At 41.3% G+C, this 244,895-nt stretch overlaps 1 protein-coding gene across 1 annotated transcript; it reads right to left on the bottom strand.

Moving 5' to 3' along the window:
* Positions 1 to 17,362: 17,362 nt before the first annotated feature.
* BICD1 (BICD cargo adaptor 1) lies at positions 17,363 to 197,349 on the bottom strand. The gene is made up of 9 exons (XM_086610395.1): positions 197,137 to 197,349; positions 100,425 to 100,637; positions 65,884 to 66,036; positions 61,926 to 62,363; positions 55,043 to 56,137; positions 46,342 to 46,493; positions 39,418 to 39,735; positions 38,260 to 38,450; positions 17,363 to 17,559 (listed from the first exon to the last, which is right to left on the bottom strand). Exons 1-9 carry the CDS (start codon positions 197,347 to 197,349, stop codon positions 17,363 to 17,365), a joined length of 2,970 nt encoding a protein of 989 aa, XP_086466521.1.
* Positions 197,350 to 244,895: the final 47,546 nt, after the last annotated feature.

Below are 244,895 nucleotides of genomic sequence, written 5' to 3' on the forward strand. Positions count from 1 at the left end.
TCATTTAAACAGAGAGCAAGACAGGCTGAGAACTTCTCATTAATAACTCTCAAAGCACTTCACCAAGGTGGAAGTATCAGCTTCTCTTGATGGGGCAGGAAAATAAGGTATTATGGGAAGAAATGATTTGTTCAAAGTTCTCCAAGATGACAATACAGTAGTAAAATACAAAATATTAGCTTATGGGAATAAAAGTAAGATTGAAAATAGAAGACCTTTCTCTGTTTCTCTTACAGGCAATAACTGAGATTAACCCAAATATTAGCTGATTGCTCAACTGCCAATCTTTAGCCAGGCATAATTATCACTTATTATTGAACTTTGTACTTGCCTCTTTAAACATGGAGCTCTGCTCCTGGAAGAAAAACAGTTAAGGAAGCAAGGGCAAACGCACACACCCACAAATCCCAACAAAATGGTAGGAACTATGTTAATTTTGTTTTCTTCGATGTTATCAGTAAGCGGTAACTTATTACAGTGTCACTCTGGAAAATAAAGGTCACCTCATGACAACTCTGTGGCATCAGGAGATCAGTCACAAAAGCTCATTTTCTTGAGAAAATCCTCCTGAAGCACACTGATGTATTTAAAGCAGTGAGGTGACAGCCTGTGATAGAAGAAATTCACAGTCAGTAAATTCATGGTAGTTGTAGAGCATTTGTACACTGCAGCATGGTACGTGCTTCTCAGAGTAGCTTATTGTCTCTTTTCTTTTCAGTTAGTTCCGGCACAGACCTGGAGCAGCTGGTTCAAGCTGGCTCCGAACTGCTGTACACCAGCAATGGGACCGATCTGCCTGCTTGAGCAGGGTAACAACCGGCTGCCCCTTCTGGCATGCCCTTCCTCCTTTTTTATACACTGCTCTCAATTTCTCTTGTTCTCCATCTCCAGGGAGAGACAGAGAGTCTTTTGGCAATGTCAGCAAGAGGAAAAACATTTTTTTTAAGTGTAAAACGTCAATCTGAGATAGATACTATCTTGCAAAACATCACCCTAAATGATTAAAAATTTAGTGTAATAATTGGAGATGGGATCTGAGAACAGAAAACACTGAATAAGCTTAAACATAGACAGTGCTGCCAATTCTGCTTAAAACATATGAAGGTCAGAAAACGACACTATGTGAATAAAAGCCTTGCAGTGTACCTCCCACCCTAGGTGAAGTGCAGACATACCCCTCTGTTGTATGGTAACTGAGGTAACCAGTAAGCCCCAGCTAACCCATTCAAATGTGGGCACTAGCTGACCATCTGGCTCCAAAGCTTTCTGTATGGGTGGTGAGAAATGCAATGGTGGAGACTTGTTTTAATTATACCTATTTGCATGCGGGAGGAACAACAGGAATGCTATGGAAGCGCACAGAGGTGTGGAAGGAAGGCAAGGACAGCTGGCAAGGTTTAGGTTCAAGAAAAATTTGAAAGAGTGCTTCTGGCATGTGAAAGGCTTGTGAGCACTCATCTCATGCTGCTGGAGCCCCAAAGCATTTAGGGAAAGGGACTTTATAGGCAACCTTTGTTTAGTTTGTGAGAAAACAAATGCTTCGCTTTGTATGCGAACCATTGTTCCTCCAGTAAACCTCTTCCTATTAACCTTTTCTTCTCCTAATGGAAATAGCCTTCTGAAGACTTGATTTTGACTAACTTCTGGAGTGAGACTGTTTCTGTCATTGCCTCTGCTCAAGTTTGTTTATTTCTGCTGGAGTTTAACTGATTTTCTTTTCAGTTACACAACAAATCTGTTCCTGGATTCAGTTTATGACCTCTAGCTTTGGATTCTCTGAGTACTACCTTGTGCTGTACCTCACAGTAAATCTGTGTAATAACATATTTTTAGAGCATTAATGTACAGGACCCTGAGAAAGAAGATACATGAGCTCAGCACCTAACAAAAATTAATGTATAATGTTTCTAAACATTACAAACATTAGTTTATTTAGAGCTGCTTTGGACCGTACCTTCTCTGAGGTCTGATGGAATAATGCCATTCTCTGTTAGATATGAAACTCCAAATAAAAACTAACATTAAAATGCAGCTTGTAATATAGAAAACCCATACTTAAATACATAGCTAACCAAGCCAAGTCCTGCCTCAGTTAGGGTACAGATCATCATACATTTGAATCTTCTGTGAACTGCATGTTGTATAACCCACAAACCAGTTCTGCCAGCAGGGAAGTATAATGAAGAACAAGAACCGATATAGCAAAAGATAGAGCAGGATACTAATTAGAGAAGAATTTCACTCATGTCAGGCCCTCGTGCACATTCCAGATGAAAAGTCACTTCGGATGGCAGCAGCAGTTACAATGGACAAAGCAACTGCAGTATGTGCAACCAAGATACACAATACTAAGCAAGCAAATTCGAGGCAGATGCTTAACCTCAGTTAAATCAGCAGGCAAACACAGAATCCAGCATTCAAAGACCTAATGTGACTTTCAGCCTGAGGCTGGAGACTCTAGCTTCTTAGCCTGGGGAGTGGCTTACAAAGATGAGAGGGCCTCAAGCCTGATGCTTGTTCCCTGGGCAGCACCCAGTGTATGTCAGAACAGGGTGGGGACCCTGAATTTACAGCACTATGCTGGTTTACACCAAAAAAAACACACACAGCTTTTTTGTTACTTTCTCCCCATCGAAAAGTCGAGAATACACCGTATCTTAGGAATGGCTTTGCTTCCCTGGGACAGAGAGCTGCAGGGTCAACAGCGAGAATTAGGAGTCAATCATCAGAAGTAACCGATGACAAGCACTCCAGGGGGGTTAGACAAATCCTAGGTATTAACTGCTGGAACAAAAAAGGATGGGTAAGTAGCTGTCAGAAGAAAATCCATGGCAGTTTTTTATCATCCAGACAATAATGTCTCTAATATAGATGTCTGTTCTGTCTTGTTTGACTGTATAAGGGGGAACACTATTGTGTTTTATTTGTTTCCTCCTGTTGTCAGTTTGGGTCCTATCAAAGATAGCTACGGGGACTACCCAGCAGCAGGTTTTTTCTGCTTCCCGCAACTCTAATAAAGAATCCTATTTATGCCTCCTACAGCCAGGATTTCTCTCTACCATAAATAAATCTACCAGATGAATGCCAACATGTAGCTCTGCAAGAACGGCACTATTATAATCACAGGAAGAAACATTCCTGCTACGTACTGCCTTGATGTTAATTTTGTCTTACCCCTTTTTTGCTGCACAGAAGCATTTTGTCTCTTGCAAGCAAATTCGTGGAATTTATTGAAATCATGTTGAGATAAAGCTATCACACATATCCCTTAGTTTCACTGAAGGATTGCTGCTTAAAGGGAGTAATTGCTGTTTAATCAGTTTTGTTAGGTAAGTCTTGTAGAATGGCATTAATTTAACAAAGACTGATTGCTTTTAGAAGTCAGAATATTCTTCATTATCACTACCACCAGTTAATGAAATGTGTTTCCCACTATCCAATTAATGTCAGACATTTAGATACCATTAGCAGCAATGCTTCAGCTTTGATTTGGACTAACTACAGGTGAAAACAAACTTCTATAAGGTCATGTTAGTAAAAAGGAGAGAGAAAGCAAGCTATGGTCTAGAAAATGTTCTACTCTCCTCCTGTTTCTTCTTTCCTTCTGCTGTGAAAGTCAACAGCCACTATGAAAAAAAGTTTAAAAAGCATCCTCTAAGCTCCTCATTTGAGACATCTTAGTGGGGTCTGATTCCCAGGGGTCTGATTCAATAGTCTCTCTAGCTTTTTGCCAGATCAAGTTAAATTTGCTGTTGAAAATTGTGAAATAATAAATTAGGCAAACTTGCTCCTGATATGACCCACAAGTTCCTTGTGGTCTGACAGGAAAATACATGCCAGCGAGATCCTTGGAATGCTTTTCCAAGGGGCCATTGGGGAGATGGTGGTGGACTGTGCTAAACCGCTGACGGTGGCAGCACCAAGCTCCTAGCAATCATCTCTTCTGGGCCTTGCAGCTTCTCCCTTTTCTCAGAGGGGCCCATGGCTGGTGAGGTGATGGGGAAGTTGGTAGTCACTCCTGGGGAACAGATGACAGCTTGTGTGGAAGGAGCTGGTGGCTGCTATGAGCTGTTTCTCTGATGTGCCCCCTAAGCAGGGTTCGCAAGCTCCGGGAAGGGCTGCAGCTGGGAGCAGCAGATCTGTCCGCGTGGAAGTGTGCAACCATGAAACAAAGTGCTCTTTGCCATTGCTTTGCGTTTATTCCCAATGCCTAGCCTCAGCTCCGCTCTGTCTCGCCGGTGCTACGATGTATGGGATTGTTCTTTGTTTAAAGAGCCATCTACTGCTGTCATGGTTTGATGTGGAGGGGGGGGTGGTTCTGGTGGCAGGAGAGGGATTTTGCTCCCTGCGACCTCCCCGGTTTTGGATCCGGGTTAGGCTTAGTTCTGGCCACCGGATCAGACTGCCATCCCCCTCGGGGTTGAGCCAATAGGGCGCCTCTGCGAATTGCCCTATTTAAGTCAGGACAAGGGAACCGGAAAAGGTGCTTCGCCCAGGATCGACCAGAGAAGGGAGGAGGGCACTGCCCCCGCTCCCTGGCTCCCGGCCGGGCGGCTGCCTGCGTCGGGCCGGCGCCGCCCACGGAGAATGGCGGCGGCGGAGCCAGCTGGGGAACTCAGGGGCACCCCACTCCCAGGGTGCCCACTGGGCTGAGTTCACCTGGAGAGGACTGAGATCTGAGAGAAACAGCTGCATCGACAGCAGGTCAGTGAGGATGGAGCGGGAGGAGGTGTGCCGGAGCCGAGTTTCCCCTGCGGCTGATGGTGAGATAGCAGGCTGCCCCCCTGCAACCAGGACGGCCTCGGTGGAGCAGCGACCCACTCGCAGCCCGTGGGGAGAAGATGCCTGAGCCCGAGGATGGTCGTGTTGGGGGCACGACAAGGCAGAAAGGCATCTGGAGTCTTCGTGACGACCCACGCCGGAGCGAGTGGCTACAGCTCCCTAAGTACCCGAGACTGTGGTATAGCCCACACCGGAGCAATCTGTGGGGAAGGATTGTTTCCAGTGGGCTGGACTCACGTTGGAGAAATTTGTGGATTTTTTCCTCGTGGGTAGGGGATCCATTGGAGCAGGGGAAAAGGGTGTAAGGACTCCTTCTCCTTTAAGAAAGAAGCAGCAGTAACAGCATGGAATGAACTGACCTGCACTCCCCCAGTCCCTGCCCCCTGTGCTGCTGGGGGGAGGAGGTAGAGCCGGGAGGAAAAGGAAGGTGGGGGGGGGAAGGTGTCGGTTTTAAGATCTGGTTTTGTTTCTTTCTGTCCTCTCAAGTAATCGTTTTTTATTTCCCTTTGTCCTTCTAAGTAATCATTAATAAACTGTTTTGCTTTGAGAAAAGCGCTGCCTGTTTTGCCCAGGACCATGGTTGGTGGGTGCTCCCTCTGTTCTTGCCTCAATCCTCAGTCCTTTTGTTTTTTTTTTCCTCTCCTCTCTACTTTATTGGAGAAGGAGGGACTGTGTGAGTTTTAGTTGCTGGATCAGCCTAAAACCACGACAGTCCTTTTTGGCGCCCAACGTGGGGCTCGAGGAATTTGAGATAAGAATAGTGACTGGGAGAGGTAACGGGCAAAACATGGACTTCACAGTGCTGAAAAACAGAAGGACCTTGGGAAACTTTGATTGTTGTGACTGGTGAAGGGACAAGGGGTGGATTGTTTGTAAAATGTGTGTTCTTCTTCTTCTTCGATGTTGTTGTTGATACTGTGTTCTTTTTCTGTAACTCTGTGTTCTCTTTCTGTAACTAAAGTTGTGCCTAAATATGGAATTCGCAGAGGCGAGGGGTGGAATGTCATGGTTTGATGTGGAGGGGGGGGTGGTTCTGGTGGCAGGAGAGGGATTTTGCTCCCTGCGACCTCCCCGGTTTTGGATCCGGGTTAGGCTTAGTTCTGGCCACCGGATCAGACTGCCATCCCCCTCGGGGTTGAGCCAATAGGGCGCCTCTGCGAATTGCCCTATTTAAGTCAGGACAAGGGAACCGGAAAAGGTGCTTCGCCCAGGATCGACCAGAGAAGGGAGGAGGGCACTGCCCCCGCTCCCTGGCTCCCGGCCGGGCGGCTGCCTGCGTCGGGCCGGCGCCGCCCACGGAGAATGGCGGCGGCGGAGCCAGCTGGGGAACTCAGGGGCACCCCACTCCCAGGGTGCCCACTGGGCTGAGTTCACCTGGAGAGGACTGAGATCTGAGAGAAACAGCTGCATCGACAGCAGGTCAGTGAGGATGGAGCGGGAGGAGGTGTGCCGGAGCCGAGTTTCCCCTGCGGCTGATGGTGAGATAGCAGGCTGCCCCCCTGCAACCAGGACGGCCTCGGTGGAGCAGCGACCCACTCGCAGCCCGTGGGGAGAAGATGCCTGAGCCCGAGGATGGTCGTGTTGGGGGCACGACAAGGCAGAAAGGCATCTGGAGTCTTCGTGACGACCCACGCCGGAGCGAGTGGCTACAGCTCCCTAAGTACCCGAGACTGTGGTATAGCCCACACCGGAGCAATCTGTGGGGAAGGATTGTTTCCAGTGGGCTGGACTCACGTTGGAGAAATTTGTGGATTTTTTCCTCGTGGGTAGGGGATCCATTGGAGCAGGGGAAAAGGGTGTAAGGACTCCTTCTCCTTTAAGAAAGAAGCAGCAGTAACAGCATGGAATGAACTGACCTGCACTCCCCCAGTCCCTGCCCCCTGTGCTGCTGGGGGGAGGAGGTAGAGCCGGGAGGAAAAGGAAGGTGGGGGGGGGAAGGTGTCGGTTTTAAGATCTGGTTTTGTTTCTTTCTGTCCTCTCAAGTAATCGTTTTTTATTTCCCTTTGTCCTTCTAAGTAATCATTAATAAACTGTTTTGCTTTGAGAAAAGCGCTGCCTGTTTTGCCCAGGACCATGGTTGGTGGGTGCTCCCTCTGTTCTTGCCTCAATCCTCAGTCCTTTTGTTTTTTTTTCCTCTCCTCTCTACTTTATTGGAGAAGGAGGGACTGTGTGAGTTTTAGTTGCTGGATCAGCCTAAAACCACGACAACTGCTAAGGTGCCATATACATTAAATATGAACCACTGTCTCTCAATGAATGCTTACCTGAACAGTAAAGTGAAATGTTTTGGTTCTCTCCTTAACAAATCCACATCTGGAGAGCAATTGGCTGACAAAAACATGTTGTGAAAAGGTATAATTATTACTTGGAGCTCTGGAAGAGAATATACTGGTCTCAATATTGCAATATTCCCTTAACTTACTTCCTTTTCCTTATTGTAAAAACCAAGCTGTCAGGTACTTAAGATTGCTTTTAATGAGGCATATGGTACATGCACAGGAGTTTCAGCATGATTCTCAAGAATTTATAGTGACTTAAAACAGAGAGACTTCAAAGCTGTTGCTGCATTTGCAGACTCCTCTAAGTTAACTTCATCCACCCTTGTTTTCCTTCATTCTGTTCCGCATTTCATAGACTCCCTTGGATCTTTGGGGGCTGAAATGTGATTATTTGGAGCAAAGGCCATGAAAAGGATACAAATGCTGCTCCTGTTCCACTTAAGCTCTCTCTTGTATCCTGAATTTCAAAAATCGCATTCCATTCATATTTATAATTTTTAAAATGTATTTTTACCTCCAGAGACCTAACATTGTCTAATTTTGGAACTCAATACTTCAAGCAAGCTTTATAGTATACATCCAAGGCTTTATGAACTGCAAATGACTGTAACTTTACTGTACTGAAATGTGCCGTGCTTTTACATTCAAGCATAAATACTGCAAAGCATAACTCCATAGGCAAGAGGTCTGAAACTTCAGAAACTCCAGAATCTTAATGTGGGCTCTGTCATGGAATTATATTCAAGATTTTGAATACAGTCTTTAAAAGGATGCAGTCCCTTTAAAGGAAATCCAAGTTCTCTACCAGAAAAAGAACATCTATATTTTACCGAGCTAACATTGTTGGGGGAAGAAAAGTTTTCCCATGTTTAGGCAGTGTTTTCATCTTGGGCCCAGTGAGTCAAATTGCCTTTTTGGTTTACAGACCTGGCAGACAGTCAGAAGGAGGGCATGGGGCTATGGAAATTAAAACCAGAAAGTGGATGTTAAATCTCAGCTATTTATAGTGAGGATCTACTAATACCAAGCACTGGAGAAATAGTGAACGAGCTCTGAACCAACTCAAGCATTCAAGCAATGCAGGTTCTGGAGCAGGGCATGTACCACATGGACTAAATAACTCACCTTGCTGAGAGCACCTGGCTTCTGCATCTAAAACTACTTTGGTATTCCGGTATGTGCAGGGTGGATGTATGTGGAGAGGTGAAGGTTTACCTGTGCAGAAACTTAGCTCACTTTGTTGAGTGTTGAATGTTTTCCCATTGAACAGTTTCAATTTGTCTATCTGTAGGTAAGAGATAACAGCGCTCATTTTGCAAAGATGTTTCAGGAATAAATTAATATGCATAGAGTGCTCTGAAGATAAAAAGAGCTACTTTGCATTTGGCTTAGATAACAAAACCTTTGAAAGCTGTGATGGCTTCACAGAGGCATTTTCTTTTTAAGTAATGTAGGACTTTGAGATTGCTGGTATTTGTATGCAGTGCATTTATGTAAGTTCTAATTTTACATTTTGCATGGCTGAAGTTTAGTCGCAAGCTGGTCACGAAAGCACTCGCCAGTCACATCTTCAAATTGCATGTTACGTCCACAGTCCTGTCATCTACTTTGCACAGGTGAATGCCCAAAATCCAGATGGAGCCCACGAAAGTCCATGGAGCTTTGCTCCAACCCAGGGCTCTCTAACTCAAATTTCAAAGGAATGAACTGAATGGCAGGTCCATTCACTCAGGTCAAAGCAAGTTCCCCAACCATGAATGACAAAATCTCACCCGATTCTATAGTAACTTCCCTGGTCTAGGACCTGATGGTACCATCTGTATAGCCACGAAGGATGGCTGCCACTTCATTTTAGAGCATTAACAAGCTGTATTGCTAGAGAAAGAGCCACCTTGGATGGATCAGCATTGAGCCACCTGAGTTTACAGGGGTTGTCTATCCCTAAGAGAGATTTCTTATCACTATAGCAAAGCCATTTAGTCTTGTATAGGGGGCTAGAAGAAGATCTGTGTGCCGTAAAAACAGAAGCTCTTTTTCTCCTGTGATCATAGGCCTTTCCCACCTCTGTGAGGTGGAACAAAATATTGGGCCCACATCCTCTGCGTTCAGAATTGGATCTTCAAGGGAGCTCTGTACTTACGTAGCTTTCCATATTCTATTCCTAATCTAATAAATAGCCCCATTTTCAATACCTTGACCAATATGACAGCATTGAATAACAAAAACCAATTTCCTAGAGAGAGGTAATAAGCACTTGAAAAGATGATAGCCATCCTCAGGCAGGGAATCCTATGAATGAATTTAAATGGACACACTGTCTCATTATTTATTTCCAAAGTTTCCTGATCACTTCCTTAAGGGAGATGAAAGGGTTTGTTTCTCCCCCCTCATATGGAGCTGTCTCACAAATCACATTTTCTGAATCATTTATTATTATAACAATAATTTAAACTTTTTTTTTCTCTAAAACCATCCACTAAACCTTATTCCTGAAATTAGATACCTCCAATATGACATCAAAGAATTTATAAATAATAGTGAATGAAAAGTGTGTTTTCTAATATACTGCTCTAGTCAAGAAGGAATCATTCTGGCAAAGGTCAATATTTTTTTACTGGGTTATTAAGCTTCTGCTGAGTTGTCAACTATAGTATTGAGCCTTACTTTTGTGCAAAGTTAGGACTTTTTTCTTTCATTCAGGCAATCACTCAAACCTTCCACTGAGAGGAAAGCAGTTGTGCCTGTGCCTTCAGCATACACAAATAGATGAGAGCTGGCTTTGTTCCAAAAAGTTTTTCCCAGGATGCACATAATTATTATTATCTAATTTAGCTCCATTTTCCCCCTGTATTTAGTTCTATATATAAAATCTTCTCTTCTATGTTTGTCATTCACAGGCTGCTAGAAGATGTGGATGTCAGACCCTTTGATATAGCCCTCTTCATAATTAGTACCTCTGCTCTTATTATTGGTCTTATGAAATCTAGGTCTCAATATTCTTCAAAATTATGCAGTAATTTTTTGTGCTCAACCTAAGTTGCCAATGGCCTGTCAGTGTTTTATGGTGTTAGGAGAATCAAACTATGGCTCCTGCTGCCTTTAGGTATACCTTGGGAGTGCGTGGCATTTCTTTTAACTGCAGGATTTATCAAGGGACGTATTCAGAAACAAAGACTTGCAGTGGCAGTCACTATAAACTTTAGCTTCGGGACCCTTTCCATTATCATCTGGTATATTTCTACAGGAAAACCAATAGTTAATTTGTCAGAAATTACCTCCTGCCCCAGCACAAGGGGTAATGGTGCTTCTCAAGGGAGATATTACACAGACGTTTTCTTTAGAAACAGATATATTTTTGAAGGTGGTTTTTTTTGTTTGTTTTTTAACCCGGACTATTTCAGTGACCTTACTCATACCATTGCCTCTCAGAGAGCTGCACAGGACCAGCTGAAGGGATGATACAGAGGACGGGGAAGGAGCAATATGAGTTAGAAGTTACTCAAATCAACTTTGCCATGAGAACATTCAAATAAGGGGCAACCCTCTGTGAAACTGCTATCAAAACAAATACGCTGTGGAAGAAAAATCTATTTTCCAGGTTTTTTTTGATTCTCAGAAACTCTTCTAATCTAAAATTGAAGGGGAGGAACACCTAGCATAAGAAAATTCTATCCAGACCAGTCACACTTCTGCTAAAATGATCATGCAACACTGTCGCCAAAGGCACTTCTGCAATGAACACAGACGAGGTGGGAGACCTCCCGCTGTTAGGTGAGAAAAAGGAAGAAAAGACAGAAGTGGGAAGAACTTAGACAAGTAACAGCTCTTGAACTGCATTTCTGTCACCGTGCACAAATCCTGTTACTATCCAAAGCACCTCGCCAGCCAGCCAAAAGCAAAACCAGCCCTCCAATAGTTCTCATTGAGTCAAACATCACAGAAGGCTTAGAGGTGCAATCCTTCCTCCAGGCTCTTCCCTTTTCCTGGCACAGTTCTAAAAGTTGGACATTCGCTATCCCTTGGGGACCCTGCCAGCAGTGAGGTTCACTGGAGGAGCTGCAGCAGCCGCCTGCCCGCCATGGCCACACTCCTGGACCACTGTTGGACTGGCTGCTGAGGGAGGGTTTTGACCCTGTTGCTATCAGAGCATGGCTCTTCCACAAGGGATAAAAGATGTTTCTTACTTTTAAAAGCAGGTACGGTATGCTGTACTCTATACAGCACTCCCATGCCAATTTTATGCCGACTTCAGCTCTTCTTTTGCTTCCACATCCCCTGAGGGTGGAGATTTGCAATTTACAAAGCATTCTGGTACTGAGACTTCATGCAGATGTTGCAGTATATCAGAGATTGCTCAAATCTGTTGGAAACAGTATATGGGGATGCAGTCTTTATTTTAGCATCTGCCTCAGTCTCAGAAAACAGAGGAAGCATCTTTGCTGTAATTCTGATTGCCTTTTCCTTTGATATTGATTTCCCATCTCAATTTCCTGTCTGATACTTTTTAAACTTACAATTATGGATCTTTAAGAACTAAACAAATGCAAAATATAAGCCAAGCCAACGCACTGCAAACTGATGTAAAGTAGACCAGACAGCAGGGAATTAAATGAACAAAAATGGCCAGTTTATTCACTGGAACAGTTATGCATTACACTGTAATTTTAATTGGAACATAAAGATGTAAGAATCAGTATATTGGCTTCTTTTAATTATTTTCTTCAGCACTAGAGTGTTTTTCCCAACCATTTGACTGCATGATCATATTACACATGTACAAGCACAGACTTTATGAATCCCTCACAAGGCATTAATCTAGGATTGTCTACAAGGACAAGAAAGAGTTAACATGGGAATTACTTCAATTTTAAAAACAAATGATGCATTTTTGGAAACAAGAATTATTTAACTTTTTTGCTTTTAGCATAAAGTAGCAACAAGAAGAGTTTCCAATATTCAGTCTTTAGCAAATGAACATATATACTTTTATATTCTTCACCACCTAGAAACACTCCATCATTTAACCCCAAGAAGGCAGGACAACATAATGTCAATTCAACATAGGAGTAGCTGAGTTATTACAGCAGTAAACATACAGTATACAAATTTGTGTTTGTCACAAACTCCACCAATGTTAAAACTCTTTTGAAAGGAACACAGCAATCTGTATGGTTCATTAGATACAGAACATCATGCAAATGGAAACATCCAATAGATTACAAAAGTCACAAAACATCAGTTTTCTTTTTTTTTTTTTAATTGTTTACAAAGGATCAAGTTAATTAACCCTTTAACAGTCAAACCACAGGGCTAAAAATCAATAGGGCAATAATTAATAAAATGGATTTAATTTATCTGCTGGCATAGCACACATAGCCATATCTGTGAACAGGAGGGGAAAAAAAAAGCGCTAGATTACTCTTATTTCTTCTTCATAGCTGATAAAACAACAACTCAGCTAGCAAGCCAGTCTACTTGAAACTTTTATCAACTGCTTGTGTTTACTGATTTCCAAAATACTCTTGAAATCCAATAACCATAAAATCAATAAAAACTTTTTAACTCAGTTTACTAATGCTGAGAAAAAAAAAGACACTCTTCTCCACTCTTTCTTTTACAGCAAATCATGATACTCAAAACAAATGCAGAGCTTCGTAGAAAGACGTTTTTGAAACACAAGGCCTTATCACCCAGAGTCTGCCCACACATTAACTCCAGTCATGGAATATAGAATTTTTCTTTTACCTTTTGTCAGTTTGCCACTTGGTTGCCATCAGATTTCACAAAGGGGATTTTCAAGAACTACACGGGAAACAAATTAAAATCCAATAAGGATTTAAGCCATGCACCTCTGAATGAAAGATACAGACTCTCTGTGATAGTCCTCTAGCCTTTTTTAGCAAGAGGAATATGCAGATCGCACAAGAAATAAGAATTTTCTAGCTTAATTATGGATATGGAAAAGCTACATGATGTTAAGAATCTCATGCACACACGCATTTTACATTGCATGTTTAGATGCATTTGTGCCTGAAGGCGAAAGGCAATTGCTTTTTCGTTTCTTTACCACAGGATGCTTAATTATACAAAAAAAAAAACCTTAATGGCTAAAAAAGTCTGAATATTGTATATCACTTTCAGACTCACTGTACACACAGCAAAGGAAAACTGAAGAAAAGTGATGACTGGAATTTTTAAAGAGGTAACTGTAGCAATTATCATACTTCAAAGGTAAAACTTCAGTGTGTGCCATTCTCAAACAAAGATTTCTGAAGTACAAATGAAAAAAATTTACTGTAACCTCAGTGGATATGCATCTTCTGCCAAAGAAAGGAACACACCTCAGAAGGGCTGATAAAATCTATACCGTATCATGATGATCAATTCATCTATAGTAGAATTGGTGGCACAACTACTGACTCCGGCATTGCAGACTAAACGATAAGGTTGGTATCAAAATAAGGGCCCAGACTCATGGATGTCATTCCCAGTGCGATGAGGACTGGGTCATATTTTATTAACAGGCATCTTAAGTATTTCCAACATAACTATCATGAGCAGCCTTCATAGTGAGCTCATATTTCATAAATGAGGTTATATTTCATAACATAATTTCCTTTCTGTTCACACTTAAATATGGCAAATGGCTTAAACGAGTGAACCATTTTTTAAAATAAAAAATAAACTGAAAGTCATCTTGGCATTGAAACTTGCAGCTTTAATTACAATTTCATTCTATGAATCCTACTGTATAGCTATGTTTACATTAATTTACTGTGAAGGATGTGGATGGAGAAAGCACAGAGACATCAACCTGTCAATCAGATCAATCAGAAAGAATATCACTATTGGCTTCATCTAGAAGGCAGAAACTTCTATATGATTAGCAAGAAAAATGACAATATTTCCTCTTTCTGTAAAACCTCCCTTTATTTTCTGACTGATAGAAAATATGTTTTCCGTACTATTACGTTTTACAATTTATTTATTCATCTTTTTCTCCTCTTATATTTGTTTTTTTTTTCTATTTTTTTCCTTTTCTTTTTTTTTTCAACAGATTTCCTATAACCTGGATTTCCAGAAATAGGTAATTTCACTGAACAAGGAATATTTTTCACTACATCTGAAAATGAAACCCAAACCAAAGCGTTCCAGAACTGAATAGGCTATTCCAAATCCAAAGAAATTTCAAGGTCATCATAGAGAATAAAAGCTGCATTTCAGATAAGAAAGTCAGAGCAGGATTTGAATTGCTTCCTTACTGCGTAGGACACATTTCAGCATTTCTAAGTATCCTCAACCATTACAAATATATGTATAATTTTTTCTTAATCTTTAAAAATCAGAATAGATATCAACATATCATAAATTAATTTTAAATGGGCAAAATATAATAAAAAACCAGGCTTTTGTTTCTGGTTTTGTCTGCATGCAAATATTTCCTACAAAATCTCTCACGATGTTGTATGTTATCAATCACTATATAATAAAGAAAAGTTTATCATCTCAAGTTCAAGATATGTATTTTGTACTGATTAACTGACAAAAGTTGTCCTAGAGACCTACACAGTTTTATATCTTACAGTGCAATAACTACAGCCATTTGTACATTTCAGTTGGTTTGCTTCTAGTTCTTTTACATTTCCAACGCTTATGTTTTATTACATATAAAAAAATTGAAAAAAATTGAAAACTTAGAAATGAAGAATTTAAAGTTTCTTTAAAGTATTTAAAGAGAATAAAAAATTTAATAAACCCACTTATTTCTATAAAACGGGGCCACAATTTCTATACCATTGGATGCTGTTTCATAACTCCTGATTCACATGCATGTACCAGTACAATGTTTCAGTTTCCCAGAGTTGCTCTGCAAATCACAACTGGAAACAAATAAGTTTCTAAACAACTGTTCCGATATAACATTTTTTTCTAATAAACTTGTACCTGTATAGAAAGGAAACGTATTTCATTGAATTTCTGTTTAATTTAACATAAATTCAGGGAAAATGCATTTGATTTGGATATGAAAATAGGAAAAACTATTCCAAGTGCAGCCTGCAGTAACTGTATTCAAAGTGCAATGCAAATTCTTTTGCTTTTTAACAATATACAGTGGCTGTCCTTGTTGGATGCAGACGTGGCCACTGTACAATATTCACACACAGTCTGACAAGGTCAGGGATTCTGAGATGCTTTTTGAAGGCAGCATTTGCTTCAGACAAAATGTTTTGTTGGTTTTGTGTTGGTTTTTTTTTTAAATAAGAATCAAAATAGCAGATACCCTCAGTGACAGACAGTACGATAGAGCTGAAGAAGTTTTTACTTGACTTTTCTATGACAAGACAACACGTAGGTTAAGTATGGTACTGAATAGCAATGCAAATGTGTATGAGAAGAATCACGTGAACTGCACGGAAACCAAAGTGAAAACATTGCCAAGTGTTGTCTGTTTGATCTGATCAGTACCGGATATCAGTTTGTTCCTATTTTCTCCATCTCTGACTCTGAATGTTTTGTTACAATAGCTCAGCTGCTTTGCCAAGGTTACATGACATACATTGTTGATGACATAGAGTATTTCTATTTATAGCACCTTTGTTACTGGTACTATGGTAATAATGATTTGTTAGGCACACTGAGTGGTCACCGATTCTTTCCTCCGCTGATGTTTTGTGTATCATAACATTTGGTAAGCACTGTTACAAACAGAAGACTGACTTCATTTTTTCAGATTCAGGCAGAATATTAAATAATTATTCCAACCGCCCCTGCAGCAATTCTTTCCCTCCAGCTGCTCTGTACCTCTGGCTGTACTCTCCCACTTCTAGGTCATATGTATGCTGCAGAGAAGGAATAAAGACGTGGAAATATCTAAGCCTTGCTTCTATAAATAAATTAAGGCCACCTGACAAAGCAAGGAGTCTGCTAATTACCAACAAGTAGGCAGGTAGGCAGCACTGCAGGCTTTTTTTCTAGCTGTTGACCAGACGAGAAGCCCGTAGATGCTGAACCATGACCCCTGGCTTAGCTGCTTGCCTTGCTGTCAGGTACTGTGCAAAATAAATTCCTCTATTCTCGATTTTGTTCTGAAAGTCACTACTTTATAAGAAAAAGCCCAGACTTATTCAGCTTTTACAGGAAAGAATCTTTAACTAGGAACACTGTGCACTGTTGCGATAGAGTCTGCGTAGCGTAGATCACCTGAGTATTTGTCATAAACTGACACGAGCTAAGGTTCTGTGTCTGTTGATTTTTGGCAAGGAAAAAATGCACTACAGTAAAGTCCTACTAACTTTGATCCACACCATTAACGCTACCTGCATGAGTTCTTTCACCACAGAATACTTCACACGAAATGCATACAACTTTGCCATTCATACTAGCCTTTCACGGTAAGGCCTCGAACTAGTATCCTGAATATGGGAGCGGGAAGAAAGAATGTTTTTAATTAGCACACAACATTTTACTTGTTTTAGATTTTCTTTCTCAGATACCAAAATAGAAAGTAACCCCAAAAAACAGCACCAATTCATCTACTTGTCTGAAATGCAAAAATATAATTACGATGCAAGCAAACAACTGAAAACAAATCAATACATCATCCTTTCATCTCCTTCTTAGGCTTAATAATTATCTTTCAGTGAAGAGCTAGAACAAAACCAGAAGCTAGTGTAATAGGAATTAAAAAAAACAAGTGCATAAACAATATCAGTGCAGCAGCAAAATATACAGTCATTGTTAACATTCCAATTCAACCCATTTCCAACATTTTTGTGCAATAAAAATGGGCCATATGCTGACCAATGCAACAAGCCTCTTTTTAATATTAACACAATAATTCTTCACTTAAGCTATTCTGCTTGTTTTTAAAAAATAAAATCAATTAAATACAACTCTCAAAAAAAAAAAAAGAAAACAAAAACCCAACCCAAATTGTATTTTATAAACACAAAATTCTGGTGCAAATAAAGTAAGAAATAAATATCACACCCTTAATAACAAAAAGAAATTTGAACTGGTTCCTATGGTTGAACTTAGAGGATGTGAGGGTAGGATTTTTGTAACATACTTCTTTTAATATTGGCTTCAGTCTCTCATTATTTTAGAGGTAAAGCCAAGCAGCTGGGAGGAACATTTTTGTCGAGATATTAAATTCCACTACACTTCAGTTGTGATAGCAAAGTTTGAATACAATCAGAGGAACCATAAAAAGTCTTCTTGATAGGTTGGGCTCTGTGCTTTGTGTTCTTCTTCTCAACCTTCCCTCAGTCGCCAGAGCAGGGGATATGAATCCGGACTTGTCAATGCAGCAACAAGGCAGGATTGTCCACCCGCTTGCTGGGAACAACTCCAACCTTTGTTGCGTGAACTCCACTCTGTTTACATTTTCTCTTACGTTGCATATGAAGATTAGGGTTAAGGAGGAGACTTAGAGAGACAGTTGAGAGGGGCACACTGAGAGCTGGAATGTGGCTGCTCTTCTGGAAGAGCATTAGGACTGAAAATTAAAAAGAGAGAAAAAGCTCTTAAAATACATGGCAAAATTTTTAGATGCATGTAAATAGTACAGAGCTGGAAACAAAACTTTAAGAGGGGATGAAATCTCATCTCTAAACCTGTATCTTCAGATAGTATACATAAAGAAAATCCTCAATGCACACACATTGAGTGACACCCAGATGCATACATGAAGCGCCACAGATATTCTGCTTGCCAGTTCATGTACACGATTGCTCTTTGTGTGTTCTGATGGAAAATGCCGTGTGGAGAAATGAATGCATGTGCGAAACAGGGGAGCAGATTTGAAAGACAAAACACAGGTGCCATCTTTATGTGAGCATTAAAGATTTTCTATACGCAACTGATTAATTGTTCGAAATGAAAGATGGTGTCAATCTGGAAATGAGGTTTCATCACGTTGTGAAAACGTGATCTCTTACTGAATGTGACCTATTTACTAGTATATTCATACAACTATGTTGTAACCTTCCTTGTCAGGCAACATAAACATTACATACTCTGTAATCAACACTTCCAAAGGGTGAGTTTTTTGCGTTTCATTTTCTTTTTGTTCTGTGCTGTTTAAATCCTCTTCATTTCTGTCATATGCTTTTGACATTTGACTCTTGTTCACGTACGATTTGTCTGGTAACAGCCTTCACCCTTTAAACCTCTAAATGTGTGTGTATAGCGTGCACTGTCATATAGTGCAGAGAGGTCTGAACTAGCTTTCAGCAAACCAGGCAGGGCTGGAGTGGCAGCCTAGAAGTGGCAGCACAAAGGTAAGGGGCAGCTGACCCCAACATACCCCACTTCTTGGTGCAGAGCTGCAGGGTGTTCCTGCTAAAAAAGCTTCGGATAGTCAGGTTTGTGCATTTAAAGGCAGCTCAGCTGCCTACACTACGCTGCAGTAAGTAATGTGGACACAGCTTAAGTGAGTCCCGTATGATTTCTCAGACTTGGCCTGTCCTGTTTTAAAAGGGTGAACTTCAGCTCATCTTGCTGACGTCAAGCTAAGTAAAAGCCATTAAACTTTAAAGGAAAGCATGTGGCAAAACAAGATACCAAAATAGAATGCAAGTAAATGCCATTTATAAAAAAAAAAAAGGAAAAAAAAAATCAACCCCCCAAACAGTTCTTTAACATGTCTGGGAAGAGCTTTTTTCCTAAAGCTTCAAACGTTGACAATCTTGAAGTCATTCCAAGCTCAACAGTGTGATGTATGATGAAGCACATTCATTTACATCCCTGTCTTCAAGAAAATTCGCTTTTTCCATTTTCCTTCTTTAGATACCGTGCTGTTACATATTATCTCTGCAGCACAGACTATTGGAGTGTTGGCTGAAGAAATGCAATTAGTCTATTGCTGGAAATGAATCAATCTGAAATGCCAGAGGTATTTGAAAATCTGTCACTGCAAATGCCAGCAGTACTGAAAATGTCTGTAATTCCACATATAGCATTTACTTTGGAAAACAAAGAAATGACATTGTGCTTGCTTGAAGACAGAAAAAAGTGTGCACTATCATCATTAAGAAAGTAGGTGGCAATGTCCACGTTTTCAAATCAGAGAAGCCTAGGAGACTATAACCACAAATCCACAGGTATTACAATTCAGCAGGAGCTATAGTCCTTGCACCTCTGGGCTTATTTGAAGATCATAGACTTGCATGTCTTAAGTTAGATTCTGTTTCACATTAAGGCTCCTGAAGTTGAGTTTCCTGATTGCAAAATGGCTGGTGAGAGTAGCTTACAGAAGCTGAGGATCTCACAAGCTTTGTTTTGTGCCCAGCTGTCTGAGTAGGTCAGTCCCAAAGTGTTTAGTGCCATGAATTCTTAGTTTACATATAGATTTAGTCTAACGCTAAGCACCTAGGTATAAATATTTAATGTAGAATATTTTCTTGAAGCTTAATAGTTGGACTCGTTTAATCAAACACTCTGAGAAGACACCAAACCTGTCTTCTTGAAGGGATTCTTTCCATGGCTGTAACTATCCTTCTGCCATATTCTGCCACATACAGATGCAGATATAGCACCTAAAGAGGGATCTGAGTGAGATCCTTGCCTACTCTGCTCAAATGAGTGTGTCAGGAGCAGCTGCAGATGGACTCAAAAAGTCTGAATTTACTCTCAAACTTATCTACTCATCGAAAGTCGTTTCCTGGCTTCAGCATCTCCTAAGTTTTCAAGATAGGCTTTGGAGAAGCAGTAGCCTTAAGTCTTTCAGAGAAATGAAGTGAATTAGAACTTTAACATCACATTTGGGGAAGACAAACAAGGAGGTGGTCACACTACCCTAAAAAGACTGCCTTACTCTCCCCTCCCTTGCTGCCCCATTTCCTTTTTCAAAGGACTTCTGTAATTGTCAGAAGGGAACAGAAACTCAACAGGCATTTTCCTTGCTCATTAGCAGAGATGTGTTCGTCTCTTGGGGCTTCCTTCTCAGCTTTAAAAATAAGCAACACAAGATGTTTGTGATCTGAGGGAGAGGACCGGTGAGGAAATGGCCATAGTTAAGACTAGTTTTGTACAGCAATGGCCTGAAAAAGGACCCCTTTGAGACACATGAGATTCTCCTCTACACAAATATGCACAACCATGATAATGTTTTGTCATGACCTTCAGTACAAAGTCAGCTCTGACTGCGAACACCGTAGCACAAACTATCTCAGACTAAGCAATGTGCTTACAATTACATTAATTTTCTCTTCATGGGAATTCTGTGTTGCTTCTCACTTTGAAATACAAGCACATTTCTATGCATGGAAGAAATATAAAACTTTGTCTCATCATTCCCCCTTTCAACCAATAATAAATATTAAGGGCATTATGAAGAGAAAAAAAATTAAAAGGTGATCAGGCACCTTTGCAGCAACATATATACATCCATCATGCGCACTTCTAGTACATTCAAATCTTATCCTAACACTCTACTGTTACACCATCTTCTCTTCAGAAAAAAAAACGTACATCCAGTTCAGCAAAACAGATTACTGTAGCAGTACATAAACAAAAATTACATCGGAATCGGCAAGCGACACATGGCATGCAGTGTGCTTTTTATGGCAGTATCGGTGATCATGGCAGCAGGTCCTGGAGCTGAGCTATCCGGCACAGGAACAGTCCCGGGCAGCAGAGGATGGCGGGTGAGATTAATTACACGAAGCAATAGAGAGACATGGAAGAACCTGAAGCTGTTGACTAGTTACTGAGAATACGGAAGAACATTGCTACACTCCACCCAAGGGATACATGTGGCTTTTAAAACATTTGGTTTTAACAGATATTTCTGTAAACCTCTCTTTGAAGGCTGGTATCTTCTGGGGATCTACTCATTCAGTTGATGAACGAAGTCTGTGTCATTTTTTTGTGTTCGTTTTACTGTCTGGTTCTAAGCAATCTTCCCCCCCCCCCTCCCCAGCACTCATAATGCTAATCATGTATTTCTAAAATCAATTGGAAAACAGCATGCAAAGCCCTTCGGTGTTAGTAAGTACTCTGTGCTCTGTCTTAAAGATGCCATTCGCATGCGATATTGTCTGGCATTGATTGTTAACTGTAACAAATCAGCAAAGGAAAATACAGACAGACCAGTGATATTTTCAGAATGCAACCATTTTGCATGCAGTAATATTTTACCTTTTTAAAATTTATTTCTTCTTTTATATGAAATAAAAGCATTATTTCTTATTAAAATGAATATTAATTTCATTTGCAGTATCAGGTTTTTTAGGTTTGCTTTTTTCAATAGATAACTTGAGTCTAGAGTTTGGCCTCTGATAATTAAAATGAGGTTTTCACTGCATTCAACAGAAACCTGAATATGACCCAAAGACAGACACGCTCTTTTTAATATTGGATGACGGTAACATTTTGGTCTTGTCCAATACAGTCCATCAGACAGGTAGCTGCAGATGCTGGGGAAGGGTGAACATCATCCAGTAATTTTCAGGGTAGGCCTAGGTTTAGTTGCTTGCCCCCTATTGCTGGACCTCAAAATTGAGGTGATACATGGAAGGCAGAGTGAGATTTTCATACAATTCACTGAAACCTACACACGGGAATTAGTGCACTGCCACAGTTTCTAGAAAACCCAGAGTTACACAAATCCCACTTAAAATTCAGTATAGATGATGGATGAGGGAAAACTCTCTGTATTTGATGTTAAAGTTCAGAGTGAATCTATCTGTGTTACGGTCAGGTATATTAACTAGTTTAAACATGATCAGACATATTGCAGGATGCAGAAAGCGTTTGTCTGAATTACAAGTCTTAACAAGCTGTTGTTTAATCCTGGGTGAAATGCCACTGAGAGGTCACATTACTGCAGGAGTTATGTTAGAGATTTAAAACCCAAGCATACCTCTCTCAAAACAGGTGACTTCAGGGCTGGGCACAGCTTTAACCTGCCTCATTTAACCTCCCATGATTGAAAGCATGCGTGCCATGCCAGGAGGGACTATCGGAAGACGAGCTCCAGTACAAGCTCCTGCCTTCCTCCTCTGCTGGATTTAGAAAATTTGAACCATAGTGATTCTAACTGGTTCTTTAAATGCCTTCAAATTTTACTTCAGGTTTCAATTACTTTAAAGCACTCAACAACTTATGCCATCATGCTGACTTCCATTAAATCTATTGTTATGCTTCACTGCTTTATGAGACTGCAGCTATGTGGCTGAGACAAGCAAGGCAACGGTGTTGATGTATCAAACATAGTGTGTTGTTTTTATTTCACCAGAAGAGTATCAATCTAGTTGTAAAATCCAATAGTCATTTGCAAGTCAAGAGTTCAGCTAAGTATGCAAGTGTGTGTTGTTTGTGGAATGGCTGTTCTGAATTTTAAAAAATATTAACCATATTTTTAATTATAACTATTATTTCCCATATACCAGCGTTTCCATTTGGAAACATGGCAAGAAAGGCCTCTTGAACAACACTTCCAGATTGGTTCTGGCTAATGAGGTCTTTCAAACTGAGGAAGAATTCAGGGATGAACCAGAAAACCCTGAGACTTTCCTTTGGACCTTATCCCTTTCTATGGGTTTGTTTGCAGAACAAAGCAATGTTTGCAGACAAATGTATAGCAGTAGTAAATTAGGTAGGGCTTCCATTCTGAGAAAATTTTTTTAAATTGCAGGAGCAATTGGTTGTTAGCATTTAGAGAGGGATGGTAGTAGAGCCTATTCTCCCTTAGGAGAGTAGCTCTGGAAGGAAGAAAATAGGCTTTGGTTTTGTAACGGTAAATTAAATAGGGTTAAAATAAGACTTGTTGACATTATACTTCAATGTATCATCCAAAGCACCTAATGATACTCTCAAGTTGTTGTAACATCCAAAATACAGCAGAACTGACTTCACAGGGATTTTTAAGGTTTTAAATGGAACTAGTAACTTTTTTCAGTGTGCTGTAAAACTCCAAACTGCAAACCAGTAAGTGGTACTTATGAGTTATAATGAGCTTTCACCAACTTCTCAGTAAAATTTTTGTATTACCCGTATATAGTAAGGAAGTTAATACTTCCACTTTATAGGCAATAAAAGAGAGGCACAAATGAAGTAGCTGTTCCAAGGCCACTGAGACACCTCCTGGAACTCACAGAATTAGTGCTCAGCAATGTCTGAGGTGTGCCATACCCATTCCCCTGTGGACATCAGACTTTCATGCACGTCAAGTTCAGCACTGCATGGGAAAGAGCTTCCTTGTATGCAGAGCTGTAGATCTAGTTGGTCACTACAGATCAGGCTAAGGTCTAAAAATAACGTAACCTATTTCAAATGAGGGAGTATAGTCATAAATGAACATATGCACAGAACATACCGTGAATGGGTAAAGAAAAGTATTTGTAATCTCTTTTTGCTTTGGTTTGGTTTTATGCCTTGATTAACTCAACCATCTCAGAAGTGTGGTTTTGGCCTTTGCACCACCTACCAGCAAGGACATCAGTAGTTTACTTTTAACGACAAGATTAAGAACTGACTGCAGTGGGTTTGAGTTTCCAGGTCAGTGATAGCTTTCTGAGAAGTGTCTGCTAAAATCTCACAAATGCCTTTAAAATACCACCTTACAAAAAGAGAAGCCTACACCTACCCCTAAAATTAAAAAACCCCATTTACGTAAATTTATCTAGCAAGAAAAGAAAATCATTACTATTTCGGCATCACTGAGAAACTGTCTGCATAAAAAGACCAAATGAGGACTGCAAGATCCAGCTTTGCATTTTTCCCCCATATTTTCACATGGATATAAGTGCGTGAATGCCGTGATTCATATTTGTACTGCCACTGCAGAAATTATCACTGTTCCTCAAGCTGTTAAAAGTTTGCTGTTAGTGAAGGAGGGTAGCGAAGAGCTTTTGTATTAGGAAGAGGAGAGGAGTTGCAGACGTGCATGCTGTGTGCAAAGAGAAAAGAGTTAGTGAAGTTTACCTGACAGTCTGGCAATCTGGCCCCCTGGCTAGTTGTGAGCCGTGTGGCGGTATGGAGGCAGCAGGCTGCTGACAATCTACAAGAAACTGATAAATTAGACATATATACAGAGAGATGACAGAGCAAGGGGTTAGTAACAGTAGTACACAGGCTACGCATCTGATGGAGAGATTTAGTGAGGAATGTGTTCTTGGTTCCTTATCTGACAGAAACACCTTTTTTTCTGACAGTAATAACATTAGTTGTTGGCTTTTTTCTTTTCATGAGAAGCAGTGAAGACTTTTTTGTCTTCCGATAGGATTGGCAAATTTTTGTTTAAACAGACAGCAATAGTGGGCTGCATTCAGGATCTGGGTTTCAAGCTTGTACTCATCATTCTTCTGCTAGTGATGAAATTATTTTGTTTACACCTAATATAAAAAGTTCCAATAAAGCTACCCAAATTTTCTGCAGAGAACTTACATTCACATAACAACAATTTTTGATAAAAAGCTTGCAAGAAAATCTTTGCAACTTTTAAATAGTGTTTCTGAGATTTCTTTTTATAGGGAAAAGGGAGAAATTGATACAGTTGGTTTTCACAGTTCCGTCTGGATTTTTTTACCAATTCTCTGCCAAAGCAGGTTCTACATTCTAATTCTTAATGTATTAAATAATTGTAAAGCCAAACAATCCTTTGTTGCTACATTTTTACTGTGACATTGGGAATACGAGGACAGCTTTAAACTCAATAGTATTTGTGGGACTTGAGGAAAGTAGCCAAACAAGACAACCCTGCTTTCTAGTTCATTGGTTTCTACCAGGATGTCCAGATCTCAAGATATGCTAATTTCCTCCATGGGTCTTGCCTTTCATTCTACAGCCTGTGTGATTCAGGTTGTCAGACAACAGAGTCATCAGGGTCCTTTTTAACATTAAAATCTATGGGTGAAATTCTGGCTGTCTAGAAAACTACTGGATACTACTTTTTACCTCCAGCAGGCTTTGCAGATCTATCCTCCTCTCTGACTGCTTCAAGCTGACTCTCAACTTGACTCTTCAGTGGAAAGGCCTTACCTTCCCCTGAACCTTAAAAATGAGATGACTAGACTTCATGTACTTGGAAATAATTTGTTTTTTCAATTGGTTGCTACTTAAAGCTCAACATCAGTAATCATTTCTCTTTATAAAGTGGATGTTTTCCAAAACCCACGTCTGTTCTTTGCCTGAATCAAGTGGAAGAACATGCAAGTAATTTGCTGTCAGCTGTCTTGAGATGACATCAGGTACAACATAGAGCAACACATCTTCCTAGTAACACTGAGCACCATACCCAGTATCATAACATTTCCCTTTCATACAAGCCCAAAGTGCTTCTGCCTACTTCCTATGAAGATCTGTGCTGACCCCCAGTGGGTGGAAGCAAGTGTACCCAAATCACTAGTTTCTTACTGCTTCAGCCAAGAGGAGAGGGGTTTGGACCTATTTTCAAGTGCACAGGTATCTACATGCACAGTTAGTGCTGACACCAGTGTGTCAGGAAGCAGAAATAGAATGAGAAAGGATACTGTGCCATTCTCTTTTTTACCAGGGTGGTCACTATAGTCCTCAGTACAGTCCTCCTTTTAGCAGAGGAGTGCAAGAGTTTGCAATGTGTTTGAGCCATGAAAAGAGGGTCTGCCATTTCAGCACAATGCTCAATTAAAAGGAAAGGTGCCTAGGGGGACAGACAGAGGAACCTAACTGCAGAAGGGAAATGATTGTAAAAAAAAAATAATATTTAATATCTTATTCCAAACAAACTAGTTTGCAGAAGCCCAAAGCAAAATCATCCCTGACAGCTTATAGAAAGTAGTCAGTGAGAAAAGGAATACAGAACAGAATGCTACGTGACAAAAAGGTGGAGACAGGTTTCATAAATACAAAAGAAATTGTTCTGACAGGCTTTGCCAGAACAACTCAAATGCCTGATTTATGATCCTATTCTAATATCTTGAACATCCTGCAAATACTTTATGATGCCTCTTCATCTGCTAGGTTTGGCAGAACCCGTGAATAGAATGCCAGATTCTGCAAGTGTTATGCAACCTGGGTAATAACTATTTGATGTGAGAAAACTCCCTCAACTTCCCATGAAACAACAATTCTACCTGGCGTCAGCAATGCTCACACAATCTGTTTCTCACTCACATCTAGTAATCCATGTAACTTAAAATGGTTGAATCATCCTCCTACATCCTTCAGGAGTGAAGTTTTTAAGCATTATGCTAGGAGAGAGCTAAGCAGAATGCATACGACTTACATATATGCATTTCAAATCTAAAGGAGTTTTTATCTACTTATGTTCAAGTAGCTGTGCCAGAGCTAACTTTATTCCTCATATATTTAATCCTCTGAAGTATTTTGGAGGGGTTTATAACCCTATTCACTAATGCCATGACAGCCATAAGCACAATGTAACAAGAAGCAATTTTAAAAGGTAAAAACTAGAGGACAGCATTCAATCCTTCCCTTCTACCAAGGACTCCTGCCTGTATCAAATAAATGTTTGTTTCTTTCTGAAATACTCTGTTGAAGGTTAAAAGTTTCAAATATGTCTTTAGTGATTCGGTGGACAATGTCAAACACCATAAAGACAAGGAAAGACAGACATGCTCTCTTTTACTGAAAACAAATTTAAAAAAACTTTAAAATTACATTGGAAGAGGCCTGTTCTCAGTGTTTTTCAAAACTCAAGGAGTGTCAGTCAAGGTACAGAGCGAAAGGAAAGTTTCCTATTTGAGTGGAAGACACCTGGGGAACAGACAGACTACACTTTCTGGTGTGTCTTCAGAGAACACCATCAACAAAATTATTAATGAAGTTATTAAACGCAGACTGTCTCTTTTCTCTATCGTTTCCAGTTGCTGTGAGAAAAACTACTGGGGGCAGGGGATGGGCTAGCTGATCTCTTAAGAACTCTTTTACAAATCTATGAACCTATAGCCAAGAAATGAAGTTCAGTGACCATTTCAACCACAAAAGGCAAAGAGGAGCTACCGTAGACAAAAATTCATATGTCATTTTTCACTGAATTCAGCAGGACTTGAGTCTGTACTGAGTCCTGTGTCTGGAATGGACAATGTTCACCACTGCATCTGTTGGAACTTTGAGGCTTGACTTGTGCTATACATAGGCCTCTTCCAATTTTCCAGTTCTTAACATTTTAGCCATTTGCTGGCAATGATGATGTAAAGGGCTCAGAGATTTCCTCTCTCACAGATTATCCAGTACTGATTTTCCTTTGGAATCCAATGCCTAGTCCTAATCGAGCTCATCAGCTCCTGATGTAAGAGCATTAAAAATACCGAGCTCAAAGAAGCTACATCTGCTCATACGGGGACCGAGTGTCCTGCCATAAATTATGTGCTGAGAGCAAATCTCACAAAAAAAAAAAAAAAAAGTATTTTCCTGTGCTTCCCTTTGGCTCAGCCACAAAAACAATGCATTTCCCTCATGTCACAAGGTGTGCTCTGCCCTCCAGTCTGTGAACTGGGTGACTCCAATCAACACAGGCCTCCTTAACTGGGTTATTTGTGTCCAAGAGATGGGCATGCCTTCTGTTGACATCAGCAATGTCCTCAGTGAAAAAATCTATGTGCAAGCATTTTCAGTACCACCTGTTCAGGACCCAGCATACTGCAATGGAACGTTTCAGCACATTTTGACACTCAGTAAATTACTAAACAAACACTGAGACTAGTAAGAACCTCAAGATAAGGACTGGGGATGCTATCAATCAGTAACTGATATATAAGATACTTTTAACAGCATCTGGTTCAGTTAACAGAGAGGTTTTTTCTCTTTTATCTGAAAGGGTAAAAATTGACAGCCAAACAATAAACCAATCAAACTTTTTTTTTTTTTTTACAAGTACTGTTACATATTTGGTATTTCTGATACAAAAAACACTGGGAAAAAAATCTGTTCTTCACAAAAGAAAAGCTGTCAAGAAATACTTATGACAAAATGTGAGATTGAGGCTTTTTCAGTCTTTTAAAACAAACTCTCCTTAGCATCCTGTTGACCACTCCAAGCCAACAGAAAGTCCTTCTTTTCTAGCTAGAAGTTTTTGAGCTATTTCACTTGTGTCATGCTACCCAAAGTCAATTGAATGTGTTCCATAAAGTTTGAGGAATTCGATAACATGTCTATGAAAATGTTATTGACAAGCTACCTGTACTTGAAAAGAGAAGCTGTCTCCATTTATATGGTAATGAATTGTTTTCTTCCCCAAGACGTCAATTTAATGAGTTAAAAGTATTGGGCAAAGAACAAATCAGTAGTCTTCTAGTTGTGCAGAGGCAGAAACAGACAAATCACACAGCAAGTCCTACAAAGACAGTAAATCAATCCTCTCTACTCAAAGGTAGGGAACAACAAAAATTTCCAAACCCAAAAGACAAATGAGAAATATCAAGAAGAACAGGGCAGAGGGTACTAGAACACTCGCCCACCTTGCTGAGTTGAGATTTGTAGAGATGCTTCCAAACTGTAATCTGACAGGATAAGAAAAGTCCTGATACTATCTATGTCCAGAGGTGATGGGGGCATAAGTTTATACTATTATTTGACTAGCTGGTTTCACTTATAATTTATCTCTGTTTTGGTAATGGATGCCAAGAAAACTTTGACCTTCCTTAAGGCCAAGTCGTAATGGTTATCACAAAGACCAGCTGGTGAGAGGACAGCTGTGGCTACCTTCAGAAAAAAGCACGAACAATAGTACAGGTCAAAGATTAGAAGAGTCTCTCCCTTCTCCTGCTTCCAGGGAAGGTCAGTCTGCCAGCTGCAAACTGAGTGCAGCTCTGTGTTTCTGCAGGACATCTCTGGAAGGAGAGGACTATGGTGGAGCAACCACATGGGTTCTACATGGAGCCTGACCGGCCTCATTAACCCCAGCTCTCTCAGAGTAAGATTAACTTGGGTTGTCCTGGCCCAGAAGCAAAACAAGCAGCACAGAGGGACTGAGCCATGGCACAGGGAGGGCCAGCACCATCCTGGCACAGCTAGCACACGGGCAGCCTAATAAAACTTCACCTGGTGCAAATTTGCTCCTGTACAGACATATTCCAGTACCCAGACTCTCTGTCTGAATTTTACCTCTGTTCCCATTAAACTGAATAATGGATCACTGATTGGAGATAGACAAATTTATCAACCACGTACCAGTTTTGGCTTACTTCACAGAAAAGCTGATATACTATGAAATTTTTATGTCAAGTCTCGCAAATACCTGAGTAACTCATACCTTAAGCTTGCTATTCAGAGAAACTTGGTGTCTTAGATTACTGTTTGTTGGAAACAACATTGTTTCAACAACAATGAATTATTCCACTACTTATTTCCTAGTATTCTCAAAAATTATTTGAAGAATAAAAGTTAAGAGACTTGAGCATGCTGCTGAACTCTTATTCACACACAGAGCTGAAGGCATCAGCAACATCTACATGTTGCACTTAGATGCAATAAACCAGTGGGTAGGATGCATCTAAAATCCTCGTCTCCTGTCATCTTCACGTCCACGCTTTTTCTTGCAAAGGTGACCTGGGAACGTCCCACTCATTCTACACTCCCAAGCTTCTGACACAGGCCTCTTCTGCTCCTGCTCCTCCTCCTCCTCAATCTTTACCTTCAGGACAAGTTCAGACAGAGTAAACATAACAGTTCTGCTAAATGCTTCTCAGGAGTAAGAGATGATGATTGAGATTATTGGAACAGGTAGCGGACTTAATTGCTATTTTCTTATAGCGTTTAGAGAAATGCTATCTGTCTTGGAGATTTCCACAAACCAACTCATGGAGCTTCACTAACAACTTTACACACTACCTGACACATAACACAGACAGACATGGTTTAGTATGTCACTGGTTCAGTGGTTTTCCAGAATGTGTCAGGTTTCTTGGCTGTATTCTAGGGAGTTCTTTCATCTATACAACAGCTACACTATATCGAGTGTTTTTTCCCCTTGTCTCCTTGTTTTGCACGACTTGATTTCTACTAGAGAAATCTAGAGAGCTGTTCCTCCATCAGTCCATGTGCTTCAGTGGTACTGGAAGCTCAAAGTATAGTGATAAAGCTATATCCCAGCCTTGCCCTTTCCTGTAGCTCATATTAAGAATAATTTTTTAAAAAATAAATAATACCTAGTCGTTAACAAAATTAGTGAAATGCATTTCTCTCCAATTACAGGCTAAAAACATTTAGAGGTTTCTTGTTAGCTCTGTAGGCTTTTTCACACTTTCTGTATCATGATGTGTTTATATTATCTCTCAAATGGTTTCTTTGAATGCTTTAAATAATTCCTCATTAAATCTACTGAGAAGCTAAATAATGGGTTAGTAAAATAGCAGAAATGGAAATGGTAGAAGCTGAAAATATATATTCAGTTCCTTTCTTTTATATACAGTTCATAAAAAGCACATTAAGAAAGGTCTGATGATTCATGAAATACTTACTCACTAAAAGACACACATTTGAAACATTTAAAAAGAGGAAAAGAAAGGTCTTAAAAATACAGAAATCATCACACTTCTGTCTTGTTTTTTACCCATCTTTCATGGAAATGTGTCTAGGATACATTTCAGATGACCACAAAGATGTCTTAATCAAAAATAGTTGCACTATTTTACAGGTAAAGAAGGGCCTGATCCAAAACTTGAAGTCAACGGGAACAGTAGCTTTAGTAGGCTTTGGAATAAGCAACATAAGGTACAACTATAAGCTTTCATAGTCCTAAAAAACGCAGACAGGGAGATACTTACAATTAGGGATACTAGTCTTGATTAAAGAATTGCTGGTGAGCTTACTCCATACATCACAACATTCCAAGGAACTGCTCTATTAGAGAGCTAAAATATCAGCATGTCTAATTTAAACAGACTCATTTCAGCTTTGCCTATTTTATAGAGATGAGAAGCACAATATTGACTATTTCTGGATATTTGATGGTAAAAATCAGTAAGTCATGACATCACATTAAACCTTAATGTCATAAAAGAAGATAAAGATGGATGGCTTTTGTTATTGGAGAACTTCAACAAATGATGCTAATTAACCATTCCATCCAGCAATGACATCATAACTTAGATACAGAGAGAAAAATGTCAATAACCTTTTAATGAAAATATATAACAGTAAGGCATGGATTTCACTGCAATCTTTTTTTTTTAATTTGATTTAACAAACAGATTGGGGCTACTATTAAAAACAAGTTTTATTTCAGAACTACTTTCTTTACACTGTGAAAAATACAAATAGAAATTAAATGAAACCTGTAGAACTGCAGTGAATTCATGCCATAATAGCTAAATCATATTGAAGTAGCTAAATTATATTGATCAGCATGAAATGTATGGTTTCAGTCTCATCAGTGATAACTGGAAAGCTAAATGCAAGAGAGGAAAAGCATAGAGTGAAAAGGTCCTATTCACAGTGGCACCAAGAGGTAAAAGTACATTTAGCCAGCTGACTTCTTCATCAGTTACAGCCAACTATCGTCCTTGGCAAGGATATTGTTCTTCAAATTCAAAACGGCTTCCACAAGGACAATGTACCATGCTTGAAATGGCATAAATATGTAATGCTCATTAAGCTCAGTTAAATGAGCATATCAGATGCAGGACATGGCCCCAAAAGCAGGAAGATATATACATCTGTATATATGCACTAATACTGCTCATTAAACAATGAACACATACATACACAATTATGGCATGTTTACAAAATCCACAGAAAAACAGAACAATGCAGAACACAAAGTGAACATAGATAATAAGTTAATGATGACTGAATTATCCTTTTTGTGAAGAGCATCATGTTCGTGGGAAAAAACCCACTTAATTTGATTTTAAAAAGCCCTGCTGAAAACACATAAAAATCCATTTTTCACAGAAAGCAGAGACAGATTAGACCAATACTGCATGAGTCTTGCAATAGCCTGTAGCCTGCCCGATTACACATGCTCAGAGACATCTTGCAGGTGCAGGATCACCATCAGCACAAATGCACACTTGACAGATAAAAACACAACATATTCACAGCTGATGACTCAGAAGAATCATCCACAGATCTCTAATCAGACAAAGGGCAATTTGCACTCGGACTGTAAATTTGAGTTGTCAGAATAAAGTTGTGGAGTTTTTTTAAAAATAATGGTTCTGAAGAACTTTCATGGTCCAGCTGCTTTGCATGGCTTGGATGAAGTAAATCAAACTTACCTGACTGAATAATCAGAGCAGACTAGCCTGACTAGTTAAATATTATATGGCTGTATTTCTTACTGAGTAGTGGTGGTTCAGTTAACCAACTACCCTGCTTTTCAAGAACAAACTCTTTCACTTAACCTACAGACAAATCCATATTGGTCATGAACTAGAATTCAGAATAAAATTCCTTAACACAAAATGAGCATAGAAAGAGGTATGTAGATCCCAATAATATTGATTTTCCTTTTCATTTATCTATAAAATTCCTTCACAAAGGATAAGTAAGAAATATTTAAAACTTTTCAATGGGTGACCTGAACAATCATAAAGATCTACTGAGCATCCTCCTAGCCAAATTCAGGTCTGAGCTGACAGTGTTCCTCAAAGAACTTCTTCCACAATAATTTTTAAAAGAAGCTGTGCTTTCCTCTGTGTTCAGATTTCTAGCAGTCCTGCTGTTTCAAAAGTAAGAAGTGCCTAAAAAAGCAAAGTTGAGGTACTGAAGTAATGTCTATAGTAGCAAGGTTTATAAAAGGAGGAGCTTTCTGATATTGGTACTTAAGCTCAAAAGCAAAGCTAAAACTGTTTTTGGCAAAATATTCCCAAACAGATAAAAAAATGCTAAAGATCTTGAACTTAAACCCTTTTCACCACACAATGAAAGAAGACAGAATCCCACTTTCAACAATTTATTCCCCCTGCCTTTCCAATGCTGTAAGGTGTGCAGGCTCATGCCTGGAGAAAGCTTCCACTATGGAGACTAGCGTCAGCCTGAGCCTTCCTCCATCACTTTCCCAGCCCCTTCATCCAAAAGGAGAGCGTAAAGACAGCTTCATCTCCTACCAAGGGCTTCTACCCTTAATATTCCTTTAGAAGATGCTTTCCCATATCTTCACACTGAAGATATGGGAAACAACAATGTGAAGGAGCCGGAGCCAAAGCCAAGAATCTTGCCCCACATGATAAATTACACTTGAACATTATTTTAAGAAAAACACGTAAGAAGGAACATGAGCTTCTGATTACACAGAGAATAACCTTTTACAGAACATTTCTGAAAATCATATCCTAAACATTGCACTTCAAAAAAGCTCAAACTCCAGAAAGAAAAAAAAAAAAAAAATAGCAGTAGAGCATGTTCCTCATCCCTTGAGCCAAAAGAAGTTATGCAACATCTCACCTGGTCTGTCAAAAGCCCCTAACTCCCTGGAACACTAACAAGCACCCTACTTTGCAGACCTTCCACTCCTTGTTGTGTAAAATTGTATTCGTGCTACATCAAACAGACCAATGCATTCCCAGGTTTCTAACCTATTCTTCACAGGTGAAACTGCTTCCAGTGTAAAGGGCAATTAACAAAGACAACTCTTAAGCAACTTCCCTTGAGTTCCAGCTTAAAGACTTAATTGGAAGACTTTTGAGGACCTCTACATTTGGGTAATTGAGTTGTTTTGTTATCATTTTCCTTGTTAGTTTTAAGAAATAGTTTCTACCTAGAGATGCTGTAAGTTAGCTCTTGGAGACACCATCAGTGACACTCTATAGGAATTTCTTTTGGGACAGAATTTCTGTAAATTAAGTTAAATTTTATGGTAAGAATGCAAACCAATGAACAAAAACTAATTATTTTTATCATACTGCTCTTCGTATTTGATTTGCTTGTAAGCATAGAGCTACAGCAGAAATTAATCTTGGATTACTTTTATATTAAGAGTATATACTATATACTCTTAACTGTGTATGATAGGTGGTGAGCTTAATGCCTGAGCACTTGCTGTACTATCGTATGGCCTTACTTGTACTGTCTTTATCTTTCACATAAGTCTCGTGAGAATTAAATGACATTCTGTAAATCAGCCTTGAAATACATCCAAAAAGCAAGCAAATTTTTAGGTTTAATGTGCTTTCAGAAATGGGCAATTCCCCAAAATTACCTAATTTTGAGTGGATTTTATTTTTACAAGTTTTAGAATCATCATTTTATGAAATGGTCTTGTAACAATGAAAACCAATAAAATCTAAACCCGACAGAAAAAAATCTTGGGACTGGAGTAAACTAGCATAGTTCTGTTGAAACCTGTGGGGCTAGCCTGGGTTATGTCAACTAAACATCTGACCTCAGCTGGGCTTTGAATTTGAGAGAAATATGTCAGCTTTTAAGGCTGCTTTCCTTTTCCTATTTTAATAAAGTAAAATATATGACTGTACAGAATTCTCTAGAAGGGAAAGGATTGTTTATTATGATCTTATGATCTGATTTCCTAGGAAATATGAAACACTTGACCATTCAAAGTGTTTTCCTGTGTAGGTTTTGAAATATTGAAACCTGCCCTGTGGTACCTACAGGCATAAATAATACAGAAGAGAAGCATCTACCACAGTTTGTTTGGGTGGCATTTCAATGAAGGAGAGACTCTCAGGCAGATCACAGTTGCCCCTTTAAGAGCCTCTGTGTAAGGGAGAATGCTGCAGCCATTAGTTACTCTCTATATCATAAGCCTGTTGGAAAACCTTTTTCTTCAGGTGCATCATCCACACAAGGATCTTAATTGATTTCATTTTAAGCCAAAATTACAGAACTTTATATTCAACTTTTAGAATTTCCATTCTAGAAATTCTAGATGTAGAAAACGTAGAAAAAAAAGTGGTATCAGGGCACCTACAGCAGAGTTTTTCTATATTTTTCTTTCCTTGAAGAAGTCAAGAGAAGCATATTTCATATTTGGGGCTGTAGGATATTAAGAGGCATCTAGTGACTTTATATTCAAGGAGTTTGAATGCAACTGCAAAGGAACAGTGATTTCTAATACAGCCTTACACACTGTAAAATCCAGCCTTAGGCTTTCTATATGCCCCAACTTCACACAGTTATGAAAACAGCCACATGCAAAAATGGTCTGGAATTGCATTGGGCAGGTACCGGTTGGTTCTGTCTATCAGAAGAATAAAGACTTTAAAGTGTAAAAATAATAGAAAATAATAGAAGAAAAGAAGAAACACACAGCAAAGCTAAATGTATACTACTACTCCCTAGGGGAAATGAAACATGATACTTTGGAAATGGAGTAAGTGGTATTTTAAGCCACAGGGGTTAGGAGCTATTACTTCAATTAGAAAGCCCAGATAAACTAATACTGCCACAGCCTGATGTCAGAGGGACATGCACACTGATTTAAAGTTGAAGGCAGTCAAATGGAAACCAAGTAAGAAATGGCAATCTCTTTCTTGAGATGTCTTTAATTCAGCTGGTCTTCACTAGTGAGTCTTCATGCCAGGGTCTTCCTCTGAAGAAGGCAGCAAAAAGTAGTCCCAGTTTTCCCCTACTAGGGAGCCAACAGCAGTCAGAGCTGGGGCCAGAGCATGGTGAAGGCAGCCTCTTCTGCCAAACACCAAGCCCAGAAGAAAGTGCCTACTGCATAGGGAGCATGCGCAGGGGAGCCTGACCAGTTTCTCCCTATACCAACTTCAGTTGTTTTGGCTCTTTGTCTCCATCAAATGCATTCCCAGCCATAGTTACCACAACACTGGAAGCTAACGAAAAGAGAGGGAAGTCCACACATCATATGGTGAAATATTCATGTGAAGGAAATAGTTCAAAAATTTAAAAGAGAAAAATAAATCCAAAACCTGATTCTATTTAATTTAGGCTTGAATCATTCTTAGTCCACTCCTGAGGACGCAGCCTCATGCCAAGCTACACTCTGTTTCACAGTGTTTTGAGTTTGGATGCTGGGTTTTTTGTAACCTCTCTGATGAAGAAGCAGGTGTGGGTTGCTACATTTCTTGCTGGCTTGCTTGACTGCACAAATCCTCTGAGAAAAAAAAAACTCTTTCTGACACAAGGCTTTTAAACATTTCCTATAAAAGCAGCAGAATAACATCCTTCACTGTTCTTTACTCTCAGGAAATATAATTAGACGGATAGCAAAAAACTTCTACTTGGTGCATCGTTCCTTTGATCTGTTAACAACAGTGAGAAATCTTCCAGAAACTGGTAAGAACAATGTTGAAAAATTCCCTACCTAAGCCTCAACCTGATTCTAACATGGATCCTGCTAATACTGGAATCTGAGTGCTCAGAAAGATCTCTGGTTTGAAACTGTCAGTTTTGCCGGCTGAGACTAAGGCCATGTGATGGCATAAAATTCTGACAAATGCATTCAGAAAGCTGGGATAGATGTCGATTCATAACAAGAATTGTAACATAAATCAGTAATGCTGTCTCAAGACCCTTATACTCTGAATATGCAGAGATGTACCTAAAGTGCCAGGTAAGATTCCAGACAAATATAATTTTCTGGACAAATCTACTTTCCTACTTTGCCTCTCTTACTGGAAAAAGTTAGAGACTGTGTCAGTGCCTCTCAATCTGTGGTCCACGCATCTGTGATGCTCCATGTGATACCAGATACTGGTCCATGAAAATAGTGGGGGAAAAAAAAAGAAGTAATACACAAAGACAGTCAGGATTCAAAGTCTTAAATTCAAAGATCACATATTTTACCATTTTACTAACAATTTGGCAATAGAGTAAATTGTGTTTACCTATCTGTTGAGCACAGTTCTTTTTTAAATCGTTACTTCTTCCAACCACTAAACTGCACTTACAATATACAGTCAGGGTTCTTCTCACAAAGGTCATACAGTCCTTGGATTAAAACCTAGTTCTGCTTGGCCTGGCACTCTTGTAAATTGTACATGGGAAGTACAATCACAATTAGAAGAGTCTTATGAATTGTATGTTAGAAGATTGCCATTTTGGGGCCTAGATCCTCACATTTGCAAACCAGGGAGTTTGGCTATACAGAAAATGCAAAATCTAGTTCTTTAAAGAGATGTAGGTGTCCATCAGAAAGATAATCATCCAATAAGGATGTTGTAGGATGAAGAAGACAGAATACAAGAGATACTGCCAGTGTTTAGGAAACAGATGCCTTTCTGTGGGGTAGAAAATGAGTATGAGGTCTTTCATTGCCAACAGAATAATAAGGAATTACTGAAAGATTGATACCACTTATTTTATATATTTTAAAATCTTTGCTTCTTTCCCCTCCCTGCCTTTTTCTCCCCAGGAGCCAGCTCTGATTTATTTACTGCAACTCTCCTTGGGAAAATGTCTTGTTTAGACTCTCTGCAGTTTTACACTTGTCCTCTGAGTGGGTTACTTGCATGCTGCTACTCGAAGGCAGCTGTGATATTGCTGACACTGAGTGAGAGATATAATGTACTATAGGGTATTGCTCAGCTTTCCAGAATAAACATTTACTTGAGTAGAAACCACTTTGTGGGTTTTAGCTTTTATATTTTCTAATTATGCTTTCTGTGTGTAACAAATTTCAAAACAAAGAGTGAAAAAATTTACCACCAGACAAGAGTGTGCACATTTAAAGGCTAAAGGTTCTGCTCAGGCGCAGAAGAAAAGTAATTAATCTCTCGTCTGCCAGGAGAAGAAAGATGTCATAACCTTTGAAATGGCACCTCAGTTTGCATTTCCTTTCTCTGCCTTGTTTGAAGCAGATACTACATTTTTCAGGAAATTAAGAGCAAAAATTTCCTGCAAAGATAAACTTTGTGACTCAATTTATATAAACTAAACCTTCTGTGACTTTAACATTACCCTTTAGCAAAACCTGATTGAATGCTCCAGGGTGAGCAGAAGACGGAAGCTGCGTAGGCACCTGCACACTGCCAGTCACTCCCTTGCTGGTCCTCACACATCTGAATCCTCTGTCCCGTTGGGTTCGTGTCTTCCATGGGGACTACCAACACAACCACCAGACTAAGCATCACCCAGGCACAGGGGTGCAGCCTCTGTGGATGCTAGCGGGACTGCATCCACCTATACCACAGCAGGACATTCCCCACTGCATCTGGAACCAGTTTGGGCCGCTGCCGGCAGAATGTCACCTCCTGACACAGGAGGAGGCATTTTGCTTCTCAGGTCTCAAGAAGATGCCCAAATTAGATTGCATCTGCAGTGCTGTGAGAGTCCCCTGCTCTGCTAACCACTCAGCACCACATGCACCCAAGGAAAAAATGTTTACCTGGTGTGGCCACGGTTAACCTTTTTTCCTTGCTGAGACGGTGCCCATGGATGAATTCACTCATGGAAGGGGGGCCCCTCAGAAGATATGATTCTGTGGAGCCGGGATGAGGGGGGGCTCTTAATAATTTCTGGAGGTAGGTCCCTGAAGTCCTGGGATGGCTCTGATCACAAAGGGAAGGTGAGAATAGTCTTGCAGGAGATCCAAGAAAAATACATATGGAAACAAAAGAGTTTTACTTTAATTACCTTTCAAAGCCTCATGAATGACAACATCATGTTAATTTGCTTAACAGGTAAAAACCAACTAGTGTTGCCACCCCGCATCATTTCCACAGCAGGGCACCTTGCCTGCATTGGAAATCCTGGTTCATATTAGGGCAGGAGGAGATGAGGTTGAGTTATATCTCAGCATCCTGGAGTCCACATGTACAAGGCTCCCTGAATGTTCTCTTGGTTTTGGATTGGGACTAGGGCATACAAGAAAAGGGAATTATAATATAGGATTTCTCTAACAGAGAGTCCTTTTCATCTTCAGAACTGTGGAGATCCCCACACCTATAGAGCTTTGGCAGGGCAGTCACAAGACGAGAACTCACTGCTTGAATAGAAAAATATTTGCATTAGGTTATGAAGGGCAGCCATCCCCCTTCAAAGGTTGCTTGCTCCCATGTAGAAAAATTGATCTGAGTGAACACATCCACATTTTTTTCGCACTGACGAAGAACAAGTGAGTACCAGATCTTAACAAAGAGATGCAGTTTCTTTTGTGTTAAGCACTGAAATGCTCATAGAGCACAATCCTTTTTTTTTTTATTTCAGATGCTCGTTATGGAAAACTTTAAGGAAAACTTAAGGAAAACTTGTTAAAGAAAATACATTCACACTAATATTGAAGACATACAAGATACACTGAGACGCTGACAGAATATAGTTCAAACCACTGCATTAAGGAGGAGGAAATAACATAGCGAGTAGGTGGATCAGAACCACATGTTGCCAGGCTTTGAATTTCGTACTGATACCCTCCCCACCTCCTTCTTCCCCATCAAAGCACGAAAAAAAAATAAAAAAGGATTATAATGTTTACAATTCAGTGAACGACTTTAATGAAAGTCTAGCCACTGCACTGTACTGTAAAGATCACTTGCATGCATACCTTTTCCTCTGAGTGCCACTGCTGACCAGTAAGTTTGGTTGCTGTGGGCCCTGACTATGCAGGAGGAAAGTGTCTATGCTTGGCACGGTGGCTGATGCCTCCTCACTTACTTTAGGGCTGCCGATCTTGCTCTTTCCAAGCTTGCCTTTGCTGCGTCGGGACTGCTCGTGGTCGAACTCTAAATCCTCCAGTCGCTGGGTAAGGGCAAGTTTTTGCTGGATAGCCATGCGCAACAGAGAGTTTAGGGTCTTCTTCTCATCCTCCGCAGCTGCTAGCTGCCTCTGCATCTCATCCAGCTGCGTGACATACTCATCACACCTGGGAAAACAAACAAGGCAGAAATCTGGGGAACGAGTCCAAGACCCGACCCTGCTGGTGACCGCATTCCCGGGCCACAATTGCAGGGACAGGTTCACATCCAAGCTTTTGCCGAACCTAATCCTGGCAGCAGACAGCCTGAATTCTTTCATTCCCACTTTGAAAAGTTTGGACTTGGATCTGAATGCCAACACTTCCCGTCCAGCAGGAGAACCTGTATCTAGAATATCAGAGTAGTCTATGACAACGTGGTGTGCTTCTAATGCAGATAACTTGCAATTGGAGGGAAGGTTTGAGATTATCTCCAGGTTAGACCACAAATAACAATTTTGGGGGCTGGTTCAGCTGGTAACTCACCAGGGATAAGAATGTCTACTAATTACATAATACTGTTTTTCATAGACAGTAATATCTACTTAAGCAAAATATTAGAAAAAATTATGAAAAAAAAAAAGACCGCCAAATACTTTGAACACTTGACACATCAGATTTTGTGAAATGAGAAGCCCTCAGTTGTTACCATTGCTAACTGATTGAAGAGGTACTATTCAGGAATCCTTATACCTGGAAGTTATTTCACATTATTGTCGAGTCTCTTGGAGGTGTGCTCAGGTATCCGTTGCCATGGTCACCTACTCCTTTTTAAACCTCAGCCTCTTTTATCTGCATGAAAAACTGTGTCTTTTACATTTGCTTTGTATGTCTAAGGCAGATTTTAAAATAAAATCACCTTTCTCATGATTTTTTTAGCATTTAAGACTGAATTCAATGTAGTTCTGCTTTAAACAATGATTCCTAAAGTTAGTAGGAAGAGCAAGGCATTTCAGGATGGTCTTAGTCACTTGGTCACTTTTTGAAGTGAAACAGCTTCAGTTTGTTAACAACACAACATCTAATCAGTAAGAACCAAGAGTGATAAATGTATACCAGTAGCAAAACAATTCACAGATAGCAGTACTGTCTGACCATCAGACATTTGTGGCAACGTCCCACAATTTTTCATGTTAAATGACACAGCTTTCATCAAATCTCCTCCCCATATGATCTGAATAAATCTCAATAGCTTTACGGTGTCATTACAATAGTGTAATGGATGAGGATTTATCAATATCATTCTCAGAAAACAAGCATAGAAAATAGTTTCAGTTTTCCTTCTCAAAATGTGCAATGCAATAAACTTCTGAATTATTGCAAACTGAGGGATGAAACTAATTTCTGTGAAACTTCAATCTCTTCCTTGGGAAACAGAAACAAAGTATACTCGAAAATTGATAGTTACTCCTCACACACAAACACTCACACAGATACTGCACTCTCCTTTTGAATAATTCAGGCACTGGAAGCAAAATTATTAAGTCAGCTATAGTTTCATCTACAGTTTCAGTATTATCTTTCTTCTACAAAGACCATAATAAGCATGACTGTCTCTATTCAAGCCTTGAGGAAGAGAGATATTTCTGAAACATTGGTTGGCTTAAAGCCAACTTGCACACCTATTTCTGCTCCAAGCCATGAGATGTCTATGGATGCTTTAGCCAGTTTCTTTGATAGAGTCAGCATGAAATCAGCATTCTGGAGATTAAATTAATTGAGAATAGGAATTAGTATAATGTCTCTGTTATCAGAGTCTTAAAGACTCATTCTTGTAACCAGATGGATCCCGTATCCACGTCTTTTTCTCTCCAGCTTTCCTCTTTGTCTAGTAGACATCTTTTTTTTCCCAAATATGTTTTCTGTTGAAAATTTTCAAAAGTAACACCTGTAGCACAGTGCCGCTAGAGGAACAAACTGCTTTGCTTTAGTATGCTAATAAGCCAATTTTGGTTTTCGAAAGATTGGTTTTCCTCAGGCCTTAGGATGTGTTCTTGATATTTAGGCATCTGCTTTGTAAAACAGCGTAACTGAACAGTTAAGAAACACAAGCTCCATGTATGTGGATATTACTAAAGTAGACTTAGGCAAACCTGTTTTTCATTACCTGCTGTGAGCTATAAGGTGGCCCTAGAAACCTTAGATGCTATTAGCTGGCCTTGTACTTGAGACAAAAAGAACCTCGTTAATACAACATTTTCCAACTGTTCTGATTAATTATCTGTCCTTCCTACAAGTCTTCCCATAACAGCAACCCCACATTCTTGGCAGTTCACTGCTGTCTTTGGGTGGTTCCAGTCATCCGACCTCTACCATGACTCAAAGTTTCCTACTATTTTTCACAAACACATGGTCTATTGTCCCTGTGTTTTGTTGCTCAAGCATACATGTTTTTTTGAGATACAATGTTCAGAAAGGTTAAACCTAAATCAGTCAAGCAAAGGCCATAATTAACTTTAGAAACTGCTGAATTAACAGCCTCAGATCTCCTTGAAGTCTGCATCAGTGAAGGTTATTCCATGTAGTGAGAGGTAGCTACTGCCTGCAGCCATGGTATTTCCTTTCTCTGCAATATTCCCAGCTACGTGCAAGTGTGGGATAAAAAGAGAAGTGTTTCCAATTAAAAAGAAAAAAGTATTACATACACCCAAATTGCCTTTTGCCTACATGTTTTACAAAAGCTCATGAAGTCTCTCACAGCATAACAAGGAAGAAAAAGGTTAAGAGCTCCTAAGAGATAACTTCTAGTGTGGCACAGACCTCTGTGGATCAAACAGGGCTCCGGGACACGCCAGGGCTCTGAACAGGTCTTTTAGAAGTACTTAAATAGTAGTGAATAACACAAGTTATGTTATGTCCTCCTGAGTCAGAGCTCCTTCCCAATTTCTCCCTTGCCCCAGGATGGGTATAAGCTGCAAGTGACTATTAAATAAACAGTACTGTTATCTTGCTGTCTGCTGGTCTACTTATCACCAGAGCAAAAGTCAAGATTTCACCCATTTCTCATTTCTCCTGTCTCAGAAATGAAGCAGACAGACACATAAGCCCACTTATTTTTTATGAACTGATCCAAGAAGCTTACATAAGAGTTTAAGGGATTTGTAGTTCCATCTATCTGTCTCGTCTAGGAATGCAAACCAAATATCAAGTCAGGATTATGTGTAATTTAGGTAACATAAATCATAGCAGAGCTTGAGCTAAAACCCAGGGACACTGACAGTGACAGATCCCTTCTCTAGCCATATAAGCATAACTCTCTTCTGCTAATAAATGTTTTCTCATCTAGGATAGCTCCAGGATCTCTCTGAACTTCCTAGTCCATCTCTTCAGCATACTTTTTTCTTTAAATATTGATAATAAGAAAATGGTTAGATGGATGGAGAATAAAAATCAGCGTATGCAGTGTCAGGACTGTGGCAATATCATGAGTAATATTTCTCACTCTCTCCTTTAGAGTATCTGAGTATATCTATTTAGGCTAGGAAAGCAAGCATTTGTAGGGACTTAGTAAAATTAGCTTCCTGAATCCCTTTAGAGTTCTGCTTTAAAAGTAGTTCCTTCTCTCCTTCAGCACTAGACCTCTCCCAAAGCAATCCCTACTCTAGATGGGAAAACTAAATTTTTAAAGAATTTATTTTTCATTTGCCTTCAGGATGAGTGCTGGCCACCCATCTCACTGCTTCACGCTCCCACAGCTCACACCTGGGTCAACAACTTGAAGTTGGAGTGAGGGGAAATGACAGGAAGAGCAGGAAAGGCTTACACCATTTTTTCTAGTCTTGGATGACCAGAAGCGGCCCAGGACAAAATAAGCAGGCTAAAGACAGGAGCTGCACATGTGCAGGGCAGCACATGGCCCTGGCATCAAACAGGAACCTCAACTTTGCTTTGACAACCCCATGCATCATACAGAAAAGAAGGTTTTACATGCTTTTGCTTTCTTTTTCTGAGGGAAAAGGGAGCTTGAACTGTATTGAGGACATATTCTTGACAAGTCTGAAGTAAATTCAGAAGGGCATCAAGGCTATTGAAGAGGGAAAGAGGAAATGGTAGAGATCAGAGCCACAGAGATTTTAGATTGGGAAACAAACAATCCCAGAAAGAAAAAGAGCAAAAGTAGAGGTACAAGCTGGACAGAGGGCTTTTGAGGGGGAGAAGAGAAGAATTGAAGAAAGAACTTAAAGAACGGAAGGATGCACAAGTGTCAGGGGAAATCACAGGAAAACGAGGAGGCTCCTGCTTTCTGCATAGGGGAGCTTTGGAGAGAAGTGTCGCTGCTGCTGTTCAGACCAGAAATGGGTATGCTGTTGCTCTCCTTATAACACGGTACAACCTTTATCCAGCGCACTGGAGGAAGAAACCATATAGTTCAGCACCAGAATGAACATCCATTTGGGAACCAAATGAACAGAAAGCGATGGTTTATGAAAGAGAAAAAAACGTTCCTCTATCAAACAGTATATGAAATCATTTTCAGATCTATAATATAACTACTATCAGAGAGACGTTCTCCCAAAGCACAAATTCAGGAGCAAGTTCCATGCAATGCAGGATTACCATGGAAACCTCTGTTTTATTCAACAGAAGATTAAATAATTGCTTTTTTTATGCTGAAGGTTGCTATTGCATCAAACGTTACCGCATGGAGAATCTTACAGTCTTGTATTGTCAAACAGATTTCTCTTCTGAAACAGACATCTATAGCATATCAGCTCTCTGTCGCTTAAACAAATGCTATTCCAAATGGAATATTCAGAATGAGTCAATGATTTGAACGTTTATGAAGATTGATTTAATTATAAAGGCCATTAGATTCCAGAGTAGGGAAGGAAAAGGAACATTTTACAACAGAAAAATCTATAGGAGCACACTGATGTGCAAGACCCTGCAGTTAATGATTTTTTATAACTGTGCTTGGAAAATACTGGGCAAAACTTATGATCTCAAGGGCAGAGATCCGTTCTACAGGCCATGCAATGAATGTTTAATCAGTACTGCATGGAGTCTACCAGCAGCAGTAGATGCTTTAGGTGGGGTTTATCTCTATTAACATTAGACATTTACGAAGTGGAAATCTGTAACTCGGCCAGTCACCCGGATTCCCTTTATAGTTCACAGATGAGAAACAGAAGTTTCATTGCATCTTACATACAAGACATCCAGAAAACACATCTAGATGAATGGCATCTTTTAAGCCTGATTCTCATAGAAAAGGTGCTGCTGTCTCCCACCAGCTTTAGGATTTGCCTTAAACCCAGCAGAAGTGTGCACTCAGAATGCCGAAACTAGGTAAAGAGTATTCAGTACACCAACAACCTAACATTCCCTTTAAGTAACAACTTCTACATCTTTGCAAACTTGTTTCACCTCACAGGTTGATGATTTATGCTCCATGCAAGACCCTTGTTTGCTTTATGCACATGATGCCACTCCTCTCCTCTGGAGTTAGTAGCCTTCCAGGTAGTCTTAAGAGTTATGACATTCAGGTATCTTCGCGATTAACGAGCTTGCAAATAAAGATCGACACATGCATTTCTCATACACACAACTTTGCTTTCTTGAAGAAAATCTTTAGGATGCCAGTGAAATCAATGGAGCTACCTTGGTTCACACCACCTGCAGAGTTGGTTCTTCATTTCCATTATGGCACTACACGTACTCTTCTGACGATGAACCTATGATGAATTTGTACACAGTACCAATGCCATGGCATGTAAATGTCCCTTCTCACCTCTCCCAGCTGCTGCTGCCACTGTCACTGAGCAACAAAGGACCTTAGAAGGTTGGAAGAGGTGAGATGTCACCTGTGTACTGCAGGGAGCACTGGAGAGATATGAAGATATCTTACTGCTTATAGACTAAAGCACAAGCAAGAAATTTGCATTGTCTTTGACCGTAAGGGAGGGGGAAAAAGCCTTGATATAATAGAATAATTTCTTGAGGATACTAATTTCCTTGCTTATTTGGGAGTTAAGAATTTATTGATGAAAGCATTGGACTTTAAAAAAAAATGTTTTTAGGTAACCTTTTAAAAAGCTAAACCCAAAAGCTCTTCTGAAGAAGCTGTGGGAGAAGGAAAGATGAGAGATGATTAATTACTGTCCAGCCAGGAGGAACCTTGTTACAGAAGGTAAGTGAAACTTTTACTCTGTGAAGGAGAGCAGAATAAACTGAATATCACAGGGGGATAAAGTAAGAATTCACGCTGGAGTGGGAAATTGCAGTAGCCTCAAAATTATTAGTGCTGGATTATAGCATTGGCTAGTTGATGAAATAGATTTTACTAGTGGAAAGTAATAAATCTCATGATAATGAAAACATGGGATTCTGAAGATCATAATTAACCATACAATAGCAGTATCACTGTGTACTTCTGAACATAAGAATCAGCCACATAAATCTACTGTTTGATTTCCACTTTAAAAAGCTCTATAAATGCAAATATACTGGAGGTTGATATTGGCATTTATAACACTTCACTCAAGGTTGTATTGACATTGCTATTCTCCAGCTTTATTTTCCAAGACACTCAGCAGCCCTTGAAAGTTTGCATGTTTTGCACAGTGTATACTCTAAGACTCATTCACCTTCATCCAGAAAATCTCTGACCTTGCAGAAAATAATTTCTGTCTCTCCTCCTAAGCACCCAACATACAGAGCTAAGCCTGTGCTCACTCAGCACACATATGTTTACTTTTACAGAGCTGGGACAGACGGTGAAACCATTTCCCTTACCTGGTTGCAAACATTGCTCTCAAGGATGAGAAGGTTGCTGCATCTTCCTTCAAAGCCTTTAATTCATTCCGTAGTTTGGTCATGGTTTCAGTCACCATTGCTTTTTCATTTTCATATTTATTCTTCAAATTGGCTAATGCCACTTCAGCTGTCTGAAAACACAAACAAGGATATATGCTTACGAAACAGATATCTGATAACAGCTAAGATGCCATGTTTGATTTTTACTTCATGGTAAAAGAAGTTAGACCTGAGCTTTATTGCACTGTACCCTTTAACGTCCTCTTTTAAGTTGTGCTCTGAAACCAGGAAAAGGAGAAAGCAGATGGAAGGACAAAGCCAATTTCAATGCACCAGCAACAACTCGACACCTTAACCGTCTCTACAAAACTGTGCAGCTGTATGTTGAGGACTTAGGCAAGTGAGTAAGTTACTACAGCTTAAGGAGCTGCTACCTTGTCTTTTCATATGCAATAAACAACTAGGTGTGTCCCCTGACCACGTTGCAAACGGAATGCACAGCATGTGAGACTCAGCCTATGTAGATGTGGCGGGAACTGACACGTTTTGCCTCAGGCTTCCTCTGCCAGCTGAGACTTTCCTTGGGCGAGGTGACTGCCAGGACCTGACAGCTTGCTTTAATGTCTGAACACTGGAAATGCCCACTGTTGTGCAAACCAGCATTACTCTGGCAGTTTTAAGCACTACAAAAAAAGAATTAGAAAAGTGTAAATTACAATTTTCACTTAACAGGAAAGCAAGGCTTTGTAGTCATCCTATTCCTTAATTTTTTCTGCTCCCTCCTTTCTTTGTTTTTAATTTCATCCATTAAATTTCTTAATTTATTGCCCTGCTGCTTTTAATAGTTACATTTGTGGGTTTTTTTGCAAGAGCTGAACCTTCTGTTTTACCTATGCAGTCTCATATCATTTTGAAGTTACTCAAAATACGTAGGTTCATAGAGGCTTTATACCTACTGTTGCTATGAGACATTTAAAATTATTGCCATTGAATGAGATGAAGAAAAAATGTTTCCTTTCACATCTATTCAGAAGGGGTTATGGTTGTTTTTTCACTTCATTTAGTGCATAATAAGTTGCTGCATTTCATAAAGGCAATCAATTTCCCCTGTTGATCTTGGGCGTTCTTGAGCCATCACCAGGGGAGAAAAGCATAGAAGAACATTAGTTTAAAGCAACCAGAAAAGGGACATGACAAAAGATGATAATGGCCAAACAGCTGGAAACTTATTTTAAACTCAGTTTTCTGAAACTCAATATATTTCCCACTAACAACGTCTCTTAACGAAAGGACATATTAGCACCTCCTACGAAAATACAACTCTATTAATTTGTGCCTGGGGAAACAGCAGTTAGAAATGGCAGTGTTAAAATAATTCCATTTTTTTCCCAATTGTACACTCACCAATAATGTTTTCTCTATTTTTACACTAGTTTACATCGAGAGAAGAGATTTTTAAAAATCACTAGTAATGACCTGTCATTTTAAATAGATGGGTTTTTCCACGCCACATTTGAAATCATCAGCAGTACGTGTTAAAAAATCAACCATTTAGGGATATATTCAAATAAACGCAGCTTTTCTCAACCTTGCTGACATATGCTTTGGTATAATGTAGGATGGTAGACAGCATCCTACGCCTTGGCAGGATAAAGCAAAAACTGTCAGCTTTCTATCTGTTTTCAGCCATAAGCAAAAATGTACATTCACAAATTAACATGGAGAAGGATTAACTATGTTTAACAAAACTACTTTTCTGAAGGGAAATTGTCATGGTTTGATGGGGCGGGGTGGGGGTTCTGGTGGCAGGAGAGGGGCTTTGCTCCCTGTGACCTCCCTGGTTTTGGAACCCGGTTAGACTTGGTTCTGGCCAGCAGATCGGACTGCCATCCCCCTCGGGGTTGAGCCAATCAGCGCCTCTGTGAATTGCCCTATTTAAGTCGGGACAAAGGAACCGGAAAAGGTGCTTTGTCCAGGAAGGAGGAGAGAAGGGAGGAGGGCACTGCCCCCCACTCCCTGGCTCCTGGCCTGCATCGGGCTGGCGCCGCCCACTGAGGATGGCAGCAGCGGAGCCAGCTGGGGAACTCGGGGAGCACCCCACTCCTGGGGTGCCCACTGGGCTGAGTTCACCTGGAGAGGACTGAGATCTGAGAGAAACAGCCGCATCGACAGCAGGTCAGTGAGGATGGAGCGGGAGGAGGTGTGCCGGAGCCGAGTTTCCCCTGCGGCTGATGGTGAGATGGCAGGCGGCCCCCCTGCAACCAGGATGGCCTCGGTGGAGTAGGGACCCACTCGCAGCCCGTAGAGAGAAGATGCCTGAGCCTGAGGACGGTCACGTTGGGACACACGACAAGGCAGAGAGGCATCTGGAGTCTGTGTGACGACCCACACCGGAGCGAGTGGCTACAACTCCCTAAGTATCCGAGACTGTGGTAAAGCCCACACTGGGGCAATCTGTGGGGAAGGATTGTTTCCAGTGGGCTGGACTCACGCTGGAGAAGTTTTTGGATTTTTCCTCGTGAGTAGGGGATCCACTGGAGCAGGTGAAAAGGGTGTAAGGACTCCTCCTCCTTTAGGAAAGAAGCAGCAGTAACAGCATGGGATGAACTGACCTGCACTCCCCCAGTCCCTGCCCCCTGCGCAGCTGGGGGGAGGAGGTAGAGCTGGGAGGAAAAGGAAAGGGGGGGGGGGAAGGGGGGAAGGAAGGAAGGTGTCAGTTTTAAGATCTGGCTTTGTTTCTTTTTATCCTCTCAAGTAACCGGTTTTGTTTCCCTTTGTCCTTTTAAGTAACCATCAATAAATTGTTTTGCTTTTAAGAAAGCCGAGTCTGTTTTGCCCGGGACCATGGTTGGTGGGTGCTCCCTCTGTTCTTGTCTCAACCCTCAGTCCCTTCATTATATTTTTCTCCTCTCTGCTTTACTGGAGAAGGAGAGACTGTGTGAGTTTTATTTGCTGGATCAGCCTAAAATCACAACAGAAATCTAGGAAACAGTGCATCAGAGGACAAATTCCTATTTAACAGATATGATTAAATCACATTTATTTAAGAATTTTCAGGTCACTAATGAGGCAGAAGTGATTTATGAGAGAAGAGGTAGATTCTATATCTCAAACCAAGTTCTGCTTTGCCCCTAAGGCAGGAATTCAGATGTTTTTGCTTTGTAAGAGAAATACAGCCCCATGTCCATTAACCTATCATACCTCATCTTTGAATAAACAATTCATGTAAAGATTTTTCCTTTGTTTAGGAATAAAAATGAGTTAAAGATATGTGCCACCTAATGCCAGACTTTTAAAAAAAATTGTTAAATTGTTTCAGCAGTGAGATTACATATTCCATGTAAGCCTAATAATTTACACATCACGGAAACAGTGCACAGTGATCAGACAGATCCCTACGTTTTAGTCTGGATGTCAGGGTAAGTTAAAAGGACATGTAACACTACAGGATGAAAAATAACTTAGAAATATAATTTACTTGGTCAATAAAGGTAACAGAGGAAGGACTGTGTCAAATCTTCAAACCTTTTTTTTTCTTTCTATTCGAGTTTTCCATAAAACAACATAGAGAAGACAAAGCATAAATTGCAAAACCTACTGGAAGTGCCTGGTGGCTCTCCACACACTAGACAAGCTTTTGAACATGGGTACCCCTTTGCAGGCTGTCAAGGGTTGCCCTTCTGAAAGTCTCTGAAGTGGAAAATGAATGGGTGCAAGTGCTCTACTAGAGAAGCAAATAAAACTAAGAAAAATATGCTTTTAAGAGGCAAGAGAAAGAAGGGGGAAGCAAGCTGGGGAAGCTTCCTTTGGAAACCTGCAGACAGGCTGGCAGGGCCAGCAGAACAGCAGCGTATCGCTTTAGCATCAGGTTTAAGAGGTCCTTGTAAGAGCTGGTTGGCACCAAACAGTGAGGATGCACAGGATACCTACAGCTCATCAGTTTAGGACCTGGATGCTGACTGAAGCTGATTGCCATCAGACTCCTCAGCTCAAAGAATGCCATTTTACAATGCAGCTAAGTCTACCTATATTGGCTAGCTGTCACCAAAAGGATAAATATCTGGCCTTTACCCATACCCACCCTTTGCACACCTGGTGGTTTTCTTCTACGGTTACTGTGAGCCAGTTTGGAGAGCCTGAAGAGGCAGAAAACTCACCTGAAGCACCCTGAAGTCAGAATGTGTGAAGGAGAGTGGGGCTGAGGGGAGAAGGTGAAACTTGGACTCCATCTTCCAGAGGTACCTATGTGTCTGGTCACCTCAGCTGTACTGCCATACTGTGCCAAGAGTGACAGGGTCAAAATGACCTGAAGCCATAGCTTCATGTTACTCTTCCTCCAGCGCTAGCTCTAGTCTAAATTATTTATATTTGTTCCCCATCTCAGCCAGTCTCCAAAATTGTGCCCATGGAGCCATATATGTGAGGCTGTGCCTGAACCCAGTTCTGTGGGATAATCTGGACTTTAAAGACCAGGGGTGAATGGTGTGTTCAGAGGGTGCTCTGAAAGGAAAGATGGGGCAACATCTCCAAGCAGTGGGTGCCAGAAGGCAGCAGACACCCAGGACCTGGCTTTAACAGCTCTTTCTGAAGCATTTGATTTTAAACTGTGGTTAACTACAGAACTGTGTCAGAGAAATTAGAGAATGTAGCTCCACATAAAAATGCAACCTCTGAGCAACATACATGGAAATGTAGAGCACAAAAAAAAAGTACTTTATTTTTTCACACAAGAAAGCAGAACAGTAGCCTGTTGTTTCAATGCAGAAATCATACATGCTATGAGATTTTTTTCACCCAGCACTCTCTCTATAGCATCAGGGCCTTTGTTTCTACATCAGGTACTGTGTGTCTGGGGTTATCCAGCTATGTTTTCTGAAAGACTTTCATGGATATCTTGGTTATGGGAGCTGGAGACACCATAGTTACTACCAATACACATGTGAAGGTCTTGCTGACTCAACTCCCCATCAGACCATTTACCTACGAGAAGAACCAATCGTTTTTCAATCAGAACTTCAGGATATTAATTTCCCCTTATAGGCGGCTTTGCTTTCTGAATGTTATTAGAAATCAAAATCAATACCATTATCGAGCTGGTCCTAAAGGTTATTATATCATTAATTTGATATTACTTTACAATTTATGCTACTTGTTAATGCTAATGCTACTTAGGTTTGCTGCACAAAACTGATGCTGATGTAGTAATTATGGCTATATGAATAAATGGATACATAAATCAAGACAAGGTAAGCAAGCAAGCTAGCAAAATATATGTGTCTTGCTATCTCGAGCAATTGATTTAATAACCTTTTCTTTTTTTTCCTGGGCTTGGGTTTCCAGCTTCTTAGAGCAAACCTTGCCCTTTTTTTTGAATTATAGAGTTTTGTGTAGTCTGTTTGCGGCGTAGCCTAAGCTTATTTGAAAAAAAAAAAAAAAAAACTAAAGAAAATACAGCAAGATTAAAAAGAAATATCACCAAGTGTGTTGAACGAGGCAAAATCTTGTCAGGTTCAAAGGGAAATTTGTTGTATGCTGTTAAAGATTTAAAGGGTGCGACTGCACTGCTGGAGTGCCAGGCCCACTGTGGGAAGAGGGGACAGAAACAGAGACGCCTTTGGGGCTCTCCTGCAGTCGGGTAAGTGCCTGTGAAGACAAGGGAACACGATTCAAGTCGAGAGGCAGAAATCCTCTTTCTTTTCTCTTCCGATGAACCTTTTGGCTGGAAAACAGAGGATGCCAGTGCACTGTGACAAAGTGTATTGTCAGGAAAACTACAATTCTCATTTTAATCTGGCGTTGCGATACTTCTAGTGGTCGCTAGATAGCACCCGTGCCTCCCTGGTTACGGGGTGACTTTACTACCGAATACAGCCCGAAATACCAGACCGAGGGGCCTGCTGCTGGTCTTCCTCCCTGGATCTGAATGGCGAGATTCTCTAGGAATCCCTTCTCTAGGAAGGCCAGGTCTTGCCATTTTTACTGTGCACTCGATTGTGCTCATCTGGCTTTCCAATATTATTTCAACCAAAAAAGCTTCACCTGAAGTGTCTCTTCTTTGGAGTTTTGCGATAGTATTTCTACAAAGCATGATGAGCGGTGATGTGGACCCTCTGGAAGATGAGGATGGGCCAGGGCCTCCAGCCCCCCTCCAGCTGCAGGCTTCCCTCTCGTAGGGGCTGCCGCAGCTCTCCCCTGCTACCTCGGGCACCAGCAGTGTCTTACCATACTACATAACGGATGAAAAGACATAGTTTTATATTAACATGAGCTTCATTAAGACTTGAGGAAGGTTTTTAACAAATGAAAATTCTAGCTCTTGTGGTTCTGGAGCAAACGGGACAAACTGAACTAGATGTCCTCTGTAGGCTCGTCTGAACTGAAAGCCACAAAGGAAAAATGTTCCCAGCCTATTGCAGCTTAAAAACTTCACTATTTTGAGGATAAGAATTCAAGGGGATGAATCTTGCCTCATGTTTTTTGAACATGAGATGTGCTTTAGATCCTGGGATACACCCATCACTTGAGGCTGACAGTACTGCTAGCACATAATAAAACTCCCCCCTCGCCTCAACCTCCCACCCCCATAACTTTAAATTTCTCCTATCCATTTATATTATTATGTCTTTTAACTTGAAATTTTGAAGACGTTGACATTAGGTTTGCATGAACAGCACTGCAAGATTCCACACCCAGTTGTACAGTTACCAAGATCTGTGCTGCTATCCAATAAATAAAAATTTAATTAATAGCACCTCCTTACTCAGCAGATCTATCTTTCTCATTTCAGTGAGCATGCTTTAGGATGATGCTTTATTACTGACAGCAATAAAAAAGCAAGAGCAAGCTAGATTCTCTGGTAGTATCAAAAAAATAAATGATAGCTCTATGCTAATGGAAAAAATCTTTAATTTGGAATCTAAACCCATACACCTCAATTATATCTTAATTACATTTTAATTACATGGAAAATCCACATATAATTGCTCAGAGCTAATACTGCTTAGCTAGAGATGGTATTTAATTACTTGAATTAATATTTAACATGCGTTGTACTGGAGGAGGGGAAATGCTATAAAAGACTCAATGCATACTGAAATATTGCTGCAATTTAAAAATCCCCAGTACTCTAGAAATGCAGTTACAGATCCAACAATCAATTAAACTTGAAACTGTAACTTCAAATTACTTGACTATTGGGAATTTTAACACTGAAATCCCATCACTATCATTAGCTAATAGTATCCTAAGCTGTTAACCAGGATTCATGCCCCCATGTGTTGGTGATCCCTGCACTGCTTTTAGATGAGAAAAGTCCCAGGCAATCTGGAATGATGAGTCTGCTGCTGCAGCCTCTTGCATTCAGGCTGAATTCTGGCCATAAGTAGATGCACCAAAGTAAATAAAACTATTTGCATGCTTAAATTTAACCTTCTACAGTGTTTGCGGACCTGGAATCGAACAGATGCAAAGGGCTTGGGAGGATACACTGTGCAAAAAAAAAAATGACAGTTGTCTTTAAAAATAAACTTTACATGGTCCTCTGTTGGCATTTGACATAAAATGCGGTAAAATTCTCAGTTTATTTGCAATGGCGCAACATCAAAAATAGAGTGGTTTGATGATTTTTTTTGAGCTGTGAAAATTTCCAAAATAACAATTTGATTTTTTTTATTCCCTTAAAATATAACTTTACAGTGAATCCTTCTCAAAATAAAAAATTGCAGTTACTGTTTCAGTCAGCTTTATCATGTAGTAATAATGTCTCTTTCTTAAAATAATCAAACCCCTGATTTTATTTCTTGAAGGATTAAAAACATTACAATGACAGAAGAAATTCTTTCTGACTAAAGAGATCGATAGATAATTAAAAAAAAATACATACAACCACTTGTAATGAAAGTAACTCAGCATTTCACCTACAGTCTTATCAACGAAATGTCCAGCTTCTGTATAGCCCAAAGCCACTGGTCACACTCTTACGCCTGCTATTCTCTTCCGAAGGTGTGCTTTAGCTTTTGTGGCATTTATTTTTAATCCCCTTAAATTTGCTGGAGGGACATTCGAGTTTTGCAGCCTGTGGAGTGTTACCAAGGGCCAAGAAGAATGCGATGGGTTGCTTGGGCCACCTGCTTCACTAAACCCCACCGGTGGGGCCACCTGCAGCTGCTGAGGTGCTGGCCCAGGTGGTCTCCCTTAGACTTTTGCCTTCCCCATCACCCCAGGGCACACCCCTGAGAGCCTCTCCATGCACACTCCATTTTGTTTACCAGTGTTGGAAATCTTTTTGTTTATCAATAATAATAGGAAGACTCCCGTGCCTCAGGCTGGGTGGTAGCTGATCCCTCCCTGCCCCTCTGCTTTTCTCCTGCTCCACAGGAAAGGCTCTTCTGCCTGTGCCCTAAACCATAAAATTAAGTCAGAGAGATATGTATAACTTGCACAGGGTTATGAAGTTCCAGTCTCTTACAATTTACAATGGTGGGTGCTGAGAAAAGAAGAGCTAAAGAGCTGAAAGAGGAGGCGGGGAGGGAGGGAAGAAAGGTCTGCCCTCACCATGATTGAGTGAGAGGCTAAATAACCTGTGAGTAAAATCTCTCTCCTGAAATACTCCTGGGAAAACTTGTAAGTGACCTGTATAAATAACAGACGCTCCCGACTGACTGCTTTATTAGCATCTTACCTGCTTGTTGGCTTTCAGCACCGCTCTCAGGGTTGCGATCTGCTCCCGCTTTGTACTCAGGAGTGATTTCAGTTTCAGTATCTCTTCCATTAAGGCCTCCTTGTCCTTATCGATCATGGGCGCCAGCTCCCGAGCCGCGGCACGCTGGCGCGACAGCTGCAGCGACCGATCGACAGCCTTCTGCAAGTGCTTGATTTGGTCCCTTATTATGGCATTGAGGTTGTAGATGTTCATCGGCTCTTTGCGGATGTCACTGGTATCAGAGACAGGGGAGGAAGGAGGGGCTGTGATGACAGGAGAAATAGTAGGTGTTTTCGTCGGGCTCTGCTCCTTGCCAGGCTCCGTGGCCTCTTTTGTCACCTGCTCGGTCGGGGTCTTGGCTTCTACGGGTGATGCCACCCCTCTTCTGGTGAGCCGCGGGGAAAGGAGACCTCGAGGGTCGTCCGGTCCTTTCAGGCTGCCGCTGCGGGTGACTCTGCTTTGCCTGTAATAGTCCAACATGACCCTGTTTGGTGTCTCGTTGTTGCACAGGCAGACGTGATGGTAGAGCTGAGCCAGCTCCTCGCTAAATGTCACCAGCTCGTCCTGGGCGGTGTTGAGGGTATTATGGTTTTCATTTGCTATGCTTGTCATCCTTTGCAATTCCTTTTCCATGTGGACCATTTTTTCCTGGCTTTCCTTTGTCGACTTCTCCAGGTTTGTCACCTGTTCATCGTACGTCTGGATTCTGCTCTCGTACTTGGCCTTCTCTTCTGTGTAGTTTTCCACGTATTTATTGTATTTCTCCTTTAAGGCTTTGATTTCTGCTTTAAGGTCTATCACCTCAGTAACAGCTACTTTGTATTTACATTCTAGGATCTCCAAGCCATTGATGTCCACTTCGTAGTCGTGTGCTTCCTGGCCGGGGTCTCGGCCCTTCTCACAGTCAAGCTCAGCTTTCAGCTCCTTGTTGCTCTGCAGGCCCCTCATGGCGTTGACGTGCTCCGTGAGCCTGTGGACTCGCTCGTGTTGCTCGGTCAGGGCTCCCTTGGTGTGTTCCAGCTGTGTCTGAGACTCCTGCAGGTTGGCCAGGAGAATGGCCTTCTCTCTTTCCACCTGCAACAGAGTCAAAGTAAGAAACCTGGATCTCATCCCACCTGTGCTTTTCTGCTGAACATCAAACCCTGCAATCGCGTTCATCTGTTCCACTCCCCTACTCTTCTGCGTATGCAACTTGAAGGCTTCAAAGATATTTTAGCCATACATCCCTAAACCATAAAAGTCAGAGAGATATGTATAACTTGTACGGGGTTATGAAGTTCCAGTCTCTGTTACAATTTACAATATCACTAGGTTGCAATTTTACGTGTTGCCCACTGAAGAATCACTCGGTGGCCAAGCACTAAACTAGAGTGATGATACAGGATTTATTATGACATATGTTCCCTGAATTTTAATAGGCATGAACTGCATTCGCTCTCAACTATCAGTCAACTCTAAGCCTTTCCACTGGTACATACACATTTCTTAATGGAGGTTGAACTCATATTTCCCATAAATAGCTCTACCAACCCTTCACAATATTTATTTATAACTTTGGACTGTTGCAAACTTTCATTAAGGCTTGATTACTGAATGCAAATGTGGTAAACAAATGGCTGTGTACATTTCCACAGATTAGATTAAGTAACTCACTACGTGTGAATGTTAACACAGATCAGGAGACTGAGCGCATGCAACTCCCAGGACTCCTCATCCCTGGCAGTTCACTGTAAGAAAAATCCATCCTGTTAAACAAAAGGCAGAAAAAAGTAGGATTTGTGTTATGCTACCAAACCACTGGTCCTGACCTATTAAGTTCCTTTCCAAATATCCATAGAGAAATGTGCATGTCAAACAGCAGAAGCAGTCATGGAGGACTCCCCTAGAAGTTTTAATACGCAGCATCTTACAGCAAATGAACCAAAAAAAAAAAGTAAAGTTTGATCTGCTCAGGTATTTGTTACTCATGATAACACCCCTGAAAGACTCCCATTTCAAGTTTTAAGTGTAATGCTCCAACTTTTCTTCTGTGCCTTTGTCCTGTTCTGAGTTGTGAGTTGGGAAGCAGAGGAAAGCACAAGGAGATGGGATCCTTCGTGCTTTTATAGCTTTTGCAACAGGATCCAGAGCCTACCAGGGTTTCTCCTCTCTCTCTCCCACTTTTGCAGTATCTTAGCCCTGTGTTTACATATGCAGTGAAAACAGCACACTCTCCCCTGAGTGGCTGTCAGTTCAGAAAAAACATTTAAAAAGTCTTTCCTTCCCTATCAGCATCCCCCCAGGTAGCGTTTGGAAGACAGTCAAATCTTACTTCTTACTGAAGGAAAAGAAAAGCCTTTTAGAGATGGAGAGGGTATTAATGCCATCTCACAAAATGTTCCAAGCACTGGCTGCTGCTCAGAAGTATTAAAGCATATGATGATCCCTTGGTTTTACAAACGCAGTTTCAAAACATGGCCTCTATTAGAACCTGCAATCAACTGCAGGCAAAAACTGTAAGAATAAAAATAGAAGCCATGTTAAAAACATCTAAAAAAAATTCAGCCTAGTTTTCTCATGTACAGATGACTGATGGCTTAAGAATTAAAAAACCAGGGCCAAACCTCATAATTATTTTATGATCCAGGAAGAGTCTGTCTCCTTAGATGAACAGCGCTCCATTTTAGGCACTACATAGTCTGTGCAGAAGAGGACAGCTGAGTACCATGAGTATATTGGTATCTTTTTCCATTTGATGTTGTTCCCCCATTGTTGCCCCAGTCTGACAGCCATCCCCCTTACTGCTCAACACCTGTGTGAGCCCACTCTTGTTGAGAAAAATCCGTAATAGTGCAACCTTCCCCGTTGCCAAGAGCATCTTCTTAAAACGTTGCTGCTCTCCACAGATTTCTTGGTCAGACCTGTCCTGAAGAACCTCAGAGAGCGACCCAGCAGAAGCCTCTTCACTAGCTTTCCTCTGTTTTTTCCACTGAGTAATCTGCCCAAGATTTGCTCTCCCCAGAAACTTTCAGCTGAACTCTAGTTGGTACCACCTGGTATAGCAGGCTTGGATGTTAATTGCTCACCCTCATCAGATAACAAAGGTATTTTACTCCTTCAAGCTGGAAAAGACAACTCCACGTGTGCATGAAAATCTGAGTTTTGCTTAATTAAAAGGACCATCTCACCTTATGGTGAGAAGTGGTATGGAAAATAATGATGCACACCTTAAAAAGCCAACTGCCTTTGGTGTGTAAGGTGTATGGGTTCTCTGTGGGCACGGAAGTACGCAATTAACCGTAGATCGCACTAGTGTAAAAATAAATATAGAGTTTACAGCCAGAGAGCTTTTCCTTTGAGAAACCAACTCAGTGTTAAAGCAGCACAGTGTTTCAGCGTCTGCTTAAATTAATCAGACAGAATTGATCCTGCCAGATTACCAATCTCAGCTGTCGTACTCTATCATGAAGGAAAACTGTAACAGAGCTAATTAGGATCTTTATGATCATTTCTCTGCTGAACATGAGTTCTAGAAACAAATACATCTTACAAATAGAAAGGATCGCTTCCAGAGAAAAGATACAACTTCTAAAACCCATACACCAACTTGGACAGTAGGTAAAATGAAATATGTAGATCTACTAAATTTTACTCATTCTGGTCCAGTAATTATGGTTTAAGCTAATCGCTTCTGATAAAGTTATAAATATATGCTCCTACTTCCAAGGGAAAAAAAACCTCCAAAGCTCCAACTCAGCCCTGAGCACACCTTCTGCATGTTAATGGCTCTGCTGTTTCCAAGCAAGGTAATTATATTCCTTGTTCTAGACAACACTATACTCTTATTTCCACCCACAGCAAACTTTTGGGATTTGCAGTTATTTTCACTACAGTTGGTGGAGTTTTTCTTGACACTGAAATGAGTAGCTAAAGTAAGGATCTTCATCATCTTAAAATGAAAATAAAAGCAATTCAAAAGTAGCTGTACCTGTTTTGCTATGCATCCTTACCTTCAAAGATTTCAGTTTGAGGAGATTTCTTTCACAATTTGCTCCATAGTTCGCAATTATGGAAGCTAATTTTACCATTGCTATTTGTGTTTTTTATTATTATTATTTATTTAAATTAATGTCAAAATATCACTGAACGATTCCTAGTGGAGACTGGAACAAATTAACGGGAAAAGTCAGCTCAATAACCCTGAGTATTAGCCGTATCATATTTGTCAGAGAGTACCAGGCAGCTGGAGGAGAGTGCTAGAAACTGGGCTGCATGACCTTTTTTCCCTCCCTTTCTTTTTTTAAGAGAACTTATTCTAAGTTTTCCAAACATGATATTGGCCTCACGAGTACCATGGAAGGAAGAGAGGAGTCCTAGGCTTTAAAGATGAGATAGAGAATTCTTTCCACTGGACAAAAAACATGAAGGAAGTGCAGAAAGCTTGAGCTTTTCAGAAAAAAATCTCGGAATACGAGAATTTTCTGCAAGACATTTGTTACCTAGTGGATTTAAAAGACGGAAAGGGAACAGCAACAATTAAATCTCTCCTGGGACCAGCACAGATCATGGAGCAGCAGCATGCTAAAGCTGCAGAAGGAATTATATCTATTATATTACCTGTTTTGTGAAGGATTGTTTTTTTGAGATTGAAATGTGAAAAAATTTGCCATACGTATAAAATGGCAAATCTGAAGTTTACTTCTCTCAAAAGAGAAGCCTGCTGTCCTATAGACATAAAAATAATTCACAAGAGAGGGTCAGTTCCTTCAGCAACTCTGTCAGAGTACGGCCTTTCCAGAGAAAAAAGAGGAACACATAACAAATATTGAGATATGGCTGAATGAACACCACATGGCAAACACACTGTAGAGGAGAAAAAAAACACAGTTTTGCTGAAGAATTACCTTTTGTCAGCTTGAACTTGATTAAATCTCCCATCCACTATGAGGAAAATTTTTGGAGGAATTTTTCACTTTTAATTTGTGTGACCCAAGGTGAGCTGATGCAACTCAACAGAGAAGATGATCAATTTATAAAAAGTGCACATCAGCGTTTTGCTGTAAGCCTTCTCAGTAACTAAAGAAATCAGGTTTCCAGCTAGGTCTAGTCTTTCTTTTTAAACCGTAGATCTTTTATCAGGATCAGAATGCCAAGCAATGGTGGCAACTATTGGCATGAGGGTGCTGGGGCCCAGCAAAGTCGTTGTGACCAAAAAGTTGTTACATTTATCTTCTAGGGTCCTTCTAGGGTCCTAAGTCTGAGGCTGAAGACTCTCAGAAGGCTGCCTCTTTGTTTAAGAAGTGTAAAATAAACACGTTTTTAAGTCAGAGATAACAAAAACAGTTGCAGTATCTTTCATGCAGTTGTTTGCCGATTCATCAAGCTCAATAGTTAATTTAATAAAATCAAGACAAAACATACCCAAAACAATCTTTTTTTTTTTTCATTTCCAAGTAGCTTTCACTCCAAATTTATATTGCATATACTTCATTGTAAATTATGGTTAAAAACGTGAGCATTTTAAAGCATTTCTTCTGAAGCTGTGTTTTTTTCATTTTTAACATTGAATTTCTGAATGAAATCAAAAGCTACATATAAGATATACGTGCATATATTATATACATAAATGTATATGTACATACACGTGTATTTTTGTATACGCATGTATACACAAAATACATACACTATTTACATTTTAATACTGGAAAAGTTTGACAGAACTTTTCATATAAAAAAAAAATCCTAAATTTCAAGCTTTCCCACTTAAATTATGTATGATTGCATCAAAGCTGTTTGTGCAAAGCACTAGATGTGATCAGTGTTTGCCATGTCACAGCTCAGATCAAAACTTCCCACCGTGAGTTCAGCAGTGAAGTAAATAAAACAATTAACTCTTCAGCAAATATAGGACGGGTCACGTAGGGATTTATTGTTCTCTAGCAAGCACTGAAAATCGGGTTTGCTCTACTTTACTTCCAAATCACCTTTTGTATTTTAAGCAGTAAAGGATTTACATTTACTCTCTTTAGAGGAAGCACTTCTAGAAAGCCTGCAGCTAGAAAATGCTGGATGTTTCCTTGATGGTGCCAAAGCCTTTCAAGCTCTTGTGGCTGAGAAGATGCTCAACAGCCTATCAGCAGGACTCTTGCTCTGTGTGGCACTGTACCCCTTTCTAAGATGATGTCAGCGTTGGGGCCGGCAGCTTGAGTTTTCATCTGGCTTGCATCCCAGGCTCCTATTCCGGTTATGGCTGGGCTGGGCTTGGACAAATAAGAGAACAAATGCTGGTAGTATGGTCCCCAAGGCACCCCCTGCAGCCCACGCACCCGCTGGGTCTGCCAGCGTGGACAAGGGCACTCTGTGACATCTCACAGGCCACATGCTCTCTGAGCACGCAGTTATTAAGAGGAGCGCTCCTCTCCTTTTGTTCTCTCTTGATGGTATGCCAAATCTTGCTCAAACTGAATTTAACGGCAAAAACTCCCTCTGACTTGCAAGGGAGCATAACCAAGTCTGTCTGTATTTTAGCGGGTTTTCTTCCAGACAGCTTTGTCATACTGAAAAGTACTTTTTTCCACTTGCAATTTCAGGGACGTTTCCCATTATCAAAGCAAGAAAAAAAAGAATCTAACCATCTGCAACCACATCCCTTTCTCCTCTTTGCACTAAACGTCTGCTCAGATCACACGGACTTTTGCAGACAGATACTCTGTTTGCTTGGGGATACTTCTAGCAAAACCTGAATATGAAGAAACACCAAAGAAGTCTGAGAACAGGACATATGTGGTCAACAACGTCACTAGGAGGAATCATTGCAAAAGCTGGCACTAGGGTCCACAGGATGTGTGTCTAAACACTTCAGGACACTAAATTCAGCTCTTACCTGCATGAGTTGCTGCTTCAGTTTCTGTATTTCAGATATGTTGAGCTCACTGAAGAGGTCAGAGACGGGGTGCAGAGATTCTCCTTTCCTACCCGTGGGAGTTCGGTAGTCACCATTGAGTTTCACGAGAGGCCCGTGGATATGTCCGTTCATTTTGTCGTCATTGTTGGGCTCTCCTCCATCCTCTGCAAACTTCAATCCATCTACTGATATATTAATATGGTTGTTATACATACTATCATTGAGGTTGATATACTGGGAAAGTTCCTTCCTCAGATTGTTCTTTTGCTCTCTTTCATTTTTTAAAGTTTCCAGAGCTTCCTCCAGCTGATGCTCAGCAATCTCCTTCAGCCGGATGGCATCTTCCAGCTGACTATTAAGCAACACTGTCTCCTCCTCAAATCGTTTAATCTCATGCTTTAAGCCTTCATATTCAACCTGAATTAGACAAGACAAAGAACATTCATAATACTAAAACTTAAGTCATGAAAACCTGCCATTTATCAGCCTTATTGAAATAGGTGTTACAGAAAACACAGTTTGAAATACCAGACATTGCCTGCAGCTGCAAAGAAATGGCTGCACAGAAACCACAAGTGGAACTCGCTCTGTTAAATACTCGACTGCTCACTTTTTCAGCACATAAGAATCAAGAAATATAACACCACCTTTTTCTGAGTAACTTATAACATTAAATAATGTATTTCATGGAAAGAAGGCTGTTTAGTAGCAGATATTCTGGTAACCATAGACCTATTACAAATTGCCGTAAGCAATGTCGGTATATCATGGTATGTGTAGACCTCAGGCTAATGTGGTCAGATTTATTAATTGCAAATATTATGAAGATGACTTCTTATCTAAATTCTTACCAGATGTCAAGTCACTCAGGCATGGATACTCTATCTGATGTCTTAGTAGCGTTCAAATACAAAAACTGTAGAAGAGCCTCAGCTCTCTTCTCTGTGTCATACGAGCCTCTCCATTATTCAAGTATTTGATTTTAAAAATTAAACAGCAAATTATTCATATAATCAGTTTAAACTCAAAGATGCCCCAGTTTGTTAGAGATTTTTAAACTACTAGACAAATGTAGTAAACAGCTTATCCAGTCACACGATCCGTGAACCGCGCGTTGAGGATACCATTTTGGAGCACTTGGCAACCTGTTGCTCCAACAGCGCTACCTGAGACACTTCCCCCAGTGACCTGGTGCAGCCTCACCAGGCTTGGAGAAACTGGCTGGTCTTTCTCCTTCTCAGAGGGCAGGCTCGCTGCCTCACACCTAAGTGCAGTATTTTATCAAGGTATTTACAGGCAGCGTGGGCTGAGGAAAGCAACAGCTTCTTCTCTCTTCTTTAAAAGGCAGCTCCCGTGTTTATTCAGTCTTTCCTATTGCACCTAACAAGAAGCAAAACCTAGGTAAAACCAATCTAGCTCAAAACCATTTGCTCAGCAATATCTAGATGGTGCAGCCGATCCCCACTGCAGATTGCCCTCTCTTGCTGGCCCTCCTCATCTTCCTTTCGCTGTTGCAAAATCCTACAGCAATGAAAAGGAAGAGCTTTGTTTGTAAAAGTCCTTGTTCATGCTTGACCAAATCTCCTGGTAAAAATGATCGTGCTTTGATTTTTAATTTAATTCTAATCAAGTTACTCATCCACCTTTTCATTTCTAAATGAAAAAAATTCCCAGTATCAGGTGAAATGATTTAACAGTTTGGTGAAAGAGGAAAAGAAATACTGAATTTTCTTGCTTCCATAAAAAAAAGCGTTTTTCAGTTGTGGCTTTTCTCATTCAAGTGCATTAATATGCATTATTATCTGCAATTTTAAGGCGTTGTCTAGAATATTTTTTTATTTGACATATACATATTTAAACAAACTATAATAAGGTTCTGGTACAAATAAAAATATCAACCATTCCTATTGGAGCAGAATAGTCATCAACCTATCAGAAGTCTTGTACTCATAAGCCTTTAGAAAGGCAAGCTTAAAAACCAAAGCACTAATCTTCAAACCTAGAGAATGGAAACAGTTCAAACAACACAGAAAGTTCCAAAGTCATACTGGCACATGTTAAAGAAAAAAAGGAAAATTTATGATATTTTGAAATCTACATTTAGGAATTTGATATCTTTTCTGACTGGACAGAGAGGCCCACCTGAAATATTATTACATCTCATCAAGTAGCTATATTTATAACTTAAGGACATGGAAAACTAAAGCTTTTAAAATTTTAAATCCATATAAAAATCAGAGGTCTATATTATCTATACAGTTAAAACCTCAGAGATTCTTGCTTACAAAAGCTACAAAAAACCCCAACTCAGACAACGACAGTTTAGCACTAAGGCTTGTAACATTTCGTTTTGTAAAGTGAAGTATTAAAGTATGAAATGCTCTTGAAATTTTATCTTGTAGATCAAAGTTATTTTAGGAATCACAAGCACATGGATATGTGATGCAAAATGACAGATTTTTAAAGCCATTCAAAATGTGGCCATGCTTTTTCTCTCCGCAGACTGCTGGCATTTGGCTTCATTAAGAATGAAATAATATGACAAATATAAACACTTGCAAACAGATTTTCTTCTGGGGGAAACTAGAACAGTCCATAAAGGGGTCTTTAATTTCCTGATAGTGTGAAAATGCCTCCTATGAGGTTGGTGAGGAAAAAAATCCATGCCTCAAAGGGGGAATTTGCTAGCTTGGTAAATAACTCTGACACGAAGATGATCTGCTATAAATTCAGTTTCAGGAGCGTGAAAGTCTGGGTATCTTCATAAATCAAGAAACAATGCACTCATCTGTATTACCTGCGCATTCCCTGCAGCATGGCTCTGTTGTTCTAAACGTTGCAATCGCATTTGTGCTAGAGCAGTAAAACAGCAGTAAAAGATAGCTGAAATAGCACTGCATATTCCTGCAGGAATAAGGCAGCTTTGTTACCAGGCTGACTTAGAGACTGTGACAGTCTTGGCTATTTGATAAAAGCCCTAACTGAACCAGGCAGTAGGTGAGGGCATAAACCAGGGGCTGCAACGCGGGGCGACATTACACATGTTTGGACAGCATCTGAAAGGCAGAAAGCGTTACATCATCCAACTTGGATACTTAAATATTGATCACGGCATGTTAACTCTTCTGAGGTGAGAACAAATCTCTCTTGTCCAATTCAAAGGACAACTCTGTGCTCTGGAGTGCTTCCTCAGCGGCACATATTCTCAGCAGCAAAGGAAGCTTTGCTTTCGTAAGGGGGAGAGAACAGACTCCACCACTGCTTACATCTGGATGCAATGGGGCTGTTGCTTATGGCGGTTCCTCAGGGTGCATTCTGCACTGCACTGAGAATTACAGTGTGTTGGTTTGCCAGCAACTGCAAATTGCTGTAACGGGAAAAAAAAAGACAAAGTAGGAACATCTGATGTCCCTTCGCCTATTTTTGAAGCTTGCTAAACTTGCAGATTAGCATGGCTGAGAAGAGAGCAACACTGGTGCAGGAAAACCTGAGGAGTAGGGGGAAAAAAGGGGAACGGGGAGAAGATTATTTCCTCTTTTCTCCACTTCAGAAGAGGAAAGGACGTGCAGGAAACCAACCAAGAGGAAACGGAGGGCTGAAGTCTGCCACTGGGCACCAAGTTCAGCATGCAGGGAGGGAGGGGAGGAAAAGGAGGAAGTGAAAAGATGCGATTCTCTTTATTTTAATAATTTCTCTGCTATTACGAAGTTCTACAATGAAATATTCCACCAGAATTTTCCTAAAACTGAGGTAAAGGCCTGCCCATATGTCAAAAATGACCAATAACACTATTTCATAATAAGTGTTTAGCGAAAACCCAACTGAAAAAAACCATACAAAGAAACTTCTACCAAAGTGCTCTGTGAGATCACATTATGGAAATCTGAGAAAATAGTGTCATTTTTCAGCATAGTGCCTCGAATCTTTCGATGCTTACTTGATTCTGTTTCAGTGTGGACACCAGTTTCTGCAAAGTGATGTTTTCTTCCTCAAGCTCGGTGTAGTCCTGTAGGAGTCTGGCCTCTCGAAATTTGTACTCTCGAATTTCATCTTTCATTCGTATCCTCTGTAGCTCCACCATTTCGTTGTTCTGATGAGAGAAAATGCAATGACATTACCGTTTATGCACAGCCACTTTCATGATGAACACTGCCTTTAGAACAGGCCAGACAGAAAATTAATCCTCAAATAGAATTGATTTAACAGTGCAAATTAAAACGGTATCACCTTTTAATCTGCAGCCAAGTCATTATAAGGGCACACAGGTAGGTGGGGGCACCTGCAAAGCCCTCCTTAAAAACCTGACACACACGCAACACTGTGCTGTGCAGGATCGCACCCAGCAGCCTGAGGACACATAAGGTCACCGTTTCGTTATTTCCATTAGTGTATGCAGTTCCCAGGCAGCCTTACGAGAGAGGTCACAAGGGATCGGTTTCACCAAAAATCCCTTCCGTTGGATTCCAGCTCCAACTGAGTTTGACATCAAGGGTCAGGTTATTCTGGAAAGGCTCTGCTGACATAACCCTGACGTAAAACATACTACAGGAAGATGGAGTTAACGCAGAGCTGGAAGAGAACAGTAACCGACACAGTCAGTAGGAGCAACCTCCCCTTCCACTTTGAAGAGGAGCCTGCGTTCAGCTGATTAATAGGAATAGGCATAATTGGTCACATCTTCTCCCTGCCTGCAGGAGGAACGTAACATTGCTACAGCAGCTGGTGGAGGGAAGCACTACTGTGACCTTAATGATGGGGCAGAGCCCTCTCGCTGCTGGGGTCTCAGAAAGAGCACACCTGGGAAGCTGTAATTGCTTTCTGTAAAAGGTTCCAAGTGTGGAGGGAGGGCAATCATTGGCCTTGTAGCTACCTGAAAAAGTCAAATGTTTAAGAAATCATTACGGCAGAAACTGTAGCCAGGGAGCTCTAAATAGATCAATCTGTACGACTCACCTTCTGGTATGTAAAGGATAAACCCCCATGTTCTGAATTGAGGACAAAGAGAATTTTGCTTAGCACCTAGGTTAAACCACTATAAACCTCTGGAAAATAACATTGCAAAGCCTGAAAAAAAATACATTGATTCAAGAGTTACAAAAGCACTTTTTAAAATGAAGCCTTTTTGTTAAAGAAAAATAAAAACCATCACCTTCCCCCTCCTGGCAGCTAACTAAGAAGATATAAAGCCCCTCCATGATTTCTTAACTGAAGGCACACCTTTGGTTTAAAGGATCCCCAGTGGCAGAAGAGTCACAGAGCACTAGATGAAAGTAACTCTCTGCAAACAGTCCTGCATCCATCACTGTCTAATAAACCCCTGAGCGAACTGTAAGAATGGCACCGCAGATGATTTCTTGAGGTGAAGGCATTTTATACCTCTGGGCTGCCTTTACATGCTCTGCCAGCACGTTCTCAGCCATGGGGGTTACTGACGCTATATACAGGTATACGTGAGACATGGACACCACCAAACGCGCGACTCCACCGCGTCAAGTATAACTAAGCTACTCTGCAACTCTCCCACTGTTTGGAGGATCATCAGCCCAAGGAATGAATAACAATCGGCTGACGTTCGCCCAGCGCTGACAGGAGCCCGGGAGCAGAAGGCTATGTGCAGCAGCTCTGCCCACTCAGCCCCCGGTGCAGTGGCAGCCAGACGTTTCCAGCAGTGCCGCCTGCACCTCGCCGGGGCGAGCCCACCACCACCACCACCATGCAGGACAGGTGGCTGCCGAGGGTCCACTCACGGGCCGAACTGGCTCTGCCATCAACACTGCTTGCTGATGGAAAGGAAGGCCTCTTCTAAAAGGGAGGAAGAAAAAAGGTGGCTGGAGATGGAGGATCTGAGAAAAGAATTTTTACTGAATCCTGATATGTTACTTTCCCCATAGAGCATGAGGCACACTACTTTGAAAAAGGCTCGGAAATTAACTTTGTGAGGTCAGAGTACTCCTTTGTCTTTCCTGTTACTGCAAACAGCAACAGAAAATGTGAGCTATCATCTTGCTGGAGTGCACTACCATCTCTTTAAGAAGACAAAAACCACACTACTTTGCCACTTGCAACTGCTGCTTCTCCTACATGATCTTGGGAGGTATAAACAGACCCATTTATAGCTCTCCTCTTCTTACACACAGAGAAACTACCTCTGCAGAGCAACCTCTGCTCATCATTACTTGTCAAGGAAAAACAGTATAAAAAGGGAAGACTGGTCAGTCGGAGCATCCTGTATGCCATGCCTGCCACAGCACTGCCCACCGTGCTTCCCGTGACCACAGTCAAAGCCCTGGCAGCTGCAACCAATCCTACTGCTGTGCCACAGAGGTGAAACAAACTCAGTGCGTTAGAGAACGTGGCATCACCTTTTCAAAGTAACGTAACGTGCGTTTTGTCACTGCAAACACCATAGAATTATTGTCCACGCTCCCAGATCCCTCCTCCTGTCAGCGAACATCTGCACGGTGCTGGCAAACGTCCAGCTGCAGAGTGCTCTAGTGCTTTCACCGCTCCCTATGAAAGGCGGCGCTGCCATGGTACGGGGTGAAAGCCTGGCGTTATCCAGGTTTATGAGCGAGCAGCCACAAGACGTGCTGGAGGGGAGGGCTGTTCTCTTTTCCTTCGTATGAGATCTCTGTGCATCTCATGGAAGTGAACTAGTCTTCAACCTATTAAAAAAAATCATGCTGAGTTTATTCTTTGTTACTGTCAGTAAGAAGGATATATTTGCTTCCATCAAACGCTCTGATTAAATGCAGTATCTTCTCACAAATCTCTGTTGTTACTTTGAACGATTATAAATATGTACTTCTTAAGCAGGCAATACGCAGTTATAGAGGACAGATCTTGCTGTACTGATAGAGTGGCAATAAGATGCAAACTTTTTATTTGGCCGTTGCATCTGTCCTCTTGGACTTCTGTGAAAACAGTATGTGAGAATTTAAAAACAGAAGGCAAAAAGGGCCTGTCAGCAGGGCAGTTATCTATACGAGCCACTAGGGGACAACATAACCCAAATTATTAGTAAAATAACTCATAATTAAACTTCACTGGTAATCAGGCACTGAACATTAAACCTGCAGGATAGAGCAATTGAGCCAGATGCTTTTACTAGGGCACTGCCTCAGGATGTTTTATGTTTCCAGAAAGGATTCCCCTATGAACTACTGTATCTGTAAAAACCAAATGAATCCAAGTGGTGGAGCCACTGACACATGAGCAACGTTTTAATGGCTCTAAATTATTTTCAACCCCAGTCTCCAGCTGAACATGGTGCAACGGTTTTAATGGATCAGTGCCAAAAAAGAAGGAAAAGGCCTTTCTATGAAACTATAGAAAACAACAGAGTCCTTGTCAGCATTGCATCTAATTATATGTGAGCACTAATTGTGGAAGACGTCAGTCACAAAGCTCAACGCATGTCTAATGAACCTACACATAACAGAACAGACCATGAAAAATTGAAAACAGAAGGCTCAGTTGCGATAAGGTCTCTTCAGATCACCCATCCACTAGTATTTAGATATATTTTCAGACTTGCCATATATGAAAAGTGAAAGACATCTCTAGGTTTCATAAGGGCAAGGGGCATATCTGTATAGTACAACCATCACTTCAATCCTGACAGGTCTCTGAGCATCAGCGGAATGTAAATATTAAATAATAAACTTTTGTACTTCTTACCAAAATTAAATGCAATATACATGAATACATTATTCATTTTTGATTCAGTGTAGATTTTTAAAATGCTGTGTTCCATATGCTGCATACAGAGCACGTTGTATTAATTGTGTGTGTAGACACTGTAATACATTGTGTAATATCAAATAGTTGCAAATGAGAAGGTACTTTAAAGTGAACGAATAGAAATGTCTAATCTTGAAAACTATGAGAAAGGACTTAAAAAAAAAAAAAAAAAAAGATACCTTGGTGGTCATTCTTTTGTCAGAACACCCCTAGTGTTGCCCAAGGAAGCTGCTTGTTTCAGCCTTGAGTTGCATCATTGTACCTAAGCATAGCAAACTGGGCAAGGGACAGTGACCTGAAGTTGGGTATTCTCATCTCCAAGCTGAGAAGTGAGCTCTGGTGGCTCTAGATTTCTTGAACTACGGGCCCACAGACTGAACTTATTGAAAACCGGTGTTGTTTTGAAGCTGCCTTTTTAAAGTGAGTGCAGTTCCATTAACTGTTTTTGGTTCTCCCCTATCTTGGGTTACATGAAGGACGTTTTTTATTTCTGGATTTTGTCTACTATTCTTTGTCCCAAACATAATTAGGGAATTACTGTTTGAGCTTTTTCTCTACATTTTTTTTCCTACAAATTTTCATAAAAAGATTTCAGGCCCTTAGTACAGTAAAACATACTGTTTTTCACACTGCAGAACAGTCTTATAATCAGAAATTAATTATATGCCTCAAATTACCCTGACTAAATCACTACTTATCTGTTGGAATATGCAAGCCATAGCATGATGTTGTGTGTAACTTTCTAATTTTCACAGCTCATGAGTAGGAGAACAATGGAAAATTTATATACTTCCAATTTAATAGCATTGTATTATAGCTGATGCAGTATAAAATCCCATTCGATCTGATGACAGTTTTATTGCACTAGCAGTAAATTGAATGTAATAGAAAGTTTATGCTCAGACTAATATCCATGATCTCATGTGTTTGTGGACAAGTCTCACCGTAAATTTGTATGCCATGTTTACTTTACACTGCAGAGGAAAATAAAAAAATGTATTTTTTATGAAGAACAATAATAGGCACATCATAGAAAACACAGTTTAACTGTGGTTCAAATTTAATTACAAACACGCTAACTTCACATGGGGAAGCACTACCAGCAGAGCTTTGGCCAAAACCAGCTTTGGGACTTCTTTCAGGATCATTCCATCACAAAACTAACCTCACATTCATACTTGATTTTGGCTTCTTTTAAAATATATTATTTGTATAATCTTGGCAAAACACAAGTATAAATAAATTAATGAGAAATTAATGAAGAATAACCAAATCAAGTGTCTGATTCATTACTTTTAGAATATACAGATATATCTCCTTAGAAACTTCAAAGCCTAGTTACATCTCCTCTTTAGAAACCTCTACATCGTGAGTACATTTTTTATTTTCTGTAAACAATGGAAAATCTAATTCTGCATCATACAGAGAATTCTTCTCACCAGCACGATGTAGCAGGACACCCAAACACCACTGGAAAGCCAGCCCTCCTCCTTTCTACTGATGAAAGAATCCACACAAGAAAATAGTACAAGGTAAAGACCCAGCATGAGACTTGCCACAGCAGGGTGGAGGTGACCAGGGAGCATCGGCTGGTCTGCAGAGACACCCAGCTTGCCCTGGCAGGTCCTGATTTTCATTCTGAAGGGATAAGGGAAGTTGAGAGAAGAGAGGACGAAAAGAGGAATAGAAGAGCAGGGGCTATTTTCTTTTATTTACAATCGACTGATTTAAGTCCCCAAAGAAGGTCCCTAGACTAGCCTTAAAGTTTGCTTCTCTCATATACAGGAATACACACCTTGAACTGAAAGAATGACATTTTCCATGTTTCCAGATATATTTAAAACCATAATGGGATTTTGTGGATGACCTAGCGTGACCTGCTCTGACTCTTTTGCAGAATTTGCAGCCCAATTCCCCTGACTCATAAATGCAGACGCCTAGCTAAGCAAGGACGGAGCATCTCTTACAGAACCATTTTTGCTTCCCTTTCAGTACACAGATATCTCTATATCCCAAAATAAATTATTTCATAGGTTCTTTTTTGCTTATTGTTAAAAGTCTGCATCCTTCTTTTTAATCTGAATTTATCTGATCTCATCCTTCAAATAGTTTCATTCATCTGGTATTAATATAGAGTTCATGATATTATATCTGATCTAACCGTTGTAATGACATGCTACTTTAAGAGCATGAATACTGCTCCTATTGTTCAAAAACATAAACCACCAACTTTTGAAATTACGTACAATTCTGATATTCCTTAACTTTTGATATATCATTGTCTCAAAACCAGGAAAAAAGCAGACATGCTATTGTGCACAAGATATTTTTGAAAATATATCTGTAGAATAACGTAAGTACCTATAATCTTTCCCTTCCATGGATTAGTTACAAAATGACAGCACTATCAAAAAAAAGGATGAAAAAAGCCATATATTGTTTAGCTGTTGCACATTGAATAAAAGCCAGATCGAGATAATGTATGTTTCAAGTTCCTTCACCAACAATGGTTCTTAAATAAAGCATTTATAACGCACCTAATAATTTCATCTGAAATGCTCAACGCATTTAATCGGAATTGCTAAATCTAAAGACGTAAGGTGAATTTCTGTCAAGAGCAATTACATGGCCCATTTATGTAGTTATCAGAGTTTGAAACCCGTTAATACTTAATGTTGTAAATCTTGCTACATATAAACCCCTATAAAATATCTATTTTATTGACTTTCATATATAAGTACATATAAAAAGACAGAAGTTAAGAACGTTCTGGTTATTTAGGTATTTAATTTTACTGCCGAGTATCACGGTCACATAATATTATATAGATTTATTTATAAACTGATATAAACTACAAATCTCTAATCATACATGTGTATCTGGTGAATGTATGAAAAATAGTGGCCTGATTTGACTGCACTAATAGCAATTAATTATATATAAATTGTATATTATAATTGATATTAGCACCCTATAACAAACACTGCTGTAATATTCCCAACTAATTTCTTCATAGAAAGATAAACTTCACTGAACTAAACTGTATTAAAAGAGCATGACAGGAATTCCAGACTCCAGGGTTATTGCACAGTTCAGTTAATACGAACCTTCCACATATCTGCAGAATGATGTCATACATTAACATATGATCATTGCAAATAGTAAAATATCAATTGGCTGGAAAAAGTTCTGCCATGAGAAGGACATTGTGGAGATCATTTTGTTTAAACTTAAAACTCTGTTACTCATCTGTCTCCTGCAGCTCTAGTGGCATTAAACATTTCTAAGAAGTGGGAGCCTTTATTACTAAATATCACACTGACTGGACAAAAGAAAGATGATGCCATATCCATGCCATGGATTAGACTGACAACAACATCTTGCAAATGCAGCACTGTCCACAAAGAGTCTTCTCACAGTCCATTCAGGCCTATACTGGCCTTCAGATTTCTCCAGGTGCCAATGGACAAAACCACGTCCACCCAGGGGCCAGCCACAGCCCAAAGGCCAGTCCCACTCCCACTTAGAGAATCACAGAATCGTTTAGGTTGGAAAAGACCCTTAAGGTCATCAAGTCCAACCATTAACCTAGCACTGCCAAGTCCACCGCTAAATCATATCCCTAAGGACCATGTCTTTTAAATACCTCCAGGGATGGTGACTCAACCACTTCCCCAGGCAGTCTGTTCCAATGCTCGACAAACCTTTCAGTGAAGACATTTTCCCTAATATCCAATTTAAACCTCCCTTGGTGCAACTTGAGGCCATTTCCTCTTGTCCTATCGCTAGGAGAGAGGAGACCAACGCCCATGTGGCTACAACTTCCTTTCAGGTAGTTGTAGAGAGTCATAAAGTCTCCCTGAGCCTCCTTTTCTCCAGACTAGACAATCTCAATTCCCTCAGCTACTCCTCACAGGACTTGTTCTCTAGACATTTCACCAGCTCCCTCCATGCCATGTTCTTATTGACATCCTCCCAACTCCATTGCTCCAGGAGCAGGATGGACTCCTCTGGCACTCCCATGCTCTGGTCAGGATGAAGAGCACAGGGTGGGACTGTGCAGCTATGGGTGGACAGGGCACTACCTCTTAATGTCACGCTTTAGCTAAATTATTTTGTCACATCCTCATTATTCCCACTGCACTGAATAGTGCTCGAGCAATTCTCAAGACTCCACTCTCTGAAGCAGGGGTGTTGCCCACTCTACATCACTGATTATCCCATGGCTGACTGGGTACTGTTATAAAGACACCAAACCCAAATTGCTCTTGCCAGATTAGCCCAAGGGAAAAAAAAAAAAAGGGGGGGGGGGGGGGGCAAGGGGGTGGTCTGGAGTGCTTTGGACTGCATGGCAATTTCATATTTTTTCCCCAATTACAACCATTCCTGTGAAGGTTGTCACTTTCTATCCACAATTTAAGAAGCCAACAGAAGTGATTCTACATGACGATGCCTGAAGGCAGGCTTTTTGATAGAGGATTCATACAGGCCTTTTCAAGCTCATCAAGAAACCAAGAGCTAGTTTTAAAGCCTAACTGATCATCTGGGAGAAGCATCTGCCAGTTATACGCATCTCTCTGAGAGGCCATCTGTCAGGTGCAAACTGCCAGATTTCCTTCTAGACCCAAAGGGACACCGGCTAACCAACACAAGGGAAGTTGTGCTAACAGGGTGCAGGTCTGGGATCAGTTTAAGCTCAGCATTACCATAGCTGTTGCTCCCAGGTCCTGACTCTCCCCTGGGCCAGCGCTAGCTTTCACATCATCACCCAGATCAGAGGCAGCAAGCCACCCCAGAAAGCAAACACACACAAAGTTCGTTTTAATGGTATTTATACTCCTTGACACTACTGACATGGTGGACACACAGACACCAGTGCTAGCAGGAGGCAGAGAATAGGAAGACATGCTGCTTCTATTTTGGATATGCTTGCTGCTCAGCAACAACTGTATCTACTCCGAGTATCAGAGGTGGAAACCCAGCCTCATCTATGTAAACTATAAAATTTACACAGCCTCCAGCAGGACTAAGATTTCACTGTATGTACTGAAATGTTGAGGCGCAGAGAGTGGTAAAGTGAATTTCTGAGGACGGAAAGAGAAAAGACATCAAAGCACCTAAATAAGAGGGGTGAGCTCCACTATTTTAGCACCTATTATGTTTGGTTCGTATGGAAAAATATGTCCCTGTTTATCGACTGCTTGCTTTTGCATTGCTTTCTGCTGTCTTACTTTTGATGTCCCTGTGGTTACCTATCTCTGAGCGCGCCGGGCAGCAACTCCATTCTCCCATGTTCCAGGCACGGAGCTACTGCTCCTTGTAAGCTTTCCATTCCCCATGGCAACTGCCTCCCCTCCCCAGGACTCGGAGCTATTTTAATTACAGCTCACTGCTAGCTCAATCCTACACTCCTTATACCAGTAATCAAGCCGCGCTGTCAAGGGACGCACGTGCCGGGCCAAGGCTCTCAGCTCAGCCTCGCCATCCTGCACTGCATTACAATACTATCCAAGCTCTGCTTTGTTTCAATTTGCATGCTGAGCCAATCTTTGGTCTTGTAAACACCAGCCAGACATTGCAATACTGATGCCTGTGAGCAAGTGTCTTCTCCTGGTGTGGGAAGACTGTGCTGCAGCACTGTGTTAGAGCTCAGGAAGCTGAGTGTATGTCAACATACAGACCAAAGGCTGGGCACCAGTACTAATAAATCTGGTCCCTAGGACAGTGCAGCTAAATTAGTGGGGGGCTGAGTTCAAATTAATCAAACATGTAATTAATCCTGATCCTCAGCTCAGAAAAGATCATAAAAATCATAGAAAAATGGATCTCAAAGGGGCCCCTGGGCAGCATCTCATCCATTTGTCTTTCCCAGGACAGAGGCAACTACATCTATATCATTCCTGGTATCTGTCTAATCTCTTCTTAGCCACTTCCAAAACAGATACCATCACCTTTCCCAGAAACTTGTTTCCTGACTTTACTTTTGCCTTTGTCAGAAACCTTTTCTTAATGTCCAATCTGAACCCATGTCTTTCACACTGCAAGAGGAAAACAGTATTTCTTCTCCTACCCACAAAAGGCAGGAAAATAAATGCATCTGTTCCTCTCTCTGCAGGAGTCTCCCGTTTACCCATCTTCAGCCACCTCTCTCTCCTCTACAAACGGAAGAGCACATGAGAAGTGAGGACCCCAGATAGCTCCTACCACAGAGAAAACTCATTCGATATCCTTGCATGAAACACAGCAGAAATGCAGGGAGATGAGTAACGACAACAACAGTAACTAGATGTTGGGGGAAAAAGAATAGGAGACCCCAATTAACACTCCACATTTCCTCTAGTAACTGGTTCCTCACAGTGAATTAAGAGAGAAGAAATATATTGAAAGAAACAAAGAACCCATTAACACTTTTTAGAAAGTACTGTTAATAAATAGCTAAAGTATACAAAGAAACTATTCACAGGTACAAATCTATTTCAAGTAGTCATCTGCTGGGATGTTCTCTATTGTGCGCAGAGGAGCTGCGACAGCTCAGCATCAAAGCCCATGCTCATAGCAGAGCTTCCCTTGTCAAAATTATTCTTGCAGATTGCCAGCTGCAGAGGTGTTTTAAAAGCTCGTTATGAATCTGCACCCACCGCCCTCCCAATGACAACAGAATATTTCAAGTGCCCCTTGAAAAACATCAATACAGTATAAAAGGTTGCTAAGGAAGGAGCAACAAGAAAGTTAAACTTGAGTAATTCTCCTTCTTCTCCAGAAGGACAGAGACATGGCATCCTTAAATAAACACATCTGTGCCACAAAATTCAAATGTTATCATGCAGCCAATTCTGTCGTTATTAAGAGAGAGTATTTCCTCAAAGTCAGGAGTAATTTCAACAATTAAAATCCATGTAACATTACCCATCTGCTGCAAAAAGCAGCAAGACATTCCACAGCTTATTTGACCTTGTGTGCAGAACACCCACCCACCCACCCCCACTTATTCTTCTGTGACATGAGCAGAAACATCAATTCAGAAACAGGAGTTGATGAATATTAAAAAGATTAAAATGGCTCAATGACTAACGTCTTTTTTCCCCTCAAAGATTTAGTATTTTTATTTTAGGTAATATAGTTGAGTGACTTAGGTGACAAATATAGCCAAAGGTAAGTACCTCATCTATCTGTAAACTACATCCTTTAGGACTGAATTTTACACATAATTTTTATTCATTACAGCGTACATGGTGATTCATGAATACGAATGCCTACGTAGAAGATTTGATAAGGTAAACCGCGCTAAAGGTTACTTGAATTTATCAACATATGCAGTGAAAACACCTGTACTCAGGAGGAGTCTCTAACATTGTAGTACTTCTGACTATTCACTATAAATTGGTTTGAAACCTGATAATGGCTTGTATAATCTGCCCTTTCCTTTATTTCTTTTAATATGGACTGCATATTTCGCAGATTTACTTTTCATATATATATTACAGTCAACAGTAGTAACTTTTACATTTATGGATTGACAGTTTTCTATCTTATCCTTAAAAGGCTGAGCAAACAAGATTCTCATTGCTTGGCATGCAGGACAGAAATAAAAATGTAATACGTGCTATAAGAACACAGTGCAAGGGCTGACTATTAATGCCATAATCTCTGTGAGAGTTACTCAAGTATGTTGCTCATGGCAGCACAGCCTTAAAATTAAATTATTCTTCTGGAAATTGAATAAACAGTGATATTATTCACTACCTGCAATGCATCAAAACAGAAAAAAATGCCATAAAATGCCATATTTACTCAGGGAGTAAAATATCAGTCAAGTTACGGGATTGTTTGACTTTGAATACTAAAATGATGCTTAAATCTACTTTTTTCCTGTTCTTTTGTATTCTCCTTTAAAATCATTGCTCTTTTCCTTTTGCCATTTGTTTCTACTGGACTTCTATCCATGTCATGATGGGTGTTGGTCTGATAACAGAAGAATTCTGCTGAAATGGATTACTCAATTATTAATAAGATACAGTTAAAAGAACTTCGCTGGGAATGCCCACAAAAAACTTAAAACAGCCCTTTAGTTACCTAAAGATAAAATCCACTAAAGCACCGATAATTTTCTATAAACACCTTATGTCATAAGGACGACAGTATCTCAGGGCAAACACCAGGAAACCTCAGTGAGCAAAGGGACTCGGCAGCTCTCGGAGATGGGCTGCAAAGTCCCAAGGTCAGCATGAGAGAGAAGGAGTTTCCTTGTCCTTGCTGAAGTTGTGCTCAAAGACCTTGACAAAGAACTACTCTTCTTCCAGATTCATGGAACTCCAGAAGAACATGCCTACATGACAAGTAGACAGGAGAACATTTTTTTCAAAGACATGTTCAGCTAAGTCTTATCTATCTCAATATCAGTGCTTCCAAATTCCGAACTCAGCCTTTGCTCAAACCTTCGAGGCTGCTGGTGACAGCTGGGTGAAACGGGGGTGCCAGACAGGCCACCTTGCCTGGCCCTGGCTGGCTCAGACACCCAGGGAAGATGCCAGCAGCATTACAGCCTCCCCATCCAGCTCTTGGCAGCAATGCCCCCCACCCACATATAAGGCTGGAGTGCCCGACTGTAAATCTCCAGCTACTGATAAGATACTTGAAGTGAAGGATTGCAGTCCAAAGTCTTAATTGCTCCCTCTGCTTTCTAACATCCCAGCATGCCACTGCTGAATGATAGCGCAAGCTCTTTTTGTTTTTTTTCTAACTGATTTTTAATTTAAATATAAAAAAAAAACACTAGAGGATGGCTGCAAGATCGTTACAGTGTTCTTCAATTTCCTCTGAGTTTTTAAAGTACTCAACCAAGACCTTGATGTAACATCCTTACTAATGAAATCCAAAATCAGTTTCAGAAATAACTATTTAAATGCAAGTTTTTCAGTACTTATTGTTGTATGCCCAATAGCTTGAACAACCGAATTCAGATATACGCTGCATAAAAAGTGCAGCAGAATAATCAATGTAGTGAAACAACAGCCATCCTCAGGGAGGAAAAATAACTTCGCACTTGAACTAGGTCAGAATTCAGACAAGCAACAGGAATAAAATGAGATTTATTAACTCCCCTTCATTAATTGATCAATATATTCTGTGTCACACCTGCACAGTTGTGGACCATTCTCTGGTTTTTCATCTTTGAAATATTGCTACCAGTGCCTGGAGGGAAGACGACCCAGGCTGCTGACAATTCCTTGGGCTCTTAATTATTATACTGAGGTTGAGTTTATCCAGCATCTCAACTAGGGAATCGACTTTGCATCTTCCTGATCTTGTGTGCCCACGTACAAACATATATATGAGACATGGGACACGCATCACACGTACACACTTGCACCATGCACTTTGTGCAGTGTAATGCAGGATATTGCCAAATATAAGAGCAGAATGGAAAAAATCCCCCAAACAGAACTTCCGATGTAATCGCGACTTCTGGCAGCGCATTACCCCTTTCAGAGACTGCACACTTGTTTAATAGCCTCTGCCTTTCACCACACGAAAGTTTCTGTGGCACAGGCAGTTTTTCTTCAGCTTGGACAGAGTGCAAGTACCTCTTGGGAAAGACTGAAACCATGAGCAGAAAAAAATTAACCCTGCAAACACATCTCTCTATCCTTTGGAGGCATCCTGCCTCAACAGATGTAAGCTCCTTATGATCAAGTGGTCAAGCTGCCCCAGTACATGAAATTAAAGTGCTATCCATTTTGGTGTTCCAGAGTATGGTGGGCATTACTTTCCAGCAGTTTGGTGTGTGTCTGCTGCAGGAGCCATGTAGCTGCAGCAAGCACAGGGAAGAGAGCTGAGCTGCTTTAGGAAAAGAACATCCCCATTACAAACCAGAGGCATTAATTGTGTGGGAGGAACCAAGTCAAAATCCCTGGGTTTCCATAAAGTACGGATTTCTTTCTATGTGAATTCAAAGCCTCAAGTTACAGTTAAAACTCCATTTCTGCCCTCAGACCTGAGAAAGTAGGAACCATCGCTCTCCCTGTGGACGTTTCCAGCTATCATCACTAAATGGGAAGCTTTCAGAGGCAGCTTTCACATAGCAACAAAAGGATGAGTAAGACAGCAGTTTCTGAATCCTAAATCTTTTCCCACACACACTCCTGAGCCCCTCAGAGATCACGTTAGTTGAGTTTCAGGAGCATCTCGATAGAATTCAGAGGTACTGTATTGCAACTGCTGCTTCTAACAGGGCCTTTTTTTGCCTGCTCTCACAAATAAATGTAGCATACAACCTAAACACTTTCCTCAGTCAGTCCCATTAAGGGACTGGAGCTGCTTTAGCACTGTTCTGCCAGGCTGCTGTTCGACCCTGACCAAGCTGGTGTTATGTTTAGAAACTGCTTTACTCACTAAACTACATACTTCAGAGTAGGCATGCTAGCTTCCTAAGAGAGGAGACAGATTTCAAGCAAAACTAAACATTCCTGTTCCAAACAGGCTTTCATGTTCTTTCTTATTCCCTTGAGGAAGTGTTTGGATGACCCAGAGAAATCTCAGTGAATCTTTTCCAACCCTTTTCCTCAAATGTAAACATTGTACTGAAAGCTTCTCCGGCTGCTTTATATCCAGCAGTAAAAATATCCCACCCTGCCTAATAACATCAACAATCCATTTTTTCCTCTCCTCTACCATTTGTGGTCCTTCTTCTGCCCACTGAAGAATGCCAAAATGTTTCTTTCTTCTGCCCCTCCAATCCTTACTTCTTATTCCCTGTTTCTTCAACAAGGGGCATGAGCGTGCTGAACTTGCAACAAACACTAATTTCTCTCAAATATCTGTCATTTGGGTTAAACAGGGTTAATGAAAGACACAAATGTGATGTATAATAGCTAAATTCCAAGTGACAAGAAAAGAAAAAAAGATTCTTAATCTCGCAGGCAGCTCATTTGCCAAACTTCATCAAGAAAGTACATTAGTACCCTGGTGATGACAAATGTTTTAAGCTGATTATTCATTAAAAAAGAAGAAAGTATCATACACCAATGACAAAAAACAGAAACAGAAACCAACAGCAGCAGTCTATGCCACTGTGCTACCTGTCTCGGGGACAGAGGGACAGGCTGGTCTCTAATATTGTTTTCCTCTGAAGCTTTAAGAACCTGAGGATATCATCTGGCAATCAAGGTAGTTGTTTTTTTTTTTTAAAAAAAAAAAAAAAAAACAAACAACAAAACCCCAAAACTTTCTCCCAACTTCTCCTTTCATTTTAAGGCCATATTCTCATATTCATGGGAAAAATCTAAGTAAGACAAACAAAACTAAACCAATGAAATCAACCTAAGCCATCATTTTGAAATAGAATCCCCAACTGTCAGTAAATAAGTTGTGATATTTTTGGTTCTCAGTTTGCAAGAAGAGGCTGAGGAAGCACTGTAGACATGAATTTTTGTCTCCACAGTCCAGACCCCTCTAGGTGAAAATGCATCTTTTAACATATATTAGCTAGTGTATGTTAATTAGCCCACAATAAAAGCACACGATGGAGAAAGTAAGTCATAATATCTTTGCATGTTACATGGCTGCATTCAGTCTCAACAGGTGGTACCAAAGTAACATGTTAGCATGAGGATTTTAACAGTAACTAATACCTGGGAATAAATGTCTTTTTTTTTTCTTTTATGTTTGACGAGGCCCTGAATACTTGCTTGAAATGGAGCATAGTAAGTCAAGGTTAGCTTGACTAATTGCACCTGAATTTTATTTTTTTCCTACAATAGATTTACTTTCACATATTTTACTTCAGTGTAACAGATTGTGGTAAGAGATATCCCATTCCACAAGCCTGAGCATCAGTCCCTTTGTCTTCTGCAGAAATTCTACAGCTGATCTTAACCCGGGGTAGTCAGGGGAAGAATCTGGATAGGAAACCTTAAAACACTGTCGTTTGGTGAGCTTTGAATAGGATCCCACGTTTCTGGTAAATGTGGGACTGGAAGGGGAAGGTGAAACAGCAGCAGATCACAAAGCACACATCAGCCTGTGGCACAGCTATTTTCTCACAGCGGCCTTGAAGCCAAGCACCATCTCTGCCAGGCTCTGAGCAAAGACCAAAGGCTCCCCCTTCTCCCAGCCCTGGGAAATGGCTCAGAGATGGAGCTCCTTCTGACTGTACCATGTATTTCATCACACCAAAACTGGTGCTGATTGTGCATTGTGCTGATAAGGACAGTCAAGGCTCTGGATAAAGCATCTCCTGGCTCAGTACAGCTCTTTGAAAACACTGAAATGCCACAATACTTGTTTCAGACAGGAACTCTTCTTTGTTTTCAAAGGTGAAAGGGGACTGCTTTATATAAGGCAGTCTCCGTTAATATGGGCTTTCATGGGAGAACAAAAGCCAATGATGCAATTTTTCCTGCTTAGAATCTCAATTAGAAACTTGGATTTAGCACCAGTACACAGCTTTGAGAGTAACTGGGAAACGGGAGAGAAGAGTTGATGTAGAAGAAGGGATTTCTCAAAGTGAAAAACAAACTTTATTTAAAGTGAAATCCAGTTGTAATACCCTGTAATTTAAGAGCAAACCAAAAAAGATGGTAGGTTCTTTAAATACTCCACCAGGGAAAATGCAGAATACTACTAGTATTTTCTGAATTTAAGCACGCAAAATTCATGTGAAAGACAGCCACTGCATGACAGAGTCTGGGTCTTCTTTTGCAAGATATAAAGAACAACCCGATAGATTCATAATAGCACTGTTAAACACTCTTGAATATCAAAGGCACTGGAAAAAAGGATTACAATATTTGAACCTTGAGTAGGGAGAACACTACATTTCAGTTAGCATCGTGGATATGAGAATCCCAGGAATTTCTGGGCTTTAGGCTGCAACACAAACTTCCTCCATCATCTCACACAGACCACCAAGTGTCAGAGGAACTAACAAATGCAAAAGGGCACCCAGTTATTAAAAATTGGGATCTCAGCCTCTGTGCCTCAACTTCCTCATTAGGGAAAACACTCATCTAATTATAGGAAATTTGTACAAATTATAAAAGTGCAAAAATTTGATTATCAGGTAAAACAATACATGTATTTGTATAAAGAGATAGGAAATTTTTAAAACATGTCTTGGTTAAAAAAAAAACCCAGGTCTTACTGAAAACAGAATTTATCTCCATAGTATTTTATCTCTCAAATGAATAAGATGAATGTGCGCTATAAGAACAGACTGGTTAAATTATCTCACCAAGTACGCAGGGAGCTGAACAGATGGCAGCACCACTGAGGCAGCGACAGGAATCGCTAGTCCTCGCTTATCCAGATGATCTTTATCATTTCCATAACATTAGAAAATGACTCACCTATGAAATACAATGTTCTGAGGATGAGACAGAAAATTTCCTTTTTTCCCTTCCGGAATGGAAGATTATGGACTGTCTAGACATCAGCATTACACTGTTAGTAGTTCTAAAAGGAAATCATTTGTGGGCTTTCTTTTTTAGAGAGCACTTTTTTGATAGAGAAAATTTATTCAGAATGTACATGAACTACGTGCAGTCTGCTGGTAGCTGAGTCAGGTTATTTTGTGTCTTTGTAGGCAGGGTTTTTTTTTGGATAAGATTATCTTGAACCATACATATACTTTTATCTTGCCCATAAAGAAGACTGGTTTAGAGCATGATTAGCATGCCCAACCAGAACACACAAGACAGCATTTATAGGGAGTCAGTCTCTTACCCTGAGAAGACAAACCATGGTTAGTTTTGGGCACAGTTGTCTGAAACGCACAAGCATAGTGAGAAACAAAGCTTCCTTCTTCCTGCCTACTTATCCCATCTTGCCATATGTTCCAAAGCAAAGGAGAAAGGTCTTAATTACAGGAGTTACTGGAGAACTTCCTTGCCTACAGAGCAGTCTTTTCAGAAAAAGACTTGGTTCTATCACTATTTCTGTTAACAACTAGAGCTCACAAATGAGTTAAGTGCAGTGCTGCACACTGAAGCCAAGAAAATTAGTTGAGTTGTACTGAATGGAAGAGAGCAGTGTAGAGTCTGTGTTTAGGGCTTGTATGGGGTTTTTTCTTTAATCTAGCAAGCTAGCATGCAAATGGTTGAACAGCAACATTTAGCAACTTTTTAGTAGCAATTTGCGAACAATGAGGCAAATATACACTAGATATAGTTCAGCTGAGGTCAACAGTGATGCATGAGGGATTAACTTTGGCCAAGGTCTATAAACATACTACGCAGACAAATACGTCTTTGATGCATCTTGATATCTAGATGAGACCAGTTTCAGAAAAAAAAAAAAAAAAAAGAGGGGAACAAAACCAAAAAAAAGCACCACACTTAAGGTCTCAGAAACTTGTCCCTCACATAAGCAATTGAAAACAGCAAGTCAAATTAGGCCACAGACTAGAATAGAGCTTCTAAAGTCTGATCTGGCACCAAGAAGGATGCTTCTTGTAGCCAGCTGTACATTTCAGAAAAAAAGTCTCCCAGGGTAACTCTTGCAGTGTAAGAAGGCTGGAAATGTTCTCTGTGTTGCAGCACTTTATTCCAATGCAAATCTTGCATTCATTTTCTCACAGTAACTATGAGGTTTAACGTCCTTGAATCAGGGCAAGTGCACAAAACTGAGAGATGGTGACTTTTCTATGAGGGCACAATGCTGGAGAGCATAACCACTGGATTGCCTGTATCTTATAAGGGATTTCATAATTTAGTTGAGGATGCAATACATGCCTGAATTTGCCTCCAGGCTATTTTTACACTGAGGATAGTTGAAATGTATGTGCCTAGCCTGAGTAAGGCACTATATTAAAAGTATAAGGCTACAAAATATACTTGAAGTCAATAATGCACAGGTAAGAAAGGAATACAGTCCTCCTGGGAGGTGATGAACGAAAAAGATGTCTACATACACAAGATAAGACATATCTGCAGTTCTCCCTTTACTCAGAAACAACAGCAAGTGAGATCTGCAAGAGCTATTTCCTGGCTGGAAAAAAACCCAACAACCTGGTGGTATCAGCTCTGAATGTTTTTTCCTTATTAGCTCTTCTTAAAACACAAACACCAATCCTACTTACCTTGCACAGCAATGATCTTGGCAAACAAACAAAAGCCTACCAGCCCATCAAGCCAGAGACACGTGCACTTTTGCAAGGCCCAGGTACCACCTCTTAATGATCATTATCTTAATCAGGGAAGATGCTTTATTAGTGCTTTGGTGGTTCTTTCATACCCATGTCCGCTCATAATTTGACTGCTGTCCTGCTTATCTGCTCCCAGAAAAGCCACACTGGAGCCATAGGAAACCCATCCATCTCCTTTGGGAGAAAAATCCTTTTTGAATAAGCCCCAAGTGGCGTCACGAGCTGCCAGCCAGCGACCCAGCAGCACAGGGAAACCTCCTCTGGGACCAGGGTTATTGCAGTTGGTGCCCTCTGAAAGCCCAGCCGTGCACGAGGGAGCTCAGCACACACCCTGACACATCTCCATCATCATTTTTAAACCTCCCAGTACAACTACATCTTAAATCTGGCTGGATTTAAGAGAAGGGGTAGGATGTGGCTTGGCCTGTGCAACAATAATACGGGATAAATAATTTGGTTTAAAGGAAGTCTGAGGCCTCTTTTGAAAAAAAATGAAGTACATAAATATAGAAAAATGTTCACCTTAGGTAAACTATCTCTGCTATTAAAAGAATTTGTGTGTTCTTTATCTATTCTGCATAATGTAACAGAAGTTCTTTAAATAAATGACGCTTTTATTTTTCAGCAAAGCTTTTCACTCCAGCATGACTACAACATGGACTTGCTGTTCTGCTGGCCAACTGCAAGGACAGGGTACCACCACATGCACCGGCAGAAGCTGTAGTACAGGGGGGAAAGGTGGGAGAGAGAGAGAGAGAGAGAGACTTCATATTACAGGTGCACTTCGTTGAAGGGCCAGATTAGTCCTTCAGTGCTTTTGTTATTTTCTAAAAGAAAAGTAGTTAAAACTCTAGGAAAATACTAAATAAATAATAATTTTTTAAAATCTATGTTCTGGACAACATGCATGTTGTTCCCAAAACAACTGAAAGCAAAATGCACACTTCATATACAACCTTTCTCAGACCAAATTATTTTTCCTCACCCTTGTTTGAACAATAATAGGCTATCAAGTCTGTGCAATAAAACCCCACACTACAAAGTGAAAGTTACAGCAACAACAAAACAATCTGAATCTAAGTGGAGAACAGTGGAGCTGAAAACACAGGTTCCATCTGTGTACTCGTGAGAGGTGGCAGCGATAAATCATGTTTTGAAGTTAACCTCAATCATGCTGAAATAATGAAGGTTTCTCATGGATTACAGATGGGATCTGGAAAGCAGAAAGCCAGAGAAGGAGAAGGCACATGGCTCCGCACCCCAACAGCCCCTGAGTTATATGCTTCAGTGGAGGAAGTGACATGTGTTTATTTTATTTTACTGTTGTTTTCACAACTGATTTTACCACACCATTGAACGACACCATTATAGGGCCTGAACTGTTCTTCAGCTGCAGCACTAGCTTTAAAAAAACCTTGACCTTCCTGATCTCAGATGGGAACAATGCTTAGAGCTGCCTCCACTACTCTGATGCACAACTACGAGGGAAGTTTTCTTATGAAGTCCAGCATAAAAAAAACCTATTAAATAAAAATGCTTAAATACATGTAACAAAGACTGACCGTGTTTTTTTTGAAGTTTCAGTAAGAAGACAAGCTTTAATACCTCAAACATTGTAAGATGTGTGATCTTATACCACAATTTTGCTGCAGTGGTGGGCAGGAAAGGAGTAGTCAAGGCTAAATTTCCTTAAGTAGCGGCATGTAATAAAGAAGAAACCAGACTACTTTGGTTTTATTGTCCTGGGCTTGCTAACAACCCCCCAGGGAAAAGGTCGGTGCAACATGATATGAAAAACACAATGATAATCCAGTCTGCATTTGGTTCTTGATGGAAAGAAAGATTATATCTCCAATCCACTCTAAGTTTTTGCCATTATTTTTAATGAAAGAACAACAGGACTGAAGATCTCCAATAAGTTTGCTACCTTTGGAAGCAAGGAGCTTTCAAGTTTTAGTGAAGGAACAAAACTTGCTAACTATCCTGCCTTTAAATAAATGATCATGGCTCTTCCTGCCTCAAGGCATTAAGTTACAGAGGCTGTAACGCTGGTTATTTTGACTATGCATAGAATCAATATCTCTGATATTTCTGAGTTCAGTTAAGAACAAAAATGTAGACTATGTTAGAGGAACTTCAGAGTTTCAGTTTGTAACATGCCATTTATCAGGTCTGAAAAGGTTCCCCAAAGTAAATGGTTATAAAAGAATGATTAATCTACATAGATGTTGCTGAAGTTGAGCTGGCAGTTGGTTCGCCTTGCCTCTCTGATTGCTCCACTGTGAAGCTACGTAATAATATTCACTGAATTCCTGCAAACTGGTTCTCAGCAAGCCCAGGCAATTCACAGCCTGAATTAGGCAGGAGGCAAGTGGTGTAGCTGCCTTGTCTTAAAGCTAACCATAAAAGAAGAGTTTATTACTATTGATAACATGCTAACAGGAGGAGCATTTCCTAAACAGAAACACCAGCAGGGTTGTAAATTTCTTATTTTGAGTTTGCAGACCTACACAGGTTGGTTTTTTTCCTTCCCACAGTTTTAAAACTTTTTCACTTTATAAACTTCAGAAAGGCACTGTCATTATTCCTTTCCCTTAGAGATGTTAATACAACTTCAAGTGGACTAACAACATAATAGCTTTTTTAAAAATCTATTAGCAATTTGAGCATTTATAGCCTATAGAGTGATTTATTTTATAACAGAGTTATAGCTATGGTGTATAACTCCATCTCATAAGAAATTTGGTGAAAAGAAATTAGGTAGTCAGGTTAGGAAGAAGAGTCATTCATAACTTTTAGAGAGTAAGAAAAGTAGCAACGGAAAATTCATAACTGGGTTTTTAAAAGTGCTTGTAAAGGATAAAAACATAAAATAATGTAAAAATCTGATACATGAAAGTTGCCAAGGGACTGACTTCAAATCATCACTGACATTTATAGAGCATGGGCAAACCAAGAAGTATAAAATCCAGCTGTACCTCCTAGCCTCCAAAACAAAAATATTCTGATACGTCTCAAAGATCTGCAATAAAATGAATGCCACATTAATCACATAAATCTACAGATATTTCTCACCTGCTTAACAACTTACTGCACAGTAAAATGGTTACGAGAATTGCTGCCAAAACAAGGTGAGCAGCAGTTCTACAAAGTGCCTATGAACATGTCTGAAGGTATCTTGAATAAATCTATCCATAGGCTTTCTTGGATATCTTTTATGCTTGTGCTTCAAAACATGCTTAGAGGTCTTTGTGAATTGGAACTTCTTTTCTGACATGTTGCAAAGCAGTCTGCAGGTTCAGCCTTTCTTCCTCTTTGTGTTTGAAGTCTTAAACAACAAACCAAGGCCACCCCTTTTCTCTCGAATTTTTGGAGCAAAGCAAGGAAGAATCAGTTTACGGAACCTTGTTGCTGACTTTTATAGACCAAAATATTAAATTTCTCTAATTAGTATATTCTTAGTTACTTGACAACCAACCCCTGTCTACACCTGTTGGTTAGATTTTTTTTTTTTACTTTGCCTTCCCTGTATTTCTTACCTGCCTTGAGCTTCCTGCATGCCTCATGTGAGTGGGGCAGACAATCACTGTCCGTGAAACACCACTTGTGAGAAGCTCTCTGGGAAAGAATCACTCCCCTTTCTCCACATCAGCCAGAATTTTGTCATTTCAATCAAGTACAGCTACTAAGCACAGAACCAGAAACTGGTATCTTCTCACCGCTGCTGTGTTGTCACTTCCAGTGGGAAAACGAGACAGGAGGGAATACAAGCAACAAACGTAGACTACAGTGTATCATTAGCCAAAACTCACAGTATTGCATTTGCAAACAGTATCGCCTTCGCATCCCATTTTTGTGACTAGGTACGCAGGACTGATGGGAAACGGCCCATTTTTAACCCATCTCACTCTGAAGCCGACACTGTAATGCCACAGCGATTCTTCACTTCTAGTTCACAGCCAGCATCACAACAGACGTCCTGACTCTTTCACTGAAGTGAAAATCACATATCTATGATGATGCCTTCAAGGCACACTTGGCTGAAAGAGCCAACGTACTGTGCTTCAGAAGGAGAGGAAAGGCTACACAGGCAGAACGAACGAGCAGTGAAGCCAAAAATTGCATTCATATCTAGTCCTACCTATTTGATGGGTTTTTCAGAACAATAACATCAGAGGAGCAGACAAGCTCTGATTATGTATGAGCATCTGCACGTACACATCTAAAACATTTGCCAGCAAAAGTGCATTTCTCTCAATCCTGAAGCTTAAAAGTGGATTTGACCATCACAATGAAAGGGTGATAACACTGTCTGACCTCTGCCTGACTCGCTGCCCTCCTCCTGGATGCTGACTGGCACTGACTGTTGAGAAAAACTAAAAATAACCAGCTTGTCTCGTACATTGTAATAAGGGCAAAGGGAGAAAAAGAGGTGGCATGTTTGAGTTTCTTGCTGTTGACCCTCCTGTCATCTTCCTCTCATATTTTTCCCCTTGAGAACAGAGTTTGTTGCAGAAAGCACAATTAGCACGGATGATGGAAGCCAAGAACTTATTAATGATTTCATACGAGTGCCAAACCGGTAATGAGTTTGAGGTTTTGAGGCAGAAGAGGGAATTGAACGAGAGAGCCTACTCCACAGAGGACCATACTTAAGGATGGTATCACATTGCCACGCAGAGCAAACTTCCGTTTTGTAAAGTCTTGGCTGAATGAATCCAAATGAGAGGATGCCATCATATAGAGCACAAAAATATAAACCACAAAGATGCTTTCTTTTCTTGTATTTCTCAAGGTTTCATAGGTTTTGCTTCTACATGACATCTTGCTTTTCTATTTGTTTCGTGGGGTTTTTCTTTGCCAAGGAGATTTTTACTAGTTGCTAACTATCTGAAGACATGTATTAGATGAGTCACGCTCAGACTCACTCTGCACCTAACAAATCATCCACTTCTGGGGTCAGGTCACCAGCAATGCTCTGTTCCCTAGTATCCAAGACATTTCCCTAGGAAAAGGTAAATCCCATTTTGCAAAATTACCTAGTAAATCCCAGGAGAAACCCTTACAAATAAACCAGTAATGATCAAAGGACAAGGAAAAAATACACTGAAAATAAATCTGCTTCTTCAACAAACAAGAGCAGACTTGTCCATGTGTGATCAGCATGCATGAGTTTCTCTCAAGCTCCAAGCACTAATCACAGCACCAGAAGAGATGTTAGGTTTTTTAGTTTTGTTTGGTGGATCTCACCTCTGAATCACTGACTCTTCAGTGCCACCAATTCTGCACTGCTTAATCATGGGAAATGTCAAAAGTTTAGGAGGAAGCAGGTTAGGAAAACAGGTAGTGATGCATTTGTATGCAGAGAGAGTCAACAACAGAAGGTAAAGTTAGGCAGAGCTACAACACACACTGGTGCTCCCAGGAGAAGAGAAATTCCACTGTACTGCTTGTGTACTGACAACTGGGAATACATCAAGATTGCTGTTCTGTAACCCCAACGACTCCTGAAGGCACAAAACATTCAACAATTGCCAGGCACACTCTAATACTGAATGACTGGGAAGAACAGCATCAGTGTCTCAGAGAAGCTTTAACTCTTTTTTTTTTTTCTCCTTTTTTTTTCACTTGGGAACTGCTCAGGATATTTAAAAAAAAATAAAATCAAAGGGAATTATTTGGAACAGGGACAACAAACTTACTTTCATTCTTTCTTTAATATTCTTTATCATTGGCACGTCACTAAAACTTACACTCCATTCACTTATGCACTCAAGCAGTGAGGACTTTCAGCAAAAATTTCTCGTTCTCCTTGCTATGTCTTTATTTTATCAGGAATAGCACTTAAGCTTTTGGACTCGAGTTTCAGAAAGTCTGGCACGCAGGGTATTCTTCCCTTCCCGTTTAATCCCAGGCAAATGAATGAACTCACAAGGTACACGCCAGCACAGCTCCTGGGCTCTTGCTCCTGAGAGTTCAGATCACATTGCAAGGATTCTTTAAAAATTGGCAACGCAGCTAATCCCAGCACTGCCAAAAACCGTCTTACTCCACACCACTTGAATAGACAAAAGCCCAAGTTATTCTTAACCAGCAAATTAATACTGAAAAGAGTGAGTCAGCACAAGCAGTTCTTATGAGGACTTCCTCATCCAGAAACAAAAACAAGCCAGCAAAGTTATGCATTTTTAAAGAGGCCACAGAAAACTAACGTTTTCTCAGTTCAGAGAGCTGCTAGTCCAATACCCTGCCTCTGGCAGCGGCCACTCACCGGTGGGTAGCACCCAAGAAATGTGGATGTTATGTGACGATGCTTTCCCTGGTGTCCCCTGCCAGCCCCTTGTACCAGGCGGTTGAGGAACTTTCCGAGCTGGGTGATGGGTCTGGACCTCCAGGTACAAGCAGCACTGATGGCCTCATCCTCCATGAAACCTGTCTCACCCCCCTCTAAACCCAGGTGTACCTCTGGCCTCCACAGCTGTCTTCTCAGTGAGTTCTCACAGAATACCTTGTACAGCGGAGTACATAAAGGCTTTGAAACATTACCCTGGCACAAACAAGCGATCATTATTTCACAGATCTTATGTAAGAACGAGCACTGCCAGATCCCAATTTCATTTATTACTGCCTGAAGATTATGGAGCGCAGTTGAAAGTACAACCTCTTTCATTTTCTATTCGAGGCCTTGCAAAAGACCCTTTCTGAAAGAAGAAGGTGGGAGTTTGAGTGTAATAAGGCACTCTGTATTTATGCAACAGTCCCTTGGTTATGCTCCATTATCTCGCTTGGCCTTTTTTTGACCTCCCTACTGTCCATTGTTCAACTCTTTTATTCACAGCAGAGCTAAATGCCTGAACCTTGCCAAAGAAAACGGTGTCATGAATGTGTCAGATCACAAGTTTGCATCCTAAGTCATTGTTCCAGGCTCATTAACAGGAAACACAACCAAACAAAGCTGCTTTCAGTAGCCTGCAGGTATATTCGAGGGCGAGAACAGCAGAAAAAGGATCTGAAGATTACCCTGAGGAAAGAGTATCACAACAAAATTTATTTATCCTGCAGTGTTGACCTTCCTATTCTACTACAGTTGGTGCTTATGAGGAGTATGAGCTTAGAAACACAATCATTTTATGAGCAATTATAGGGTTATAGCAATTTAGGATTATAAACCATATTTCAGGAAATAAAAAGGTGAGCCATGCCATGGCCATCTTTGGTTTCACCACCATTGTTGGTCAATGCATGAAACAAGAATCACAAGAAAGTGTTTGGTGGTAATTAAGTAGTAGATGAAGTTAAATAGCAGATTTATAATTGAACCTTTATCTGTTAATAAGAGCAGTCAGAAGCAGTCCACACTGGACAGGTTTTGCTGCCTATACTCAAAGCTCTTTCTTTGACAGACAGACAGTATCAGGCTACTAGTGTATCTCTCACAGCACAAGGAGAGATTTGCTAGGATTACAAGTCACAGCTTGCTTTATTTTTCTGTCTTCAAGACATAAAGAAAGCCATGTTGTTTCTTTTCAGAAGTAAAGTTCCACAAACTGGGAAAGTAAATGCACAGAGCAGAGAAAAAAATTTAACAAGCATCAGCATTTAACTCTACAAAATAACACCCTCACAAAACCACTATAAAAACTACATGAAAATTAGAAGAAGAGTTTTGTCAGCAAACATTCACTAATGAAAACCTCTGCAGTTTCGTACCTTCCAGACTGCCTTGTGCCACAAAGCCAGGCTTTACACTTCAGCACGGTCTGCTGCTACTTTTCCTCCATCTCGACCCATGACGACAGCAGTCACCAAACCCACCTGCACACTACCTTCATCGCCCGGTGGGAGAAACTCTGCAGTGGACCTCTTTTGCAGAGACTACACCTTGGCTGACATCAGCCTGAAGTGAGCAGATGTAGGCACTTGTACAGGGAACAGTGAGACTGATATGAACACAGTACGAATGGAAACAAGCGTGTAAGTGTCAGAAAGGAAAAACAGAAGGGTGAAAGGCATGGCCAGCAGTGACAGTGAAGGGCACCACTTGCAGTCAATCCAATCATGGCTAACCGGTGGCCTTCACTTACAAACACGCACTGCTGATTTTCCAGAGACCATGTCAACAGGAATTCGGAGCAAGGACAGGCTCACTCTCCACCCTGTTCAGCCTAAAGCCCCCAGAGAGCCTGCAGCTCTCTCCAGTCTAGGTAGAGCACAGACAGGTGCATTCACAGGAAAAGCATTAACACCTAACTGCTTACAGAAACCATCAACGTGCTTTTAAAGAGGTCTAGATAAGACACAAGTGTACTCTGGAGTTTGATTTCGAGCAGGTCAGCAATATCTAATAAAATGTCCCATGTTTCTGAACATTATGCTATTATACAATAATCAGCATTAAGGGCTATCCAAAAACTTCCTGAAAGCAGAAGGAAACAACACGTTTTTAAGCAAACTTTTCCACCTCTCAAGACAAAAAAAAAAAAAACAAACCAAAAAACACAAAACCAAAACATTAGCACTGTCAGCAAAGGAGGGAGAAAAATTTGAGGGTGGCTAGGCACCAGCAAGCTGGAAAATCTCCCTTCAACAGGCTTTTCTAAAAACAGGAGAGGGAAAAGAAAAACACCTCCAAGTGGGAAAAGTAACAAATTCATATTCTAAGCCTAACTTAGAGCCAGTTCTAGCCAGTTGAAGGAAACTTTCAAAAAAAAGGAATGTAAATATAGACATTTAGAGTGACTATGGCAATACTACCCCAAATTGCGATGAGAGAGCTCTCCTGACAGGAGGAACAGTTCTGCCATCTCTCTATCACTCCTCTGCTGCACTTTGTTTCTCAGTCAGCTCTGACCCCCACAGTCACCTCCCTGGGCTGCTCTGACACCACATTCCCACAGCTTCTTTTCAAAAAGCAGCGCTTGCATGAAGGTACATTAAGATGAAGACACCATTAGCAACGGCCACACTGAATACTGCACCGTATTTCCTTACTCATTCTCCCTCTAGAAATGAAGCCATTGCTGCCAATACCAGCATAATGTTAGTAAGAAATATATTTAGAGGGCAGGCTTTATTTAATCTGTGCAAATATCAAAAGAAACTTCTGTTCTTCAGTAGATTGAGTGAGGTAAGTCTGTCAATGCAGTCACTGGGAAGCACAGGACAACAATGAGAGGGAGGAGGCGAGATCATGGAAGGATGCTGTATGTATTGTCACAGTCAACACTGCGGTCACTAATCACTCCACTGTCTAGGATAATCATCAAAGCATAATCACAGGTTCCCTATTCTCTGCATGAAGAAAATTAGACAACTACAAGGGAAAGCAAGCTAATGACACTGAAGACAGTTCACTACTCTCTAAGAGAGCTTTGTCACTATGGCCAGGCTGCTAAAAGGTGCTTCCTGCAGTATGTGGTTTGTAGCAGTGATTCCTCTCTTGGACTTACCTTTTCCGCCTTTCTTCAACACCCAGTTGGGGAAAGTCACCTCATTTGGTAACCTGGAGTGACCTCCCTCCAAGAGCTCAGTAGTCAAACCTCTAGCCATGGACATAGGAGATCCAGGCCGAAGATCATGCTCTCTCTGAAGGATGGGGACAGCCTTTGCTGATGGCTGCCACCTCACAGAGGAGAGACTGGGGTCCTGGTCTCTGCCCCAATTAATATTTAAGTATTTCTTATTAAACATTAATGGAAATAGAGACTAGAACTAGTTTCCCATTCCCAGCTGAGTGGCGTAGCCTTTAAGCTATAGTCATTCTCATGAACTTGCTCACTCTCACTCTCTCTGACCCCAATAAAGCAGAACAGCTTCATCTGAAGGAATGAAGAGCCTGCCAACTGATTGCTAGGGCACTTTCTTCAGAGGGAGAAGTGGATTCGTAATCCCTCAGGCACAGAAGAAAGTGGAGCCCCAAGCCTTGCCATAATCACAGAACCAGAGAGGGGAAGGACATCACTAGGTGATGAAGTCAGCTAGGGAAGCATCTGCTGAGAGGATCCCAGTAGCACCTTCAGCAGAACTCCATATCTAGTAACAGTGTAGTAATAGACCTCAGTCCAAGTCAGAGGTGTCCCTGAACGTGTCTGAGAACAGACCATTAGTCGGGCAGAAAATTCCACAGGTGGAAACTTAGGCACCTGATGACTGCAGGGGCCTTCAGGAACGGACGACAACTGAATGTGTTAAAGATGTCAGTTTTGGACCAAACTACATCAAATGGGAATAGCTGTGTACCCAAATCCTGTTATAGTCTAATCCCAGAGCAACAAAACTAGAACCTGAAATTGGTGTGGGTATTAGCTAGATACGTGTTCACATTTAAAGTTTTTAGGTTTTTCTCTGATTTTTGACAATTCCGAATAAAGCCTAACCCTTCAGACTGAAAAAGCATAATTTCTAAATAGGAAACAGCCAAATAGGAAATTTATGAAGGTGTATTTACTACAAAAATATCAATTCTTAATATTTTTTTAGATAAAAGTCAACTCGAACACAATGTCTGAATTTTTTTTTCCATTTCTCATGTACTTTCAGAATGCAGAGGTGGCCATTTAGCATGAGGTTACATTTCTGAAATGGCCACAGCTAACAGTAAAACTTATAATTATTCACCCAGCACAAGTACTTATGCTTTGCATCATACATAGGTTCCCCTCAAAAAGAGTCCAAGCTATCACATCCACATATTTCCTCATTGGAATGAAGTACGAGATCTTTCTACAGATGAACTGAATAGAAGTTTATCTATCGATTTCAAGGGCAGCAGGGCTGCACAATTTCATCCTAGTTTGTTTTTTTTTTCCACCTGGTTTCAGCACACCATGTCTCACCAATTTATATTTTTATCCTCAGCCAGTTTTCCAGGGCCCTGATCCCTACTCTCACCCTCCGAAAGCCCAGGTGTGTGCTGCTGCCATGGCCCATTAACATTGCCATCACATACACCTCTCTGTTCATCTTTTTTCTCCTGGACTGCAGGTACCCAGGTGCTGATTTCTTTCTGCAAGCTAGCAGCTGCTGCAGTGTCATTTAGTAGCACAGACTGAGTTTTAATACTTTGCTCCCCAGCTTTCTTACATTATTTCTCCTTTTTACTAGTCTTGTTGGGAAGAAAGAGCTGACCCGTATCTGTCAGTCTCTTCAGGCACAAGAGCATTCATCTAAGTACCTCACACAACTCCTAATCCTAATCCTACCATCTTTCATCTTCATTTTCCACAGCTTCACCTGCATCCCCTCTTTGCCTCATGTTTTTTCCCCTCCGTCACCACCTCTTTTGAGTCAGTTGCCCAGCTCCAAGGAACTTGGCTTCCTCATGAAGGAGGAGTATGATCTCATCACAAGAACTTTCTGCTTTAGCTTCTGAGCTGGATCATTTATGCTTGCATAACCACCTCTGTCAGTCATCAACTTCTCAGAGCAGTGATTTCATCTTCTTTATCTGTCTATAAAGTGTTTATGGTTACCATAAGAAAAGAATTTTCAACAGCACAAATGGAAGAACCAGTCACTCATCTCCTGACTGTAAGTAAACAGTGTTTTTAAATAGAAGAAAAAAAAAAAACAAACCACACAAAAACAAAACCACAAAACAGAACACAAGAGAATTAGAAAATGAGAAAAGATTGTATTTTTTTAATTTGTTTTCTTTAATATTTATTATAAAGTCAGGTAGTTAGAAAAGGTTAAATGAGCTAATAACCATACTGATCTTTTCATACAGAGAGATGGCCACCTAGCATAAGCTGTTGTTCATAACATACATGAAATCTGGCTTCTGCTGAAAAATTATCTCTCTGGCCTCACTTCTAAAATCAGCTTATTTTCTGGTTCAGATTACAGCAGTTTTAAGAATTTCTAAACAGCTTTCTACATCCCTTATCTGAGGTCGTGGTGGAAAAAAAAGAATGAAAAGGGCTACTTGCTTTCCAAAATGTGTATTTTATTTAGTTAGATGATAGTTAATTATATTCCTATCCAAAACTCCAGGGATTTTTATTATATCAAAAATAATGCTGCTGGTGTTTTATTCTTGATCATTTTAACATTCATCTAGAAAACCATCTGAGTACTGAGATTCCTGGTTCATCCTTCACTATTTGGGTGAAACAAATCCTCAAGTTTTTCAAAAATGTGTCTTTTTCTAGTGATGAGCATTGAAATCAGTTTGTTTGCTTTCCCAGACTGAAATGCATAATCTCAAGAGATCTGAGCCTGATAGCCTCCTTTCACAGCAAGAGGGATCAAGGTCAAGCTGCCCTGCAGACATCAGCTGTGACTATATGGAAGATACTTGCAAAAAGGCATGAATTTTTAAACTCCAGGCCTATGGAATTCCCAAGATTCCACAGGGATCAGCATCATGTGAGTATATTCTGATGGTTCACAAAATGCTCATACATATTCGTATGATGATAGATTTCTGTGCAAATTCAGAAAGCAGAACCTATTTGGAAGGAAACTCTCATAACACACCAGAGAACAGAGGAGCACCAACGGTGTTATGTAGGGGTGTGGTACCAATAACACGGGTCACTTTTTGAAAACCTAGCAATCAGTCTTCAGTATCATAAGGGACTGAGTGCACAGATAAAGTACCATAAATTTCTGTCATCTATGCAAAAATGCTATTTCCAGAACCACAAAGCAGTTTTTCAAACATATTATATTAAGTCTGAAGGTGAAAGGAGTGATTATTTATCGGGTTTGCTTATAAGATATCTTAGTAAGGTTTAAAAAACAACTATAAAGCATAGTCTCTTGGGAGGTGAAGCAGGGAGGGGAAGAGACAGGATGCAGCCAAACAGTTTACATCCAGAATCTACCTTTACATCACTCAGCACAACGGCTCACAGAAAGATAATCTTTTTTTCTTCCATTTTTTCTTTAACTATATTTTCAAATATACTGGTTAAAGAGGCAAATTACTTTCTCATTGTAGCAATCTAGTTGCGGCAGCTTCTCATGACTCTCTTTATCCCAAAATATACCAGATATTCCGTTATAAAAATGGGGGTTTTCTGCCTTAGTGGTTGTCAAGATTTGGAGTAAGCTAAGTCTGCCTTTTCCTATCAGCAGTATCCAGAACCAAGCAGATCAAGTTCATGAACACAGAAGAAGGCCATCTCCTTTCTGCAGGCACTTAGACATCGCTGCCTTAAGATTTATAGGTTTGGACCAAGGTATACTGAGCTGGGTACAAGGGTGAGCATCCTTTGAGCGCAAGGTGAAATACCAGCGTAATCCAGTGTGACAAGATCACCAGGAGCCTGAGGTAGGTGTCAGTCACACTCTATCTCTTATTATATTCAAGTAATTAATCATAATAGTGTCTGGTATAAGCTTGGTAATGAACTGACTGCACTAATCCTATTTATGTTTAAATACATTGATTGTAGTTTCACAAAACAAAAGTTCAACATAGTCAAGGACTCTATACTCAGGTCCAACATCATCTTAATACTAACAATCAGTTTATCAGCCTTATTTTTATGCAAGTAAATTGTTTTCTTGCACTTTAATTAACTACTAGGGCTTGCTTCAATTTAGCATTAGAATAGGAAATAATTGCAGCTGGTCTCACACTACTGGTTACTGTTATCTCCTAAGAAATGAGGACAATCAATATTCTAAGGAAGACAGGTACTGAAACTGCCTCCTGAATAACTTACAGATCAATAACCATGACAGAAGATGGAAGGGAGATTTGCATTTGAAGGAATCCCAAGGATACCCCAGAGGAAGGAATCAAGTACAAAGGCAAATGTGTATTTTCTCTAACTTTGTTGTTCATTTGTGACTGAATCCCAGGTCATCAGGACCTGCAAGCTTTAACCAAATGGTTAAGTAGTTGTGTCATCAGCTGGCTGCCTGCTACCAAGAAGATTTTAGGATATGATTTTAGGATGAGTAGATATAAACTTGATTTTCTTTTTTTTTTGCTAACCACTGTAACAGCAATTACAAGTGCATGTTGCAATTGGAACTTGTGAATTAACAGCATGTATTTACTTCTTACTGAAACCTGATTTGTGTTATGGGCAAATCCAGTACAACCATTAAATAAGAATGTTCAATGGGAGTAAAGGACCTGGTCCCAGGAAGACCCTGTCCCAGGGGTTTCTGTAGGTTAAAACGATGCCATTTCACTCAGCTACAGAAAACATGACAACCTTTGTTAATTTGGTAAAATCACATGAAAGAAACACTTTCTAGAATCATCTAGAAAAGATCTCTCCCAGCAGCTGGACAGTGGGGAGAGCCCCTGTGTGCAAGCTTCCTGCAGAAAGCAGGGAAGATGTGGGGTTACTTCCAAGTACTATAAAACACTATGAAACAGTAAGGCCGCTATGAACAAGGTATAAATGTGTGTGTGAAAGCACTAGAAGAAATGGCAGAAGGATAAAAGAAAAGTGTCACCTGGATGAACAGGCCATCAAGATCATTGCAGACTCACGTGCAACTTCTCGAGCACCCAGACTGCAGAAACAGCTTACACCCAGGGAAGGAGACTAGAGAGCAATGAATAGGTCAGCAGCGTTGCACAGGGACTCACAGGAGCGGGATGAGCCAAAGGGGGAAGAGATTTTGATAAATGTCAACTCCTTAACAGGCACAAAAGGCACATCCAAAACAAGGACATGGTCACAAATGTATGAGGAACCCAGAACAGGTGATGAGGACTTGATAGTATTCCTTATCCTCCTTTCCACCATAATTAATGCTGGCCAGAATGGTGGGACACACACTTCTTAGTCAGTTTAAGATGTGTATGTCTTAGAGCCTAAGTGAGCAACAGCCAATTTGCTAGCAAAGCTGAAGGAAACAAGAGTCACCTTCCTCTCGTGTATGGTCTTGTGTTGAGCTTTGCAACGTGAATTGTGCAAGCTAACCATCAATATGGAAAGAATAAACTAGTAAAATTGTATCGGTCTTCTGCTAACTGGGATACAGAAACAACAGTAAGTAAAAAATACTTTATGTCTAAACTTGCAGATTTCAAGGCAAAAAAGAGAAGTTACTAAATATTACTAAATTCTCCACTGAAATTAATGAATAACCATTGTGTCCCATACGGCCAGTAAATACATTTGGATTCCTTACTGCAACCCATTTTCTAAACACGAGCATGCCTTTTAATTTTGCTCTACAGCAGAAGAAATCAGGTGAAAGCTTTATCTAATTCTAGCCAATCCAGAATATATCTCAGAAATTATAAGAACGTTGAGAAAGAGAGGAGTTGCATGAATATCAGAAGTGTGCAGAAAACACATTTACATGAAATTCACTTATATGTAGATGCTATAGAATACAATGCAAAATACTAAGATTACTGTGGAAATTATAGCTTCCTGAAATGGGTATTATTATATTCGTAGGGGGTTTTGTTGTTGTTTAAAAATAATTTTAAAAGTTACATTTTTTCCTTTCTAAATTACAGCCCTCTCAGGCCAGGTGGTTTCTGGGATGATCACAGACTGGTAGGTGAGCATTTTTACTTCTTGTAGTATTTTCGTGACTTCAGAGACATGTCAGCCATGACACTCCAAGAAAATTCAGCCCTCTGCTCCCTGCACACCCCCATTTACCTCTTTCAAGTCTTGGACGATAGCAGTGAGTCTCTCATTCTCTGCCTGAACGTTGGTGACCACTGCCCTGCTCTGCTTCAGCTCGTTCTGCATCTCCAAAATCTTCCCAAGGTAATAAGCTTCTTTCGACGCAGACTCCTGGAGGAGGGTCTCTTCACGCGTTTCACCATCTTCAGCCACTTTGCGGTGAATTGAGAAGGACTGTCCAAATGCCTGCAAGAGGAAAACAGTGCACAGTATAAAACTACTGAAGCTCTAGAAAAAAATATCAACCGTAATGAGCAGCTGCATAGCCAGCAGGAATGCAATAGATCTGTGAGTCCCAAACTCTGACCTAACAAATACCACCTTAGCAGCTCCGTAGCAGCCGAGGGCCACCATCTCATTTAGCTGAAATGAAGCATCTTGAAGCTGTTCTCATTTGCAGTATGGATTTATGGCCCCTATCCAGGCAACCTCCGCTGAGATCAAGACGGTGCTCTGCTAACTAGCCATTAATTAGTGCCAGTGCTTAACTTTCCTGCATGAGGGCAGCTGATAATTCATCAATTCCTTTCTTCTCTAGCTCTGCAAAATAAACGTGTGGTTTGTTTTGTTTTAAAGAGCATAGATAGCTGACAAATCTTTTTAAATTGCTTTCCATTTTCAGCATTCTTTTATTATAGGAGCTGACTGTGGCATGGAAAAAAGCTTCCCGCAACTTGAAAGAAAGACAGATGAGCTGAGTATCAAGCAGTGGCCATCTACACCGATGGTAAGCTAAACACAGAGTTTGACAGTCCCTTCATTTCATTTGTACTCAGTGTTTTCTGCTTCTGCTGAAAAGAAACAATATTTACATATTGAAGAAGTTTCTAAATAGAAGGTAATTTTCAGTCATTCTCTTCCTCTTCTTGTTACTGGCTTAGAGTGATCAGTTTAACCAGACAGTGTTTCTCAGAGACAATTTCTATGTTATCTGGGACAGCTCTGAAGCAACCTGGAAGAAAGTAAAATACAAGCCATGATGGTAGAAGTGATGGAGATATCATTTAGCTACAAAGACAGAGGGGAAAAACCTGCAATACTCTAATAACATATAAAATAATGTAATAACACAAAATAATGCATAAATAAAAACAAAATATAGTGATAAAATTATATATAAAGCAAAACTTATTTTGTTTGTATTACCTTTAAAAACAGACACTTGGTTGAAAATGACATGGCCTAATTCTAGAAAAAGCCAAAAGCAAGTCCTCTAATGTTAAGAATATGTAGCCTAACATTGGCAAAGGCTCTCTCATATAACTTAATTCAAAGAGACCGTGTCTGAAAGACCTCTCTCATAGGAGAGAGAGAGATAAAAGTCATGGTAATATATGTTCTTTCAATGTGAAATTGTCCCCAAAAGCCTAATTTCTACCCAGTTCTATAAAACCACAAAGCAGAGCATACATTCACACCCACTGTAAGCAGCGGCTTCCTTTGCCTTCCCATCGATAAGAACTACTTGCCAAATGAAATCCACTGTTTTACTGCCACTATTTATAGCCTTTCAGAACACGTCTAAGTTTTACTGGCACTAGGACTGAAGCGGTCCCTTAGAAACTTCAAAGCAAAACCCTGTTCAAAAACTTTCTAGCTTTTAAGTCTACTTCACTTAGAGAATCCTGTGAACTCAGCATTAAAGGATTCTAAAAATATTCAATAATGTATTAACCCAGCTGTCTTCTCAAAAGACTGCAAGTTACTGAAATAGCAAGCATCAGCAACTTGCCGAATAGGATTTTCCAAATAACAAGAAATTCAATTTAATGAAACTGTTAAGCACTGATACAGTGACTATATCTATGAATCTAAGACGACTGTTTCAGGAGCAGTAGTAATAAATTATATCTAACTCTACATACTTATATTCAATGGCTCTCTGTTCCTAATTTGAAACTGAACAAAAAGCACCAATCTAATAAAGACCCTATAAGACAAAGATAAAGACCAGGTATCCTGGGAGAAAAATCAAAACACCGCAGAACAGCAGGTAGGACTGACAGGGCTGGAGAAACTCATGAAGAAATGGGAGCTGGAGCCATCTCTACCAGAGAACCATGGTTAAAGCCCTACGGGTAAATACGAGTACACAGTGATGACGGTCTTCCAGGTACATACTATATTTTCCTCAAATGTTCTTTGAAGGTGAGTTTTAGCATGCATGATGTTTGAGAATGGCCACGAACACAGATTTTGGGGAGGGTGCACAGCAGAATATAAAATTACAGTGTACTTAACAATTCCTTGTACTTATGACTACAGAAAATGCCAGAGAATGCAATTTAATCATTTTTTCCTATGAAAGCAAATTTGAATATTACTGTATATTATACTACTCAATTTTTTTCTTAAACTGTTATCAATATGTTAAAAATCAGGGGAAGGAAAGAAAGGACGCATAGTTCTCTTTCCATATCAGTGGAAATTATGCAGATCCATGCAACACGGAGAGGAACACGAGATGTCTTTTAATTAAAAAGCAAGCAAAAAGTCCTGCTTCTGTATTTCATGGTTTGTATAGAACATCAAAAAGTTAAAACTTTCCAGACGTACCCACTTAAGGCTTCCCATGAGACTGATCACTTTTAAATTAAGCCATGCATCAATATTTTTCAGTTGGTAGCCAGATATTTGTTCTATTTTGATTTTATATTTTAATAATTTGCTTGATATGTTTACTTATTTATAAAACCTTATAACCTTGCCATGATAAAAACTGTGCTCAGTTTTTCAGTTCAATTAACTGTGCTCACTTATTTCACTGAAGCCATCCCTATAGTGGGAAAAATAAGTCACCTGAAAAACTTTTCAGATCAACTAACTTTATAACAAGAACAACGGTTGTGTTCCAAAAACTACCACTTTCCAGGCCTGGATGTGACAATACGCCTCAACACCACTGCTTCGCACAAACACCATGCTGAGCAAACGGCACGATCAGGCTGCATCTTGGGAGAGATGGAACGGCCCACTTCAGCCTTCACAATTACCTCCTGAACACACTGGATGGGAAAGAGTCAAAAGGTCCCCAGGACCTGGGAAACCCACATCGGTAAGAGCAGGTAACGGATGAGATACAAACTGTAGGAGCTTTTGGCACAAACATAGGAATTTATACATGAAAGCTGGATGCAGCTGGCATTGGCATCAGGTGTGGAAGGAAGCAGCGGCAGATGAAGGTCAAAACATGAGAAGGTGGCAACCTGGACTGCAGGCTAAAGAAGGATGACTTGTGTTTGAGTCAAGTGTCAGATACAAACTGGTTTGCTGAACGTATCTTATGGTATTGTATATGGGAAAACGCCAGACTGCTATGGAAGCCCAACTGGGGAAATAGCTTTCCTTTGACACCCCAGGACACCGATGGCAGAGCAGATGTTCCCTTGTGCTCATCCTTGAAGAACATACCAACACTTTTGTCAGATATTTATAGTGAAGGTATATAGTTTGGTTCCTGGAGAGACGCTGTTCCTGCCTAAAAGTACTTTGTTGTCTATATTAGTACCACACCAGCTTCTCCCTAAACCAAATTTCAGGTGATGCCAGGATGGCAAAAGTGAGGCCAGGCTCTTCCATGCTTTTCCATCTTTTCAACTGGATTAGGACAAGTACTTCAGCATAGGCAATGGAGTTCTCTGAGCGAACCATGAAGAAGTAATTACAGCAGCAAAGACTTGTGGTTGTAACTGTGAGAATGGTGCCCAACTCACTCACTTGCATTGTTTCTGTGACAGTAATTTGGAATGCTGCTGTGCTGTATCTTGCAGATGTATCAGTTAATTATCACAGTTCTTTTCAGTATGGTGCTGCCTTACCTGGTGTGACTACTCATTAAAACCACTTAGAAATCACTACTGGTCCCTTGATGACTCTTTGTTTCAGCAATCAGATCGCAGAGCTTTTCTGACAAAGAACATCATTCCAAATTCAAATTGGGACTCAGAAGGGGCTGTGTAGCCCTTTATGGTTTCTATTCCCATGAGAAGCCCTCTCCCAGTGTAGGCACAATAGCTGAAGTCAGGTACAAAGGCTGTCCTAACAGAGACCAGTATGAATTTTGCCTTATACTAGTCTCATAATTTCTTTCAAGACTGTGCTTGAAAGGATGCTGTTGACTAAGTTAGGAGATAGTTCTTTTGTAAGTTGGTCATAAAAGCTGAGTAACAAGATGCCATTAAACATTGTATATATATTCAGAGACCTGAGAATTGTAAGACAGTATTGTGACTTTTTAGGAGTGTCTTAAAAATTTGAACTTTAAGAACAATAAAATAATGATCAATATTTGAGTGCATGATAAAGGATGGCAACAGTGGGCACACTCAGGTAAGAGGTCAGTCTGATTATAGAGAAAGGCGTAACTTTTGAGGAAAAGGCCATTTTCCATTGAACTCTAAATAACTCCAGATGGAAATTCCAGTGTCAGAAGCAAACTAGCATGAAAGAAACAATGCAGTGAATAAAATGGGGACAGATTTGTAAAACAACAATAGAAAAATATGACTGTTCCAAACAACATATGTAAGAATATTTATGTCAAATACAAACATGCAGTGCGTGACATTAAATGATGTCTAAAACAAAAATTATATTTAGCATTTGAAAAAAGGAAAAAAGAGAAGCTAGAAGTATAATTTAGGTGTAGAAAGCAGCACATATGCAAAAGATCAGCTGAAAACATAAGTAGGTAATGAAGGATGCTATTTCTGAGTTTCAGTTTTATTTTTACTAGTCATTTCCTGGTGCAGGAATTCTGAAGTGTTTGCATAGAAACTCACTCTTCTAGTCTGTGATGATTAATAAGCAATAAAACATGACCCAACTGCTATCAGGATGAGCAGGCAGCCTACCTTTATGGCTTTGACACTCAAAGTAGTTTTTCTGATGCATAATGCAATAGCATTGAACTTGTTCAAATGATTACATATTTCAGCTCCTAACTTGCTGTAAAGCAGAACACATTATGTATTAGTTACCTCTCCATTCCTAACACAAAAGTAGGCAAAAAAAACCATTTGAGATTATCCAAGAAGGTAGCGTATTTCCTAGGCAAATGCCAGTATGGCACCACAGATGGAAACCTCGGCTAGAGATGTCTCACTGGGGTTAATGTCAGGGACAGGCCTTATTCTGTGGCACAACTTGAATGTCCACTTAGTACTTCATATTCCCTTAGTCACTTATGATTTTGTGTGTCTCTTTCAAATAAGAGGTTTTTGTTTGGGTTTTTTTTTCTTAATTAAGCTTACTATATATTTTTTTCCTTCACAATTCATCCACCAAAGCTCAGGGTTCTCTGACATTTTTCTGCTAAGGAGCAATCAGTGGCAGGCAGAGGTCTGTGAAGAAATCCCCTTTAGGCAAGGCTGAGCAGTGGGGCGAGTGCCCGAGCGGGCTCTAGCCCTTCCCTCAAAACCAGCTGGTACAAAACTGCCCCCTACACAATGTGATGTGGCTCCATTTAGACATGTTATTTCCTTACCTTACCTCCAGTATTCTACACCTTGATCACCTGAACACTGCTGAAATCAACCTGCAGGTAACAGTTTCTTTGTAGTAAATCCAAGCCAATATCTGGCCAAACTGGGAATCTGTCTTTCCATGGACTTTCTTACAGCGGTATGCTCAGCGCTCGCTTCTGATCACTTCGCCGTTTGTCATTCCCTGCTCTCTCACACTTTGGGCATGCTGATTAGGCCAGGGTCTTGGACAAGCACCATGGTTTATTCTTGAAAAACACAGGAGGTAGCACTGAGTCTAAACCAGACTCGTGTTTCTTGGCAGCACTGCGTTGCACACAGCAAATGACGATGCCCTTGCAGAAATGACTGATCTGCCATAGTATATTTGTTTTCTTAAAAAGTGAGAGTGTTTTATGCCTCTAAAATCTATTCAATTTAGATTAAATCTTTATGTAGTTGACATGACCTCCTGACGTTCATTTACGACGGCTGAGAGAGGTCAATAGGTCTCCTTTTGGAATTCAATACCGAAGTGATGAAAGCGTTCAGATGCAAATAATAGGCATATTGCAATCAAAACACAGACAGATGCATGCTTAACGATGACAGAAGAAAAAAATGACTAGGTATTGTGTGGATAGTGCCTGTGAGATGGACAGCTCGTGCAGGGAAGCAGATTGAAAACTCAAAAACAGATTGAGAACACAGCCTGAATCAGCATGGGTATACAGGCAAGCAAACTAGACCATGAACTTTTGGGTTGACAGGCTAGCTGAGAACAGCTTGTTGTTTTACACCTACAGAAGTGTCCCATTTGTCCGATTCCTCCCATGTTTGAGAAAGCAGGATGCTGAACTGTCCTACAGAGAGGCAGAAGACAGAAAGATGCTTGATCCCATTACTAATTCCTCTTTGTCCTGGTTTCAGCTGGGACAGAGTTCTTCTTAGCAGCTAGAAGAGCTCTGTGTTTTGGTTTTACTCTGAGATTCACTATGAGAAGAATGTTGATAGCGCACTGATGTTTATAGTTGGCACTGAGGCCTCAACAGCTTTTCAGCTTCCCATGTTTTTGCCAGTGTGCATGAACACAACAGGCTGGGGGGGAGCATAGCCGGGACAAAGGGTCCACAAATCCCCTTATGATTTAAACTTAGACTTAGGATTGAGAGCTAAATTGACCAATGAAGTATTCCATATCATGCAATGTCATGTCCAGTATAAAAATGACCGTTGACTGGAAAGAAGGACTTTTGCTCTTCTGGGGGCTCGGACTCTGAGTGCCCTCTCTCTCTCTCACCCTCTTTTTGGGCCTATTGCTCATCCAGGATTGCGGTGCCAGGACTTATCTGTTTCAGGATCATTAGTCCAGGATGGAATGGGCCTTGGTCACCGGGTAGTGAGCAATCACACTGTACATCACTTTTTTGTATATACTATTATCATTATACATATATATATACACACAATGTATTATTACTATTACTATTATTAAATTGTTCTTATCTCAACCCATAGGTTTCTTTCCCTTTTCCACTTTAATTCTCTTTCCCATTCCCTGGCGTGGGGGAGAGTGAGAGAGTGGCTGGGTGGCCTTTAGTTGCCTGCGGGGCTAAACCATAACATTCTTTCAGCTCAGAACAACAAACAAGGTTCCTAGACTTCACTAGTCCCTTGGTCAAAAGGAATAGGAGATAATTGGTCAAAATTCAGTTGTACCCAAGAAACTGTGTAAGCATTGGTCATTTCATAATTTCCAGACTCAAGATGATCAGTTTTATGCTCTATGCCACACAATACGAATAGGATTTTTGCGTGTTTGTTTGGGTTTTGTTTTGTTGTTTTTTTTTTTTTTAATGTAACAATATGTCATTTACTTCATATGCCCCATTCTCTGAGAAAAAAACACTCTTATTTGGCTTGAGGAAAGCTGAAAAACTGGGGTTTCCTTACTTGTTCTCATGAGATCGGTCAGTCTTCTGAAAAAGGTGAAAATTAGACTTTAAAGGACAGTCGTTTTCAACTCATGTTTTGCTACAGATACTTGATAAGACCTTAAGAAAATTATTCCTCAACTTCCCATTTGAAAATGCAGAGGACAGAATCTGCTATGCAGTGTAAAGAATTGTTACTACACACTCATTCGCGATCTGATATACAACACACTATAGTTATGAGCACAGTATAGGTAACTATGATAAATCCATAAATCTTACCTGAAGAAGCTATTTTATTACCTCCTAAAGGCAAAAAGCATTTAACTTTATTTCGAAATACCAGCTTGCTTAATCAACTCAATTCAATAATAACGCAAATGCCGGTGCAATGGTAAAGTCATGTACGTTAATATCAGCGTGAGAGATTTAACTTGGAAAAAAGACTTGCAAACCAACCTGCTAGAGGTTTTACCTGTGCCATAGGAGATGAGATACATGGAAAACATAAGTAACACTGAGACTGTTTACAGATGCAGAACACTAGGACAAATGTAAACAATTCATAGTCTTTTCCCCAAGGAAGCTTTGGATAAAAGCGTGCACAATGTGGACGTCTTCTGTTTGTTCTCAATAGATCCCTACAGCATCTACAGGCCTGTTGAAATTCATATATCAGATGCTAATCAACAAAGCTTTCAGAAGGTACTGAGGGAAATAAGCATTTACATTCAACTCAGCTACAGAGACGGCCGTGCTTCTGCACTCCCAGTACATATTGTGCTGATTTCAATCAATATGCCACGGTGTGAGGCCTTAGGCAACCACGCTGGCTTTTTTTATAAATAAGGAACAAAACTATTCCTAAATGTGATGGTTTGGAAATATTTATAGAGAAGAAGAAAGCACTACCATGAAAATGAACATTCAATACCAACCTCCTTTGTTCCTCAGCAATCCAGTAAAAGGGAGAGTGAATAAGAATTTCCATTTAATTGCCTTTAACAGCACTCTAGATGAGAATTTAAACTCCCAGTCTTGAGCGTTCCCTCCAGGCATAGAAAACACCAGAAAGGGGAAGCTTGTTACAAAGAGCACCACTTATCTACAACACAACTAATTAGGTTCATACTGGTAATTTTAAAGCAGCTCTGTCCAAAATGAATATAGTCAATAATTAAATTATTTTTATAAACAAAATAATTCACACATTATTAATGAACCATAAAGGGGCTTAAAAATTTGCACCAATGTCTATATTGGTGTTTACATGAGTTCATGCTATTATCAGGCCAACCTCCAGCTATTACAAAATTCCAATTAAAACCAACAGAAGCATTACCAGAAAAAAACATTGAAAACTGTCAGGGAGATTCTTTTTTTTTTAAACCAAATGTGTCTGAAGTCTGACATGGAACATGCCTTCCATGGAGGCTCTGTTACCTTTGCAGAAAATAGCAAAATCCCTTGTTTAACTAAAACTTCATGGGTTATTTTTTTGCTTTTCCGACTGCTTTTCTTTTTTTCTGTTTTTCTAACTATGAAACGGCAGATATAATTGCAATTCCTTCTCCTGTGCTTGCTTGAATAAAGCTGCAAAGAACGTGTGCCAAAATTCAATTCTTTGAGAGTTGTTGGCCTGCCAGGACAATCTAGTTATTTCACATTAGCTCCCCATATGTAATCTCACATTCCATAGTGAGAGCACGTTCATAGTGCATTTTAGTAGTGGTCTAACCAAACTCATGTTGCTAGTGAATAATAACCCATGAAGTATACCAACTGCGTTCTGTGTTGCCACTACTACTTTTGTCATAGTTTTCTGCTGGAGAGAAGTTTCGATGGTAGTATTGTGTATGGAAAGATTATTTCCAGCTGCAAAGGCACACCAAGGGGGGAGGAGGAAAGGACTCTTATCACAACAAATTAGGATTATTCCAGAGAAGCATATAAGGAAGCGGAGGCTGCACGCCCAGAATTCCTCTTCTAGAAGAGAAGGGAGGAAATGAGGACTAGAGAGGAAACCACATCCTAGACACAGATATACACCAGCCACTGAAGTTGAATGAAGCAAGGAAAGAGAAAGCTGCTTCTTTAGAAGATAATACTCTTTGCACATTAGAGTTAAAAAAAAACGGAGAAATCCTGTATCAGCATCTGCTGCAGATGTAAGGAGTATGCCTCAACACATACAAAAAATGAGTAGAAAATTGTAATTTTATTGTCATAATACGTTTGTGCTAAATTTCACAATTACTTACGCATCTGTAAGTTATCTGCTTCCGAATCACCTGAAAGCTTTAAACTAGCTGGGCCTCGCTTTAGGAGGGATTCTGAGATTTGGTCTCAAATTTAGAAGGAAACAGTGTTCTGATGTAAAACACTCAACTGTGTTTACATACATCCTGGAAGCAATAAAACATCAATTTTATTTAGATCATCTTCTTTTAATGCCTTGCACCATCTTCTTTCAATAGAAAAAAGCAGAGAAAATCATATATCCTGAGTATATGGTAAGTGGTTAGTATTTTTGTCAAGCAGCAAAATGAAGAATTTTCTTCTCTAAGAACAGGACAGTCCTCAAACAAGAAGACAAGTAACACAGGTACAATCTCGTATTCAAAGCATTGTAACATGTCACCCTCACGAGATCCACTCCCAGCTTGCACAACGGTTCATGTCACAGAGCCATTCAGTAGCATGTTATTCGGGAATTAAGAGCCAAAGCTGACTGAAGAGTTGTAGAAGGCTCTTAGAGCCCTAAGTGATCATCACAGAATGCTACGGATTGGAAGGGACCTCAAAGGATCATCTAGTCCAATCCCCCTGCTGGAGCAGGACCACCTAGATCAGATCACACAAGAACACGTCCAGGCGGGTTTGGAACATCTCCAGAGAAGGAGACTCCACAACCTCTCTGTGCAGCCTCTTCCAGTGTTCTGTTACCCTTACTGGGAAGAAGTTCTTCCTCATGTTTAAGCGGAACCTCCTATGTTCCAGCTTATATCCATTTCCCCTTGTCCTATCATTGGATGCCACTGAGAAGAGCCTGGCTCCATCTTCATGACAGTCACCCTTTACATATCGCCATCCAGAGGGACCTTGACAGGCTGGAGAGGTGGGCCTGTGAGAACCTCATGAAGTTCAACAAGGCCAAGTGCAAGGTCCTGCATGTGGGTCGGGACAATCCCAACCACAAGTACAGGCTGGGTGGAGAATGGATTGAGAGCAGCCCTGAGGAAAAAGACTTGGGAGTGCTGGTGGATGAGAAGCTCAACATGACCCGGCAATGTGTGCTTGCAGCTCAGAAAACCTACCGTATCCTGGGCTGCATCAAAAGAAGCGTGGCCAGCAGGTCAAGGGAGGTGATTCTGCCCCTCTACTCAGCTCTCGTGAGACCCCACCTGGAATACTGTGTTCAGCTCTGGAGTCCCCAACATAAGAAGGACATGGAGCTACTGGACCACAAAGATAATCCGAGGGCTGGAGCACCTCTGCTATGAAGACAGGCTGAGAGAGCTGGGCCTAGAGAAGAGAAGGCTCCGGGGGTGATCTTATTGCAGCCTTCCAGTACTTAAAGAAGGCCTACAGGAAAGCTGGAGAGGGACTTTTTACAAGGGCATGTAGTGATAGGACAAGGGGCAATGGCTTTAAACTGAAAGAGGGCAGATTTCGATTAGATTTAAAGAAGAAATTCTTCACTCTGAGGGTGGTGAGGCAGTGGAACAGGTTGCCCAGAGAAGTTGTGGATGCCCCATCCCTGGAAGTGTTCAAGGCCAGGCTGGATGAGGCCTTGGGCAACCTGGTGTAGTGGAGGGTTTCCCTGCCCATAGCAGGGAGGCTGGAACTAGATGATCTTGAGGTCCCTTCCAACCCTAACCATTCTATGATTCTATGATTTATAAACATTAATGAGGTCCTCCCTCACCCTCCTCTTCTACAAGCTAAAGAGACCCGGCTCCCTCCGCCTTTCCTCATAACGGAGATGCTCCACTCCCTTCATCATCTTTGTGGCCCTGCGCTGGACTCTCTCAAGCAGTTCCTCGTCCTTCTTGAACTGAGGAGCCCAGAACTGGACACAATATTGCAGATGTGGCCTCACCAGGGCAGAGTAGAGGGGGAGGAGAATCTCTCTCGACCTACTAACCACACCCCTTCTAATACACCCCAGGATGCCATTGGCCTTCTTGGCCACAAGGGCACATTGCTGGCTCATGGTCATCCTGCTGTCCACCATGACGACCCCCAGGTCCCTTTCCCCTGTGCTGTTCCCCAACAGTTCAGTCCCCAACTTGTACTGGTACATGGGGTTGTTCTTACCCAGATGCAAGACTCTACACTTGCCCTTGTTGTATTTCATTAAATTTCTCCCTGCCCAACTCTCCAGCCTGTCCAGGTCTCTCTGAATGGCAGCACAGCCTTCAGGTGTGTTAGCCACTCCTCCCAGTTTAGTGTCATCAGCAAACTTGCTGACCATGCACCCTATTCCCTCATCCAAGTCATTGATGAATATGTTGAATACACAGGAGTAGAAGGAGCAGACCTAGCTCTATAGGCACAGCAATGGGCCCTATTTAAGGCTGATTGTCAACAGCTGTACGAAATGAGCAGCCCAGGAAGAGCAGCAGTCAGGAAGGCAAAGTGACTTTCATTGCTGAGGGTGCCTGAAAGGTTTACTAGAGAGAAAACCTCAGTGTAGCTACAACTAATCTCTGCTTAAGAGAGAAATGACTTTTGGATTAATCCCAACATTCACTGATGTTTGGAGTCTGAGACTTTTCATGCTGAAGTACATGCTTTACGGCCCGGATTAGGGTAGGTCAAAGGATAAGACATTTTGTGATCTGGAGCACAGAGCATACAAGGAGAAGGTGAGGGAACTATGCTTGTTCAGCACAAGTAGAAAAGGTTAAGGAAAGGGAGACCTACTTGCATGATACTATTGCCTGAAGGGGGATAGCAAAGACAGAGTCAGACCCTTCTCACAGCTGCACAGGGAAAGGACAGGAGACAATGGTCACAACCTGAAACTGAGGACATTCTCACAAGACAAAGGGAAATTCACCCTGAGAGTGGCACAGCACCAAAATAAGTTCTCAGAGTGTTTGGGTAATCTCCATCCTTGGAGACTTTCAAAACTTTTCTGGGACAAGACCCTGAGCAACACCTAACTTCAAGCTTCAAGCAGAGGATGGACAAGACCATCTTCAGGAACCCCTTCCAAAATAAATTACGTTATTATTAAGGGAGCAATTCCATATGCAGGTACAACTGGTGTGCAGTACACTTGTCATGGACCATACAGTTGAAAGAGCTCTGACTCATAGTTGGCCATTTTCTTAGGTATCTAAAAATGAAGATTACCAAATGCAAGACCATTGTGGTTTTACTGTAATAAACAAATGTGATTATTTAAATAGAGCATACAGAGATAGGAAATGTCAACACCAAGACAGTTGATTTCAAGCACAGATGGACCTTGAGTTTTACTTATTTGTGACTCTCAACCAGTTTTATTGTAGCAGTCATAAAAATCAGCCCCTGAGAGAGCAGCTCAGTCTAAACCAAAGTCATAGTAACTAGGCAAGATGTAGCTCAGGTCTACAGCACTCAGAGCAGTAGAAGATGATCTTCGAAACTGCTAAAATTTCACGAACAACTATAATTACAGAATACCTGTTTCTTGTATACCCCACTAAAGTACTCGTGCTTATTAAATTTAGAATCTTAATTTGTCTTCCATCACTTATATTCCCTATTATTTGCAGTTCTTTATAAGAATTGTCAGCACAGCAGTTCTGACTACTCCATAGGTGATTAATAAGAATAGACTCTCTCCTTGTGAGCACACATGACGTACTCAATGTCAGCATGCAGCAACCAGAGTCAGACTTAGCAGAAGTAGCTTGGACAATGGAGTGCAAGGAAAGAGCTCCACATTCCAGTTCCTAGAGGTGGAGTATTTAAGTTCCTGAGTGGGGAGGCCACACATTAGCCTTTAGAAAAATAATTTCTAAACTAAAGGTTTAAAAGGAGAAAGAAAGATGATTCAGACGTATCTGCTGCTTCAGGCGTTTATGGAACCTCCTGAAAATTTAAGTTGGAAAAATCTCTAAATAAAAGCATGCCTTTCAGAACAAGAGGCCAAAATTACAGACCTCTCTTGTATTTTCAAAGGATGGTTTAAATAGAGCGCTGCCAGCCACAGATTTACCGTGGGGAACTTTATGCTTCCATTAGCATTGATCAGTGCAGCACACACACCTGTTTCACACAATGCTACTGCAGCTGGGTGCTTACTGCAAGTGCTGGATAATCTCATGCCTCCAGAGAAAGTGAGATTTCAAGGCATATGGTGGTACTGACAATCATGTTACAGCAACAACAGCTTACCTATTTATTACCAAAAAAAGCGAGACTCAAAGAATGAGATTGCCATAAATTTGTCCCCACTGTCATCCTTAGGGAGCTTTAATTCATTTTGTATAGAGTAAGAAGGAAAAAAAAAAAAACAACAAACAAACCCAAAATATTCCACAAAAAACCCTGCTCATTTATTCAACCAAAGTAAAGACAGTGACGGAAGGAGGCTGGTGTACACCGGTGACCAGCAGATCTACTACTAATGAGGAGAGGGACTTGTCTGACATGATGTTGTGTGAGAAGGTAGATGGCCTGGCACTTGTCCAAGCACTACTGCATTCACACCAAACGTGTCTGTCTAAAGCCAACCTGAAGACACACTGAAGAAGGCAGACCATGCCCCATGCTGTGCATTTGTATACCTACTTGCCTTAGTGCAGTAGGGCTCCAGGCTGATCAGGCTCCCATGTGTCACTCCGACATAGGCAAAAGGCAATATTTCAACCAAGATTTGGCTTTATAAGCAAGAAATCTGCAATCTAAGCCATCCATCCAGGCATAGCTCTCCCAGTACTTTTGCCTAAGGACTCAGCTGTCCCTGGCACTACTTTCCTTTTACTGCATGAACACAGAGGAAGGCGGCTGCAGTGAGGGTCGGATTTGAAAACTACATGCAAACCAGCGAGATCAGGAATCAGGAGCCAACGGCCAGGCTTGCAGGCATGTTTACAAGACGAGCCTGTCTCGCCTCAGCCAAAACCTTAAGTAGTTGTCAGGCTTGCTCTCTGATACAGTATTAAATAATACTTATAAAATAAATAAATATTTAATACTCTGATACAGTATTAAATACATAATACTGCCTGATGATGAAAACTCTCATTTGTGAAATAAGTTGTCTCCTAACAAGCAATTTGCAAAGGGTAACAAGTTTAAGAGGATAATATGCTTTTGCTTTGTCAGCAGCTTTGTCTCAAGGTGACCTATCTTCCAGACTGAAAAATAATTGCATAAGCATATGCAAATCAAGCATCTATGACTTATCTAGTCCTACTGAGAAAGTAACCAGAGCTTTCATTGGCTTCAGTGGAGCCCAGATTTTATCCCTGGGTATTTATTTCTGGATGATATATTGTATTCTGGCTCCCAATTCACTATATTTGCTCATGTGGAAATTGCAAGCAAATTGCAAACAGTTTAAACAACCAACTTCTGAAATTCAGCAAAACCTGTCAATCTCAGCTCTTTCAGAGGCAGTCCTGTTTTCACAGAGGCTTCCAAACTACTTCACAAGCATCATCAAAATTTTCCCTTTAGAGTATTCCTTCTCACAACAGCAGTTTTCTCATAACGGAAAAGTCTTCTTTCCTCCCTTGACATCCGTCCGTGGGAGCGATGCCCGTGCTCCCGCAGAGCAAAGAATCGGCAGCACAGACAGGAGAACACTGCAGTCGGCAAGGCAGTGCTTAGCTAGCGAGCTAAATCTGTTGCAGCACCGGACGCCGGAGCTTTCCTTTTCTTTTCCAGAAAGGAAGCTTTCACACATCTCTGAACTTGATACTTAGCAAACTGTAAAGGAATGTATTCCGGTACGAGTCAGATGGCTATTTGCACAGTTGCAACATCAGAACGCAAATATTAATGATTTCCTACTCTTCTGAAGAGATTTAAAGCAAAAGTGTTAAGATCAGTGCGTATTAAGTACAAAAGGGATTATTTGCATACGTGTGCCTATGCGCACACCATAAGAAAGAGCAGAATAGAGCTTAAAAGAAAAGTTAGCAGTTATTTGCTATAGAATGCAATATATGTGATTTCATGTAAAAGAAAAGAAAGAGCAAACTGACCTAAAGATAAGGGGTCAAGACAATAAAGAACAGGACTGGAGTCATAAAATATCCAGATAAGGAAAAAGACAACTGTGAAATTCATGATTTTTGTAGAGGAATTAAATAAAATATGAGGCACAATATCAAACTCACCATCCACTCCTAACACATTCAAAAACCAGTTTGCCATTACCAGTCAATAAGAACTCCAGACACATGATGAGTACCTGGTGTCCCCTTCCCATGGGCTCATCCAATGCCACAGCAGGCAGGATCCCAGAATTCGGAGGGATGCAAGATTGCTCGTGCGCTCTCTATAATTTCCATCCTTTATTGAATAACTTAGTTAACCAGCTTTAAGCATTGGATGCCCTTCTTACTGAGATCCCAAAAGAACCAGAACCTCCTCAGTGCGAAACAAGTTACGGTAAGTAGTTTCCATTTATTGCTAGCCTCTTGTACTCTGTGTTATGAAACGCTTCCATTACCTGAAGAGTGTTTCTAATCTACATTTGCAATTTACACTGAATCATATTTGATGATTCATTAGTTGAAAAAATACTATCACAACATGACATCCAACAGAGATGATGAAACTGTCTATAGAGATGCTCATTTTCCTTTCATTGCTTTACAAAGAGCCTTTGGAGACTGTCAGACAAATCCATATTGGGAAGATATGTCAGTTAATTGAAGTATTTTAACATCAGAAGGGGACAGAGAGATCCCTATTGACTCCCACTTTGAGGGAACTCCTGAGAAGGTTGATGGTTTCTTTTTTTTAAGCCTGCTTATCCACAGAACATCTTGAACTTGAACCTCTGAACTGCAGCACATCTTCAAGTGCATTTGTTGGAAGCACACACCAATAGGAAAAGATACACTACGTGAAAAAGACATAGTGTTATCGAACAATGCATTTCTTTTGCAATGGATTCACAGATACTCCTTTGTGTCAAAATATGTTTATAATTACATTTACTGGTGGGAATCTATAAGCCAGCCTTTTACAGACAGTGGCGACTCCATACAAAATCTATGCAGATGTTTACATCAAACTTCACCACTTTCAAGTCTCTGTGTACCCAAAAGGGGACATTGCAGAACAAACAAAAGCCACCTCATCTAAATGACCCTAGGAAACCAGGAGGATGTGCACTTCTCAACACGCTTTTGAAAAATCTGCTAAGCACAGTTGTGTGCAAGTACAGGCGTGCGTACGACAATACTGACATACTACACGGGTGTGCAGTGCTCACTTAACCAGGACCAGGAAGGCAGAGAAGAGACTCTCACAGGGTTCGGCACCATCAGCCAGGAGGGGATGTGGGCAGCCATGAACAAGAAGAAACGAGCGGTGCCAGACCTGACCTGACCACTGCAGCTCCAGACAGCTTGTTCTGCACCACGTTTCTCAGCGCTTCAGGTTTTCCATAGGCTTGCTAGTGAAACAAAAAGGCTGGACTTTGAAGGTCCATGAAACGTGATGCTGCACTCAAGCTGACGAATGCCCTCAGATGGCAGGGCACAGACAAAAGGCTCCACAAGAGCCAGAAGGATTTCCTTCACACCAAGCCACCACCAGCCGAGCCAATCCAGGCTGCCTCTGTAGAAAGCTAATAATCCATAGCATCCAGTTGCCCCACAACACTGGTTTCTGAGCTGACCCCACATGGCAGGAGTTGCTCCTTTTGCATAAAAGGTGATCCGAGTCAGTGAACTTAAGATACCTTCAAGAGTTTCTCAGGCATTGGCTTCCCTTTACAGGACGAATTGCAAACCTCCAAAAATTGCTAACGCGTCACTGGGAGCTGTGATGAGATTTCATAAAGCATGGCTTGGAAATAAAATATGGGGGAAAGGAGAATGGAATGAAATATTTTTAGTAAATTTCTAGTATTATGCTACTATACATTTCTGCTCCAATGCAAATTAGAAAAGGCTGGTGATATACAGAACCCAGAGATTCATAACGCAGTATCTCTTAAAATAAATCGATTAGGACAGAGTTCAAAGAAAAAAATATAAACATAAACAACAGAGTCATGATGAGTTATTACACTAATAGCATCAAGACAGTGTGTTGTGTATTTACACGCACATACAACTAATCGCATACCAGTGTTGATGATTTCAGAACACTTTTTTTGATTTAAAAGACTGTCCAAACCCTTTAGGCTGCTTTGGAAATAGCAATTCATAGGTTTATTTCAGGGCTACTCAATCCATTTTTGCTAACACGCTCCAAGCAATTTTACCAAGGTCTGTTCAGCAGGAGCAGAGCTGCAGCTCAGCTGGGCCAGCCTCGTGTGGCACACCATCATGCAGCTGAGAAACACAGGCGTGTACCAAAAACGGTGCCCAGAAAGATCAGAGAAACCGTAACAAAAGTGAGAGAAATCCAGTATCAGGAACCTCATCACAGCCACATCTAGGTTGACATCCACCACTTACGCTGTCCTGATTAAATACATGAGTTAACGACAGAGGCCTTATAAAGGTAAAGAAAAATGGAAAAAAGAAATAATGATGTAGGTAGTATAACAGAAAATATTTGAATTCTTGCCATTAAAGTTCTTCTGGATATTATCTAGCACATTGTAATTTATTACTGTAAAATTCATGTAGATACTATGCAAGACTCAAAAAGTCATCACAGACTGGGTTTATTGAGTTGTGTTTGAAAAAAAAAATCACGTAGGAGAAGGAAAAAAGTGCAATATGTTAAATGTTTAAAATATTTGACTTCTTGGAAATACAGCAAACAATTGGGACAGCCCTGCTGTCATAGCAGTATATTTATTTGAAGGCTAGTCCCAATGGTTCAAAAGGTTAAATGTCTGAGCCACTGTGAGAATTACAGGAGGCAGGAAACGATTTCATTAGATCCCAAGATAATCATGTTTCATTGCTGACCCTGGCAATACAGCATAGAATACAAATAATATTAGAATGACAGCACACAGAAAGCCTTGGTGACAAAGAATAGGTATATTTGGAAACAAAACCAGAGACTTTGGCTTTTAACTTCAGTGAAATATCACAGAGGAAGGTCTGGGGTTTTGGCAAGGTCAGAGTAAGAAGGCAACATATTTTCTGTAGAAAAAAAATAATGCCATTTGTTGAAGGCCCTGATGGGCTAGGATTCTCAAGACAAAAAGCACTGAAAATAAACACAGAAAGAGTGACCAGATTTCATCTTGTGGTACCATCATAAAATTTGCTAGTATTCAGACTGAGATTATGTGCTCAACGTAGAGTGAGGTTTTATATGTCCTGCACTATCCAGGAGGTTAGACCAAATTGTTGTAACAATTATTAAAAATGGAATGGCTCTTCTTGTAACTTCAGTTGCTGGAAACATTTTCTACATAAAAGATTCAAAATGGCGGCATGGAGAAGTGCATCTCTAATGAAAAACTTAATGAAAAAGTAATTTATTAGCTATGTTGTAGAGGGGTCACTTATGACAGACATCTTGATTTTAGGAACACTGACGTCTTGCTGCAGAAAATATTAAGTACCTGGAAACATGTTATCCACTTGGTATCTCTAAGCAGAAGCAACACTGCACATGAGATACCAGCCTGTTTCAGCAGGGACCTGGTCAAGCCTCCTCCAAGGGACTGAGGAGGTCCCTCAGGTCCCGTCACTGGCCACCAGAAACCCAGACTTTCATCCTGAGGCCTCTTTTCAACTGCATTGTGACTACCACTATATTAAAGATGACAGAATAAGCAAAGAACCGAACAACGGGGAACACATTTCTGCCCCTTCATTTCTGCTTTGATAGAAGTGACAACTTAAAACTACTCCCAATTATTTTCAATTGCAAGAGGAACAATCTAGTTCACCTGCCAAAAAGATGTCGTTTACCTAAAGAAGCAAATTGATTTCAAGGGTAAAAAAAGTTCGAAACAAGAACTATTTAATCAAAAGGGAAAGATATTAAGTTAAAATTAGGCAAGTCCAAATGAGACATAGCATGAATGTTTAAAAAGGGACAGCAATGGAACAAACCACTAGCAAGAACAGCAGCTTCTTCAATGCTAAAATCAGAGAATCGCTGTATTACAACCTGAAAAGGACAAAAATACCAGTTATCATAGCAGAATTTAGATAGAAAGTAATAACAAGTTATTAGAAAGAATCTGTCTATATATCTACCCATAGATATACATACATACATATTATTTTAATATTGTTGTGTAACAAGCACTTGCAGCGAAACCTGAGAAATCTGAGAAACCCAAAGAACAAAGGAATATCACATGTCATGCAATTCAGATCACAGCAAGAAAAATAAGGAATAAGTTATTTCTGTCAAGCTCAGAAGGCCTGCACTCTGATAAGACCACAGCAGAGAGGATTTGTTTGGGGAAGACCCTGGATCCTGACAACAGGAGGACGGTCACAAGGCTGCAGCACATCACATACACCTTTCCTTTCTCTTTACTCGACAGGAAAACAGACTATAGCTCAAAAAATTAAGAAACAAACAGCAAACTTGCCTAAAATTTGTGGAAGTTCAAGTATGCAAAATTCCATAGCAAAAGGGTCATGCCATATCTGCAGGGCAGCAGAGGCTACAAATGACCTGGCTAAAAACCCGTTCGCTGACATTAATCATAAAGAATCCAACAGACATGATGAGGATGCCGTTACTTATCTTTAATGCTCCATGCAAGGGGTCCTGGCCAGACCACTTGGCACACACCTCTGGGTATACCCTTCAGGTGGTTATGAGAGCATAAGTGAGCTACGATTATGAAAAAGTGAGTGCAAGTGGGTTAACTATTTAACCAATTAACTTAATTATTCAACCAAATAAGTTAATTTTGTGAAATAAACATCATCTTTCTCTTTCAAGGAGGTGTCTCATTAAGTTTTGCTACACTAATTTCCTGCCCTGAGATAGGTGGTCTACAGATAAGCAAGCTGAGAAAAATAAAACCACAAAAACCCAAACAAACCAAGAAACAAATAAACCAGTCTGATGGAACATATAGTCTGCCCATAAGAGACTGCAAAAAACACCACCTCATTGCCCTTTTCCTTCAGAACTGGGTCCACAGAATTCTTCACTTATATCCTGGTCTGTATCAGTATACACGGAAGTACTGTCATATTATCTTTAAAAGGAAAACACATTTCCAGGATTTGATCTTAAGTTTTCTGTTTACGCTTGGTCTGGTTACCTACTTCTGAAGACTGGTTGTAAAGCTTGGATGAAACACCTGATGGAGAACGTGGACAGTCTAAGCAATTAAAGACTGCTAAAAGTCTGTGGGCAGGAGAAAAACACCATCCCGCTGTCAGTCTGCAGCAGTGTCAACAGCCTAAGCAATGAATGGAAAGTTAGTTGTTTTGCATTTAGTGCTTTGCAGTAAGGCGGTTTCAAATGTCCAATTAATCTACATGATTGAGAACTACAGAATTACCCAAGAGGTGGTGACCTGGCCAGTAATAATGAGGAAATACCTAGGAAAGATGGATTGAAAGGATCTCCATCCTTTGTCCTGTCATCTCATGAACAGGGCAAAATAAATTCTCGGTTAGTAGCACAGGGCTCTCAATCCATGGACAGAGGATATTTTTTAATGACAGTTAGGAAGAGCAGAATGATTTTTTGAGAGCATTAAAGTAAACACAAAGTGGAGAATTAAGTTACGAGCATCTGAACAGCATTAGAGTCTTTGGACACTGTGGTGTATGAGAAAAGGAGCCAAAAATGGGACTTGAAAAATAAGACAAAAAGGCTGAAAACAGTATTAAAAACAAAAAGCCTGAAGTGCTAGAGCAGGAGCTGTGGAAGCTGCAACAGTAAGTAGAGGAATACAAAGCCAAGGAATGTAATGCAATAGCAGAAAGATTTTCAAGAGCAACTGTGTTAAGAGATGTCCAGGAAAAGGAGGCTTCAGCGGAAAAAGAGGTAGCTGTCTTTTAACAAGAAAGTACACAAGAATGAAATTAAAAAAAAAAAAAAACCACACCTAAGTGAAACACTGGCTGCCATTCAAGTCATGCTGGAGGTGAAGAAGAATCAGAAGGAGACTGCTGAGCAAATTCCAGCTTCAGAAAGTTAGCAAGGAAAACAGGTACAGTAACAGCCACAAAATTTGAGGAAAATTCAAACAACTGGAACAGAAACGCCTAGCGTGACTCACATTTTGAAGGACTTTATGAAGGTGCTGGAAAATACAGCACATGATCTCCTTGCACACCATTAGAAAAGAAATAAACCAAATGTAAAAACTTTGTGACAGAGCACATTATTAAACACAGAGAGCCAAGGATCATGAGCAAAGCAGAAATGAGCAAATTATTACTGAAATGAAATTAGATGCCAATCAAGTCAGAACCGTACCAAATTATATTAGGTGTTTAAACAGGGAAGCATGAGTGATTTGCAATGGAAAGGTAAAATATAGATCAAAATCAAATTGCTCAGGCTACCAGAATAGTAGATGACAGGATTGTGCTCAATCGAGAAATGCAAGCTAATCCAATAACTAAAAATGAGCTAATAAGATGGACTTGATGAGTCTTGCAGTGCTTCAAAGGCTTTGCTATATTATCAAGATTGCCTTCATGTCATATATCCCTCAGATGTCTCATTTTCTTATTGCTCTTCACAAAGAACCAACTACTAGGAGCTCCAGCTGCATTTGTGCTCAAGAACAAGAGGGAACATAATTACATTGAAGATAGCTTCATCTTTCATATACTGTTAATCTGAAGTCACCTCTTAAAGGTGATTATTGCCCCACGAGGTAGCAGCAGCTATTTTGGGTGAGCTTGTGGATAATTTCTGAAGGATTGAAACATTTTACAGGAAGACTGTGAGATGAACTTTCGCATGCGCTTTTTTAATCAGGATGGAGAGCCTATTTAAATGGTAATCTATTACAACAAAGGCCTAGAGAGTCAAACAAAATTCATGGATGAGGAAGAAACCAAAATAAAAAGAAGTGGGTTATCTTAGAACCTGCATTAAAAGACTAACCATATCCTTAAAGAATACTAGGAAAAGCATGTGGCACAAAACCCAGGAACAGAATTGGGACAGGGAAAAGGAACAACTGAGATAAGAAATCAGTGCTTTAGCAAAGAGACTCAGTTGAAAACAGGTGGGAAATGAAGTATCCAAGCCTACAGTTACAGCAAAAAAACCCTCTTTATGATCAGATTAGGATAGCAGTAACCGTTATTTTGGGAGGGCAGGAAAACTATAAACCAACCCTAGCCAGAAACACTCCTCTACATTAACTGATTCCAGGGCCAGAGTAAATAGTATTTAACAGGCCTGAGTTCCAAAGAGAACCAGAGACACCACACAGACAGATGCAGTTCACAAGCAGACCATGAGCACAGGTGAAGGACCTGGTTCTATAGCTGCTAAAGGCAAAAAAACCCAGGTAATTAGCAAGGAAAAAGAACCATTGTATATTCAACTGAAGACACATCCAAAGGAACACATCAAGCCATACGAGGCAGCTTGTTGTTAAGAGACAATAGCTTGGTGCTGATTTAGTTAACAGATGTTTATGAATGGGGTTAGTGAGAACTGGATTTCCACAATTCACCCATATCGGGCCATAAGAGTGCCCTGCCCAGAAGGAAAACAGACATGGGAACAGTCAAGTGAAAGTAGTTATTGCTGGTCCAGTCCCACAGCACCAGTACAGATATCAGAGGCTGAAAAGGAATCACAGTTCTCAGTGACAGTTTAGATCAGCCAGAGGAGCGTATCAGTGTACACCAGCCCAGTGCTACATGCGTCTCTCCCATCTGGCCAGTGCTGCAGCAGGCAGTAGACTGAATCCTAAATACACTGAATAGTCCCAAACCCAATAGAACGAGCCCCAAGCCTTTTAACTCCACAAACTGCTCCAGTTGCAGCTAAAACACTATGAACGTTGGATGGGCAAAATGGTGTTCAGCCATACATTTAGCAGAATAATGCAGCTATAAATTTGCTTTGATGTTCCAAGGGAAGCAGTACTGTCTTATTAAGGTTCTTTCCTAAGTGCACCTGCTCTTTGTCCACCTACCATGCTACAATTATACTCACACAGATAACTGATACCCACTCAGTAATATTCAGAGGTGGGTGAAAATCCAGAAAAAGAAAAGAAAACAAGACATCACATCTCAACCACTTTGACAAAAGAAGCAGAGCAGCCTCTAGACCGTCCATATGAGACTGCAAAAACACCACTTGGCCTCCCCTTTTCATCAGAACTGGATAGGCGGTCAGTACTCCAACGACCAGATCTGCGCTGCTACATATGTATGTATTGTCCTACAACCATTGAAAGGGATATGTATTTGTAGTATTTGGGCTATGTTTGCCCGGTCAGTCTGTTCACCTGGGCTCTAAAGACTAGTGGTAAAGTTTGGATGTAATAACTGCATTAGTCAAACATAAGCTCTTGGGCGCAACAGAAAAATGACTATGAAATTTTATAGCCTATATTTAATAGCAAATTAAGATAGTTAGTATAACAGCCTCTTCTGGTCTTCAGATTTATTCTTAATAGTCTTGGCCTTTTTAAAACACATCTGAAAGACGCTCATTATCCTTTCTCTTTTCATAAATTTAACACTGAAGACTCTAACACTGATAACTACTGATTTGACTCCAGTTAACTGAAAGCAGCGGATTAATATCATAATTATACTGACACGGTCACTGTCTTGCAAAGCTTAAGTTTTAGCTTATATATTAACATAGCTCATAAGCAAAGAATACTTTCTGAGTAGAAATCAGATATCATCAACGGCTTTCACAGAAAGAGTTAAAATGTTGTTAGACAGGAGTTACAAGTTAGACAAAAAAGAAACCAAGAAACTATTTTCTAAACTCAGGAAAACGTCCTATGTAACCACCCTCATTTCACATTACCTCTCTGTGTACATCAGTCCACCTCTCCACTACTTGACTAAGTTAATTATTCATTAACTAATAAAGGTTATTTTTTCTCCTGGATAGCTGGAACTTAGGGATATCACTGCAATATGAATAAATAATAGCATACTGTCAGGAATATAGTATTCATTGGGTCAGGAGGATGGTGGAGATAAAACGAACATTGATCTAAGTAGATACCACAATGATCATAGCTTTAAACATCACTACATCATTTTGATAATGTTTCTCAGTACCAAAGTGAAGACAATAGCCAACATTTTTCAAAGAGTATCGAGTATCTATACTTATATACCTCAAAGGCCTTCGAATCTTACAAAGGCAGGAGGTCAGTGCCTCCAAAATATCAAGTCCCCTGTAACCTAGTTTCAAACTGGGCACTCATAAGTAATTTATTACTGATGTTATTTTGGAAGCTTCCTGGAAAGATTAAGTCTAGTTGGTGTTTCTCCTCAAAAAGGGAGCAGAAAGCCTTCTCTATATCTAGGACGTTTCATAGTTTTAAATGTGAAAAAAATACTAACCTTTCAGTCTGAAGAGAAAGAAGTCTGGGATGCGATAAAGGGAAAGACTCAAAATCCCCTCACTACACTGATTGCAACAATCCAGGGCTGTGTAAACATTTTTCTTGTTTCTCAAAATAGGGATACTATTTCTCACACTTTGTTGTTTAAATTATCAAATTGGATTTGACAATTACTGTCTTCAACCTAGTTGCTTTAATTTTCTGTGGAGCTTTTGTTAAGGGCAGTCCCAAAACAGAAGTTTTAATTCTGTTTTTAAATAGACGCATGCTATAAGCATTATTAAGGGCAATGGCAGGAAACTACAAACGTTTACACTTACATGCTCTTTGTAAGTGAGATGACAGAAAACATTGAGTTAAAAAAAAAAAAGCCAGAAACTTTGCATTTCCTCTTTCTCTTTGACTACAAAAAATTTTTACTTCGTAAGTAGTCAGCGTGTATACAAATTATCAGTTGATGCTACAATTGTGTATTTTTACTGACTTGTCAGAATGCTTCAGAAACTTGCATAAATATTTTAAAGTAAATCACACAGCAAGAAGGACAGAACCGCTATCACAATTCTCTGTTGAAACAATTGTGGTCCAAGTAGGCAAAATCATAACAGTAAAACCACACAGCCAATTTTAATGCTGCTGAAACGGCCTCCTCATTTGCAGAAAATATCCATGTTTTTCACCTAAAATACCGTGGATGTCAACTGTGACTATTACTCAAACCATAAGGGTTAGTGCATTCCTGTATGCAGAATATAAATTGGCAAATTCCTATTATAGAGAGCAGCTTTGAGATAAACTAATTAGATTTTGAGCTGTTAAAACACTGACAGTGAGTGATGGCCTGGCCGCTTGCCCTGTTATTTCTGCTGAACCAGAAAGAAACCCTTATGTTAATAGAAGCGTTTTAAGATAAGACACTACCTGTAATAAGGAGCACCCATTAGTGCAATCTGAAAGTACTTTACAGCAGCCACTGAAAGATCAGCAGACGATGGAGCGCTAAAAGCAGGTATTGGTGACATTAAGCTGGGGTTTATTGTGAAGGACAGTGTCGAAGTTACAAGGCTTCCCAACAACTCTTACGTAACTTGTATAAAAATACACTCAAGCACAATCAGTAATTGGTGCAAAAATAGAAATTGAAAACAACCATGGGCTTGGAATGGGCCAGAAGAATAACTGATGCTGTTTGTTTTTTCAGTGTGGTCTCACCTGCTTTTACACAAGCATTTTTACACAAGTGTTATTTACAAGTAGGTATTTAATGCAGAAATCATATAAGGAAGACTCAGTCAGTTTCCCTAAAATATAGTTTAACACATATACAAGGAGTTACATGCTCCATGTAGGGGTTTTTTTTTTTTTCTATTTTTTTTTTCACAGCAGTTCTCATTTATCAGTTAGTGGAGCTTCCATCACTGACCTTTGGGCATTATTCTGTAAAGTAACACACAGACTTCTTTCCACTGAGTTTCTTTTGGATAAGCTTTCTTTGTTTTCATTTCAAGTGGTTCATTCAGCAGGAGATAGGTAGTAGCCGTGAGGAAATCAGAATGGAGAAAACAATAAATTATATTTTATACTTGAATATTATATTACAGGCCTCTGCCATATTTTCAGTAATCACAAAATTAGAGCCTAAAAAAATCCCGCTAGTTTAAAAACCAGATAATTCTCCTACAACATGTATATATACATATGAAAGTACATTTACAAAAGCAGAAACTAAGGCAAGAAGGAGGTTAATGCCAAAAGCACAAACCCATTAAGAGGATAGAATACCAGAGACGCCAGCTATAGACTTCCCTCGCCTTCTTCACCAGGACCATAAACGTTTTATTTTAAGAGCAGGTTACTTGTCTAAATATATACATTTTAACTGTTGGTCTCTATCTCTTCAAAGTCAAGATGAATAACATTGGCCCAAGTATCTTCCTAGCTTGTGTGCCCATGGCAAGAGAACCTAGATCTCCTGGTCCCATGAAAATGATCTACCTGTATCAATTGTAGTATCAGGCAGCAGGAAAGGCAACAGCCAAACAAGTAGGAAATGCTATGGGAGATGGAGGAGAAGAGAAGAAGTTAAGAACTTCAGTAGGCTAAGACAGAGATCCTTCCAGACCCTTAACCTTCCTGCTCCTGTGACAGCTGCTGTGACCAAGACCAGTCTTAATTCTGGAGTATACAAGATACATAAAATCATAGAATCGTTTGGTTGGAAAATACTTTGAAGATCATCAAGTTCAACCTTAGCAGTGCTAAGTCCACCATGGTGCTATATGAACCCCAAACAAGCTTTGACTTCAGAAGAAAGGTTCACTGAATTTACAAAGGCCCTATATTTGCATTTCCCATTTTCTCACTAATAGCGTATCTAACATCCATTTTGTGATGAGAACTGCTTACCCAGAATCTACAGACTTATGCTGCAGGTTATGCTGCAATAGCAATTCATCTACTGACACGACAGAGACAGCAGCACATTTGTGCATCTTAACACCCTGATCAATTTTATTGAACGGAGCTGCTGTCTATTCCAAAACTGTATCTGTAAGAAACATCCTGAACTGCTTCTTTTAAACAAGTTCAACCAGTGCTGAGTATGCCAGAACCCTCTTTAGCACAGATTTCTCATCATTTTTTAAGTGGAATAAGGAGTGCAGCTCAAACATTTGAAGTCGCATTTCTTCATCCACAAAAGCATCCTCACCTCTTCAGAAAGTTGGGGAGCTAGTCAGCATCTTGTAAGCACCAGAGATACTGACACAGAAAGCTAAAAGGAAATTCAGTTTCAAGGCTGCTTAGGTTTCGATTTTTGTTTTAGCCTGTTGAAAGGAACTGAAGAACCACAATTCTGAAAGTAAAAATAAACAGAAAACCACTCAGTAATTCTAAGTGCACTTCTAACAGTTGCAGACTAATTTTCTGCTTTCACTTATGAAATGCCACTAACTCCCTGCATGTCATGGATTGTGTATGTAGCTGAAACCTGCATCTGGAACCTCACAGCACACTATGTAAAACGAAAAGCTCCTAACAAAGATGACCATCACATTAAAACTTCATCTGATGTCTGGGTCAGCTGAAAAATCATCACATAGAACATATGCCCACAGTGTCAGCATGGTGAGCAAGCGAGTCTGCCATATTAAAAAAAAAAAAAAATCTGTTTAAAAAAAAAAAATCTTACAGTTATTTTGCTTTCCATTTACTGTCCTTTCTCCTTTCTTTTCTAGGAGCCAATTAGAGACCTATCAATATTTTCAAGCTGCTTTGTGATAAGTGTACTTTCACACCTAATTACTCCACTTGCTCCATCAGCCAGAAAACACGTCATTTCTTTTTGCAGGGACACTGTTTTTATCCACAATATCTTCTATAAAGGTCTGGGACTGAACTCATCTTTCCTGGCTAAACAAGCTGTTTTCCATCACCTATCCTTTTCTGTGTATTACTTCAGAAGGTCTGTCCTATTATTCCATGGAGGTTTCATGCCTGCACAGCCTGTATTTTCATAGCATCAAATTGACAGCATCGATTCTGCAGAGTTTGGGGATTATTTTTTTCTCTTTGTGTACGTCAGCATCATCCTAAGAAAACCAAGTTGTAACAGCATAAGTAGTTGCTTTATAACAATGGAAAGCAATACCTTTCAATATTTCTAAATACTAGTATGTGTGGTTATGTATATATACGTAGTAATTATAAAGAACAGGAATATTTACTGCACTGAAACCATGCAAATATATTTAGGTAGTTAGATCTTGTACTCTATTGAGAGCTGGGGGGAAGGACTGCTTATAAGTTCTCCCCTCCCTGCTTGGATTTTGTCCAAGTTGACAGCCTGTAATACAAAGTAGCCTAATGAAATACTAAAGATTATTTTCCATGCATATATTAAGGATGGATTGCTTTTAACTTCTTTTGGGAAAAAAAAAAATCTTATGGCTTATCTACAGAACAACCATACTCAGAAGTCATACCCTGCGCATTTCAGGCTACTCTTATTGTTGGTGCCGCTCACTTTTACAGTTGATTTGTTTCACTATTTTAGAGAATACGTTTTTCATTAAAAAAAAAAAAAAACACGCCACCACAAAGAAGTGTTTCCCCTTCCACTCACTCCTCTACACAATTTATTCATTCAACAGTCCTGGAAATTCAGCAGGGAATTATCAGCCTTCTGTTCAGTAACACAGATCAGCTCCACGGAAACAAGCAGGGAAAAAAAAAAAAAAAAAAAAAAGAAGCTCTGAATTGTGGCTGCCATCAACATCTCAAATCTGACTGAATGCCCTTCCTGCTGAATTGCAGGAAAGAAGACAGGACAGAAAGAAAATTACGTTATTTACTGATAAGTGCTATAGAAATAAGATGGCAAAGACAACCTGATACTTCAGTGAATGAGGTAGTTCAATAAAAAGGAGGCTCTGCATGGCTTAAGAAATCAAACCAATTGTCCTAAGTCAAACAGGCTACAAATTACTATTTTACATGTCTCTGTGTGGTTAGCCCTGCTAAAGGAAGCTGGGGGAGGAAGGCCAGCCTGTGCTATCTGCCAGTCCCCAGCTGGTGCCTTGACCGTGGATGAACTAAGCAGCACATAGATAGATGAGAGGACACTAGCTCAGCTGTTCAGGTCTCAAGCAAGAAAATTTATATGAAGAATAAGTCGCTGAACCAAAATCAGCTTAGTAAGGTACCTCCTCAGGTAGCTACAAGAGACTCATGGTCCAAGGAACTGATTGACCTATTACACTGGCAAAAGCTACAGCCACCAAGAGCATCTTTCAGGCTCCAAGGAAAGAATAAGCATGAAATGCCACCCACAGATAAAAGTATGGCACGTGACATGAATATGCTCAAAGTATAGTTCTCTGCTAAGAAGTCTGGGAAAAGTAGGCTTGTTTTTTCTGGTTTTGTGCTTTAGGGTTTTATTTTTCAGATTATCCCAAAGATAAGAGAGACATACTCAGAAGGTATGTCATGACTGGCACAAAAGCCTTTCTTATAGCTCAGAGACAGAAGGTACTGGTATCAGCCTCCAGCAGCAGGATGGGGTCCATAGGGACATTGCTCTGATAGCGTGCAAAGTGAGAAATAAAACACTGCAGTGCCATATAGGTGCACCCAGTTAGCCGTGAATGAGCTAGCTCAGGCACTAGAATAAGTGTGAGCATGCTGGCATGGTGCACAGCTTGAGCCAACCACAACTCGAGCTCACCATGAATTTGCTGCCTGGTGGAACACCACATCAGTGTACTATGCTGCTTCCAGGATCCATGACAGTCTTTCAGTCAATGTGGATCTCTCTATGTGCCACTCTGTTGTGCAGATGTACTGTTCCTCATGGACAGCCCCTTCCAACTAATGTGGGAAAGGAAGTCACCTCCAAGGATGTTCAAAAGCATGACCATCACCCATGTATTTAAAAGCTGAGGGCACGTAACACATGCCATAAAGAGAGACTGCTTATAAAGACCGTCATTTCCCCATGTTGTCACAGTGACTATCTTAAATCATTGCATGACCATGTATCACAGAAGAGTCTCCCAGACAGCTGACATAAATTTGGAAAGGCTGATGTATAAATGATTTCAGTTTTTACCAGTTGAAAACCTCAAGGAAGGCAATAAGAACTAAATCCAGACCTTTGTTCAGTCTCTGAGGATCTCATGAAAGGTTTTGCTCCAGTCATTTGGACCTTGTTAAGCAAAGCAAGTTGCCCTGAAAAAGTCAGCTAACAAGTCCGTTTTGGCAAGGTACAAGGATCAGTCACTGAAGATGAGTACACCTGAAGCCTTCTTCATCTATCCCGCTAAAGAAAATAGCGACATAACCTACTTGCAGCTTTGCTTGGTATATTGTTCCCCTTCACACTCACAGATGTTTCCAGGTTCCTGGGTAAAATAGTTTTCAAGTGAATGATAAATTGCACAGGTTTTTCTACCTACAGCCCACATTCTAACAAGGCCCAGGGTAAGGGATGTATGGACTGTGACACACCTAACCTTAGAAAAGGAAATGTATCCGTCCATCTGAAATAATTGGTGCTACAGAGCAGCTGAATGTCGTGGCATGGAAAGAAAAGAGAATTTTTAATGGTATTTCAAACAAATCTTTTCCAACTGGTTGCAGAAAAGCAAGACAGGAGGTGAGAATTAAGCCAGGCAATTGTTGTTCCTATATGAGAAAATAACCCTGTCAAAAATGGATTTCATAGTCATATGAACTTTATATAACACAAGAAAATAGAACATCTGCTCATGTTTTAAATATCTCCATTGTTTATTCAAAACTATTTTTACTGTCCCCTATATATCACTGTCTTGGAATAGGAGATCTACCCATAGGGTTTGGAGATTCCTGAGAATCAATCTAAGTAAGTGACGTCCTATCCTTATTCTTCTTCCAGATCTCTGTAAGAACTTTGCTGTAAAATGAATTTAAGTTTACTGATGTTAAGTCTACATTTAGGTTAGTTACTTAATCACCTCTTAAGAGAAGTTATTTCAGAGCTGCTAGGCATCACTAGATCATGCACTGGAAACCACTCACAAGCTCTCATTTAGGCAGCTGGATTACATGAAACGTTATTACACAAATTTTTTAAAGTTACTCCACAGATTTTATCTTGCTATGTTTTTCTTTAGGTCATGAAAAAAAGTTTAGCTGTGAATAATTGCTAAGATCAAGTGACACAATTTAAGGTATGATTAATTCTTTTCCAGAGGTGTGGTCTACCAGTGGGGGGAATACCATCCCTCACTTCCACCCAAAAAAAACCCAACCCACAAACCAAACCACTCCAACCACAAACAAAACACACCCTCCCATCAGATAACTTTCCATTAAAGATGTTCCTTTGCTACTACAGAAAGTTACTTCCCACACTGCACAGACATGATACGCACACAAATTTTTCTGTGAATACAGAGACCTCATTTCAAAAGCAAGTCAGATGTAGCAATTACTATTTTCTCTTAAATAAACACGTTGATTAGTCTTTAAGGGGAGCTGGATTCATCCCACTGGCTTAGGCCTGGCATTAATCACAAGCAAGGTCATACATAGTTTCAGAAATCTTGACTTGTAAGTCTACTTATGCTTCGAATTTCCATAGTGAAACAGCTGCTCAAGTCCCCAGTGGCTCCAGATGTAAGAATAAGTATGTACACATTAATCTTGCTTCCTCAGGACAGTTTTGCATGTTAGAAAACTTAATCAGTCTTTTTCATCTTTTTCATTTGGCTCCCCTTCTCTTTTTTTTCTCCCCCTGCAATCCCCCTCATAGCTAATGTTTCTGTCAAACACGATTTTTATCTTAATCTGGACCTGGAGAATCTCAACTACACTGCAGCATCTCATACTCAGAACTAAACTGGATTTTAGAAGTTTCGGCTCTACAAAACTCAAACAGAAGCTTGAGACATCTCAGTAGATGTTTTAAGATGCAGATTTGCTCTCCCGAGTTACAAAATATACAAACTTAATGGTCATATGAAGTGCTGGTGATTTACTCTTTATTCAGCATGCAAGACTAACATAAACATCCAAAAAACAGTTACCGAGCTCCCTGCAGTGACACCATCATCAATATCATCATGCTTTAAACATAGGGAGGCATTTCTCCCTAAAAGGAGTGAAAAAAGGAAGTGGTTTCACTTCAAGGCATGAGGAAAAATGAAAGCAGTGCAAGAGAAACTCAGCATAAGCAGAGGAAAAACTGCAGCACTGCAAACCCTGTCACAGTAGCTACAACAGCAGTAAGATTGATCTAGTTGCTTTTTAAGTGGATTTTCAATAAAGATGCAAAAAGAGGTCTCAATCCAGGAAAACACTTAAGCACGTGACAACCTTAGCATGTAAATAGGCCTCCAGGTTTCCATGGCACTAATAACAAAGAAGATGTTTCATTGGATTAGGACAGAAATCCTTATTTTCTGCTTGCAGCTACTCAGGTAATTATTTCAGACCAAATAAGGTCTAGGCTATTCACAGATAGATTCACTATTAACTAAGAAAATAACCAGTCAGATATATCAACCAACATATCATCCTGGGTGTATTTCACAATCCCAAAATTGAAAATGTCTGTTATTCAATTTTCAGGGAAACTTTCATAAACTCAAAATATGCAATATAAATAATACAGTATTACCTACAAATGACCTTTTTAAGTCATTAAATAAAAGGTGATGTAACACAAATCCGGGTGCTTTTATTATATTTAGTCTCCCTTCAATAGTATTTTGGAGGGAGTAGATAATTGTTTAGCTTATTTCAAAACAGTCAATATTCCAACTCTCTTTCAGAGATAGTAACATAATAGAATATTTCACAGAAGAAATGGGTTCTTGATCTGTTTCCCCCAGTGAGGCTTAGTGATCAAGTTTAATACAGAAAGATCACTGCATGCCTGCTTTTTAGTCAAACTCCATGCTATTAGTAAAGCAAGGAAAGTAAATACCCTTCGGAGTGGACAGCCCTGCCCACTGACATGGGAATCTGAATAACTCTATCCCTGCTCCACAGATTTATTTCTCGCAAACACTGGAATCTATCCCAGCAAATCAGTTACCCATTGCCAAGGCTGATCTCCACCCCTCAACCCCCCGTCTCCACTTTTCTACCAGTAACACACCCCTCTTTAAAGACGAACAGAATCCTGGCATCACTCAGCAAGATATTCAGAAGTGTACACTTGCCAGACAACCTCAGCTGGTTTTTGTGCTTCTGCTATTACACTGCTCGTTAGAATCAAGTTTAATAACATCATCAAAATGCTGGATGATCTCATAAGATTACAGTATCTATTTTGGCTAATTGAGTTTATTTGCCATCTGCAGTGTCCTTATCTGACACGTCACATTCAGATGCGTTGCAGCAGGCTGGTTAGATCCCTGCCGGCGCAAACATCCCGAAAAACCGGGGCTGGCAGAACGTGGCGGGTCACCATGCCTTCCTCCACAGTGTAACTCACAGCTATGCACTGATTGGGTCTGAGATGCACAATTTCAGGCTGTCACCATGCTTGTGACTTTAACTGTTGATTCAGGAAAATAAACTCGTGGAGCATCTTTTTTCCTTAGGGAGTTGGTCTTTAACCAAAGTCTACAACAGCTTGCCTCTCCAAACTAAAGTATAAAGGTTACTTTAACCTCTATACTTTGCCCTCAGTATTTGAGAGGGCAGCTTAAGAGTTTCTCTTTGGCTTCTTCTAGTGATGACAACAAACCAAATAAAAATATTTTCATAAAGTAGATTGATAAAGCCAAAAAGTATTTTTAAGAATTGATTTGCTAGAAACAATCCAAACATGTTATCTTTAAAAAAATAAAAATAAATCACTTAATATATGTATTATGTCCTCACTGAGCAGATCCAGAATAGATCCCTAGAATAAAAGCCACATCAATATGGCTGATGAATATTTTATATTTCTAATGTAATTCAAGCTTGTTCATCTCAGTGAAACTTCCTGTTGTTTTCTATACATATCCTGAAACAGCAATTTCACTTCTCCTGTAATAAGATACAGGATAGTATCAGGCTCCTGGTTTTGGTACAATCATCCATTTAACTCTGATAAAAACCAGACTGCAACAGAGTCGAAGTAAGCAATGTGGAAAACGTAATAGCTCTACTGTGGGAAAATAACTGAAATTGGGGAAAATGGAGAAATACAGCTTTGCAAAGTCCAGCTCAAAGGCTGTAATATTAGAACAGCTTTGAGGTGAGACACAGTTGCTGCTCCCAGGATGGATACGGCCTGCTGGTCGGATGGAATGAGCAATGTCCTTGAAGTGAGGAGTAGAGTGGTACAGAGGTACCATGGTTCATCCCTGTTATCAGGGATAAAGAATGTCTGGTAAAGATAACCACATTGCTGCCATCAAGGAAGATGGATCGCAACTGCTGCCTCAGCAATGATGGTGAAATCGTGTCCTGTAGTTGAACTTTGCTCATTATAATGTCATTATAACACCAAAACACATCTCCACCTCAAAAGCTACCCACCTCTGGGCTGCGACCACCCCTCACTGAGCAGGCGCTCTGAAATTCTTCTAGCCTATAACTTTAAATCGAAGTGAGGAAAATTTACACCAATCCTAATAAAGGTATATATGACTAGAGTCACTCAAGATCCACCTGAAAGTAAAGAAATAGTATAAAATGGCAAAAGAGAAGGGGGACGTTAGGGAGAAGCCCTCCATCGAAACGTCTGGGACCAGTCGATGGGCTGGACCTCTCTTATTCCCCCCATAGGGACGCCTATTGGGTAAGAGCTCTGTGTTATGCACGTTTACTTACTAACATCTTGCTAGCTAGTTAGTATTATCACTGACCAGTTCTAGTTTTATATTATTTGACATCAAATCTGTTTTCACAGTCAGTCCCTATCACCAGCTATCTTCAAATCTGTATCCTATCACAAGTATACGTAATAAAACTTTATATATATAAATATAATTTTCCAGAAACTTCATAATTGCTATAAGGGATTTGGCCCATTGTGCTGCTGGCAGGGTCCCTGAACAGGTTAGGCGAACATCCTCCAATTTCATGGGCTGCCCAGTGGGGGCCAGGTGAGTCACGTACAAGGGTCTCATCTTTCTTGGGAAGCTGGTAGACTGGTCAAATTGCTCCCTGACCTCTATTGGTCTGACCTTGTGTCTTCACGTGACACTCTACAAATCAAGAAGGGTAATGAAAGTGCAGAAAAGAGGATATAGGACAGCCACTGCCTGGAGAGCACAGTCCCAGGATTCTCTCTACTGCACCTCTCAGTTATCTAAGACCCGCCTGTGATGAGAGCTTTTTTCCAAGTCGATTTATTTCACTGCAGTTTCACTGGTGTCGGGCTCAGTTAAGTTACAGAACTTGAGGCTGAGAGATACAATTGCATGAGAAATATTTGCACTGATTTTACCAACACACATTCAGCGGGATCAGAGCAAGCCCTTGGTCAGTTGGCAGGATGTCTCAGTCAACTTGCATGCACTTTTGGCACATGGTCTACGTTTCCCCTTCTCTCTCATTAAAAATGCAACAAAATATACAAGCAAAGGAAATTCTTGCTAATTCCTTCAGGAGAGAATTAATGCTTTTTCTTCAGAAACCACATAATGAATCATTGTCCCTTAATGTTTCCAAGGAGGCACGTGCAGACTACTTTGCGTCTTTAATTCCAGAGTCTAGAGCAAGTAACAGGAGAGTTGCAGTTGCTGCCTATGCATGTGTTTGACCCATTTAGAAGCAATGTGCTCTCCAAGAGCATCCTATTATATTTCAAGTATTCCTGCATACTTCACCACTTCAATTCACAGAAATCAGATGAAACTGTTTCAAGTGTTTTATTCAGTTATTATTAACACAACTAACATTCATGCAGTATTGCTGCTACAGCTTGTGGAGGGGAATCAAAATCTATACTAAGTTTATTTTTAGCCCATTTTTTTTTTAATTCTGACCTAAGGTTACAGTCAGTCAGTTCCTGCAAAGTCATTGGGTTGGCCCCCAAGACTGACCACAACTGAAAACTGTAGGATGACATTCTCGAGATAACTTATGAGCAACTGAGATCTTACTTTTTGCTAGTAAACAGAATTGAAGGGGTTTTTTTGGGAGAAAAAAAAGAAGTCAAACTGAGAAAGGCTAATCTTTTATTAACTGAAATGTGTTATGTATTTTTATGGAGCTAAAAATCTCCTGCACTTGAAATGATCCACATCTGTATTAACAGCCAGTTTCAGAAGCAAAAGAAACTTATAAAATGTTAATCTTTCCAGTAAGATGTTAGTACCATGAGACTATAAAAAACAAGCCATTACATTTTGTTTATGGAAATAATGTGCACAAGAGATACTCAGTACAGTCCCTGTTGATCACAAGGAACAGAGATTCCTTTCCATCACTGTTACTTCGTGATGACTGAATTCACTTATAGCCATAAATAAGAGCAGCAACCACTTTGGAAGAGAGAACAAGAATTTACTGGGGTAGAAAAGAACAATATAAAACAATCAGAAATATAGTAGCCAAATGTGAGCACAAGCTTCTACTGTACTTGATCGGTTTCCCTAACCAAAAGATTTCAGAACAACTTCTAACCTATTGATCCCATGATTGCAAAAAGCAGAACAAACTACCGAGAACATTAAGCAAGGCATATTCATGCTCATCGCTTATACTGTCCTCTGTCAGAATCTTTTTTTCTATAGTTACAAAGCAATAAAATATCTCATAATAGGGTATCAAATGGGAGGATCAAAAAAACTGAGAAGTAACTTCAGAGTCTTGCCCAGGCAAAACATCTATCCAGCTGAACTGAGGCAGCCATGGAATCTCTGCATCTTTCAGCTGACCTTATAATCATCCTGCTAACTTTAAATTGCTGTAGCATGAAGAGGTATTTGTAACTTTACCTAAGTATTCATAACATACTTGAGTATCACTGTCCTGGGGCTGAGACACATGATGAAGTTAACACTGAGCCACAACTTCCCGACATGACACACTCAACAGATCTGCTGTGGTTCTTGAAGCATCAGATATTTTGTGGCTATCTGAAGCCATTAAGGCTTCTTGCCTCTCAAAGAAACAGAAAACACTCTCAGGATGCTACAAGGCTGTCTTGGTCCCAACCTGCATGTGACCTGTGCAAATACCAGACCTTCCACTTGTGCTACTGTTTGGCTGGCCAAAATTGAGAGAGATTAGTCATAAGTCTGTTTTACTGACCTAATTCCAAGAACTGGTAAAGACTATTTGAACACTCAGTGTAACAGCAAGTGGCTTCCTAACCTGCATCTGGCTGGAGCCGTGCCCTACAAGGCTGTCCAGGTGCAGTGCTGTACAGGACATGGTCCTTTCCACAAGCTGTTTCAGACAACGAAGCCAAGAACAGCAGCTGCCATCATCTGACAATTTCTTCAGGTGTGGGAAGTCCCAGCTAACCTGACTGAACACATCTTGAAGGCTACTTTGCCTGGCAATCGCATTGATGATCCAGGACAACTGAAGAAACTGAAAACAAAATAAAGGCATTTGAGCAGGTAAAAATATTGAGAGAAATTAGCAGCTAAAACCACCGCATCTCCGACGTGGTCCATAGCACTGGCTTCATTACAGAACTCATGGGTGCACCTATGGGAATAAACGTCTCCACTACCTGACACTAATCAGAGATTCTTATTTACAGTTCTCAAGGGAGATTTCTTGCTACTGATCCAGCACTAATATCTAAGCTGGTCCTTAAAGCTTGTAGAAACAAGCATGGCATGGAAACATGTTGTAAATCCTACAAACAACAAAATCTGTGCTGGGTGGTGCACATACAGAGAGTTAGCAACATCCTTCTGTAGTCAACCGTGATGCTCCCCTGAAAGAAAACAAACACCGTCTCTAGCTGTCAGGTTTCTTCTGCGATAAGTCTGAGCACTAGAGAAAAATAAGGATGAAAACACAATTCATTCTCACAAAGAAAAAGGTTTTGATTATAAAATCCAAAGCCCTGTTACCACACATAGGCATAAACCTTGATTTAACTGGTGTAAATGGAAAATTTAAGAAGCGATCAGGTAAAGTACACAGACATGAAACAATGAACTCACAGTGCTTCTGTCTGGAAGAAGAGGAGATAAGACACTGAATAATGAGTTTTTCTGTTACCTAGGTTTTGATGATTGGATTGCTATGGTTATCGCTCAGTCAAATATTTAACAAACTTAAATACGTCCAACAAACCCACAGATATCAAACAAGAGGGAAGTAGTGCAGTAAGGGTTGTATACACACGTGAAGATCCTTGGGTTTGCCTGAACTAGCACAAAACCAAGCACACAAGGAAGAAGCCCTGCAGTCTCTGTCCAGGGAACAGATCTGTGGTGGCCAGTGGAACTGCTGATCAATAGAGGATTCATTTCTATGATTACAGCACTGATGGGCTAATCTCACACCTTGCCTTGAATAAACTTCTGCCTTAAGTAGGTTGCAGCCCAATCTGTCTTAAAGTTGAAAGATTGTACTTGAATACTTAAGCTTGGAGTAATACAGATTAGAAAATAAAACATAACACTAGGACTTTCCTGCGCAAAAATCCTTCCCAAGTTGCTCTTTTATTTCAGTCACTTGACCATATTTCATTCTCCACTCTTCTGCTACACACTTCAGGGGTTCATGGTGATGGAGTATACCTGAAGTTACTCCTAGAGGAGTAAGAGGAGGCTCCGGGGTGACCTTATAGCGGTCTTCCAGTACCTCAAGGGGGCCTACAAGAAAGATGGGGAGAGGCTGTTCAGGAGAGCCTGTTGTGATAGGACAAGGGATAATGGTTTTAAAATAGAGGGAGGTAGATTCAGATTGGATATTAGGAAAAAATTTTTTACCATGAGAGTTGTAGAACACTGGAACAGGTTGCCCAGAGAGGTGATGGATGCTACATCCCTGGAGACGTTCAAGGCCAGGTTGGATGAGGCCCTGAGCAACCTGATCTAGTTGGAGATAGCCCTGTTCCTTGCAGGGGGGTTGGACTAGATGACCTTTGAAGGTCCCTTCCAGTCCTAACCATTCTATGATTCTAGCCTGTTCCTTTCTTAAAGTGATCCTTTCCACTGCACAATTAATATGGTTCCAGCCTGTTTGTTGAGATGGAGCCCTTTCTCTTACTGCTGTCCTCTTATATTTTATTTCTCTCAGTTGATTTATCTCACAGAAATGCATGAACTTATACTAGGCTGCAGCTCTGATGACTTGATTTTCTTCTCACTCAGAAGATGAAATTTTGATTTCATTCTCATCCCCAAGACCTTTTCAGAATTAATATTTCCAGTGTATCCCTTAACTGTATCATTCTAAGTAAAGGCTTTGGTGTAAGTTGTATGATTTTGCAAATTGTAAGCAGAGTTGATAAAATCAGATTTGTTAGAAGAAACAGTCACAGCACATGCATCATATCGGATGGATAACTCCCAGCATGACTGGAGTTTTCAGTTAACGCAGCAAATGACATACTAATAAAGCAGATGATAGACTTGGCACTTAGAAGGCTTTTTTTTTTTTTTTTAAAGTCACTGCTTTCTTCTCACAAATTCTTAATGTACTGTCAATCCTTCCCTCAGCAGCATATAAAAATCAGATTAAGGAAAGTCAAAATGCCTTGCCAAGGACTGTTCAATGACATGGGCAGGCTTCCACCTGGCTCTTTGTTGATCCCTCAGCTAACAAGGTTAATTAGTTACTAACACTATCATGGAAAACCATCTTGAAGCCCAGCCTAAAATTCAACCATTTTGTTTTTTAGGGAGTGTTTTTCTATTTCTTCCGCAAAAGTCGTCTGCACCATTCTTTATACTCAAAACACCAGACATCTTCACATTCATAACGAATGCAACATTGCAATATCCCTAAAGACAAAACGCCAATCCAATTTTAGCTCCTGAGGCTCTGCAGTGATGGCTTCTGACAAGGTAATCCAGGCATGGTAAATTTTCAAGACACTAAATCTGAGCTGGCAGCCCTGGGTAATGTTAGCCCTGCTGCTCCGAGCATCCCTGGATAGAAGGACACAGCATCCCTTGGGTCCTTCTAGTCACACGCTACTCAGGGCTTTCCTCGCCTCTACCCTTCCCAGAGCTGCCAATATTTCTTGTTTGTACTGTTTGCAGTTCTGCATTTAGCTTGTGCCTGGATTTGAACCCTGCCCTGCAAGCTTACCAATCCTCAGGACTTCTCTCTTGTCACAAGGACACCTCAAGTGCTTCATGCTGTTTCAGCTATTTGCTCCTCACAGTAGTCTCAGCCTCAACACTTTGTCCCTCCCTTTGCAGGAGTGTTTGTGGCAGAAGTCAGGAAAAAAAAAAAAAAATTGATTAAAAAAAGGCAGGAGAGATGCAAATCAGCTCTTCATGCTCACTGAAGCCTGCTTCAGCCTAATACTGGGATTTTGATGAAAATCTGTTTGCTTCTCGTCAGATTAAGAGATTCACTTTTTCCCTTCAAGGTCATGGTAATGAAAATGTTTCCTCTTTCTTTTAAACATCTGGAAAACACTACTAAAATTTAGGGGCTGAGCTCTGGAACCTGCCTGTTTGACTTAAAAATATTTTTAACCTGTCACAGATAATTCAGTTTAGATAGTATCAAGACATGCAGCAACATCTGTATACGTGTACACACACCAAAAACCAAACTTCAACCATATAGAATAAGGAATAGTTCAAACTGCCACTGAAGTCACTAAAACCACTGATTTCATCTAAATCTGGAGCGTATCATATACCACCACCCACTTGCATACACTCTGATGAAGAGATTGTGGACACCAGCAGGAGCCTCTTGACTGACTTGAGAGGATCTTGACTCAGGCCTCAGTGTTGTCCTCGCTTGCAAACATCCTCGCTCGCTGGTCCTAACCACCATATGAGCATGAAATGGAGAGTTCTGGATATCAGATAACAGATTTAAAAAAGAAAACAAAAATCTATTTAAGATACATCAAAAAGCGATCTCTCTAGTGGATTTTATTATGTTTAAAGAATAACCACCTGCAAAACGTATATTCACCTACAGTTAGTCTCCTATAATTTCCAGCTTTCCCCGAAAGAATGTTTTCCATCTATTTTAACAATGTTTGAGATCAAAGACTGGCTTGATTACGTCATTGTCACACACACAAGAAAGTAAAAAAGTCAAACTTGCATTTTAAACCTACAATAACTGCCAAACCACGGAAGACAGAAAGGCAGGCTTTACCTCAGTCATGTCATCTGAAGCTGTCCTCAGAGGCAGAACCAAAGGAGGAGCGGAAGGGTGGTGCGTTACTCAAGTCCAGCCTAGTATTCCCACAGCTTTCAAAGAAACAGAGGAAAGCAGGCAGGATTTTTCTTTATGTTTCCTTACTTGACCATCTCAACCATACTTGAAGGCATGAGACAGCATTGTAATTGGCTGTCCCAAAACATAAATCATTCCACACTTGATATAAATCCAAGCAAGTCTACCACACATTTTCATTTAGAAGGAATGACTTCCCATTGATTTTGTTATTTGCCATTGCAGCTTTAAATCAAAGACTGTTTCTGCTTAGAAGGGAATTAAGGGCATGCACTGAGCTTGCTAATAAAACAGTTAATTGCCAAGAATGATGGCAATGAACTTGACCACAGAGAAAAGACGAGGTAAAACATGCAAGACTAACATTTTAAAAGCTTGTAATCACAGGAAGAACAGCTCCTCATAGATACTAGATTTGAATAAACAATAGAACCTCTTCATGAAATTGAAATGAAAACAGACCTCCTCCGACCACATGGTAAAGCGTAGTAATTACAACACACACGGCAGAGAAACAAGAAGTTGAGTCTCACCAGTGAGATTTATACAGGTACTTCAACAGGTTAAATTTCCCATTCTACCTCACCCAAGAATTGTGTGACTATACCTTCCTATCTTTCCACAGGACTCAAATACTAGTTTAAGAAACCTGGATGTCTCACAAACAGTTTCTGACGATATGTCAAGGCATTGATTCCAACGCAACTCGCTTCTTGTGTACACTTGTCAAAATCAATTACCAATAAAAGTCAATAAGACGAAAAAAGTCAAGAAGGTGCAAATAAGGGAAGATTTTGATGCAAGAGATTTCTTGCGTCATTACATTGAACCAGTTACAGATATAGTCGTAAAAAAAACGCTGACCAATTTTTCTTAAATGACTTGCAGTACCATCTAGAAGAATGCAAACTTTCAGAATGCACGTTCCCAAGACATTTTAGAATGGTAAGCCCAGATCTCCAGCATCCTTGCATCTGTTTTTGCTCAGCTTCTGGCATGTTATTTCTGCTGCTGCTGAAAATTATTAGATCGATATTGTAGTTCTTATGTCATTTCTATTCTGTACTAGTTCAACAGGGGAAACAGCAGAAAGCGGCAGCTGCTAAAGGGTAAACTACTCAACTATAGATTCTCTGCCTTGGTCAATCTATAGGGCCAGCCACTAAGGTACAGTTCTCCTCAAATTTATATCAAAGAACCCCCCACAGAACTGTTCTTGAGGACCTTGCAATGCACATGACACATTATATCCTCCCATGGTCTTCCTACGAAGAGATGAGACCTGTGAAGCCCTTCACACAGGAATCCATGTAAGTGCAAGAACACAGAGAAGGACGAGGCAGGAACAGATGTGGAGAACAGGTTCTCACATCTACAAAGTGTCAGCCTGCCCTGCACCCCTGATTAGACAAGGCAGTGGGTTAAATACACCTTCTCCTCCCTTTCAGCTACCTACTTTTCCTTCCCCAGTTAACAGCCTTCTTCTGAAAGAGCCTAAACAAAATACAAACAAATCCCTTCCATCTCCCAAGAAAATTATCCATTCATCTTAATGCAGTCCAAAAAGATGCAGCTAAACAGAGACAAGAGTGCACGAGCAATTAACGGAGCAGATAATGTGGCACGTTTCCTTTGACGTGGCACTTGCTGTATTTAATATCATCAATAGGAGGACAGATTGAAAGTATGGTTAAATCTGCAAAAGCCAGTAACTTTAGCCTCTGCACTCCCATTATGAATTCTGAACTAATGTCACATTTTTGAAACCTTACGCAAATTCCCTTTTCTACTGCAATAGAAGCAAGGACAACAAAATAGAGAAAAATATATTGCCATCTTCTAGAAAACATTATCTTCAAGTCTCTAAATAGATGTTTATCCAGCTGCTGAACACAGCACTATATCCTCTGCATCAATCAACTCCAATTTAATCTTTATTCAACATCTAATGAATGAAGCAGACCAAGACCACAGCAGTATAACTTCTTGGTTGAAGCACGCATAGAGCTGTAATATCCGCAGTCATGAGAGAACTAAAGAGTGGAAACAGAGTCCACTAAAGCTGTCACTGAAACACAATATATTAGGTACTATCATCATTGGAATGTACCTTAAGAAATAAGACTTTCATTTGATATGCGCATACATGTGGCAAACTCACATCCTGGTGAATTAATATGGTGTTAAAGAAGGTGTTACAGGGCTCCTTCATCTGAACCTTTCCACATAAAATCCATTTACAAAGCCATCTGAACCAAATTTGTATGTTCAATATGCTGCATATGGACATTTCAGTTGTGACAATGAACAGTTTGTCTGTACCTAAGATAGTACGAATGGAAAAAAAGTATTCCAGCTATGAAAGCTGCACACTCGACAAAAGAAAAGTATAAAGCTTGCCTTTACTAAAAGGAACCATTTCTTCTTTCTATTCCTTACATTTCATCTGCCCCAATTCTGTATTTCAGAGAATAACAGAAAAGAAACCAAGTATTTATTTTCTACCTACTACCCACTATTACAGTAAGTTAAATGAAAGTTGGATGTTAAAAATTGCCCTCAATTAAATATTAACTCACAGATGCTGATGCAATTTGTATCTTCAAATTAATTGTATCATGGAGTAGTGCGTGCAGCTGGGAAGAAGTTAACTTTCTTCACAGCAGCCCACATGGTGCTGAGTTTTGGATCCGTGGCAAAGCCAGCACTGATAACTCATCAGCATTTTGGCAACTACTCTGTAGCGCTTGCACACCGCCAAGGCCTCCTCCATTTCCCACTCTGTCTCTCTACAGCGAGTGGGGTGGGCAAGAGGCTGGGAGGGGACACAGTGGGAACAGTTGATCCCAACTGGCCAGCAGGATATCTCAGACCACATAACATGCTCTGTGATAAAACTGGAGGATTGTCTTTCCAAGGTAGCCGCTGCTCATCATCAGGCTGCTGGTGGAATGTGGTCAGTGATTGCATTTCCATCGCTTGTTTGTTTTCCTCTTCCTGATCAGGGTTTTGTAAATCAACATTTCTTTCCAATTTGTTTTTTGGTTTAGTTTTTGTGGTAGGGTACAAAAGGCCATGAAAATTACTATCTACACTGTAAACTAAACTGGGTTGCACTGTGGAAGAAACTCAAAGGGTAGTAAAACATGAGTGCCTCTTACCAACTCCTTCAAAATTGGAGCCATGCCCTAGGAAGGCAGAGAACATCCATTTTAGGAAACAGAATCTGTAATTTAAATTAGAGGGGGCAACAGCTCATCGGCAGACAGAGTGAGTAGGGCTGCTGCAGTTCAGCAGTCACAGCACAAGCTCTCCTAGGCATACATCATACTAAATGCAATGAAAAACTGCCTTCAGACAAGTCTATCAAATAATTTTTTAGAATCACAACACTGAGACAAACTGAGCTCCCACCTATTTCTGGAACTGATCAAGCTGAATAAGTGAATGAGATTGAAAATTCAGATTCCTTCCCAGCTCTACTGATGATCCGATCTCCACTCAATTTGAAATCCATCTGACTCAGTCAGACCATGACCAATTAGCAGACCAAGCGTGCACCGCACTGCCAGGCTGCTGGGCTCCACCTCCAGCACTGCACCACCTCCTTATGCAGGTGTGCAACTGCTGGGGGAGGTTTTCAGTCTCTGCTTGATTACTGCTAGCTGTTAGTTTTTCAGAACAGTGTATCATTCTCATTGATTTAATCTTTAAACCTAAAAGTAGCAATAAAGCAACATACCGCTCTCCAAAATCACATTAGTTTTTCCTTTACTGACAGGCCATTTGAATGCAAAAAAAAAAATTCACAACAGAAAATTTTTAGCAATTTTAATGAATCTCAGAAAAAAAAAACCAACTAAAGATCACAAAAAGTTATCTTATCACCTGTCATCCTATAACAACATACAATCATGTTATATCCTGGTTTTGGGCATCTAATCCTACATTTATGTAGGTGAAAGCAAAGGCCAGCAGAGTCCAGTTATGTTTTCCATACCTGCCTTTCCTCTACCTTCATTTCACCTTGTTTATTTAGTTCCTGTCTTGAAAGGATTATCACATATTTTATACAGTGTCATAATCTGGCATAGAGCCTCTAGGATCCAACAGAAAACAAACACATCAGTAATAATAAAGTGACAAGTTATACCAGATTCAGAACAGGTCTTCATCTGAGCAGTTTTTAAGCCGCTTCTGTACAGGATTTAAACCTTTTATTTATTTATATACACACATTTATTTATACATACACACATATGTATACACACACATCGTATATGTATGTATATATATACACGTTTTACACATTATCTATAATGTTATAAATATTCTATATTGTAACTTTAAAATTTACATATATACATACACTTCGTATATATTTTATAATACATAATGCTGACTGGTCACCTGCTTCCTCCTGACTGTTAAATCCATTTCTCTGTAAAGAAGCATTCCTTTTTCAAAAGGAAAAACACTGAGGGTACCAGCAGTAGAAAGCGATGGAAAAGTCCAAAAGCAGAGGAGAGAGACAGCAACACTGATGGCACTTCCCAGCAGTGCCGGCGTCTCAGGACACGGGCAGCAGGAGCAGAGGCCTGAAGCGCAGAGTGCTGGGAAGTCTGCACAGGTACCGCCACCGGACCCAGGAGCCTCGGCTCAGGTGCTTCCCCACAGTGGCGGACATGAGTGTCTGGGAAGCCCATAGAGCACGTTCCAAACGGAACAGTAGGAAAGAGTCCAAGACGGACCATTCCAGATGGGAAATTTTGCCCTGTTAGCTTTCCCACCAGCCTTATTACCACCCCTACCAACTTGCTGCTTCATAAACCAGAGCTAAGGCACTGAAGTGATGCATTTGTGGACTTCGTGGTCTTGCATAAGCTTATAACTCAGTAGACTTTATGACTGCAAGTCATTTGTATCGATTTATTTACTTCATTAGCAAGGGGAAGATGTAATTCCTCACTGATGGAGAATCAAATTGAAGAAGGAATAGCTGATTAGACATTTTAAAAATCACATTTTAAAGTGAAGTTTTCTAATAACATACCCAAAATTAAATACCAAGAGTATAGAGTAAAACAATCTAAATCTATAGTTAGAAACTTAAATCCCTGATCTTATCTGTAGATGAACAATTTATGCAGCTGCTTTTACAAACTGTCACCTTACCTCTCCTACTTGATAAAGCTTTACAAGACCTGCCAATGTAATTACGAAAACTCTTTAACTGCATAAACGACATGGCAAATTTTTACTCCTGGGCTTTGAAGCTACTGTGTTAATGGAGACCAACAGTTTCCTAGAAATACATCTGAATACTCAGAGAAGTGCCTTCCTACCACCTACTGCACACCACGCAATAAACATTGTGCCTTTGAAATTCAAACCATTTTGTCATTTTCCTTTGATGTAGCCTCTCCAGCAGCACACAAGTGTAATTGTCATTAAAGCAATAATTTGGCAAGCACAAAATATCATCATCTTTAAGTGAGAAATTAATCTTCCCAGAGTAAGAAATGTAAATATTTAATTTTAATGTACAAAAATTAATAAGAGAAGTGGGAAAAAGAAGCAAGTCTATGAATAATAACACTTACCACCTTTCTGTTGGGCATCTCAAAGTACTATAAAAAGAGAAATAAGCATTATTTTCCTGATTTACCTATGGGGAAAGCTGGGAGCAAACTGTTCAAGGCCACAAAGCGAGCCAGAGACATAACTAAGGAGCAAAGCTGAGGCTCTTCAGTCCCGCTCCATTACCCTGCTATTGCACCACACCATATCACACAAATGACAACAAAGCAAGCCACTCTCCTGTTGACCTTCCCAACACCACCCTTCCTTTGGTGGCTTCCTACAGACCAATTCCAACCTACCTTCCCCTTTTGGATAACTCTGCCACCTGGCAAGGCCTGCAAGGACTGCCTTGAGCATCCCAGCCAGCACCAAGCCCAGGGCAGACCGCAGTGCTAGGACATGCGGACAGCTCCAGCCTCCGTGAAGATAACTGGGTGATGGTGCCGGGAGGGACAGCACCGTGAAAGGAGACAAGAGGGAGGATCTCCTGAGAGACTGAAGTTTTCAGTAGGGCTGAGTCAGCTCTATCGCTGGCTTGTGAAAAGCCAGGAATGGACATAACCAAGCATGATGTCAGCACTCAGAGAAAATAATCTGTCCTACCAACCTAATGGAGCCTGAATCTTTAATGTGATATTGATTCTGCTAATGTTCCTCCATGCTGTCATCCGCAAGCAAAATATCTCTTTGTTATACAGTAAACTACACTCAGGGTCATGCAGTACAATAGACAATATCAGTAGGAAGGGGGTTTTGTTTTCTTTCGTTTTATTCAAGCAACAAAAGGCGTTTAAAATTCTGCATTCAAAGGCAGTCACTAAATACTATTAGCACTAAGAGGAAAACAGGTCATGCCTAGTTCCAGTCATTGTGTGTTACATCTTCTAAGGAGAAGACACCTCAATGTAGCGGGCATGTCCTAAGCAAGCAGGCAAGACTGGCAGAGCTGCAGTTACAGAACAAGGTGCTGCAGCACTAAACCAACATTTCATTGATCAGTGCTCATTTCAAAGGCTCTTGAGGTCAGAGGGTTAGTTCTTTTTTCCATCTCTTCTCACTACAAGTCAAACACAATTTCCACTCCCCTCCAAAAGGCTAACAGCATGCCCACTGTATTTAAGTGTCAAGGTTACCTGCGATAAATCAAGTGCTAAACATTGACCAATTCTCTCTGATTGCAGGAGACCTGTATTATTTCTAGTACCAGGCTGCAGACACTGGCAATGCAGAACCAGTTGGAGTGACCAGGGAAATTCTGGTGGCAAAAGGTTTTGCGTGTAGACTCCTTCACTGAACCCAAAACCTCTTCTTGCTCTTTTCTTCTCCCTCACACCCTCTAGGACAGTGACAAAATCCGGTCCCATTCCTTCCCTCGCTCGAATCACAGCCAGCTCTGATCTGCCATCTCACGCCTTCTTGTATCATCGTGATTAACAGAATCATGTTTCCCAGAAGGAAAAGAGAAGTAACAAGCACCTTGATTTTTGGGGGGAGCAATCCTACCAGGTGTCTGAAGAACTATATTTTGCACAGGTTTTGAAAACTGTAACATTTGTTGTTATTCATCTTTGCCTGGTTTATACCATAACCGCAGGCAGATGAGCTCATTAAGGAGAAAATATGTGAATAATCTCATACACTTCAGGATGATGTATTTGAGGCTCTTCCCGTCTTGCTCCCTCATGTTTGATATACCCTACCTTCTCATTGACTTCCTGTGCAAACAGTAGGGATCTCAGCAGGTTTGGGAAGCTAAGGCAATAAGAAAAGCTAAAGCAACGCACCTTCGGTCCATCTACCCCTTTTCTCCAAATCCAGAGCTGGGCCCTAAGCAGGATCCCACTTAAAGAAGTGGTTGCCCCACTTTAGAAGTGCTGAGAAAATCTTCATCCTGCAGACAACTGCGAAAACTTGTATCAGTGAATAAATTATGAAATGCCTCTCAAAAAATTTTATAACTATAGTTAGAATATACGAGATGAGTCATAATCCTGAAAAACGACACCCCCATCTGTCAGATTCTCAAGAGCTGGGAACTTCATATAGAAATCATACAACTTCCCTTCAGATAAAACCCTCCTGTCAAATCTGTGTCTTTTCTAAAATAGTATCCTGCCTTGTTTTCTGGCTCAGAACACTCTAGTTTTGGACTGATGCCCCACTACCAATAAGGATTGCTTTGTTTTGTTTGTGCTCTATCCAGCTGCAAACAGGTAGAAGTGTGGGGAAAAAAAAAACAACCACAAAAAAAAAAAAAATGTTATTTGACAGTAAAGGGACCTCTGCCAGACAGCCAAAATGAAGGACGCAGTGGGCTAAACACATTTCACCTCTGGGGAAAGCTAACTGTGCAATCATAGTTTTACTAGAAATTATACACCCATAAAAAGCTATGACATTCATAAGCTGTCCTATCTCCTTCAGAAATATTCATGCAGAAAAATAATTTTTAAGATCAATAGTCAAGTGCAGTCAAGCTTTGACACCTATTCCAATGTAGGACATGGATTTTGTGTTATCACAGGGAAGTGTTTTTGGCAGGTTTCATTTGTGGGATTTTTTTTTTTTTTTTTTTTTTAAAGATGGCAAATGCTCCCAAACAAAGAGAGCCTTGTGGACATCAGATCTTCATTGATCGCAGGACTTTCTGCTGTAAAAGTTATAATATTGATACACTCCGCTTTAGGAAACAGATACTAAAAAATATCTACTTTGCTGTTTAAACACTAGCCAAATAGCTTCATTATCACTGAACTGAAGATGTTATAGGGAAGATTCATATAAAAAAAGCTTATACTCCAAGCATTTGGTCTGCAATCTTATGCATGACAATTACAGATTTTTTTGTGACATTTGGAAAAAAACTTATTTTATTGAATCATTTTATTCATTACTTTATGTGCAGTTATTTTTCTCAGAAAAAAAACCCACAACATCTAAAGCATATACTAAAATTTGCAAAGTAGCATCTATGCTTCCAAGTACTTAAAATCTAAGGTGATCTTAAAATGGCTTAGTGCTTTGGTTTGGGTTGGTTTCTTTTCATGCCTGCGTAGGAGATATTACCAGGGAGTCCTCAAATGCACTCTACCTCTTCATTTTAGTTAGGTCAGTCAGATTGGTTCCTGTTTTGCGTCACAACTCAGGTGTTTCAAAGAGTCTGTTCCTTTTTCACTGAACTGAGCATAGGAAAAGAAGAAAAATTGAAATGCTTTGTACAAAAGTTTGCCTGGGTCATCACAGAGCCAGAACACCTATAGGGAAATGAATTCACTCATCATAAACCAACAATCTTTGTTCAAGAAGATTCTCTAAACAGTTTCAATCCTTCATGATTTATGAAGCTGAGTCACGATGCTTCTATGGTAGTTTAAATGTAATTTTTAAAAAAGAATAAAAATCCATTTAGTGCCGTATCAGTCTTCACTCTTACTTTTTAATTCCTCAGAGCTTTCATTGTTTCCAACCTTCCTGGCACTTCTCAAGCTTACATTACATAGAAAAATAAATAAGTCTGTCCCACTCTTTTAATGAAAAACAACAATGCCACAGAAGCTAAGCAAGCAGGCAGGAAACCCAGTCTCTAAAGCCCAGAGAATACAGTCCCAAGGGGAAGGATTTCAGTGCTAACACCCAGGCACTGCGTGGACAGTTTCCCTAGCTGCTTTCCATCCAGCACATGAAAGAGCTTAACAGGAATCAGGTAGCTCCTGCCACACAGTCCTTAGACTTATGTTTTGTCCCCCCTTTTACATGCAGCCACAAGATTAAAACAAATAAAAATTAAATAAATAAAACCAAACCCTATCACAAATTGAAGGGGAAACAAAAAAACCCAAAACCTGAAAACATTCCCAGTATTGTAGGAAAGCTGAAAAGGAACAAAAGAGCTTGCATAGGCAGAAATGCCAGTAGTGTAATTCAATCAAGATGTACTTTGCGGCACAAGTAATGGGTTTCAGGGCACCTTGCAGCATTAAAGGAACCAATTGGTTTATGGAGAGGGAAGGGACTCCCTCACATTCCAGCTCAATAACATAAATAGCTTCACAGACCTTTGCCACGGGTAGAGTTGATAAATGAAATTAAATTAGCCATGCTAGCTCAATTAAATATACACAAAATTAGACTAGCAGAATTAGTGAAAAACTGCTACAAAGCTGATTATATGTTAAGCATTAGCTACTAAGAATATTAATGTCATGAATTACTATAAAGACTATATTAAACCTAGACAATTAATATTTTGTTCTGTACATCTTCATTATTACATATAAGTAAAAATTGTCAGCATTTTTTACAATTCTTTAAAATAAAAAGATATGCTTTTTGAAGAAATACACATTATTTTGAATTATTTTTCTTTTAAAAAAGATATTATGGTGATTAGGTATGCTCAAAAATAGGATTTTAAGTTATCTATTTTGGACATATCCACCCTGTACAGGCCAGTTTCCAGTACCCTAAATCACCAGGGACCGCAAACACCAATTCCCATGTGCCATAGGAAGAGAACAGGAGAGATCAAAGGCATTGATACAGATCAGAAAAGAAAGAGGAAGATTCATCGACAGGAACAGACTTTTATCGCACATTTGAGGGAAGCCAATATACAATTCAAGGCCGTACTGGAAAACACTGTGCTACAAAAAAAAAAAAACAACGACTTCACAGATCAACATTCCTAATTGGCTGCTGGCAATATTTGCATTATTTAAAGCTGTTTCTCACACTGCTAAGTGTGAGTTAACTGAGCATGGACTTTCTTTAACCGCTAGAAGGTGCGGCAAATCACGCAACTTTTCTTGGAGCTAACCAGCAAACCTTCATCATCCACTACTCATCCTCAGCCCAGCCTCTCTCTTAGTCACTTCACTCCTTAGGCCAAGCGGGTGATGCACAGCTTACATCAACTCCCCATCTCGTCCGTAGCTGATACGAGTGCTGGGGAGCCGGGAGCTTACCCCGGGCGGTGGGAAGCATTGACCTATTTTGTAAGAAGCGAATGGCCTGTCTCTTCCTATATTTCCTGGTGCCAGCCTTATTCTTTTGTTCTGTCCTGAAAACACTGAAAATAGAAATCGTTTAAAGAGTCCAGCTCTTTAAACAGTTGCTGGGTCACATTCTCAATGAAGAACATGAAAGACTTCTAAAGAATCCTTCCTGAGGTTTCTGAGGCCTCTGGCAATACAGACACGACAAAGTATCTGCAGCTTAACCTATAAATGAATTTTTTTTTTTAATTCCTATTGTAAAACTGCTGAAAAATTTCATCATTAAGCTAAAATGTTGCTAACCAAATTATAATTAAAGATATTATTTGCTAAGGCAAGCTAATTTGTTAACTAAGAGGATCACACAGATTTATGAAATTCTACCTGCGATTTTATACCAGCTTCCAAAAAATAAACTAATTTTGATTGAACAAATGCAGCTTTTTTTTTCAAAAATTAGGTGTGCATGCCTTTCATGAATGGGCGAAGGTGCACAGCTTGACAATCTAAGCCAAGCACAGGCTGCTTCCATGAATAGCATTCCCTAGTCGTCCTCCTCACCACTCATTCCCGCTCTCACACTCCCATCAGCACTAGGATACATGCAACTGTGCCGGCTGCCAGATCAGGGATCCAAAAAAGCCAATCCATTACACAACTCCAAAGAAATCCCAAACTAAACAGCATTTAATTGACTTTTCATTCACCAATGATCCTGCCTACTCTTTGGTGAGCTCACTGTAGGTCAATGTGTTATCTAGAGTCCTACCTGCTTTACCTACAGCAAAGCAGAGCTCTCAACTGCTTCTTTCAAAGCAGCAGCTCTAAAAAGAGCCATAGAAATGTACGGGATGAAGAGAATTTTACTAATGCGAATATCTTATCTGAATGTTTTTTAAAAAAAGCACACACACCCCTCATCCCAGTGGTCTGGGAATCACTGGAATCAGTGACAGTATTCCTACTTCCAATGTATTTGCAAAGAAAATACTGTGTATTTATTTATACTTTTTACAAGCTTACAATCTGACCTTCCAGGTTTCTTTTAATTCTTATATTCCTCATTTACAATCCAACTTTCACTTTTCAAAAGGAGTCTTGGAGATGAGTTTTCTTTTGTTGTGTTTTCTGGTTTTCTTTTGGGAGTTTTGTTTGTTGTTTGTGGTTGTGGGTTTTTTGTTACAATACTCTCTTTTTCCCTTGCTGTATAACAACACTGTTGTCACATTTCCTTTATTTTATTTCCTAAAAGAATACACTCTTTTCCTTGTAGTCTCCAATATAACGTCTTTAAACCATCACAAAGGTTTGACCCTTAACTACACCTTTCAGTGTTTGTTTAAAAAACCCAACAATAACAAACACACATCACAAATCCAGACAAATCCAGGCAGCAAATACAACATCCTCCTTTTCTGCTCTCTCAGTAGCAGCCTCCTTAGCAGCTGAGAGGGAGGCTTCTGCCTTTTGCTGCCCCTCAGAGATGTCAAATGGACACGTTGTAGTTACTAGCCATCCCCTTATGAAACCCCACGCTAGCTGGCCCATGAAGCTGCCACTAACAGTGCCTAAAGCTCAGTTTCAGTATCCCATCCCAGTATGACAGGTACTCGGTCCAGACAGACATTAAATGTACATGGGATGAGGTTACAACACAGCTGTTGTACTTCATCCCTCTATGGTCTCTCCCATCTTCCTCCATATCACACAGTTGGTGTAACTGCACTGATGGCAATAATACAGCCCTACTGCCATATTGTTCTTTTCTATGCCTAAACTCACTGGGATTTTACATTATTTATGCCAGGCTGCTGATCTGACTTGACTTTAAGCTCTAGCACACAGCAGTTTCCCTGTCAGCTCAGGCCACTCTACTGCGTTATCCCAGCATTTGTCATCTTCCTGCCACATTTAAGATGTGCATTATGTCAATATCCTCTTTTAAAGACAAGCATTTAGTTTCGCATTTTACTACTTACTGGTATTTCTAGTTTCTGGTATCAGTGCAGAAATACATATACCATGTTTTGGTTTGATTTTCCTCCGCACATTGTTTAAGCAGAACTCCATTTGGCTCCACTCTTCCCTTCTATTTCCTACCTAATAATTGCTAAGGGAAAAAAGAGGACTTACAGAGACCACAGCAGAGGAGTAACTGCCTAAGTTGTTTTTTTCAGAACCTCTGAATTCATTGTGCCAAGGATATAGGCAAGAGACCTTGACCACAGAGTCCTCTCCTTCCCTTCCCAGGGGCTGGACAAAACACCTTGTGACATCCACCATCACCCCAACACCCAATGAGCAAGTCACCAGGTATTCCTTCCTTGAATAACAGAACCTGTTTTTAATATATTCCTAATTTAATATTTCCTCCAATTTCAAAAGGCCTGAGAAGATATTTTCAGCGCAATGGGACTTGTTACAAGAGAAAGGACTCATTATTACACTCAGTTTCCTCACCATCATGTCACTGCCCTCCTGCTATTAGACTGGGATTTCTACCAGAGAGAAGGGACTGCCATTCTTAGCCTCCGACACACTCCTCAGTGAGCTTCTCTGCCTCGTTTCCCCTTCCCTCAGCAACATCAGCATTGCTCAGCTAAAAGTGAACCTGCCCTGTAACAGGGGATGTCAGTGAACCCCTCCAATGCCCTGCTTTCCTTCAGTTCAGCCACCCTCAACTCAGAAGAGCTTTGGCTCTGAGAGCCCTGAGCTGTTCTCAGAGGCAAAGACAAACCATGCTTTGGAAACTCAGAGCAGGAAATTGAGAACCTCTTTCTCCCTTGGTGGCCTTCTGCCTGCATTTTATCTAGAGGGGACCATTGCTAGTTTAGTCCACATCTACGTGATCCTTTTAACTACACTTTTCATGTTTCACTGACAGCGCTGGGGAGTGAGAACTTAACTGGCCTCTGACCATGCAACATAGTTGTAGTGGACTGGTTTGGGTTATGTCTCCGAGATGCAGAATTACTCAAATTACATATGCTGGGAAGAATACTGAAGACAGCTGAACTGGCATCATCTCCACAGGTTACCCATGTTTGCTTAATAAAACAACCTTGCTAGAGGCAGGCATCGCCTTCCCTGCAGCTGGAAGACTACAGTGTAGATACACACTTCGTCTGGCTTAGGACCATGGAAAGATTCATTGCCACCATGTTTGCTCCCGTGAGCAACGTTCACTGGCTCAAATTTGAACAAGATTCTCATCCCTTAATATAAAGCTCCTTTTCCCCACCTCTCTTCACCTTCTCCTTTCCTGCACCAAGACATGTGACTTTAGTGACAGTTTTACCCAGATGACTGTGCTCAGGGAAAACTCCTCACTGTTTCACTGAAGCCGGAAAGAACAAACATGAAAAAGATTAGATATGCCTACTTTTGCCTGGCAGCTGATACTCCTAAATCCCCAATAACACCCTACGCTGAATCTTTCACAAAAATTATAGTGGCATTCCATCACCGTGAACAACATAAAACCACTCTAAAAACATACAGCAACGCATCTTCCACGAGCAATTCAGAGTAGCAATGTACAGCAAAAGCTGAGCTGCTATGAGAGAAGCCACAGGCTCCTCCATCAGCACTTCAGGGAATAAGCATGGGAACTGGACTTCACCACCACTGCGCTGCTTTCTCTATGACTCCTGCACTGCAACAGTGCTGCTGTTAAGGAAGGATTTCAGCTCTATATATGTATTTTGGGGTGCCAGGGGGAAGTCCATATATAGAGACTGGAAAGTTAATGTAGAGGAAGCTTTGCAAACAGTTCTTACTGACATCACCAAAGAACTAAATTATTCATATTACTGAGTGCAGAAAGAGGTACTGACACAGGTAATGGCTTGGATGAAGAGCTTTCCAGCCTCCACCAGCCACACCAAACTTCTGCTTTTAGAAATATGCAAGAGGGTCTTACTCTTTGATCGATGTTACATGAAGCGATTACTGACCTGCTGTGCATCTAAATCACTCAGGTTTTTTTTTAATAATTCTTCCAAGACTCCTGTCTGCCTGTCTGATAAAAACAGTAGTTTGCCTGTAGTTAGGGAGTTCTTTCCTTCGTCTCTTATATTCAGTGATACCTCTTCGGGTATGAGCAGATACAAGCATACTGAAGGAGAAGTTTCCTTATTGATTTATCCCAGACCTCCGATCCAATAAGCCATTTATCACTGTCATACAGATGGTCACAAATATATTTAACATGTGTTAAACACAAAGTCTTTAAAAGGATTGAATCACATTTTCCAAGGAGCTTCTGCTCAATGTACTAAAACGTGAGAGCACAGTCTGCACCTGTAAGACAACCATACTACAGTTGCACCTACGCTTTTCAACACATGAATTTGTAGATATAGTACCTGACATTTGCTTTTTGTTTTGTTTTTGTTTCATTGGTTGTTGTTGGGGTTTTTTTTTTGTAATCAAATGGATCCAAGTGTCTTGGCAAGGTGCTTCCAATTTTTTCTGAAGTCTATTTTGTTGCAAATTGCTGCGTTACAGCTTGGAAAACCTAGGAATGGTCTTACTGGCAATTTTTCAATTTCATAAGTTATTTATTTGTGCCAGAGATGCAAGACACTGGAATCTAAAGATCTCTTTTCCTGTCATCTCTACAAAAAACAGAAGACGGATTGCAACTTGTTCTCCGCCTATAATTTATCGCATACTTGTAAGAAAGAACATTCTCTTTTATGTTCTAAAATTTCATTTTAAAAAGTCTCTATTCAGACCAATCCTGGGATTCTCCACTTAACTACATGTCTAAACAGAATGTAGATTATGCGCTTCACTAACAGACATCATAAAAAGTGTAACACAAGTCAAAATGAACTCTACTGAAAACTTCCTAGGTGTATTGTCACAATTTCCTTATTACATGAATGCACTTTAATAAATTTACATATTCTTTTAAAAAAGTTGTGTGTGTTCAGCCAATGTTGTCAACAAATTCAACACCACGTGAAGGCACTCTACAATACAGAGTACAGCACAGCTCCTTGTTTTGTCAGACTAGTAAGAAATATTGCCAGATGCTATAAATATCTTCTTCTGCAGGTGGCACATCCTCCAGTACTCCTACTGCAGCATGACTGGATGCTAAAAGATGATAGTTAAATTAAACACAAGACAACTGTTCATGGTCAGTAGCTTGCTCGAAGTTGATGCTTTGGTTTCAAACTTGAGTAAAGGCTTGGGTCTTAGAAAAAGGCTTGCTGTCTTTTCACCACTTTTTCATTTGCTCTAATAAGAGCTATCATATTTCCTTCCTAGCCTCACTTATTAATGTTACCGTAACTGTGATGGCTGCCTTTGGAAACCTACAGAAAGTCATAAGCTCTTTTCTGCAGCTTCCAAATCCAATACCACTGCTGTGGTTAGAATATACATAGTGCATACCAAGCTAATCCCAGAAGCATAAGCATTATTTTTTGTGGGATTTTTTTTTTTAAAGACTGCTTCTGAACTTGAGTTTCATAGTAGCAATTGCTTTGCAACATTTCCTGAAAATTTGAAGAATTTTATAAAGCTTCATTGAGCTTATTACAGATTTTAAATAAATAACTGAATGCATGAATAGACCACATCACCTGCTGCTGCAAATTAACATACATCCACCAAACAAGCATTTGGGTTTACCACACAGAGTTGTGCTGAATGAAAAAAATCAGACCTCAAGTAGTTCAGGAAGACTTTCACCATTGAAACAAAATTACCCGATACTAGCCTAATTCAAAAAATGTCTGCAAGACAACAGGAAAGATGACACAGAGAAAAATTTTACAACAGAAGCATTTGTTCGGCTTGTAACATACAAGGTAGCTCGTTTGGAATAGGCAATGTATAGAAGTATATTAGGTGTATCAAATTATATAAATAAACAATACAAAGCTTCATTTATTGTTTTCAAATATCCAGTGCCCTTAGAATGCCCTAAAGGTCACTCTGCAATAATTCAAACATGCACATCTTGGATTGATTAGTAACACTGGTGTGCTTCAGATTTAATATATAATTAGATTATCCCCTCTTAGTTTCCTACAATATTTTGTCTTAGCTTAAAATACCAGTGTATATCACACCTTAAAGTCCAAATACTCCCAAGTGTTGCAGATACTCAGATTTAGACAGCAAAGTAAATCCCAATGTGCCATCAGTCATAAAGCTTCTGCCTTTTTTTTTTTTTTGATGGACAGGTATTACATGCTTCAATTCAGCAAAGCAATCTTCTACCCAAGAGCAGCCAAGTACAGGTCATACAGAACAGTCTATGCAAAAGTGTTCTAACAATTTATTTTACAGCCACAACAGAAAAATCAAACCAAAAACAATTTTTTAAAAAAATAAATCACTAATTGCAAAGGCATATTCTATGAAAAATAACAGAATAGGGATAAACTCTGTACAAACACTAGTTTTTAAAGGCTCAGTATCTCAGGGCATTTGGAGGGGGGAGCAGGAGGAAAGCTCAGGAAGCTTTATGAATTGCTGCTAGCTGGATCACTGCAACAGAAAGAAGCTTTCACTATGTTCTAGATGCTATTTACAAATACAAAACTGCAGCATTCTAGGTTTTATTGTAAGTTATCACAAGACAGATATAGGCAGACAGGAAGAATAAAGCAATAAATGAAATTGTACTTCATTCAGGAAGGATTACCAAGAAGGATTTTAAGCCTTCATGTTTAGACCAAAGATGGTTTTCTTAACGCCCATAGTCATCCTTACTGCATATATCAAGACCTGATTTCAAACACACTGATCCTGCCTAAAGTGACCATGGAAACACTTAAGAGTAAACCACTGTCTTGCAAGAGCTGATGTTCAACTATAGGTAGAAGATAATTAGAGTGAAAACCTTGGAAATACTTTGTGGCAGAAATTCAGGGAGACTGCGGAGAACTCTTTCCAAAAGGCAGATTTCTCTGACAGCTAATGTTCTAAAAGCTGTGTTTTCTAAAATTAATTCACAGACTGAGCTATATCATCCCTTCTCTCCTTCTTTCAGTCAGGTTTGTGGGACAAATCCACAAAGGCACTAAAGCAGTAAGCAACCAAAAAAAGCCGCTACAGCTAGTGAGCATTGCAAGAGACCCTCAGAGGCTTTAAAACCGCTGCGTTTGCCTGGAGGGTGGCTCAGCAGAGGCTGCCGAGCGTATTTCGGCATCTCGAGGTGATTGCTAAGGAGCAGACAGAACCAAGGAGGGCTGTAGCAGCAGCTGCACGATTCAAACCACACGTCAGCATCTCAGTCGGCACTCCAGCATCTCCTCCCCAGCACCAGGCTCATCTCGCGCACAAAGAAGCCCCAGGTCAGGAAGGAGTCATGCAATAGATATACCTGGAGGTTTCCATGCAGCTCAGGAGCCACACTGTCTGTAGGATTTGAGGGTTGGTGCTTTTTCTAACTGTTCTCTCCATTCACAGGTGTTTGCTGTTACCAGCTGGCAGAGGGTTACAAGGCAGCCCTAGCACAGAGCTTGGAGGCAGAGGACAGAGCACTCAAAGGCCTTGCACAGCCTTTTGCACCGGAGCTAGCGATTCTGGTAAACAACTCCGAGAAGATTTACAATTACACTGTTAGATAAGACTAGGCTCAATTTTCAGCTCAGCCTTCAAATACTAAGATTTAGTCTTGGTTTTCAAAATCCTTATCACAAAGTTCCTGCAGCAACCAGGTGTTCCTTCCAAGCCACTTTGATTCTCACCTCCAGATCGGGCTGAGAGATAACACATGTAATAACTGTGGGCATGAGTATGAGCTAGCAATGTGTCCTTGCAGTCTAGAATGCCAACTGTATCCTGGGCCACATCCAAAGAAACGTGACCAGCAAGTCGAGGGAGGTGATTCTGCCTCTCTACTCTGCTCTCGTGAGACTCCACCTGGAATACTGCGTTCAGCTCTGAGGCCCCCAACATAAGGACATGTAGGAACAAGTCCAGAGGAGGGCCACAAAGATGATCCGAGGGCTAGAGCACCTCTCCTGTGAAGACAGGCTGAGAGAGTTGGGATGATTCAGCCTGGAGAAGAGAAGGCTCTGGGGAGACCTTCTAGCAGCCTTCCAGTACTTAAAAGGGGGACTATAAGAAACTAGAGAGGGACTTTTGACAAGGACGTGTAGTGATAGGGCAAGGGACAATGGCTTTAAACTGAAAGAAGGTGGATTTTGATTAGATATTAGGAAGAAATTTTTTACAACGAGAGTAGTGAAGCACTGGAACAGGTTGCCCAGAGAAATTGTGGATGCCCGTCCCTGAAAGCGTTCAAGGCCAGGCTGGATGAGGTTTTGAGCAATCTGACCTAGGGGAGGGTGTCCCTACCCACGGCAGGGGGTTAGAACTAGATGATCTTTAAAATCCTTTCCAACCCAAACCATCTTATGATTCTATGTTAGAGGGTGACTAGGATTCAACATATGTAGTATAAGAGGCTTTTGTAGAGAATGTAAGTTAGCAGTGATGACAAGCCATTAATATCTGCCATTAATTTCTGCTATTGTTTAAAAGTCTTCTAAAATACCACACAGTAAAGAATTACTTATTGTAATGGATGATTTGGAAAATTATCCAACACTGTGGAACAGCCAAAGCTCCTGAACAGAAAGCAAGAGAAAACCCTGACTAATTCAGATGCTTCCTCTCTACTCTCCCCTTCTCATTCAGTCCTCCCCATCTCACTGATCTCCAGAAATACTACTTCAAATCCATTCAAGATGCTCACTGATCCTTTTATCTCCCTGTGTATATCTCATTTGGGCTTGGCACATTCGTCTCTTGGCCTGTTACTTGGTAAAGTGCAGCAAGTACCCACCCACTCTGCACAAATACTCCTTTACGGTTTGGTGGGTTTTTTTTACACCAAAATAAAAAAACAACACTAGAGAGCAAAGACCTCTACCTCTTCAGGTGAACTTCTTGCCAAATATATTAGTGCAGAGACCCAGGCTATGAAATAGCAACGCAGCCTTTGCTCACAACCACGCTCTGGGCTGGCAGGGGCTTGGCCCCCAGCCCTCATCTCTCCTCCCGGGATCCAGTAGTCGGACTGATCCCGACAGCAACTCCGTCCTGCCTCCACACAGACAGATGAGTTTGTTACAACTGCAGCGACTGTTTTGATGCATACCGGGATTTTACTGTCATCCTTTGTGACCAAACATTCACTAGTTTAACTATTTCTGGCCAGAGCTTTAAGGTGTTGCAGGTCAAAGAGGGGCTGATCTGAGCCCTTAAGATATCTCTACAAGTAGCCAGTGTGTTGCTGCAAACATGTACTTGGCCAACTGGTTTCCTCACTGTATCTTCACAGCTTAGGCTTAAGAAGCAGAGGAGTGTTCTGTCACTAAAACCAAGTTAAAGACTGAATTCAAAAATAATAAATTAAAAAAAAAAACAGACACACCACTTTAGACCCTAAATACTTTAAGTACTATGCATAACTTTAAACAGATTCTTTTCCCACCTGTAGATCATAAATCACACCCTAGTATCTACCACATAAGAACTATTTTCAAGTTCCATAGGTTTTTTTTATTTCTGCTTATGCAGATAAAGACATCGGAAACAGTGAAAAGAAAAATCATGTATTTTGAGAAAAACACACTAAAACCTCATTCGTTACTTCCCAAAATAACAAGAATGAAATGAATCTTACACATGGATTTACACAAGGAGTTGTTATGAGCTTCAGAAGTCCTCTGCCTCCTCACTGCACCAGCCTCGTTGGTATTCTAGCAATGCTGCATTGTCTGAAGATGTAAATACTAACACTTCAAGATAATAGCAGATAATAATATTGACATTTTGGTATGGTAAACAAATTTCAGCTAGACAATGTGGTTTGCATACATTAATCATCCTCCTTTAAACAGTTCATTCACCAGATTGTTCCTAAATAGCTTAAATAACTGAATACATGAATACTGCTTGTTAACACTAGCAACAAGGAGGTTATCACTGAATTCTCCTTTCCATAAAGCCAGTCTGCAAAAGAAATGGGAGGCGCACACTTCATGGAACAAGCGGTTGCTATGAGACACAAGCTGCCCGATTTCTGCATGTAATCCTGTGACCACCCTCAGCTGGCACAACAGGACAAGACTAACTGCACTATCCCAGACAGAAGACTTGCATCTGGTTTGCACCATTGTGGAGCCAGCCCTTTGCCTGGCAGAAGCAAGCAAAACTTTGCTGAAGAATGGGCAACCAGGAGTCACCGCTCGGGGCTCCAGCGCTGGCAGGAAGCCACCACCACTCGGGTTAATCTTAAAGTGCTTACTGAGGGTAGGGCTCCTCTCCAGAAATGTCGAAGCAAGAGAGAGAGGTGGCTGGAATCAAACAGGAACCACTTTCAGGAAATCAGCTGTTCAGATGATGAACAAAGAGATCCAGGCAGGGCTAGGTAATCATCCGGGAAATACAGAAATAGAAAACCTACAGACGGGGTAGGCTGCCATGGCTGCTTTTCCTTCCTCCATTTCTGTAGCCCCATGTGGATACACAAAACCACCAGGACAGGCACCAGCACAACCGTCTGCAGCTTCATTAAGAGAACTGTAAGCAGATTTGTTCCCATCTCTCATGAATTCAGGCTTTCCTTCCAATTTATACCTCCAGTATCATTTGCACAGTCACAGATAGAAACAGGTACAGTTCCACAGCAGAGAAGGAGCAAGTGTGGGGTCCACACAGGCAGGCAGGGTTCCTCCTGCTGAAGTGGAAGAGAGCAACAGTCTCAGGAGTAAATGGAAAAGTGGAGAGGAGATAGCAGCTTTGCCCCTCTGGATCATCTTTTTACCACTAGCAGCATTGTTGTGGCTGTTCAGACAGCTGTGTCTTAACCCAACTAAGAGAAAATACCTTCCTGAGAAGTATATGTGAATACAGATCTTTGTGCAGACCCTCTCTGAAAGCACAGCCATGCAGCAAAGTTGAACCGATCTGCTGGTGGAAGCAGTAACCAGTAAGCAGAGCATGTGGGAAGCAGGACCTCTGAAACAGGAAGAGTCACCAGCAGAAGAGCAACACAGAAACCTCAGAGTCTGGCAAACATCATGCCATACCCAAGTGTGGGTCTGGTGCAAGCACCATGAGGTGCAAGTCACCGCTTCCAGGGAGAAGAACAACCTCCTCCTCAATGCATCAGCATAACCAGAGCTATTAGAATCTCCCCAGGCAAACACAAAGCTGTGCAGAACCAGAGAGTTTACCCAGCTCCTGCACTAGAAGCCCAGCAAACCATTCATCCAAAAAGGAAATCAAATCCCTCTGCCCCCAGCCAAGACCAGGACCACTGAGGGTGTCATGTTCCACCCCTCAGGAGAAGGATTTCTGCAGGCAGAGTAATTATCACCTCACCAGTTAACTAAAACTCCACAGCCTGATCGAAGAGAAATTGTCCTGATCTCTCTAGCTGGAGAAACAAAGCACCTGCACTTATAAAGGTACTCAGCGTAGAATAAACTATGAGAAAAGATGAAATTTAACTGGTGGGGGTCATAGTTCCCTCTCTTCCATATCTTGGTGGAAGGAAAAGTTACATTTCAAAGAACAGCTGTTACAGATTCCGTCTTTTCCGCAACAAATCTGAAGAAGTCAAACTCCCCTTACATCCTACTGAGCCAGTGTCTGACTGGAGATGTACACATTACAAGCTATTTCCTCTGCACAGATGCACGAGAACTTCCAGCATCGGAATGACACAATATCACCAAAAAAAAGAAAATTAATATCTTTATGATTATTATTCCCTGATTAAGGAAAGAACTATAAACTAATTAAAGCATTCATCATTCAGTCCTGTCATCTTCCACTTGATTCACATCACCATTCAAAACGGAGTCAATGCCCAGCCTCATGGAGCAGAGCCTTTTCCAATACTGGCAAAGACTCTCACCTAAACGATGATGACGATGACAACAGCACACAGTCCTCATGGGTTAATAAGGTTGGTTTTGACCGAAGTCTGAAGAAGTAGAGTTTGGAGCTATGTACAAAACTACTAATACAGATCCTGCCACCACCACCATGCCTATGCTTGAGCCCTTTTGTGATTCATCATTGCCCAGTAAGAAACTCTATTGGCTCTGCAATCTCTTTCTAATAATTTAGAGTATACATTTTTGCATGCAGTTGCTTTAATACTTCATTTCCATAGCTGTTCATATCCTGCCTCAAGTACATTAAATTGCTGATTTAAATAAAAGCCAACCTTTAAGCAGATAAATAGTCCCAACAGAACTTACCACAACAGCTTGCAGTTCTATGTGGACATTTTGGCAACGCTACTGAATGTGTTTTGTCACAGCAGGGTAGCAAGAACAAGCTCACGGTAATTTTGCTTTAGCAAGTAGCAGTAACATCAGCCATGATGATGAAAACCTGGCAAATAATCAAGTTCTGTACTTAATATCTTACTGGATCGTTAAATAAGCAAAATACGTTTCCATAAAATAAAAAAAAATTAGACTTGCTTTATGAACTAATAATAAAGTATTTCTCATTGTCAACTGTCTCTCCCAGACTTTAAACTAATGGGACAGTAAATGCAGAAAATCAATGATCGTGCATCGTATGGAATAAATAAATATCCAAGAACTGCTAGAAAGGAATTAATTATTGCTTGTGGAAGTGGCATGCTTTAGAAATCCTTTGTCTTAAGCTGCGCTAATGATCTACCAGTTTTTGTTGTCCTGAGAAGGGAGCTTAACCTGCACCAGAGAGAAGGCTGCCAATACCATTGGAAATAAGATCATGTGTTTACAGATAACAATTTTAAGAAGGAAAAATGCAGGCGCCACAATTGATAATGACACTTTCTGGGAGCATCACAGGGACCACACCACAGATGAGATGTCGCTGTTGCCAAAACAAGCCAAGTTCAGAAGGGAAATCGCACCTTGCACAGCTGAGTCTTTCGGTAGCAGCCATGGCATTCAGCAGCATCATGGACACGAGAGTCTGAGAACAGCTGTTTAGAGATGCAGAAACTGTTTCTCCCATGACCAGGAGCAAATCACAGGTTGGTTTAGAATCATAGAATGGTTAGGGTTGGAAGAGACCTCAAAGATCATCTAGTTCCAACCCCCCTGCCATGGGCAGAGAAACCCTCCACTACACCAGGTTGCCCAAAGCCTCATCCAACCTGGCCTTGAACACTTCCAGGGATGGGGCAGCCACAACTTCTCTGGGCAACCTGTTCCAGTACCTCACCACCCTCAATGTAAAGAATTTCTTATATCTAACCTAAATCTGCCCTCTTTCAGTTTAAATCCATTGCCCCTTGTCCTATCACTACACGTCCCTGTAAAAAATCCCTCTCCAGCTTTCCTGTAGGCCCCCTTTAAGTACTGGAAGGCTGCTATAAGATCACCCCGGAGCCTTCTCTTCTCCAGGCTGAACAGCCCCAACTCTCTCAGCCTGTCTTCATAGCAGAGGTGCTCCAGCCCTCGGATCATCTTCATGGCCCTCCTCTGGACTCGTTCCAGTAGCTCCATGTCCTTCATGTGCTGGGGACTCCAGAGCTGAACGCAGTATTCCAGGTGAGGTCTCACGAGAGCTCAGTAGAGGGGCAGAATCACCTCCCTTGACCTGCTGGTCACGCTCCTTTTGATACAGCCCAGGATGTGGTTGGCTTTCTGGGCTGCCAGCGCACATTGCCGGCTCATGTTGAGCTTCTCATCCACCAGCACTCCCAAGTCCTTTTCCTCAGGGCTGCTCTCAAATCTGCCTATGAAAGGAAAATCTTTACAAAAAGCTCATACAAGCTCCCTCTACCTTGGCATTTCTCAACAGGTGTACTCAGGGGGTTTTTGGGGGGTGTTTTTTGGTTTGTTGGTTGTTATGTTTTTTTCTTCTCTTCAGTAGTAGCCTTTATTCCCTGTTCTCTGCTGGTCTTCTGGACCATGGAGAGCGGATGTCCGAAGTTTACTCAAATACTGAGAACAGTTGTTTTGGGTTTGTGTTTCGGGGCAGTTTTTGTTGTTTGGGGCTTTTGTTTGGTTGGGGTTTGTTGTTGTTGTTTTCAGTTTGTTTTGGGTTTTTGTTTTTTCTTCCTTAAAAAACAGGATCAGTTGCTCTGCAGGAGTCTGAGAAGATGCGCAACTTATCTGTGCAATCACTTCACCATATAGGTGAAACAGTGAGTGTTTATGCAGATTGGACCCAGATTACTGCTGCATTTACACTCAGTGACTTCTATGAAACATTTTTGCAAGGAAAAATAAAATCTATATTCAGCAAAATTGTTAGTAACAAAAGTACTAAAGTAAAAAGGAATCCCAAATAAAAACATGGACACTGGGGGGGGTTGCAGAAATCCTGTCTGTGTTATCTGTCTAGTGTTATCACTCTAACACACTGTGCAATGCTATTAATCATTGAAATAATCTTGTAATTTTAAGAGCACTACAAAAAGCTTCTTGTTAGTATTGGGAAACTGTTACAGCTCCCAAAATCCAAATTGAATCAAAATATTCTGCAGTTTTGAACCAGATAAGGTGAGAACCCCTTTTGCTGAAGCTGAACTAAACTGGAAGTAGTGTGTTACTTCCATTTGAGATAACCTCAGTTTACAAAATTAACCCACCTCCTGTTTGTCACAACAGGAGTTACACACTATCAGTGTCTCCCGTTTGTGTCACCAGTGAAACCCTTTAAAGCTTTGTAATACATCACATTGCTTCACAAAAATGTAAACACAGGAAAAAGGTATTTTTCCATTGAACATTAGCTTTTTTTAAAATGTAATTAAATGCATGCAGCAGTCATCTGTAAAAGACACTTCTAAATGGTGGAGAGATGCGGAATCACTAGTGTGAAAAGGCATGCCCTGGGTCACCTACCTTGAACGTCCAGGACTTCAGTAAGGGACTGAAATGCAGGAAAACAGCAGCACTTAGATTTCTAGCTGATCAACAGCCCACAACACCAGAAGCTAATAGCTAATTAGTTTCCAATTAAACTGTTCACATCCTTTCTGAAGGAAAACAGTTGCAATATTTTATCTCGTTTTAGCAGAAACAACCATTAACAGGATATACTAAGAGACATTGTAGTTAACATTGCATGCTTAATTCACTGACAGATTTGAATGCTAGATTTTAAAACAAAACCAAACAAAAACCAGCCACCACCAAACAAAATACCCGCAAGGCATCATATATATGTGATTTAAACTGCTATGGTCTGATTGCAAAGCTCATTAGCTACAGAGATCAAAACATACAAGGGTTTCCACGCTGTATGTCAGCAAATTAGGCAGGTGTCTTTTTCAACTCCCAGGCTAAATTGCACCCACACATAAATCCAGTGGGCAATATCTGCAACGATGTTTGATTTAAAAAAAAAAACCAAACCAAACAAAAAAAAAAACAAAAGAACAAAACACTATCCAAAAAAGGTGATACTTGAAGTGAATACACTGTTATAAGAGCAAGATTAGCCCCTCCAGAGCCTAGTCAGAGGTGCTCAGTAAAGGCAGTCTGTTTTGGGAAGAATAATTGCACCTCTCGCCATTCCCCAAGTGACACACAGTGCTGGGGATACCCACACACACCAACAGCACTTGCATTTAGTGGATTATAATTCCCACAGGGTTGGTAGGACACCACAGTTTCATTACATTTAGCACACTCCCTTGCAAATAAAGGATTCCATGTGGCAATACTACATCAGCCGCCATTCAGATTCCTTCCCTGAGCCACCCCAGCGCATAACTAACTACTAGTACTCAAAATTATAAATAAAAACTATAGGTTCACAAACCATACAGATTTATTTCTGCTTTCACCCCATTCTGCAACCCAGGCAGGGAAGCAATTGCTCCCATGCAAATAGTCACTTAGAATAGATCTTCCCAAAGGTCTCTTAGCACTTCCCAATTAATTGTTCCATCCTGAGCCCCTTACAGGGAAATTCCCCTTGAGCCAAATGATGGACTCCAGCTACACTATTATTTCTTTCCTCCCGTGCAGTCTCTTGACAGAAAGCACAATGGAATTGTTACGCCTTCAGTACATCTGAATGGGAACATCCTATAGCCCGAGTGAGTTTATCGTCTGCTTGCCGAAGCACACTTACGCCTTGGCTAGTGATGGCCTCAAGCCTTTTACCCCAGAATGACTGTTTTCTAAACTTACTGATGATTTTCCCTATCTTTTTTCCCTCCTGCATCTTTTAAAGTTTCCTCTTCCTCTCTATGTATATCAAATGAGATACCACTAATTCACCACGCTTATCTCCATACACAAGTTTTCTTCAGACAGGACAGACACTGATGAAGTTCCTGTGATTACAAGTCACCAGAAAGGTGTTTTTTTTGTTAAGAAATGTGATTCTCCTAGAGCCCTACATTGACTTTTTGGGAGCTAATGGTGTGACTACAGCTAAACAACAGTAGTGAGGTGTAAGTAGTAAAGTTTTAACTAAAATATTATTTTGAATAAGTAAAAAAGCATTTTCAACAAAATTGCAAACCTAACATCTATGTGTTTGCCTATACAAAAACATTTATTGTTACTAAAGTTAAATACCTATTTGAATTTGTTTCCAAATAAACAGCATTTTTATCTTTTAAATGAGATATTTCTCAATCTATAGTTTCTATAATATTGCAAAAAAGTATTTCAACAAAATTCAATTTTTTTCCATGAAAAAAACACCCCAAAACACCATGAATCTAGTTATCTAATGGTGAAACCCATTGATCTCACACCCTGAACAGCTGTAAAATTTCAGGGACAAAAGCCATCTCCTGGTTCTGTGCCTGCACAATGTTTAGATCAGTGAGGTCCTACTCCATTGCCAAGACGTGTATGGGCCATAACAATACAGATAACAGACAGTGATGATAACATATACCCTCCTAAGCAGAAAACGGTAGGTATGGAATAAGGAGATGTGTTAGCCTACAGTGGAGGTAGGCAACTTCCCACTCACACAACCCCTAACTCCATTAGATAATTTCTACACAGAGAGCAGCTGAGTAGCCCTGTCATGGTGCTGACATCCTGTTCATACACCTCAGCTGAAATGCAGAACAGCAACATCTCCTTCAGGAGGTGATGATCCACCATTAGAGCAGTAATGTGTTCAGCCTCAGTAAAGTAGCGTGATTGGCCCTACGGAGCTCACAAGCACCCAGCTGATGCAGTGGCCTGAGTAGCTACATCACCCTCTCACCACGGTCTCTCAAACACATTTAGCTGTGGGGAAGCAAGGGCTGATCACATCACTTCACAGCCAAAGCCTACCATCCAAATGACATTACGCCACTGGCGGCCAACGCAATGTTGGACCACCATCGGCCGTTGAGAGGAGCTTCAGAAGCATCTGCTGCCATGTGAGGTGCCACCACCCAGGCCATCATCTTCACTAGCATAAGAATCTATTTCCACCAGCCATTAACTAGCACATTTTTGGTTTCACCAAATGATACCCAACAGTAGAAAAGGCCTTGAGGTTCTGCTGCAGGACAGACTCAGTGTAATGGCAGGTTATTACCTAGCAGTAACATTCACAGGTGCCCTCCACTCAGAATCTGGTAGCCTTTTGCTGATCACCTTAGTTACCCTACTGTTAATTTTTATTTAAAGTACCCTGAGGCCAGTCAGATTGAGGTCCTTAAGGAAGAGTAAAGGCTGCACTGCACCTCCCTAGGATTCTCACAGCCAAATATGGAGGCTTCAGGCTGAAGGAGTTCAATGCAAATATAATGAAAGTCTTGTTCCTATTAATTTCTTCTCAGAACAACAGAAAACGGCAGCTTAAGAAATTGCACATTTAATTACCATAATTTTCAACCTTGGCAGACTTGATCAGAAACAAATAAAATTCTAATTCAAAATTACTTTGCATGTTGTAAGCACTGGTGGACTTCTGTTGTGAACAGACTTGCTCCTTAAAGAGCTGAAAGAATCATTTTAAACCTTCACCCCCATCTCCTCTCTTTCTCAGAAAAGAATTATTCCCATCCAAAAAATAAAAAAAAGGGATAGCAGAGGGCCCATCCTGAAGCAGTTACCTGGTCAGGCCACTCACATAGCATGTGGAGACCTTCATTCAGGCTGGCACTTTCCTTAATTTTGAAGTACTTAACTCTAAACCTTTCAGATTACCTGTGAGTGACATAAACATTACAGCATTAGTTCATTTGACACCACTTTTCTTCCTTGTTTCTGTTTGGTTGGTTTTGCTTTTTTAAAAAAAAATAAATTTAAATGCTCAGAAAGCTCAGATTTGCCCTGATTTAAGCTACAACGTTCACAAAACGGAATTCCTCTTTCCAAACAGCCCTAGTTAACTTCTGCTCAATGTTTTGGATTGACATCCAAATACACTACATAAATGCACAGATTTACACACACCACCCCCCTAATTTTAACGCAGATTTGGTTAAGAAGTACCTTAGTATTCAAAAAGCTGTTTCCTCCTCAGCATGGCCAAGCAACTTAGAGTACTATACTTTCAGCGATATAACTGTGAAGATAAATATACTGCTGTTGCAATTTTTGGGGGGTGTTTTTTTGTTGGTTTTTTTTTTTAATTCATTGCATGTCTTTATAAGAGAAACTCTGCAGCTTTGGAATTCTCTACAACATACAGCATTTTTGAAAAACTATGAAATAAATCATTATCTGCAGCTATGCAATAAGGAAGAATGGAGATATGAATCAGTATTTTTCATGCTGCTGTTTGAAAGGTTTTACCATCACACTCATCCCATTATAGCTCAAAGATATGAAGCAGTTAATTTTTGCTAATTCATTCTTTTGAAGAGCAATTTAAAAATCCTAGAAATTAGCTGTCAAAATCTTTACATTTCCTTAATTTCACAGTACTATCCAGATAAAAATGCATAACTGCAGGCAGATATGATATACAAGAGATAAAACACAGGGTCAAATATCCTTTTTCATTAAACTTCTGCCACCATTTTCTACTGAAGAGTAGAGACTGCAGAGACTGTTTCTAATTAACAGAGTCCAGGTCTGGCACTATTCAGTATTTTTACAAATAATATTGGCAGCTACAAAAGCTCTGAAGATAAATGAGACATGGTAGAGGATAAGCAATTCACAAGTTTCAATATGATTTTATGTCAGAAAAGAGCAAATGCAATCCTCAAATGTATAGAAAGGAATTAGGAAGCAAGAATACAGTTTTTCTCTCTAAGGTATTAGCTACACGGATGCTGGATTAACTGAGAGTTCCAATAACTCTGTTTTTTTTAAAGGACACTGAAAAGTTAAAGATGATGCCATGAATTACAATGCTGTCTCAAGGTTATATGAAAACTCAGCATTGAGGGCAAGAAGCTCACTCTGTTTAGCAGATGAAAGGTGATGGCCAGCTGACTTGACTATGACATCTAAAAAAAAAAAATTAAAAAAAAAAATCACCTTAGGCAGAAATTGTGATGTCCTTGGGGCTTTTTATTCAAGCAGAGAAAAGCATAAAAAGGAACTTCCAGCTGGAATTTAAAATCAAACACATTGAAATCTGAGATTAGGCACAGATTTATTTTTTTTTTAATCACAGAGGGAGTTAACCCCTAAAATTTATTGCCAAGGAAATGGTAGAGTCTGCCTTTTGATATCTTCACATCCAGACTGGATGCCTTTTCGGAAGATGCTCACAAGACAAATGCAAACCATAGGGTTCAGTACAGAGCTAATCGGACAGTTATGTTCCAGCTCTTACTCCCAAGGTCAGACTATACAAACCGTAAGTGCTTTTTTACCCTTAAACTCTAAGAAATTGTTCACCCAGCCAAGAGCAAATCTCAACAGTGTAGCTGTAAGCACTTTGGATAGATTTATCCTCCCCAACATTGTCATCTAGAAGTTTGTTGTCCAATCTAAAGAAGCCACTAGCTCCTCACAGTGGAGGCACTTCCAGAAGCAACCTCTTGCAGTCTGTCCATCCATTCCTCTCCCTCCATTAGGCAAGAAGGGAACCTCAAAGGCCAAGCACTTAACATTTGGGTGGAGGGAGGTCAGCAAGATGAATCCAAGCTTTCATGATGGTATGTAACACTATGAAAGACAAAAGCATGAATTGGTTGCACAGATGCTGGGAACGAGATCTCAGCCTGGCTGGAGTCAAGGGGAGGTTTGCCTTTGACTTCAGTGACTCTAGGACTTGTGTCCCTATTACACATCACTTCTATGGTGGTCGCGCTTACTAGTTTTCTAATCAATGCCTGGGATCCATCAGGGCTGGGTGCTCCTCAGAGTGGAAAGGCAGATCCCTGCTCCAGGTGTTCGGAGTCTAAAACAAGAACTAGCAGAGCTAAGCGGGGGCACTGAGGAGCAAAGGGAAACAATCAGACAGTATTTGTCAGAACTGATAGCTGATGTGTTAGACACAGCATTCAAACAGCACCAGCGTTACTCTGAAGAAACACTCTACAAAAAGAATCGAAGGGAAGACAATGAGATTCCTCGCAGAGGTGTGCAGAACATCTCTCCCAAATGTGCACAATGAATTCATCTTACAAGGCATTACCCCTTAAGACAAAAATCATACTTCACCATCATGCAACTTGAATTTCTTTTTCCATGGCAGATTTAAATATTTAACATGCAGAGCAGAGAGCAGTTGAACTGAGGTGCTTCCTTAGCAAGAAAACTCACAGCAGTAACCTATAGTAATGTTGCAAGGCAACAGCTCATTTTCCAATGGGCTGTCAACACAGCACATATTTCCAGCTCAACAGCTAGATAAGACCTTTTTTTTTAAACTATCCCTCTCCAAAAAATAAAATTCAACAAAAGCAGCTGTGTGATTCCCCTCCCTTGCTGTTTCTTGCCTTAAAGAACTCATTTCTACGAGAACTCATGAAGCTAAATGCAAAATTTTAAATATGCCTTTACACACGCAAAAATAGCTAGTGAATAAGTGTTTTCTCTTCTAAAATAATCCCATACATTTATTTGCCACTAGAGCAGTCTCTGAATACAAGCCAAAGAAATATTCTGGAAAGTCTAGACAGCTGTGCATGATGCAGTTTTCCAGAAGTTTACTCCAAACACTAGAGAGAGAAAAACCTAGTAATTGGGAAAAGAGGACAGAGCCACTGAAGAACAACAAACTAAGAGATTAAAGTGAAACAACAGGAAAAATGAACAGATAAGACACATGCATCAGCAATTATCTTGATTTAGAACTAAATAAGAAGCACACTTTGTGCAATCATTAGAGGTAGTTTTAAAGGATAGATACAAGGCATTACAAGTTTGAAAAGGATAGATAGAAGTTATCTTGCTAGATAACTTCCTTGTACCAAAGAGACAAGTGAAGCAAGGCCTAAAACTTGAAAATTATTGTTCTTTGTTAAGTCCAGTTCTGTTAGCAGTCACAGCACATCTGGTTTTAAGGGCACGTATCTGCACCCATGCAGGGAGGGCTCCTTTAATTCTAGCCCCTGAGCTTTGAGATACAACTACAACTGAAGGAGAAAAAAAAAAGGGGGGGGGGGCAAAAAACACAGAAAACAAAGAAAAAAACACCACAATCACAAAAAATTAAAATCCACTTTTTTTTGTTTGAGTCCTTTCAAGCTACAGATGTACAAGGCCAAGTGCAAGGTCCTGCACGTGGGTCAGGGCAATCCCAAGCACAAGTACAGGCTGGGCAGAGAACGGATTGAGAGCAGCCCTGAGGAAAAGGACTTGGGAGTGCTGGTGGATGAGAAGCTCAACATGAGCCGGCAATGTGCGCTGGCAGCCCAGAAAGCCAACTGCATCCTGGGATGTATCAAAAGGAGCGTGGCCAGCAGGTCGAGGGAAGTGATTGTGCCCCTCTACTCTGCTCTCATGAGACCCCACCTGGAATACTGTGTTCAGCTCTGGAGTCCCCAACACAAGAAGGACATGGAGCTACTGGAACGAGTCCAGAGGAGGGCCACGAAGATGATCCGAGGGCTGGAGCATCTCTGCTATGAAGACAGGCTGAGACAGTTGGGGCTGTGCAGCCTGGAGAAGAGAAGGCTCCGGGGTGATCTTATAGCAGCTTTCCAGTACCTAAAGGGGGCCTACAGGAAAGCTGGAGAGGGACTTTTTACAAGGGCATGTAGTGATAGGACAAGGGGCAATGGATTTAAACTGAAAGAGGGGAGATCTAGGTTAGATATAAGAAAGTAATTCTTTACATTGAGGGTGGTGAGGTACTGGAACAGGTTGCCCAGAGAAGTTGTAGATGCCCCATCCCTGGAAGTGTTCAAGGCGGGGTTGGATGAGGCTTTGGGCAACCTGGTGTAGTGGAGGGTTTCCCTGCCCATGGCAGGGGGTTCGGAACTAGATGATCTTTGAGGTCCCTTCCAACCCTAACCATTCTATGATTCTATTTTGTGTTTTGAGAGAATGAAAAGTTGACATCAAGCAGGTGATTTCTCCTCTCACCTCAAGAGGCAGAAAAAAATTCAGACAATGCAGTAAACAGTGTTGAAATACTAACAAGTCTGAGATTAGAGAAATTACCTTCTAACTGATGTTTAGCAAAGCATGCTATAAGAGAAACGAAAATAGGATGAATTGGCATTTAATTTGTACCTCCAGTATTAATAATCTTCATAGTGCTCATTGACATTTTAATCTAAACAATAATTTGGAAGAACAATTGCATTTTACGTTTCTATTAGCAGTTTGATGCATGCAGGCAAGTAGTAAGGGCAGGACTAAGGTTTCAAGCTTCACTATAGACTAGTCTAAAACATAGGTTTAATTAATGAAAAGCGGGACAAAGCCATAACCTGGTAGTATTATTTCTATGAAGAATACCCTGTCTTAATAACAACTATTTTTTTTTTTTTTACTAAAAGCACGTGTTGATATGACTGCAGAAAACAGGTTTTTTCCATTTATTTTCCATTTAATCAGATCCACTAGTACAAGACTTGCAGCTGGACAATAGCTCTAAATATTTGTAAGCATTCACCCCAGTACTTTCACAGAAGCCAGCATGAACCTAATAGCCCATGCTGCCCTTAAAGCAAGCCTTATGTATTTAATACCTACAAGTATACAGAATTAAATGTAATCATGGCTACACGTAATATAAAATTTGAAGCCTAGAAAAAAAGACTACTTTGTGGCTGTAACAGACTTTTCATCCTGAAGTATCAGGTGAAATCTCTTTGAAGACCATCCATAATGAACTAAAAGCTGCATTCATGTCCTTGTTCCATGATTCTATGATTCAGCCAAGGAGAGGTACATAACACTAAACATTAAACTCAAGTCCCTTTGACCAACTCATCCAGTACCTGAGAGAATACAGAAGCCTTATCCATCAGATTCAGGCAGAAAAACACAGAAGGAAAAGTCAAAAGGAAACATTGATCCATCAAAATACTCCATTTCATATATTCACTCTTGTGGAATAGGCTACGAACACTCAAATTAATGCACTGTCTGACACAGAAACATCACTAAATTATCAGCTAACAAGCAGGGAAGTTGGTCTCTCTCTCAGCTCTACCACACGTCTGACACTCAGTTAACCTATGGGATCAGCCAACAAGATTGCAGCCAAAATAAAGGCACAGGTTTGCGCTGAATTACCAAGTCTCCTTCTCTTCCATTGCCACCTCTCTTCCCCTCAGAAAAAAAGGATAGAAAAAGTGTCATTTCAGGATTCTGTGCTTAAAATTTTATGGTAGAGCTATCACTTTAAAAGAAGAAATAAGACATTTCCAAATGTCACTCCCAACTACTTGCCAATAGACATGAAAGTCATGCTGAGTTCACCACTTCCCACACATCCTCAGAAAAAAGGATTCCAGAAGCTTAATTACCACCTCAGTTATGTTTCCACAGCTGAGCTACTAAAATTATAGAACTGAAGAAAAAACACTATTTAAGGCTTTATTTACCTAAATACAGCTGAGGATATTCTGATGTCTTTCAGGACATACCAGCGGAAGCAGTACATTTTACACAGCCAAGGCACACAGCAAAGAGAATCACTGTTCATGGCTAGGCAGTTCCCATAGTCCTGCAGCCTGTGCACGGAATATTTCTGACCACATAGGAAGTGATATGAAACCAGATAAATACCTACTGATAAAACCCCAAAATTTTTCCCAAGGTAAGCACAAGCCACAGCCCTACAAAGACTCCCCTGCCACACACTCCCCAGGCTGCTCCACACGCATCACACACACTCCCCCTCCTCCCCCAACCCCTATTGCTCTGGCACTTACCCAGCTGCAAGCAAAATCCAAGCCCACCACTCTCTTCAGGTACCTCCACTTCTTCTCTTACAGGGAAATGAGCCTTTTTCCTTGCAGTACTAATAAAGCAGTAAAACCTTCTTAAAAGCCCGAGGAACCCAGCACTAAAAAGCAGGCAGCCCCAACAACAACCTTCCCCAGAAGGGTCAGCAAAATTTATAACCCAGTGCATTAGTGTAAACCCATTCTCACCTGCTGCAGGAGCCATGGCTCGGGAGTGCTGCTCCCTGCCATTTCTGCACGGGGAGGCTGAAGCCCAGCAGAGCACGCAGCTGGGAGTTAGTTTGTTTCATTTCTTTACTGCAAACGTGGCAGGATTGTTTATTTATTTGCTTTAACCTCCCTGGAGCATCAAAACCCTCCAGAATAAACATAACGGACCCTGAGCCAAAGCACACCCTTAATCACAGCTCCTGTGCTGTCAGCTGGCCTATGTGGAGCTGGCCCAGCCTTCAGGGACACACAGCTGAACCACATCCACTGCCTAAAGCTTGGAAAAGCAGCTGCTTTTTACTTTGTGTAGCACTGGAAATGCACAGATCAATACCAGCTCTGGTGTGAAAACTAAGGCAGGGAAATAGCTCCTGGAATATTGCTTAGGATCAATCCATAGCTTTTTAATCAGGATCCACGTGGCTTCTCAATTGTAACCACAGGATATCCTGTATTGGATCTCCATGGCCAGGTTTTGGTAGTGGGGAGGCTACAGGCATGGCTTCCGTGAGAAGCTGCTAGAAGCTTCCCTCGCATCTGATAGAGCCACTGGCCAAGGCTGAGCCCAGCAGCAGCAGTGGTAGCACCTCTCTGATAACAGATTAAAGAAAAGGAGGAAAAAAACCCCAAACCTGCAGTAAAACAGCAGCAGCCGGAGAAAGAGGAGTTGAGAACATGTGAGAGGAACAGCTCTGCAGACAGCAAGGTCAGCGAAGCAGGAGGGAGAGGAGGTGATCTGGTGCCGGAGCAGAGATTCCCCTGAAGCCCATGGTGCAGCCCATGGTGAGGCAGGTTGTCCCCTGCAGCCCATGGAGGTTAACTGTGGGGCAGAGACCCACCTGCAGCCCATGTAGGACCCCATGCCAGAGCAGGTGGATGCCCAAAGGAGGCTGTGACCCTGTGGGAAGCCCGTGCTGGAGCAGGTTTGCTGGCGGGACTTGTGACCCTGTGGGGGACCCATGCTGGGGCTGTCTGTTCCTGAAGGACTGAACCCTACGGAAAGGACCCACACTGGAGCAGTTCGTGAAGAACTGTAGCCCATGGGAAGGACTCACGTCAGAGAAGTTTGTGGAGCACTGTCTCCTGTGGGAGAGGCTCCACACTGGAGCAGGAGAAGAGTGTGAGGAGTCCTCCCCTAAGGAGGAAGGAGCAGCAGAAACAATGTGTCACGAACTGACAGCAAGCCCAGTTCCCCATCCCCCTGTGGCGGGAGGTAGAGAAAATTGGGAGTAAAGTTTAGCTCCAGAAGAAGGGAGGGGTGGGGTGAAGGTATTTTTAAGATTTGGTTTTATTTCTCATTACCCTACTCTGATTTGATGGGCAATAAATCAAATTCATTTTCCTCAAATCGAGTCTGCTTTGCCCATGACAATAATGGCTGAGTGATCCCTCCCTCTCCTTATCTCGATCCATGAGGTTTTTCATTATGTTTTCTGCTCCCAGCCCAGCTGAGGAGGGGAGGGATAGAGTAGCTTGGTGAGCACCTGGCATCCAGCCAAGATCAATCCACCACACATCCCTACCCCTTGAGACCTACCTCTTTTTCCTGCTCCTTTACAGCCTGTTTATTTCTCACCTGATCCTGTTTTTATGCCAAGCCCATAAAAAAAAAGAAATCCCCTACATTTCTCTCTTCCACACAATATTACTAAAACTCTGTGATTAAGGACTGAAGGCTTTCCTTTTTACATGATTTTTCCAGAACTGCATTAAGGAGCAATCAAGCGATCAATAGCAGGCAGTGAGGCATGGGGAGGGGAAGATCAATAGGTAAGGGCAGTAATCCCTTATTCTGGTAAAACAACAGCAGGAATAATCTATATGACCGCAGGCTTAATTATCCCTGTGCTCTCATGGTGGGATTTCAGGGACAGTAAGAATACCTGGTCTCTTTGGACTGCTGTAAATTCATTCCCATAAACCCCAATCGTGCAGAGAAACTGGGTCAGCCTGGTTTTCTTCAAATGCATTGAACCAGCCTCCTATCCTCAGGTGCTCTCTCTAGAAAAAACGCCATCAAAATTCAACGGCCCTTTAGGTACTGCTCCCCCAGAAGATGGGGACCCAGCCATAACGTGACCAACTTGACCTCCAGCAAGGCACTCAGCGATGCAGCAGTAGCCACCACCAGATCTCAAGTACGCATGAAGGGACATTCCCCAGATTGTCTCTTTGTATGTTTCGCACTAAAAACTGTCACTTTCTGCAATACCGAATCCATATGAATTAAAAATGAGCTTCTTCGTGACTGTCTGCATATACCTATAATAAAAAAGACTTCAACATTCAGAACTTGTGGCAATGTCTGTGTCATTCATAAATTATGAGCAAGACTTCTTTAAGCCAGTGTAATTACTACAGGTATACAGCACTATGCAGAAATATAATATTTACATAGAAATGCCTTACTAAAATGTCAATATTATAAAGCCTACAATAACTGGTTAGATTATTTCGGAAGAGAACTTTAGCAGATATGAAACAACGCAGATTTTTTGGATGCTGACAGAAACAGTCCAATTTAACAACTGTAAATTACAGCTATTCTGCTGCTTTCTAGTCCTCTATTGCATACATAACAGAGCATGATTACCTGCACATCCCGTGAAGACTATAATAAAAAATAAAATCTTGCAAGTAATTCACTCATTCACAAGTCACTAAAACTACTTACAGACAAGAGAAGTCTTTTAGAAAATATTTTAGAAATATTTGATTACAGGCAAATATATTTTAGAAATATGTGATTACAGGCAAAATTGGGAAATTATGGCTAAAAAAAAAAATCTGTTGCAGAAGATACAAATCTTTTTTTTAATCTAAAATGAACAAGTACTGCAAACCTTTCCCCTCCTGTGCTTTCTCAAAGTACTTTGTACCTCTGTTCCAAAGAAGGTAAAACCTGCCTACTCTGAATGACATAGATATGTAGACAAAACTGAGACTGCCTGGGAAATAAAAAAGCTTCCACTGGAATTGAAAGGATATACCGCAATTTCTCTTGAATTGTTTTAAGCTTAATTTAGAATCTGTTTCATTTCAGCCAATTACAGATGCAAGCTTAATTTCTACATCACAGCCAGAATTATTGTTATCACAAATACGGCAGAGATTGCTGCAAACTGTAAGATTTTTACATTCCCAACCCAGTTCTTGCTGACGTTTATATACTTATATAAATCACTATACATAGAGACAGAGAGGACAGAGGACTTGCTGTTTATTTGTTGTTATTTGCTTTTGAGGAAAAGAGAACCCACATTTTCTGTTTTCCTTCCCTTTGCTCCTGGCAGGTCGCGGTTCACAGACCCCACAGAAGAGCTCTCAGCACACTTCATCAAAGATAGGGTTAAACGAATCCTCAGCAATGAGATCATACAAAAGAAAACCAACTGAATGTCCTGGAAGGTGACCCAAGTTCAGTAATAGAAATTTAGACACAACTACCCAGGGCAAACAACAGGCAGCAAGTCTTAGCCTGCTTCCTATGGACTCTGAAAGTCTCACTTTTTCCAATAACTTGCAAACTGTTGGCTAATTAAAACCAAATTTGACTGAGGGATAAAGATTGCAAAGGTGATTAATCTCTCCTACCAGTGCTGTAAAAACAGGTAGCCAGGGGTAGCTATCTTGGCATTAAATTTACAAAAAAAAACCAGCAAGAATACTAATTTTCTTTTTGAAAAAGTAATATGCAATAATAAAAATTTTATGAAAACAGATGAGTTTACCTCTCATAAGAACAACACAAGCATCAAACTACAAACTGTACTGCTGGGGCACCAGTTCATTTCTGACTCAGAAGACAGAAAGCGGCCCACTGAGTCACCAGTGCTTCCAGTCTGCTGCCAAGTCCTCCCATCGAAACACCTTACAGTTCTGGGAACATCATCATGACAGTCACTAGTAGAGTTGTGTGACTTAACATTATGAAGGACCAAATTCTTTGCTCGCATAATTCTGCTTATTTCAGGAGACGCAGAGAATTCAGATCCTAATTCACAGTGTTGTCATGGAGCCCAATATTTTTATCTAAAAAAACTTTGGAAAAATACATGCTGTACCTGGCTCTGTATACCTTATGAGAACAGATAAAAATCACATTCTGTATTAGTACCAGTGCCTTTGGCTGCAGGCCACAACATTATTTTTATAATAACAAACTGGTCATCAGAAGAGGTTTTGGTCATGGATAGGTCAAACCCACAAAACCATAGCACAATTACTATGGTTACCAGAGTGGAAATAGAAGAAGGATTGGAAAAAAATAATTCAGAAATTACTATCCTCCTCATTAGCAACAATCTACTGAGGATACTTGCATTCTTGCATTGCTTACTGGGAGACCAGTACTCTAAAACCCTGAATTATGATGTGACATTCTCAGTCATACTCATCTCCACCATCATGTCACCAGCTATCAGCTTCCTTAAAAAGTCAGGTTTGCATTCATTGAAGGAATAAGATTTTTATTATTAGGAAAAGAACTAGGAGAATAAAGTATCTTTTGGATACTTAACTTTAAATTTCAGAGTCATTAATACCTTTTTTGCCAAAGTTCTGACAAAGGCTACAAAGAAGGTTGTGGAAGAGGTATCTGAAGTCCTCTACAGTTCAGTTTCCCTTACACGTGGGGAAGAAGATGGACAGAAGGAGCCTTCAGACCTCGATGAACCCCGTGGACAGGAGGACCCATGTTACTTTGTTCCTTACACTGTACTACCACCACTCACTATGCTCATCTAAACAACAACCTGCGAGCCGGATGCCACTCCTCCTGCGAAGGGGAAGAAGAACAACCCGTTGAAGGACTGTGATGTGCCGAAGCAACCAAATGCTTTATCCTGCCTTTAGGTCCACGCTGCTGCATGGGTGAAGGCAGGATTCCAAGTCATCAGCATCTCATAAACCACATCTGGAAACAAGAGGCTACCTCTTGCAGCTGCAACAGCTGGATCACCCTGAGGGCAGTGCACTGGCAGTGCACGGCACAGTTAATCCTGTGTGGTCCATTAGTGAATTGGGTACAAAGCAACGGAGATCAGTGGTTTGCTTTGCATATTTTGCTTCTTTTCCCCTCAGAAGAAGTAGTGACAGTTAAAACGCACTCTTAGAGAGAAGGGTCTTTAATTGAGCAAGGGTCCATTGCATAAAAGCTCAATGATCCAATAAAAGATGCACAAACCAGTGAGCCATCCAACGGTTTCATTTCGGGAATTTCCACCACTGCCTACACAAACAAAGCTAAAGGTTTGTGACAGCTGCTTGTGTTTCGATTATCTCTTTCAGGATCTCAAAGTTCAAAACCACATTCTAGAGAAGCAACTGGCAGAAGGAAATTATTTCTAACAGCCCATCTACAGAAGAGGCCCCATTATTATTATTAATTACTCATATTGCCATAGTACCTAATTGTCCCAGCCAAGAAGAGGCTCAGTGTGTTACATTCAATACAAACAGGCGGGCAAGGGCAGGCCTTGCCCCGCAGAACTCACGTTCTACAAACTCCCAGTCCAAGTTCCACGTTAGCCAGTGCCAGCTCCGCAAGAAGCCTGATTTAGTGCTCAACACACCCTGTGAGATTTTAGCCGGCCCGAGCTCCCAAAGGACTGCAAAAGTCATGCCTCGCAGATTTAAATGAAGATTTCCCACATATTCTCATTATAAAGGGCATCCCACACGCCGGAGTTCAGTACAGTAAAGCACGACATTTAACTTTCCCCCCTGCAGCAATAGGAACAAGGGTGCTTTGTGGGGTGAGGCTACCCGGGGACGGTGGGCGAGGAGAAGCGAGACACGTTCTTCACAGGGAGAGGCGGCTGGAATTCGGTCTTCCCACACAACAAACAACTATTCGTGGGGAAAGAGCAAAGAAAAATGAAGCATTTCAACCAGCTGTAGGGATTAGTAAATGCAGATGTGAAAATCTCAGCCACAGCAGAGAAGAGCCATGGTTCGGAAAGGGGTTAAGCGGGAAGGAGTAGGAAGACTGATACAAAGACTGGGATGGCAGCCTGGAGAGGCCAGCTTGCAGAGTGGGACGAGAGCAGAGCAGAAAGGGTAGCTGGCTGTGGGAGATGGCCATGTACTTGGAGATCCCAGGTACTTTCCATGCGCTCATGGATCACCAAAGTATGTGGGAGGGACCACAAAAGGATGGTAAGGCGAAGGGAGCAGTTCCACAGGAGGCAGAGATGCAGACCGGATGGTCTCTAGTGACAAGGGCTTTGCCACGGAAACGCTGCCAAGTAATGAATTAAGAAACCAAGAGATTTCCGTAACGTTTTCACCCTCATTTTTCCTGAAGTTTTGATTGTGTTACAGTAGCAAAACCATTCCTAAATGGCCTTACTGGTCACACTAGCACCAGTGAGATGTACTGCCAGGGCACACACTGGTCACTGAGTACTGGACAGTTGATTGCTTTGGCTTTCTAGTTGACCGGCTTTTTAAAATGGAAGGATCTTTGGAAGAGACACAATTGGACTAGATCTGAAAAAATCTGTGTTTTCTTTGTGATTTAGCTACAGATTTCCTACGAAATTATGGCTGAACAGCCTATCCCTCCACAGCTTATGGGCCTCCATTACTCATCTGTAAATTCCCCTTATTATTCCTTAATAGCAAATCCCTGACAAGGTTTTCTATTATTTCCACTGACCTTTTATTGATATGCCTGAAACTCATTATGCCAGGCATTGCAGAATCCCCAGGTATTACTGCCATGCAATAAATAACAATTTATCCCACCCTGCTGAGACCTGGTAGGCAAAACAGCAGCTCACGAAACAAGCAGTATTCTGATTTTTCAGAATGTTTCCGCTTTAACGGAGCGCGGTCTGTTCTTTCACAGGGTAACAAAGAACTAGACCTGTTTACTGACAAAATTACTTTTTAATAACTACAAACTGGTTTATACTGACACTTTCATTACTACTATATACATGTGACACCTGTCAGACACATACCAGCAGTGGTTACTCTAGTGAATTTTATTTCACCATAGGCTCTTCCCTCTAAAGACCCCAACCAACGTCAATGACCATTGAGGCTGGATGCAGTACCCATCCCTCTGGCAGCAGCCAAGGTCATGCTGACTCATTCCCTCTGGCTTTTCCCCCACATCCATCCAGTGCCAGTGCTCCAGTAAGTGCCTGACTATTCATAACGCTGTCACTTGCAAAGCTGCAATTCCTTTCTCTGCAGGCAGCACAAAGCGTTGGACTGCAAGCTCCTAAAAATGTTGCTTATCAAATTTTGGACTCCTTTTCAAGCGATAGATTACTTTCTGCTAAAAAAAAAAAAAAAAAAAAAGAAAAAAAAGAAATGTGACAAAAGACTTGAAATAGAGGCCTCTCACTCTTAACCAGAGAGTTGTCCTAAGGGAACAGCTGAGCTGAGGAACCTGGTAGGAGAAGAGTCTCTGCCATAGGGTTTTGGGGCAGAATTCAGGTCCTCCTTTTCCATATTCACTTCTTCAGATTGGAATAATTAAAAAGCAGATCCTTGAGTAACAGCAAGATAGCAGCAACCTTCGATATGTAGCCCAGCTTCAGCTGTGGGTACTCAACTCAGGTTCTCACCGGTAAAGAAACCAGGGCCCCCGTTTCAAGAAGAATCTTGCAAATAAGGGATCTTCACAGAACGAAAAGCGTACACAGCATGGTCTTTAACTGCAACTCTTCCTGTCATACCCAGGGAAAGGGTTATTTATACCCAAACAAGGCTTCTATGCCCATTTTAGTTTCTTGTCATCAGACTAATCCACTACAAAAGCAAATTCAACAGCCAGAAGACATAGGCGTGACTGTGAACGTCTCTAACCTCAGCCCAAGGAACAGTGAGTAAAGTACTTTTCAAACACCAAGTGTCAAAGCTATATTCAAGGCGTCACTGCGTTTTCTGTTCTTGAATAAACTTCTCTCCGCAAGCAAGAAGACAGAAAATACTTGAAATCACAAATCATGAAATAGTATTAAGTAGATTACAGCAAAAAATTTTAAAGCCAGGAGCCTAGCTCTATATCCCAAAATCTACATACAGTCACCCAGACAAGTGTGATCTGTAATTTCAAAGTATATGGGCAAAAAGAAGTCATAGATTTCAACACAAGGTTGCTTGGCCCACTTAATAAAGCAAATCCAATGTTTTGCATGATAACTAAAATAAAGACTTCAGTGTCCAAATTTCCAGGTATCTAAACTTGATAATCTAGTTCTATCACTTTTATATGGATTTTATTTCAGGAACAGTAAGCATCTAAGAATATATAGCATCATTGTAACTTCAAATTCAGCATATTTGGAAAAAAATGTTATCACTCAACTGTGGTGTTCCAGATTTGCTCCTATTTTTACATAGCTGAGCTTACAGCATGTTAAGTGAAAGTTTTGTTATTATCAGATGGCAACCATCAGCCCTTAACTGGCAGAAAAAATAAAAACTTACCTAATGTCCAAGAAATGGAATTACCTAATGCCCAAAGTAATGTACTCCTAACAGACATCATGTGCCTCCATCTCCCATATCAGAATAAATACACAAGTATATGCCATCTAACTAGTGTTTCTCTTTATGTAGTTACATATCATATACTGCATTTCACAGAGGAATATTTGTTACCGTATCCTTACATTTTACTTAAAAATTTGTCACCAAGAACCCAGACTTATAACTGAGATTTTATGGATTAGTAATTGATCTAGTGCACATTTTTAGCTTACTGCAGATGGAAGATACACGTCAGCTGAAAACTCTTTCCTTCAGGTTTCTGCTGGGTTTTGCGTTTGGCTTTCTTTTTTTACCTTACCTTGCCTTTATGCATTTGGAGCTAGCCAAGGGCACGCACATGATCAGTTACTGGAGCTCAGCTGAGTTATGACAATTCGTTAAGCTGCAAGAATACAATCACACATATCCGCCACCCAGTAATTACAGTTATGCCAGTTCTCCCTTCTTTGGTGGGAAGAAATCTGAATTCAGAGTTTTTAACACATTTTATCACTTACACTTTGATGACAGTGCTGTTCGCCAGCAGGTGGTGGACACAGACTCAATAATTACATCATTGTCCCATTTTACCTTTGACTTACCCATGTAGCCAGGACTTTGAGGTTGGTCTTCAAACCATACCTGCCATAAACGACCCGGAGGCGCAATCTTGAATATATTGTTACAGATACTATTCTTCACATGAGGTGCTTGAATAAAACCTTTCTTAACTGTTTGTAAGTGAGAATCACATGTAGTTATCAAAGAAAGGAAGGAAGGAATGCAAATGTTCCCCTCAACTAAATTCCGACAAGCTCTGCATGTGCAGGCACCTGGAATTGTCCAGTGCCACCTCTCATGCTTTGTAAAAACCCTGTGAGATGTTCAGGGTATGAGAAAAACTTTTCCCACCTGCCTAAAAAAAAAATCAATTTGTCATTATTAAATGTATGAATGATACAAACTACAAACAATTGAGAGCACATTTTTAATAAGAGAAATCATAGATTCAAGTGGAACAATAGTTGTTAAGTATCCTGGATTAGCCACCAAATTGAGAACCAGAGGCTATGCCTACACAGTTTAACCCAATTGTGAACTCCCCGCGTACCCCCATACCGAATGTTCTAGCTCTTTTAAAACTCGAATGCCAAAAGGTTGAGAAACACAGGGAACGGGATTCAGTGCAGTTTGGCATCTTGCATCTTGCCACATGGACGTGGGTAGACAAGACTCCAATCCTAACCAAGACTAAATCCAAATCACGCTGTGTTCATGTTTGGCCAACAGCCAAGCTTTTATAAATGAATTATTTCATCAAGCCAGCTGTTCCCTTTGCCTGACCCAAATTCCTGCCTTTACCCTTAGAGGGTTGCTGATCCTTCTCCATCTTCCCATCTGAGTTTTACAACTACTAGGAGCTATTTTCCTCCTCTAAATATCCAAAACAAGTAAAACTGCAACTGTTACCAACTTCCAGCTTCCCTGCAGGGATGTAGCCATTAGTCAGTGATGACAAACAGCACTTCACAGTTCATTCTCAGTACACGGACATTTACACCCATCCAGAGTGACTAGGGGAACCAAGGAAAGGCTGCTGTTCAGTGCAGATAAACTTTCCAGAGTGCATACTGAATGCATGGCATTGCTCCTGCCAACTGTGTGTCATCTGTGAGCTCTGAGAGATCACAAAATTAAAAATAAACACAGACAAAAAAGTACAGGAAGGAAAGTTGAAGTTTATACAATTCAGTTGAAATCTGCCCAGAAGCAATTGACCGAAGTGAAAGGTGACTAAGTCTGGTAACCGAGGACTTCTTTTATGCTTCTTGGTTATAAAGAGTGTGGTATATATTATTGCCAGCATCAGGAAACTACTTGCTGTGTGGATGGGTTTAACACAGCTGTACAGCGCAGAGGCAAATTAGGTGTGATTCAGGGGAGAGAGGGTGATGGAGAGCGCATGGCACGACTGTGTGGGTAATGGGCCCCTCTCCCAGCACTGACCGCAAGGACTGAGTGCATCATCTAACCTCACTGGGCATCAGTTTTCCTGTCTGAGGTTAAATAAATAAACAACCTCAGAAAACAAACAATTTTAAAAGAAAAAGGTTGATTGTTCAAAAAAAAAAAAGTTTGGCTGTTCAGCCTGGAGAAGAGAAGGCTCCGGGGTGATCTTATAGCAGTTTTTCAGTACTTAAAGGGGGCTTACAGGAAAGCTGGAGAGGGATTTTTTACAAGGGTATATAATGATAAGACAAGGGGCAATGGCTTTAAACTGAAAGAGGGGAAATTTAGATTAGATCTAAGGAAAAAATTCTTCACTCAGAGGGTGGTGAGGCACTGGAATAGGTTGCCCAGGGAAGTTGTGGATGCCTCATCCCTGGAAGTGTTCAAGGCCAGGTTGGATGGGGCTTTCAGCAACCTGGTCTAGGGGAAGATGTCCCTGCCCATGGCAGGGAGGTTGGAACTAGATCATCTTTAAGGTCCCTTCCAACCCAAACCATTCTATGATTCTATGTAAGGCAAAGACTGAAATAAAGAAGATTAAAAAGTACATAGAAACCACCATGGACAAGAGACAAATGCTGTACAAGAGTGAGAGGCAGAAAATGACAGGCTGCAGACAGAGAGGGAGGAACCACAAGAAAGATGCAGAAAATAGGAGTGCACCAATTTTGGTCTCAGTGAAAGCCTTGTGGTGTTAAGAGTTTTCGTAGGTCTGTCCCCAAACCATAGATTTAGGCCAGTGGCCTGTTCCTTTTAACTAGTAAGTTAATTAAACTTTGACAGTGAAAGACATTCAGAAACACAAATATCATAATCCTCAAATTATTTTTAATACTACTCTCTGCAGACAAGTAGAGTTCCCATTAAAACACTAATCTGCAATCTATCTTAATTTCTTCCTGCTTACTTCAGCTTTAGGCGCCTGCCCTTTCTGAGATGCATTTTTCACCTTCTAACTAGTCCTAACTACTTCCATCTGTAGCTGGTCTGTACTCAGGGACTGCTTTCACAGTAAAGTATGAAAAATTGCTGTTTTCTCCTCATATTCATCTGCTGTTAGTGATGCAAGTGGGTAAAGGGACAAAGGGCACATTCATGTCTCTCTACATACCATACCGATTTCTCTAAATTAGGAATATACCCTCTTCTCCTCCCTCATGAAATAGAGCGTTGTTGAGTTCACAAGGAAATGAGGAAAGAAGAGGGCTATGAAAACCACGCCACAAATGTAAGACAGTTCAGCAGAAATGGATGGATGCTTTTCAGTCTCAGCCATTATAAATTAAAATCAACCCAAAGGGAAAAAATGTACGGTACAGAATTGTATTGAATTAAACATCACTCCCTCAGGTATCAGACAAATACAAAAGGGAAATCCGCAGCAAAGGCAACTGTGCAGCAAAGCCCTACAATGTGGCAGAGTCATGAGGGATGCGGGAAAAAGCCATAATGGAGATTTTACTCCCATTGTCCATATGCTGAACAAAACACCAATGCAAATGCATGATAGAAAATGAGGTGCTGAAAATGAGGAGCTCATCTGAAAAACTAAGAGGTTGTTCAACAAGAAAGCTTTTTTTCTAGAAGCCCAGAAAAACATATGATCTTGCATATATTTTTCTCCAAGTGCCAAATGCATAAAGTATATACTAAGTTGCCCAGGTGCAAATTTACTTTATATATCTGATCTTGCAAATGCTCCCCATTCTACCATGATGAATGTTCACAAATTACTGTTTTATGCCAAATCTTATTTTTTCCCACTATTGTTTTGCCCCTAGTTGCACTTTCGACAAAGCCAGGTGTTCGATCTGACTGCCGTTGTGCATACAGACTGAAAGAAAATCCACAATGCAATACAGAAGGGAAGGAAAAAGATTTCACCTAAAGGAAGGTGAAAAGATGGTAGTAAATTCATTTTTTTAATCCATTACAAAAGGCCTAATTCTAAACAGATGCAGACCTTTAGATTAAAATCTTTTCAGTGAGCCCTGATTTTATATTCTCGAGCCTTAGACAGGAAGTACTTCACAATAGTAATGCCTGGCTCACTCATTAACACTTTGATAGGTCATTTTAGATTTGGTACTAATCAAATATTTTATAGAAAATCTATGGAAAATTAACTTTTCCATGACATAAAACCCAGTTGCAGCTTCCAGTTATCTCAGAGGAGTTCAAACCAGATGACTGATTCAATCAGAATCCCTCAGATTAGAGAGGGATTTCTTAGATGAAAGAGTGAAAGTAAGAAAGTAATTTAAATACGGGGAAGAAACAAATCGAACTCTGTTTAAATTTATTTTAGGAGTATGTGAGCCCCCAGTGTTTAAAGCTGACTATCATTGTTTAAGGGTTGGCTATTGTAGAAGGTCTAAAATCATGTTTATCTGTACTGGCTTATAAGGATACAATGCAATTACAGAGAGCAACTGGCAATACAGGTCTCTGGAAGAAAAAAAAAAAGGTTCATCTACATTTTTCTTTGCCTGCTGCCAAAGCTCCAACAATAGCCCTAATTTCCCCTAAGATGATTTCAGCTTCTTATGTTTTCTGTAGGCTAATGCCCAGGATTCATTTCCTCTTAGAGGAAGCAATCCTGCCGTAATTTGATGAGCATCTCTTTTAACATCAGTACCTGTTTAAGCAGCTCATCCCATCCCCCCTATTTCCTCAGCATTCATTCCTGTCTTCGTGTTGACTTCTTGGCAACACAGGTAAAAGTTTATGGGAACGTATGGTGAACCAGATCATGGAACCAATCTGGGTTACAGACAGCACATACCCCCTCCCCGGTTATTTTTAACTGAGGTCGGTTTCCTATCCTGGTGTGACAGTATGAACAGTTGCACAACTGAGAGCCAGAACAGGGGCAGGAACGACAAAGGGAGATGCAGGGTTGTCTTGCTGAGAGAAGACCACATCAAACTACACCCTTATTAACCCCAGGTCAGCGCAGACTCAATGGCAAGCAAGAGAAAATGAAACTCAAGCAAGAAGCAAGGCTGTGGCTCTGCTAATGGTCGCTGTTTCCAGGCAGCATGCTGTTAGGTATTGGGCAACTCACAGCAAGCTGCTACTGGAATTTAACCAGGCACAGTGGGCACCCTCAGAGATGTTGCTTTGTTCAAGGTCCCTTGCCGTCTACCTCCTTTCTTCTCTAGTCCAACCTCCTGCTCACAGCAGGGTCAGCTCTGGACTCAGACCAGGTTCCTTAGGGCTGTATCCAGTTGGGGCTTGAAAACCCCCTTGGAAGGAAACTGCACAACCTCTCTGGGCAACCCATGGCACTGCCTGTCCTCCTGGGGAAACAGTTCTACCTTAAAACCAATCTGAACCTCTCCAGTTTCAATTTATGCTGGTTGTCTCTTGTCTTCCCACCACTCACTGCTGTGAAGAGCTTGGCTCTGTCTTCTCAACAACCCCCTTGTAGGTATGGGCAGGCTGCTGCTGGGTCCTCCACAGCCTTCTCCTTCCCAGACTGAACAAGCTCAGCCCTCTCAGCCTCTCCTCACAGGGGAAGTGCTTCAGCTCTTGAGCATCTTGGTGGTCCTCTGCTGAACTCGATCTGGTTTATCCACATCTTTTTTGCATTAGGGGAGCCCAAAACTGGATGCTGGGGTCTAACAAGTGCCAATTTGAAAATTATAACCACTTCTCTCAACCTACCAGCTATGCTTCTATTAGTAACAGTCCGGGACACTGTCAGCCTTTCTGATGACAGGGCACACTGCTGGCCCACGTTCAGCTCACTGTCCTTCAGAATCCGCAAATTCTTTTCCACAGACCTCCTTCCCTGCCAGTCAGCCCCCAGCCTGTAACAGCTGAATGAAAGCTATGCAAGCTGCTGCTTGATTTTGTTAAGGCATCCCTTGTAAGCCTACCTCCCAAAATGAGCTGCTCAGAGCATCTTCAGACTCTTTTTGTTGCAGACCTACGCTTATGAGGAAAGCGCAGAGCTACGAACGCTGCTTAGGGCTGCTCTAGATCCAGGTGCTGTGCAAGCCCCTACATTAACAGCTTGATCACTGAAGTCCTTGTATCGTCTTCCACGCACTCCTTTCTGCATGTAACAGCTTCCCATGCTGCTCTGCTCTCTTCTCCTAAACAGGACAGCTGTGAGAGGGAACTGGGTAAAAACTCTTCCATTAGCAGCGTATGCCTTAGAGACAGATGTAGTGTTGGCTGGGCTCTGGAGGAGACAGCACTGCAGAGAGCATCTGAGTGCAGTCCCTCCAGTGCACTCACTGGAGTGCTGAGTGACACAACATGAACAGAACATGAACCCTGCTGAGTGACACAACATGAACAGACACCAAGGACAAAGTGTTGAGATCAGGGTGAGGGGTTGAAAATATTCAGCCTCATCCAGCACAAGCCCACAGACGCTGGCACTGGAAGGAGCTGTAAAGATATACTGAGAGGGCATCAGTTCACAGCTCCCAAACTTGGGACACATTCATCTTTGAGGAGAATTCAGAACATCTCATTGGGGTTTATGAGCAACTTCACACTTCTCTACGCATCCTGTGATGCAGACAGGTGCATAGAGCAATCCCTATTTGGGATAGGGAGTCTCCCCCTCTTCTGCCCTTTTTGGATCCAGAGAAGTCCCACCAACTGTACACTTGAAAGATGGAAGAGGCAGGGAGGTGACTCCAGCAGTAGACATGCAAGAGGCTTCGGAGAACAGTGGAGGACATGGAGAGGCAGCGCTGTGTTAGAAGACAGGGGAGACAGAGATGGAGATGAAGTCACTTGTGTTCAAGTAGCGCAGGGAAGGGCAGAACAGAAAAGGAGCTGCCAGAGAGAGCTTCAGCTGGTTCAGCTCTATTCCTCAAAAACCCTTTTCGGTCACAGACCAAGAATTGTTTGTGGAAGCACCATTACTAAACTGACTAAGTGCTTCATAATCATTGGTACAACATCTCCAGGAGGTAAAGAAAATAAGAATTTTTGATCTGCCAAGGATATGGCTGCTCACCAATAACCTGGTTTACAATAATTTACCAAGAATAATTGAGTAATGCAATTACCATTAAAGTAATGCAGACACCAAACTGCATCTTCAACCCGGAAATCAGAAGATAGCCAGCTCTATGTGTAAGCCAGGGGAAGAATTTTTCTCCATAAAATGAAAAAGTCAAGAAGCCAAGTGAGATATTGCCTAAATTAGTCAGTCGGAGGGGGAGTCAAGAAGAGAGACTTGAAGATTTACTCAGCCCCTATGTTCATGATTTGATTGAGAAATCTGCTCAGGATTTCCCAGGCCTAAATATCTTGCAGAGTTGGACATCAAAGCTGCCTTCCATCCCCTTTTTATCACGACAAGGGGTGACTGATATTTCTCCCCTCTAAAAACATTACAGGCCACCAGTGCACAGTAGTTAATCACAGAATCATAGAAGGCCTGAGGTTGGAAGGGACCTCTTGGGATCACCTTGTCCAGGCCCCTGCTCAAGCAGCGACAGCTACAGCAGATAGCTCAGGCAAGATCAGTATGAAGCCATTTTACACGTCATTAGAAGAATGAAAACTAACAACTAACATTATCCTTACAGCAAATGCAATGTGAACATGTAAGACCACAAATACTAAAACCACTGGAAAAACGCTTTCCATAAAATATGCTGGTCATTAAACTCCCACCTCGACGAGGCAGTGAAAACAGCCTACCTTCAATCCCCGGACTAATAGCAATGAGTCTTATGCCCTGCATTCTTACGGACTGTGCCTTTTAAGGCACATCTGTTAAAGTAACTTCCTGAACAGAGGCCCCAAAACTACAGTGTTTTTAACACAGGGCCAAAATCTCACTAGTTTGAGATGTAATTGAGCGAGGCACAGAAACATTTACAGACTAGAAAAAAAAACCACCTATGAAAATTAATAAAGCTTTAAAAATAATAATGTTTTGTTTAACACTCCAATCTTGTATAGCATCAGGACCACAAGTACTCCGTCTCGTAATACTGAAAGCTGTTAAAGTCAACACCACAGGGTACACCTTTTCACATTCCTACCATTCAGTTCATTTTTGAAAACATAAGGTTGGTAGCTGAGAGATGTCTCGAGTCTTTCCCAGACAGTTTACATGATTAATAACGGCTCTTTTTTGGAAGAAGAAGTCCTTATTAGGTCACTGATTAAAACTTCAAAGTTTTTGTAATGTAAATCAATCTCATGGCCCAAAACATCAAAGTCTTAGGCTAAAGCAGAAACCTCTGAATACAGCATGAGAAACATCAGAGGTTGCTAAACCAATTCATATTGCATGGTGGATAGCATATATCCTGTATATAAGTATTAATATTTAATGTAATATATGGCAATTTGCTTTTACTTCAACATCCTATAATGGCCTTACTTTCCCATCTCACTCTCCAACAATGGAAATTATCATATAGCTGAGGCTCTGTAGTGCAATCTGTATGGAAAAGGCCCCACTGAAGTTCACTGGAGTTTCGAATTGCCAAGGAGGATGGGAGAAGACTTCAGATCCTAGACTACTAAGCCATGACTGAGTTGTTGAAGATGGGCAGCTCTGTTTGCTGAGCAATAGAGATACAATGAGCTCCTAACAGCAGAACACAATAATCTAATAACGGAACAGTTCAAAAACGAAGACTTGCCTCATTAAAATTCGACTCCAGTAACTGAATCTGTTCAGAGGTCCGCAGGAGGAGAGGTGATAGTCCTAAACATAATCCCACCCACACTCTTGCATCTACTATTGCTCAAGAACAGGTAAGCTGTTTGTTTCAGTGCAACCTGAGGCTGCAGATGTAGTGAGGTAAGAGCGGAAACGCAGATTCCCCGCTGACATACTGGGAGTCTTCCAAGCTCCTGTTAGTCAGCCATGGCGTTTTGATGCCCTGCCCAGCAGACCACACCCAGGCCATCATCCAAGACATCCTCTGCAGGGCCTGCTGGAGATGGCACACAAAGACTCTCGTCCACATATTTTGGAGGGAGCCTTAATAAAAAAAAGCTGTCTTTGGACTTCTTCTGCCACTTTGAAAGCCTTCAGACACAACCCTACAGTCCCAAAATCTACATCCTCAGGTCTCCGCAAAACAGTTTGCCCAAACCGCCTGAATTCTGCCTCACAAATGTCATAAGAGGGGCCATTTACTTATGTCTCACAGTTATGAGTCTGATGTGCGCTCAGGGAACAGTCATGATGGAGGTGGCAATAGAGAAGCTTAGAAAAAAGATTACAGTGACAGGAAGGGATATGAGCAAATTCTTCTTTGCAGGGCTTCACGTATTTCTGTGAAGCCCTGCAAAGTATGGTTTCTCCTATAAAGGTTAGAAGCAAGAAAAAAAATTCTCTTGTGGCCTAGATGGGGGATGGAAACGCCCTACCTGCAGCTATGGAGAGCTCTGGAATTGAGAGCCCCAGCCTGAACTGGAAACTGGACAGGCTCCACTCTTGCTTGGCATCAGGCAAGCTACAGGATTTATCCTCTTCGTGGATATCCTCGGTGTCCACACCATGGTTGGCGCGGCCTGAAGGCATGGTCCTACATGAGACATTCTGGGCTGCAGAGCATGCAATCCCATTGACTTCAAAGGGAGGTATACAAAGGAAGAGAATTTGTGCCCATCTTTGAATTCAGTTAATCGTGTTGACTAATCCCTCTGGTTTAATAATTTCAACTCAATTCCTTGCACTGTCCCTTCTATCTGTGGCCATGTGCATCCATGCGTCGTCCTGAGGTCTGATCAGTCTTCTTTACTACATTATCGTGATGGGATAACAGCTGGCTACAGCTCTGCTTATCACTCCCCTCCTCCCAACCTCAGGCCCCAAAACTGCATTGCACTTTCCCCCCCTTAATTCTGTTCCTCTATTACTGCCGGGTCATTTCAAACGGCACTGCCTTCATGCCGGTGCAAAATCTGTATCTCTATCCCTGAACCTGTGGTTACTGGTTTCAAAGTCCTGAGCCTACTGCACAGGCTCAGCAGGGGTGGGGAGGCAGAGATCAAGTTTAAGGACATCAATAGGTTTTTCTACAAAACAGCTTTATTCTTCTTACTGGAAAAATATATTTTTTTCAACTCTTCTGGACACTGAACCAAGTCTGTGGCATTACTCATTTACCTGCAAGTAAAACGAAACCTTTATTTTATTAAAAATACTTCTAAATGTGCATCATTTAGTATTATAAAGAATATATCCATAGATAATCTAAGTTCATTACGTGGCTTCCCTCAATATAGAGTACGTTCACCATTTCTAACCAAACAGAATTTCTGCACATTGTATATACCAATATATTTCTGTAGAACAAAAAGATACCTTTTACTTTTGGGAGAATATCTCTTTGATACTGCATTTTCTCCTTTCAAAAAGATGTAATTAGTCACAGTCTAAGACAGTACAAAAATGCCACAAAACATAGAGATATGAGTGCGGCATATGTGTGCACATGCATCCCTTCTGTAGCCCCCGTGTACGTGCACTGTATCAACCTCAAGTTACTCCCCTGAACGATGAACACAGGAAGAGTGATGATATTTCACGAGTCACGTTTAGCAAGGCTGAAAGGTAAGGTGCACCACTCCCCCGCTTTATACTTCGGATGTTACAAAACCACGTTTGAAAGATAAACCAAACCCACCTCTCCGATCAAATATTTTACCCTTTCAGCAGAACGCAGAAGTTTAATTTCCACTGACGGGGGTTGACCTCAAGACTAGTGTACGGCTACTTCACCCCCCTTAATGGCAGCGATTCCCCCGACTGGCGGAACAGAGCAGGTCTATAAATAACTTCCAAAGGAATTGTCTCTCTCCTCACGCACTGCAGACAACTGTTTACATGGATCCCGAGTCCTTACAAGCTAGGTTCGCTCAGCTCACATCCTACGGGCTGTTTAATTTCCTCTTCCTAAAAAAAAGCCTGGGACGATGCAGGTATGACTGGAGGCACCCTCCGGTGCCGCAAATCCCGGCTACCCGAAGTTGCGGCTCCCGGCGGCGGGGACTGGAGCGCGGCCCCAGCTCCGGGGAAATTTCCCAGGGCAGGGGGGTTGCAATCTTGTGTAATCTGTCCTTAAGCTCCACGGTCCCGGCTGATCCTCCGGCCCCGGGAAAACCCCTCCTCCCCACCCCACGAATCCCCGCAGCCACTCCGGGGCCCGGACATCTTCGCTCGCCCACCTGCAGGGGGCTGGCCCGGGGCTCCGGGGAGGGACACGCGCGGGGCGCCCCCGCATCTCCCCGCACCCGGCGGGGAGAGACAAAAGCCCGGGCTCGCTCACCTCCTTCAGCTGCTCCAGCTCCTGCTTGAGGCCATCATACTCCGCCTCCAGCTCGTCGTACTGCTGCTTGAGGGTGAGCTTCTCCTCCAGCACCACCAGCCCATACTCCGCCGCCTGGATCTTCTCGTGGGTCGTCTCGGAGAGCTCCCGGGTCAGCCGCTCGATCTCGCTCTTGTAATGGTCCGCGCCCTGCAGCACCTCCTCCGCAGCCATAGCCCCGCCGGCACTACCGCGCCACCGCGCCGCCGCGCCGCCGAGGCAGCGAGGGGGCGGGCGCGGCCGAGGGGCGGCACCGGCACCGGCCCCGCCGGCCTGGGCCCGGGGATGGGGGCCGGGGCCGCCTGCGGCAGCCGCCGCCGAGCGCGGGGGCGGGCCGCCCCGCCGCTGCCGCGGCCTCCCCCTCCCACCCCCCGCCCCCGGCCGCCCGGGACCCGGCGAGGCCGCGCTCGCCTCCCCCGGCCCTGCGGCGGCCCCGGCGGCGGGGACGCCTGGGCCGGCCGGGCGAGCCCCCGCTGCCCGGGGAGGCGGCGGCGGCGCGCTGGAGGCCGGGGCGGCGAGTGGCGCGGCCGGGAGCGCGCCTTGGTGCGGCGGCTCCCGGGGAGATGCTGCTGCTGGCGCCCGCCTCTTCCCAGGGAGCCGGCACCTCCGCCTCCCTTCCGCACGGTCCCTCCCCTGCGCTCTTTAAGATGACAGCGTCCTCGGGTTCGGCATCCCCCGCCGGGAGAGAGGGAGCGCGGCGTTATAGCGGGGGGGCACGGGCAGAGGCGGCCGGGGCAGTGGGCGCAGCCGGAGCCCGGCGGGCCTCACGCCGGGCTGTCCCCTTGTGCTCGGGGCTGCCTCCGGCACCGCCCGGTCCCCTCCGCTGCGTCCCGCCGCGGGGCGATTTTAGCGCCTTTTGGGATTTTTCTCCGCGTGGTGCAGCGGTGGCCACGTTAGCGGCGGCGCTGGTAAAAACAGAAAAGGAGATGGAGCCCGGTAAACTGCGGGAGCAGGAGGACAGCCTCAGGTATTCCCCCTGCCGTCTGGGGAAACTGCCCGCTCCCTTCCCTTTCCCGGGTGAACGCAGATGGGAGCGGGCAAGGAATCGGGAAACAGCGGCGGGATCGGGACGCTGAGCTGAGGCCACACTTCCATGAGCGTTGCGCAAGATCTCTGTGCTACTGACGAGACAGCGGGACAAAACCGGTTCGGATCAGATGCGGTCACGGCATTGTTTCTCTGTCCAGTTAACCGGAGGACCTGATGCATAGATTATGTCAGTTTTATGCTGGCTTTGTGCTGGCTGCAGAAAGACGGGTGCTACTTGTCCAGCATAAAATTAGAGTGGTGCAGGCAGACAGTAACTGATCTCATACAAAGCCTGCCAGTAAAAAAGTTAACACACCGGATTAGGGGCATTTTACATATTTGAACTGGAAGAGCGAGTTCACCCTGGATCGATGTCATAATGTCCCATGTCCCAGCCTTTTTTATTTGGTACTAGGAGTCTTAAACCCAAATTTACTGTTTCTTTAAACTATGGCCTGATGGTATTGCTAACAACTGGGTTTTGCTCCAAGTACTAGCAAGGTCAGGTTTTCACACTTTACAAACATTATTTTTTGTTTCTAAAATATGAGCAAAATCAGGTCTTTAAAGTTTAGGAATTGAGCTAGAATTTCCAGGAAAAGGAAGGTGTGTTTTTTTTAAAAAAAGATGCTAGGTATAGAAGATGGATATCGCTGCCCACCAATTCCACTGTATTGGAAATCAAAGACATGGATTCCCTTTCTTGCTGATCTGTTAATGCAGTTTTAAAGAAGCCACATTCCCTTTCTACCTCAGCTTCCCCAAGTCTAAGAAAGATTAAAATGTTTAGACTCCTCAGCAAAGTGCTTCGAGATCTGCAGATGGAAGCACTACCACTAGTTATACAATATACGTACACAGTATACAACATATATCTATTTTATAAATATATGTGCAACTATACATAACTAACACATTGTAACCTAGCCTGCATAAACACTTCTTTTCATTGCCTAGAGAACGTAAATGGAAGAAGCTAGCAAAGTAATAGATGTTCTGTCAATTTTGTATCTTGAAAGCAGCTTCCAAAAATGCACATTTGTAATAAATCCTAGTGTAGAAGCAAGCATGAGTATTAATAGGAAAGAAACAAATGTGAATATTAATAGGTAAGGAGAGTGAGTGGCTCCCATTGATGACTGAATGACAAAACAGAGACCAAAAAAAAACAAAACAGAAAAAATGGAAAACAGACAGCTTAAGAGCAGCGCTGAAAATGAGCGGTTGGGTCAAGGGCAGTGTGGAAACTGGCCAAAGCAGCTGGATGCCTGTAGCTAATCTAGCCTTGGTGCATCTCCACTGAACATCATTTAGCTGACAATGGCACTCACCACCCAAGGGCAGCTTCACCACATGTCTGAACATCTGCACCCCAGAGGGGAAATCTGGCTTCTTAAAATGCGTCAATTTCTCTGCTATACCTCACAAGAAAGGGAGAATCTTTCCTGTTAAATTTGGAAGGAGGCGTGAAGTCCAGGTATTGTGCACTGGGCAGAAGCTCACAGTGGCTGTGCGAGAGTTTCCATAAACTGGAGGTCCTGTAGCTACTCTAAATTGAAAACACCCAGCATGATTTGCTACCATTAGTACCCATGTATTCTGTATTGTGCCTCCAAAACATATGCAATATCAAATCTGGCTCCTTTGGTGATATTTGTCTTTGTTTTCAAAGTCTACCACTTTAGAAGTCTTCTTTAGGATGAAATGAGTCTTCCCCAGTTGTCAGTTTCTCTCCACTGACTACAGAGAACCTGACATAGATGTATACATTCAGACATACACATTTAATTAAATGAATCCTGGCTTTTGCATCTATATCTTTTCTTAGGGCTTAAAACTGGCACCTACAGTCTTACTGTCCAGACTCCTCATCTATATTTAAAATGGACTACTAAGGTCTCTGATGGATCTGAAAAACATTCAAGCTCCTTTCCCTGATACAAGTGGCTCCACTTCACCTCATTCCTGTCTCTGTGGAAATGAGAAAGGATGGATGATCCTCTAAATCTCAGTTATAAGGAAAGACATCATTAAAGAAGAAAGTGTTGCAGCATGACTTAAAGGTTGTCATTCCCTAGTGAGGACCTCAAAACTGGAACAGCACAACCTCCTTTGATGCAGATTTCATCCTTTCTAGAGTGCCTTTAATTATGGATTCAAGTGACTGTAAAGTGGTGCCAGCAAAGTGCTGGTCTTGGTCACACATCTAGTACCTTTAGGAGCATACTTATCAGTGCAGATAGCCCTAAATAATCGTATTGGCATTTTAAATAATTTGACTGCCCAGATATCATGGAATCATAGAATCATAGAATGGTTAGGGTTGGAAGGGACATTAAAGATCATCTAGTTCCAACCCCCCTGCCATGGGCAGGGAAACCCTCCACTACACCAGGTTGCTCAAAGCCTCATCCAACCTGGCCTTGAACACTTCCAGGGATGGGGCAGCCACAACTTCTCCGATCAACCTGTTCCAGTGCCTCACCACCCTCAGAGTGAAGAATTTCTTCTTTACATCTAATCTAAATCTACCCTCTTTCAGTTAAACCATTGCCCTATCACTACGTGTCCTTGTCAAAAGTCCCTCTCCAGCTTTCTTGCAGGCCCCCTTTAGGTACTGGAAGACTGCTAGAAAGTCTCCTGGTGCCTTCTGTTCCCCAGGCTGAACAACCTCAACTATCTCAGCCTGTCTTCACAGGAGAGGTGCTCTAGCCCTCGGATCATCTTTGTAGCCCTCCTCTGGACTTGTTCCTACACGTCCATGTCCTTATGTTGGGGGCCTCAGAGCTGAATGCAGTATTCCAGGTGGAGTCTCATGAGAGCAGAGTAGAGGGGATGAATCACCTCCCTCGACCTGCTGGCCACGCTTCTTTGGATGCATCCCGGGATATGGTTGGCTTTCTGGGCTGCAAGCGCACATTGCCGGCTCATGTTGAGCTTCTCATCAACCAACACCACCAAGTCCTTCTCCTCAGGGCTGCTCTCAATCCATTCTCCATCCAGCTTGTACTTGTGCTTGGGATTTTCCGACCCATGTACAAGACCTTGCACTTGGCCTTGTTGAACTTCATGAGGTTCACATCATCTCACATTGGTTTAAGTCCTGCTACAATGCTCTTACATTTTCTATCTTTCCAGCTCAAAAAACATGCCTTGATTTTATTAAAGGTTGGCATATCACCCTGCATTGTTACTTCTCCTTCATTTTGCCCTGCTGCACCCCTTTCACATGAGTATTTCAAACCAGTCTTTAGCCATTTAGTGACATTCAGCACACCCTCATAAAGCAGGCCTCCTTATGATTGCATCCATTTCATGTGCAGAAATTGCCCTTTGAATTCCTGGCATATGACACTGGTAGACTCTTAAACTAAGGATAGTAGGTTCCAGTCAAAAAAAAATGCTATCCTGATTACACTTTTTTTGAGACAATCGGATATTCAAGGACAGACAAAATAATACAGTTCAAATCTTGCTCTAGAGAATATTATCCAAATTTCAAAACATTTAACAAGTGTTTAATGACCTATATGAAGTGAACTACTGGTTCTACATCTTAGTGGAAATGCAGCTGTAAAAGCCACCCTGTACTATATATTGCAGATGGCTGAATCACTGCAGCTACAGCAAACACAGAAATGGCTTTGAGTCCATTTGTGTGGAGCATCTCAGAGGACCGGAGCCCAAATCTAACAACTGCTAATTAGTAGTGTTTGGCAGGCTCGCCAGAGTGGCCAAAGGAATAAAAAAAAAAAGGTATAAAGACCAATCTGTCATTGTTAGTAGGAATGGGATTGATTTCCTGAAAGCGAAAAGAGGGAAAAAGCACTGAGGGAAGGCAGTACAGTAACTGTGCTGGGTCTGGTTTGGAAATAAACAAGTGGCTGTTCTACTGCCAAAGCTTCATCTTTCTCAAGCGCTGAATATACGCGCCACACATTTGTAATGAATGACCAGCCTAGAGATAAAAGGGAGGCACCGAGAAGAAAATGAAATTTAAAAAGATATTTCAGGATCATAGTACAATACAAATGGTAATAGGTTTGAAGAAAATTAGTTTATAAAGAATGTTAAGAGAAACTAAACACAGGAGCTCATAAACGATAATGCATACAATGAAAAGTAATGATATTATGCTGATTAACATGAGTGTCAGTATTCAGAAGAAAGGCTTTCAAACAGTTGTGTCCTTACACAAAGAACTACCTTTAAAGGATCTCCAAAGGTAAATAAGAAAAAATTTAAAGCCTATTGTCAGGTGGGCTTAAATTTGGTGTACAGGATCCTGTATCCCCAACAGAATAATCTGGGGCCCCAAAAACTTGAAAGGGTTGAAAACCACTAATGTAGAACATACAGAATCTGAAAGAAAGAAGAGGATAAACCAGAACATTTCAGCAAGGAAATACAGAAAAGGACTGTACCAAAATGGTTGGCAGGATGTTTTTTGTGTAATGAGCAGGGATTAGAGAACCAAAAATGAGTTGTACAAGAAAACAAAAAAATAAAATGTAAGGACATTTAGAAAACAGAGTCAGAAAGAACCAAATGGCAAACTGATAACCTGCAATATAAAAAAACTACAGACTATAGCAAAGAACGTGAATTATTAATCTGTTAAACTGAATAATATCACCTCAGCCTGGAAGGATGTTGCTTTCAGCAAGCGTTGCACATGGGTCTTGATACAGCTCCACAGACATCAGCTGAGTCTTTTAATTGACAGCATTGCTCCTGGGCTCAAGACCCAGGACACAGCTCTTCCACTTTATGCAGAGACTTGCAGTACAAAAAAATGGTTGAAAAAAGCACAGAAAGGATTATTATGCCTATTTAGATTACTAGGCACTTTTCTGTGACACAAGGAAGACCTGTCCACCTAGAATACTTTGTCCAAACAGCTTCTCAGCAATTTAGCCTAGATAAATCAGTGTCACAGTGCCAGCTGTTCCTCATCGAACAGATTTAAAACCAGGAGGAGAAGGGAGAACACGGTTTATCTCAGGTGAACAGCAGAAGCATCCATTGCCCAGAGAACCACTGCAATCGGGGCTCTGGCAAACCGCAAAGTAGCCAGCTGCCTAGGGCAGCAGATCGTGATGAGAGATAAGGGCAAAATAACTATACCCTGAAACACCTTTTTACTTTTGCCAGAGCCTCGGAAAGCCAGGCACCCACTGCTGCACCCTCTGAGAGGCAGGTGACGTGGAGAGGCACAACAGCTTGTATTTGGGAGACTGGATCCTTCCAGCAGCGACAAGTTCAGCTCCGCTTCCCTCATCTGAGCTTCAGCAGAGCAGAGGGACTGCTTGCTGGCTGGACTTTGCACCTTTCCCCTCCTTCGTATGGTCCTCCCTGGCATCTTCCCCTGCCACTCACTCCTGAGAAGTCCCAAGCTGCTCTGTCTCTGCATTAGAGATGTGGAGAGCCAGAAGGTATCTTAGAGGGTCGTCAAGTGCAATCCCACATGTAAGTGGGATCAAATGTATCTAGCCCATTCATGGTAAGAGTTATCTAATATATTCTTAAAGCCCTCAGAGACAGATACACAACATGTCTACAAAGCCTTTTCCAATATTTCACCACCATCACAAACGGAAACAGAGTTTAAGCTCTAATACAGAGTTTAAACTTTTTTCAGTACATACCAAGATGATCTATTCCCATCCCTCAGTAAACACCATGCCCTTTTTGTCAGTTTCTTCAGTGTTTGAAGGCTGTTCAGTTTTCTTTTTGCTTCATTAAGCAAATTTCCAGCTTTTCCTCAGACCTCTCAGTCTGTCCTTGTAAATCATCCCTTCTAATCCCCTCCTGAGCTCTGGATGGCCTTTTCTGAACTGTTTTATTTCTTCCTCTTCTAGGCTGACCATCGTCTCTTGAGGTGAAGGCTTCCCCACTACTGAGTAACATGGGTCAGATATCTCCCATATTGCCAGTGTACAACTCCTAATACTCAATCCTATGTTTTAAGAAACCACAACACGTGATTAATTAGTATGTACTTTTGGTCAACCATAGCTTCAGGATCTTTCTTTGCCCTGCAGCTTTTCCAGCCGCTTACATCTTTGCATTTATCTCTGCTGAGGTTCATCTTCTTGATTTAGGATCACTTATTCAGTATGTCAAGATCATTTCAAATACCCTTCCTCCAAAAGGCTCGCGATTGTTTCTTGTACAGAAGCCTCAACAAAGTCATACAAATGTGTGATCAACCGCTCTTTGCCTAAAAATTTTTCATTCCCAGAGAGCAGGATCACATCAGGGAGTTTCTTCACTACACACAGTTGAGTTTGCCACATTTAACTCAAATCCAGCATGATAACAGCATGTTAATTTTTTTGCCATCATGTCAGCTGAGAGGTTTTTAGGCAGAAATACTTCAAAACCTGCATGTTCTTCAAACTCCTCAGGGCCTGCCCACTGGCCACAGTGCCTAGCTCTCCTCGCCTGGTAATGGCCACCTCCCTCCCACCACAGCTGCCCAGAAACCCCCACCAGCCCAGCACCAGGCTGGAGACTCTGACCCACTGATACCCCCCAGACCAGTGCCCTGGGTGCAGGGGGGTCCTCCCCATTGCCAGACCGCCCACCCACTGCTCCCCAGCACCCCGGGTAAAGCTGTCACATTGACATCAAGCCGTCAGTAACGACCCCCCAACACGGGTAAGTACCTGTGGAGATTAACATGGGGCTTTGCCATCCGAAGCACCCGGTCCCTCCATACAACAGCGGCTTTTTGCTTGGGCAGCGGTGACCCGAGCCTCCCACTGCCGCTTACCCACCCGGCCAGCCGCTCTCCTTAAAGCAGAAAGAGACAGGTCTGATGCCCTCTCTTCTCAACAATTCTACCCTGGCACTTTTTAAACTCAATTTATTTTTTTTTGGGCTCTTGGAAATCAATTGCTCAATCATCTTTAGTGTCTTTCTGGGAAGTGAAATGAGGCTATATATTATTCCTCCGGTCTCCTTCCTTTTGTCACGTCAAGTCCCCGCCAACGTCTTTGGAGCAAGTGGATGTGCAGAGCTGCCCAGTTTCCAGGCTTTCTCCTACCACCGCAGCGTCGGCAAAGGCAGCTGGCAAAATTGGATTAATAGGTAGATCCCCTGTTTGAAATGGGAAGGAATCACATTACAATGAATGCAGAACATACAACACAACGAAAATTACATTACATTTCTATAAGTGAATGTGGCATTTGGCAAAGGTGCCAGATTTATGACACTATCCTATAAACTTGAGCTTTATTAGGTTTTTGTCAAAATACCTAATACAGAACACGTGGTGTGTATTCAAAACGCTAAAATAAAGGCTTTCAAAGGTAGCATCTAGAGCAAAGCTACAATTATTTTCCTCAGGTAAGAGAGGAGTCAAAGCACAATTAGGATATTAGATTAAGATCTTCAACTGGAATGTGAATTTTCCTACTCATGCTTTGTATGTCTTGGATGAAATGATAGGTCTATCATAAAGCAGGGTATCACAAGCTTAACTACTTAAAAACCTCTCGAACTTTTTTCAATAATTGCATTTATACTGTAAATGCTTCTTCTTAAAATAATCACATTATTCAACACACAGACAAGGATTGGAAGAGCTGAAAAAGTTATTTCATGTGAATTCTATATTGTCAAATCTGACTCAAAAAAAAATTAAAAAAAGAAGCCCATAAAAAAATCTTAAGGGCATTTTCTTTGTGGTTTGTTTTGCCACAATATTTTGGGCTATTTTCATTTGCCTTATGCTTTCTGAGCAAGGTCAAAACTCGCTGGTATCTGGTTCCAGCTTTTCCTTACAACCAAAAGCTTTATTTAAAAAAAAAACTTAAAAACCTCAACAGATTATTGAATGAACTTTTGAGGTCCAGGAGAGATGGACTGTAACTAAACCTGCAAATTAGCAAGACATAGTGAGAATGGAGCAGTTGCCAACCCTGACCTTACAGACCAGAAAATACAACTGAATTCCTAGAGCTCTCCTGGTGGGAAACACAGTAAATTTTTTGGGTGAAGCATTTTTCTTTCAAAATAAACTCTTGTCAATGAGGATACATAGAAAGATACCGTGCTGTATTTTTACAATAGCTATCTAAATATATCTAGCTGGGAAACAATAATACAGTGTAAGAGCAGAGTAAACCAATCCCACAGTGCCAGAGCCTTTCCTAATATATACTACCATTTGGGAGGGGGGATAAAGTTAATTGAGAATTTCTATGAGGTTGTCTCCTGAGGCTTTTTTCATTCCTTCTTGGATGATTAGAAGTTTCTGAAAGTGCAGCAGATGGAGCTTGGTATGGGGAGTCTGTGAAGTGAGAGTATAACCACCTTTGGGTGCTGAATGCTACCATTGCTTACAGGAGTTCCTGATATAACCAAGGAAAAAGGTTAAAGGGATGCTGCTATTTGCCTACCTTTGTTTGCCCAACTGGGCAGCAAAGAACCAAGGGAGAAGAGGAGAAACAGTCAAATTCTTGCCAGCATCGCACAAAATTGGGAAGAGAAATAACAGATGGTGATTCCTTTGATGCAAGGAACCCATCTGCTCCCACTTCCCCTATGAGCTCCTGGAGATACTATGTGGAAAAGCTTCAGAGGCAGCCTGTGAATGGCAAATGTAAATGTGGGTTGTATAGGAGAAAACGGAAGAGAGAGTAATTCTGCTCATGGAAGGAGACATGACAAGAAAGGAAGCTGTACTTCTGCTTAGCTCTTGATAAGTCCAAAAATAGGCTTGTGAAAAGCTGAAACAACTCAGCTATATAGGACAATATGCAAAGTAACTGGTCCCTGATGTCCCACATCGAATACAGGTGAGCGGCAGTATCTTCTGAAAACCCATTTACAAGCAAGTCCATGCAAAGATCATACTACAGCTGTGGTACCTGAATGTACAGCCCTGCAGAATATCTCAGTTCTGCTAGTGACATTACCTCTGACCACAGCTCTTGTTCTTTCCTGCTTTGATGAGCAAAGAGGTAATATATCTTGGTATTATTTAACATATTATTTCTTTGAAGATGAGTAAGTTCATGACTCTTCCTGGTTTTCAGGCTGTCTGAAAACTCAGGCAGCTATTATCAGCTTGTTGACCTATATGACATGAATGGAACAATCTCTGCAAACACAGATACAGACATAAACTTATCTGAGAGAAAGACGGTACTTTGGAGCATTCAGTACAACCACAGGAAAACAAATGTGCTTCTGCCTGACTTCCAGCTGCTCTGATGTCTGCTGCCAATCACTGGAAGCTGTTGTTGACAAGCAACTGAATAAACAGTAAACATCCTTCAATAAGAAAATTCACCACTGTGGAGAAGACAATACAAGTGCCCAGCTAAAATGAGAAAACGAAATACTAACCCTCCTCTCCTCCCTACTTTTCTTTAAAAGCATTCCCTCTCCTTAATATTGTGAGAAAATGGCAGCTGCTACATTTTAAGAGATTTGGCAGTTTACTGATGTTAGATGCAGAAGGGAAGGTTGATTTGCAAACTTGTCACAGATTCTCCCTGCAAGGGATCTGTCAGAGTAGAAACATGTTTTGAAAATGAATTAGCAGGATGAGGGACTTGTTCTGAACAAGAGATTCCTCGTAGGAATGGCCAGGGGAGATGTGTCTCTTGGCTGACCTCTACGCCCATTAGCTGCCATCCTTTGACTCCAATCCATGGAAAGCTGGAACAGATGCACATTCACACATACACTTCAAGGTTACCCAAAGAAAAGGGAAAGTGAAATAATTTTTGAGGTTTGGTGTTAAGTAAATACAAAACCAGACTTCAACACCCACAGGCACACATTTATTTATATATGTGTTTATAAATGATGATACTACAGGAGCATCATGACTTGCCTTGATCAAGGGTTGAGCAACTGAACATAACGAGCTACGCTTGATAGGATAATGCAAATGACTGAGCGTGATGAGACTTGCGACAGGCCATGGATCAATAAGGGACTGGAGAACAATATCTGAAGCTGCTGGGGAAGTAGTATCGCTGTAGACAGATTTGGCTGGTGGCCTGTGTCGGCATCTGGCTGTAAGTCCCCCAGCACTAGAGAGTAATAGAGGCAGGGGGAGGCATTGCTCTGAAGATGTCCAACACCTCATTGAAGCAGATTGCTCAAAGTGGAACCACCACATGTTGGTGCTGAGCTGGTGCTCAGAGCCTGACATGGAGACAGGTTGGACAGAGTGAGTGTCGTGTTCCCTTGGGCTTGACTGTGCCAACTCACTGTGCACGGTGAAGGGCTCAGTTAATCCTGTGCACGTGTGTGTATCTGTGTGTGTAGCTTTCCCTCATACAGCATGTCCCTCACTTGGTGAGCTAAGTTGAGCTTGGCAGTATCACATTGTCTGGTGTTTCTTTTCCACATGTGACAGATGGGAAATAGAAAAATAGAGAAAAAGAGAAAGAAAGATGGAAGGCTGACTTTGGCAATATGGTAATTCTTCTTTGGTAAGAAGAAAGTAAGAAAATCAGAAAACGTATGCGAAACGTGTGAGACTTCAGTGACTGGCTGGGAAGGGAATTGTCGGCAGATCAGAGACAGAACTGAGGGCAGTAAGGATTCGTCCACCCAGCGCAACCTTCAGGGGTGGCAACCTGCCATCTGATCCTTGTCAGCAATGTCTGGGGATACAACTGGAGAGTGAAATGGGTCCTCCCTTCCTGGCCCTTCAGGAAACACAGCCAACAGTACGTGGCTGCTCCCATGCTCACGGGAAATAAATGTCAGGAAAGGAGCTGCTTCAGATGACAAGTCAGTTGCCTGCCCCACTGTGCAGCTTTCTCTCCAGTCTGGGGCTTCAGGAGCTCCAGATTCTATTGTCTCAATAGAGAGGCTTGAATAAAAATATCAAGAGAAAACTTATTTAGGTGACTAAGCACTGAAAAAAATGAAGTGAGAGGCCTATTATAGCCAGCCTGATAGACGAAACTTGATGTTCCAAAAAGAGATTATATACGGGAAAGCTGTTGGCAGCCTAAGGGGAAAAGAAACCTCACTATTAAGCAAAGTTTCTTTAAAACTATTGCTATTAATTGGCTGCAGTTGTAACAATTGGATGCAATAAACGTAGGTAGACGTTACATTAGCTGCTCTAAGACTCCTGATTTTCTTTTAACCAGTGATCTGCTTAAGAACAAAAACAAAAAATATTACAGGTGACCAGAATTTCCTGGTGGATCACTTCCCTGACCCCATTCAGTCCACAGCATCACAAGCTGCCAGGCTGGCTCAGGAAGGAGGATCGGGATGCTGGGACTCTGGGAGCAGGCACTGCCCAAGGCACTGCTCCCCGAACACCCTCCCACCTAGACTGTCACAATTCAGGGTAAGTTTAGTGTGGCTAAACTGCTTCCTCCAACTGCAGTTAACCTCTACACAACTAAACACTTAAACTTTTGGAGCGTGAGGTACTGACTGGCAGTGTGAATTTTAAAAAAGCCTTTGAAGATAAAAGGTCTCTGCTGCCTCTCGTTTCATTTTCTCCACATCGCGCAGATCGGATGTTCTCACTGGATGGCTCTGTATTAATGGGGTCTGTTCCTTGAGTTAGGAATGATATCTGGAATAAATCGGTACTCCTCTAAACAATACTTCATGCTGGATGTTGCAGACCTGCCAATACACATGATATGATAGATCATGTTTACCTGTTCCACAGACCACAGGACATCTCGTCATCTTAACCACTAAAGCAGCTCCATGCTGACACAGGGACAGTAGAGCTGTACAATGGCCAGGGTGAGCGTTCGGTCTTTCGAATGATGAAGGCGGGTTTCGGTGGTAAGTTCTAGATGTGTTTCTGCACTTCTCAGTGCATCATTTGCAGACATTTCTGAACAACAGGTAACAGCGGGCAGGGATAGCTCACGCCTACTGCACGAATTATTTGCCATAGGCATCAATGCTTTACATTTCTGCTCTCTGTTGTTCTTTGTGGGTTTGTATGTCAATAGTTCCCAAGCAGCTTCATTTGGTTCCCTGGGAGACAAAAAATCTGCTTTTTTGGTCTTTGAGGAGCTTTGTTTTTCTTAAATCTCCCTTTGATGCTATGTAGTACTCTGTTCTGCATATTCCTTCTCTTTCTTGTCCTCTCCCAGTTCCCTTGTATACTCCCTGCTTTCCTCAGGCTTCTCCTATTGCCATACCATTGACAATACTAAGTTGTCCTACAAAAGGTACACTTCTTCAGATAATTTAGTTTCATATTTATACCGCATAAAATAAAAACTAGAAGCCTGTCTCCTGCAAAGCTGTTAATAAAGTGAAAACTCACAGCATTTCTATATATAACTCTAATCTAAATAATACTGTCATCACTGCTGGGTTCAGCTGCTGTGTACTGACAGGACACTGATAAAATATACATGTGATGTATCTCCATCCTTAAAAACACATATAAAAGAACCATATACCAATGAGACCAATTATTTTTCACTCAGGATAATGAAATGTGCCAAAGCCAGCAAGGGCTCATTGTGAATGTATCGATCCCATGTCTAAGGCTATTCCAGTCATAGCATCGGAGGAAATCTCAGCCCTCTCATACATCTCCTCCAGCAGTTATTCTGCCATTCCTTACAGCTGTCTGTCTAGCCTGTTCTTAAAAATTTTACTCATAGAGACTCCATAACCTATTTGTAGCCTCTGCCTTCCATTTATAACTGAAGGAAATGGTTTGCCTGACAATCTGGGAAGCAAAGCAAGCTGAAAAAAAGAATCCTCGTCTTTATTTTTGGTTATTTTTTTTGTTGTCATTGTTGTTGATTTTTTTTTTTTTTACTCTAGGCTGCTTAACAACTGGAAGCAAAGACAAGAAAAGATCTTTTTCTGTGACATTTGGCATAAAAACCTCTATCATTTTTGTGTTTGATTGTTTTTTTTCCCAGCAGGGCTAGTGCTTCAGAGTGGCAGAACTGAACTTGCCAGCCAGAAGTCACAGAAAGATCTTCCAGTACTGAGCGGCTAATAAAGTGGCAGAAGAAATGCAGCACTGATGAATCCAAAGCAGTGCACATAGTGAAGAGTGACCCTAATTATATGTTCCCACTAGTGAGTTCTCATGTCAGCTTTCATCACCAAGTATTCTCTTACCTCATTACAGATACTCTTTGGAAGATGAAGCTTCCTGCTCCCTGATGATCAAAAAGACCAGGAAGGGAACAGAAACTATCACCTGATACTCCATAAAGCCATGCTGTACCCAATCTTGTGTGAAGATTTGGTCACTTCAAAAACAAGCTTTTACAACTAGAAAGTATACAGACAAGGAGGGTCAGATTGGTCAGAAACACGAAACAATTTCTTTTGTAGAAGAAAGTGAAGAGACTTGGTTTCCTCAGCTTGGCAAAGAGATTACTGAAGACATGACAGAGGTCTAGAAAAACATAAATCACATGGAGCAGGTGGCGAGGGAATGATTAGTCATTATTTTTCATGAGACAAGAACGATGGGGCACTAAATGAAATCATCAGGCAGCAGGTCAAAGACAAATGAAAGAAAGCACTTTCACAGGCAGTGCTGAATTGCATTGCAGGACATAACATCCTGTTTTGTTTGGATGCCCAAAGTACAGATAAATTCCAAAAGCTACTAGACGAGTTCATAGAGAAAAGGTCTGTCAAGGGCAGCTGCACAAGATGATGTAGATACAATCTGTAGATCAGCAAGCCTCTAAATCAGAAACTGCTGGAAACTGGGAGAGTAACTTGGAAAACAGTATGAATCCAAGACCGCCCTGTTTTTACGGCTTTTTCTTTACTATCTACCACTGGCTATAGCAAAGATATAATGTACCAGATAGGGTATATATGGACCTTTGTTGTGATACAGTACAGCTGTTCATCTGCTGTTTGGTCAGAATAACTATTTACAAATGCTATACAGTCAGTAATGGGAAATCATATTAGAATAATTTATGTTGATTGTTTCAATGAGACCAAACACGCAGAAGCAATGCTACTTTTCCCTTAAACAAAATCTACATATATTGAATAATAAAAAAAACCTTCAAAATCTTAAAGCTGGAAGAGTGGAGACAAGAGAACAATAGAAATCTATACAAATGAGGGGGAAAAAAAGAGAAAGCAAGGAAGTACATCCCTGTAAGGCTGAAATCATCACTCCAACGAAATTATAAGTTTTTCTATTGTTTGCAGTGACTAAGATTTCATGTGAAGGACTACATTTTGTGAGGAGTCACTATGGCAAAATGATGACAATATCAGATCCATCATTTCACTCCCTAACCACAAGTAGGAGGAAAAATTAGAATTCAAAACTGACTGAACTCAGAATTTAATAGATAAACCATATGAAGTGAGGAAATGCACAAAAAATTTTAAGGTGAAACAAAGACTGGAGCTCCCATGTCAAACCCAGTCATTTTTTCACATTGTAGAGATGATGCCAAGGAATTTAAGACAGACTTACACCAAAGTACTACCTTATGCATCAGTACTTAACTTACCTTCCAGCTCACATCCCAGCCAATGCCAAAGATGCATTAGGAAATCGATCAACGAGAGATCTGATTTCCATTATGATAAGGGTGATAATTACTAGGACCATCTTGACAGATAGGTATTGTAAGAAGTTAGTACTAAGGCACATAGAAAATAAGGAGGTGATTGGTGACAGCCAACATGGCTTCACTAAGGGCAAATCCTGCCTGACTAATTTGGTGGCCTTCTATGATGAGGTTACAGCATTGATGGATAGGGGAAGAGAAACTGACATCGTCTACCTGGACTTATCCAAAGCATTTGATACTGTCCCACACGGCATCCTTGTCTCTAAACTGGAAAGACATGGTTTTGATGGATGGACCACTCGGTGGATAAGGAATTGGCTGGATGGTCGCACTCAAAGAGTTGTGGTCAACAGTTCAATGTCTACATGGAGGTCAGTGACAAGTGGTGTTCCTCAGGGGTCAGTACTGGGACCAGTGCTATTTAACATCTTTGTTGGTGACATGGACAGTGGGATCGAGTGCACCCTCAGCAAGTTTGTAGATGACACCAAGTTGTGTGGTGTTGTGGACACACTGGAGGGAAGGGATGCCATCCAGAGGGACCTTGACAGGCTGGAGAGGTGGGCCTGTGAGAACCTCATGAAGTTCAACAAGGCCAAGTGCAAGGTCCTGCACGTGGGTCGGGGCAATCCCATGCACAAGTACCGGCTGGGCGGAGAATGGATTGAGAGCAGCCCTAAGGAAAAGGACTTGGGAGTGCTGGTGGATGAGAAGCTCAACATGAGCCGGCAATGTGTGCTGGCAGCCCAGAAAGCCAACCACATCCTGGGCTGCATCAAAAGGAGTGTGGCCAGTAAGCCAAGGGAAGTGATTCTGCCCCTCTACTCTGCTCTCGTGAGACCCCACCTGGAATACTGCATTCAGCTCTGGAGTCCCCAGCACAAGAAGGACATGGAGCTGCTGGAGCGGGTCCAGAGGAGGGCCATGAAGATGATCAGAGGGCTGGAACACCTCTGCTATGAAGTGTTGTGGGTTAGGCTGACCCTCCCACACAGCTGGTCACTCCCCCTCCCCCACCCCCAGGAATGAGGGAGAGAATTAAAGGATAAACGGGAAACCCGTGGGTTGAGATAAGAACAATTTAATACAGATGATTTAATACACAGGGTAGATAGATGCTCACCACCCCCTCGTATGCGAAGCCCATCTTGTCCCATAGCTGCAATCCCGGACGAACGCGAGGCCCCGAAATAGAGAGGGGCAGAGAGAGAGAGAGAGTACTCCGAGAGTGGGAGTACTGGGAGAGAGAGAAAAAGAAAGAAAAACAATAGAGCAAAAGTGCAGCAAGCGCAAAAGAGCAAAAGCAGCGAAAGAGCCAAAGCGCAAAAGCCCTTCTTCCCGGCTGCCCCTCACCTTTATACTGGGCATGACGCTGCATGATATGGAACACTAATTGGCCAGTTTGGCCCTCAATCTTAAGTTCCACCACAAATCACAAGGGGAATCGTGTCCCCCTTGTCCCGGCTATGCTCCCCCCTTATCCCGCTGTGCTTCTGCACTCCGGCACACTGAAAAGTCCTTGGAGTCTCACGTCCAACCACAAACATCAGCTTGCTATCAACATTCTTCTCAGAGCAAGCCTCTGAGTAAACCCAAAACACGGAGCTCTTCTAGCTGCTAAAAAGAAGAGCGAACTCTGTCCCAGCTAAAACCAGGACATGAAGATAGGCTGAGAGAGTTGGGGCTGTTCAGCCTGAAGAAAAGGCTCCGGGGTGATCTTATAGCAGCCTTCCAGTACTTAAAGGGGGCCTACAGGAAAGCTGGAGAGGGACTTTTGGCAAGGGCGTGTAGTGATAGGACAAGGGGCAATAGATTTAAACTGAAAGAGGGGAGATTTCGATTAGATCTAAGGAAGAAATTTTTCACTCAGAGGGTGGTGAGGCACTGGAACAGGTTGCCCAGAGAAGTTGTAGATGCCCCATCCCTGGAAGTGTTCAAGGCCAGATTGGATGAGGCTTTGGGCAACCTGGTGTAGTGGAGGGTTTCCCTGCCCATGGCAGGGGGGTTGGAACTAGATGATCTTTGAGGTCCCTTCCAACTCTAACCATTCCATGATTCTATTCTATGATTCTATTACTAGAAGAGAAATCTATTTCCTCAGCTAAAATAATAAACGGTTCTACGTCAGTGCCTCTATAGCAGATTTAGAGAAAATATTCTTCAAATAATAGACTCCTAGGAAAGATTTTAATATTCATCTCCATGCACAGGCCACCTAGCATAATTATTTCAATCTAAAAATTATTTCAGATTATTCAGGTACATACTAGAGATTCTTTGTATTCGCACTTGCACCTTTAGAAAGTTGTCCTTTAAAGAGGGTGATTATTTATCAGTTTTGTTATTACATATATTACTGAATCTTAAATCACATTACCACGTATGAAGATCTAAGTGGTATCTTGATGCAATGCCATGTCCACTTGATTGCCCTAGATACAAGGGAAAGTTTTGCTTCCACTTAATGTCTGTATTTTTTTAAATTCTTTCAGAGTCTAAAACTTAGGCAGAACGTCATTTGGGTTTCTTTCAGCATATTTCAATTGAAATGTTTCAGCATATTTCCTTGGAAGGGAGGACATGTATACATTTTTAAAGAGAATCTCAATAGATTCCATTTGCCTCTCTTTCATGGGATTTTGCTGCCTCCATAGACCTGTGTTCCTGGTGTCAGTGCCCAGACAGAAGGACTGGTTTTATATCTGAAAGATATGCTGGGGAAGGAAGAAGTTCTCCTCAAAGAGTTTTCTTCAGCTGTACTTTTCTATGCTTGTGCGATTTGCATTGTTATCAAACCTCACTGGTGTCAGAAAAGCAGCAGGATCAGGTTTTATTTTCCAACAGAAATTTCCATATGGGTCAGCCTTTTTGATCTCATAATATTTTGCAGCACTGGAGAGCAAACTCAGTCAAATCATCATCAAAACATGGAAGCTGGAGATAGATTACTGGAAGGTTTTGGCCCCATTTTTCCTCTTATTCAGCCCAAACTACTTTATTTTTAGATTATACCACTTTGTACCCCTTCCATAAATACTCCATCTTTTCCCTTGGATGACAAGTTCATCATTAATTTATATTAACACATTTAAATCCAGAACAGGTACCCATAGCCCGATTTGCAGATTTTAATAGTTCTTTGCCATCTCCTGTCTCCTCTTTCACTTATCATCTACTCCCATAATTTCATACCAGAATGAATAAACTTTCGTTTAACTGGTAAATCCCTAGATAATGTTCATCTGCAGACGCTACAATATTGACTCTAAACTTTGATTTTCCTGTATCTTGTGCAAGTAGGGCTGTCTGTTCCAAAGCATTGTGTCCTTCACACTCAGGGCTCTTAGCTCCTACGCCCAATAAATGCTTTGTAACCAACAACTTGATGTAGTTCAACTACCTAACCTAGAAAACAAGTAGTGGCTCACTCACATCTTACCTGCAGCTTCTGCACAGCCCAAGAGTACCCCAGGCTGTGATTGCAGGCTGTGGCTGGTTTCTTTGTTCATGGGTGACATGATAGAGCAAGTTACTCACAGTCTTCAGAGCAGTATCTAAACACAAGCTTTGCTCCAAAGACTGAACAAGAAATTATTCACAGCTAAGGAAAAACAGCAAGACCTGCATGCATGCAATTCCTTTCCTCAGCTTTTTTCAATGTCTCACCCCATCAGTCCTCACCCTTCCAGGCAGACAACTTCTGCTTTGCTCTACCTGATTCCAGGCCAGATCTCCGCCTTCTTACTCTCTCCAGAAATGGATCATCAAATAATTCCTTTTAAAAAATTCCCTGTCTTCTGCTACCATGTGGCTTTCCTCAAGGACTTTCATGCCTTGCAAGGTAATTCAAGGCTTGTTACAAGCTTAGATAATTGAATAGGTTCCTCAGATATGAGCCAAAATTATTCTGATTACTTAAAGTAACTCTTCGTTTATTTACTCTTCAGAAAGTATTAAAGCAACACCCAAATGTCGAAGGTTTCAGTTAAAATTAATTCATTACACTCTGGTTTTGCTGGTATACATTTTTCATCACACACCATCAAACTGGCAAGTAATATATTCCTGATTTTTTTTGGCCCATTAGAATAGCATAGTTACTACATACTAGTTTCTGACCCCAGCTGCATCACTTGTGTCATATCAACCTTTCTTTGATTTTTCCAGTTCACATGGCGAAGTGGCTTTTCATAACTGAGTCAACTGGAGGACAAAGTTTAATTGCAGTTCAGAGTGGTCGTGATCGTGTTTTTCCTTCTTTCTCACAAAATCCAAATAAGATGAAAGATAACAAGTCATATTTTGTGCAGTATGAGTCCTGTACTGCTAACACAAGCAGTCAATTGCAAAGACTTTTGGGCATTGAACAGTTAGCTCATTTCCTGATATAAAAGCAACTTTTGCAGAATTAAAATTTTCCATTGGGAAAAATTTCGATTTACAATTTGAGTCATTGAAACGAAATATTATCTTGGTTGAACTCAATGTGGAATATACTATATGTGGAACTTGAAGTAAAGTTCAATATTCTTCCAAGTAACCCAAAATGTTTCACTCTGAAGCACTTCTACAATAAACTGCAACTGTTGACTGCAGTGCATTGTATGGTACAAATTACAGTGCCAACCTCCATTCTTTCTTAATGGCTTGGTTTCCCTGCCACAATTCAGTGTGTTCTTTATTCAAACAGCATGGATAGCGCATTCTGAGAGCCGCAGGACTCTCATAGTGCTATGGAAAAATGTGTCTGACCAGGAAATTCTGCATTATAGTGACCATCAGGTTGCTCAAAAGCCATGTATAACATTGGAAAAGCTGTATGTGATTAATTACTCTAAACAAAGCATTTTTAAAATCCAGAACTATTTTTCAGATAATATGCCTTGGTCCTGAAGTTATTCACATCGTTATTATGCAGTGCAACCATGTTCTTTTGTTGTAGAGCCAAGTTCTACTATCAGTCACAACAAATTGACTTTAAGTGGGGTTGCACCAGCTTATCTAAAACCAGAATTTGGTCTATGTTTCCATAATTTCATACGAAGTTACAGCAAAATGTGTTTCCCTTTCAGGAATGCCAGGCTGCTTTGATTTGATGCAAGTTTTTTAGCATTTCTAGAACAAAATCTTGAAGAGAAAACATTTCAAATTTGCATTCCAATTTAGGTCAAAACTAATGATGCATTATCAGGTTTTCTTGATCTTTTTTTCACCCATCTCTACAAATTACCTCTTACAGTCTCAAAGCCTGGCATGTGAGTTGAACTAGGTGACTGCAATATTTCTGTCTGCACATTCGCCTTCCAGCCTCCTCTAGTGAGTAAAACTTCCAGATTTCCCTGAGATCCCAGGTAGCTATCAGTCTCCTCTTCACCAGAGCATTATTTTTATGGGGTTCCTCCTCCGTCTTATAGTGCCGCTTTCCTTACCACAGTTTGTGTCATTATTCTTTCTACTGTGGCTTACAAATCAAGTTATTTCCATAAATAGCAATCCAGTAGTTTTTAGTTCAACACCAATGGACTGAAGTACACACAGTTTTATTAAACAAACCTCAATATATTTCTAAAAGAACGAAAAGAAGATCAATAAAAAGTGACTAAAAATCTGACGCATATTTAACATGAATATTTTTTCTCTGAGAAGACAATGTAAAATGAGATATTTCTTCAAGAACCAAGATCTTCTGGATACTTATTTAACTCTTTGTTCTGCTGGCAAATTAAAAATTCTTTTCGCATATTGTGTGGTCAAGAAGTATTGGTAAGGTTACACTGCACTGCAGTACAATAAGGCTTCCCTTGCAACGACCAAGTACCCAAAATTAAGCATGTGCACATTCAGGAAGTACTTAACGTGACTGTTCTTAATCTAGAAGTACCAAGAGGTTTTACAACGTGGCATTTTCTTCTGTTAAAGGGTCAAATTCCATTCCTGCCTACAAACCACTGAGAAATGCGTGAAACCAAGCCTTGGCCCTGTTGAGTTGCTGTGACTGAGGCACTGAAAAACAAAAGCAGATAAACTTGATTATCGAGGTGATGAGACCCTAGATTGCCTAATCCAGAGGCAGGTAAGCTCTTACCCTTGATTGTGTGACTGCAGATATCCCATATACACACCACTCCCAGGTCTGTGCCCAGCACAGTCTTAAACATCCCTCTTCTAGCACCCCTGGATGTCCGCTTCACCATTGGTAAGACCAGGATAGCTAAGGGAAGACAATAATTTTTTCTTAAGTGTCTATCATAACCTCATCCTCTCAGATGATGTCTCTCATCATCATTTCAACTACAATATCTTGTAAAACGTCTTCCACTGCTACATAGTTTTATAAGACAGGTATGGCAACTCAGCACATATCGTTCATAGCACGAACGATGGCTTTCTTGGGGCCTACCACACTCCCTGTATCCTCCACTGACAAAACGAGTTTACAGCATAGGCGTTTGCAGACATCTTACCAGAAAAATAGGGAAAGAGAGCCTGCCATGTGATGAACCCGTCAGGAAAGCTGCTGCAATCCCAGGCCGTTCATTGCCTCTTCCCAAGGGAAGCAGTGTCACTCCAGAGGATTGCTTGCTTTTGGCTTTGTTGGGCTGGCATCAGAAACTCCTCTCCCTTCCACAGTTTACGGGTTGCAGAAGCAGACCCCAAATGTTTGACAGTTTAGGAAAACAACAAGGTTACTTTGTTTTCCATTCTAATTTTTCATTGCCTGGGCTGTTCTGCTGGCAGGCAATTTCACGAAGATACGGTCTGATAAACTGACTTTGAACACTGAATCAATTGTGTGATTTAAAGTAAGAGCCCAAACTCAGCCAGCAAGTCATAAAGCAAAAAATTCATTAGAAAGAGAGTTGCAGTAAGCCACTCTAATAAAGGGCATCCTAACAGTTTTATGTTCAAAGCGGCCTTTAACAATAAATAATACTGTGTTTGAGAAGTAAAGAGACTGAAATAATTGTTTATGAAATTGCGATATATGGTTAATTTAGAAGAAAAGAAAGATTCACAGACATCCTGATTTTGAATCCTTCTCCGCACAGCCACCTCATCCAAAGGCCAGGAAAAACTCATGGATTGGTTATTAAGTGAGATCAATCACAGTATTTTTTTTCCTCTTTCTAGTTACAGAAAGGCTGGTAGAGAAAATTAGACTGACAAATCTTTCCCTAAACGGAGCGAAAAAGCAGAGCAAAAGAAAATCTCTCCGTTCTCACTCGTGGAATTTCATGTTATCCCATATAAGGACAAGTTTCTGCAGCACATGAATCAAAAATCCCAAAACCCTGGCTGTTATAAAATCACCAGGACAACTGCCAAGTGCCAGTTTGAAGGCATCTGTATCAGGCTAAGACAAAATTCAGGGCACTTTGGGATTTCAGTGCATAGTAAACTGTGCTACGATAAACTGCACGACAGATTAATGTTTCATGTCTCTCAAACTAAGGCATTTTTTAACAGGAGAGAGATGGAGCAGAGGGAAGGGAGCGATCACAGCCTGCAATTGGATGGTTTGTGCCCTCCGAATGGATGGTTTGTACCCCGCACAGTGCTCCTGCCCCAGTGAGGCCACCACGAGAAGACACCACCATAACCTCTTTGGGCTGGACTGCAGAAGCGCAACTGAAAACAATTAAGGTTGCAAGAAAGGGGGGAGAGCAACCCACAAAACTGGTGTGAAATGTAGACAATATCGGGGTGAAAATGTGTGGTGTCCCACAAAATAAAGGATATTTGAGAGGACTAAGCAATAAAGATCACATCTACCAACTTAAAGCAAGGCTAATCATAGCAACCAAGATTTGCAGACTCATTAACTTTAATCTTGCCTGTATACTGACAGCACATTTTCAGAACAGACAGTGTTGTCACAAAAATTACATTACATACATATATATATATATAGGTTTATTTACATTAACCTAGTTTGCACTGATTTTGATTCATATACAGTCTTTGCTTCAATTTTCCTTTTTCTTGTAGTGTAAATCCCAGCAGAGTACTAAATATTTAGCCATAACTTTTAGTGGTCCTTCACACTGCAGCTACAGTGACGGTATCTGTACACTGGATCACACCACATCCCAGCCGGAAAGAGGCTGTGTGGAGAAACTACTGCTATGAAAGGAAACCTACTGTGTTCCCCAACGTCTTCTTACCTTGCTTTGTCCAATACCTCATACAAAACTGGAAAAGCCACAGAAGCCAAAACCATACCCTGCACCTAGTCCTCGTCAATTCACTGTCTTCTAGTCTCTTCCTTCCAGCTTTTTCTTTGCTGTATCAGTCAGTGGTCCCTGGAGGAAGGCTGGGCCAAGCACCACACACTGTGGGAGTGCACTGAGGCAGTGATGGGGGGAGCTCATGGTGTGCATGCAGAAGCGTAGAATCATAGAATAGTTTGGGTTAGAAATGACCTATAAAGGTCATCTAGCCCAACCTCACTGCAATGAGCAGGGACATCTTCAACCAGATCAGGTTGCTCAGAGCCTCGTCCAGTCTCATCTTGAATGTTCCTAGGGATGGAGAATCTACAACCTCTCTGGATCAGTGTTCCACCACTTTCATTGTAAAAAATTTCTTCCTTATATCTATTCTGAATCTACTCTCTTTTAATTTAAAACTGCAAAGTACACCTTTATTATATTGACACGGGGTAATCTGATCCTGGGGAGGGGAAAGGGAAAACAGGACTGCATTGTGGGAAAGGGAAGAAACAGAGGTTTTACAGACACTGTATAAGGAAACTCCAAGGACTCCCTTGTCCTATCACAACAGACCCTACGAAAAAATCTGACCTCCTGCATTATTTTCGGGAAGGCTGCAAGACACAGCAGAGAAATGGTGGCCGCCCCTTCAGCCTTTAGCTCACTTTCCATTATCACTCCTCAATTTAATCCAAGCCCCCAAATCTCTAGAATTAGGAAAGAACAGCCAGTGCTGTGACAGCTGATTTTTTCACGCCAGTGTTACCTTTATAGTTAGTACTGACCGAGACCACCTTCTCTCCATGGATGCACGTGAAGCCCCTGGCTACAAGCACAAGCCCATTGCAAACTTTGATTTTCTGGCAGAGCAGTGAGACAATGCCAAGAGGCTTGTAAAGAACAGACACGTTGTTCCGGGGCTGAATGCAGTCTCCACACTGTCACCTAGTGGATTTAGTAGTGATATCCAGAGCTCAGTTTAGTACCACATTGTAATTTCACTGCACACACTGCAGCCAAAATACTTTTTTTTATTTCTGTGCACTTCCTGTCTTTTGTCACCCAGTTATCTTGGGATTGCTCCTGTCCGAATCCGTTTTTTGCAAGAATTTTATTCTTTCCATTTTAATCACTTGTTGTTGGGTTACTGTAATTCCCAGGCAGGTTAGTTCCTTACTGCCAGCCAGTGACTGCAGAGTGTCTCTTCCTTTCTTTTAGGAAAGTATCTCTCTTCTTTAGAGTAAGGTAGAAATGAGATTCTTGTCTGTGAAGGACAGAATAAATCCCCTTATAGATTTAATATAAGTGGTGAAGGTGCCCTTTGATACACCTTCAGTCTTCAAAGACAGGTCTACAGGCTGAACACACGGGGTGTCTGTCTCTTCGCATGGCATCTCTGCCTCTCCAGGCTCCAGCCCCACACTGTTTGCAGTCTCCTACTCTGAGAAATTGCTCAATAAACTCAAGTACTACAAGGGTAGGGAAATTATGACACACAATTATGCCAGTTATGTTTGCTTAAGCCTAACAAGTATGTAAGTACGATAAACCTAGCAGTATGCAGGTATGATAAATATTAGTAAAGTGGTGTTATTAGCATGACAAGCACTCCCCAAATCCTGAGTTTTCTCAGTTCAAGAAGGTCTGCAAGATGCAGCTGTTGGCCCCTAGGGTCCACGCTCATGAGGGGTACCCCACCTCATGCGTCAAGGTGGCCTGGAAAAGATGTTAGCCTTCATAGCTGTGGATCTTCATAGTGGGATCTTCAATGCTGATCCTATTCTGCTGAGCCTCCCTCTTGGTCTTTGATTTTCCCTTTTATCCTGTCAGTTTGAGTAACCTGTGACCTTCTGTTACGCAGCCAGATTGCTCATCATCCCTGGTGATGCAAGGATGTACTAGGCTTTGTTTCCTTTAAGATAAAGGATAGCAGAGGAGCCTTAAACAGGATAACATTTGTCAAGAGGAGGACACATGTTCTTATAAGTCCAAAACATCTGGCAAGTGTTAATGACTCTGCTAACCGTTAATCACTGAAGGAGGAATGAAGCTAGGACTTCAAGGACTGATAAAGAAAACATCTTACTAAAAGGAAGTTAACAAGATTAGAAGAATACCTCAAGCATAAAGTCAGCATCAGCAGTAACCAGGGGAAAGGTAAAGGTGGCAAGGGGAGATCACAACCACCAACTGAATTCAGAACCAAAAAGACTTATGCCCCCATGCCTGCAAGGAGCATGTGTACTAATTTAAATATGTTTAACCAATAGTAGAAGATAAGTACTAACCAAAGAATGTTATTTTGGCTGATTTTATACTCATCATGTAACAGGATAAATATGCTATGATTTTCTGGTAGAGGAGAGCTAGCTTTTTGGAACACCACCTAGCTCCCAACTTTGCTCAAACTTGTAATAAAGAAATACCTCAACTCTGTGCGTATTGGGTAAATGGGGAGTCAGCTCTAAATCCATCCCGGAGGCAATCTGTCACTCCATCCGCATCCCACAGCTGCCTTCCTAAGGACTCAGCTCCCCAGGCTGACCCAGAGACAGCTGACCACTTCACTCTCGCTTTGCAGCTGTTTTAAACACAGTGATTTCACAACATCAACCCTACACTCTACCAGACGTTAAATCAGCAATTAGCTAAATATATTAATGTCAGGTCAGCAATTCGATTACTGCTTTACAGTTATACTAAGTCAGTGATTTGGCCAGTTGCTGTCCCACCAGAAGAAATGCTAAATATATTTGTGTTGGTTTGGCAATTTTGTCACTGGCCTATCTAACCTCAACGGCCCCCTTTGTGTAGCAAGGGTCTGTGACCCCTCACTGCCTTCAGCTTTTCTCTTACAAAAACCAAGAGAGGGAAATGACTTGTCGGAAATTGCAAAGGAGGAATATGAGGCCATTGACATACAAAAGACAACGGGAGCAAGACTTTAAACATTGTTTAATCTAAGTTTATAAACCACAACCCAATAGTCCAGACCATCTTTTCTTCTCTAAAACTCTGCAGCTGCATTCACATCAGAAGCTCTACCAAAATATTTTTGGCATTCAGTGCATTCTGAGGTTATTTTTAATAGAAATCGCCAGTTTAATAACCAGTTTAATGACCTTCTGCCAAAAACTCTGAGAAAAAGTCTGTTCCAGAGGCTAGGGTATCAATCTAGCTGGGAAAGAGACCTATTACCACAGTCATGGCTGACTCCTAGACAAAAGCTGGGAGCGCAGAATTCAGGCAATCTGTTCTAGAGAAACCTGGCTTCTTCAGCAATTAATTTTCAAGAATTTAGATCAATTTTAATGATAATAAGTAAAGTAAGTAGGATATGATGCACAAAGGATGTAAAGAGTTCAGAAGTTGGCATATGTACTAGATAACAATTAAGAGCTACAAACAACAGCTGGAAATGAAGTCTGTGTCAGACCTTGCTAGCAGGTGGCCACTCTCCTGGAGATGATGGCTAACTCGCCTTGCCACCAAGCTTGGAATAGAAACCTGTCTCTGTTGAAAGAACCACTGGAGTAACAGAATTCAGAATAGAAGAAAAATTATTTCAGAGCAGAATCCTCCTTCTACAATCTTATAATGAGTACATAGACTTAGTCTCTCAAGTAAAGCAAGTGGATATATTTACTTTGTTACTTGTGGTTAAGCTTATTTTTGGGGGGAAATCTTGGTCTATTTCGCAATTCTGAGGCGTCTCATTACTGAGCTCTGCCCCACTGTGCTATTTCCAACTGACATGACTGGGTCAATTTAGTAAAAGTGTAACCTCTATAAATTATCATCAGTAAAAACCATGACAGCAGGCAGCGCAGGGGGCTGGGGTCAGTGTGGGGATGTAAACCCCCCACTCCTGGGCTGCTCGGTGTGACTAGCCCCCCCTCTTTTCCTGGGCCACACGTCAACCAAGGATGAGTCAGTTCTGGATTGTGAAAGGCAACAGATCACCACGTTAAGACACCCCCTTAAGATGTCTGGCTCCTGCCTCCCCGTATCACTAAGCCTGGTACATTTGTTACCTGGGTTGCAGCTCAAAAAGGGTGATACCAGAATCCCAAAAATCTAGCTAGTTTTGGGCCTGAACAACTGGTGGAAAACATCAGAATACTTCACCATCTGAGTTGGGCTGAAATGGAAAAGTACCTGACCCACCCCAATTATCTCAGACCCTATAAAAAGCAATTCCAAGTGAGACTCTTTGAGCTCTCCTGGATGGCAGTGGGCTACTGAAATTGAATACCTATGGAGGGGGGTATCCAACCAGGGGAGACAGGATTTTGCTAAATGGCGACCAAGCCAATAGCTGTTGGGGTCCTGGTGTCTTTTTAAATGCTGGTCCCAACCCTCCGGATGAGCCCCCCACACTAACAAGTACAGTGGCATATTGGGCTGGTGGTATCGATATTTTAGAAAGAGGAGAACATCTATTGGTACCTATCAAATCCCTAAATGAACTCTCCACAGCTTTTACAAAAGCTGCCTGTATTCAGGCCATGCGGGAACGTGATCCCTTTGATGTTCCTCTTTCAGCACCTGTAGTACCTGCTATACTTTAACCATTGATAAAATGAGCTCCTAACACACTCAAACATTGTTTTCATTGCAAAATGAGAAGAAATCTAAAAAGATTTAAACCATAATGAATTCTTAAACCTAACATAGGCTATTACAGGTGATGAAGAAGAAGCTTTACAGTGAAGGGAGGTCCCTACCTGGGCAGTGTTACTGCATGAAACTATAAAACATGTGTGAGAAATGGGATGGAATGAAATTCTCTGTGAAACTAAGAACAGAATAGCTCACAGGAATCAAAATCCTCTGACCGACAATTAAAGGGCCAGGAGTGGAGAAATGAGCTATGGAAACAAGTGTTGGCACTAAAAATTCCAAGAGCCGCGATTCAGAGACAGCCTACCAGCATCATTCTGAGCCTAATTCAAGCGTTTCAAAAACCCAACACTCCAAATGCCCCAACTCCTCTGTCACCGGTAACCCTTTTTTTCCTGATGGAGATCAATTACCAGACATGAAACCAAAAAACTAATAGTGCCTGGATGGCAATTGGGCCTGCCTGTCCAGCCAATAGAAGCTTATCAATGGTTAAATGAAAATGGCCTTTACATTGTTATTCCAGTTGGTCCTCAACAACAATTAACAAAATTTTTAATTAATATTCGAGCACAAATCTCAATAATTACACAAGATGCCAACAAGCTAGGCATACGTCCTGGACGGCAAAGAGTTAAAATTACTGGAGTTACAGGAAATCGTGCTGTGTGCCAAACCGCAAAAGTTAGTTTAAGGCTCCCCGTCAAAAAGTGTACGACATCTTTTCACTTTGCAGTTAAAGATCACGATGACAATATCCTACGTTTTGATGCCTTGAATGGACAAACCTGCTGTTTGCCAGGCGGCAGCCTGTGGTCTTTTGGTTCAAATGTCAACCTTAATCTTAATAAAAACCTTAATAAAAATTGACAAATTGCCACAGTATAAGTGCTCTGTGGAGCTCCAGTACATCCCAAATCAAAAGTCACTAATGTCCCACACTATCCAATTTCTGCTGCGGCATGGACTGGAATTTCTGAAGTAATTAAAGATTTAGAAAAACGACAAATCATTTCTAGAACTCACTCACCATATAACTCTCTGGTTTGGCCGTTCCATAAACCGGATGGGAGATGGCATTTAACAATTGATTATCAGCACTTAAATGTCAATACAGCCCCATTGACAGCTGCAGTCCCCAATATTACAACATTAACAGCTACATTACAAGTTGCTGCACGTCCCTGGATGGCAGTACTAGACGTAAAAGTTATGTTCATCATAGTCCCATTGCAGGAGGAGGATAAAGAGAAACTTGCTTTTACACGGGAAAGTATCCATAGAATCATAGAACAGTTGGGTTGGAAGGGACCTTAAAGATCATCTAGTTCCAACTCCCTTGCCATGGGCAGGGACATCTTCCCCTAAATCCAATACACCTTTAATAGACTCCCACAGTGATATAAACACTCACCCACAATTGGTCATGCTGTGCTTGCCAGATTTTTACAGACAATCCTACTCCCAGAAGAGGTAAAACTATATCAGTATGTAGATGATACCCTAATTGGAGGAAACTCTCCTGAAAAGGTGGGAGAAGCAGCAGCAGCAGTTCAGCAAGCATTGCATGATGCAAAAGTTGAAATTCCACCTGAAAAATGTCAGGGACCAAGCAAAGAAGTAAAATTTCTGGGCACTTGGTGGGTTGCCAGTAGCGTAGCAATCCTACTGGACGCTCTAGACAAAGTAGAACAATCACAGATGCCCCAAACTAGAAAAGAATTACAATTAATGGGTAACTTAGGGTACTGGAGAAAATATGTGCTTGGATTTTCCGTTGTTGTCCATCCACTGTATTCACTTCTACGAAAGGGAAAATGGTGAAATTGGGACCTGGAACATGAAGAGGCCATCAAAACCCTATTACAGGAATTAAAAACGTATCAATCTCTAGGACTCATCCATCCTCACAACCCTATTATAGAAGAATGGGGTTTTGCAGAACACGGTACTTATTGTAATCCATCTCAAATCGGCCCTAACAGACCAAAAAGACCTCTATTGTTTGGCTCAACTGCATTTAAAGAAACAGAACAAAAGTATTCTGAGCGGGAAAAGGGTCTTTTGTCTTTAGTCCGCGCAATTAAACAAGTTGAGAAAATACGCCAATGTCGTGGTTTTAGGCTGATCCAGCAACTAAAACTCACACAGTCTCTCCTTCTCCAATAAAGTAGAGAGGAGAGGAAAAAAAAAACAAAAGGACTGAGGGTTGAGGCAAGAACAGAGGGAGCACCCATCAACCATGGTCCTGGGCAAAACAGGCAGCGCTTTTCTCAAAGCAAAACAGTTTATTAATGATTACTTAGAAGGACAAAGGGAAATAAAAACTGATTACTTGAGAGGACAGAAAGAAAAACCGATTACTTGAGAGGACAGAAAGAAACAAAACCAGATCTTAAAACCGACACCTTCCCCCCCCCCACCTTCCTTTTCCTCCCGGCTCTACCTCCTCCCCCCAGCAGCACAGGGGGCAGGGACTGGGGGAGTGCAGGTCAGTTCATTCCGTGCTGTTACTGCTGCTTCTTTCTTAAAGGAGAAGGAGTCCTTACACCCTTTTCCCCTGCTCCAATGGATCCCCTACCCACGAGGAAAAATCCACAAATTTCTCCAACGTGAGTCCAGCCCACTGGAAACAATCCTTCCCCACAGATTGCTCCGGTGTGGGCTATACCACAGTCTCGGGTACTTAGGGAGCTGTAGCCACTCGCTCCGGCGTGGGTCGTCACGAAGACTCCAGATGCCTTTCTGCCTTGCCGTGCCCCCAACACGACCATCCTCGGGCTCAGGCATCTTCTCCCCACGGGCTGCGAGTGGGTCTCTGCTCCACCGAGGCCGTCCTGGTTGCAGGGGGGCAGCCTGCTATCTCACCATCAGCCGCAGGGGAAACTCGGCTCCGGCACACCTCCTCCCGCTCCATCCTCACTGACCTGCTGTCGATGCAGCTGTTTCTCTCAGATCTCAGTCCTCTCCAGGTGAACTCAGCCCAGTGGGCACCCTGGGAGTGGGGTGCCCCCGAGTTCCCCAGCTGGCTCCGCCGCCGCCATTCTCCGTGGGCGGCGCCGGCCCGACGCAGGCAGCTGCCCGGCCGGGAGCCAGGGAGCGGGGGCAGTGCCCTCCTCCCTTCTCTGGTCGATCCTGGGTGAAGCACCTTTTCCGGTTCCCTTGTCCTGACTTAAATAGGGCAATTCGCAGAGGCGCCCTATTGGCTCAATCCCGAGGGGGATGGCAGTCTGATCCGGTGGCCAGAACTAAGCCTAACCCGGATCCAAAACCGGGGAGGTCGCAGGGAGCAAAATCCCTCTCCTGCCACCAGAACCACCCCCCCCTCCACATCAAACCATGACAGCCAAGAACAAGCTGTTCAGATTAGAGGTCCATTTAAATTATTAGACGTGATTTTAAAAGGGACTGCTCCTCCAGAAGGAACTGCACAAAATGATTGAGGAGCAGTACGCCTATCTAGAGGGAACAGCAGATGAAATGCAATTGACTGAAGGGCACCCAAAAGTTTCTAAGTTACAAATGCCTCGTAACACTGACCCGCTAACATTACAACGACCATTTAAACATTCACTAATTCTAAATGCACCCTCCTTCACTGGAGATACACCGACTGATGGCGTTTGGTTTACCGATGCCTCAGCAAAGAGAGTGGACAGTAAACGGCAACATAAAGCTGTCGCATTAGACACCAAAACTGGTAAACGAGTTATCAAAGAAGAGGAGGGCAGTGCGCTAGTAGGAGAATTAAGAGTAGTTGTTTCGGCATCACACAATTAAGAAAAAATTACATATGTGGACTCCTATGCTGCTTGGGCAGGTGCCACACAGTGGCTTTGTCAATAGGAAGACCTAAATTGGGAAATAGATCCTCAATCTGGAGAACCGAAGACTGGCAGCCAGTATTAGACATAGCCAGGAAAGCATCGTTCCAAATAGGATGAGTGAAAGCTTGTGCCAACGACAATAAACCAGCCACAAACTGGAACCAAAAAGTAGTTGTTATAAATTGAGACCACAATGGATCATTCCAATTAAAATTTTATTAATTATAGCAAGTAGAATATGAGCAAATACAGCGCTGGACGACAGGGGAGTCTGCGCTCCGCCAACTGCCGTATCTCGCATTCAAAACAGTCTCCTTTTATTAGTCCTCCAGTTCCGCAATCGTGTCTTCAGTGGAGTACTCTGCGCATGTCCTAGTTGTTGTTAGGGGGTCTTTTTCTGCCTCCTGGTGGTCGTTGAGGCTGAAGGCTTGAAGTCTTCCTCGGTTACTTTTAGATAACCTTTTCCATATATGGTCTTTAACTTGCTGTGTGGTAATTCTTAGAATTGTTTTGCAAAAGCCTTCAGCAAGCTTTTTGCGTTTTTTTTTTTTTTTGGTGACAACTTATGCAAGCAAAGCAGTCTATACATTTTTTTAAGATGGGGCTGAATTGCCTAATCTCTGCCAGTTCTTTAGAACATCTTGCAGACAGTTTTAACTTGCGCAAGCGGTATCTGGTTTAGTTTGTGTAAGCAATTACGGTTATCTTTTCTTTGGTTGTCTAACCTTTACATTAGGCTTAACATAAATCTTAATAAACAATACCATAGTCCCTAGTTTCTCACATAGTTGAACTGACAAAACCTAAGAAAATAGAGATTGAAGATTCCTTAGACCCCACATGGTACCAACTAGGAGAATGGTTAAATCAAAAATTAGCTGCACTTTATTTTGCAGCTCAAAGCCAAGGCTGGCCTCTCAGTAGAAAAACATGTGAAATCATCCTTATTGAGCACCTTCAGTGTAAATTAAAGTTACAGACAAATCACCCTGCTAAAGCGTCACCTTTGCACATGTTATGGTTTGAAGTGGGGGGGGGGAGGTCCGGGTGGCAGAAGCTGCCCATCACACCGGACTCCCGTCCCCCTCGGGGCTTGAGCCAATCGGCTCCTCTGTGAATTGCCCTATTTACGTCGGACAAAGGAACCGGAAAGGTGTGCCTTTGCCCAGGAGCAAGGAGACGGGAGGGGGGAACGGCCCCGGCTCCCGGCCGGGCCGGTGCCCGCTCCCTCCCGGTGCCCGCCCCGTCGAGGATGGCGGCGGCGGAGCCGCTTGGGGAACTCGGGGAGAGCCCCGCTGCCGGGGCGCCCACCGGGCCGAGTTCACCCAGACAGGACTGAAATCTAAGAGAAACGGCCACACAGATAAGAGGTCAGTGAAGATGGAACGGAACAACGTGTGCCGCGGCTGAGTCCCCCTTGCCAGCAGCGACCCCTTTGTAACAGTCCTCGGTGGAGCAAGCAGAGACCCACTCGCAACCAGTGGATGACCCACGTCGGGAAGAGATGCCTGAGCCTGAGACTGTTGTGAATCATGGGCACAGGTAGAGACACATTTACGCATTTCACATTTACGCATTTATGCATTTAAAGTCTGTACGGAGACGCATTTAAGGTCGATATGACGACCCACGCCGGAGCGCATTTAAAGTTTGTTGATGACCCACGCCAGAACGAGTGGCTACAGCTCCTTAAAAGACCAGGACTAGTAAAGCCCGCACTTGGGGCAAATCCGATGGGGCAAGGATTTGCCCCCCAGCGGGTAGGATTCACGCTTTCGCCGTGAGTAGGGGATCCACTGGATCAAGGGACAATGGTGTAAGGACTCCTTTTCCTTTAAGAGAAGCGGCAGTAACAACTTGGAATGAACTGACCTGCACTCCCCCATTCCCTGCCCCCCTGCGCCGCTGGGGGGAGGAGGTAGAGCTGGGAAGAAGAGGCAAAGGGGGGGGGAGTGGTGTTGTTTTTAAGACTTGGCTTGTTTTCTTGTTATTCTCTCAAGTAACCGTTTTTGTGTGCTTTTCTCTTTTGTAGGTAGCTGTTAATAAATAGTTTTGCTTTAAGAAAACAGCCTCTTTTGCCCGGGACCGTGGTTGGTGGGTGCTCTTCTGTTCCTCTCTCGATCCTCAGCTCTTTCATTACATTTTCTCTCCTCTCCATTTTACTGGACTGGGGGAGCTGCGTGGGTTTAGTTGCCGGATCAGCTTAACCCACGACAGCACATTAGCGAAAGAAAAACTTTTTGGTCTACTTGGCAAATTGATTACAACGGTCCTTTAAAATCTTCTGCTGGGTACAAATATACTCTAACAGGTATAGAAATAATACCTGGACTCATTACAGCTACCGAATGCGAAAAGGCTAATGGACAAAACACCACCCGAAGCCTCCCCTCATGGTTCTCAGTCTTACCTGTTTTTTACTCCATCCAGAGTGATAATGGCTCACATTTTACTAGAAAAGAACTACAAGAGTGGGCAAAACCAGAAGGCATAAAATAGGTATTTCAAACACCTTATTACCCATTCTAATGAACAGAATGCTACTACAGACGACCTAACCAAATTGTAACGCCCACTAAAGTCCTCTTTATCAGCCTTGGAGCAAGTCAATGGCTCCTATCAGATATTTCACTTCACTGGGAATGAATTGAAGAAAATTATCACCTATTAATGGTAAAACCCCTCGGAGCAACCCAAGGTGATACCTCTCGCCTTGAGTTGTATCCAAGCACAATTGTGGATACAGTCTATAGTAGCAGCTATTATTAGAGAAGAAGGAGGAGGAACCATACCCACTCAGATTCGTTGATTTGGGACAATGCCTGAGAGTTCAAAAAAGAGTTTCAATCATGGTGGCAATTAGTCAACTTCACATATCATGCAGAAAGTGATAAGACTATAAAGTGATAACACCTTTGCCTTCATCATATGCAATGCTTCAGTATACCATATATAGCCAACTATTGCATTAGGACTGAATCACAATGGAACCATACTCCAACCCTCAGAGCACAGAGTGTGGGCCCATCAGAAAGAAATGGCAGATAATTGATGTAAATGCATGCATTGTAAGAGAACAAGGCTTCGTTTGTGAAAGTAATACTCTTGAAGCTCAACATATCTGTTAGAACACAGAACAAAACATTTGCCACTTTGAAATCCACCAAAAAAAAGTTCCTGAAACTGTACTAATTTATGTTGGAAAACTTTGCATGTGGACATTGTGTAAATCCTTACTAATAGATGATCTTATTTACAACATAACAAATCAGCTTAATCTATATGTGTGTGTAATTTTTCTATGATTATCAGTTGCGATATTAATTTCTCTGTGCCCATAACTACCCACAATGATTTATCTTCTGATTACATACTATATCACGCGCTACAGTCTACAGCTACTGGGACGAATCTGACTATAATCAAACAACTCCACCACCCTGAATTAATCACCGTTCTACAACCAGCATGAGAAACCAGACAGAAGACTCTTATCACAGTACATCACAATGTTGAAGAAATACATCGAGCGTTAAAAAGAGTCAAAAGGGATGGAGAACATCGATGATGGGAAGTCCTGTTTAGATTATCTCCAATATCAACTGAGACACTGAACATGATGTTGCACCCCATCATGATTGTACTGACTGCTATTATATTATATTATGCCTGTTGTTAAACATTGTTTTATATACTAGAGTTTGGAGGATGGCTAAGCAAGTTACACTACTGCAGAAATTTCCCTATGTATATAACACCACATAACCATATTTAATGAAACTTTAATGAACAGAGGCTAACCAAACACAAAATTCCCCTCAAATTATAACTGGACTACAGTATTTTCTGTTTATATGGATAGAGGCAAGAGGCAAGCACACTGCCACTCTATGGATGAGATAGATTGACTTCAGTCACGGAGCAGATTGTGGTGGTGCAACCCCCAACTCCTGGGCCACTCAGTGCTCAGTGTGATTTCCCCCTGCTTTTTCCTGGGCCACACGCCAACGAAGGATGAGTCGGGTGTGGGCTGGGAAAGGCAGCAGACCACAACATTAAGGCACCCTCTTAACACGTCTGGCTGCTGCCTCCCCTATCACTTGACCTGGTACACCTGTACCTGGGTTGCGGCCCAAAAAAGGTGATACCAGAATTCCAAAAATCTAGCCAGTTCTGGGCCTGTGCAACTGGTGGAAAATACCAGAATATTTCACCATCTGAGTTGGGCTGAAATGGAAAAGTACCTGACACAAGCCAATTATCTCAAACTCTTTAAATAGCGATTCTAAGTGAGACCCTTTGAGCTCTCCTGGATGGCAGAGGGCTGTGACGACAATCTCCTCTGAGCTGAGACATCTCTCAGGCACCAACTCCGCAGACCATCAACACAGCTGAGGCAAGGCCAAGGTGAGTCATCCTCCTCCAGTCCCTGTTATCATCCGTTGCGGAATGGCGATGCATTGTATTTACTCTAAAGTCCAGAGGGAAATTTTACCTATAGGCTAGCCTCTGCCATCCACCTCTCTACTCGTCTATATGTTTGAATATACACATTGGCCTTCACGAGTGTGGGTGTCTATATGTATTTCACCAGATCCAAATATTTCTATCTGTCTGTGAGCTTTATGTTTTATACATATGTACATAGACCTTTTTTGATTTAGGATACCTCATAGTAAATTAGCGTGAATCTTGTCATTTTTGAATCTGTAATTAAGTTGCTGTTTTAATTATAATGTTTAAATTGATTAATCACTAAGTGCTGCTAAAATTCAACCTTTGATTTACCTCGTACCATTAATAAATCTTGAATTGCTGCTAAAACATGTTAATACATTTCATCCGTGACAGAACATAGCAGTTTCTCTCTGCTGCTCTTTTCTGTGCTGCAGCATGGGTCCTCCATGGGCTGCAGTCTCTTTGGGGGTGTACCTGCTTCAGCATAGGCTCATCCATGGGCCACAGGCCCTCTGAGGAAGTATCTGCTCCAGTGTGAGTCCTCCACAGGCAGCAGTTCCTTCAGGAATATCTTCTCCACCATGGAGCATGTCTTTCTCCAACTTTAGGGTTCCCTCTGCTGTTTCTCACTCTCTTCTTTCCTCCTCTCTCTCTCTGGTGTTTTCTACCCTTTCTTAAATACATTTTCCCAGAGGAAATGGGGAAACCCACCACCAGCTGGGCTTAGCTGTGTCCTGCAGTAGGTGTGTTGTGGACCTGGCTCCCACAGAGGCCCCTCCTGCAGCCTCTCCACTGCCAAAACCTTGCCACTGACACTCAATACAAAAGTATAGACCTATTGTCAGAAAAAAAAATCACATGTGCATCTTATTAATCAAATAAGAAAACATTAGCATGCTGTTATAATGTTTTACCCTCCAGACGTCTTCCCAGACTCTCTCATTGAGACACTGACTAGAGTCAGAACCAAAGGGACATCTCGGCCTGATTCAACCAAGGAGTCCTTCAAAAACATACCTATTTGCCATTTTGAGTTTATTCATCAAGTAGTTGACCTCTCAGTCACTGCTGATCTTTCAAAACAGAAGCTTCAAGCAGTAAACCAGCATGTTTTCAATCCACATTTGCTTTCTGCAAATTGTATCCACACCAGAATTAATCACAAATGTGCGTAACAACCAAGGAAGAGTTATATAGCAGACAGGGCTACAGAAAGATAGCAGGGATTTCTTCTGTTGAAATCCCAGGAAGACCTCTGGCCAGCTCGGTATAGGAAACAGTACTTGCAGCTATAGCATCCATATGTCTAGTCATCACTGACTATATGTTTGACCTTTCTTCTGTTCCCAACACACAGACCAATGTAGAAAGTGAGGTTCTTGTCAAAACATTGCAGAACAACTCCCAGCAGTTTCTTATCTCCCTTGGAACAAAACATCCCAGAAGCACAGAAAAGCTTCAAGCCACTTGCACTAACTAATCCAGCACCGAGTGCACTCCCACCAGACAGCAGTGGGACTTCTCATCTTACTCCGTTTTTTTTCCCCGAGAGCCTTTCTTTACACTGAGTGTGGAAACCTATCATCCTAATGCCAAATTAATCCAAGCAAAAGCATTCTGGGACTAGTGTTCCCAAATAAATCTACTACAAGTATCCTCATGACACAGTCATGACTAAACGTCTCTTTCATCTTGCTCATTATGTCAGGGTGAAGCTTTTTCGAAATATGTCTATGTGAGTGGCTTACCCAGAATATATATTGTTAGAGTATAGAAAGATGGCTTTCAACATTAATACCATAAAATCAACAAAGTTTATAGAGCCATTACACCCTCGGAACTAACCTTATTTATATCTATATATGCCTCCGAATATTAAAGCATGCCATGGTTTTGTGTTTTACAACAGCTGTCTTTTCGTCCTAACAGTATTTTAAAACTTCAGGTTTAAAGACTCATGAATGTTTAAATCTTGTCTGTGGCTGTTTAAGAGCTTATCAGAGATTTGTTTTGAATGCACTTGTACCTTAAAACAGGTTCAACCACAGTTAGCTGCATGAGATGCAGAGCAGAAAAGCTGAGGAGCAACATCAGGTTTCCCTACGGAAAGCTTTTCTTACTGGCTCTTCTGCCAAGCTGCCCATTTATATTGTAGTTGCTGGAGATGCTGAGCTGCCCATCTATATTGTAGTTGCTGGAGATGCCTACAGGTGAAGCAGACAGTACCAAAGACAGTCACGTTTGGTCCTCTGCTATGCAGGTCTATGCCAAGCCAGCATGGCCACAGTAAGAGGTTTGATGTTAACGTGTGACATTTATGCACGTATCCAGACCGCTTCTTCTATGGAGCAGATGGTCTTCAGGCTTTTTATGCCGCTCCCTGTAGATACTCCTTGTAGCTATAATGCTGCTCCTTGCAGGTATTTTCCTCTGAGCAGCTGTCTGAATGGACAGTGGCCAAATTATGAGTCATAGCAATTTATCAAAGAGATTCCAATATTGGCAAAATCACTATGTAGTTAATACACTGGAGATTGGAACTGCATAGAGTGGTTTAAAACAGCGACCTGCTGAACATGGCATCATTGAACCAAAATTGCAAATTACATTACAGGACATTTGCTTATGGAGCTTGACAAATGACTAATGTATAACAGCCCCTGACATATCCTGAGGATAACTGCCACTGAACTCATTATCTCATGTTGATAAGATCAGACAATTTTCCCTTTGTCAATACGCCTCAGCAAGGCAGTTGTGATAATGAACAGAAAAAGCCTGCACTTTTTCCTGTCTAGATGATTTTGTCTTGCTATTGTCTTTTTCTTAGTGTGTTGATTTTGGTCATATTTGGAAATAGATGATCTTTGCTGTTTTACTGATACAGGGATTCTTAATATTGGTATGATGATTCCATTTGTCCTTTCCTCCTGTGCCAAGAACTAGGTACAACAAGGAATGCGAATCCCTTACACATTATATTTACGGAGAGTTTTGCAGAAGTTTCCTGTAAAGTGTGCTGCCAGATCCAGTTAGGATTCTGCAGATAACTGTTTAAAGGAAAACATCTGTTCCACCAGCTGACGAGCTGTTGTTGTGGTCCTGCTGTCCTTTATTAGGAAAACTTCCATCCACTTACAGAATATGTCTGCTATGCCTATCAAATATTTTTTACTTTTTTTTTTTTTTTTTAATTAAATGTCCTAGAAGATGAATTTACCTGATGGGCCACAATTTGTCTCCTGCTGGGCTCTAAGAAGAGCATTCTTTCTTCTTGTTATGTGCAGAATTATTACACGCACAGGTAGAGCATTTATCTTAGTCTCCATTCATATCCATTGTATTTATAGCCTGTTGTTTCCAATCTATATTGTTCTGTCTGTTCCTCAAAGTCCTCCTGAGAGAACGCTATGGACTAAACAACATCCTTCAGGTTTGTGTTAGTACTGCTCTTTCCAGTTACTTATGTCTTCGAGCATGACCAAGCACCTCCCTATGCCAAACTTAATTCTGGTTCAGTTTAAAGGTGAATCCTGCAATAAATTCTCCTTGCCTAGGCTGCTTCTATTGCTTTCGGCAACACTGCATCCTGTTTCTGCAGTGCCTGAGATTCAGGACAGTCTGTACTTCTAAAGCACAAGAGACATATTATTTAATTAATGTAGTTAAATCATTACAGAACCAGACAGGCAGAGAAGTACTGTAACTGGTGAGATTAACCAAGTGCATCCAACACCTCTAAAGAGAAGCTCCCCCACCACTACCATGAGCAACCTCTCTACAGTATCCCCTGTTCAGACCCATATTTCCGCTGGCCCAAATACAGCATCCCACCTCATTTCCTGGGAGGGTACAAGTCAGGATCTCTTGTAGCTAGCTGGGAACCACATGTATACTAATTTGTGGGCTAACCTAAGGGCTGAGTTCTCCTTACCACAGGGAGGGAGGGAGGGAGGGAGGGAGGGAGGAAGGAAGGAAGGAAGGAAGGAAGGAAGGAAGGAAGGAAGGAAGGAAGGAAGGAAGGAAGGAAGGAAGGAAGGAAGGAAGGAAGGGGGGAAGGAAGGGGGGAAGGAAGGGGGGAAGGGGGGAAGGAAGGAAGGAAGGAAGGAAGGAAGGAAGGAAGGAAGGAAGGAAGGAAGGAAGGAAGGAAGGAAGGAAGGAAGGAAGGAAGGAAGGAAGGAAGGAAGGAAGGAAGGGGGGAAGGAAGGGGGGAAGGAAGGGGGGAAGGAAGGGGGGAAGGAAGGGGGGGAAGGAAGGAAGGACTCGTCATTTTTCTCATCTCAAGCCAGTCATCAATGTTATCTTTTACAGTTTTTGCTTGATACTGGTTAACAGAGTCCAAAGTTACTGAGTGAGAGCACACCAGTAAGCTAATTTCTCTCTGAAAAATACCTAATAGGAGTGTAAGGGAAAGGCACTATGAGCCAATTAGCACACACAGTAGGCTTTTTTATTCCCTATTAGCTATATCGCCACGTTTCAGTCTGAAAACATGTTTTGTGGTGATTTACTGCAGGATTATTTTGTTGCAAAGATCATAGTTTCTGGCTTTCAGTTTCTAGTCTATGGAACATGTGTTGCTATGGCAGAGGGACTTTATTTTTTAATTTTATTTTAAACGAGAATGCTGTTTATGACTTTCTTAATAGCACTGATGACTGGAGGAAAGAGGATAGTCCCCGAGGGGCCATGGGAGGGCTTGAGGTGCATGATGGTGCAGGCAGAGTTTCACAGTCTTAACATCCTTTCAGACACAGATTTGTTTCCCACATGCTTGAATTATCAATGCCATAGCAACATAAAACTGAAACAGAAGCAGGAAACCTCTGTATTTTACATTTTGGTGTAAAATTTTACATTTTAAGACTGAAATAATTTTATGAATAATCTAAGCCAGCTTTGTAAGATCGAACAAGCAACGCTCATCAGTTAGCACTGCATGGGGAAACACCAGCAGTGATATAAACTAATCAGTACTGCAAAATGCTTATGCATGTAGCTGTAGAAAGCAACATTATCGAAAACGGATACCTTGGCAAAGTCCACCATTACACTGTATGAATGTCTTTCACTTTATCCATGCTGTAACCGTAAAGGGAGGGATCTTTCTCTTCCTACTGTTCATTAAATGGTAACACTAAGGTGAATGTTACCCTTAACATTGCAAGGCCCGCATTCATTTGAACTTCAGCAGACACCAGTTTCCATCATCATAGCCTTAATGACATGAAGGTGTCCTCCTCACGAAGTCTCATCATTGGGACCGAGGTGCTTGCACAGAGCCACATGGATCTTTGTTTTCCCATGACAAGTGTCACAGCTTTGGATTAAAAACTTCAATCCATCTTGGTACTATGCACCATCCCTGGTTGGGGTGGAGTTAATTTTCTTCATATAGTGCCAGGTTTTAGATTTGTGAGTAAACCAGCATTGCCAACACACCAGTGTTCTGGTGTTTGTTGAGCAGTGCTTGCAAAGCCTCAAGGCTTTCTCTGTTTCCCACTCCACCCCCAGAGCAAGTGGGCTGGGGGTGGGCAAGAGGCTGGGAGGGGACACAGTCAGGACAGGTGACCCAAACTGACCAAAGGGATAGATATTGCATACCATACGATGCCATGCTCAGCAATAAAACTGGAGGATAGTCTTTCTATAGCTGTTGCTCAGGACTGGCTGGTAATTACTGGTGCGAGGTGGTGAGTGACTGTCTTTGCATCACTTGGGTTTTTTTTCGTTTTCTTCACTTATTAAACTGTCTTTATCTCAACTCAAGAGTCTTCTTGCTTTTGTTCCTCCTACTCTCTCTCTTATCCTGCTGGGACTGAGGTGGGGAGTGAACCAGTGGCTGGTGGGTACTTAGTTGCTGGCTGGTGTCAACGCATCACAGACTACAAAACTAACTGCCTTATCTGAAATGCCATATGAATGGAATTAGCTTCAGGTTATTTTTAAAGTTTCTTCAGAAATAGCTCAGCCATCTTTGTTGGAGACATGGACAGTGGGATCAAGTGCACCCTCAGCAAGTTTGCAGATGACACCAAGTTGTGTGGTGTTGCGGACACGCTGGAGGGAAGGGATGCCATCCAGAGGGACCTTGACAGGCTGGAGAGGTGGGCCTGTGAGAACCTCATGAAGTTCAACAAGGCCAAGTGCAAGGTCCTGCACGTGGGTCGGGGCAATCCCATGCACAAGTACCGGCTGGGCGGAGAATGGATCGAGAGCAGCCCTGAGGAAAAGGACTTGGGAGTGCTGGTGGATGAGAAGCTCAACATGAGCCGGCAATGTGTGCTGGCAGCCCAGAAAGCCAACCACATCCTGGGCTGCATCAAAAGGAGTGTGGCCAGTAAGCCAAGGGAAGTGATTCTGCCCCTCTACTCTGCTCTCGTGAGACCCCACCTGGAATACTGTGTTCAGCACTGGAGTCCCCAACACAAGAAGGACATGGAGCTACTGGAACGAGTCCAGAGGAGGGCCATGAAGATGATCCGAGGGCTGGAGCACTTCTGCTATGAAGACAGGCTGAGAGAGTTGGGGCTGTTGAGCCTGGAGAAGAGAAGGCTCCGGGGTGATCTTATAGCAGCTTTCCAGTACCTAAAGGGGGCCTACAGGAAAGCTGGAGAGGGACTTTTTACAAGGGCGTGTAGTGATAGGACAAGGGGCAATGGATTTAAACTGAAAGAGGGCAGATTTAGGTTAGATATAAGAAAGAAATTCTTTACATTGAGGGTGGTGAGGTACTGGAACACGTTGCCCAGAGAAGTTGTGGATGCCCCATCCCTGGAGGTGTTCAAGGCCAGGTTGGATGAGGCTTTGGGCAACCTGGTGTAGTGGAGGGTTTCCCTGCCCATGGCAGGGGGGTTGGAACTAGATGATCTTTGAGGTCCCTTCCAACCCTAACCATTCTATGATTCTATGATTCCGAAGAAAACACAAGCAAAATTGTTCTGCATTCACTGGGAAATTTCAGCATCTTGCTGTTGACGATAAAGGGCTGGAAACCTGAACCATGAGTTCCTGGTGTGGCTGTGTGCCTTTTGATCTCCTCCAGAACTCACCCCCCCTTAAAAAAAAAAAGGGCAAGCAAACAAATTCAGAGCACCCTAGCCTGGATAATCTGTTGGCATGTGCCCAAGAGGACTTGTTGAGACTCAGAGCTAAGTGCTCCAAAGCTCCCAGTGCCATAGGCATGCTCCAGCCCAAGCCCACAGAGAGGAAGCAAACATTTTCAGTTGCTTTTCTTGTTAGCTGGAAGATGTTCTAGTAATGAGCACAAGAGCTGGAAGCAGAGAACCATTTTTCCCTTGTAGTCTTAATACTAAGGAACAGACAGCAAACAAAGTAAAATGTAAAAATAATTTTAAAAAAAGCTCCTTGGCTTAAATGCAGAAGTCTAAATACATGGTTCAGGTGGTAGCACAGGAACTACAGCCCAGGAAAAGTTTCAAGACTGTGAGCTTTGCTGCGATGAAAACAGGCTGGGGGTCTGCAGGTAGAGGAAGACAAGTTGGAGCCCAGGAAGATGAGAAGAGAAAAATATTTTAAAAAACAAGGTTGCAGTGGCAACCTTGCAAATTCAACAAAGTTTCAGGAACAAAAAAATTGAGGATGAAGGCAAGGTTTCCAAAAGGAAGAGTAAAATATATAGGTCTAGGAAGGCAGAGAGACAAGGACTGAGACAGGGTCACTACAGCTAAGTTTTAAGGAAGACTTAGTTTAAAGGACCAGGTTTCTAGAATAAAGGCTGTATCCTAGATTACAAACCACCTGTCTGCCACCATGAAAACCACTCTTGATTGGAAAGCAGAGCACACAGCTGGCCAGCACGTAGCTAATGAGGCATTAGTAGGAAAAAAGATTACTTCCAACATCTGCGAAGGAAAGTACTGGCAACACCAAACTTTTTCGAAGTCCCCAAGCCCAACACTTTGTAATGCAGGTTTTCCTGCACGTTTTGTTTTTCTTGACAACTGGCTATATTCTCGGTTTACAAGGTCCAGGTCATTGTATGACTGGACACATGGCAAGACAGTGGGTATGATTTACAGTGTGTCATGACAATTATATTCAGTAAACACGTGCTGACTTTATGGCATTTATGTTCATATCCGGCCAAAGGAAATAAGTGTTGTGGTTAACCATGTCAAATTGTTATCATGCTGTTACACAAGACTTTCACCCTATCAACCTTCTCCAACATCACTTCACTAGATGGTTAGAGCAGGGGCTCCTTATCAGGTCCTGGAGCAGATGTGAGCCCAGTTCCTACGTAGGCATTGCTGCCTGAAGTCAAAGGTTGGCATCAGCTGGACAGGCCATCCTTTGGGGCTATGGCCTCATCACACCTCTTGTGAGTATCTCTAGTTTCATCTGTTGGAAGTGAGTGAGAGGAAGCAAGTGTTTTTGGGAGACACCCTGTGTGCCTTTACTGAACTTCCACAGGAAGTTACTCTTGAGTTTCCTGAGGACTCCATTTCTCCATGCAAATCTGCAAAGGTTCATTACATCCCATTCTCCAATTCATTAATGAAGACGGTGAACATGACAGCCCCAGTATTAATTGCTGAAGAATGCACTAGTAATCAGATGCCAGCTGGACTTTGTACCACTGATCACAGCCGGTATCCCTCTGAGCCCAGCCGGTCAGCTAATTTTCCACCCACTGTGTAGGTCACTTATCCAAACCATCTCTCTCCAATTTGGCTACAATACTATCAGAAATCATGTCAAGAGCCTTGTTAACAGTAAACAACATTTTCTACAGTCCCCTTGTCCAAAGAATCATCTCATCATAAAAGGCCCTCAGGCTGGGGAGACGTGATTTACACTTTGTAAACCCACACTGACTGTTCCAAATCACTTTATCCTTACGGTACTTGGGTAGACATGGCTTCAAGGAGGATTGTTCTATAATCTTCCCAAAGAAAGGGGTCAGGCTGGCTGACCAGTCTTCTGTAGTTCTGTGGGTCATCTTCTTGTCTTTGAAAATGAGTGGCAAATTACATTTACCTTTCTACACTTATCAGGAACCTCATCCGTTACTCTCTTGAGGCACAAAGGCAAGAAGGACAGAAGTGGTAGCCCTTCCTACTGACACAAAGTTTCCTAGAAGGGGATGGGAAGAAGAGAGAAGGCAGACACGAATAGGATAGAATGTTGCACACCGACATCCTACAGTTCTGTATCTGTCAGGGCTCAGCAAGAACTAGCTGTTCCCTAATGGCCAGGGGCCAGAAGCCGAGGGAGATACCACGACTGGCAAGGCAGGGGCCTCAGCACCCAAGCAAGGCAAGCAGGACAGGGATGGTAACCAGAGTCAAGCCAGAGCATAGATCACCGGACAAGCTTGTAGTGATGAAGGAGGGCCAATATGAAACCAGAAAGTCAATCCACAGGCCAGGGTCAGATCCAGTAATGGTAACCAGAGTCAGACACAGTCATGATTGACGGGCAGCTTCATAGTAATAACATACATCTGAGTCCAGGCAGGAAGACTGTCCCTAGGTCAGGGTCTGCATCAATGAGCAATTTCCATACCCACATACAAGCATGATTCTAACAGATCCAGAGACAGGTAAACCTTGGACATCACTCAGGGAAAGACTGAAGCCCAGGCTTGATCTTAAATGGAGTTCCTAGGCCCATGAGCCTGGAGTGTGGGTGGAGGTCCCACATATAGATGATCAGGACCATTAAGATCTATTAGTGCTTTCACAGAGCCACAAAAGGATCCACGGTTTGCACAAAGCAACCCCACTGGTGACATTCATATTACAAGTCCTTTCAAGTACAGGAAACATGCAAGACAATGGGCACACATCACATCCATTATAGGTATCTTCAGCACCAGTGAATGCCCTCATGCTCACATTTGTCAGTCGTCTTCAAGACACAGAGCACTATTTTTTCCACAGTAGCCACATCTAGGTGGATGCCAGCATCTTGCCTGTCCAAGGCCAAGGGCCCAGTATCATGGCTTCAGTCAGCACCATAAGGAACAGGAGAAATGGCAACTGAACAAGAGCATCTGGCACAGTCCTCTTAGTATGCAGGTGCAGGCAGCAATTATGCAGTAAGCGCAGCACAGACTAGAGACCAGCTGTAAGTGTGAAGTACTTTAAATGCAAAGGTTTATGAGATAGCTACTGAGTCAACACGTAAACCAAGCAGAAAGGATGCAGCCAGTCTATCCCAAAGACCCTAGCTATACCAAAGCAGTGTAGGCATAAGTCACTGTGTAAACATGCTCACAGAGTCAAGATTCACTCCTTAGTCTAAGAGAGGAAGAAGATGTAGCTGTATCCACTTAGAGTCTAAACTGGCATTCTCACTTACTGGGTGCACAGGGTCACTGAGCAAACTTCTCCAAATATTTAGAATACAATCCTCATGGGTCAATGGGTTGAATAATTTCCTATTGAAAAGAATTCACTCAAGCATTGAAGTCGTCTCATGTATCATTATGGAGAACAAAACCCAAAATAAATTCTTGACAGGAACTATTTGTTGTTTGTATCGGGTACACTTAAGGCTACAATGAATCTTCCTTAATGCAGGCAGCATAATACAGGTGCTAAACTCCCAAGAAAACACAAACCAAAACCTTCTCAAAGTTGCCAAAATTATTGCAAAATTGCAAAATTCTCCAGCAGCAACATTCCTCACAGATTAACAGGCATCCAGCCAGGAAAAAAAAAAAAAAAAAGAAATTATTAGGACAGCTGTGCCAGACAGGAAGAGAGTTAAAAACCTTCCAAATACTTCCCTAGTTTGAGAGAAGAAACATACATGTGATGGAAAGTGAGGACTTCTTTCTCTCAAAAAAGCCAATTTTCAATTTGGCCTACAGATAGAGCTAGGAAATTATAACATTATGCTCCACTGGGTAATTATATCCAAGATGCCTACAAGCATGTATCTTCAGAAATGGAGTAGTACTGAAGGCTTTTTAAGTACTCATGCGAATTCATCAATTTCCAACTCCTTGTCAAAGCAGGAAAGAAAAAAAAAAAGAAAAAAAAGATGCCGAA

The sequence above is a fragment of the Tauraco erythrolophus genome, chromosome 4 (genome assembly GCF_009769465.1).
Source record: "Tauraco erythrolophus isolate bTauEry1 chromosome 4, bTauEry1.pri, whole genome shotgun sequence".
NCBI lineage: Eukaryota > Metazoa > Chordata > Aves > Musophagiformes > Musophagidae > Tauraco > Tauraco erythrolophus.

Coding starts and splice junctions, on each gene's coding strand:
- BICD1 (XM_086610395.1), bottom strand. CDS start 197,349: ATGGCTGCGGAGGAGGTGCTGCAGGGCGCGGACCATTACAAGAGCGAG. Junction 62,364..65,883: donor CCACACTGAAACAGAATCAA/GTAAGCATCGAA, acceptor TGTCTAATTCAG/GTTGAATATGAAGGCTTAAA. Junction 38,451..39,417: donor AGTGGCACTCAGAGGAAAAG/GTATGCATGCAA, acceptor ATCTCCTGCAAG/ACTATTCTCACCTTCCCTTT.